The sequence below is a fragment of the Rattus norvegicus genome, chromosome 1, assembly GCF_021556685.1.
Source record: "Rattus norvegicus strain SHRSP/BbbUtx chromosome 1, alternate assembly SHRSP_T2T, whole genome shotgun sequence".
Taxonomy (NCBI): Eukaryota; Metazoa; Chordata; class Mammalia; order Rodentia; family Muridae; genus Rattus; species Rattus norvegicus.
In genome coordinates this window covers 256,001,306-256,281,060 of record NC_141534.1, presented here as the reverse complement: position 1 = coordinate 256,281,060, position 279,755 = coordinate 256,001,306, and the positions used below count along the sequence as shown (strand labels likewise).

The window sequence follows — 279,755 nt, the reverse complement described above, 5'->3', positions numbered from 1 at the left end:
ATACAGTGCTGGCAGGTTGTAATTTAATTTGGAATACTTTTTCACGTTTTCTCCAAAAGTTAAATAGTTACCATATGACCCAGTGGGTCCACTTCCAAATATCTACTCAAGAACACTGAGGCATGTCCCACAGCTGATGACTGGACAGACCGTTGTCATGCCATGAAAAGGAATGGGGCAGTGACCTTGAAAGCCTGCTGAGTGAAAGCAGACACCAAAGGCAGGATACTGTAAGAGTCCAGTCATATCAAATATTCAAGCAGGCAAATCTATACACATAAAAGGAGGTGGTTGCCTTCATCCGAGGAGAGAAACGAGAGTGGCATTTCCTTTAGGAGTCATGAAAGCATTCTAAGTTTTAATTTAATGTCTATTTTAAATACTGCTAGTCACTATAAAAGAAAAACTCTGATATTTAAAGCATGTCTCTGTCATCTTTTTTTTTTTTTACAAGAAGGTTGAGCTGATACTATGAAAATCCCGGCACCAGATCCTTTGACGAATGGAAAAACAATTCCATGTAAACACTGCACAGGTAGGGATGGGGGCACCTAAGAGTAGCCCCAAAGGCAGGGTCAGGAGGGAGGGGCAGCACAGATCATGTAGGACCTCTTAAAGCTTGTCACGTCTTACTGAGTTCCTCCAAAGACTAGAAAGAAACTTGGGAAGCAAAGCTTTTCAAGATTACAGCCAGGCCTTGATCGATTACTGAGCTTTAAGGCAGCCTTACCATTCTGTGGATTTACCTGTCTCAGTACAGAACAAGACCAAGATAAGCTTGTCTACTGAGAAGAAATAATGTTCCGCTGTGGGCAACTCAGAACTGGCACTGAGGTGAGCACGAGCCAAGGGGAAACCATTTAACTAAGAATTCTAGTGCTACACGCATTTACCTTTTACTTCTAAGGCAGACTTATATTTAAGATCTTTAAAATCAGTAAACTAGACCATGAAACAGCCATACCCTCGAAGAATAACCAGATGTATTAAAGAGCTAAGCATAGTGTGGCGTATGCTTGCAGTCCCAATGCTCAGAAGCCTACAATTGCGGGTGAGTTCAAGGCCAACCTGGCCTCAGCAGAGATTGACTATTTTACGTACAAATAAAAATGAGATAACCTTTCAACTATCAACACTTTTTTTAAGTGTTGTAAAACTTAACATAACACAATATTTACCAATTTAGCCTGGTATGATGGCATGTACCCGTGGTGCCAGTGGTGCCAGTGTTCAGGAGTCTGAGGCAGGAGGATTACTACAAGTTCAAGCAGCCAAGTCCACATAGCAAAACCTCATCTAAAGCAAAAAGGCCATTTTGCCATGTTTATAGTGTGTAATTCAGTGGCGTTAGGTACACGTGCTATGCTGAATGACCACTAATGGTATCAACATTTTCAGAACCTTCCCAACCTCCCAGACAAACTCTGTACCTATGACACAATCGCTTGACATCCCCTCCTCCTCCCGACCCAGAGTAACCTCTCTTCTCCTGCTCCCGGAGCCTATTGATTTGTTCATTCGAAATACCCTATACAAATGGGCTCACACAAGAACTGTATCTGGCCCTTCACTTGGCATAGAGCTAGCATGCTCTCCCTACCTGGTAGCACATGTCAGAATTTCATCCCTTCCTAAGGACGGATGGTATATACCATGTTTTGTTCAATTTCTTGTTGATGGGCTCAAAAGACTTAGCTGATGAGAGACCTGTTCTCTGAGGAAAACTCTTCCAAACCATCTCAGAGCTCACAAGCCTAGCTTCTTATTTCTAGTTTGTGGATGTAATTACGTCATGGTCTTAGAAACCTATGTAACATAAAAGTTCAGCTTTGTGTGTAATGAGCTCTCCGTGCTGAGAAGAAGGACATGCACTAGAGAGTCTTAGAAAATGCAAGAGCTAGGGAGATGGCTCAAGGGGAAGCATTCCCTGCACAGGCATGTCCTGAGTTCGAATCCCCACATCTACGTAAAGCTAGGTGTGGGACTGTGCATCTGTGATCCTGCTGTTAGGGTGCCGAGATGGGAGGTGGAGGGCAGAAAAGCCACCACTGCCAGATAGCTTAGCATACGCAAAGGTAAACAATAAGGAATGTGTCTCAAAGTGGGGAGCGAAAACCAACGTCCAAGGTTGTCCTCTGGCTGACACACACACACACACACACACACACACACACACACACACACACACACAAATGTGTGCATGCGCATACACACACACAAAGAGGAAAGTTACGGATTTTCTAAGCGAAGGGAAAAGCAGCAGCCCTTCTTGATTTCAGGCTCCAGTAAACAAAGCCAACCCCATTCTGGTTTTTTTTTTTTTTTTCCTAAGTCCAAACCTCTGAGTGGCCTTTGCCCAGTAGGGAACGCCCACCTACCATCCCCCCTACCCCACCCCTTCCTTTAAGCTTCACTTAAAACAGGCAACCTCCATGAACATCCCAGGGCTAAAATGGAGCTGCTGGGATTCACTACGCTTGCTCTTGTGGTTTCGGTGACTTGCCTCAGCCTCCTTTCAGTGTGGACAAAACTGCGCACTAGGGGGAGGCTGCCCCCGGGCCCCACCCCCCTTCCCATTATTGGGAATCTACTGCAACTGAACCTCAAGGACATCCCTGCATCGCTTTCCAAGGTAAGGTGCTTTCCTTCTAGGATGTTTGCCTCCAGGTTAAGCACTCACCTCTCGGTTCTGCTCAGACCTCAGGAGCGCAGGCTATCCCACTGCCTGCTTAGATCTGCTTACCACATAGGCTCTTTGGGGGTGGAGGGTGTTTTGTTTGTTTGTTTGGTTGGTTGGTCATAGTGAGAGGCCCCAACCTACCTGGAGATAATTCGTTAGCTTCCAAATAAGATTCTGGATTAGAACATAGTTTATGTGACCAGCTGGCCCCATTAGTACATAACACCAAAAGACAAGCTCAGCCAACATAAACACGTAGATTAGTATTTTATACTAAATTATCTGTGGGAAACCTTGTGACTCTCCTTCTAATGAGGACCTCTCCCCTCCCTAACACTCTCCTGTAATGGCACAACGTGGCTGCCCCGGCTGCAGTGGGAGTGATGTCTCCATAAGTTCACTGTGGGAAAATACATTCTTCAAGATGGAGAAACTGTATGAAAATTTCTCTGATTATAGATCTTTGAGCTAAATAAGCATTTAGATGAACAGATTAGTCCATATTTTATGACAAGATGTCTTTCTGATCCTGGGAATGTTAACACCTAACAGTAGAAAAATGCCCTACTTGGGCAAGCATATTTTAATAGGATGACTCAGACAGAGTGAAAACGGGTCTTTGTACCTTCGCTATAGCAAGAAACAACACAGAGATGGAAAGGAGTAAGCCTTTAGTGTAACTCACTTTTAAAACTATACTTTATTATGTTTATTTAGTCTGTGAGCGTATGTCTGTGTTTCTGTGCTGGACAGCACATGCCGTGGGCACACGTGGAAGCCAGCAAACACCTTGAAGGCCTGGATTCTCTCTTTCCACCAAGAATCTAACACAGGAAACCAAACTTGGAGGCAGGTACCTTTACCTGCTGAGTCATCGAATTGGCCCAACTTTACTTTTTTTACCCCAGAGATTAGTAGGTGATTTTTTTCATTAATTAATTAATTTACTTCACATTCTAATGGCAAATTCTCCTCCCTCCTCTCCTCCCAGTCCCTCCCTCTCCCCTCCCCTTCCTTTCTCCTCAGAGAAGGGGAGGCCACCCACGGATATCAACCTACCTTGGCATATCAAGTTATAGTAGAACTAGGTGAGGCCCGTGCCCTGTGAGAGAACCAATCCCTGACACTATTTGCAGACGAAAGCCTAAGGTAACTGTCACCTTGAGGGGCTTCTTCACCCAGCCCCTGATGACGGAGACAGATGCAGAGACCCACAGCCAAACATTAGGTGGAGCTTGGAGAAGCTTGTGGAAGAGGGGGAGGAAGGATTGAAGGAGCCAGAGAGAGGTCAAGAACACCACAAAAACAAAACCAAATCAAACAAAACCAAAGCCTTACAGAATCAATTAACCTGGGCCCCTAGGGGCTCGCTGAGACTGAACGGCCAACCAGAGTGTTCCCTGCACATATATCACAGACATATAGCTGGGTCTTCATGTGGGGCCCCTAACAGCAGGAGCAGGAGCTGTCTCTGACTCTGTTGCCTGCCTTTGGGTTGCTTTGCCTTAACTGGGCTGCCTTGTCTTGTCTCAATAGAAGATGCACTAGTCCTACACCAACAGTGAGTTCTATGGTGTAATTGATCCCCTGTTCCTCCCCATGCACAGAACTACCCATTTGCATCCCACGCCAGTGGGGCATTTTTTGGTTTGTTTTTTTTTTGTAATTGAGGAACTGCATCAATCATTATCATCCGGAGTTCAAAGTTCACTTTATCATCCAGAGTTCAAAGTTCACATTTGAGTGCTGCCCGTTGCAGTCTCTGGACTTGGACCCGTGTATAATGGTACGTATCTGCCCTTAAAAATGTCAGAACAGTTTCAGTGCCCTAGAACTCCTGAGTTGCCTTGGCAACCACAGCTCTTCGACTGTCTCCATAGCTGCGCGTTTTCCTAAAATGTCATATGGATGACTCACACACCATGAAACCTTTTCCAGTTGTTTCCTTCTGCTTAATAATAAGCATCTAAGAATTCCTCCTGGTCTATCCTGGCTCAGCTGTCATTTCCGTCTGACTAATCGCAACCTGTGTGGTCATTCACCTTTGGCAACTACACGTAAAATGGCTGTAAACATCCCTGTGAGGGTTTTTGTGTAGTCCTAAGTTATCAGCTCTTTGGAGCTACCAAGGACACACAGTTGCTGGAGCATATGCTTAGTTTTGTGAGAAACGGCCAAATAAGATGACAGTTAGAGCCATCGAGTTTAACCCGAGAAAAGTGCTTTCTGCATGAAACAAACGATGAAGCCCAGTACTCTGTAGCACAGGGTGCTTAGCAGAGTCGAGGCATATGGAGGGGGCGAGTGCAGATAAAATAAGAAAATGAGCAGGAGCCAGCCGCAGTGCTGAGCTCAGAAGAGTGGGTCTCGAGATCGTTTGAGGGCTGCTGGAAGGATGTTAGCTCCTATTCCAAAAGGCAGGACATCAGAGGTTTTAGGTGGAGTGACATAATGCATCCTATGTTTTAACCACAGGGCTCTGTGGACTTGTAAATATACTCAAACAGAGGCAGGCTACCTGTGCAGCAATGATCTAGGGGAGATGGCGGTGTCTGGGGCTAGTGTAAGAACAGAGGAGGTTAGGAGGGGTGGCTAGATCTAACTGCATCTGGGAGAGAGACAGCAACAAGGTCCGTTCGCTGGCTTGTTGAGAGGTGCATGATAAGGAATTAGGAATAGTTGCTACCTCTCAGCTGAGCGGGTTGCTACAGAATAAGATGGGAGACTATGGGATCGGGCTTTTGGTTTATTTGATATTAGTGAGGTAGGGAATACGCAAAGCTCAGCCTTAGAGATGCTGTCTCAGAGACCTACTACTGATTGGATGAATGTACGAGCAGGCAGTTCAACATAGTTCAACAAATGGGGGCTGAGCCCACATTTACAGTTTGAAGATTCAGGAGACAGAATGTACTTATAGCCAAGAAATTGGATAGGATCATATGGGAATGGGTAGACTGAGGCACAATCTCAAGGTCACCCTAATAAAGGGGTCAGCCAGATAGACGTCTCAAGGAGAACTAAACAGGAGGAGCCACTGAGGTGAAAATAGCCACCAAAGAGTGGGGTGTCCTGGAACCCAAGGGAAGGATACATTAAACGAACTGTTTTAACCACGTCAACACCAGTGGCTGGCCCAGTGGGATGAGACAGTGAGGTAGAGCTTTCAAGGGAGCTTCAGGAAAGACGCTTTCAGTACAGCAGTGTTAAGGGATTGTGTTGAGGTTACAAGAAAGGATAGGGGACAGAAAGTAAAGACAGCAGATTTGACAACTTGTCATAGCTTTGCTGAGAGGGACTGTGCTTTGCACTATAGCTCGAAGGAATTAGAACCCAGTGCACATCTTGAGAAATTGCCCGTCCCCATCATGAAGAGTCATCTACAGTAACAGAAAACTATGCCCGTGGGCACAGGTTCAGGAGAGTGAGAGCTGCTGCGGTGGACACTGCAGATGGAAACTTTCTGTCCCTTGCATTATCCCTGGAAGCTACAGAGAAGAGTCATCACCTCAGAGAGGGGTTGGAAGAGGAAGGCCAGGCAGGGCGGTCCCAAAGTACAGCAGGACTCTTAATGGCAGGTGAAACTTCAGCTTTGGGAATGCAAAGGAATGGTATAAGACGTTAGAACTGTCCACATAGAGAGGAAGCTAAGAGGTGAGTGGGGAATAAAGAAGAACAGAAAGAAAAAGAACAAAAGAGAAACCCCAGGGAGGGAGAGGAAAACAATGAAGGAATTGTAACTCCTTTGAGCCTAGTAGAAACAAGAATCACGAACAACACAACACCAACGAAACTATCTTAATAGGATTTTATTGATGCAAAGAGATACCATGACCAAGGCAACTCTTAGAAAGGCATTTAACGGTTGGGGATTTAGCTCAGTGGTAGAGCACTTGCCTAGGAAGCGCAAGGCCCTGGGTTCGGTCCCCAGCTCCGAAAAAAAAAAAAGAACCAAAAAAAAAAAAAAAAAAAAGAAAGGCATTTAACTGAGGGCTGGCTTTCATCAGTCCATTATCATCATAGCAGGCAGCATGGCAGCCCGTAGGCTGTCGTGGTACTGAGGGAGCCAAGAGTTCTATCTTGACCCAAAGGCATCCAGAAGGAGACTGTCTTTCACAGGCAGCCAGCAGGGGGCGCGCTTCCGCATTGGGCGGAGCCTGAGCGTAGGAGACTTCAAAGCCTGCCTCACAGTGACACACTTCCTCCAATAAGGGCACACCTCCTGACAGTGCCACTTCCGATGGGCCAAGCATTCAAACCACCACAAAACCAAACAATCAAACAAACAAAAATGTTTTATTATACTGGGTCATAGAAGGCCATTTTAGTGCAAGTATACAGTACTCACTCCTCCCATACCTCGTCATCCTCTTTCTCCTCCCCATGCCCACTAATCCCCTTATCTCCCTGGCAGTCTCACTTCTTTAGAGTCATCTGTACACATATGATTCTATGTGTCTGTATAAAATATGGAACCCATCAGTGAAAGAAAACGTGCTCAAAGGGGTTAGGGATTTAGCTCAGTGGTAGAGCGCTAGCCTAGCAAGCGCAAAGCCCTGGATTCGATCCTCAGCTCCAAAAAAAAAAAAAAAAAAAAAAAAAAAAAGAAAACGTGCTCAAGTTGTAACCGAATTATTGAACACAAACTTGCATATAAATATCTGCTTGTTGGTATAGATTGTTGTCTGTATGCAGGTGAAGGCAGGCACAAGATAAGGCAAGGCCTGTGATTGGGCAGTGAGAAAGTAGGGCGGGCACAGAGTTTTGGAGAGAGGAGAAAGGTGAAGAAGAGCCGAGATGGAGGAGGAGGAGAAGACGACCCAGACCGATGTGGCTTCAAATGGCCACAGGTAGTTATGATTATCTTATAAGGGATGGATTATTACAGGACAATTTGTCTTATCTAGATGGGCAGTTTATAACAATATCAGTTGGCTCTGAGTGTTTTGTGTGGACGTTTTGCGGGGAGATAATTTACTGATATAAATCCAGTTGATAAATTACAAGCTTCTAGAGTTTTGATTTTACTGGGATACTGGGTATTCTGACTTTACCCACAGAGGGCAGATGCTGGGACTGTGAACAGAGTTCCCAGCAGAGAGTTGCCAGAGGGTGGTTGCTGCTGGGGCCAGAGAGTAGCCAGCAGCAATGTGGGGCTAGCCGAGGTGGCGAGATCGCTGCAGGGCCCAAGAGTAGCCGGTGACAGCAAGGATGGAAATTGGAAACTTAGTGAGTCGGGTTGAGACGCTTTGCTGATTAAGATGAAGGTACCCCGCAGGCGACACGTGGCCCTCCAGAGCCAGCAACAGCGTGGGTCGGTGCATTTTGTATTTTTAATATTTACCACAACATGTTGGGGCTGAGGGAATGCTTTAGTGGTAAAGCTCTTTGCCAAGCAAACGTGAGGACCAGAGTTCAGATCCTTAGAACCACTTAGGCTGAGCACAGTGGTGCAAGCTGAGCACGGTGGTGTGCGTCTGGAACCACCATGTCCCTCCAGTGAGATGGACGGCAGAGACAGGAGACTCCCCCAGAAGTTTGTGGTTTAGATAGCCTGGCAGATACAGTACTTTAGCCAACAACAAAGAGACTGCCTCAAACAAGATACTAGGCAGAAGACTCATACCCAAGACCTCCTCTGACCTCCACACATATGCTACGGAATATGCAGTCCCCTACATATTTGCACACACATCACACATATATAATAGTATATGCAATATCGTGTATAATAAATATGTGTGCACACAAGTTTTCTATAAATTTTTGGGGGGTGGGTATAGAAATGTAGGTCAGAGCTGCAGACGTGTTTCCCAACCTCTTCTGACTCAGTTAACCTACCATGATTAGTTCCGTTGCATCAGTTTCCCTACAGCGACATAGTTCCATTCCTCTTTATGATGGGGGAAAAAAATCCGTTCCCTGTGTATAATATAAGTGCCACTTAATATAAGTGTCTTTTAGATCTCTCCCTGTGTTGTTTTATTAAGCTCTTCTTTGGCGTCCAATACTTCGTTCTTTATCAATCAATGCCATAGAACCATCATCATTTGAAGGTAAATGTCATTTATTTGGTTGTTTCTGTGTTTTTTTTTTAATTGTTCACCATGTATCACCAGTACGTTCACCGTGTCTATATGTACTGTGCCACATAAGGACACTGGCATTCGTGGAGAGAATGTGCGTTGGAGATATTCTACCCCAAATGTGACTGTTTCTTTCCTCGTACTTCCAATGGGTTTTACACTCGACAGTGGCTCCTAGGGTGCATGGCGGCTGCAGCAGTCCAGATGCCCAGTGACTAAGGCTGCACGTGCAAATGAAGGAATGAAGTAGACTGCACACTTAGGGTTAAATTCCTAAGTCGAGACTCGTGGAGCAGAGGCCAATCCCTGTGCAAAACTCACTCAGAAGCTTCCAATGAAGAGGTTTCACAACACCATTTACGCAAGTGCTTCTGTCTCCTTCCAGCTGGCCAAAGAGTACGGGCCTGTTTACACGCTGTACTTTGGAACCTCTCCTACTGTGGTCCTGCATGGCTATGATGTGGTGAAGGAGGCGCTTCTCCAGCAAGGGGATGAGTTCCTCGGGAGAGGACCTCTGCCCATCATCGAAGATACCCATAAGGGATATGGTATGTTCCAAACCAAAATGCAGGCTAACTTCCCTCGACCCCCGGGGACTTAGGGGAAAGATATCCGATCCCGTGTCTGGTTTGCACACAGCCACCAACCACGTGTTTGCAATGCTGGGATGGGATTACAGTGCAAGTGGCCCAGAGGCATTGCAGGTACCATAGGTGACAGGCATAGTGCCCAACAAGACTGGCCTCACTCACTACACATGCCAGACAGACTCTTAGAGGTGCCCGGTCACTAGCACTTCTTATCAACTGGCTAAAACTTAGGGGGTTCCCACGACAGCTTTAGGTTCAATTATCTGTACAATAATTCATAGAACTTAGGAAGGGGCTAGGCACGGTTTCACTACATACTGAGAAGATATGCCGAAAGGGTCTTAGAGGATTCCGAATGCAGAGGGTTTAAAGAATGAAGCGCGGGCTGGAGAGATGGCTTGGTGGTTAAGAGCACTGACTGCTCTTCCAGAGGTCCTGAGTTCAAATCCCAGCAACCACATGGTGGCTCACAACCATCTGTAATGAGATCCGATGCCCTCTTCTGGTGTGTCTGAAGACAGCTCAGTGTACTCATATAATAAATAAATAAATCTTAAAAAAAAAAAAAAAAAGAATGAAGCGCACCCAGGAAGCTCAAGTTAGCCTTGGTGTGCGGAGTGTAGACTGAGATCTCATTACATGAGCATGCTTGATGGAGGCGTGTGTGTGTGTGCATGTGCATGTGTGTGTAAGCACATGTGTGCATGTTTGGGTGTGTGCATGTGTGTGCATTTGTATGTGTGTGTGTAAGCACATATGTGCGTACATGTGTGTGTTTGTGTGTGTTTGCATATGTTTGTGTGTGTTTGTATGTGTGTGTAAGCATGTGTGTGCACACATGTGCATGAGTCTGTGCTTGTGTGTGTGTGTGTGTACGTGTGCGTGTGCATAGCAGTCCTCTGTCATCCTTGCTTTTTACTTTATATTTTGAGATGACACCTTTCGCTGAACCTGGAGTTTGCCGATTGGCTAGGCTAGGCCAGTCTGAAAGCGTCAGGAATCCCCCGTCTCTGCTCCCTCCCACTCCTGTGCTGGAGCTGTAGGTGTGCATTGTTGCACCCCTCTTTTTATGTACTGGGGATCTAAGCTCAGGGTCTCAATTCTCACGCTTGTGGGGAAAGCAGGTCACCAACTCCAGCTCATGAATCTTTGGTCTTAACTCCATCCCCAGAGCCTCCAAATCCCTTAGAGGTCAACATCAAGTGACTCAGCCTTTTCAACTTACTTGGCTGGTCTTCCGGCAGGGCGAACCCTCATCTTGGAATTATTCAGGGCTCACTATGAATCAGTTCATTAGTATATACTTGGGCATAATCTAGAATATCTACAGTGGATAAAAGAAAGTCTTCTTATACCCAGAAAACCCATGGATTCAGAAACTCCAAAGAGAAAAAAAACATGATGACCAGAATATAATTTCATCATACAACAGATTGTACAATATCTTCGAGATGAACATCAAATCAGGTTAAGTTACCTATAAATCGATTCTGTGAACATGACTGAGCTAAAACCAATATGAAAGGCTTTGATAACAGGAGCTGTTCCTCAGAGGACTGGGACTGGAGAGGAGCAGTACTTGGAGTGTAGCCTCCCACAATGGGGGTATGGGGGAGAGTGGCAGCAGCAGCTAACAAGGCCTAGGATGGGCGGGTGCTGTGAGCTAAGCAACACCCTGAGCAGCGAAGGAGAAGGAGGATGAGGGGAGCAGCCTGTGTGTAGCCATGACCATCCCAGTCACATCCCATTCTCAGTTGAATATAGATTCACAGGGAAGTCATGTCATTGTATTTCAGGACTTAGGCATGCATATGCTACACCATGCTTTATAGGTGTCAAATGTTATAAAAGGAAAGCCAAGAGTCTCTCCCTTAAGTCATTTAAAATTATAAACTTCGAATCCCAGATAAAGAGCAATAATTCTTTTCAGAGTGTATTATGGATCCCTAACTACATGTAATAATGCAGGATGCTGGTTGTACAAGGGGACTGAACTTTGGGCCATCCTCTCTCAAGATCAAAGTGCATTCATCCAAACAAAGCAGCAGCCAAGTCTCCCTTTGGACAAAACAAGTTGATTGCATTGGATGTTTGTGTCCTTCTCTGTTAATATTTGTCCTTTTCTTTGAGACTATAATATAATTACATCATTTCTCCCTCCCTTCCTCCCTCCAAAGCCTCCCATATACTTCTACTTGCTCTCTTTCAAATTCATGGACCTTTTTCTCATTAACTGTTGTTACATTCATGTGTGTGTGTGTGTGTGTGTATGTATTTGTCTGTGTGTGTATGTGTGTGTGATGTGTGTGCACCTGTGTGCATGTGTATATATGTGGGTGGTATGTGTGGTGTGTGTGATATGTAATATGTGTGATGTGTGTGTGTGCATGTGTGTGATGTATGTTTGTGAGTATGTGATATGTGTGTGCATGTGTGTGGTGTGTGTGCATGTGTGTACATGTTGTGATGTGTGTGTGAGTGTGTGTGTGTGAGTGTATGTGAGTGTGTGTGTATGTGTATGTGAGTGTGTGTGTGTGTGTGTGTGTGTGTGTGTGTGTGTGTGTGTGTGCAGGTATCTCCATTTTATAAGTTTAGTCACATTGGGTTAGGGACTATCCAATGACCTCATTTCTACTTGATAATCTCTATAAAGATCCTGTCCAAGTCATGTCACATTCACTGATACTGGGGTTAGCTTACCAAAGTATGTTGGGGGAGGGGAGCAATTCAGTGAATAATATTTTGCTCAATGGAATATCTGCTAAAATTCTAACTGGCTTCTGTTGCCTTTGAACAACTATAACACTGCTGCAGATTGCTACGATGTATGTATAACTAATCAAATTGTTGAAACACTTCCTGGTAATTATCAACTCGATATTTTCCTTACCTCTTTGATCTTTAAACATTTATATCATTGCTAGTGGCAACCATTCAAATCTTTCCTTTATTCATTTGAGCACCAGAATTAGTTGCCAGTAGTTGGCTGAGGAATCAGCTGTGAATAACAAGATACCAGAGCTTCTAAAGTGAAACCTTTGTGTTACTGGGACAATTGATGCCAGTTGACTGGAGCTAAGAAGCTAGCAGTGATTGAGAGACTGGTCTGAGGCCCCCGGCACATATATACGCAGAGGACTGTTTAGTCTGGCCTCAGAGGCCCCAGGGAAGGAAGAGGCCTGGGGCTGGGGTGGGGTGGGGGGCACCCTCTTGGAAGCAGGGGGAAGGATGAATGAGATAAGAAACTGTGGGAGGGAAACTGGGAAGGGGGGCAATGGCTGGAATGTAAATAAATAAAATAATAATTTAAAAAGTGATGAAGAAAAGAAGAGGAGGGGAGGAGACCAGCATCACTGAGGTGAAATTTTCTAGGAAGTGTTTTTCCTAAGAGCACAGAGAAGCTATGTTCCAGAGGCAGCCATGGTTGTACCTCCTGTTGGGAGCTGGACTTGGTAATGTTTAAGAGTCACCCAGGTGGTACTGGTTTTGAAGGCATGCAGGGGTCATGGAGAGCAGCCGATGCCTGGCACTGTGAGAGGCCAGGAGAGGTTAGTGGTCAAAGAGCAGCCTCCGTTGAGGTTGAAGGCTCAGGACTGAAGGGGTCATGCAGAGAAGTTAAGGCTTGGCGCCATGAGGAGAGCCTATGAGAGGCTACTGGTGAAAGTGCAGCCCAGTTGCAGCAGGGACCCCTGCAGTTTTGGAGATGTGGGTACTGTGGGATGACCCCCAAGAACAGCAGCAGCAGTGGAGTGAACCAGACAGAGCATAGAAGACAAGGCTATTTTAAAGAGACTGAAATCTTAATGTTTGAATTTGTAAAGACTGTGGGACCTTTAAAGTTCTTTATGTTTTTAATGGAGATCTTGGAGGTGACTAAGAAAGGAAGAGTTGCGGCCTAGTAGTGTTTCATCTGTGGGTCAAGTTGACAGGGGGTCGGTTGTACTGGCTGGTTTCCTGTGTCAACTTGACACAAGCTAGAGTCATCAGAGAGGAAGGAGCCGGAGTTGCTGAAATGCCTCCATGAGATCCAGCTGTGAGGCATTTTCTCAATTAGTGATCAATGAGGGAGGACCCGGCCCATTCTGGATGGTGCCATCCCTGGGCTGATGGTTATGGGTTCTGTAAGAAATCAGACTGAACAAATCATGAAGAGCAAGCCAGTCAGCAGGCCCCCTCCATGACCTGCCTCAGGGCCTGCCTCCAGGTTCCAGCCCTGCTTGAGCTCCTGTCCTGACTTCCTTAGATGGTCTGGCAGTGTAAGTCAAATAAGTCCTTTCCAGCCAACCTGCTCTTCAGTCAGAGTGTTTTGTGGCAGCAATAGAAGCCCGTAACTAAGACCAGTATCAAAACATGAGTTCTCATGGCAGTGTTGATGGTTTTTAACAGCCAGATAAGAGTCCCTTCCACAGCTGGGACTCTTCTTCCCCCACCAACAACCCTCCGTGTTCATTTCTGCCTCCTTCTGACTGTAGCTTAGATTTCGTTTTCTGTGGCAGACGTTCCAATTGAACTGCACTCCATGAGCTTTTGACCTGCCAGCTCTCTGTCCCGGTAAGGAGCACAGACATGATCAGGCCAGGCAAGGAGCCATAGAGAAGTTGGCCTCTGTGATACAAGACCCCACTGTTGCTGTTCTGTCTCTGTTGCCTAGGACTCATTTTCAGTAATGGAGAGAGGTGGAAAGTCATGCGACGCTTCTCCCTCATGACTCTGAGGAACTTCGGAATGGGGAAGAGAAGCCTAGAGGAGAGGGTGCAGGAGGAAGCCTGGTGCCTTGTGGAGGAATTACAAAAAACAAAAGGTGAAACCCACACACAGCCTGTCCCTAATCCTTGTTCTTCCTCGAGGGGTCCCTTGGTCCAAGGTCTACCCAGGCTATGAAGACATCAGCCAGGACAGGAACATTATCCCGAAAGCTGTTAGTTAGGGCTCTGCAGTGCCTCAAGTGGATTCATGTTCTAACCATAGCGCTATACTAGATGTATGTTTGGACAAATTACTACATTTTTCTGAGATTCGTTTTCACTACTTGAAAAAAAAATCAGGCTGCGAATCAAACCCGATAGAAAGATTTTAATGACACAGGGAAAACGTTTGCATAGTATCCAATGTATTATAAATGCTCTGTAAAATTGCTTATTGTCATTATTATAATATACATCTAATATCAAATGTGTTATAATTATAGTGTAATACTACATAGAGCGTATAGTACTCATGCTACTACAAGATCAATGGACTATGCTAACAGCATATGCACTGTATATGCTAATATATGTGTGTTAGTTAAGGTGACTAGAAGATGCTTACATCCTAATAAAGCAAGTTTCGAGGAATGAGCCATATGTGTATATTTGAAAGGAGGCCAGTTCTTGAAACCCTAGTTCAGGATGACAAGAATGCTCATCGTTAGGCACTGGAACTATAGCTCAGTGGGAGAGACTTGCCTGGCATGGGCAGGGCCCTGAGTTCGTTCCTTAGTCCTTGCAGTCAACAAGTCTCAGCGTTGAAATTCCGCCCCCTTCCCGCAGCTCAGCCCTTTGACCCCACCTTCATCCTGGCCTGTGCTCCCTGCAACGTGATCTGCTCCATTCTTTTCAACGATCGATTCCAGTACAACGACAAGACGTTCCTCAACCTTATGGATCTTTTAAATAAAAATTTTCAACAAGTGAACTCCGTGTGGTGCCAGGTAAGACCTGGGTTCTACCTGTGTTTGTCACGGTCCTCACTGCTCTACTGGAAGCCTACTGCACAGTAAAAGGCTCTGGGTTCCCTTGACCTATGAGCATGGCGTCCTTCCCTCGGTGTGCGGAGTAAATGAGTAGCATCTAACGCAGCGACTGGGGAAGTTTGCCCTCTCTGCTTGTTCCAACTGGTCTGTTGGAAATGCGGCTCAGTCTAGAGTCTTGCCTAATGTTTGTGAGCGATGCCCTGCATTGCAAACTAAAGACAGAAAGGAGGAAGGGATCCCAGAGGGGCTTTCCCAGTCACTTCCATGACGGCACATTTCCACTCCCTGATTCTGGGCTTGAGCAGAGGTGGGACAAGCCATAGACGGGAAAGACACTCCCCCTTGCATGGTGCTTACCCTCTCCCCTTCCGTTTGCTAGCCACACCACCCCTCACAGAGGAATTACCGACAGTTTTTGTGTTTGCTCGATTTCATTTGTAGATGTACAACCTTTGGCCAACGATCATAAAGTATCTCCCTGGAAAGCATATAGAATTTGCAAAAAGAATTGATGATGTTAAAAACTTCATTCTTGAAAAAGTGAAGGAACACCAGAAGTCCCTGGATCCTGCCAACCCTCGGGACTACATTGACTGTTTTCTCAGCAAGATTGAGGAGGTACAGGACACAGGGGACCTCTTTTCTTTCTGTATTTTAGCCCTCCTGAAGGTGCAGGAAAATGATCACACATGAAGGTAGCTGTAATTCTGGTACTATATGGCTTTCTGGATAAAGGATTTGAAACAGACACACTGTAAACAAACTGTAAGTGATACAGGGAGACCCCATAGCAGCCGTTGGTACTTGGAACACTATTGAACAGGAAACAGTGTGACAAGAGAAAACAGTATGGTTCCATAGTCACAGCTACAGTTCCAGATCTGAAAACCAGTTTCAGAGCTCTGAAACTTAGCACTGTGCATGTTAAGAGTCCCTCAGCTACACCGAACAGTTGGCGTGCACACCTTTAGGCCCAGCAGTCAGGAAGCAGAAGCAGGTGGATCTCTGAGTTAGAGGCCAATCCTGCTCTACAAAGTGACTTCCAGGGCAGCCAAGGTTATACAGAGAAACCCGGTCTCCAAAAAACAAAAACAAAAAGATTCCCTCAGCCAACTCTATAGATGAGAGGAAAACACCAGTCAACTCTATCTAGGGGGCACATATTTCCACAGTATAAACTTCACCTCCAGGGAGGGATGACATAGATAGCCAGGGTCCCTAGAAAAGATGTCTGAGAAGAGTGTTGTATGTTCATTCCACTGCATTAATCTATGCATTTATGCTTACTTAGTTACCAAGGAGGTCCACTGCAGGGCCTAGTCATTCTGACGAATGTTAGGGGACCCATTATCTCTGGGAAAAAGAAAACTACCAAAGTGGGTAAATCTCTGAGTTTGAGGCCAGCCTAGTCTACAGAGTAAACAAGAGCTACTAACAATGGTGGGTGTTACAGAAGAGCCACAGAGCTGGGTAGAAAAAGGGAAGCTTGCTAGTCCTGAGCCAGTGACCTTCCTACACTAGGCTCAAACAGAGCTTATCAAACTAGTCTCCTTCATTAAATACTGCTCAAGAGTTTATCGTTCACCAAGTGTGTACATGGGGCGTCATTCTGAGAACTTCCTGCCCATTAACTCTCCAATCTCTGCTGGAATGTTACGAGACTAAGGGGAGAGACCAAGTAACGTGTCAGGGATACACATCTGTGCCTTGGCTAACCTGAGATTCGAGCCCAGAGAATTCAGCTTCATGATTGACTGCTCGATTGCAATAGTACAGGATATGAAAGGGATCTTGTAAGGAGTGGTCTCTTGTGTGGTGGGATTTGAGGAAACTGTTGCCTCCTCTTTAGCTCACAGAGCCCGTAACTCTGCCCACCTGTAGGAGAAGGACAACCTGAAGTCTGAGTTCCATCTGGAGAACTTGGCTGTCTGTGGGTCTAACTTGTTTACGGCAGGCACCGAGACAACCAGCACCACCCTGAGATTCGGGCTCCTGCTCCTTATGAAGTATCCAGAGGTGCAAGGTACGATGGGTGAGGGAGGGGGTGGGGGCTGCCGCCTCGGGAGAAGAACCTTGCCTTTGAGGAGCAGAATTACGTCCCCTGGTGCTGCTAGGGAAGAGAGGCTCTTAGGAACTAAAAGACTTTCATTTAAATTCCAAAATAGAACTGACGGATCTCAAACCTCCTATGTTAGAAAAAAAAAAAAAGACAAAAATGGAGCTGTAACTGAGCAAAAGATGTAATGTGTTCCATGCTGAAACCACTTCCGGACCTGCCAACACAGGGCTGTGTCTGAGTTCTTTCATCTTGTGGGCTTCCACCTTGAAAATGCGCCAAACCCCTTAAGGGGGATTCTTAGCTCTGAATTTTTCTTTTTCTTTTTTTTTTAGCATATACTAATTACATAGAATGATGGATTCCATTATGCCTTTACATGCATGTATACAATGTATATAGATCCTATTCATTTCACATGCATCTATCATGTATACAATGTATATAGATCCCATTCATTTTACATGCATGTATACAATGTATATGGGTCCTATTGGTTTTACTTGCCTGTATACAATGTACACAGATCTGATTCACTTCTCCCACTTCCCAACTCCTGTTGATCCCGGAACAGGTGAGGGGTTCCTGACAGGAGAATGGGTGGCCTACCGCAGCTACACTACTGAAGGAAATTCTCCCTCCTACAGCAACCACGAACTGCTTTTGGATCCTCAGTTGGGTCTTAATCATGCATTTAAAGTGAAACCCAAAGGATAATCTCAAGGCATTTCTCAGAGCGCAGGCTGTAGGAAGTCCGTGTTTACTGCTCAGCAAACAGTTGCAGCTCCCGCAGGAGCTGTGGGAAAGTGGGAGAAGCTGAGAAAGATGAGCCCAGCAGAATCAGGGTCAAACATCTTCCCTCTATGGCTGATTTGCTGGGAGTCACGTGATTTGCTGGGAGTCACGTGATCAGTTGGGACTCCCTGGGTCTTTTCCCAACCACAATGGCGGTTGTGCACATTCCTGACCCAACCTTTGTTTCCAACAGCCACATTTTAGGGGTTTGCAGCAAAACAGTGTTGTCTAGCAGCACCCCTTTACTAGCCGCCATAATCCCGCTCACCAACGCCTTCTCCAGGCCACTTTCTATCACTCCTTGCAAGTATTTCTAGGTCTCCTGAGAATATCGGCCTGAGCTGCCCACTCTGTGTTTCTGCAGCCAAAGTTCATGAGGAACTTGACCGTGTGATTGGACGCCACCAACCCCCCAGCATGAAGGACAAGATGAAGCTGCCTTATACCGATGCTGTATTGCATGAGATTCAAAGATACATCACTCTCCTTCCTTCCAGTCTGCCCCATGCTGTGGTCCAGGACACAAAATTCAGAGACTATGTCATCCCCAAGGTTAGACATGTTTGCAATGGGATGACTGGGAAGGAAGGGGTACCATGGTACCTGCTGGTGCTGAGAAACTCTCTTAGTTCTGGGGCTGGAAGAGAAACCAACAGGTTAGAGTCACCAAAAGAACACACAGAGCCACAGACACTGTCGCCTCTGGGCCTTGTCATTGACTTTGTAGAATGTGGGACGCTGACCTGAAGCTTCCCAGGTCCCTCCTACTGTCATGTCACACATTAAATGAGCAGTCTCTGATGCAGAAGAAGCTCACCGGATTTTTCATGGTGGGTTTTAAAAAGGGCCTCACTGTGAAGAGGCAACGGTTCTCATGTCGAGCCAAATCATTGATTGCCTTTAATCCCAGTTTTCAGTTAAGCGATTGCTGCCCTCACGGTCAATCTGTGCACACCAGGGGTGCAATAAGTCTTCTGCACTTACATTTACAGGGCTCCATAGCTCATAGATGTAGAAAAGATACCAAATGTGACAGAAAACAAAACAAAACAACAAAAACAAAACAACAACAACAAAAAAGACACTGCCCAACTCAAACCTGTCCAGTCTGCTAAAGTTTGAGTCTACACAACTGACATGGGACTGGACCTTGAGCAGGAACACTTCAGTAGTCTAAAACCAGGATATACATCATAAGAAAAACCAAGGATCTCAGTGGGTAAGGGAGGGGCACTTGGTGTGTAAGCGCAAGGACCTGAGTTCAAATCCCGGCACCCACGTATAAAGCCAGGCATGACATGCATATGTAACCCTGCACCGTGGTGAGCAAAGACAAGAGGGTCACTGGGCTTTTCCTTCCATTTTAGTAGAACAAGTCCTCACTACACTGCCTAAACTGACGCCATCCTTCAATCCTTCAACCTTAATCCCTGGTGTGCTAAGGTTAGGCATTCACCACCAGTGCAGCTAAGAAAACTTTCATTAATAAAAAAATTACAAGGTAAAATACTCGGAGGTAAGCAGGAAGAATGCAAGATTTTAAAGACTTAAAGATATTTTCAAGTTTAGAATGCCAAATTATACAATTTTTGCTCGAAAGACTTATTTCTGTATTAGCCTAGGAAAATAAGTTATCTACAAATAAAATTACATGTTTATATTACATGTATAAGATGTATTTATAGTAATGTATAATACTGTTATGTTAATATTAATAATATATAATATTAATATGAGTATTAATAACCATATTTTCTGGAACCAAAATAATAGATTCCAATTTTGATATGGAATTTTAAAAATATTTAAAGTAAATTATAGGAACCGGGCAGTAGTGGTACACGCCTTTAGTCCCACTTGGGAGGCAAAGACAGGTGGATCTTTGAGAGCCCAGCCTGGTCTACACAGTGAGTTCCAGGATAGCCAGGGCTACACAGAGAAAACCCTGTTAGAGCAATAAATAAGTAATAAGTAAATAAAACACAAATCTGCAGTTTTAAAAAAATTATTACACATTTTATTTATTTTTATGTATGGTCATTATGAATGGTTAATGAACATATAAAATATATCCACAGAATGGAATAGACTGAAAATAAAAATTATAAGGATTCATGTTTTAACTTATTAACCATATCGATGGGATAGCTAAGAAAATTTTTCTTGGGAGTGGGGATCTAGCACAGTGGTAGAGTGCTAGCAAGCACAAGGCCCTGGGTTCGGTCCTCAGCTCTGGGGAAAAAAAAGAAAAGAAAATTTTTCTTTGAGACAGGGCTTCACCATGCAACCTTGGCTGGCCTCGAACTCACTGTGTAGTCCAGACTGTGGAGGAACTGGCAGAGTCCTGCCCCAGGGATGGCAGGCATTCTTCCTGGTAGCTTTACCAAAGGTGACCTTGCAGAAAGCAGTATGACCACAGCTCCAGAAAAGCATCCCCACTGCTAAGAACTTTTATTTTGTGTGGATTTTCCAGAAAATAAGAATTTCCTATATAAATTTTAATAAATCATAAGACTTATTCTGTATTAGGCTGGGAAAGTGTATCCTACAAATAAAATGGCTTGTTTATATTAATATATAAAATGAATTTATATTAATATATAAAAATGGCAATATTGTCTGGAACCAACTATCAGATTCCGATTTTGATATGGAATTAGCTATTAATAATTATTTTATATATAATAGATCAATATAAATATTTGTATTTAAAAGCAAGATGTTGAGGCACACACTTATAACCCCAGTATTTGGCACACGGAGACAGGAGGATCAGGAGTTTGAGGCCAACCTCAGTTGCATAATTAATTTGAGACTCTGGCTCAAAGCACAAACTAAAAGAATGTATTTTATATTTGAGAGTTAGAAAAATTCTATTTAAAAAGATGCTCACTAATCATGGACATTTAAAATTCTATTTCTATAAAGGAGAATATTGTGCAAACTACAGAATACCACAGGTTCTGTGTGGAAACGGTGGGCCAAGCTGTGTGTGTCCATTTTCACTTCATAAGGTATCTTCCAGAGGGCGAGTATAGTCTGGAAACAGTGATTATATCAAGTTAGAAGCCAGGGAAGAGTCCGTACAGGAAAGGAGGGAGGGGCTGGTGGGAGGGGCCGGTGGGAGGGGCCGGTGGGCTGGCTCAGCAGGTAAAGGTGCTTGCTGCCAAGTGATGGCCTTAGTTCAATCCTGGAACCCACATGGTGGAAGGAGAGAGCTGCCCTCTGACCTCCACATGCACACCATGGCATGAGAATGTAAACAGCTAAACTGTAGAGGAATTTGAAACCAGCAACATGGCTGCTCTGATCACATCCACAGACCTTGTAGGTCAGTGATCTGGCTGGAATGCAGACAGGCCCTTAGTGCATACCTTCAGCCCCAGAATATGAGTCTAATTAAGGGGCAGACAGAGTGACAGTCAGAGAAAGATGAGTCAGAGATAGGATACGCCCAGCTCTCAGGAGAAATACTAAGAGCAGCCCTAGGAGAACGAAGGGAGGTCAGTCGGTACGTCAGCGAGTGGGAGTTGGGTCAGGTGGGAGTCAGTGGAATGAGTGCAATGGTGTTTGTTGAGTTGGTGTGTGATTTCGTGTACTTGAGTGCAGGCCAGCAGAGGCAGCGGAAGCCAGAGAATAAGAAGGAGACAGAAGATGCGAACAGATTGCCAGAGGTAGTTCGAGGCCACGCAGAGCAATTCAGTGAGAAGCTGAGAGAAGCCAAACTGAATCAGCCAGTTTGGAGTGGAGTTTGATCCAGAACAGCTGAGTTGAACCAGCCAGCCAGAGTTCAGAAAGACTAGAAAGGGTGAGCTTATTCAGCAGTAAGCCTCCGAGATGACAATTACATCAGGCGAATAAAAGTTACTTTTACAGTAAGTGTCAAAAATAATTTAACGGAGCAGGAGAGAAACAGTCTGGCTTTACAGTCTTCTGTGCGTTTTGTACAGCAGTGTCATTTCCAATTCTTGCGCAAACGCTTACAGAAACACGAGGCGAAAGTAGAAAGTTAGCTTCTGGCTAAGCTGGGTGCTCCATGGCCAGACAGAGCTGGATCCAGGCTCGTCTAGCTGTGCTGCTTGCCCCAAGTGAGCCTTTCTCCTTTCTGATCCTCGGCTTGCCTGTTTATATGACGTGAGCCAAAGAAAACATCCTCCGTGCTCCGTTGGCATGAGAGTTAAATGGTGTTTATAAACAGCTCAGTTCAGTGTCGGGCGGACGAGAGGCTCCCAGTATAAACAGTGGCCACCGTTAGCATTTTGTCATTTAGGCTGGAGCTTCTTGAACATCCCCCACTCACACCCCTTCTCTACCAAGGGAACCTTTGACTTTGCATATAGGCCTACAAGATAGGCTACGCATTAAACATTTTCTGGTGATAAATCTTTAAGTATAATTAAAACCATTTTTGCTCTACGTATGATTTTACGAGGTAGTGAAGACAGCCAAGTTTGCATACTAATGAGCACGATGTATTTTTAGTTTTACGTGAAGAATGAAAAGGCAGTTGGATATTTGGTCCTGTAGGTAGGAGTGTATCTCTGGTGATTTCCGGAGTTAACTGATATTTTGATATTTTTTATAATCGTCAATGCTGTGAGTACCACTTCACATAAACATTCGGCACAAAAGAGCAGCAGGAATGTTTACTGTTATTTCAGAAGTTATTAAGAATCCTACCCTAATTTGAAACCAAAACTGCTTTAACAATTTCTTAATGGCATCCAAGTCGGTGACTCAGACAGCAATTTTTAAAACCAACTTATCCTTTCTAACACAATTTAAAGGTACATTGGTTTTAGACTGGCAGACTGAAGGAAGACAGAGGGCAAAAACCTGAAGAGCCTTTGTTAAACCATTGTTTCTCTGAGCTCGGAAAACCCGTGTGTACCGGAGGGAGACTGCAGTCCCTAGCATGCAGTAGTCTTGCATGTCAGCTAAGGTGTCTCAGGCCTCGCTCTCTGGAGTCATGGGGTGTGACAGCATGCTCAGTGCGGGGCAACCCACACACTGTGTTCAGAACTAGACTGCAGTGAAGGGCTGGAGAGATGGCTCAGTGCTTAAAAGCACCGCTCTTCTAGAGGTCCTGAGTTCAATTCCCAGCAACCACATGGTGGCTCACAACCAGAGATCTGATGCCCTCTTCTGGTGTGTCTGAAGACAGCTGCAGTGTACTCATAAAAACAAAAATAAATCTTTTTTTTTTAAAGACTGCAGTGAGCCACAGGACGCCATGCCACCCATGTAAGGACTGCCGGAAATGCCCGGGATTCTTTACATGTTGGATTTTGATTACATTTTTGGTCCTTGTGTATTCAGAAACTTGTTACTGTTGCTAGCCCGTGTACAGTTCCCACTCTGATAGCTGGCTTTAGATGGCTGTAATAACACTGTGACCAAGAGCAATCTGGGGAGGAAAGAGTTTCTTTACAGTTAGCTTCCACATCCCAGGTCACAGTCCACTGAGGGACTCAAGGCCGAAACTGAAGCTATGAAGGGACACTGCCTCCTGGCCTGCTCCTCCTGACTTGTCCAGTTTATTTTCTTACACACCCCAGGACCACCTGCCCAAGGGTGCTTCCACATCAGTCATTAATCAAGAAAATGGCCCAGAGGCTTGTCTCCAGGCCAGTCTGACTAGAGTATTTTCTCAGTTGAAGTTCTTTCTACTCAGGTGACAAACTGACAAACAAAACTAACCAGGACACTCACACTCATGGCTCTCGGTGGAACTGAAACCCACAGTTAAAGAAGCTGGAATCTAAGCATCACAAGAATCCTATAAGGCCTGTTTTTATTACCGCATTGTGATGGTTTGTATATGCTGGGCCCAGGGAGTGGCGCTATTAGGAGGTGTGGCCTTGTTGGAGTGGGTGTGGCCTTGTTGGAGTGGGTGTGGCCTTGTTGGAGTGGGTGTGGCCTTGTTGGAGTGGGTGTGGCCTTGTTGGAGTGGGTGTGGCCTTGTTGGAGTGGGTGTGGCCTTGTTGGAGTGGGTGTGGCCTTGTTGGAGTGGGTGTGGCCTTGTTGGAGTGGGTGTGTCACTTTAAGACCCTCATCTTAGCTGCCTGGAAGTCAGTCTTCCACTAGCAGCCTTCAGATGAAGATGTAGAGCTCTCAGCTCCTCCTGCACCATGCCTGCCTGGATGCTGCCATGCTCCCGCCTTGATGATAACGGACTGAACCTCTGAACCTGTAAGCCAGCCCCATGTGAATGTTGTCCTTATAAGAGTGCATGGTGTGCAGTAAAGCCCTAACTAAAACACTCATTTTACAAGTGAGGGAAATGGGGTTCCGTTGTATAGACCTGAGGCTCAGGGTCTCATTTCCCTCCACGGGCATCTGAATCCAGAAAGAGGGAAAGAAAAGAGAGGAAGGAAGGAAGGAAGGAAGGAAGGAAGGAAGGAAGGAAGGAAGGAAGGAAGGAAAATAAACATAACAAAGTAAGTCTTTCAGCTTGAGGCTGAAGCTGCTAAAAAAAAGTGCCTGTGTGGTCACTGTGAGCTGCCTCAAATTTTCAGCAGCTAATTCTTGACTGCCACTCTTACCAAAAAGAACTGTCATGGCGATAGGTAAGTGTGTAACAGCTATAACCCAAGATGATCATCGCGGTAGCACGTGAGTACTTCCTGTTTAGTCCTCCGTTCTCGGAGTGTCTGACTGGCTTGCAAGCTAACAGCTAGGTGGTAAAGCACCTCCTGTGTTCTCCATCTCTTGGCTCCAGGGTACTACTGTACTCCCGATGCTGTCTTCCGTCATGCTGGATCAAAAGGAGTTTGCCAACCCAGAGAAGTTTGATCCAGGACACTTTCTGGATAAAAATGGCTGCTTCAAGAAGACAGACTACTTTGTTCCCTTCTCCCTTGGTAAATGTACACGTTTCAGGCAATTAGGCAATTTTTAGCTTCGCTGAGTTATTTCTTAAGTGACCCACTGATGCAAAGTCAGTCGATCAAACCGTCCTAACTTCCCGAGGCTAGCTAGAGACATTTAAGGCTATACACAGTCACATCAGCTAAGTCATCCAGGAACTATTTTGTGGCAGGGGATGCAAGTTTTTTGTTTTTTTTTTTGTTTTTTTGGTTTTTTTTGTTTGTTTGGTTTTTTTTTTTTTTTTTTGTTTTGTTTTCGGAGCTGAGGACCGAACCCAGGGCCTTGCGCTTGCTAGGCAAGCGCTCTACCACTGAGCTAAATCCCTAACCCCCGGGATGCAAGTTTTTAAAGAAAACAAACATCGATCAAATTCAGATGTCACCTATTGCCTGGTAATGAAGAAACTCACGGTTGCAAATTTTGTCTGCTGATTTTCTTTGGTAATGGCAACTTTTCCAAAACAGTCCAACATACAAATGTCTTCATTTAACTGGTGTTGATTGTGATTAATAATATTAATTTTCTGATTCTCTGAGCCAGAGTCCATCGAAGAATCTTCGTCAGCATTCTTCTCTGAACTTGGCCTCCAGTTATATTTACTGGAAGGCCATAGAATGCACTTGGCGTTATCAGCCTGCATTCCTTCTCACTGCTGGTCCGTGTGTTTGTTTGATGAGCATTTTTTTTTTTAAATAAGCAGCTTAAGGAGCTTGAGATGGTAGTAATAAACCAGTTGCCTCTAGTATGTAAGGCCCCAGGTTTGATCTGGAGACCTTCGAGAATAAATCAATAAATAAAGAATCAGTAAGTTTAATATGCATCGTGTCTAACTACAATGATAATAAACAACCAAAATAAAAATGTCGTAAACTGGAAGAAGAGAGGGAAATAAAACTACCAGCAATTTCCCATTACAGAGATAATCACTTATGGTCTTATCACAGATACTTCAAACAGTGCCTTGGTATATGTAATGTGTAGGTTGGTTATTTTGTTTGTGTTTTTGTTTTTTATTAAACTTGGCTTATTCTGTGTAGTCTGTAATAGTCTACTTTTACATAGTGTACTGTGATAAAAGATACTAAATTATCTTCTACGAAAATCTTCCAATTGCATTGTATAATAGAGTCCTAAGGCTTTGCTTAACCAGTCCTTTATGGAGCCAGGTCTAGGTGTCGTTCAGTCCCACAATATCATAAAAAGATGATATAAGTGCTGGCCTCACAGCCTTGCTAACTCCTTCAGATGACCCACCCCTTGGAAGTGCAGTAAAGATGATTATTTCTTGAGCGTTTTTAAACGGGTTTAATTGTTTTCATTTTATGTACATGGGTATACATGTGCATGCAGGGGCCAGAAGACAGCATCAGATCCCCTTCAACTGCAGCTAGAGCTGTGAGCCACTATGCGGGTACCGGGAAACCTGGGTCCTCTACAAGAGCAGCCAGTGATCATAACCCCTGGGCCATCCCAGGCCCCTAGGGTGTTTTGATAAGTGCTAGTTTACTGTCCTCCCCAAGGTTCTGATGGGCATTTTCAGTGGCTTTCAGGTCTCAATTGAACCTGAAGAGAGCTAATGTGGTGTTTTCTCCTCCCAGGAAAGCGGGCCTGTGTTGGTGAGAGTTTGGCCCGGATGGAGCTCTTCCTGTTCTTCACCACCCTTCTGCAAAAGTTTTCCCTGAAGACTCTGGTGGAGCCCAAGGACCTTGACATCAAGCCTATTACTACCGGGATTATCAATTTGCCGCCACCTTACAAGCTGTGCCTTGTTCCTAGATAAGGGTTTATCCTTCTAATCATTCAAATCAAAGTAATTGTTTCCTTTTTCTATAAATATTCTTTTTATGCTAAGCACTGCCTAGGCCAGAAACATCATGCATGAAAACCACATGGACATTTATTTCGATTTAAAAATCTAGGTCTTAAAAGCTTCCAGGACACAGGCAGTGTGTCTGTGTCCCTCAACTGCTCTAGAAACCAGGCCCCAAGCACAACTGACACCAGATATGCAAGACCCTCATCAGACGCCACCTACAAGTAGCACTGTGTGCTCTTCTGTAGCTTTGGAAATAGAATTGTTTTCTGTCATTGTTTCAATAGAGAAATTAATGTAATGGCCTACGTTCATTTTCCTGTTCACACTTAAAAACATTTACATGATTTGTGCCACATTCACAAAATAAATTCTCACCCTGACAATAGTTTCTTTGTATGTTTGACTTTATCTTAAGTCTCAAAAAAAAAAAAAAATCCTTTCCTTGGCCTGTAATCTACAAGAAGATAAAGAGTAAAACCCAGTGGTAATCAATCCCCTGTCCCAGAGCTCTCCCTGCTCCACATCCATTGGCAGCCATTGGTTTACATGTGGCCCAAAGAGCATTCTTACGAAGTTAAACTACATGTTAAACTAAGGTGCAGACGTTCATGACCGGGCCCTCTTGACAGACACAGGAGTGGGACCAGCGGCAAAGAGCAAGAGGGCGCAAGACAAAAAGCCTACGCCTTGCCAAGAGAACAGTGGCTTACACAGGAGAACAGAAAGGATGGCTGCCCTAGAAATGGCTGAGGTGAGTCCAGAGAGCAGCAGCTACCACTGACTGGGTCATAAACCAACAGTCAGGTCTGGCAATGAGCAGTCACTGGAAATGAGAGCACTGGAAAGACAGAGCTGAGGCAAGGGAACGAACGAAAAGGCAAGCCACAGACTGGAGAAAATGTTCTCAGAGGATGCATCTCATAAAGGATGATCACCTCAAACATTCAACTCTTGAAACTCTATTTGAAGTTGAAGCAGAGCTGGCAGTGGTGGCTCACGCCTTTAATCCCAGCCCTTAGGGTTAGCCTCTGAGTTTGAGGCCAGCCTGGTCTTCAGAGTGAGTTCTAGGACAGCAAGGGCTACACAGAGAAACCCTGTCTCAAAAACAAAAAAGGAAAAATAAAAGGAAAGAAATTGAAACAGATGTTAAATATGGGGTTTAAGAGCTAAACAGATGTTTCACCCCCAAAGACGCACAGCGGGCAAACCATTCCCGAGAAGATGTTCTACATCATACCTCACCAAAGAAACATGAACTAGGGTGAGGTGAGTGCCGGCTCACAGAGGTTAGAAAGGAGGAAAACTGGAGCACACACAAGCTGGAGCAACAAGACCCTGCCAGTTGGCATACAGAATCCTACAGCCACCCTGGGAGACAGCTTTCTTACAAAGCTAAGCCTATCTCCATCGTACAACTCAGCATTGCTGCCCTTGCCTCTACACCACAGAACTGAAGCTATAGCTAGACTGAAACCACACATTCGGGGCCAGAGGATGGCTCGGTGGTGAAGAGCGCATGTAGCTCTTCCAGAGAGCGTCAGCACCCAATAGCTGTAACTCCAGCTGCAGGGAATCTGATGCCTCCTCTGGCCTCCATGGGCATACCTGCACTTACAGGGACATACCCCCACCCCAATTGACGAACAACGTAGTTATAAATAAGTAAATAAGTAAATAAATAAATAAATAAATACCGACATGTGAGCTTATAGCAACTCTAGTTTATAATTGTGAAAATGTAAGCTCAACCAAGCTGTTCTCGAGCGTATGAGTGGACATCCCAACAACAGGATACAATTTGGTACTGACAAGGAGCGCAGTAACAGTGCCTTGGAGACAGAGAAAAGGTCAGGGGCGCTGGGTAGAGGGAACACAGGGGACTTTTAGGATAGTGAGAGTGTTCTATGTGGTACCCACACTACCCAGAACCACGGAATGTGCCACACCCAAGCTACTGGGTGTGGGTAATGATACCATGTCAATGAAGGAGCATCAGATGTGTTGCTCTGGTGAGTAATGTTGGTGGGGTCGGGGTGAGAGACTATTGGTGCATCGGAGCAGAGAGCTAGGACAGCAGAAATAGAGCATAGGAGTGTATAGTATACAGAAAACTGTCTTCTGCTCAAGTTTGCTGTGAACCTAAGAGCCCTCTGTGGAAAATGAAATCTGGAGCTGATGAGATGGCTCAGTGGTTAAGAACACATGCCACTCTTCAGAGAACCCACGCCCAGTTCCCAGCTCCCTCATGGAAACTCACAGCTGCCTGGAACCCACATTCCAGGGAATGTGATGGCTTCTTGGGGCAGTAGGTGTGTACATGGTACACAGACATGCATGTAGGCACTCACAGGTACACATAAAATCTAAAAAAGGAACCAACGGTTTAAAAAGAAAACCATTATTAGGCTCTATCTTGTATCTTATTTTTAAAAGTAGAGTGGAGTTTCTAGGCATATAACCAAAGGTGTTAAACCTGAGGGTGTGGAGAGATACTAACACATGCCCATGCTCACAGCAGCTTTATTCCCAACAGCAAAAGGTGGAAGCAGCAGAAATGTTCATCAGCAGAAACACAGATAGATACAATGTATCACATGCATGCAATCGACTGCTTTCTGTCTTTAAAGGGGAATAGATTCTGATACATACTACACAGAAGAACCTCCAGGGCATTAAAGAACAAGACCGTGGCAAAAGCACAAATCTGATTTCACTTACTTGAAGTACTTAAGGCAGTAGACAGACTAGGCTAAGGGGTTACCTGGTGGGAAGGGACAATGGAACGGTATCAGGTTTCACTGAGGAAGAGAAAGTGTTCTAGCTGGGTGTGATTAGTGAAGGTTGCACCATAATGCAAATGTCCACAAACGTCCCGGAAATGGTGCTTCTCAGTGGTGAAGCCGGTAAATGCTGCCGTGTGTGGAAAGTGTGCACCTGAGGTATTTTAGCTTTAGAGGTGAGGATTTCAGAACCGCTCCCTCTGGAGCTGATGTGGCTTTGTGGGTATTCTTTTTGTTTGTTGTGATAGGTCCTCAGGAAGCTCAGTTAGGCTTCAAACTGGTGAATGATGTGGTAAACAATGACCTTGAACTCCGATCCTCCTGTCCCCACCCTCCCTACCCCACTCCTCTCTGAATGCTGGGATTTGGGATCACCCCAAAAGCACCATACCAGACCATTATTGTGATGGACATTAAGCACCCCTCACCTTCCTCCTACCCTACTCCATTTTTTGCAACTCCTGGGAATTTTGCCTCTTTTCAGGAAGATTCTTCTCTTCCCATGCACTTGGACATTTGGAATCAGCCTGCTGAGTTTCCTGAGATCAAGTCTTTCATTTGCTTTAACTAGACCTCACCATTGATATGCAAACAAAATACTTTTTCACCAGATATGGTGGCGCACATATTTAAATCTTTTTAAAACATTTATTTATGTATTATATGTAAGTACACTGTCACTGTCTTCAGACACACCAGAAGAGGGCATCAGATCCCATTACAGATGGTTGTGAGCCACCATGTGGTTGCTGGGAGTTGAACTCAGGACATCTAGAATAGCTGTCAGTGCTCTTAACCACTGAGCCATCTCTCTGGCTGGCTCACATCTTTAATCCCAGCACTCAGGAGGCAGAGGCAGGTGGATCTCTGAGTTTCAGGCCAGTCTGGTCTACAGGGTGAGTTCTAGGACAGCCAGGGCTTTATAGAGAGACCCTATCTCAAAACAAAAGAAATGAGCAAGCACAAAGCCTTTCTCTTTTTTGCTAGTCAATCTTTAAGACAGAAGGGTTTTTTTAATTACATTTATTTTGTGGTATATACATGATTTTTGATACTTTTTTTTCTTAAAGCACAAAATTTGCTTCAAGGTGTAAATAGACCAATTGGTAAAATGCTGGCAATGCAATCATGGGGACCTGAGTTTGAACTCAAAAGCCCATATTAAGAAGCCAGATGTATTAGGGAGAGAGGGGAGAGGGGAAGGGGGAGGGGAGGGGGAGGGGAGGGAGAGGGAGAGGGAGAGGGAGAGGGCACCAGCCAGCCCATAGGGACCCTCCTCTTGGCCCTCAGAGAACCCCTGAAAGGGGAGAGAAAGAATTGTAGGAGCCAGGGGGTTTGAAGACACTAGGAGAACATGGCACACAGAATCAACTAAGTAAGACTCACAGGGGCTCACAGAAGGGACAATCGTGAACCTGCATGGCTCTGTGCTGGACCCTCTGCAAATATCTTATGGTCCTTAGCCTGGTGCTTTTGTAGAACTCCAGAGAGTGGGGATGGGATGTCTCCTGGGACCCTTCTCCTCCCCCTGGGTTGCTTCACCCAGCCTTGATGTGAGCGTTGGCGACAAGTCTTACTGTAGTTTGTTACGCTGTGTTCCCTTGATATCCCTGGGAGGCCTGCTCTTTTCTGAAGGGAAATGGAGGAGGAGTGGATTTGGAAGAGGGGACATGTGTGCAGGGGTGGGGGGAAGTAGGGAGACTGGATAAGTTGAAGGAGGAGAAACTGCGGTCAGGTTGCATTGTTTTAAAAAAGAAGAATCGAGGTGTACTGATAGGATTGTGACAGCAATTCTGGAGAGGCAGACTCAGGCAGATTCCTCAAATTTGCTGGCCACCCAGTCTAACCTAAATTTGTGAGTTTTAGGCCATGGGAGACCTTATCTCAACAAACAGGTTGAATAGCCACCCAAGAAATATACCTAAAGAAGACCTATAGCTTCCCATTGTAAGCCTGCGGGGTGTAGGTGTGCGTGCGTGCGCGCGCGTGTGCAGTAGAGACTTTCACTGAAGATTCCTTGAGCAGAGAGAAGGGAAGAACAACCATGCATATTGCAAAACTAAACTGTAAAAGTCCCTGTGGACATCTCTCATGGCCCAGAATGTCACCTCCCTCCTGCCTCGACCTCTCTTCTTTCTCTGACTTGAATCCCCTCCCCGAGCACTCCCCTGTACCAAGCTGACTCTTCTGCTGTCCCTTCCCCTCTCTTTCTTCTCCTTGGTTTCTTCGTTTCTGTCTGCCCTAACTGCTCATGAGAAAGCATCAGAGCAGAGCAAAGAAGAAATGGCAAGGCAGTTCAAACCGCGGGCTCTGTCTGTGAGTCAGGGATAACGATGAGGCTATATATAGTTACTTTTATTATATAAATTTACAGCATCTCTTAGCTCCAAAGAACATCCTGTGACACATCATGACATCTTGAAGAGATTCTGAAAGCATTCTCCCACGGGGAGGTGTGGGTCTGTCACAAACAGCATCTAACACTCGTTAAGCAAGGCATTGTCCTTCCTGCTTTCCTCCAGTGCTGTGAGATACATCAGGTGAAAACCCTGATGCTCAGAGGATAAAGAATTGATCCCGCTTACCCAGATCTCAGGCTTAAACCCAGCCTCTGACAAGAAAGGCTGTGGGCTTCCCACCCTGCCCTCCAGCCCACTAGAGAGGAAACCACTTCATCATATAGCCAAGAGGACTGTGGTCCTAATCCACTGAATGAACTTCCAGAGATCCATTCCACAGATCTTCTCGATCAAGTCAGGAGACACTGGTCTTCTCTGTTGTAGAAAATTTTAATCCCAATCTGGGGTTTCTACCCCACCTTGATCATTCTGTTCTTTATATTTACAAGAAGCTTTAATCAGCACTACAGTGGGGCAGATACCCACCTCCATGTTTAGAGTCTACTTTCCTATCGATAACCCCAAATTGTTATTTACTATGGTTCATCTGGGCTGCTCTTGACTCCAATTGGCCAGCCCTCAGGGCCACATTTTTATGACTCGCCTACCCCATGGCAGCTTCTCCTTCCTCCTTTACCTTCTTCTTCCTACCCCATGGTTCTCCTCCAACTCCTAAGCCCAGAAACCCTAGACCCCAATCTATGTCTTGTCTGACATCGGCATCTTTATTAACCAATCAAAAATAACTTGGGGCAAAGTCACACAGTGTCACTTGGGTCTCTCTGTGCCTACCTGTGTGTGTGTGTGTGTGTGTGTGTGTGTGTGTGTGTGTGTGTGTGTGTGTGTGTGTGTGTTAACATAAAGTCCAGGCTTGTCCCGAATATTTGATTCTCCTGCCTCAGCCTTCTGGGTGTTGGGATTAAAGATGCATGCCACCCCATTCATCTGGCCTTAGTTCTCTAATTGTAAAGGACTGGATATCAGCAGGAGGCCTGAACCAGGCTCTGCTGTGTTCAGTCAGAGGGAAGGGACGTGTCCCCGCCAACTCTCCTTTGGCACTGCCGCTTGTTGCTCCTGAACCCTTAGTTTCCTTAGAATCCAAATGCTCTCAATCTAGGCATATAAACCAAATCCAGTATGGTTTGTAGGGAGCACCTTCCTTAGAGGCCAGGACTCTTTAGGACATTGCTATGGTCACATTAATGACCCACGTGGTCCTTTAATCCATTCCTTAACCACAGAGGCTTCTGAACAATTTTGATCTCTGTTTTATACTTTCTTGTTAGAAAACTTCATTTCTCTGAGCAGAGGGAGGCAAAACTATTTGGTTATTAAAATGCCAAACAAACAGCCTCTTAGAACCAACAAGATCCATCTACCCGATTCGGTTAATAGAGTCTGGCATGCAATGGCCCCTACCACTCAGGTGGCCAGATCATTAGAGCCATGGTCCTGGTTTCCAGTAAACCTTCTGCCTGATGCCCCGAGAGCCTCGCTGAGTCACATCAGCAAACACACATCACACTCGCTGCCCCAAAGTCAGAAAGAAGCACTTCACTCCTGGCGGAGAAGATCCCTGCAGTACAGACTATTTACAAGTTAGGCAAGCCTGGTAGACAGATTCAGAGTCCACATCATGCAAGCTTTCTATTGGCCAGAGAGCAGTCTGAGGCCACCGGACCAATGGCCACAATCTTGGGAGGTGGGTTAGAGGAGCCATGTGGGAAAACCTCCAATTCTAAACTTCTACATGGTTATTTTTCATTCTGCTCTGAGGCCAACTCGACCCATGTAAAGCAAGGAGAAACTCCTTGCTCTTTAATGCTTTTTTAAAATTAATCATTCCATTCATTTACATATCAAATGATATCCCACTTTACCAGCCCTCATAGCACATCCCCCCTCTCCCTTCCCCCTCCTCTTTTCCCGTATGAGAGTGCTCCCCCACCCACACTCTCCTGCCGCATTGCTCCAGTATCCCCCTACACTGGGGCACCAAGCCTCCCCAGGACCAAGGGCCTCCCCTCCCGTTGCTGTCAGGCAAGGCCATCCTCTGTTACATAAGTATCTGGAGCCATAGATCCCTCCAGGTACACTCCTTGATTGGTGGTCTAGGCCGAGGGAGAACTGGGTAGTCAGGCCAGCCTATGTTGTTCTTCCAATAGGGTTGCAATCTCCCTCTGCTCCTGCAATCCGTCTACCAGCTGCCCCATCAGGTTTCCTGAGCTCCATCTGATGGTTGGCTCCAAGCATCCACATCAGCATTGGTCAGTTGCTGGCCAGACTTCCTCAGGAACTGCCACACTAGGTTCCTGTCAGCAAGCACCTCTTGACCACGGCAACCGTGTTGGCTTGATTCTGCAGACATGATGGATCCCCAGGTGGGGCAGTTCCTGGTAGGTCCTTCCTTCAGTCTCTGTTCCATTTTTTGTCCCTGTTCTTCCTTTGGACAGGAACATTTCTGGGTTAAAAACTTTGAGATGGGTGGGTGTCCCCATCCTTCAACCAGGGGCTGTGCCTATCTCCCCCTTCTCTGCTCACTTTGGCAAAAGTCATCCCCATTGGGTCCTGGGAGCCTCACGTTTCCTTGGTGTCTGGGACCCTCTGGTGGCTATCCCCAGTTCCTCATCCCCCTTGCTACCTATTTTTGATTTCCTGACCCTCTGTGCCTCCCTCACATCTCCAGATCCTGATACTGGATCTTCATTTCCTCCCCCTCCTTTTTCCCTCCCTCATTCCCCTTTCCCTCCACCTCCCACAATCCTCCTGTTCCCCCTCAATGCAGGACTGAAGCATCCACACCCTGGTCTTCCTTCCGTCTATGCTCCATATGGTCTGTGGGTTGTATTATGGGCATTGTTGGCCTTTGGGCTAATACCCACTTACTAGTGAGTGCACACCATGTGGGTTCTTTTGTGTCTGGGTTACCTCACTTAGGATGATATTTTCTAGTTCCATCCATTTGCCTGTGAATTTCACAGTCATTGTTTTTAATCACTACATAGTCCTCCATTGTGTATATGTATCATGTTTTCTATATCCATTCTTCTGTTGAGGATATCCTGGTTTTTTTTCCAGCTATGTCTCTTATAAATAAGGTTGCTATGAACATAGTGGAGCATATGTCCCTGTTATATGTTGGAGCATCTTTTGGGTATATGCCCAGGAGAGGTGTATCTGGGTCCTCAGGAAGAACTATTTCCAATTTTTTCAGGAACCACCAGACTGATTTCCAAAGTAGTTTTATCAGCTTGCAGTCCCACCAGTAATGAAGGATTGTTCCTCTTTCTCCACATCCTCTCCAACATCTGCTGACACTTGTGTTTTTGATCTTAGCCATTCGGATTAGTGTGAGGTAGAATCTCAGGGTTGTTTTGATTTGCATTTCCCTGATGACTAAGGATGCTGAACATTTCTTTAGGTGCTTCTCAGCCATTCGAGATTCCTTGGTTGAGAAATTTCTTTTTAGCTCTGTACTCCACTTTTTAAATGGGTTGTTTGGTTCTCTGGAGTCTACTCTTGAGTTCTTTGTATATTTTTGATATTAGCCCTCTATAGGATGTAGGGTTGGTAAAGATCTTTTCCCAATCTGTTGGTTGCCATTTTGTCCTAATGACAGTATTCTTTGCCTTAGAGAAGCTTTTCAATTTTATGAGGTCCCATTTGCTGATTGTTGATCTTAAAGCGTAAGCCATTGGTGTTCTGTTCAGGAAGTTTTCTCCTGTACCCAAGTATTTGAGGCTCTTCCCTACTTTCTCTTTTATTAGATCCAGAATATCTAGTTTTAGGTGGAGGTCCTTGATCCAGTTGGACTTGAGCTTTGTACAAGGAGATAAGAATGGATCAATTTGCATTTTTCTATATGCAGACGACCAGTTGAACCAGCACCATTTGTTGAAAATTCTGTCTTTTTTCCATTGGATGGTTTTAGCTTCTTTGTCAAAGATCAAGTGACCATAGTTATGTGGATTCATTTCTGGTGTATTAATTTTATTCCATTGAAGTATCTGCCTGTCTCTGTACCAATACCCTGTCGGGTTTTTGTTGTTTGTTTTTTGTTTGCTTTTGTTTTTGTTTTTTATCACTATTGCTCTGTAGTATAGCTTGAGGTCAGGGATGGTGATTCCCCCAGAAGTTCTAGTTCTTTTATTGTTGAAAATAGTTTTCACTATCCTAGATTTTTTGTTATTCTAAATGAATTTGAGAATTGGTTTTTTTCCCTAACTCTATGAAGAATTGAGTTGGAATTCGGATGGGGACTACATTGAATCTGTAGATTGCTTTTGGTAAGATGGCCATTTTTACTATATTAATCCTGCAATCCATGAGCATTGGAGATCTTTCCATCTTCTGAGGTCTGCTTCAATTTCTTTCTTCAGGGATTTGAAGTTCTTGTCATACAGATCTTTCACTTGCTTGGTTAGAGTCACACCAAGATATTTTATATTACTTGTGACTATTGTGAAAAGTGTTGTTTCCCTAATTTCTTTCTCAGCCCTTTTATCCTTTGAGTAAAGGAAGGCTACTGAATTGTTTGAGTTCATTTTATATCCAGCCACTTTGCTAAAGTTGTTTATCAGCTGTAGGAGCTCTCTGTTAGAAGTTTTGGGGTCACTTAGTGCCTCAACACTGGACCTAATCCTACACAGCTGACACCCCAGTTGTAGCTCGACTCCCCAGGATCAGAGGATCACAGAATCACAGGCTTACAGGAAAGACAGGCTCCAGTCAGAAGCAGGGAGGCCACAAAACACCAGAGATAACCAGATGGCCAGAGGCAAGCACAAGAGCATAAGCAACAGATACCAATTTGACTTGGCAACATCAGAACCCAGTTCTCCCACCACAGCAAGTCCTGGATACCACAACACACCTATGAAGCAAGATTCTGATCTAAACTCTCATTTTATGAAGATGATAAAGGACTTTAAGAAGGACACAGATGGGCTGGAGAGATGGCTCAGCCGTTAAAGGCTAGGCTCACAACCAAAAATATAAGAAGGACACAGATAACTCCCTTAAAGAAATACAGAAGAGCACAAGTAAACAAGTAGAACCCCCTTAAAGAGGAAACACATAAATCCCTTAAAGAAATAGAGGTGAACACCATCAAACAGGTGAAGGAATTTAACAAGACCGTCTAGGATTTAAAAATATAAATAGAATCATTAAAGAAAACTCTAAGGGAGACAGTCCTGGAGAGAGAAGAGGAGTCACAGATGCAAGCATCACCAACAGAATACAAGAGATAGAAGAGAGAACCTCAGTGGCAGAAGATGAGTAAAGGACATTGAAGTATGCCCAGAGTGCCGTGGACGCAACAGGCAAGGACAGTGACCAGGAAAATGACAGGGCAAGCTTTCAGAAAACACTACTTGAGTTTATGTTTTACACATATAAGTTGGTGTCTGGGGCTGGAGAGATGGCTCAGCGGTTAAGAGCACCGACTGCTCTTCCAGAGGTCCTGAGTTCAAATCCCAGCAACCACATGATGGCTCACAACCATCTGTAATGGGATCCGATGCCCTCTTCTGGTGTGTCTGGAGACAGCTACAGTGTACTTATATATAATAAATGAATAAGTTGGTGTCTGCCAACTTCCAAGTAGAGAGAGACAAGCAATACAAACTCACACAGGATTTTAAAGGCTTGCAAGACGTAGGCTATTGCAAGGGAGTCAAGTTTGATGGTGGAAAGGCAGCACAGTCTGGGTCCTGGAAGGTCCCTGCTAGGTAAAGGATTCTGGACTTGGGAGAGTGAAGAGTTAAGCGTTCGCACAGTGGAAAGATATTCAGGGAGCATGGTCGAGTAGGTGGAAGTGGAGCCCTGGACACAAGATAGGTGGCAGGCGGTTGCCATGATCCAGGTAAGGCTGAATCAGAACAAAGTAAATAGTCTTGATGGGGAGGGTAAGGGACACCAGTGAATACCTCCAGGCAGACTACACAGAGGGTTTAGGGGCTGGAATGGTGTCAGTGTTTTTGACTGGCAACCGGGGGTGCCCTTTTCCCAGAGGATCAGCTGTAGAGGGAAAGGTGGCACCTTCAAATTTCAACAGATCGCCACTGACGTCCCGGAAGAACAAGCAAAAGAGAAAACATCTCACCCACACAGTAAGCTGCAGAGTTCACACACACAGCACTCCACAGTTTATACAAAACCACTGTGGAAACAGAGGTAGACTGACACAGGCGGTGTGGGGGCGGAGTGCTGGGGACTGCTATCTGGGGAAGAGAAAGCTGTTTAGAGAGAGCCTTGAAAACCCAAGCTTGGAGTCCAAGCTGGGTGAAAAACAAAACAAAATAAAATAAAACAAAAAACCAGGATGTCACACACTGAGCACATTGAACATCCTTACAGGTCAGGAATTAGGTCATAGACAACTTTATTATGCCCTGTGCCTGCTACAAAAAGGGACAGAACTCTAAAAAAAAATAACCCCTGAACACCCTTCAACAACCCTTCCTGAACCATCACTCCCAACCCCGCCCCCCGCAAAAAACCCTAAATGATGTGAACCCATTCATTCATTGGGAGACTAGAGACTGCTTTTTCCACAGTTGACTGTGGCTGTATCTATGGCTTATAAATACCACACATGCAGGGCTCTCCGTTGGTCTGTTCTCGGTGGAAAATGGCACCACGTGCCTTTGGCTCGCAGTGCAGTGTCCACAGTTGTGGAATGCATGGTGGACTACTCCATCACCGAGTATGAGACGCAGACTAGACCAGACGCTTCACGATGTTGCTGCTGTAGCCATTTCTCTGTCTGCCATTTACTGGGCACCTGGTACATGCCAGGCTCCACAAAGGGCCTTACACCCATCGTCTTGTGATTGACAGGACAACCCAGGAGGGAGGGGCTGTATTTTCCCATGCTATGCAGAAGGAAACTGAAGTCTAGAGAAGTAGTTTTCCCCAAGGTCAAACGACCCAAGAGAGGAAGTGAAGTTAGATTTCAAATCCAACCTTTGACCCTTGATGTTCATGTTTCTCTTCTAGGGGATTTGAGGTACATTGTGGGACCAGGAGCTTCAAAGCACACACTCTCATACTGTGGGATTCAGTGGAAACTGTCCCAACTTCAACCCTAATAATCCGATAACGAGGAATATTTCCTACAGAAAGTCGGGGGTTCCCTCTCCCACAGAACAGGGGCCATCTACTTAACATGAGTGAAAAGCTACCAACATATTTCCCAGACAGGTGAGAGTCTTCCTAGAGGAAGAATTTGGGTTATCTGGGCGCCACTAGGCCACACCCCCACTGGTGACAGTAGATACTGTCATAGCCCAAGTGCAAGTGTATGATAGTGGTTAGCTCTGGATCCTTGCCTTTACCGTGTAGGATGACAAGACCACACCAGAAAATTGTGACATTTTATCAGCAGGTAGACGGTAACATTCAGGGGTACACCTTGGGCCCGCCCTGGGGGTCATCTCTGAGCTACACTGGTCAGGTTGTATGCTGTTCACACAACAGATCCAAGAGGGAAGTGTTACCTGTATGGGTGGGTTGTAGAGCACAGTATTAGCTAAGGGCAGAGCATCAGGATACAGGGGAAGTCAGGGAGCGAACCTGTTTGTGCATCCACTCAACAAACGGCACACACAACGGGGTTCCTGGGGGGAGCTGGGGGCAGTGCCACTGGCAGAAACAGTGGGCCAGTCAAACCTGTGCTCCGTCCTATCACCTTCCAGCTCCATAGTGAGGACACGAGGTTAAGGCATGCGCACTACGGATAGGAGGCTGACGCAGCAGGATCTGGAGCAAGGGTTGTACTCCGCGGGGAAGCAGCGTTCAGGCAATGATGGCTGCTTGGAAGGAAAAGGTTTTGTGATGGAGGGAGAGAGGCAGGTGAATCTCTGTGCACCTGAGGGGAGCCAGGACTACACAGTGAAGCCCTGTCATGTGTGTGTGTGTGTGTGTGTGTGTGTGTGTGTGTGTGTGTGTGTACGAGTGTGCCTCTGTGTGTGCTTGTGCGTGTGTGCATGTGTGTATGTGTGTGAGTGCCTTGGTGCATGTGTGTGTGGGATGGGGTTCGAGGTCAGTGAGATGGCCCAGTGGGTGAAGATGCTTACTGCCAAGACTAATGATTTGCTTTTGATGCCAAAATACATCCAGTGCAGGGAGAGAACCAACTCCTACAAGCTGTCCTGTGACCTCATGTGACATGCAAGCATCTAAATTCTAAAGGATATGTATTAGAACATTTCTGGTTGTACAACCACCACCATTGCTATACCTGGTCTTAGAACTTCTCACGACCCTAAAAGGAAATCTTGTGTCTGGTTACAGTCACTGCTCACTCCCGTGCCTAGCCATGGGTAATCTCTAATCAACCACCCATTTCCCTACACTGATGTTGGCCTTTTGGAAACAGCTCATGTGAAAGAACTCAAACAAGATGGAGCCTTTCTCATCCAGCCTCTCTCTGAGGTACAGCACTTAACGCACATCCACAGCACACAAGGTGCCAGAACTTTGTTCCTTTCTACTGTCTAACAACATCCAATAGTGTGACGCGTTGAACTGTTTCCACTGAGCAGGGCAACTGTTCGCTTTCACGCAGGTCTCCTTTCTCGTGGGTAAATAACTAGGAGTAGAACTGTTGGGCTCGACAGAAAGTGCATGTTTAGCCTTCGAGAGACGTTTGAACTGTTTTCTTTTCTTTTTTTTAACTGTGTGGATATGAGCTCACATGGAAGTCATATCTTTTTTTTTTTTTTATTTCATGTGTATGAGCACACTGTAGCTGTCTTCAGACACACTGGAAGAGGGCATCGGATCCCATGACAGATGGTTGTGAGCCACCATATGGCTGCTGGGAATTGAACTCAGGACCTCTGGAAGATCAGTCAGTGGTTTTTTTTTTTTTTTTTTTTTTTGGTTCTTTTTTTTCGGAGCTGGGGACCGAACCCAGGGCCTTGCGCTTCCTAGGCAAGCGCTCTACCACTGAGCTAAATCCCCAACCCCCAGTCAGTGCTCTTAACCACCGAGCCATCTCTCCAGCCTGAACTGTTTTCTACAATGGCCGCACTACCTGATTTTTCCCATGAGCACTGTGCGAGGGCCCTGCTGTCACACCGGTTTCCCTGAGCATCCCTCTATATTATGGTTCTTTTAGGGGAAATGAAGTGATATCTCACTTGGTCTTAACTTGGATTTTCATAACGAATACTGAACTTTTTGAAAAGCTGACCATTTGTACCTTGGTAAAATGTCTGATCTCTTGACTATTTTTTACTAGTGTGTACTTAGTGTATGAAACAATGGGGGCTGGGAGGAGAGTATGAAAATTTCATACATACAGTATTTTAATTGTATTTAACTGCCCACACTCATCTACCTCCAGCTAGTTCCCTTCCTGTTCTCTAATAACCTCCTTCTATTTAACATCTTTTTAAAAGATTCCCTACATGACTTAAAAGAAAAACCATATAACTGACTTTCTCGCTTAAACATCGTTCCATTCCTTTCTCGAAAGCCATAACATTTCATTCTTTATGGCTGAATAATATTCCACTGTGTGGATGCAGGCCACATTTTTATCCATCCATCCATTGCTGAGCACCTCAGCTAGCTCCAGAACATGACTATTGCGAACAGAGCCGTAGACACAGGTGTAAAGGTTTCACTGAGCTGTGCTGAAACCCTTACAACTTACAAAACCCTTTGTGCATACATCCAAGAGTGTGAGGGCTAAGTCATGCGGCAGTCCTATTTTTAATTTAAATTTAAATTTAATTAAATTAATTTAATTTAAAACAACACCACCAACAACCCATACTCGCTTCCATAAAGGCCGGGCATTAACTGACATTTCTCTGGGTCATCACCAGCATTTGCTGCTCTCCTGATGTTGGTCATTCTGGCTGGTGTGAGACCGGCTTTCAACCTTGTTTTCATCTGTATTTTCCTCATGATTAGAGATGTTGTCCATCTGGATTTGAAAGGCAGCTCGACTCCTTCACTCGTTGGTTGGGCCGTCTGTTCTTGTGCTTAGTTTTGCTGTTGCTGATGTTTGAATCCCATGTGTACGGGTGTTTTGTGCCCATGTCTGTAACTGGTATTTGTGGAGGCCAGAGGAGGCTGTCAGGTTCCCCAGAACTGGAGTCACAGGCAGTTGTGAGCTGCCGTGTGAGTGTAGAACCGAAGCCTGGGTCCTCTGGAGAGCAGCTTTGCTCCACTGCTAACCCCCCCTCGCTCCTCTTTAGGCTTTTTTTTTTTTTTTTTTTTTTTTTGAGACAAGGTCTAATGGGATAGCCCTGGCCGGCCTGGAAGACCAGGCTGACTTCACACTTACAGCAATCCTCCAGCCTCTTCGTGCTAGAATTATAAGTGAGTGCCAGTGCATTCCAGCTTCTTTAAATTCTGGATATTAATCCTCTATTGGATGAATATCAGGCAGACGTTTCCTCCTGTTCAGTAGGCTATACGCTGCTGTGCAGAAACGTTTTAGTTTCTGGAATCACAACTGCCAAGTCTCATTCTAATTTCCTGAGCTATCAGAGTGCTACTCCGAAAGCCATTTTCTTATGCCGGCGCCGAACTTCCTATCATTTGCTACAAATTATTTATTACTGACGGACACATTATCAAATGTGTGATTTCTAATTGTTGGCTCCAAGCAGACGCCTCTTTTTCTCAATTGGTCTTGTTTATCTTTAAGATCTTTGAGCGGGGAAGACAGAGTGGTGCTTCAGAACGGGGCCGGGGACAGGGATTGAAGGGGGCGGACAGATCCTTTTGTAAGTTGTAACAAGCACATGCCAAGTCTCTTAAAAACCCCTGGGAATCAAAGGGTTAGAAGCAGCTGTTTCTTGAAGCCTGTTTACAGTCCAGTTAATCAGTAAGCCAGAATCAGAGAGCTTCCCAAAGTGGAGATGCGCAGAACCCTTCCAAAAGGTTTTCCAGGTTTAGGAGGGGAAGGGAAATGAGTCCGGAGGGCAACGTGGCTATCCCGGGGCCACAGAAATAATTCCCAGTGTAGCAGAGGCGGGTCCCCAGCCTCCTGCAGGTGCGGCGGGTGCGAGGCGGCTACTCTGGATCCCAACAGGCAAAGGATTGCTTGGAGAGAGCGGGAAGGCACATTTTAGAGCCGCTTAGAAGCTCCTCGAGATGCCAGACCTGCCCTCAGCCTTCCTGCCCCTCCTCCTCCTCTCCAAGTTTGTTACCCCGGTGACCTTTCGTCACCACCGCTACGACGACCTCGTGCGGACGCTGTACAAGGTGCACAACCAATGCCCGGACATCACGCGGCTCTACAACATCGGGCGCAGCGTGAAGGGGAGGTACCTCTACGTGCTGGAGTTTAGCGACTATCCTGGGACCCATGAACCCTGTAAGTCTCGAGTTGTTCTGGGGGGTGTTGGGCCAAGAACTCCTTTCCTCTACAAACCCAGAGATCGAGGTCGCAGCAACAGTGGAGTTCTCTATATACAAATACATTACCTCTTCCTCCGCCGAGAAGGCAGCTGGCACCACTTGGTTCTCAAGCTTCCCTAGCCCCTGGGGAGCTGCCACTCCAGCATATTCCTCTTTTCTAGTTCTGTTTGCTCAAAACTCCATGGGTAAAGGGTGTCTTCTTCCTGTTCCCTCCACCCTCCCCTCTTTTCCCTCACACCCTGGGTCTTTTTCTCTCACTCCCGCTATCAAAATCCAACGACTTGGGAACATAGCAGAATGTCCTAGTTCTCCTGAGGGACCAGGTAGATCCCTTCCAGAAACAACGTGGTGTCCTAGAGAGAGTTTGGGGAATTGGGATATTGGCTTGCTTTCTTGTTAGTTTGCTTCTGTTACCAAAGCAATCTGTGTTCACTTCAAAAATTAGTTCATGACCAGCCTGGAAATATTAAAAAAAAAAAAAAATCTCGGGGTTGAGGATTTAGCTCAGTGGTAGAGCGCTTGCCTAGCAAGCGCAAGGCCCTGGGTTCGGTCCCCGGCTCCAAAAAAAAAAAAAAAAAAAAAAAATCTCAAAACAACCAATCAGCTGACAGAAGCACTCACAGAGACCTAGCATTTACATCGGTCGACGTCTGTCCCTTCGGTCACATTATCCATCCTACATCTCAAATGTAAAAGGGAATCCCGCTGTCACTTTTTCTTAGTTCTTCGTCTGTGTAGTCAACACAGCTCTCTGGCATCTTTCTTGGTTGCGTAACGAGCAGTTACCTTGTCTCGTCAGCTGCTCAAATATTGATGAACGCCGACGCTCTTGTTGCTTTGTTTGTAGCAGTGGTGACATAGTTAAGTGACACGTCTTATTTCAGACCCTCCCTCAGAGGGTCAACGGCAAAGCTCTTTCCCTCCGGTATCCCAACTGCACTCCGTCCTTCATTATACTCTGCCTTGAATCATTGCACAAAGCTCCCAATGGTCTCCTAGCTAAACCCACCAACTTGCCCAAAAGAGGCCAGAATCATTTCTCTCAATACTAATAGTCTTCTTGCTCTCTTGCTTTAAAGGTTCAATGTGGTATTGACCACGAGAGCTTCTAAATTTTATAGAGCTTGCTCAAGAAGAGCCACGTGATTCCCCTGGGGTTAGAGCCTTGCATAACAGTACCTGCCTTCCGCTTAAGGCTGTTGATGAACTTTGTGAGGTTCTAGTCCACGCCCCTTCTTGGTGCCCCCCCCCCCCCCCCCCCCCCCCCGTGCTTCCAGCCTTCCAGCACTCAGGGTCTTCCTTGAGGCTATGGCAGACAGGGCGGGCTTTTCCCCTGAGTTAGCACTTCTTCCATTTGCTCCTTACATTCCTTCATTCTACAAATATTTACCCATCGCCTACTAGAACTTTTGATGGGGCTGGAGAGATGGCTCAGCAGTTAGGAGAGCATTTGCTGTTCTTACAGAGGCCCCAAGTTGGGCTCCAAGCACCCAGCAGCTCACAAACACCTGAAACTCCAGCTCAAGTGGGTCTGGTACCCTCTGAAGGGCTCTACGGACCATGCAGACACATGTACATAGAATTATATGGTAAACCACAAGGGGAGAGAGAGAGAAAAAAAGATCCTTATAAAGAAAGAACTTGGGGACTGGAGAGATGGCACAGTGGTTAAGAGCACTGACTTCCAGAGGTCCTGAGTTCAATTCCCATGTGGTTACATGGTGGCTCACAACCATCTGTAATGAGATCTGATGCCCTCTTCTGGTGTGTCTGAAGACAGCAATAGTGTACCCACATACATGAAATAAATAAATTAATCTTAAAGAAAGAAAGGAAGGAAGGAAGGAAGAAAGAAAGAAAGAAAGACAGACAGACAGACAGACCTTTCAGGCAGGCGTGCTGACACTTCAATAGGCTTTGGGAGGACAACAAAGAGTAATTCAGACTTTGCCCTAATAAGGCTGAATTATAGCAGAATGAATATATATATATATATATATATATATATATATATATATATATATATATTTTGCAGACCAGCAATGAATGGGGCAGTAGGTATGTCAGATGGAGTGAGTGCTATAGGAAGAGCTTAAACTGGAAGGAGAGATGGGCGTCCTGTGCTACAATCCACAGGTTAGCAGAAGAGGCCACTCTCTCCCAAAGGTTCCTCTGCCTCAAGTGGTGTTGAGCAGAGATCTGAAGGGTCTCTGAGATCTGACAGGCTAAGGAAAAAGAGAATGCAGTTCCCCAGTAGGCAGAGGGCGATTAGCATATGTAGTTCCAGCAGAGGCACTGAGATCCGAGCCAAATGGTTGAGAGCATTGAGCTCACTTGGGAGTGAGAATCAGGTGGAGCCACCTCGGTCTTTACTTTGAGCTAAGAGAGACTCCGACTGAAGAGTTTTAAAGATGCTCGGGATGGAGGCCAACAAAGGGGCTCCACCCGGCTGCTTTTAGCAGGTGAATGGAGTTTTAAGGAACCGCTATCACACTCCGTGACTGATCTGTGCTGACTTCTACCGAAAGAGCTGAAGAGCTGGGACAAAGATAAACGCTGTCCACAAAGCCCAAAGATTCCATGTCGGGGGCCCTTCCACGCCCTTTACAGAAAAGTTTTTATCCACTCCCCCCTGATGTTAATGATCCACTCAGATGCAGGGAGACTGCATGGGAGACGTTTTATAACGACGTAGGTTTGAGGGTGCGGGAGCTCCAGCCAAAAGAACCGCTGGCAATGCTTATTACAAGACAGCCGTCTCCTGTCTCTATTGTTTAAAAGCAGAGGGTTCGCTAGTGAACACTCACTGAACACAGCCCAACGCTGGGGGAAATAGGCCAGCGACTCCTGCACCTGAGTCTCACAGGTGCATTGGACCTTGCATTGGACAGCCTCGAGAATAGAGGGAACTAAAGAGATTTCCCAAATTTTATTTTACCAAAGACAAACACCTAGATAACCTAATTACTAGCACCAACATTTCCTTAAAAAGAAAGCTGAGGAATGGACTGGAAGTGTGCTGCATGCCTTTATTCTCAGCCCTCAGCAAGCAGAAGGAATTTTGTGAGACCACACTGGTCTAGACAACAAGTTCCAGAACAGTCTGGGGCTGCTGAGAGAGACCCTTTTATATACCTGCATGGTATTTCCTAAAGCATGATCCTTGTGGGAAAGCATTCATTAGAGAGGCTTCTTGTGATGAGTTACTCTGAAGATAAATAATGATGAGGTTTTCTTTATTTCTTTCCTTCTTACTTTCTTTCTTTCTTTTCTTTTTTCGGAGCTGGGGACCGAACCCAGGGCCTTGTGCTTCCTAGGCAAGCGCTCTACCACTGAGCTAAATCCCCAACCCCCCCTTTTTTTTTTTCCTTTCTAAAGATATGCTAAGGTCATCTACTCAGCTAATGCTGGGTCCCGTTGAGGAAATAAGCCATGAGCATACATAGGTAGAGTCCAGAACAGTAAGTACCATGAAAGGAAAGCCACAGAGACTCCCTCCTAACCAGAAGAGCTCAGACTTAGTTTGAACTGGACCAGCAAGGACAGCAAGGAAATAGGGAGACGAAGAGGAAGAGAATCAACAACCAGAGAAGCAGACATATGCTGTGTAGAAAAGAGGGCAGCGCCGGAAGAGCTTTTGTTGAAAGGGGAGCACAGCTTCTCACATTTAGTGACCCTAGAACAGCAGTTCTTAACACGTGGGCCAAAACCCCTTTGGGATCGCCTATAGGACATCCCATATTTGCATTATGATTCATAACAGTAGTAAGATGTGAAGGAAAGATAAAATAAGTTTATGGCTGTGGGTCATGAGGAAATGTATTAAAGGGTCAAGGCATTAGGAAGCTGAGAACCATTGAGCTAGAGGCTTTTACAGAGCCCCCCATCTGACATCCGTTGACAGTTAGTGTGGCCAAAGGGAGAGTAAAGCCCAGGCAGAAGTAGATTCCTTTCTCTCTCATGCCTCAAGACATGCCTTTCCGACTATCAGAGCCCCAAATGCCAAACAACTTACATCTTCAACTGGAAAGATTTTACCAGGACCAAGAGCAGTTTTGGGGGAAAAGCCATTGTTCAGGAAGATTGGGGTGATGGGTGTGTCTTTGCGCATGCACTCTTCTGGGTGGGACTGAGTGCTCTCTGCGCATTGATGTCTACTTTGCCAGGCAGCCTCAGACAAGTTACTTAGCATCCAGCCCTCACCTCTTCACTCTGAGGCTATGGGACCTACTCCACAAGTTTTCTGTTAGGATTAGCAATACCGGGGCTGGAGAGACGGCTCAGCGGTTAAGAGCCCTGACTGCTCTTCCAGAGGTCCTGAGTTCAATTCCCAGCAACCACATGGTGACTCGCAACCATCTGTAAAGAGATCCGATGCCCTCTTCTGGTGTATCTGAAGACAGCTACAGTGTACTTATGTATAATAAATGAATAAATCTTAAAAAAAATAAAAAAGATTAGCAATACCGAACCTCAACGGCTAGTATACTTGGGGTTCAATAAATGATGGCCATTATTATCCTGGTCATGGATTTCTATAAAATTTCCAATTACAATTTATTAGGAAGGGGATCGGTAGGAAATACCTAATCAAAGCCTGAGATTGCCTTTCCATTTTGGGTTAGGGATTGGGGGTGGGGTGAGTTGGGGGACGGGATGCGGGGGTGGAGTGGGGTTAGACTGGATCTTTTGAGTCCCAAGTTAGTGTGGAACTCACTGTGTAGACAAAGCTGACCTTGAATCCATGGTCCTCCTGCCTGCCCCTTCAAGAGCTGGGTTTTGTTTCTGTGCCAGTGGAACCGGAAGTCAAGTACGTGGGGAACATGCACGGGAACGAGGTGCTGGGCCGCGAACTGCTGCTGCAGCTGTCGGAATTCCTCTGCGAGGAGTTCCGGAACCGGAACCAGCGCATCCTGCGCCTCATCCAGGACACCCGCATTCACATCCTTCCATCCATGAACCCTGACGGCTACGAGGTGGCTGCTGCCCAGGTACGCGATCCGAGGGAGATCTGTGAAAAAACTAACGACATCTTATGAAACGAGTGCCAGTAGGCAGTGCGTCGTATGTTCTGTTGTAAATATCAGTTGAAGAAGAAAAGGTATAACTGCTGGGGTGCAGGAAGGGGCAAAGGCTTAAGACTGGAGAACCCTTTAGTGCTCTAGCCCTGCAGGCGGTTTAAGCGCTCAGGCAGTAAATAGACAGGCGCTGTTTGAACCCCTGATCCCAACACCAGCCCAGCTAACCTCAAGATCTTGTTATGGGAACAGATGTGGAAATTCCTCTGCAACGCCTTGTAAATGGGAAAATATACCCACCTTCCTGTACTTGTAACCGAAGAGCACAAACTTTCCCCAGATCTTGGGGGGGGGGGGGACTAATTCAATTCTAGATGATTTTTTTTTTTTTTTGGCCTATTGAGACTTTAAACGTGCTAGTCAGTGCTCCTCCACCGAACTACATTCCCCAGCCTTCTTTTCATATTTTTTTAAATTCTGAGACAGGAGCTTGAAAATTTGCCTAGGCTAGAACGCACGAAGCAGGTCTCGGGCCTAGGACCCTCCTGACTCAGGGTTCCAGGTGACTGGTTTTAGCGGTGCCGCTATGCCTAGCATCAGTTTCTGTGGAGAAAGAATCATACACCTAGGAGTTGGGATGGTTTCTAGAAGTCATGGAGGTCAGGGAAAGATTCCCTCAAATCTTGCTGGTGCATCACTCTGACCCCCATTTCGGTCCTCAGAACTCCAGATAAAAAGTTGCCATTGTTTTAAATGGACACGTTTGTGGTAATTTGTTGCAGCAGCAGTCCGGATCTGTTACACCATTTGCTCTGTTTGTGGGAACCTGGGAACCTTCCTTTAGGTGATGCTATTGTTCCTCCTCCCCTCCCTCCTTCCTTCCCTCCTCCCCTCCTCTTCCTCCTCTTCCTCTCTTTCTCCTCTTCTCACTCCTCCTGTTCTCTCCCCACTCTGCCTTCTTTTTCTTCCCCTTCCTCTCTTTTGGCTCTGCTAGAGATGAAATCCAGAAACCTCACACATTCTAAGCAAGCCTTCTGACACCAAGCCGCAGCCCCCATCCCAGAGAACCCTTCCTTACCGGCCTGACTAATGGCCAGCCGTGTACAAAATCAAAGGGTAAAGCCTGTTGCCATTAAATTGACAGTTAAGAGCTACACTGCTAAGAACAAGAAGCCGTGAGAAAGCCCCTGCCCTTGAGGAGCACACCAAACTCAAAAGTCGGCTAAACGTTTGCACTGGAGCAGAAATTATGTAGGTACCTTAAGAGCACTTTTTTTTTTTTTTTTGGTTCTTTTTTTTTTTTTTTTCCGGAGCTGGGGACCGAACCCAGGGCCTTGCGCTTCCTAGGCAAGCGCTCTACCACTGAGCTAAATCCCCAACCCCAAGAGCACTTTTTAAAATGTCATGTTCCCTGTGCAATCCAAGAATAAAATATGAGTGGGATGCCATGTAAAAAGGGAAACTCTGAGAATGACAAAGATTCTTAGAGAAAATGTGAATGGCAGTCCATCTCTGAGTTCCCAATGAGGTTTATTGGCACCCCTTCCGGGAATAGCCAACAATTTGAGCTGTACCCACTCAGTCCACAGGGCTGTAGTGGACACCAGCCCCCTTCTCCAGTGACACACAAAGTAATTTTTTAACTTTATTCATTGTGAGTGTGTTTACATACAACGGCCCAGGGGTGGAAGAGGACAACTCGTGGGAGTAGGTTCCCCTTCCACATCAGGTCATTGGTGTTGGCTGCAAGTGCTTTTACCTGCCACGTCACTGGCCTGAGATCTTATTTTAATCTATAGAGTCAACTCCATACCATCAAAAAGAGAGTTGCATTTGCTTTTTAAGTTCCCACAGACCAAACGGCAAAAAAGAATCTGCATTTAGAAGTGGACCTGCTACCCACACCAGTACAAGTTTATTGGAATTTGGAATGTAAGCAGATGTTTTCAAACAATCCAACCTTATAAAAATGTATGGCATTATGAAATAGTCACTGAAGAGACCCTAGGTATGATGTGGTGGGTATCTCAAGCATGTTAGGTCCCCAGTGACTGAGGCGTGACTGTAGCCAAGGAGACGGGACTAGCTGGCAAACCATGTCAGTGACCAATTCCACAAGTGAAATCAGCCCTATTTAAACACACACACACACACACACACACACACACACACACACAAACAGAACACAAAGTTCAGCTTTTTGCAAATATGATGGTTAGCACAGGGATCTATAAAGCTTTGACACTTGCTCCAGGAGCCCCACTCCCTCCCGCCAGCCATGGCCATCGCTCTCCAGTCAGCTGCAGGAGTCACGGGACGCCTTACGCTCAAGCCAGTGCCTGCATGCAAGAGACTTCTTTGCCATCGCATTCGTGTATGACCTATCAGAACTGCAGATGCCCACCATCCTGACTGCAGCCAGACCTGTTGGTCACAGGGTTAAAAAGAGGGAAGATGGTGTGTGCCTTTCTGCACCCGTGAGGGCTTTCCTGAATAAACCCTAATGGAACGTTTTCCTCCCTCTTGGACGTGCCTAAAGACTAACTTTCCAGCTGTAGCTATGGTTGTGAACTAAAACAGTCTTTGTTTTAAAGTGATGCATCAAAGTAGCATCCTCACAAAGATGTGCTGAGAAGTGGTAAGGTTTTCCTCACAAGCCCAAGGGGGTGGGGGGGGGGAGCGTCAATTCTCCAGGCTTCATCCTGCTGTGGTAAGACCACTGGAAACACAGTGTTCTCAGCACAAGGCTGGGACTGCTCCTTCACCGCCCGGTAGAAGTATGGGTGCTCCATGGCCTCTCTGGCGGTCAATCTTTGTTGATGGTCATAACTGCTGGAGCTTGTCAAGAAGATCTAGGGTCTCGGGGCTGACAAGGTGACTGTTCTCACTATGGATAAAGTTTTCCCTGCGCTTCTATGAATGTTGTCCCAGGATATCATTGAAGTGTGGACCTAGGTCTATGTGGTACTTCTTCAGATATCCATACAGCTCATCTGTTCCCAGAGCCTTGGCAATTCCAAGCTGGTCATAACTGTCCTGCCCATGGAAGGACGGCTCCTTTCGGAATAGCATGCTTGCTAACATACAGCCCAAGCTCCACATATCCAAGTTGTAGTCCTACACCTGATAGTCCACAAGGAGCTCTGGTCCCATGAAGTACCTCGAGGCTACTGGAACACTACTTCTGAGCAGAATGGTAGAACTCCACCAGACCCCGGTCAATCAGTCGGAGGTTTTTTCGTTGGTGATCTATCCTGACATTGTGAGGTTTCACATCCCTGAGCCTGGTTCACTTGCTGTGGAAGTAATCCAGAGCTTTAAGTAGTTCATACATATAAAACCAGATGTCAGAGTCAGTCAGGATAAGGTAGAGTTGCTTAAAATCTATGTTATTGATATATTCAAATACCAAAGCTGGTGTCCTTGACACTGGGTCCTTTACAGTGTCGATCAGCTTAATGATATTTGTTCCACCATGAAGGTTCTCCAGAATCTTAACCTCTCTCTCATTTTATCTTCTTTTTCTTCACTGGCTTGAGAATTTTTACAGCCGTCCTCTCATTGTTAGCAATGTTAATGGCCTCAAATGCTTGACCCAACCAAGTTTTGATTACCCCAGCTGAGGAGGTGGGCTCCACAGTCCCAGTACTCATGGGTCCTCAGGCTGCTCACAGCGTAGACACTGGCTTGACTAACCACGGCCGGGTTGGGGTGGGGGAGGGGAGACAGAAAGTAATTTTAATGACCTCCCCCCACAATATACACTGCACTCTGAAACATATTGCCCAGCCTGGCCTTGAACTTGTGATGTGGCAAAGCATGACCTTGAGCTTCTGAACCGCATGCCAGCATGCTGGTTTTCTGCAGTGCTGGGGACTGAATGGAGAGAGGGCTTGCTAGGCAAGCACTTTTAATAACTGAGCTAAGCCCCAGCCCTAATGGGAATCTTAACACATCTGTATTATACCATTTTGTATTTATTCATGGATGTGTCTAGCTCCTGTGTGACTATGAATTCCTATGGGGCTAGAAGAATATCTCACTTAGCCCTTTTCCCATTGTCTGAGGGCTTTGGATAGACGAAGCGTAAATGAATGGTTTTGGACTGGATGGGTGAGTGAGTGGGTGAGTGGATACACAAACAAAAGGAGATAAAACCTGGACCATAAACAGAGAAATCAAGGCATCCAGGAGTTACTCAGAAGATAAAGCTCCTAATGTTTCGTAATTAGGTTTTATTAACATATGTTAATTATACATAAGGGTTTCTTGATGTAGTTTTGTACATGTGTCTAAAGTATTGTCCTCTCTAACTTCTGCTGTTCTCCATCCCCCCCACATGTAATCACCCCTCAACTTTCATACGTTCATGCCTCTTGCTTGTGTGTATGTGACCCAGTGGTGTGACTAGTGTGGGTGAAGGGTCAATTATTGGAACATGGACGTTTTACTTGTGGCTACAGCACTGAAGAAGGTCCTCTCCACCAGTAACCATTAACTGCCAATAGCTCTTTAGGGAGGTGAGGCTTGTAAGTCCCTCCTCCCTAGCAACTATTACCTGCCTGCAAATCCTCCAAGAGGGGCGGGGTCTGGGGAATTTCGAGAAGCCCAGCCTTGAGAAGGTCTTATACAGATAACCACAGCTGCCGTGAGTTCAGTAATTCAGCATCCGCGTCGAGTCTTGGAGATAGCATTCCATGGCGCTCCTACATTCCATCACTTCCTTGGTGTCCCTGGAGCTTCAGGAGTGACACAGTTATCCTACTAAAGGCTAAGCAGTCTAAAGTCACTTATTCTTAGCACTTTGAAGTTATGAGCTATCTCCCTTGTAAAGACACTTCCCTGACCAAAGCATGAATCTGTAGACAATCATAATAGAAAAACCAGTGTTATTGATGTCCTTATAAGAAGAAAATCAGGCATAGCAGTGCACACCTGTGACCCCAACAATCAGAAAACGGAGGCAGGAGGATCAAAAGCTCATAGTCATCCTTAGCTCTATAGCCAGTTTAAGTCCAGACTGGAATGCATGAGACCTTATCTCATAAGGGAGGAAGGGAGGGCAGGGTTCGGGATAGATATATTAGTTGTGGTTAGTAACAACCTTTTCTGTTACTGTGACCAAACACCAAGACCAAGGCAACTTATAAAAGAAAACGTTCATTTGAGCCTACAGTTTCAGAGCCTTAGAGTCCACGATGCTAGAGCAAAGGCATGGTAGCAGGAGTAGCCGAGAGCTCACATCTTGGTCTCCAGGCAGAAGGCAGAGAGCATCCTGGGAATGGCTTGGGTCTTTTGGAACCTCAGACCCCACCCCCAGTGACGTACTTTCTCCAGCGAGGCCACACCTCCCCAAACTCTCCAAACAGCCACCAACTAGAAACTAAGTATTCAAATACCAGAGACTTAGAGGAACTGCCACAGAGAAGAGCGAAAAGTACAGAGGCACAGGCGCATTAGGGAGGCCAGGAAAGCTGGTGTGGTGGTTTGAATACATTCTTGTGTTTGAATGCTTGACCATAGGGAATGGCACTATTAAGAGGTGTGGCCTTACTGGAGGAGGTGTGGTCTTGTGGAGGCGGGGCTTTGAGGTCTTAAATGCTCAAGCTGCACCCAGTGTGAAACACATCCAGTCTCCTTCTGGCTGCCTTTGGATCAAGATGAAGAACTCGAGGCTCCTCGAGCACCATGTCTGCCTGGACACTGCCATGCTTCCCACCATGATGATAGTGGACTGAGCCTCTGAAACTGTAAGGCAATTAAATGTTTGCCTTCTTAAGAGTTGCCTTGGTCATGATGTCTCTTCATGAGTCAGTGAAACCCTAAGACAGCTGGAAGCAAACCTTCACGGTATACAATGTGCATCTGAAAGCTAAGGACTGGGCCAGCAAATTGGTCCAGCAGGTAAAGCCACTCACCCCGAAAGAGTGGGACCCGAGTTCAGTCCTTGGAGTCAGCATAAGGTGGGAGGTAAGAACCGACTCCACAAAGCTGTCCTCTGACCTCCATGTGCGCTCTGTGCCATGGATGCCCCCCACAATAATAAATAAATTTAAAGTCAAGGGTTGCTTAGGACTACCAGAAACTAAAGAGCACAAATCCTTCAGAGAGCATGACGGCAATGCCCTTCAAGTCCAAGAGAGAACACACACAACCTCCCGGCTTGTGGTAATTTGTTACAGCAGCCCTAAGAACCTGACATATACTGTCCGAGGCTGGATGGATAAACGAAGCGTGAAGAATCCGAAGGGTGGAGGAAGGAAAAGGGGGAAGTACCGGGACATGCTACATGGGTGAATCTCACGTGCAGAACATATGACATATGATCCCACTTACATATAACATGTACAGAGAAGACAGAATACGGTCACCCAGCACCGGGGTAAAAATAAGCTACGGCAAACGGGAACGAGCTTTATTTGTAGGGGGACAGAAATGCTCTACAATTACAGTTTATGATTTTAGAATAATCGTGGGGGCAATGGTTTTGGTCTCGCTCTGTGGGCCTACTAAAACTCATTGAATTGTATTCTTTAAGCAAGCAGTTCCTTGCAGCTCTCTTGAAAAATCTAGGAGTCACTCCTGCTAAAGCTTCTCCTGGGATCCCTTAGAACTCTGACCGACCCAACTAGGACACTGGAAACCTTAAGGCGATAGATAATACTGCCTCACTGTTTCCTAAATAAAGCCAATGTGTTGGATTGAACGAGAAATATCCCTCATATCTCATGTGTTTGAACACTTGGTTCCCCATTGGTGGTACTTTGGTGGGGGGCGGGAGGGGAAGCTATGGAACCTTTGAGTGCTTGCTGGAGGAAGTCCATTGCTGTGGGTGTGCTTCAAGAATGTAGAGCCTTCTCTATTTTCCGTTCTCTCCCACTGCTTCCTGTGTGTATTAAATGTGATCAGCCTCCTATATCTGTTACAATGCCCTGCCCTCGGAACCATCGTAATCTCACTCCTCCTTCCATATGTCCATCTGTCTGTCTGTCCATCCCTCCCTCCCACTTTGGAACCATAAGCTAAAGTAAACCGTTTTTTCCTTAGGTTGATTTTGGTCATGGTATTTTATCACGGAACTAGAATAGTAACTAGTATTTTTAAAAGTCACACCACACTCTTGAAGTATACGACTCTGTCTTTTTTTTTTTTTTCCCGGAGCTGGGGACTGAACCCAGGGCCTTGCGCTTGCTAGTCAAGTGCTCTACTGCTGAGCTAAATCCCCAACCCCTACGGCTCTGTCTTAACCACTCATCTTTCCTCTCTCCATTTCTCCTCCTAGGGCCCAAACACGTCTGGGTATCTGGTTGGTAGGAACAATGCAAATGGGGTGGACCTGAACCGAAACTTCCCGGATCTCAACACCTATTTCTACTACAATTCGAAGTATGGCGGCCCCAACCACCACCTGCCCCTCCCTGACAACTGGAAAAGTCAGGTAGGAGATGAAAAGGGTAACAGAAGCCGGTAAATCTCAGCTGAATGGCTTGCAGCGTGCCAAGCACTCTTCATAGCAACAGAACCATCAGGGATTCAGCATCCTGGCTCCACAGGCCCCTTCCTGACAGCATCCTCCAAGGGGCCATGTGGCCACTCAGCCACAGCTTGGCGGCCAACCTCTGGTCTCTTCACAGGTGGAACCAGAGACCCGGGCAGTGATCCAGTGGATTCGATCCTTAAACTTCGTTCTCTCAGCCAATATGCACGGCGGGGCTGTGGTGGCCAATTACCCATATGACAAGTCACTGGAACACAGGTTCCGAAGTCCCCATCGCACCTCCAATTCCCCCACACCGGATGACGAGCTCTTCCAGACGGTAGGTAGAATGGCAGCTTGTCCCAGAGGGGTAGTATGAGGCTCAGAGATGAAATTCATGTCAGAGACATGACCCCCATAGCAACAGGTTCACAGACAGTTACAGAAGACAGGGTCCGCTTGGGAGGGGCCGTCTAGCAAGTTCCGTTTTATTTCTGGGAATGAACCAGAATCCAGGGATGATTAAAATGTTTATTTTATAATTGCTACGATGACAAGAATTTTAAAGCTGGTGATGAGTGAGAATAACTCTGAAAGCGATCCACACTGTCCTTAAGTCAATGCAGTAGAATATGAATTTTGAGTCTAATTTACAGTTTACGAGGATATGTCTATTTTAATATGAAACAGGCTATGCAAATTAAGATCTAAGTAATAATACAAAACAATGGGGCAGAGGCTGGAGAGGTGGCTCAGCAGCTAAGAGTTCTTGCTGCTGTCACTGAGGACCCCAGTTCTGTTACCAGCATTAGTGTTGGTCAGCTCAAAACACAACAACGAGAGCCGCAGGGGACCCGACACTTCTGGTCTCCAGGGACAGCTGCACCCACATGTACACACCCATGCAACAGACACACAGAAACACACAAATAAATCTTATTTTAAAACATGAGTATAGAGCCAGGCGGTTGTGGCGCACACCTTTAGTCCCAGCACTTGGGAGGCAGAGGCAGGTGATTCTCTGTGAGTTTGAGGCCAGCCTGATCTACGGAGTGAGATCAGGACACCTAGGGCAAGATGTCTCAAAAATTTTTTTTAATTATTAAAAAGTAATAGGTGTTATAGTTATAGAGAGCCTAATCACATGCCTCTCTTTCCAACACACATCCCTTGTTCGTCAGAACACACACATCTTGACCTTAGGCAATCTTTGATTTCCTTCATTAAATTCAGCTAGAAAATGGTTCAAGGACCTCCTTTTAGACAATCTGCTGTCATCCCTCCCTTTGCAACATGACAGATTTATCCCGAGAAAGTGGAAACACCAGAATACAGGGCTTCCGGGAGCAGCTTGAGCATCTGGAAAGCTGAGGCAGGAGGATTGAGTTCAAAACCAGCCTGGACGACAGAGTGAGACACTGTCTCAAAATAGCCAGCAGAGAGAGGGAGGGAGGCAGAGCTCAAGAATGATCCAGAACTTCCACCTGTAATCTGAATCATGCTCACTTACATGGATGCTCACGCACACCACCATCACAACCACCATCACCACCACCACCACCACCATTACCATCACTACCACTATTACCACCACCACCACTACCATCATCATCACCACCACCACCATCACCACCACCACCACCACCACCATTACCACCACCACCACCACCACCACCACCATCACCACCACCACCACCACCACCATCACCACCATCACCATTACCACCATCACCACCACCACAATTACCACCACCACCATCATCACCACCACCACCATCACCACCACCACCACCACCACCACCACCACCACCATTACCACCACCATCACCACCATCACCACCATCACTACCACCACCATCACCACCATCACCATCACCACCACCACCATTACCATCACCACCACCATTACTACCACCACCACTACCATCATCATCACCACCACCACCATCACCACCACCACCATCACTACCACCACCACCACCACCACCATCACCACCACCACCATCATCACCACCACCATCACCACCACCACCACCACCATCACCACCACCACCACCACCACCATTACCACCACCACCACCATCATCATCACCACCACCACCACCACCACCACCATTACCACCACCACCACCATCATCATCACCACCACCACCACCACCACCATTACCACCATTACCACCACCATCACCACCATCACCACCATCACTACCACCACCATCACCACCATCACCATCACCACCATCACCATTATCACCATCACCACTTTAGCACCTCCTTCTATGTCTCTGACACCCCCTTGCATTGAAGCATAGAATGAACTGTGTACGTCCTTGTGGCCTCTTGGCGTCCCCTGGTTGGGTACCTGAACCACTGCTGGGGGGGTCAAGATTGCCCTCAGGCATTTTCTGCTTTTCCTTTAGCTGGCCAAGGTCTACTCCTACGCACATGGATGGATGCACCAAGGTTGGAACTGTGGGGACTACTTTCCAGACGGCATCACCAATGGGGCATCCTGGTATTCTCTAAGCAAGGGTGAGCAGTCCTGGGAATGGCCCGCTGAGGAGGAGACGGCTTCTCAGGGACAGACACAATGGGGAATACTTGGGATGGGGATTAGAGAAATAGAGAGCTTCCAAGCTGTCATTTTAATAGTCTATTCAGGACCCTGAAAGACCAGGGAGGGGGTAGTATGTGGTTTTATAAAACTAGTGTTTCATGCCCTAGTCTGTTGGCGCATAGGAGAAAAAGGGTGAGGCCCAGGGAAGGGTGAGGTTTCTGAAATTAAATTGGCTTGGAATTAATCTTGTTGGTGTGCCAGCTGTGTGGTTTAGGCTAATTGCATGGCCTCTCTGTGCTCTCATTTCCCTGTCTCTAACTAAGCCTGATACCACACTCGCCTCATAGTTTTGGTTCTTTAAGTAAAACAGTTAGAAACACCTGTCTTCTAAATGCTGTTTTCTAAAGGACAGACATGAGCTTCAGGCAACAGCTTGGCCCATGCTTCTTCAAAGAATTTCCACCCTCAGCCAAACCTGCACTATCCCAAGGTTAACAATGATTAGTCAGGTCAATCACAGTGATTGTCTCAGCAGTGAGGTCTCTGATAACAGTATCCTGAGAAGTTGTCAGACATAACAACGTGGAGCCCTTGCCCTGTGTGTCCTGAGTCAAACTCTCAGAGTAAGGCCCAGTGATCTGTGTTTGGCTGGATGGCCCCGCCCTATAGGAGCCATTAGTGCATGGGAAGAAACCAGTTGTTCAGTTATGGTTGCCGGTCTCTGTATTTGAGACAGAGCTTCACTATGTAGCCCAGGCAGGCCTGGAACCTGCTATGTACCCCAGGCTAACCTTGAGCCCATAGAGATCCTCCTGATGGCCTCTGCCATCCCTTAAAGGGCTGAACCATGGTGCTAGACACCTTTATTGATTTTCTTATACAGCGTCTTGCTCTGTAGCTCAGATAACCTGGAACTTAACACTCCTGCCTCGTTCTGCCTCCTGAGGGCTGGGATCACAGCTGTGAGCCACCGTGGACATCTTTGTGTGACATTATACATGGAACGAACTTTACTTTTATTTAGTCTTTGTGTGTGGGATACAAGTTTTATTAGCACCATTTGCTAAAAAATTTTTCACCCTTATCAAAAATTATTTGAGCATATATACCAGAGTTCCTGGGCTCTGCCTTCTGTCTACCTAACTCTGTCCTTACAGCAGTACTGGATTATTTTGATTAGTGAACCTTTGATATCAGAAGTGAGATCTCCAGCTTTGTTCTCCCCTCCCCCCAGCCCGCAGGGCTATTGTGCCTTTGTGATTTCATATCATTTTAAGATTCTATGTCTAATAATTCCATGTGAGAGAAATGCAGGCGGCTGTGCTGATTAAGCCAATTAGAGAATAAAAATCCTTTAATTTGGGCTGGCAACCATGAGCCAACTCACATCTCACAGCTTTGGCGCCAGAGCTCAGGGTTTAGTGTTTTTAAAGACAAAACCACAGGCAGAGGCAGGCAGATCTCTGTGAGTTCAAGGCCAGCCTTGTCTACATAGTGAGTTCCAGGGTAGCCAGGGCTACACAGTTGCATCAGCGTTAGATGAGGTCAGAGTAATCTTGTAACCTTTGCTTTTGGCACAATATAGTAGTTATTTCAGATATAATGTAACAGTTATCTGCAGTAGAGGACTGAGAAGCATTTGAGCAGACCAGATTAGGTCTGGATAAGATGGTGTTACCTTAGCTACTGCATATGTAAATTTTAGAGAATATATATGCTATAAAAATAATCAGAAATGACAGTGACTCGGTTGGTCACTTTAGCCTGACTAGATGTCCTTGAATTGATGAATTTTAATCCACGTGAAGGGACAATATAAACATCATTCTAATAATCAGAGATATACCAAAACAATTGATTCAATCAGACAATTGAATAATATGAACACACAGAAGAAGCCAGTATTTGGTAAAGAAAAACTAAAACACAGATGTCTACCGCTTTTCTGTGAGTCAAGTTTGCTGGGCCATTTTCAGACAGTGTTTGTGTGCCTAGCTGTGAGACATGAAGCGAGCATCCTTCTCCACTCATCTCTCAGGTCTACAGAACATCGCAGCTCAAAGAGAAATGCCATTCCCCCGAAAGCAGCGCCTGTGGGCACTCAACTAAGAGGCAGACAGCAATGAGAGGTGCAAGAGAAATCAGGGGTTGTAGAGGTGTACAGTGGGTCGCAGCCCTTGGTGCACAAGTGTGAGGACCTGAGGTCAAGTTCCCATCACCTTGGCACTTGAGAGAAGACAGGAGAGTTTTTGTACTTGCTAGGGATGAGCTTAGCTCCAGGTTCAGGTGAGAAACCTTCTGTCAAGAGAGTAAGGCAAAGACTGATAGAGCAGGACACCCTACTTCCTTGAGCATCTACACATGCAAACACACTCGGAAGGGGAATTCAATCACGAAACGGAAGAAACATGAAGGATTCTGATGAGCAATAACCAAAGGGAGAGAAAGACACCCAGCCTGAGGCTCAGGAACAACTCTGTTTTCTTAATCAGGGTTCCTATTCCTGCACAAACACCATGACCAAGAAGCAAGTTGGTGAGGAAAGGGTTTATTCAGATTATACTTCTATGTTTGCTGTTCATCACCAAAGGAAGTCAGGACTGGAACTCAAGCAGGTCAGGAAGCAGGAGCTGATGCAGAGGCCATGGAGGGATGTTACTTACTGGCTTGCTTTCTTACAGAACCCATGACCACCAGCCCAGGGATGGCACCACCCACAATGGGTCCTCCCCCTTTGATCACTAGTTGAGAAAATGCCTTACAGCTGGGTCTCATGGAGGCATTTCCTCAAGGGAGGCTCCTTTCTCTGTGATAACTCCAGCTTGTGTCAAGTTGACACACACAACCAGCCAGTACATCTGTGTAGAGTAAAGTCAACAGATGTCATGAATTTGAAGAGAAGCTGATGAAGATGTAGAGGAGAAACTGTGACTAACGAGAAAGATGGGCTGTGGCAATGGTGGGTGCCTGGACACAAAGACCAGCTGCTGTCTCTTTCCCTAGGAATGCAAGACTTCAATTATCTCCATACCAACTGCTTTGAGATCACCCTAGAGCTGAGTTGCAACAAGTTTCCCCGGCAAGAAGAGCTGCAAAGGGAGTGGCTGGGTAACCGGGAAGCCTTAATCCAGTTCTTGGAACAGGTAAAACCTTGCTCTTTGACTCTCCTGGTTGCAATATGCTTCCAATGGCGGCTGGGGTTGCCACAGGCTCAGGCCCCAGCCCCAGCTCTGACTCCATTCAACTAGCACTCTACTCCTGGATGTTTTCCCCTCAATGTCCTGGAACACAAGTGTCTGTCCAAAACTTTACTATAAGCAGGGCCCTCTAGAATGGGTCCAGTGGAAACAAGCCAAGCTCCACACCCAAAACCCGCTCAGAATCAGCAGCCACAGGGAGCTGCTGCCTCAAGTGCATGGCAGAGGCTCCTGTCAGAAACAGGAAAGACAAGGCTTCAGAGGAGGTGGAGAAACTGGACTCCTTAGGTGCTCCCAGTGAAACGTGATGTCGCTTCTGTGTTAAGCAGTGTGACAAAGCTTCCAGAAAATTAAAAATCAGGCTGAAGTTTTAGCTCAGTGATAAAGCTCTTGCTTAGCTTGTGAGAAACCCAAAGTTGTGTCTTCAGACCCACAAAAGCAACCACAATTAGAATAAAATTGTTATTCAGCACTGATAAATCCCAAAGAAGTGAAGTCAGTCAGACAGACAGACAGAGAGGCAGCCAGGCAAACATACAAACAGAAAGAAGGGAAGGGAGGAAGGAGGGAGAAGAAAGGAAGGAAGGAAGGAAGATTATTCAGCTTTCAAAATTAAGTGAGCTCTGACACACACCTTAGCAAGGCTGGACCCTGAGGACATTACGCTAAGTGCAACAAGCTATGACTCCATCTGTTTAGATAGAATTCATGCAACCGCACAGACAGAACGTAGAATGGTGGCTGGGGCTAGAAGAGCAGGAGGTGGGGTAGAGATGGGAGGAATGGAGACTTTCAATTTATGGAAAGCGGTTTCAGTGTCATCAGATGAGGAGAGTTCTAGAAGAGAGGCACACACTGCAAATGTGCGTGATAAACCGGGCTGTACAATTCACAGGGTTAGTATTAGCACAATTTATTTTAAGTGTGTGTGTATGCACACATGTGTGCATGTTTGTATATGTGTGTTTGCATGTTTGTATGTGTGCGTGCATGCATGCTTGCACCCGCATTCATACCTGTTTGTGTGGAAATCAGAAAGCAAGTTGTGGAAGGGAGCCTGTTCTCTCCTTCCACCATTTGGGTCCCAAGATCAAACTCAGATTGCCAGCCTTAGCAGCAAATGCCTTTAACCACTGAGCCATCTCGATACATCACAATCTAAAGTTTCTTCCTTTCTTCTTCAAAGATTTATTTATTTATTTCATGTATGCGGGTTTATGAGTACACTGTGGCTGTCTTCAGACACACCAGAAGAGGGCATCAGAGGGCATCGGATCCCATTACAGATGGTTGTGAGCCACCATGTGGTTGCTGGAAATTGAACTCAGGACCTCTGGAAGAGCAGCCGGTGCTCTTAACCTCTGAGCCATCTCTCCAACCCCTAAAGTTTCTTAATTAAAACAAAATTCAAGATTAGACTAGCAGGAGACTGTGGAGAGGTGGCTTGGCAGTTGAGAGTACTGGGTCCTCTTTCAGAAGATCCGAGTTTGATTTCCAGTATCTTCATGGTGACTCACAGACATTTGTGACAGTAGTCCCAGGGGTCTGAGGCCCTCTGCTGGCCTCTCCCAGCGACAGGCAGGCACTTGTTGCAAAGACACACATGCAGGTAAAACACCCAAACATTTGAGACTGGGCTGCTAATGGTGACTGTCGCCTTCTCACAAGCACAGGAGCCTCCTCACTTGCACGGAAACTTTGAGAAGAAAGGCAGCTGTGACAGAGTAGCAGGGTCACTCCCCCTACTGAGGAGGGGTTATGAGGAACAGTGAAGACCCATGAGAAGGGAGAAAGGCCAGAACCTCCTCCCCCTACCCCTGCTGTGACCCTAACTCTCAGTGGCCACTCTCTCCTGCAGGTTCACCAGGGCATCAAGGGAATGGTGCTTGACGAGAACTATAACAACCTCACAGGGGCTGTCATTTCCGTCACCGGCATCAACCACGATGTCACTTCAGGTAGGAAGGGAGTTTCTGCCCCTCGTGTCCTTCGGTAGAACTGGGGACCAGTTCGTTAGCCGGAAAGACCAGCTTGTAAGCCATCAAGGACACTGAGAGGAGGGTGAGTACCGTGTACAGGAGTGAAAAGGAAACACTGCGTCAAGCAGCTAAGGCGTGGGTAAGGAAATGCTTCTACTTCTGGAGTGAGCAGGTTCATAGAGCAGGGAGCGAGTACCCTTGAAGAGAATGGAGCCCCTGGTCAGAGCCCAGGAACTGCTGTGGAGACAGCCGTGGGCGTATTTCTGGGCTAGGCACCATTAATAAAGATGGAGTGCGGGGTTGGGGATTTAGCTCAGCGGTACAGCACTTGCCTAGCAAGCGCAAGGCCCTGGGTTCGATCCCCAGCTCCGAAAAAAAAAGATGGAGTGCAATAGGCCAAGAAGGACAACCACTCTCATGTTTGTTCTCCCCTCTGGCTCAGGTATTTCCCATGTGTCCGTTCAGACAAAGCTAACAGATTCCTCCTATAGGCTGGGTCTGAGGCAAGGTAAACAGTAGAGGGTAATTATGGAGCCACCTAGAACATTCTGGAAGGGCATTGGCTGGGTTTCTTCTGCTGTTGCTATGATAAAGTAATCTGAAAAAAGCAACTTAGGGGAGAAAGGGCTTGTGGTTCACAGCTCCAGAGTAATCCATTGTAGATGGGGCTCAGGGTGGCAGGAACTTGAAGCTTCTAGGGAACTCAGATCACCATGAGGAGATGGAGCTATGAGCTTCTGCATGCTAGGAGTCAGCTCCTTTTCTCTACTTACAAGGACCAGGATCCCAACTGGGAGTGGTCACCCAACAGTGGGCAGGCGCTCTCACCTCAGCTAACACAGGACACCTCACAGACATGCCAGGCTAGTCAGCCTCTCAGGCATGCCCGGCTTGTCTCCTTGCTGACTGTCCCAGCTGAACTGACCTCCTGCCAGTCTTAGGAGTTCCTCTGTGTTGAGTTTTCATAGACAGCAGTAGCTACTCACCTCCCGAAACAACCTCGTTTGCTACCAAGCAAGCAGCTCACAGATCATGCCGTCTGTCCAGCCTGGAAGAACTCCCTGCTTCGTGTCCTTAGAGGTGGGCCCAGAGCTCTTCAGAGACAGGCTTGTTTAAGGAAAAGGCAGAGTTCTAGAAGAATTCTGTCACCTCAGTCTGGCAGGATGGGGAATCTTCCAGCCCAGCAGCTGCACGCAGGAGCGCGGAGGGGTCAAACTTCAGCACCATCCCTGGGAGCACTGGCTGCTGGCCTTGGTTCTTTCTCATTAAAAAGGGTGGGGGAAATCTCTGAACTGTCAGAGCCACTAAGAATGAATACCACAGTTAGGCCCCGCTTTCGGGATGGATCGTCGTGAGGATTAGAACTCACTGCTCTAGGGACACTGACTGTGCTACTTAGCGAAGCACCTGGTGTTGGTTATAGGTGGAGAGAGCCAAAGCCCTCTTTGAAGAAACATCTAGAAATGGAGCTTTTGTAACACAATTGCTAATCACCCCTGAGCAAGAGCCCCCAATTAAGACAATAACCGTTTCTGGATACAACCTAAACTGTCCAACATGCACATAATGACGCCCTGCATTGCTCAAGTGTTTGGAAGTAAATTACAGGGCTGAGGTGTAGCTTAGTAAAGCACTTACCTAACACGGAGGAAGCTCTGGGGTCAGAATCAGCTCAGCATGTTGGCTCACACCTATCCTAGCATTCGGGGGCACTCAAGCTCATCCTTGGAACTCCTAAGACTGGCAAGTGGCTACATTGTGAGGCTGAGACCGGACTGGAAGACCTGAGATCCTGTCCAAAAGAAAAAAAAAGTGAGAAAGGAAAAAAAGAAAAACAAAAATAAGAAGGAAGGAAGGAGAGAGAGAGAGAGATACATTTCAGACATTTAATAATATCAGGAAAAAAAATGTCCTTACTACTGCCTGTATCGTTCTTTGTTTTATTTCTCACAATGTAGTCCCAGCTGGCCTGGAACTCACAATTCAGACCAGGCTGACCTTGAACTCACAGAGATCCTAGCCTTCGTCTCAGAGGTGAAGTGTTGGTAGTGAAGGTACACACCGTCACACCTGGTGGCCAGTGTCACTCCTCGTTGAATTTATTTATCTTTCATATTCATTACTTTTTCAATAATTTGTTTATTTTTGGCATGGATCTGTAAGGACACACTTGTGCCACAGTGAGTGTGAGTTCTAGGAATTCACTCAGACCCTCAGCTTGGTGGCAAGTGCCTCTTTTTGTTGTTGTTCATTTGTTTCCTGAGGCAAGGTCTGACCGAGGCTGGCCTTGAACTCCTGATTCCCCTGAGGGGTCCAACATGCTCAGCTTTTAGTTATCTCTTTTTAAAGATTTTATGTATGCTTTGGTCTCTGTGTGGGCATCTCACCTGCATGTCTATAATTGTACCATATACATGCAGTACCCACGGAGGCCAGGAGGGGGCATCTGAACCCCAAGAACTGGAGTTACTGGAGTTAGAGACAGTTGTGAGCCACCATGTGGGAGCTGGAAACCAAATCCAGGTCCTCTCCAAGAGCAGCCAGGGCTCTTAATTTCCCGAGCCATCTCTCCAGACACCTTCACGATTGATTCTCAAGGGATGAACGGTCATTAGCCCAAATTCTATAACCCTGCCCTAAAATAATAGGCTTCTTTTTAATTTTTATTTTCTCTTTAACTTTCTTCTGAAGGTGATGGAAGAAATTATAATCAGTGAGGGCTGGAAATGTGACTGTTGCTAGTATGGTTACCTCGTGTGCAGGAAGCCCTGGGCTCAGTCCCAGCATCACAGAAATTAGGCTTGTAATCCGTATAATCCCAGAACTGTGGGTGGGAGGTGGGGGGTGGGGTTAAGGCAGAAAGATGGTACATTTGAGGCTATCTTCAGGCAGAATAACTAGTTTGGGGCTATATAAGACCCTGTCTTAAAAATATTCTCCAGCTGGCATGGTAGCACATCCTGTCATCCCAAGACTCGGAAGGCTGAGATAGGAAGATCATGAGTTCGAGGGGCCCTCCTGCATAATGACTTTGATGCTAGCTTGGGTCACACGAGACCCTGTCGTCTCAAAGAGGAAATGGGGGTGGGGTGAGAAAAGTGGGATTCGCAAGCCAGACCGTTTAGTGGTCATTTGGTCTGACTCTTCATGTTTAACGTCCCTGGGTGGTGGGTGTCCAACCCGGATGCTGGGGTTTGCTGGTTAGATTGTGCATGGCTCGGCTATGTAGCCTTTCCAGGGTCTTGACTCAGCTCCTGAGTACACGCTCATCTACACAATACTTCGTTTCCTTCCATTGGAAGCTGTTCATCACAGAAGTTTCTGCTTCTCTCTGGCAAAATCTGCCTCCCTACAACTTGAGACTAGGGCACTCATATTTATTTCTTCCCACGTTCTTTTCTTCTAAACGGCCTTTTGAATGCCAGAGGGCTCAGCGTTTTCTTATCAGGCAAAGTATCGGGCAGACATTTCCCCCTCTCCCCTTTTCTCTTTCTTAGCGACTTTCTACTGGGCGCGAGTCTGCTTTAGACCCAGGATTTAGAACAGACCATAGTGTGAAGCACAGCCCAGTGAAACCTTTCCAGGAGTGACTGCTCCTGAGGAACATTCTTCATAGCTGTCAGACATCGAGGAGGAAAACAAAACAAAACAAAACAAACCAGGCTTGTGGTCAGCTCAAACTGTCCCGGACAGGTTCGGACTGACTGAAGCATGTTTGAAGTCAGCTGACTGAATTACATCCTTCTGATGTTTAGGTGAACACGGGGATTATTTCCGGCTGCTGCTTCCAGGTACTTACTCAGTCACTGCCAAGGCATCAGGGTATGAGCCCAAAACAGTGACTGTGACCGTGGGGCCTGCGGGACCAACACTGGTAAGCCTCAACCTGACCTGTGAATGCCATCTTCAACGTCCCATTGCTGGATTGTTCCCTCTTGACGTTTCCTGGTGCATCGCTGGCACTGCCTGTCTCTCTCATCTTCCTTCCTCCTCTGTAAACTGGTGTTAATACTTTGTCATTGTCAGGGTTTCTTTTGCTGTGACCAAAAAAACAATTTGGGGAGAAGTCAAGACAGGAACTCAAACAGGGCAGGTTCCTGGAGGCAGGAGCTGATGCAGAAGCCGTGGAGGGGTGCTGTTTACTGACCGTCTCAGCCTGCTTTCTTATAGATCTAGGACGTCAGCCCACGGATGGCACCACCCACCAGAGGCTGGGTCCTTCCCCTTGATCGCAGATAGAGAAAATACCTTACAGCTGGATCTCATGGAGGCATTTTTCTCAGCTGAGGCTCCTTCCTCTCTGATGACTCTAGCATGTGTCATGTTGACTCACAAAACCAGCCAGTGCACACACTTAATCCTCAGGAATCGCAAAGATGAAGCACGGGTCCGTAGAGATGTTATACAGGCTGGTTAGTAAGCGCTGGAGATTTCCCCAGATAGCACTGCTGTTATTCAAGGCCATAAACAAGAACCACCACTAGGTGGCGCTCCGCAAACCGACTGTGCCCTGTGGTCTCAGGCTCACTTTCCCATGGCTGCCACCAAGGACCAGCCACCTCCAGTCCTCAACTCTCCACAACTCTCCTTTATAGAAAGGATGAAGAGCAAAGAACAAGTTGATTTACATCACGGAAAATTTTCACTTTAGAAAGTTAGAACCTCAGAGTGTAAAGGGGCATGGACGTCAGTCCTCCCAGAGCTCCAGCAATGAGCTTTTTACATGCGGTACTCAGTGCCGGGCATCAGGTCCTGAAGGAGCGCTTTCCAGAATTATCCATTTTAATCTTAACAACTACCCGTAGGTATCATGCAATGAGATGGGAGTGGGATTCACCACCTGATGTGTGGCAGGGTCTCAACCCCATGCTCTCAGCCTGTTCCCAGAACCCTGTACAGCCAAAGAGAGCTTCGGGTCTTTTAAAAATTCCTTGGGGAAACTTAGAGATCATCGTCGCCCGCGAACCCACCCCTACTCCTACCTCTCTCTGTCTCTGTCTCTGTGTCTCTCTCTGAATATGTTTGAGAGTGTGTGTGTGTATGTGTGTGTGTGAGTGTGTGTGTGTGAGTGTGTGTATGTGTGTGTATATGTGTGTGTGAATGTGTGTGAGTATGTGTGTATGTATGTGTGTGTATGTGTGAGTGTGTATGTGAGTGTGTGTATGTGTATATGAGTGTGAGTGTGTGTATGAGTGTGTGTATGAGTGTGTGTATGTGTGTGAGTGTGTGTGAGTGTGTGTGAGTGTGTGTGAAAGAGAGAGAGGTGTGAATGTGTGTGTGTGTGTGTGTGTGTGTGTGTGTGTGTGTGTGAATGGGGCCATGGCGGAGGTCAAAGGACAATGTCAGGCCTGCCACCTTATTTTCGGCAGTGTCCTTTTGCTGTCTGCTGCTGCACCCTGTGTGTGCTCTAGGTCAGCTGGCCTGGGAGCTGCCAGGGAGGTTCCATCTCCACCTCCAGTCTCCACGGAGGGTCACTGGGATTATACAAACTCCCTATGGTGCCTTGCTTCAAGGGGTTTCCGGGATTCAAACTCAGGTCTTCACACTTGTACGACAAGTGCTTTATATGACCGACTGTGGGGAGGGAAGACACCACTCCATTGTGCAGAGCCCTATTTCCCAACCAGGCAATCCTCTTTCTTCCCTATCCCACCCTAAAATCAAACGCTCAGCAGCAGCCGCAGTGTACTGTAGGCAAGGCTGTTCGCTGCCAAATGTAAACAGCTCCACAGCATATTGAGTTATGCCTATTTTACCCCCCTACATATCCTTTAAATAAACTAGCATAACCACTCAGTGTGTCAAGTATAACCCAGAGGCACAATCTGTCATTTGGATGCAGTAGTCCCAGACAGTAAGAGCTACCAGTGTGTTTATCCACTTCCCTTCCGTATTAATTTTAGAGCTGTTAACTACTTGCTCGAGGGAAGAAAAAAAAGATGTTTACTAAAGGATTTTTCTCTTGTTTTTGATGTTGTTACAATTAAGAGGATTAAAATGTCTTCCAGAGCCTGGCTTTCTCTGTGGTTCCCGCCTCCCTCCCGATGTTGGGGCCTTTCTTTCTCCTCTGCCCTCTGCTCCTCTTCTTGCCCACCCCTGTCTTTTGTTCCTTTCTTAGGCTTAGGTGTTTACTAACTGGGAAGTAGGAACCGGCCTCCTACAGTTGGCTCTGACTCCCCTCCCTTTTATAGAACTAGCAGAAAATCTGGCTATGGTATGTTTTTTAACTCCCCAGGCTTCTGTGGTTCAGGCTATTACAGGGAGGGGTTGCCAGAGAAGCCCCAGGGAATGTACTTAGGACTTGGTGTCATTCCCTCCTCTTTCCCTGTTTATGAGGGCTCCACACCCAGAGTCCCACGCCCAATCCACAACTCTTTTCCACTTTCGTCCCATGGCCAGAGGACAGTTGTAGACAGCCCTTGGAAGATTGCAGGACAGACGCCCCTGAAATCTTGGGCTTTAAGAATTTAGGGGGATGTGGTGGCACACACCTTTAATCCTAGCACTCTGGACACCGAGGCAAGTGGATCTCTGTGAGTTCAAGGCCAGCCTGGTCTACAGAGCAACTTTGAAGTAGCAGGGCTACAACATAGTGAGACCCTGTCTCAAAAAGAAAAAGAAACAATGGAACCAGACATTCTCTGTCATCTCTGTTGCCGTGCCGCATGCGTGGCCATTCGTGGCAGAAGGTTGAAACACTCATTAGCATGTAGTGGCTCACACAGCCAGCAGGAGGGGAAAAAATGACTAAGTCCCCTTTACCTTTCCATCAGCACTCTTGCCCCAAGCGGGGTATAAGTGGAAATGTAATTTGTACGTATTAGAAAAACACACTTGGGACTCAGTGGTTAAGAGCAATGGCTGCTCTTCCAGAGGTCATGAGTTCAGTTCCCAACAACCACATGGTGTCTCACAACCATCTATAATGTGATCTGATGTCTTTCCTGGCGTGCATGAAGACCATGTACTTATAGACATACAATAAATACATTTTTAAAAAGTTAAAAAAAAAACCCATACATTTAGTCCATCCAGCTGCCACACACTTCATGTCACCAGTGATTAATTCTATGCCACTGTTTTGGGAAACCATTGCCAACTCTGCGGCACCATTAGAACCTGGGGCAACAGGCGTGTGTGTGTGTGTGTGTGTGTGTGTGTGTGTGTGTGTGTGTGTGTGTTAGAACCTGGGGCAACAGGCGTGTGTGTGTGTGTTAGAACCTGGGGCAGCAGGTGTGTGTGTGGTAGAACCTGGGGCAGCAGGTGTGTGTGTGGTAGAACCTGGGGCAGCAGGTGTGTGTGTGATAGAACCTAGGGCAACAGGCATGTGTGTGTGGTAGAACCTGGGGCAACAGGTGTGTGTGGTAGAACCTGGGGCAGCAGGTGTGTGTGTGTGTGTGTGTGTGGTAGAACCTGGGGCAGCAGGTGTGTGTGGTAGAACCTGGGGCAGCAGGTATGTGTGTGGTAGAACCTGGGGCAGCAGGTGTGTGTGTGGTAGAACCTGGGGCAGCAGGTGTGTGTGTGGTAGAACCTGGGGCAGCAGGTGTGTGTGTGGTAGAACCTGGGGCAGCAGGTGTGTGTGTGGTAGAACCTGGGGTAGCAGGTGTGTGTGTGGTAGAACCTGGGGCAACAGGCATGTGTGTGTGGTAGAACCTGGGGCAACAGGCGTGTGTGTGTGTGTGTGTGTGTGTGTGTGTGTGTGTGTGTGTGTGTGGTAGAACCTGGGGCAGCAGGTGTGTGTGTGGTAGAACCTGGGGCAACAGGTGTGTGTGTGTGGTAAAACCTGGGGCAGCAGGTGTGTGTGTTTGGGGGGTCTGAACAGGAGCTTAGCTTCTGCCTTGCCTTTGCAGGTTGACTTCCAGCTCAAGCGAAGCACGACTCAGGTGCACCCTGTGCAGAAAGCTCCTGGCCGAGGACAGGGAAGCAGGGCAAAGCAGCCCCGGACATCCAGAAAGAAAGACCAGGCAGCAAAGCGGCACAGGGGCCCTGCATGAAGCCCAGCACCCAGGGCCACACACAGCGAGGCTATCCCTGCTCTCAAACCCCCATGGCCACACTTCTCTTTTCTTATCTGGGACATATGTAGACGCAGGCACGTACCGAACAGTTCTGAGTGTTTCTGTCTGTCCCAGGATCAAGCCTTCCTTGGGCCAGCATTAAAGGAGTCCGAACCTTCCAGAAACTGGTGCATATATACATGTCTGCTCTGCAACAGGGTTCTGGAGACCTTTCTGGGAGTCTGGTTCGGGTCACTGCATACTGAGACAGTTCAGGCTGGTTGTCTGTCTGTCTGAGAGTCTGGCCTGAAGCTGGTGACAACATGGTGCTGCAAGAAGTTGTCAAAATGACTGCAGTGGGGCTGGAGAGATGACTCAGTGGTTAAGGGCACTGACTGCTCTTCCAGAGGTCCTGAGTTCAATTCCCAGCAACCACATGGTGGCTCACAACCATCTGTAATGGGATCTTATGCCCTTTTCTGATGGATCTGAAAACAGCTACAGTGTACTCATATACATTAAAAGAAACTAAATAAATAATTCTAAAAAAAAAAAAGAAAGAAAGAATGACTGCGGTGCTGAGGTAATCCAGAATGACCTAGGACCATTTCCACAGTGGCCAGTGGTTTCTAGCTTAACTGACCCTCAGGGCTCAGTTCCTCAATAGAAGCAGACCTCAGGCTTCTGCCAGGATGCAGGGGCCATGTTAGGACTCTCCAGGCACTGGAATCCCAAGTCAAACCTCTCTGCTTTGTAGGTTATCCAGCTCCAGGGACTGTGTTATAACAACGTGAGACAGAGAAGGCTGTTGTGAAGTCATTAAGGGTGGGAGTGGTGGGCAGGGCTGACGTAGTAAGAAAGAAGACCTTCTGACTTTGGCCTTGCATTTTCCTGACTGGTTCTATAACCTAGAGTTTTAGAGAGGAAATCTATATAGGAGGCCAGCCTGAGTGGCTGCTGCTGCCCGGTGCTGGAGGGCATCACAGTGAAAGGCATGGGTTTTGAACTCTGACAGACCTGAGTCTTAATTGTAGCTCTGTTCTTTATTTTCTGTGTGGCTGTAAGTTAAAAAAAAAAAACAAAAAACAAAAAACCACAAACAAGGAAACAAAACCCCACCTTGTCTTCCAAACAAGACAACAACAAAAACCACATATTATCTGCCTAGCCCAGAGTTTGGGGAGACTAAAGGTGAGTCTCATAAAACATCAAGGAAGGGAAAGCAACCCCTGCCCGTCCTTCCTCAGAGGATGGTCCTTCAGGCAGGACCTTGTCAGCACAAGCATCTGGACTCTGAGTGTGGTGATGAGTTTGGAAGCAGCAGTCTCCTGAGAGGCTACGCTGAGACCATCCTGCTTCTTTTTTTTTTTTTTTTTTTTTTTTTGTTTTGTTTTGTTTTGTTTTGTTGGTTCTTTTTTTTTTTTTTTTTTGTTTTGTTTTGTTGGTTCTTTTTTTTTTTTTTTTTCGGAGCTGGGGACTGAACCCAGGGCCTTGTGCTTCCTAGGTAAGCGCTCTACCACTGAGCTAAATCCCCAGCCCCAACCATCCTGCTTCTAAGACAGTGGTCAACCCCAGGTGCTAGAGAGCCCGTTTGATTTCTTGGTCTTTGTGGCACTTTCCCTCCTGAACGGAATTGTTCATGGTTGAGTGATTCGTCTTCCTACTTGAGGTGGGAGGACACTCACTTTTTAGACTAGATAGCATCCCAATGCCACGAGGGGTGATGAGTGGGAGGGGGTGCCTTAGTGGGTCCATATTGAGGCATACCCCCCTCCAAGGTATCAAGGTTGTTCCTATACAACAGGTCTAGTATAAAATGAAGTTTATTTGGGACATGGGAAGGGGGTCTGGGAAGGGAGTAGATGCGGAGAAAGAAAGAGAAGGACAGAGACAGGAGAGAGAAGGGGAAAGGCCGGCCAGAACACATGGAGAGGAAAATGTTGGGTGGGGGGGGGGTGGAAGGGTGGGAGACCTAGTACCTGGCTGTTGCTAAGCAACTGTTGGACGGAGCCTAGAGGAAATGCTAACAACAGCCATCCCCGAAAGATCACAGAAATAAAATGCACAGATTGAAGAAAATATTTAGTTACCATTGTGCGTGCACATACCATGGCATGATGCATGTGGGGATCAGAGGACGGCTTGTAGGAGTTGATTCCCTCTTTCTACCAAGTGGGTCCTGGGACTTGAACTCAGGGCCTCAGGCTTGTCAGCAAGCTGCCACCACCTCCTGAGCCATCTCAACGGCACCATACAACAGGTTTTAAAGGATCAGGTGTAGTGAACTTTACCCAGAGGTTAGAGTGAGCAAGGGCGAGGTTAGAGTGAGCAGGGACAAGGTTAGAGCGAGCAGGGATGCCAGTGTTCCCATGTTTGCACTAAACTGTCAGTGGGCTGTGGAATGCCTTACTAGTGTCCCAAGACTGGATGGTCTTTAGTTCTGTCTTCCTCAGAGCTAAAGTCATTAACACAACACTGAGAAGAAAATGTGAGCAGAAATCCTCCTGCCTGCCTCTGTCTCTGATGTGCTTAGATTAAAGACATATACCATGCCTGGCCTGTTAAAAGGAAATTCTCTCTCTCTCTCTCTCTCTCTCTCTGTGGTGTGGTGTGTGTGTGTGTGTGTGTGTGTGTGTGTGTGTGTGTGTGTGTGAATCCAAAGGACTCGGATACCCAGAGGTGAAGTTACAGGTGGTTGTGAGCAACCTGCTGTGGGTGCTGGGTGCTGGGTGCTGGGAACTGGATTCTGGTGACAGGTATGTGCTCTTTCCTGCTGAGCCATCTTTCCAACCCCATAAGTGTGACCTTTCCCTCCAGGGTAGGGCAAGGGAAGAGTTTCTTAGCATATTTTCCTGTTGCTGTGATTAAAGAAGAGGGGGGAGGGGGCTGGAGAGATGGCTCAGCAGTTAAGAGCACTGACTGCTCTTCCAGAGGTCCTGAGTTCAAATCCCAGCAACCACATGGTGGCTCACAACCATCTGTAATGGGATCTGACGCCCTCTTCTGGTGTGTCTGAAGACAGCAACAGTGTACTCATTGCATAAAATAAATTTAAAGAGAGGAGGAGACCTCTCACAGAAGCAATTTAGGGGAGAAAGGGTTTACTCTGCCTCACAGTGGAAGTCACAGCTGCTGAGTTCTATAGCCGAGGATCAGGGTGCAATGAGAGTGAGCACTGGGCTCCCTTCCACTTCTCATTCAGTCCCAAAACAGTTAGAGAGATGGCTTGGTGATTAAGAGAGCTTGCTGCTCTTCCAGAGGACCCAAGTTCAGTTCCTAGCAAGAACTTAGTGTCCTAACAGAACCAAATTATTGGGGACCCAGTGTGTGTAGAGTATAGAGGGCTGAAGAACTGGTTGTTGGTGTGCAAAAAAACCATGTTTGCCCTCAGAAGTGTTGGGGAAAGAAGGACGGAGAGATGACTCTGAGCCCTAAGAGCACCTGGTGCTCGTCCAGGGGACTTGGGTTTGGTGCCTAGCGTCCACATGGTGACTCACAGTCCTTGGTAGCTCCAGTTCCAGATGATCTGATACCCTCTGGTCTCCATGGATACCACACATGCACAAGGTGTTCAGACATACACACCAGGAACACCATCCAGGCACGTACAGAGAAGTCTGCTTTCAAAAGTGTTCTATGGATCGACAGGAACAGAGACTATAGTACAACAGTGGTATTTGTTCATCTGGTGGACAGTCGAGCTGCGTGTATAAACCACATCCTGTTTGAGTGGTGGAGAGAGAGACAAACCAGAGAGACACGGTTTCTACCTTTTTGGAGTCAGACAAATGTGGAGGAAGCAACAAAAACTAAAACAATTTACTGTATAAAAACCTAAGAAGAAGAATCTTTATCTGAAATGTGAAGCCCAGAGCTCAGGAGCAGGAACCTGCAGAGTCTGGATGTTTGAGGAGGATTCATCAGAGCAGACGATGTCATCCGGGCTGATATGGAAAGGAGAACATGGGAGGCTCACTGAGAACAGACCTGTAATCAACCCAGGCCAAAGGAGTCATGAGCCCAAGGATCCTGTAGCAGGGAGCAGCCTCTCTGTCTCTAGCATCTCTTGGATGCAAGGGCACATGGGTGACCCTGGTAGGTGAAATGGAAACTTCCGGTTTCTTTGGAAAGTCAGTTGTGTCAAATGATGTTTTGCTGGAGCTCCCAGAGGAAAGGATGTTTTGCTACAGCAAACACGTGAAAGAATGCACGGTGAAGGTATATAAATAAGGGGCTGGAGAGATGGCTCAGGGGTTAAGAGCACTGACTGCTTTTCCAGAGGTCCTGAGTTCAATTCCCAGTAACCACATGGCAGCTCGCAGCCATCTGTAATGGGGTCCGATGCCCTCTTTTGATATATCTGAAGACAGTGACAGTGTACTCATACACATTAAATAAATAAATAAATCTTTAAAAAAATTAGGTACATAAACCCCACGGACGCTGGGAGCTGGAGCTGTAGTTTGGTTTGCTCCGCCTTGCTAACAGCACACGCGAATTGGTTCGCCTTACTCGTGAGGTTCCTGAGGCTTCTTGCCTCTTCCTCAGACTCAAGCCGGTTGTCAAGCCTTGTGGTTTCTTCAGGATTGACCTGAAGCTGCTGGTTCATGTGTGGTGTCTTCCTGATGAGAGGACGGGATGGCAGCTGCTGATTCGTGTCTGGTGTTTGATACAGGACTGAACTGCTGTATCGGGACAACGAAGATTGGACTCACCCCCAAAGAAATTATTTCTAAAAAGGTCTACCTCCCTGTGCCCTTATTAACAGAGGTTGGAAAAAATGTGTGCCCACAGGTGGATGCTCTCACTTTCCCCCACACTACAAGTCTAACTCAGCATAGGATGGCATAGCATCCAAACCACAGAGTCTGGTCAGCAATGAGCAGGAAGGACCCACTTTCCATGGCAACAGAACACCCAGGAGGACCTGGGTTCTATTCCCCAAAACGAGGTTCTATAAAGTGGGGCAACTTGTCTCTGGGCAAGTCTGGCATCAGACCTGGAGAAGCTGAAGTCTCTGTGTGGAGAGGGTCGTCCTCCGTGATCTGTCCTACTGTGTTCCAGGCCCAGAGCCAGCATGCTAGGGGCCCACTCCCACCTGGAGTATGACTTCAGGGCAGCTGCAACACTGGCTTCATTCAGACTTCAAACCTTGAAAAATGTTGCTGGGCAGATGCCTAAGCAAACGTGTGTCCTCTGCTCTTCCTAAAAGTTAAACTCCACCATTTGGAAAGGCTTCCCCTCACCTGTCATCTGCTTAATGATCCTCACCCCGCACCTTCCCTTCCCCACCACGCCTCTTCCCCGCCTCACCAAGGGCGCCCTTTCCCATCTTGGGTCTTTCTCTACTTCTCTTTCCCTCACACTGGTTAAGCTTCTCCCTGACTGGGTACAGCTAGAGTTGGCAGAAACCCTGAACACCTGCAGAGAGCAGCTTCAGGGTGGGCTGTGGCTTGTCTCTCTGCTGGCCCTCTTCACACAGTCCTGGGAACAGACAAATAAAACTGCTTCTTGGCTCCATGTTCCCCTCATGGGGAGGGAAAAGACCTCTTTGACTTCCTTTAGTGTCTCCAGCCAGGCCTTAGGCCTGGAGAAACCATGCTGAGTTTGAGATCAAAGGAGCTGATGAATCTCCTTAAATTGTCTCCAGAATCAGATCAAGCAAAAATAAGAAATAAGAGGACCACAATTCCATTCCTTTCCCAAAATACCTAAATGTTTATATGCTGTGGTTTATAGCTAACCAATAAAGTTATTTTATTATTCCACAGACCAATAAAACATTTTAATGACAAGTTAAAAGATCCACTATTTTGGAGTAACTTACTAACTTTCTAATAAGGCCAATTAGAAGAAATATGTCTGCCATCCTCTCCACCTTCATGAACTCATAACAGCTTTCATGTCCCAGGTTAGGAAATCTATCATTTAACATTAAAAGTCATGATCCAGGGCTGGAGAGATGTCTTAGCAGGTAAGAGAGCTCACTGTTCTTCTAGAGAACCTGGGATCAGTTCCCAGAACTCATCTTGGGAAGCTCTTACTCACCTGTAACTCCTGCTACACACACACACACACACACACACACACACACACACACACACACACACACGTATATACACACTCATACACACATACACATATACACACTCACACTCACACACACATACACACACGTATATACACACTCACACATATATACACACTCACACTCACACACACATACACACACACACACACTCATACCATACAGACACATAAAACAAAAAGTTTGAGCTGGACATGTTGATACAGGCCTTTAATCCCAGCAATTGGGAGGCAGGAGGATCTCTGTGAGTTCAAGGCCAGCCTGGTCTATACAGTGAGATCCTGTCTCAAATGAAATAAACAGACTAATAAACAAAGTGCAATCTTTAAAAGTATACTAACCCGGGCTGGAGAGATGGCTCAGCGGTTAAAAGCACTGACTGCTCTTCCAGAGGATCTGAGTTCAATCCCAGCAACCACATGGTGGCTCACAGCCATCTGTAATGGGATCCAACACTCTCTTCTGGTGTGTCTGTCGACAGCTACAGTGTACTCATATATATTAAATAAATAAATAAATAAATAAATAAATAAATAAATAAATCTTTTTTCAAAAAGTATACTAACTCCTTTTTCTCGTTATGCCACAGTAAAAGTTTCATTTCTGATTAGCACTAGTGTCTTAAATAGCTAAGTCTTTGTGCATGAGGACTTCACACACAGCTGGATCCTGCTACCCCACTCTGTAGCCTAAAATCTCTCTACTTTTTATTTCATTGTCTGTGGTGATAGCCTCTTTCTCGAAGTCTCTCCCAAGAGGAGGCAAGGTGACTGACAGGTCTACAAGCTTGTGTTCTCCCAGCCTAGACGCAGCCTAGCTGTAATGTGGGAATGTCATGGTGGCATACTCGTGGGAATGAGTCATTTGTTGGTCTGTGCTGCATGGCTGGTCCATCCAGGTGTAGATTCATCCTGCTTTCTCAAAACAAGTCAAATGCTGCTTCTCTACTGGAGTCTCCCAGAGCAAGGCACCATCTGCGTACCCTAGGCTTACACAAAATGGAGTAAAACCACAGGGCAGCCTCACGTCCAACAGTGAATAGCTTTGCGCTTTGTTTGTTCGTGTGTTTGTTTGCTTAACACTTGAAAGAGCAGCCCTCACTCTCAGGAATGAGAGTTTAGTGTCAGCCTTGTGTCCTCTGCATTTATTCAGATGATAACTTGCTATGATTATCACATATAGATGTAATATAGATAGGTTGATTTTCACCCAAGGGTCTCATACAAATTGTCCCTTCCTAAACAAAGTGAGTGAATTTAAATAAACACATAAACAAAAAGTAGAAAGGCGGTGTGCCACCTCGTAACAATTATTGTCTGGGGCCGTGATTCACTTGGTAGAGTGCTTGCCTATTATCTTAGTCATTTATCTATTCCTACACAAAACATCATGACCAAGAAGCAAATTGTGGAGGAAAGGGTTTATTCAGCTTACAGGTGCACATTGCTGTTCATCACAAAAGGAAGTCAGGACAGGAACTCACACAGGGCAGGAACTTGGAGGCAGGAGCTGATGCAGAGGCCATGAAGGGATGCTGCTTACTGGATTGCTTCCCCTGGCTTGCTCAGCCTGCTTTCTTATAGAACCCAGGACTACTATCCCAGGGATGGCACCACCCACAATGAGCCCTCCCACCCTTGGTCACTAGTTGAGAAAATGCCTTACAACTGGGTCTCATGGAGGCATTTCCTCAACGGAAGCTCCTTTCGCTGTGATAACTTTAGCTTGTGTCAAGTTTGACACACAAAACCAGCCAGGACAGGGGACTTGCAGGGCTTTCATTCTGCCATCCGTCAAATCCCAGTGGGCAGGAGATGGGAACAAGAGGTTCGGAAGTTCTAGGACATCTTTAGCAACATGGTGTTCAAGGCCAGCCTGGCATGCAGGACTCCTTGCCGCATACATACCATGCTTTGCTGATACAAACCATATGAGTGGTTGTGTCGTGGAGAGCTTAGGAAGACGAGAGGAGCCCACCTCATGGAGCCTCTGCTCCTCGTTTATAAACTAAGAGTGACAGTGACCACCTCTATGCTCATCATGGTGTGTGCCAAGGTTATCTAGAGAGAAAAAGACGAACTTTATCATCATGTTCCAGTAAGGTGGACAACCGCCACAAACAGTGGACCTGTAGTTGTTGTTGTTGCTGTTGTTGTTGTTTTTATTGAGGCAGTGTCTCACTGGGTAGCCCAAGCTAGTCTTGAACTCAAGACCCTCTTGTCTCAGTCTTTCAAGTGTTACAGTTTCACTGCTGCGTCACCATGCCCAGCTACATTTTAAAATTTACCTCTAGGAGCCAGCAAGATGGGTATAGATGCTCCTGCCAAGTTTGATGACCAGAGCTCCATTGTTAGACTCCACATGGCGGAGAGAGAGATCTGATTGGCACTTCTTGCAAGCTGGTCTCTGTCCTCCACGGGAGCACTGTGGAACATGCAGGCGTGCAAAAATTCACACACACACACACACACACACACACACACACACACACACACACAAATAACCATCAAGATTTTTTTTTTTACCAAAAAAAATTAATTCTACTCAAATAAGGAATCCTGGTTCTGTTCCTTGGAGACTTTTTATACGCTGTGGTCCTTACAGAAGGCCAGGTTATAATAAATATTTTCTATAAAATTCTCTTCAGGGCCGAAGAGATGGCTCGGTGATCACTGCCTGCTCTCTCAGAGGACCTGAGTTCATACCTAGCACCCACACGGCAGCTCACAACCATCTGTGACTCCATGCCTAAGGGATCGAGCACCGTTTTTTGGCCTCCTTGGACACCAGGCATACAGGCATACGAGTGACGCACAGAGATACAAGCATACAAAACACTCATACACATGAAGCAAAAACACAGTTGTCCTTGGTATTTTAGCCTCTGTATTACCAGTTTCTGATTTCCTTCACTCTTCCAGAACCCAAATACCTTCTCCCTTTCTTATCTCTATGGAAATAGGAAGAAAGACCTCTTTTAAAAGGTACATAAAGGGGTTGGGGATTTAGCTCAGTGGTAGAGCGCTTGCCTAGGAAGCGCAAGGCCCTGGGTTCGATCCCCAGCTCCGAAAAAAAAAGAATAGGAAAAAAAAAGGCACATAAAAATAGATAGGTTTTAAAAGAAATACTGCTTCTAGGACTGGATGGATGGCTTAGTTAAGGGCTCTGACCACCCTTCCAGAGGTCCTGGGTTCAATTCCCAGCACTCACATGGCAGCTCACAATTGTATAACTCAATTGCAGGGGATCTGATGTACTCTGTTGGCCTTCACAGGCATCAGACACATGTGTGGAACCCAGGCGGACACGCAGGCAAAACACTGATATTCATAAAAATAAAATGAAAGCTAAATAAGTTTTAAGAATATTACTTGAGTTCAGCATCTGCACATTGAGGCGAGCTTCATGTGCTACGATGGGTGTTTGTGTTAATGCTTTAGTTTTGTCTACTTTTTAAAAAATGTCCTTTGTTTTCTCACTACATAGCCGAGTCTGCCTGGAACTCTCTATTTAGACCATGCTGGATTCAGACTCACAGAGATCCTCCTGCCTCTGCCTCTCTCTGCCTCTCTGCCTCTCTGCCTCTCTGCCTCTCTGCCTCTCTGCCTCTCTGCCTCTCTGCCTCTCTCTCTGCCTCTGCCTCTACCTCTGCCTCTGCCTCTGCCTCTGCCTCTGCCTCTGCCTCTGCCTCTGCCTCTGCCTCTGCCTCTGCCTCTGCCTCTGCCTCTGCCTCTGCCTCTGCCTCTCCCTCTGCCTCTGCCTCTGCCTCTCTGCCTCTGCCTGTCGGGATAATAGGTCTGTGCCGCCACCATTGCTGGCTTTGTTTTTATTTTTAACTGAGATGGACTCTGAAGCCACTTGGGACTTCCACAGGTAGATGAGAAGTGGGCCTTCTGCATAGCATCAAACACCCTGCAAAGACACTGAGTACAGTTCTTGTGTTGTTTGTTCCCACAGGGAACTTTCCTAAGAACAAAATAGGAAGTGCATTACTCTAGAGCCCCCAGTGGAGCCTGCTATCTTTCTCTAAGACAGTGATTCTTAACCCTCCTAATGTTGTGACCCCTTAACACAGTTTTGCCATGGTGACCCCCAACTATGAAATTATTTTCATTGCTACGTCATAGCTGTAATTTTGCTACTGTTATGAGTGGTGATGTAAATTTTTTTTGGAGCTAGAGGTCTGTTGAGACCCTCATGTCGAGAGCCCATGCTCGGAGCTGGCCCTGCCTTGGCACTAGTCCTCCAAACAGATGTGGCTCTGTGAAAACCATCCTCCTCCACCCTGTGAGGGAAAATGCCCTCCCTGCCCACTTCCATCCCTGGTGCGCGCTGGTCTTCCACTGTCTCTGCCCCTGGACTCGAGATGTGTTCTGACCCCTTTTTATGAATAGTCGAAAGCCCATCTTCCATAGTGTACCACCAGGCTCTGGACAGCTTCTTCCTTAGTGAGAGTAAGCACGGGCATCAGGCTGTACTGAGCAGAAGGAGTGAGCACGGGCATCAGGCTGTACTGAGCAGGAGTGAGCACGGGCATCAGGCTGTACTTCTCACCTTCGACGAGGCCCCTGGCTGCCCCCAGGATTATCATGGATCCTGTGTGAGGCCAGCTTCAGTCAGCAGCCTGATACTCTAATCAGCTTATGGCCCGGACATGGTACATTCAAGAGAAGCTCTGCTGTGGGCCTAGCCATGGACCAGCTGCCGTTTTTTGATGCTGTCCACGATGACAGCGAAAGTTCAGACCTAGACCCACAGTGCCCTGGCAGGTAGGGTTGCCCCCTGTCAGGAAGGGTTCCCTTTAGATCTGAGATCAAAGGCTGACACATCTGAATAGTTTAAACAGCTGAGATTCACCAAAAGTGACAAGAATTCTGTGTTTGGGTTTATTGGAAATTACTGAAGACGGAAGGAAGCATATATTTATACAATTTTTAAAATATTTGGGGGTTGGGGATTTAGCTCAGTGGTAGAGCGCTTGCCTAGCAAGCACAAGGCCCTGGGTTCGGTCCCTAGCTCTGAAAAAAAGAAAAAAAGAAGAAGAAGAAAGTATTTGGTTATTTTTATTTTATGTGTATGAGTGCTTTGCCTGAATGGATGTCATTGAGCCATGTATGTGCCTGGGTTGAGTAGGGGCCAGAAGATGTCTGATCCTACAGCACTGGAACTACAAATGGTTGTGAGCTATCACGTGGGCACTGGGAATCAACCCAGGTCCTCTAGAAGAGCAGCCGGTGCTCTTACTTGCCAAGCCATCTCTCCAGTCTTTATTCACAAGTTTTTTTTTTTAAAAAAAAAATATTTATTTACTTATTTTTATGTAGGTGAGTATATTTAGTTGTCTTCAGGCACACCAGCAGAGGGCATCAGATCCCATTACAGATGGTTGTGAGCCACCACGTAGTTACTGGGAACCGAACTCAGGACCTCTGGAGGAGCAGTCAGTGCTCTCAACCACTGAGCCATCTCTCCAGCTTTATTTCCAGGTTGTAATGTTACATACTAATCTCATGTCTTACAAGGCAGGCCCCACCCTCTCTATCTTCTCTCACCCTCTCTACCCCCACCTATCAGGATTGTCTGGTGTACACAAGGCTGGGTTTGAGGCCATTATGCGGCCAACAGTAACCTTGAACTTTTGATCCTCCTGCCTCCACCTCCCAAGTGCTGAGAGCACAGGTGTGTGCCACCTTGGTTGGTTTACCTGACGCTGGGACTTGAGTCTGAAGCTTCATGCATGTGGGGCAAGTACTCCACCATTGAGCTGTACTCCCAACCTCATCTAGATTTCTTTTGATCAGTTTTATGCCGGTCCTCTCAACTACAGATATTGATCCTAAACCTCGGTCCGTTTTTACTGGAGTCCAGATGATCCTCACGCCCGGGCGTTCACTTCCTCTTTGCTCTTTACGCACTTCGTTATTTACGGTCTGTGTGCACGTGTGAGGTCAGAGGCAGCTTTCTGGGGTGGATCCTCTCCTTCCCGCCACGTGAGTGCCCTACAGCACACTCAGTTCCTCAGACTTGGTGGTGGCGAGCACCTCCACGTGCTGAGACGCCTCACTGGCCTCTGTGTGTTTTCTAGGCTCACAACTCTGTAGTTACTCGCTCACACGGGTCCTCTCGGGATTAACTAGTTGCTTTTGCTTTCGAAGCCTTGCAGTTTCTTCTCCCTGAAATCACTGCCTTAGCTCTTTGCACCGCTACTCTTTTCTCCTCGTTTTGGTCTCGGAAAAACATTGGGTTCACAGAGAGGCCTCCCACCACCTTTCCAGTCAAAGAAATCGGTCATCCTTTATTTTGGCTGGAGTCCCTATGTGAGCTCCCAAACAGGACAAAAAATGGGGTTGGGTGAGGGCTTTCTCCGTTCCTTCAAGGACCGTCCTACCTGTCAGCCCTGTTGTGCTGAGAGAAGTGCCGGGGTGTTAGGGGTTAATCTGCTGTGTCCCTGGCTGGTTCTCTTCTTGCTCTCTACTCCATGCTGACCTGGCATATGATTTATCTCCTGACACAGGACTGTGGAGTACGACTTTCGACAGGGAGCCGGTTGTCGGCTGGGCAGACTGAATCCCAAAGGCCCAGCAGTGCTCCATTTTGTGTCAAGAGTACAGTGAGTTTCCCTCGTTCAGAGGGTGTTTGAACATTCTCGGCCTCTTATCCGAAGGATTGAGAACAAGGGCTCACACTGATTTGCCAAGGAAGGAGGATAACTTCACTTAGAGCCAAGAGTCACGATTTAGAGAGGGGTACACTGCCCAGATTGTCAGTGGGCCCCAGGAAAGATGGTCCCCAAGGGCCTCAGGCAGCAGCTGAGGTCTCCTAGTGGCCTAAAGGAAGGGAGGGTTGGCTACCAAAGGGTGTCGTTTGGGCTAGCCTCTATTTAGTTTGACTGATAGGTTAGGTTATTAATTTTTCTTACTGCCCATGTCTGCCTCCTCCTGAATACACCCAATTTTAATCATTATGCTCACTTTAATCATTATGCACAGGCACAAGTTAATAAATAGATTGATTCTGAAAAGGGGGGACCAGCTTTCCCTTACTGGAAATAGATACAAAACCAGTTCTGGCCACTTGGTTTTTTTGTTTGTTTTTTGTTTTTTTAATGTGGATACCTTGGGAATATACCATTTGATTGTTACCAGTCTGGTTACCAGTTCCAGGTGTGGAAATGTATAATATTGTTGAGAGACAGAAGCAAGTGAATTATTACAAGAGGGTGCTGTGTAGCCCCCCAAGCTTAGCAGGAGTCTCAGGGCAGCAAACCATTCCTATGACTGTCTGGCTCAGAAGAATGGTATTATACCGTTCATGATTTATTTTAGACTCTCCACGATGCCCTCAGTCTCAAACTTTAGTGCAACCACCAAAGAGTGTGCCTCTGAGAGTCGGTGACCTGCTTATTCCAAACTGACTCTTACGTGAAAGGAAAATGTTTAGATTAGGGCTTGAGAAGTGGCCCAGAAAGACACGTGTTGTCAGGCCTGAAGGCCACATGCTAGGAGAGAATTGGCTCCCAGAAGTTGTTCTCTGACCTCCTCATGAGACCCCTGCCTCAAGTGCCCCCTACCGCGGCAAATAAATAAATAAATAAATAAATAAATAAATAAATAAATGTTTGAAAAAACAGAGGAGTTTAGACAGAGCTAAGTCATGGTAAACCGTTCCAATGTTGTTTTAGTTTCAAAATGAAATCTTTGCTTCGGGCTTATCTTGCTTTCATAGGGACTCCTTGTCTGCAAACCACATTAGAAACGCATATACACAGAAAATAAACTTGTGGTTGGTTCATAATAACAACTGTTAGCACCGGGTGTGGCCGTGCACACCTCTCATCCCGCACTTGGAGGTGGAGGCAGAGGCAAAAGGATCTCCGGGAGTTTGTGGCCAAGCTGGTTTACATAGCGAGGTTTAGGACAGCCAGAGCCACGTAAGAGAAAGGAGACCCTGTCTCAAAACAGAAAAGAAAGAAGAAAAAGAAGAGAAAGAAAGAAAAACAACGATAATGGTCATTATCTCGGTAATAGGTCGTCGATTTACTTGAAAGGGGGGAGGAGAGCTCACTGCTTCACAGGCTACTGAAGCATTTACTAAATTTTGTAAAAAGCAAAATCTGCAATATTTATGTTTTACTAAGAGAATGCCTTCCTTCAGTGTTCAAACAGCAAAGGAAGAGAATCATGTAAGTGAGGCAGCCGTTTCGCCGCTAGGTACAGGCTCCAAAGAACTAGAAGCAATGACTCCAATAGATATGGGCATACTTTGGGTCAGAGCCTCATCCACAGTAGCCAAAAGAGAAACTCCACCCAATGCCCACTGAAGGACAAACGCATCAACACAACGTAGCATGTTTAGCAGTAAAAAGGAAGGAAATTCTGACACATTGAACAGCACAGACCGAGAGCATTATTCTAACCGAAATAAGGCAGACACCAAAAGGACAAGTATTGTGGTTTCCATTCATGAGGGTCTCCAGAGTAGAATTCTTAAGGACACGGAGACGAGGGATCGCTGGGAGTGGAGTCCCTGTTCGAAGGGAGCAGTTTCAGTTTGGGAGGATTAAAAGGTCCTGGTGCCGGACAAGATGATGGTTCATCTACTCTGATGAACTCCGCTCTTTACAACGATTCAAACGATACACTGTGCTATGTCTAGTTTACTACGATTTTTAAGTTGTTAAGAAACAATATAGCTAATGAGATTTTAAAATAAAGCTTTATCTCTGCTGTGTGTGCATCGTGATATCAGATTCCTTCATTCTTCCAATCTGCTAGGTAGGTCCTCTGATGGGGAATCCCCAACACTTGCACCAGCTCCTCCATGCTCTTGTGAGCTTTAACAATCAGAAATCCTGGGGGACTTTCAGAAACTCCTCCATGCACTTGTGAGCTTTAACAATCAGAAATCCTGGGGGACTTTCAGAAACCCAGGCGTCTGGTTCTTGTATTCTATGATTCCTTGCTTTTAAATCCTCACAGTTGTACTGTTAGACTTTGCTCGGGAGGAAAAAAAGTTGAAGGGGAGTGGGCAGTGACCTGGTGGTGCTCCCCTGTAATCTGTAATCCAGCACTTGGAGGAGGGGGCGATCGAGGCTAGCCTCTACCGCGAAGAATTCGCGCAACGGAGAATGTTGTTTTCTAGGTTGGCGGCAGCGCGGGTGCGTGGGGATCTGGATCCTAGCCTGAGCGAGGTGTATCGCTAAACGTCCCTAGCAGCCCGTGCCTCAGTTTCCCCCTAGAGGCACTGGGAGCGCGAGCCCTGACGTGGCGGGGCGACGGGCTGGATGGCCACCAGGGGGCGCGAGTGCGGGAAGCGGAGCCCGGGGGGCCACGGGGCGGAAGAGGCGCGGAGGGAGGCGGGGCGGCGCGGAGTCACCCGGATCGGCCCGCCCGCCGCCGCCGAGGGGAGGTGACCGCGGCCGGGCTGGGCCACCAGTGGCCGTGCGCGGAGGGAACGCCGAGCGCAGAGAGCAGGTCGGTGCGGGGCCGGGCTCTGGCGGGGTGGCGGGGTGGCGGGGACGGTCGCCTGCGGAGTGCTCAGGGCTTACGGCGCTGCTCTGGGTCGCGCTGCGCTGCGCTCCGCGGGACGCGAGGCTGGGATGGGAGGCCCTCGCTGTCCTCACGCACGACCGAGGGGTTCAGGGGGCCCCCCGCAGCCCTAGGAGCCGTCCCGGGGCGCGGACGCGGGGACGAGGTGCCCAGCCGGGACGCTGTCACTGCGCCGCCCTGCCTTTGGCTTTGAGTTGAAGAACTGAGCACCAGTCCTGCCTCTGGTCACCGCTGCAGCTGGTGGGCATGTGAGGCCGGGATTCCGTGACAGCCAGGCAGGGATGGTTTCCCAAATAACCCAGGACTATTTATATTTAGCCGGAGGTGCAGCTTTGGTTTACTGGAGTTTCTAGGTACCCAGGACGATTGCTCTGATGCCAGGCATGTGTGTGTGTCAAAGGAGGATGGTTGTCTGTCTTGTCACTCGAATAAAAGGATGTTGGGGTGACCAGATAGGCCGGCATCTGGTGTGTATTAAGAGCTGAGAAGAATGTTTGGGGCGCAGAGAACCAAGTTTAAAAACCAACTTGAAAAGCAAGGTCGTATGTGGAATTATGGACGGCAAATTTTGTAACCTGTCTTACAATACTTCTTTTATAGTCATGGGAGCACCTCGTGGAACCTCCTAATTAATAATGGTGACAAGCTAGTGATGACACCGATCATACGATATCGAGTTGGAGCGTAGTTTAGACTCCACTGGACTTAGTCAAGTTACATGACTCGGATAGAGCTGACTGATCAACAGTCGGTTTTTGCAGCGCACAGACCTAATTCTTCCCTCAGTTAGTGCTGCATTTATAAAACAGTTGAAGGAAAAGCAGAGCCGAGGTCTAATGTTCAAGTCAGTGTGTCCATCAGGACTCATTCCCCTAAACTACTGAGTCTCGTGGTCTCTCGGGCTCTCTCAGGCCCTTCCACCACCACTCAAGCCATTAATTTGTATGTCAAGTTACTTGAAACATCCCTCCTGGTGACAACGAAGTTCTAAGAAGACAAAATTAATTGTTCGTATGATATAGCTGATACTCGACTTCACTGTCGCTCCCAGCTCCCCCACTCACATGATGAGTTTCAGTCTGAAATGAGTGAAACCTGTTCCCCTCCCCCTCGTGTGTGTGTGTGTGTGTGTGTGTGTGTGTGTGTGTGTGTGTGTGTGTGTGACTGATGTTTCGTGTTAATGTCACCCAATGGCGTGCCTGGCATGGAAGTGACGTACATGTCGTCACAGGTAATTTTTCCAATAAGCGGAGAACATTCTGACTCAAACTGCGCTGACTATTAAGCTAACATTGTGCATGGCTTGGGCTGACACGTGGTAGTTATCTTTATAGACGCTGTTCAAATATGTATGAGCTATTCGCCCTGTAACCCACAAAGCAGAGCCTCCTAACCTCTTCATCCCCCTCGCCTCCTCTTTTCTGGCCCCATGCTCCTCTGAGCACCCCCTTTGCCTGCTTGACCCACTCCACATTCCTCCTTCACCCACATGGCAGGGTAGGGTCTCCCCCAGACTGCCCACTGAGCTTGTACTGCCAAGGATGCTCCACTCCCGCCGAGGGCTCGGGCAGACTGCGTTCTGAACGTTTATCTCTGTGTCTGCAGAATCACGGGGGATGTCTCCAGAGCACAGCTCTTTCCCTCTGCCTTAGAAGGAAACTTTTTCTGCACGGTGCGTTCCAAATGCTTCAAATTCATCACCGTTCCCAGCCTTCTGGGCCATTTTGATTTGTACTGGGCTAAAATAAATGCAGAGTCATATTTTAAGCTGCAGATTGCTTATTCTCAAACTGGGCAGGGTGGGAAGGCGGATTCTTAAAAAGGATTCAAATGGTTTACAAGCAGAGGCTTGCTATCTATGGGCAGGTACAAAGCTGGCTTACTTTCCCAGGTTTATTATTTTTCCCTTTGGGACAAAACACAAGTCAGTTAACGTAATTGCCTGTGACTTTGTCACTGTGACTCTGTCACTGTCACCTGGGAGGTTCTCAAGCTTTGCTGTTGTTAATAAGACATTCTTGAGATTCATTCAGAATACTCCTCAGAATTTTCCACACCAGTGAGCATGGAGTCGTTTCTTATACACCCAGCCGGGAAAGCCTCTGAATAAACTAATTTTTTCTAATAACTAATAATAAGACTAAATAACTCAGTCTTGCTTTTGGGAGTGCATTATGAGGTAGCTTCTGACCCGGACAGCAGGGAGATGGACCGTCCCAGCCGTAACCAGACCATCTTCCATCCCCTACCCCTATGTCCTATCCCCATCCCCCACTCGCCCCCATTCCCCACCCCCACCCCCATCCTTCATCCATGAAAGAGCTATCCTATCCAGTGACTGCTAACTTAGGCGCTTCATTCTTTTTTTTTTTTTTCTTTTTTCTTTTTTTTCGGAGCTGGGGACCGAACCCAGGGCCTTGCACTTGCTAGGCAAGCGCTCTACCACTGAGCTAAATCCCCAACCCCAAGGCTAAAAAAGAAAGACATACTGACTGGTGCTATGTGTGGTGGCTCACGACTTTAATCTTTTAAACTCAGGTAGATCTCTGTAGATTTCAGCCAAGGTTACATAGTGAGACCTTGTCTTAAAAAGAAAAGAGAAAAGGAAAAAAAAAGTGCAGGGTGGCCTAAAATGAATCATTTTATCTTTGACTTTGTAAGTCTTTTCTGTAGGCTGAAGATATGTGGCTACCGAGAACAGACAGCACAATAAAGTGTTGTTCAAGGAGTTGGAGTCTGAGGGTTGTGTTCTGATGCCAAGTGGTTCGTCAGTTCATTCATTCATTCGTTCATTCATTCATTCATTCCGCAAATACTTTTTGGAGCACTTGCGTGATCCAGGCAGTACTGTAGGAGTCAGGGCGGAAGTGTGGGCAGAGTGGGCAAAGGCCTGACTCGTGCATACTCCAGTGGGAGCCTGAGCGACAGTGGGTGTGTGTGAGCATAGGGGATCCGGTCATCAGAATACAATGGAAAGTTCCAAGCAGTTAGATAGGAAAGAGAGTACAGTATGTGTGTGGGGGGTGTGGTGGGGGGAGGGGTGATGTTACTGTTCACACAGAGCGATGGGGGAGACCTCTACTGAGATGTCTGCTGATCTCTGACTCGAGAGGAGAGTAGGAGCAGAGAGAGGCTGGAGCGGGAGCATGCTTGTCAGCAGGAGGCCTGACAAGGTCACAGCAGCCAGGCAGGGCAGACATGGGAAAAGTGGCAGATGACGTGGTCGGGGTCAGAAAGGACACCTCAGAATAGGCTGGATGTCAAAAATCCAGCTTCGACTCTGAGAAGTGGGGGGGGGGCTTTTCAGGGTCTTTCTCTGTCTGTTTAAAAATGGTTAAGAGTGGATGCTGGGCAGGGTGCATGTTGGGAGCAGGGGGACCATGGTGGGGTGGACCAAGGGGAGAACTGGAGGCCTTCCTTTTTACATTAGTTGTGTGGCCCTAAACCAGAATTCTTCTCTGGCCTTTCATTTCCTCATCTGCAGAATAACTGGGTCTCCAACAGCTCCAGAATTTTAAGATTTCAGGTCACGTGGAGTTCAGTTCTTGCCGTCCTTCTTCAGGGAGGCAAGAACAGGCAGCATGAGGTTCTTAGGTAAAAACTTCAGAGGACCTAAAATCTTGACACCAGCCCACCAGGATCACTCCCAAACCAGAGATCACCCCAAATCCAGAGATCATCCCAAATCCGGAGAAATTGGGTCAGGTCTTTTCAGTCAGGCCACAAGAATGAGAACCAGAGCTGGACATGGTGGCACATACCTGCTTTAATCCCAGTGCTGGGGGGGGGGGGGGGGCTGGGGAGCAGAGAGAGGTGGATGGATGGGTTTGAGACCAGCCTGGTCTACATAGTGAGTTCTAGGCTGGTCAGGGCTATGTAGCTAATTCCTGTCTCCAAAGGTGAAAAAAGAAAGGAAGGAAGGAGGAAAGAAGGAAGGAAGGAAGGAAGGTTTCCCTTTCCGCTTGAGACAGGACCAGAGCCGTCATTCATCCACACATCTGGCAGCCAGAGCAGCTTTCGTTGTCAGGAAACCCTGGAACTTTCCAGAAGAAATAGACCTACTCTCTGCCCACCACAGGCCATTCAAACCTCGTTGCTATTGTTTTTGAGGAGCCTACAGATTCACCTGCAGAGTTCTGCCTGCCTCGACCTCGAGAGATTAAAGCTGTGCGCCACCAGGCCTGGCTCTCGCTTGAGTTATCTTATCACAGTCTAAAGATTTCTCTTGCGTTCAGTTCTTTTATCCCACTTACCTGCCTTCAAGTGCTCTTCAGACCATTTTTTAAACACACACACACACACACACACACACACACGCCCTGGACAGCCTGAACTTGCTATGTAGACCAGATTGGCTTCAAACTCATCCATCCACCTCTCTCTGACCCCCCCAGCACTGGGAGATAGATATAGATATAGATATAGGTATAGGTATAGGTATAGGTATAGGTATAGGTATAGGTATAGGTATAGATAGATATAAAGGTATAGGTATAGATATAGATATAAACACATTTTACCTGCATGTCTATATGTTCACCATATGCAAACAAGCCTAGTCCCATGGCACTGGAGCTAAAGATGGTGGTGAGCCACCACATGGGTGCTAGGAATTGAACCTAGGTCCTCAAGAGCAGCAGTGCACCTAACCCGCTGAGCCACGGCTCCAGTGCTCCACCCCCGGTGCTGTCTTCTGTTGCCCTCCACTGTGTGCTTTGTTCGTGTGTGACCCTGCGAGGCGGGAGTGTTTGCTTTATGTGTGTTAACTTTGGTGCTGTAGCTCTCCTGTCCCCAGGCACTGTCGGTGTGTGTGCACCCCCTTCTCCTCTCTGACACTCTGGATCACACACCACAGCTGCCTGTCCCCTGTGTAACCGGTGGGTGCTCAGGTTAACCTACTCCCAACACCACAAGTAAGGGCAGCAGTAAACACCCTCTTCTACCTTCTGTCTGCTGGTAAGGCTGGGTAGCATTTCCATGGGTGATCCCGGACTCATTTCTAGCATGGCTGTATCCTTCTCTGTCCCTCAGAATTTTCTGTGCTCTCACGTTTTGCCAGCATTCAGCTTTGGGCCCTTCGTGATGTCATAAGTGCTAAGTGACAGCTGACTATTTTAGTTTGTATTACTAGTCCTTTCGAGCATCTCTTAGGCACCCAGCTGCTTGTAAATGCCTGTGCATGCGTGCATTCTCTCTGTGCAGCTCTCTCTGTGCTGTACTGTTGGAGTTGAAGTCTGTGGGGTCACTGATCTGCAGAAGGATGAGAAGGTGGATACTCTCCAGAACATTATACCTTGGCCCCGTCTTCTCCTCTGACCTATTCTATTTTCATTTGGTCAAGATAAATCTTTAGTTTTATATGACCAGATATGTTATTTAATCTAGGTTTATGCATCCCAAATTTTGTTTTTAAAAAACTTCATCCTGGAGATGGCCCAGTGGTTAAGAGTACTTACTGTTTTCCAGAGGACCCAAGTTCAGGTCCCAGGACCCACATCAGGCAGCTCCTGAGTACCGGGGCTTCTAATGCCTTTTCTGCCTCTGCAGGGGATGCACTCAATGTACATGGATATACACACATGTGCACACACACACACACTCAATGTACAAGCCACACACACACACACACACTCAGTGCACACACACACATTATGCACGAATACACTCAATGCACAAACCACACACACACACACCCACCCCCCCCACACAGAATTAAGTATCTTAAAACTCCGTCTGTGGGTCTCATCTGTGACTTTAAGTCTTAGAGACATTTAATCCACATTGCGTCTAGCCCTCTCCTGTTTCTATTTGATGAGCTATGTTTTCTGATAGCATCTGGGGGTCAGGGACAGGAGTGAGGCAGGAAGGGAGATGGGGGGAAAACCAGAAGAAGAAAAGCTCACAGTTTTTAACTTGAGTCACGGTACTCTTTCCCCTCTGTGACTCCCATGGCAAAGTGTTCTCTGGCTTCACTGCCTGTCCCACTGGTCCGGAACGCCACACCTCTTTTGTCCCACTGCTCTGTAGCTCTCGCTCCAAGGTTTGTTGTCCAGGTTTTCATTACAGTGACATCCTAGTCATCTTGTGACAACCAGCACAGCGTCGTTCATTAAAGTTAACATAACTGTTCCTAAGCCAAAGTTTACATTTCCTTATAAAATTTGGAGTAAATTCATTAAGTTGCTCAGAAATTATATTTTGAGAGACTTTTAAATTGGAATCGCATTACATTTATAAATTACTCTGAGTAGGCGTAACATCTTTTTAATGGTAGCATTAAAAAAGTTAATGGTAACCCCAAAAGCACGTGGGATGTCTTTCCACTATTTGCCTTATTGTTTTTAGAGCTTGGAAATAATTTAAAACCAACAGAAGAGGCATTAAAAAAGTATGAAGGGCTCCTGAGTGTCTCCTCTGTGGAATCACCGTCTGATAGCATCTGGCCATCATGCGGTATTGGGTCCTCTGTGTGTTTCTATGCCCTTTGGAGTCTCCCTGGCCCTTTTGAGTTGGGCACAGTCTCATTGATATTTATCTCTAGGGGCATCACCACTTCATTTTTTAAGTCCTTTATGTCCCTGTCCCCAGCGTGTGGGGTCAGACCCAAGTCCTAGCACGTGCTAGCTTGGTGAGTAACTCTACAGAGCCCAAGTCCTCCAGTGAGCCCAGAGGGGAGAGCTTCTTCTTCCTTGTATTGATCCTACTGTGGATCTTATTTCTCTCTAAATGGCTACTCGCAGTTTAAGATGCTTAACACAGCCTTTTCTCTCATCTTCGCTCCAGCTATTAAATTCTGACCCTGTTCTGAAGTAGAGTGCAAGGACTCAGAAATGTATTTCCTTAGGAAACATGTGGACATTCTTATAAGAAGAAATATCTTTTTTTTAATACTGAAACTTGGCCTACCTTATGGTGTTACTATATATATATATGTATATATATACACATATACATATATACACATATATATTATTTCTCATATATACACATATATAGTTATTTCTCAGATCTGTATGTTCTTTCTTTTTAAGCCAACAGCATCGTTAGGTCTCCATTCAGGTACTAACCAAGCCCAAACCCGCTTAGCTTCCACAATCAGATGGGATGAAGCACATTTAAGGTGACGCTGCCACTGCTAATTCTGTATTTTCTTGAAATTTGTATTAATGTCCCACACACTATGTATTGTTACCAATCTTTAGTAAAAAGACATTCATCATCACTAGAAATGTATTTGCAATCGGTGCACATTGTATGTTAATGTCATGAATATTACACTGAGACTTGGTGCAGTTCTGATCAAGGAGCAACGACCGTGCCTTCAAAGGCCCCTCCATGTGCCGGTCAGGCTCTGTTCGGTGCGGTGCCTCCCAGGGATAGGATGAAGGTGTGCAGTTTGTGTGTGTGCCTTTCATCAGGGGAAGGTGCTTCCTCTGCTTATAATCCATTGAGCTTTTGCTGGATAGCTGTTAGCCCTGAGGGAACAAGATAGCTTCTTCACTCCCGCTGCAAACCCAAACCTACGGTGAGCCGTTCCTAACACAAAGAAGAGTCCTCAGTATTTCTGCACTCTCCTTATATTAATGTACGGTCAGATCCCAACGGTGCAATACTAACTTACTTCACGATGAGGCCACGTTTTCCTTCTGCCGTTGAGAGTCAAAATTTAAATAGCCGCGAGAAGGGGAGTCGTGTTGTAACTGTAGTGGTTAGCGTGGTCATCGATAAAGACGCAAGCAAAGTCGTGCCCTTACTCTGGGTCAGTTTCTACTCTAGGTGTCAGTTTTAAGGATACCCTAAGGAGCAATGCAGTTATGGAGAGACATGGGTGGCTCTTCAGTGACAGCGGCTGGGCATGTAGTTACCACTGTCCCTGCTTTCCCACTTTACACCAGTATATATATATAATAATTATATATATATTATTGTTATTATCATACATGGAAAGTTTGCAAAATATAGAAAAGCAAACCCCTTCTGTTTACCCTTTGGTGCCCACCTGGTAAACAGACTATTTCTCCTGTCGTGGAGGAGGGGATGCTCTTAACACCATGGTTTCAAGCCTTCCTCCTTGGGCAGGGTAAAGCCTTCAGCTCACCGTGGTCCTCTGGGAAGGACGGAGGAGGGTAACAGGCTATAATTGCTGTAGGCCTAGGGAGAAGCTTGCTGGCCACTTGGGCCAGGCTGAGCCTGAAGGAGCCACAGCATACTGAGTGTCAAGCCCTAAATCATCATTTGTGTTCCGGACCCCCAGTTGAGCAGGCCCCAGCCCCGGAAGCAGGGAGGCGTGGTCTGGACCCGGTGGGACAGGGCCCCGCCCAGGAATCAGGGAGGCGTGGTCTGGACCCCCGGTGGGGCAGGCCCCCGCCCCGGAAGCAGGGAGGCGTGGTCTGGATCCCCGGTGGAGCTGACCCCAGCCCCGGAAGCAGGGAGGCGCTTGCTGGATGATTTGATGTCCATCATTGGTTTAGTCCCTCGATCTTCTCCTTCAGACCGCAGTTTTCCCTTTCACAAGGTAAACGGAGTGAAGAGAATGGTTTTTTGTCTCGTTTTGTTTTTTTAAAGTAAAGCATGTAGCCCTGGCCTCTGGCCTAGAACTTGCTATGTAGATCAGGCTGGCCTAGGAATTTCAAAGATCCTCCCGCCTCAGCCTCCCAAGGGCTGGAATTGCAGTATGCAGTAGCACCCGCACCTATTTTCTCTTGACACTGAAATACGCCGCCACATAATCCTTTTGTTTCCCTAATCTCCGTTTGCCTTGTGCTGTGTCCCATGGACATGTGACCACATAAACTACAGGAAGTGAGCTAACTCCTGAGTTAACATTCCTACCATCAGCATGTTCAATTCCACACAACTGTACTTCCTCCTCAGGCCCATCCCTTCATCCTGATCGGCTTTAACCCTCGCCACCTTCTGGAATACAGTCGACACTTTACTCATCCCTCAAATGCCAGAGTACCCGGGCACCTCAGCGCACCCCTTCCAATGGATCCATCTTGTGACCCACACAAGAAGCCTGCAAGGGTGGGGGATGAGAAAATACAGTTCTCAGTTCTCAGCCTCCTCCTAATTCGAGGGAGGGGTGAGGTAGTAGGATCCCATTTATTCCCTGACGGTGTGAGCAGAGCCTAGCACACTGTCCACCCAGAGAGCCTCTGCCCTTATGCCAGCCTCTGCTGGGGGGCGGGGGGGCGGGGGGGGCATGCTGCATATTTCTGGAGGCAGAGTGAGAACCTGTGATGCTGGTAGCCATGATGGGAGTGGGACCAGGAGAGAATGCCTGGTGCTGACCTCCAGCCATGGGGTCTGGGCCCCGTGCAGGCCGGGCAGGCATTGTTCTCGCGCTGCGATTCTTTTAGCACAAATGAGCCTGCCCCGTCAGCAGAAAAAGTTGCAATGGATGTGCCGAGTTGTACTTCACTCCCCAGCCTCACACCCGTGATCTCCCCTTTCCAGTTTGTTCTCTCCTCCCATCTCTAGTAAAGTAGACACTTTTTTGCCTTTTCTGTTGTTTCTGAACAATAAGTAGTGTTCTGGATCTGACTCTGGGCTGTTGTTCCTCACAGGCCAGACCTCCTATTCACAGCACAGTGTGGGATAGTTGACTGACAGCTGCTACAAGGACCGGGAAGTGCTGACCTGAGGCCAGTGCTGTGGCCCTTACCTAGGGCTCAGCGCTGGGGGCTGCGCAGTCTCAGTCAGGTCTCGAGTGGCACTGCCCTCCGGTCTGGTCCAAAGCTGCTTCTGTACACCCATTTCTTCCTGTGCCTTCGCTTTCTCCCAACAAACAGGTCCCACTCTCCTGCAACAGGGAATGGAGCAGTAGCGTCAGTTGTAGTTATTGGTGTGTTGTCTGTACATTCTCCTGAGTTCATTGACTGTCCAAATTCAAGTGACAGGAAGTTGGAATCGATGGTGGTGCAGGCTTGGAAGGAGGTTTGCAGGGTCAAGGCTAGCCCGGCTCACGAGGGGAGAGCGTATCTCCAGTATGAAATAATTGATAATCATGGGATATACCAGCCGTCAGCTTGTTAGCCATTTCCATGGGCACTCGCTCATTTAATCTCCAGGATGATTGCAGGGGGAAGATACTGCTTTGGCTCTCAGTTTAATGCAGGGAAGCCTGATGCGTAGTGCGGAACCTTCCTCAAAGGTCTGTTGCTGACTATCACTGAAGCTCCCCCCATCACGCTTGAACTAGCCTTAAACTCATGGTGGTCCTTCTGCCTCAGCTTGCCTAGTGCTAGGATTACAGTCACACACAATCATGTTTAATTGATTAAGCTTCAGGCGTTGGTCTTTGCCCTTCTTCTGTCTTGTTCAAGGCAGCCTCCCTGCCTCTGGGTAACCCAGGCTCTCTGGCCTGACAGCTTCTCCCATCTCCGATTTTGCCTCCCTGTTGTTACATGGTAGGGTACAGATGTGTGTACCCTGTATGGAGTCCAGGGGGCTCTGGGGATCCAGTCAGGTCAGCAGTGCGGCCTAACTGTGCCATTTCCTTAGCCCCTAGAAAGCACCTGAGGGTCCTGAGAGGGTTGGGTAGAGGAGAGTGAGTTTGCTTTGCGACCAGAGTCTGCAGCTGCCTGCTCTGGTCCTGGACACTGGAGCAGCTCACAGGACTATGCATCTGGCTACTAATAAAGAAGGTTCGGAACCCATAGCTTTCAATAGCACAGGTTCTTACTACCAGTGTCCAGTATCTGAATCACTGTGGGCACGAGGAGATCCAGGTTCATTTATTTATTTATCTTATTTTCTTCCTTCCTTCCTTCCTTCCTTCCTTCCTTCCTTCCTTCCTTTCTCTCTCTCTCTCTCTCTCTCTCTCTTTCTCTCTCTCTCTTTCTTTCTTTCTTTCTTTCTTCTTTCTTCCCTTCCTTCCCTCCTTCCTTCCTTCCTTCGTTTTGGGAGGGGTGTGCTACATTTGCCCATCCATCACCGATGGCTCTGTAGGAGAACAAAGCAGTGTTAAAGTATCACGGACTAATGCCGTGAAGTTTGCTATGTTTGATCTGTCGCTGATTCAAAGGTTCCAAGAAGAAAATGGCTCAGCGTCAGTCTGTTCATCTAGTTTTAAAGCCAAATAGTTAACCTAAGAGATGGAGAAAGGCATCAGTGAGTGGATCATAGCCCTAAGGAGGGTGATCATTTTAGTAAGAGTTTTGCTTTGGTTAAATCATCAGTTGACAGTCACTGAAAAGCCTCCATGTGAATTTGACCAATATTTATTTAAAGTTTATTCTTATATTCCATAAATGAAATTCAAACCAGGTTAGTTGTCTCACTTTATGACTTGACATGCTTAAAAATTAAAATGAATTATTTGCAAGTGGAGTGTTAGTCGGGGTGATCTGTTGCTTTACTCTTTCCCCTTGCAGTGTGAACGAAAAATATCAAATACTTCAGGTGGGCATGGTGGTACATGGTTGTACTCCCAGATTTGGTAGACTAAGGCAGGAGGAGTGCCACCAGTTTGAGTCCAGCTCGGGCTATCCAGTGAGTTCCTGGCTAGCTTGGGGGTACAGTATGAGACCTTTGCTCAAATAATCTAAAAATTGAAATCCCCAAATTAAGAAACACTCCTTATCCATCCCAAGCAAGGGAAGCAGCCATTCACACAGAAGACAAGGACTTGAAAAGCAGCCTCCACTTGTGGCCGTGCAGAGAGCTGCGGCATGGAACTGGATTTGGCCGGAGATGGGGTGCATTGAGGGTGGCGGGGAACGAAGCCAAACCTGTCCTGGAGACTAGATCTTAACAGGTCTGTCTGCCCTGAGGAGGAGTTTTACTGCAAGTGTGGGAGGAAGAACTCCAGGCACAGAGAAGTGTGAGGTTTGCTTTTTCCCAGCTACAGTGTGGTAAACAAGGCTGAGGGAGGTGAGGCCTGTGGGCAGCTGGAGTCCGGGGCAGCAGCAGGTCCTCAGAGAAGGCAGACGGAGTCAGACCGCTGTGTTTAAATGACTCAAATGCAGAACCTATGGGTTTTTTCCCCTAGAAGTACAAGACTATTTTTTTTTATATATAAAAGTAACTAAATTCATTTCAGGTCCTCCTTTTATCCCCAGAAAGGTATTTGGCAAAGGTTTTCCTGGGCCTTTATATAGGGGTCTCCTTTGTAGACGACAGCCAAATCTGTGTGGGTCTGCTGCGAATTTACTTTGCTGTACGATCGCTCAGTGTGGTAGAAAGGGGTGTCCGTTGCTCTTTCCCCATGACCAGTAACCACAGGACTCACAGCTCTCCCTCTGCTCAAGAGCACAGTTGTAGTTCGGAGAAGTTAGCTCCGCCCAGAAATGCTTCACCTCTGTTGTTTGTGCTGCAGTTAATCTGGGTGATGATGATCCCCCCCTTCCCTCCTCCCCTCTCCCACCCATGACGGTCATCATCGAGGCCATTGTTTTCTGAGCGTCTGCCCTTCCTTAGGAGGTGTTCCAGAAGTTTATGGACAATTCAGGTTTAATCCTTGCCATACACCATGAAGGATGTTACCGTTATCTTAATTTATAGATGAAGAAGCCTACACTCTGAGGAGTTGCCAGTTGGATTTTCCCAAGGTCACAGAGTTGGACAAGTCCGTCAGAAGTTGAGACTGTGGCTGGGGACGTGGCTCAGTTAGCTGTGAGTTTGCCTAGCACCAGTGGAGCCTGATTTGGATCATGTGACATACACGCGTTGTGGCACATGCCAATGGCTTCAGCACCTAGGATGTGGAGGTGGGTGGATCAGGTGTTCAAGGCCACCTGTGACTGCTTAGTGAGTTCAAGGCCAGCCTGGGGTACAAAAGACTTATCACACTCACAGACACAGACACACAGACACACAGACACAGACACACAGACACACACACACACAGACACATAGACACACCACACACACACACACCACACACACAGAACACACACACACAGACACACAGACCCACACACACAAAGACATACACACAGACACACACACACACATACAGACACACAGACCCCCCCCACACGCACATACACAGACACACACACACAGACCCACACACACTCACACACTCACACACGTATACAGAAGAAAAAGAAGGAAGAAACTGAAACTAATACTTTTCCCCTTAAGGGTCAGATCCTGTTCTTTATATAGTTATTAATTCAATTTAGGAATAATTGTGATTTCCCATTTTAAATTTACTTATTATTTCATGGGTAGAATGCATAAAGCTCTGGGGTCAGTACTTAGCAACACACACATACACAGACACACACACAAAGCGTTCCTTTTAAAATATTTATTTATGTGTATGTATGCATGTGCATCTGTGTCCATGTATTGCTTGCTATAGCACGTGTGTAGAGGTTAGAAGAAAATGTACAGCAGTCAGTTCTCTCCCACCAGGTGGGGCTCCAGGGATTGAACTCACGACCTTAGTCAGATGCTTTTGTCACTGCCCCAACAGATTGTCCTGTGATGTCTTTCCACCCAGGGAATGTGCAAATCACCAGACACTGCGGCTACCCTCATTTCTACCCTAGATCAGGTATAAGTTGCAAGACTAAAATATTCATTAAAATATGAAGTTCAGAGAGTGCGGTCAGAGGTAGGGCTGATTAAGCCATGTAAACGCTTGCCAGTTTCAAGTAGATGTTCGTGTAAGCCTCTGACAGTTGATTAAAGTACTGAGATTGCTGAAATGCAAGAGGCACTCATTTTTAAAACTTAAAATAATCACAGGCCATAAAGATCCCAGCGAGTATGTGAGTCAGTGGCTTCTGTGCGTTTCTAACCATGCCACCACTAATTCTAGAACATTCTCATTCCCAAAGGAAGCCAGCACTTATTAGCTCACCCCCTTCCTCTTCCTTAGGCTCTCTCCTTTTATTTTAAAGATTTGTCTTACTTTTCCCTTCATTTTTACTTTATGTGGATGCAGGACCAAGAAGGCAGAAGTGGGTGTTGAATCCCCTGGGCCTCTAGGCGTGAGCTACCATACGGGTGCTGGGAGTTGAGCACGGGTCCTTTGCAAGAGAAGCAAGAGCTCTTAATCACTGAGCTGCCCTTCAGCCTCAGAATCTTTCAAGACCTTGTAACACCTCAGTGCTATGAAAAAGACTTCGAGGGCCAGGCCTTTAGTCCCAGACGGGGAAGCAGAAGCAGGTGGAGGAGTTGGAGGCCAGCCTGGTCTGCAGAGCAAGTGCCACATGGTAGGACCCAAAAGAAAAGAAAAGATTTTTAGAATATCACCCAACAATTGACTCTCCCCAGCACAGATAATCATATCTATATGAGGTGCTGGTCTGAGTGCTTCGAATATATTAATCCATGTAGATGTCACTGCACCTATTAGAGTAAACTCGTTGCACATAGGAAGAAGGGAAGACACAGGAAAGTTAAGTGGCTTGTTTGACATCCTGTAGCTGTAGTGAGAGATAGAGCTGGGATGGACACGGAGTTGGCCTGGCTCTGTGGTCTGTGGATAATGGTTCTCTGTGCCTTAAACAGACAATTTAAAAATGACATGACGATAAGATTTACTTATTGTTTTTATTTAATGTATGGGCGTTCTGCTTTCTTGCATGAATTTGCACTGCATACATGCCTGTGCCCTGGGAAAGTCAGGAAAGAGTCACGGGTCCACTGGAACTGAGGTAGGACTGTCATGAGCTCTCGTGGATGCTGGGAACTGAACCCTGGTCCTCTACAAGAACTGCCTAACCTCTGAGCCTTGAAAACACTGTTGGAAAGAATGACATGGAGACCTCATAGTGTGTGGGTCAACCGAACTTGAAATGTGCCAGCAAGACAAAGCTGTACAGAAAGTAGACTAGTGTTTGCCAGGGGCCGGCGGGGAGGGGCCTGCAGAGGGGAGGAGGGGAAAAAGGTACCTTCCCCAGTCAGCTTATGGGGCCTGCCAGGCTCCTGTATGTTATGTCTGACAAGGTCTCCTACAAGAAAAGAGGCAGGTAGGCTGGGGAGGTAGCTTGAATGTACAAGGTTTGATCCCAGTATTGTGGGAGAAAAGGGAGAGAGTTGGGATTACAGATCATTATAGCTTGGGAGCATAATATAAAGTTTCTAAATAGTTGCAACTCAAAACTTTCAGTTTAGGGCTGGAGAGATGGCTCAATGGTTAAGAGCACTGACTGCTCTTCCAGAGGTCTTGAGCTCAAATCCCAGCAACCACATGGCGGATCACAACTATCTGTAGTTTCTATATAATAAATAAATAAACCTTTTAAAAAAAACTTTCGGTTTGAAAAGGGCTAGCTATCATCCAACCTAAGAACTCAAAATGTTTAATGTTTGAAAATATAATTACCACATTCCCAGAATAAGGGAGGCCAATTGCTCATCTTGATGGATACAGGGAAAAAATTGCTAAATATCAACCATTTATTCATTTTTATCTTTTAAAGTTTTATTGAAAGATTTACTTATTGTTTTTATTTAATGTATGGGTGTTCTGCTTTCCTGCATGAATTTGCACTGCATACATGCCTGTGCTCTGAGAAAGTCAGGAAAGAGCTATGGGTCCACTGGAACTGAGGTAGGACTGTTGTAAGCTATCGTGGATGCTGGGGACTGAACCCTGGTCCTCTACGAGAACTGCCTAACCTCTGAGCCGTCTATCTCTCCAGCCCCCTCACTTGTTTTGTAAAAGCAAAACAAAATGGTATGTAGAGCTAGACAGAACAAAACAGTGAACTCTGACCTCAGTGTCTGAGGAAGCATCCCTGTGCCAGCTGCTAGCTGGCCCCAGAACAGAACTCTGGAAGCTTTCAGACAGTGGTTCTCAACCTGGGGGTTGAACAACCCTTTTACAGGAGTCACCTAAGATCATGGGAAAACACAGATATTTACATGATGATTTCTAACAGTAGCAAAACTACAGTTATGAAGTCGGAGCAAAAATAAGTTTCTAGTTGGAGCCACCACATCCAGTGGAACTGTATTAAAGGGTCGCAGCGTTAGGAAGGTTGAGAACCACTGCTCTAGTTAACTGCATAAGTTAACTAGTTGGCAGTGAGTGTATGCATTTGCAATTTGTAAGGCAATTAGCTCTCCAGCCTATGTCAACTGCCAGGCATCATCACTGGTATCTGTAACATAATTAAAGCACTTTTTTGGTTGTTCTCTATCATGGCAGTCTGTGATAGAAATCTTTCCCTGTTTCTAGCTTGATCTTATCCCAGCTGCTATTAAAATAACGTGGTAGCTGGGAAGATGGCCCACTGGGAAGAGCTGGGAAGAGCTGGGAAGAGCACACTGCCTGCCCCTCCCTTCCAGCCGATCTGGGATAGATTCCCAGCACTCCAACAGTTTCTAATTCCAGTCCCAAGGGATCTGGCGCCCTCTTCTGGTCTGTGCAGGCACTGCATGCATGTGATGCACAGACTTACAGGCTGACAGGATACCCAAATTTGTGAACTAAAAGCAAAGGTTTAAAGGAAATATTAAGAAAAAAAAAATGCAGGGGCTGGGGATTTAGCTCAGTGGTAGAGCGCTTACCTAGGAAGCGCAAGGCCCTGGGTTCGGTCCCCAGCTCCGAGAAAAAAAAAAAAGAAAAAAAAAATGCTAGCCCCAGTTTCTTGCACATTGCTACCCACTTTGAAACGACCACCTATGTGAGGTGACCCTGCCCCAACTGTTGAATCTCCTCATCCCCCAGGAGGGTTAGACTTTGTCTTCCTCTTCAGTTCTTTCCTTTTCTGGAGGGGGAAAGGGCGTAGCTTGAGACAGGATATCACTGTGTGATATCCTGGGCTGGAACTCACTCTGTAGACCAGGCTGGCATCGAACTCCCAGCCTCTGCCTCCTGAGTGCTGGGATTAAAGAAAGACACATGCCTTCACGCCTGGCCCTTCCTTGTTTGCTGCTCACTCTCCAGGCCTCCTCCTTATGGGACTGTCAGACCCCGCGTGACTGTTTTCCTTCTCCATCAGATGCCGCTCTGCATGGTCTGATCTTGCAGTTCTCTTTCAGACTCTACAGTCTTCCTTATCTTTGTAAAACGTAGCTTAAAGTAAGTGCAAACATCTCTCCTTCCTTACTCTTACCAAATCATATTGCTTATTGCCAACTCCTGTGTGTTTATTGTTATTACTAATAACTAAAACAAATTAAAATTGTAATAAATGAATGTGTTCCAAGACTTTGAAATAACACAGCTTTATTCACTTTCCCCTCGTTCTTGATAAGGCGTGGCCCCTTTGTATGTTTGTGGGGAAGGGCAAGGCTGACCGTCCTGCCTTAAGATCGTTCAACTCTCTAAGCTGTTCACTGGTATGTTGCATCTTGGTATAGTTCTTTGTTCACCTTGAAAGGAAGCTACCGGAGACTCCATGCTTCCGTCCAGTGTGGTGACTTTAGCTTCTGTAAGAGGCCAGTGGCCACTCTTGTTGTTTGTGTAAAACTGCCAGCCTATTTTCCAGGGCGTTTGGATATCGGTACTCTTTAAAATGACCTAAATTCCCTACCCTGGGCATAGTCGCAGATATTTTTAACTCTAGCCAGACAATTCTGTTTTTTTTTTTCTGTCCAAATCTACAGTTTTCTTAATTCCTTTATTATTTCTCCCAAAGCATCAAGAATACTTCGCAGGCTGACATGGGCTGGGGGATAAAGAAATTCCATGTCTTTTAAATCTCAGGAGGCTGAAAGGCTAGCTCACCTTGAACCAATAGATAAGAAAAGAAACTCGATGCCTGTGTCCCAGATCTCGGTACCGGGTGTCCTCCTTGCCTGGAGCCCTGTGGGAAGACGTTCTCTGAGCCTCTCCTGAAAAGCCACTCCGAGATGCCTGTTTTCATTTGTGCACTGTGCTGTGATCTGTGGTCGCACACTCAAGTTTCACCGCAGAGTTTCATCTTAATCTTGACTTGTGCAACCGCTATCACACAGATTCTGTGCATGTTATATCTGCACCGTTGTGGAACCTTGTCGTTAAGCTGTCCAGCTCAGACATGTCCCTTTTATCTAGCTATGAGTCAGTGGTTCTTAAATTTCCACTCATAAATGAGGTTCACACATGATTTAAGAAACGTCAGTCCGAGAACCTGCTTAAGGAACTCCTACGTTAGGTCATTTGGAAAAAGTTTTCCCCATAAATGTCTTAAAATGTAGGTTTCAAAACTTAATTGTGGGGCCTCCATTTACACAGTTTTATTCAAAAGAGAATATTGATACAAAAGGGTAAGGGCAGTTTCTTTTTTAAAGGAGATTAAAACTAGAAAGAGAGGGACGTGTCAGCTCACGCAGTGTGGGATGGAAGCCTGGTGGGACAGCTTTCAGGGGACCTTTGAGGCATTCACTTCAGATGTGAGGACTGAAGGGCCAGCCCTTCCATGGTTGGCAAAGCTCAGCACCTTACCCCATCCCCTTGGCTGAGAATGCTGCCTTCCTCCTCGGGACAAGCTGAGATGTGACAACTGTGGTAGTTGACCTGTTAGGATGGGTCCTGCCTTAGTCTCTTAGTCTTCCCCTCCCAGGCAGAGTGTGGGTCCTTGGTTTTTGAGCATTCCACAGATTGTAGAGCCAGAGTTCACTAGAGCTTCGGTGGTGTTGAGGGAAACACTGTGACACTCCCTCCCCCACCCGGTGGGGTCCCCACAGTTGTTTATAACTTTTCCTGTTCAACCTTTGGTGCTTTCCTCAAGGATGCCTGCCAGCAAGCGCTGGCCTCCTATCCAGCGTCAACCAGCACTGGTGACGCCAGCTCTGGTGACACGGGGCAATGGAGGAAACTGCTTTCCCAATGTCTCTCATTTCCTTCCTTCCTGAAGCTGCTTTGGGCTTCATTTTCTGACACCTTGGATCCTGCCACAGAGGAGAAAATACACTTGCCAGTGTTGTCAGGAGAGAAGCTCAGAGCTGCTCACGAGGTTGGACATGCCTCACTGCAGGCCTGATGTCATCGTCTTCCAAGTGGGTTCCCTGAAGGTCATATTTCCTGGAGAATACAGTTATAAAACTTGGGAAAACTTGAGATCTCCCTCCATAAAGCATCCCTAGTCAGGGAGGAGCAGAACAGGCCTTTCAGTCAGGGAGACCCCTTCAGAGTGTTTGCTCTAGATGTAGATGGTGTCACGTGCTTTCCGAGAGAGTGAATAGACTGGCTAAGTTTTGAGGGAAGAGTGAGGAAGAGCTTAGGCACTAATATTTTTTTAAAGATTTTATTTAAATTTTTAATTTGTGTTTGAGTGTGGTTATTTTTTAACACAATCTCAATTGTTCAATTTTAACAATGAATGCTGGTGAAAGCCTGTTAGCTCAGAGAGGCAGAGAAAGCACCCAGCTGACCTTCCTCCTGAGTCAATGACCCACCAGGAATGGCCCTCCAAAACACCTCCTTCAAACTGAATGCCCCTCCCTTCTACATCCTGTGTGTCTATCTGTCCTCCTGACTCCCCCTTCCTCTCTATGGTTTTTCCTTAATAATCCTATGTTTACTTCCTGTCAACTGGTTGTTTGGGTCACCTCCTGACCTATGTTGACTTTATTTAGTCCTGTTTATAATATTCAAGCAGAAAGCTCTTGGATTAAAGGTGTGTACAAGGGCCAAGCCACCCCATAAGTAAAAACAGATTTTTCCAGTAAATAATCCACAATCTAGGGTTCACAGTGCGATCCTGTAACCATGTTTTACCTGCGTGTATGTACACGGACCACGTGCACGTGGGCCACCTGTGGAGACATTGGGTCTCCCAGGACTAGAGTTATAGGCAGTTGTGACTCACCATGTGGCTGCTGGAAATCAAACCTAGGTCTTCTGCAAGAATAGCAAATGCTCTTAGCCGCTGAGCCCTCTGTCCTGACCTCTACTGGTTTTTTTTTTTTTTTTTTTTTTTTTTTTTTTTTTTTTGGTTCTTTTTTTCGGAGCTGGGGACCGAACCCAGGGCCTTGCACTTCCTAGGTAAGCGCTCTACCACTGAGCTAAATCCCCAGCCCTCTACTGGGTTTTTAAACCTGCAAAATTGATGTCCTCGGTGTCTCTCTCTCACTCGGATTTATAGGAGTGGAACCGTGAGACTGCCCCATGCTTTCTATACTCTAGGTTTCCATTCTTTCCGATACACAGTCTCCACGGGTAGTGCTCTAGGAATCCTTTGGGCCTGTCTCATTGTCTCATCCTGGGGCCCAGCAGAAGCAGGGACTGAGTTTTGAGGAAGTCCAACTTAGAATGCACAGGTTTAGGGAAAATAATAAGAGATTGAGACCAAGGCTAACGGGGAGCCGCTCTACTGCAGAGCCAGCGGATGGGATAGTTACTTTATTGGGCAGAGGCTCTGTTTGGAGGTCTCCTGCCTGTAGCCTTGAATGGGGCTGCCTCACCAAGTCAGTCCAACAGGGACGGAAACCCAGAGTCTCCTGCCGCTGTCTTTAGAACCCTGCTATCCTATTGGTTGGACCCAGCGTTTCCTTGTCTTTCCAGCCTCTGCCTTGCCCTTCTCATCGGTTGAAGCTAGCAGGAATCCAGAGTTGGTGCTCGAGGTCGCCTTGGGGCGCAGAGCAGGCCCGAGGACAGAATTGGAAGGGCTGATGTTTTGTATCCGCGGTGTGTACTCAGTTCAGACCTTTACCCCAAAGGCCGTGTTGGAAATTAATCATTAGGCTGGTTGATATCAGTATCTATCTGGGTGAAAGTCTACAGCTCATGATCTCAGAGTTTTAACAGTGTGTCCAGACTTGCAGATATGTTGCTTATGAAAATTAATCAGTCTCCCTTTCGCATTCCATCACGTTTTACAACATTTTAAACATGTTGATTTTTCTATTGTGATAAATAAATATAATATCCCCTTTGCCATTTTGAACATTTTAAGGGTGCAGTTTCCTACCATTGATTCACTACCATCTGCCTCCAGAACTTCCTCCTGTTTCCCAACTGAATGGCTATACCCACTTAATGCTATTTCTCTGGCCATTCCTGCCTCTGTGGCTCTGGCTGTGCGGAATGCTTCGTCTGAGTGGGATCCTGCCGTGTTTCTCCTCCGTCTGCCCATCTCGCTTAGCACAGCATCTTCAAGGTCCACCGTGAAGGGTCAGATAATAGTACATGTTGCATGTCATGTTGTAAAATATCTTATTTCTGAATATTTTCATCATTTTACGTTTATAGCTTTAATGTTCACATATCCAGGGCTGGAGGGATGGCTCAGAGCTTAAGAGCACTGGCTGCTCTTCCGGAGGACCTGGGTTCGCTGCCCAGTGCCCGGGTGGCACTCCCAACTTTCTGTAACTCCAATCCCAGAGGATCCACTTTCTTGTGGGCTTTGGTGTGTAGGCTGACAAGCAAGGAAGACATGCCCACACATAAAATAAAGACTTATGGGTGTCTTAAGTTCCTTGATTATTAGAATCACACACGGGTGAGGTATTCAGTCCAGTGTTTCTATCCAGTGAGACCTAGCTAGCCTTGAGTAATTCCTACCTTGTTTTCCTAAGATACTTTTATGCTTAGTGTACCTTTAAAAAAACGCCCTACAGACATTCCTTTTTCATCCTCCTCCCTAAACAGTTGGCTTTTAGCACTGCAACAGTTAAATCCTATAGCATAAGCAATAGCTTGCCTAGGGAGTAAAAAGGAACACTACAAAAGGAGAGCCAGTTCTTTTATTGAAGGTCTGTGTTTGCTTGATTTTTCTTTTTTATGGATCTTTCTCCTAAACTGGTATTTTCAAACAATAGGAAACGGTCTTTCCGTTTTACAGTTTAGTGTGTGTCTGGCTTGTACACGCAAGACTAAAACTTAAGTTTGCTAAATGTGGTCTTTGCCAACTAAATCGTAGGCGCAGCGATGTTTTTCTGCAGTATTGTTTGATAAGATTTAAATAAAGTCACGATCGGTGTGCATTTGGGGGAAAAAACTTTACGTGCCCGATCAAATGTCGCGTAAATCTTCAAGATGATAGACAAAGTCCGTGGGAGTGGGAATGTAGAAGACGGAGGAGTCCTGCCCAGGAGAGATGGGCACCATTTGGAGGGAACAGCGATGATAAGGGTTTAAATATGTAGAAATATGTAACCTGTTGTTCATAAAGACAATGGTGTGTGAACACGGAAGTGAGTCAGGCAGGAGATCCCAGCCCAGGGCCCTGCCCTCCTATTGAGCCACGCCCCTGCCCTATTCTGATTGGATGGGACCACCTCAAAGAGGGTGGGGCAAAGTTGTAAAAAAATTAAATGTGGCCAAAGGCCCTGGTTTGTTGTTTGTTTGTTTGTTTGTTTGTTTGTTTGAGACAGGGTTTCTCTGTGTAGCCCTGGCTGTTCAGGAACTTGCTCTGTAGATCAAGTTGGCCCAAACTCACAGAGATCTGCCTGCCTCTGCCTCACTGAGTGCTAGAAATAAAGACATGTGTCATCACACTTGGCCCAGATTTATTTGTGAAAATGTATTTGTTTGTATGTGTGTATGTGTGTATGTATACATGCTCTTAGATGTCCAAGAGGCCAGAAGAACATGTAATTCCTCTGGACCTGGAATCACAGGCTGTGAACCACCTGACAGGGATGCTGGGATTCTGACTTTGGTGCACTGCAAGAACAGCAGTCGGTCTCAGCCGCTGAGCCATTTCTCCAGTCCCCAGGCAAATTTAAAGACATATAGTTAAAGATGCTCCTTTCCCACCTGCCATGGTCTTTATTGTACCAGGATGTCTGTGCCCCTCCAAGAGGGGTACAAGCTTCATAGCCTCCTTGAGTTCATGACGGCTGTAGTTCACTGTTTCGAATCACCAAGATTAGCATTCTTAGAGCATGTTTGGGAGGGGACAGCTGGGGATCACTAAACTAAGCTTTTTGGGTTCCAGGACCAGCCCGTCTCCTGTACATTTTGAATGTCCTTGGAATGCCATTAGGGCAAACCTGAATCAAGAGGCATTGGCCCATAATAAATGTTAGACTATCCACAAGGAGCGTGGCCCCAGTTGTAACGTGCTTGTGGTACAAGCATGAGGAGGACCTGAGTTCAGATCCCCTTCAACCACATAAAAAGCCAGGGGCATGCATCGGCAACCCCAGCACTTGGGGTGGGGGTGGGGTGGGTTTGCAGGCCAGCTAATCAAGCCTAATCAGTGAGCTCCAAGTTCAGAGAGAAACCTTGTCTCAAAGATAAGGAGAAGAGGGTGCACAAGGCGGCTGAGAGGATCAGGGTGTATCTCATCGGGCCTGACAAACTGAGTTACATGCCCGGAACCCACATGATGAAAGGAGAGAAGTAGTTCCTGCAAGCTGTCCTCTCACATGTGTATGTGGCATGTACATACACATGCATCCTCACATACACATACATACATGCATACCACACATACACATTCAATAAATAAATAATACGTAAAAAATATACTAAAAAATAGGACACCTGACTTCAACCTCTTGTCTCCGGCACATGTACACACACATACATGTGCATATGCACTTGCACACATAGCACATGTATGCACACGTATGCATGCAGACACAATTACTGCAGACTTAAGACATACTCTCCTCCTAGATCAGAAAACAACCTTTTTAATGTTGTAACCCTTTAATACTGTTCCTCATGTTGTGGTGACCCCCCCACCATAAAATTATTTTATTGCTACTTCATAACTGTAATTTACTGTTATGAATTATAATGTAAATATCTGATAGGCAGGATAGCTTAGTGAACCCCTGTGGGGGTCGAGATCCACAGGTTGAGAATCAATGCTGGATGGATAAGACATTCCTTCTGGGGCAGTGCATAGGGTCTCTCAGCAGGAAGCTTCTCTGGGATGGAGGTTACATTGTCTGCCATAGCAGACTGCAATCTAAATGCTACTTAGCCCTTCTGTGGCCAGAGGAGCACTGTTTCAAGAATGGTGTTAAAAGGCTGTCCCCTGACTGGTCTGCCTGCTGGAGCCAAGTCTCTATCTTGCCTGGCTAGATAAATTTTTGCTGATTATGTTAATAAATCATAGAAAAGACGAAGAGTTTAAATTCTAAGCAACTAATGCAAAAATTGAGACTTTGGAAAAGATTCATCACTGATGTTTTAGTGGGCAGAAAAGAATTGTAAGTTTGGCTGAGAGAAAGAGAGTCCTTAATTTAAGAAAACAAACAGTAAACAGATGTAGATGTGGGTGTGGGGGCATAGGCTTATAACCCCAGTCTTGGGGAGTCTGAGGGAAAAGGATTGTCACGAGTTCAAGACCAGTCTAGACTACAAAGCAAGATCTTGGTGTATCTAAAAAAAATTAATAATAATTTTAAAAATTAAAAATAAAACAATTAAAAAAATTCTGCTTATGACACACATGCCCAGGTTTGATGGGTATTTCTTTGATTTTTTTTTGTAATAATAAAAGTAACAAATGGCAAGTGAGTAAGGGACAGAGAGTAGATGACAAAGTCCCTGTGGTAGATGTGCTATAATCTTGGCAGCGAGTGTACAATTCTTTCTACTTCAGTTCCTGACAAAATAGTGAAGAAACCGAAAAGGGAAAGGGATAGATTGGCGGGTGTTGAAGGAAAGACAGGTGCGACTTAAGAAAAGCAATGTTTTTAGTTTAAGAACATGAGCCTAGGAGCCCACAAGAACCCTGGGGAGTTGTTCGTTAGCTGTTGAGTCGGGGTTTGCTAAGTGGCTGTGCTAGGATTCCAGCCTTACTGACCACAGTGTAGTGGATGGTGCCGGCTCCTGGCTCAGTGTGGCGCATGTGACATGGTGGGCACTCAGGTGGTGGCTGTTCTTGGTATCCTTTGGGCTATTCAGAACAAGAAGCCCTGGATACCCATGCTTGGCCTGGGGGGCTCACACTGTCCCCACTCCCCCTTACCTCCTCACCCCCACCCCCAACCCGTTAGACGTAGACAAACTGGAGACTGAAACTATTTACACTGGAGATGGCTGGTTTACCGTTAGGTGAGCAGAACTACTACAGGCTGAGGTATAAGTGGTTTCAGTTATTCCAACCAACTTCCGTTAGCTGCTTAAGCCTTCCCATGCGTGCACTGCTGCCTGCCTGCAGACAAATAGGCAGAAGCCGCGTCCTTCACAAACTCCTTTGGAGTTTACCTTCCAGAAGGGTTTGGAGAACCATCTTTCTGAGGATGTTTATGTTTTGACTCTAGAGGATAATGTAGGTATTTGCTGGTAGGGAAGGATAGGGTTCTGCATCTTCTCAATGTCCCCAGCTTTCCCTCAGCACATCTGTCCTGTAGTTCTTCTGCAAACCTCCATCTGGAGCTGGAACAGCTTACAGAAGCCACTAATGATTTAAGTTCTGAAACGTACCCGCAGGCTTCTAGATGGCCCCAGCATGGGTGACAATAGGTGCTTCTTAGATTGTGCACGGGGGCGAGATCAGCTCCGGGAGTGTCCGTCACCTCCTAGCTCACGCGTGAATCACAGAGCTGTGACTTCTGTACCCTTGTAGGGTGTGTGTCTCTTGGGATTACATATTCCTGCAGAGTAGGAGGTCAGTCAGTAAAAGACTTTATTGAGCCAGATTCTCCTCTACGTGTGAGTCATTTTCCTGTACAGTGAAAAGGAGCCAAGGAAATGCTTAACTCTTTCAGCTCACGAGGCTAAAGGGCAAAGAAATCAGTGGGTTGAGGCCAGTTCCTTACCTAACAGCTCAGAGAACGAGCCATATATTTGGTCAGACAGTGAGAACTTTGAGAAAATGTACAGGAAACTTCTGTCCATCTTGACCCAATCCTGAGGACTTGACTTAATAACGTAGACAGCTAAGAGGTTTGCCAAATATTATGCTTGGTTTTCTGCTTAAAAGCAAAACAAAACAAAACACTACCCTTCTGTAGAAATCTGACATCTGGCAACTTCAGATGCCTGGAAGACAGCCAGAAAATGAGACTCAGAGTGTACGAAAAATGTTGATACCCTTTTACACACACACACACACACACACACACACACACACACACACACACACACACACACACACAGCGCCAACCAGTGTCCCTTACGTCTGCAGAGGCGTGCCAGTCTGCCATCCAGACGCTGTCTACTTTATCTATCTGGGAACTTTTCATGATGTTGGCGCTGTAGACTGTAACTAGAAGTTAATTGAACTGGACATGGTGTCACACACCATTAGCCTGACACTTGAGAGGCAGGAGCTGGTGGATCTCTAGGAGTCCAGTCTAGCCTGGTCTATGTAGTGAGTTCCACCCAGGGCTACTCAGTAAGACTCTGTCTCAAAATAAATAAATAAAACAAAAAAGGGTAGGAAAACTGACTGGGTGGGGTGGCTAAGAAGATAATTCGGAGGTTAAGAACACCGACTGCTCCTCCAGGATTAATTCCCAGCACCCGCATGGCAGTTCATAACCATCTAACTCCAGTCCCAAGAGATCTGACATCCTTTTTTGGTAGGTGCCCAGGCACACATGTGACATACATACAGGCAAAACACCCATATGCGTAAGATAAAAATATATAAATCTTTTTTTAATGAAGCTGATGGATGAGATCATCTGACCCGGAAGCAGGTCACTGTAACTGTCCAGGACTGTCGCTGGGATTAAATACAGCGCAGTACTGTACAGGCTGAGCTTGCTTCCAGCAGCCCGAGTAAACCCGGTTCACTCTGGATCTGTGGACGACGTCAGGAAGACTCAAGGTGTGTCTTGCTCTCGGGTGCTGGGATTGACAGGCATGTGCCGTCACACGTGACCCCGTGGGCTTATTTTAAAACCTGGTCAAAATTAGATTAACCAGGTTGAAATAAAGAAGGTCTGAAGTGTTTATACTCGAAGACAGTTTCTTCTCTGGTGGCCAGGGACACAGATTTGAACTTGGAATTAGCTATGGACATGAGTTTTAGTAAGCTAATGTTTACTGAGAGGCTGTAACTGCCAGTAACTGAAGACAGTTAGGTGCCTGTCATGCCCTCAGCACCTTCACACAGCATCCTGGGTAAGGCTTTGGAGTCAGACAGATTTGGATTCCCATTCTGTGTCCGACTTACTGTGTGACTTGGAGTTATCACTTCTTCGAGCCTGTGTTCTCATCTGCCACATGGGAACCAACAGTGCACAGGCAGGTCAGTTGTTGGGAGGACTCACTGATGTGGAACACAGTCCAGTGTGGCATGAGTAAGAATTGGTCACTGATCTTTATCACTACAGTCATCTCATGGTGTCGCTGTGAAAGTATCAATGTCCTTGCTTCTCAGGTCTGGGAAACAGAAGACCCGAGAGTACAGTGTTCAGGGTGAATGAGCTAAGAATATGAAAGCAGGGATTTGAATTTTGCTCCAAGCCTAGTGTTTTACACGCACACTGTGCTGTCTCTTCAAAGTATATTTATGTAAATATTAGGTTTGGGTTTTGCTTCTTGCTTTTGGAACAAGTCCTCACTATGTGCCCCTGGCTCACCCAGAGCTCATCCTGACCTCTTATCACAGAGATTCCTACCTCTCTGCTCTCTGAGTGCTGGGGTTAAAGGTCATATACCCCACCAGGCACGGCTAATTAGATGTTTTAATCCAGGTTCGGTAGTAGGGCGCTGGTCTAGCTTGTATGAGGCCCTAGGTTCTCTCCAGAGCACCACAAAAGGAAAGCGAAAGTTGGAAGCCTGTGGTAGGAAGGGGACAGGGACTCAATAGCCACTTCTCTATTTTGCTGTGGTCCCTGTCATCTCACTAATGAAAAATACAAAACAGTAACACAAGAGCAAGTATTTTGACCCGACAGAACAAGTCAATTATCTTTATTGTTTTCTTTCCTTTAGACGTTTGGTTCTTTTTTTTTTAATATTTTTATTTATTCATTTATTATATATAAGTACACTGTAGTTGTCTTCAGACACACCAGAAGAGGGCATCAGATCCCATTACAGATGGTTGTGAGCCACCATGTGGTTGCTGGGAATTGAACTCAGGACCTCTGGAAGAGCAGTCAGTGCTCTTAACCACTGAGCCATCTCTCCAGCCCGGTTCTTTTTTTAAATATTTATATATACTTATTTACTCGTGTGTGTGTGTGTGTGTGTGTGTGTGTGTGTGTGTGTGTGTGTGGTACCCTAGAGGTCAGAAGAGGGCTTTGCATTCCCTGGAGCTAGAATTAGAAGTGGCCATGAGCCGCCTGACATGGATGTTGGAATCAAGCTCATGTCCATTGGAAGAACAGTAAGTTCTTAACTTCTGTGCTGTCCCTCCAGCCCCTGCCCCCTACTCTCTCCTGTCATAGGTCTTAGGAATCAAACTCAGGTTAGCAGGCTTGGTGACAGTCACCTCTATCAGCTGAGCCATTTCACTGGCACGACTTGGTGCTTCTGATGAGGTTAATCATATGTGAGATGAAAAACGTTTTCCGTATTCAGCAACATCAAGCGAGTCTTTGAGGAAATTAGAGAAACACTTGGGCCCTGGCCAGTGTGGAAACTCCTGGGAAGGCATTTGGAGAGCCTGTGTCTGGTCATGGCTGAGCGCTCCCCGGTGAACACACCAGGCCCCTTGTGCCCTCACTTTCTGGTGTGCAGACACAGTTGAAGTCTCCAGACCCCCACAGGCAGGCAATGGACCATTGCAGTGCCGACTGGAGATACTGATGTCGGCCACAGGCTTCTTCAAACCAGAAACAAAACTCAATCTGCCAGTACCAAATGTCCCCTGGAGACACCATGGATGCGACTTTCTTGTTCTTTTTTCGGACTTCTGTTTTTCTGTGGGTTTTAAATCTTGGTGTGTGAGTGAGTCCTGGCTCTGCTGCTGGCCTCCGACTGTGTGATGCTGGTTTGCATGGGATGCCCCAGTGAACCCTGGCCTGCCGCTAACTCTGTGTCCTTGGGCAGATTCGATTGTCTAAATTTACAGAACCTCATCAACCTACTCTTAGGGTTATCTTGGGAAGTGGGTGAAATGCTGTATGTAATGTAAAGCGTTTTTAAATACTGTATTTTTAAAGTACTACAGTGCCTAGAACTTCAAACATGTTAAAATGTTATTTTCCCTCCCTCCTCCTCTGCTGCTTTGAAAAAAGCCCACGCTCCTAGCTCAGGTCTTTGCTGTCTCTACACTTTGGGTGTGTTGTTAGTTTTTGCTTGTTAGTTTTGTTAATTTTGGGTTGTTATTGGTGTTTGTGTCCCAATTCTAGAGTTACATTGAAAATCGGATGAAAATAAATGAGATTGCTCGTACTTTAAGGAATCGTCTTTACGTTTTTATATCTTAGCCTTACGTTATCTTTCTGTTTTTAGAGTCACGGTAGTGTTATGTCTTAAGTAGCACCACACTCTGATGCTCCCACCTTTCCTTTCCAGCACCAGGAAGCATGGAGCCTGGGTCCGTGGTGCGTGCCATCTTTGACTTCTGCCCTAGCGTCTCGGAGGAGCTGCCACTCTTCGTGGGGGACGTAATTGAGGTGTTGACCGTGGTGGATGAATTTTGGCTTTTAGGGAAGAAGGAAGATGTTACAGGTGAGAGAGGCAGGCCTTCTCATCAGACAACACACAGTCACGGTGACTTAGTCCTTACACACTGTGCGCTGTGTGGGCTGGAGCATGTGATACAGTCCTGGTTCACAGGGCTGTGAGCACTTACCAACTCTGGGGAGGTAAGAACATTGTTTTCTGGTAGAAGCGATGCTCCTGTTCAGGTAAAACCTAGGAGCAGGTGTGAGAGAGAACTGCTTGCTCGGTGGCCCTGACCTAAGCATAAACACAGGAACACTGAGGAAACATGGGCAGGGATCCAAGTGGCCGAAGGGTGTAGTGGGGCTACAGAGGTCAAAGGTGAGGAGTTGAGGAGGCCAGGAACTTCGTTTCTTCCCACACCATCAAATCCTGCTGCTGTTGTTTTAAGAATGGTGGGATGGAGGCTGGAGAGATAGCTCAGTGGTTAGGAGCACTGACTGCTCTTCCAGAGGTCCTGAGTTCAAATCCCAGCAACCACATGGTGGCTCACAACCATCTGTAATGGGATCTGATGTCCTCTTCTGGTGTGTCTGCAGACAGTGACAGTGTGCTCACATACATAAAATAAATATACACAAATTAATTAAAGAAAAAGAATGATGGGATGGGGGACTGAAGAGATGGGTGGGTGGTTAAGAGCACTGTCTGCCCTTCCAGAGGATCTGGGTTCAATTCCCAGCACCTACATGGCAACTCATAACCATCTGTAACTCCAGTTTCAAAGGATCAGATGCCCTCTTCTGGCCTGTACACGGTACACAGACATACAGGCAAACCACACGTACAAATAAAATGAAACAATAAAAATTTTTTTAAAAAGAATAATGGAAGAGCAAGATGAAGGCAGGAAGGCAACTGAAGAGATTTATTGTCACCAGAGGGCGCTGACGACGGCTCAAACCAGGATGGTGTGTCTGGGAATCTGTCCTCTAGCTGACATGCCCGTCTTTCTACACCACCTCTAAGACCCTATCCATCTGCATACTGAAATGCTCTGCTTCATAACAAAATTATCCTCTTCCTGACCTCTATCAGCCTCCTCAGAACCACCATGGCTGTGTGGACAGCTGCTGTGGATGGCTTTCCCATGTCCTTGGTTTCAGTGGACCAAGATCTTTGAAGACCAAGACTTCACAACTTACGTTTTCCTTTGTAGTGAACCTGCTAGAGTGCTGGTGGTAAAATGCATGTTGTGTGTGTGTGTGTGTGTGTGTGTGTGTGTGTGTGTGTGTGTGTGTGGTGTGTGCACACGTTTGCATGTGTTTGTGTATGTTCATGAGTGTGTGTGTATTTGTGTACGCGTGCGTGTGCATATACCAGTGCATGTGTAGAGCATGTGAAGAGCAGACAACAGCTTGCAGGACTCATTTCTCTCCTCATATCTTGGTGGACCTGGGGATCTAACTGTGAGGCTTGGCAGCAAGTGTCATTAGCCGCTGAACCAGCTCACTGGTCTGATAAATGACTTTGAATTGTGTCCTTGTCCTCCGTGTGCCTCTGGTTTTGCACCTTGCACTTCCTCTACAGTAAGCTCTCTAATTATTAGCATTAGGTCGGTTTTCAACTCAGGGCTTGTAAGTGGACTCAGAAAAGAAAGGGGCCTTGCACTCAGGCTGAGAGTAAAAGAACATTCTGTGTTTAACACTTGCACTTCCATTTCTCAGGACAGTTCCCCAGCAGTTTCGTGGAGATCGTGACAATTCCCAGTCTGAAAGAGGGAGAGAGGCTGTTTGTTTGCACCTGCGATTTCATATCTCGAGAGCCGAATAGTCTTTCCCTCCATCGAGGTAAGCAGAGCATGGGAGATTTGCAGAATCTTGCAAATGGAGGTCTTTTAAAGTGTTCATTCACACTGGGCCGTCAATCTCTGCCAAGTCCTCCACACCGACATGATGGCGTGAGGGTGAGGCCTATGATGGGGTGAGGGTGAGGCCTTACGCTAGAGTGCGTTGGATAACTTTCATAGTGTTTTCCTCAGAAAGGAATTCTCCTACTGTTTTTTTTTTCTTTTCTTTTTTTCGTAGCTGGGGACCGAACCCAGGGCCTTGCGCTTGCTAGGCAAGCGCTCTACCGCTGAGCTAAATCCCCAACCCCTCTCCTACTGTTTTAAATTTTATTTATTTATTTTTGAGACAGAGCCTCACTATATACCCCTAGCTTGGAACTTCATCTGTAGACCAGGCTGGCCTCAAATTTACAGAGACCCACCTGCTTCTGACTCCTGAGTGCTGGGATTAAAGGCGTGAGCCATTGTGCCAACCTATCTTTATTTTTAATTGTGTGTGTGAGGGAGAGGGGTGGGAGTTTGGCTAGGAACACGTGCATAGGAGCTGCAAGAACCTGGGGAGGGGACAAGGAGCACAGGCTCCTCTGGTGCCGGAGTCGAGAGCTGCCTGATGTGTATGAGCGCCTGTCCTCTGAGTATAGGATCTGCTCTTCAGTGCTGAGCCAACTCTTCCTCCCACAAAGGTATTCTCATCCTCAACACTCAGCGTGTCAGCAACTGCACAGCATACGTAATAGCGTAGTTCGAAAGCCATTGAAGCTATCACCTCTACAGGTGAGAAGTGTGGCCTCAGGATGGCACCTGTCAGTGTCCTTGTCCAGTATTTCCTTTACACTGCTGTGCGGTGGACACTTTGGACAGTGTTAATCTCCTCCCCATGTACGGTTTTGGGGGTGTGTTGCACTTACTAATGTATAACAGGGAAACGGTCGTTTTGACAAACAAGAGACTTGCAAGCTGTCTCTGTGCTTCCGCCGGATGTGTAAACGTTCCCGTGAGAACCACTTACACAGATGGTGCTAGTTCCTCCCCAGGTTGATTCAAGGATTTCTCACAGTGTACTCCATAGGCAGGGACTCCCAAAGATGCACAGGAAGCCCCTGCCAGGCATCCACTTGGTTAAGTCCATGCTGTTCTACACAAACACGGAGACCACTAGTGCTGCAGACTGAGGCTTGTGATCCAGACTCAGTCATCAAATCAAAATGGAAGGGCTGGCAAGCCAGGTTTGTGTTGTAACTGTTCTTTTCATATGACATTGAAGGCAGAGGCCACACACACTCACACACACATACACTCACACACACATACACTCACACACACACTCACACACACACACTCACACACACACAGTGAGTCAGACAGAGACACTGAGTCAGTCAGAGGGAACTGAGACCTAGCAAACTTCTCTATTCCCTAGTCAATAAGAGGGAAAGAATATTGGATTTTTTTTCTTACGTTCTTCCTCAATGTCATGGGAGTTTCGTGCATGTTAGCTGTGTTGGGAAGTCAGTGTAGCCGGTGAGATTACAGCAGGACCTTTGTCCTCGCTCATAGCTAGCCCAGCAGCAGTCTGGACTCCAGGACAAGCTTCCCCAGGTAGGATGGCAAAAGGACAGAAGCCTCTTGACATCTCTCTGGGCCATGCACAGGATGTGAGCAGCATGGCCTTGTCAGTCAGTCAGTCTGTCTGTCTATCTGTCTGAATGTTGGAGGTTGAACCCAGGGCCATGAACACACTAGGCAGTGAGGCAAGCACTGGTCCACCCAGTCACATCCCCAGCTCTGGAGTAGTCATTGTCTTTCCTAATCCTGGCTCCCAGTGAAAACCAACATACACACAGTGCCTGTGACAGACACAAGGGGGCGTCAGCTCCACTGGACGGAAGTCACAGGTGTTTGGGAGTCACTCTGTGTGGTCTCTGGGAACTGAACTCTCTGATCCTCTGCATGAAAAGCAAGTGCTCTTAACCACTGAGCTCTTTCTCCAGCCCTGAATCTATAATCTTAATTTAAAAACCAACAAACAAACATACACTTTCATATATATATGGGTCTTGTGCCTGTGCATCTGTGCACCACGTGCACACCTGGTGCCTACAGAAGCCGAAAGAGAGCATAGGATCCCCTGGGAGTGGAGTTACAGATGTTGTGTGCTGCCACAAGGCTGCTGAGAAACAAATTCTGGTCTTTTTCCGGAGTAAAGCATGATCTTAACTGCTGAGCCCATGAGTCTGTAGGTCTTATCTTGACTCCTTGTAACCTGTTAAGTCTACAAAGCTTAACATGGAGTCTAGAAGAAGAGGATGCTGGGATGAGAGTCCTCAGGAGAGGGAGAGGATGCAGGGGTGAGAGTCCTCAGGAGAGGAGAGGATGCAGGGGTGAGAGTCCACAGGAGAGGAGAGGATGCAGGGGTGAGAGTCCTCAGGAGAGGAGAGGATGCAGGGGTGAGAGTCCACAGGAGAGGAGAGGATGCAGGGGTGAGAGTCCTCAGGAGAGGAGAGGATGCAGGGGTGAGAGTCCTCAGTAGAGGAGAGGATGCAGGGATGAGAGACCACAGGGGAAGGAGAGGATGCAGGGGTGAGAGTCCTCAGGAGAGGAGAGGATGCAGGGGTGAGAGTCCAGAGGAGAGGAGAGGATGCAGGGGTGAGAGTTCACAGGAGAGGAGAGGATGCAGGGGTGAGAGTCCACAGGAGAGGAGAGGATGCAGGGGTGAGAGTCCACAGGAGAGGAGAGGATGCAGGAGTGAGAATCCTCAGGAGAGGAGAGGATGCAGGGGTGAGAGTCCACAGGAGAGGAGAGGATGCAGGGGTGAGAGTCCACAGGAGAGGATGCAGGGAGGAGAGTCCTCAGGAGAGGATGCAGGGAGGAGAGTCCTCAGGAGAGGAGAGGATGCAGAGGTGAGAGTCCACAGGATAGGAGAGGATGTAGGGTGAGAGTTCACAGGAGAGGATGCAGGGGTGAGAGTCCTCAGGAGAGGAGAGGATGCAGGGGTGAGAGTCCAGAGGAGAGGAGAGGATGCAGGGGTGAGAGTCCAGAGGAGAGGAGAGGATGCAAGGGTGAGAGTCCACAGGAGAGGAGAGGATGCAGGGAGGAGAGTCCTCAGGAGAGGAGAGGATGCAGGGGTGAGAGTCCTCAGGAGAGAAGAGGATGCAGGGGTGAGAGTCCAGAGGAGAGGAGAGGATGCAGGGGTGAGGGTCCACAGGAGAGGAGAGGATGCAGGGAGGAGAGTCCTCAGGAGAGGAGAGGATGCAGGGGTGAGAGTCCTCAGGAGAGAAGAGGATGCAGGGGTGAGAGTCCAGAGGAGAGGAGAGGATGCAGGGGTGAGAGTCCTCAGGAGAGGAGAGGATGCAGGGATGAGAGTCCAGAGGAGAGGAGAGGATGCAGGGGTGAGAGTCCACAGGAGAGGAGAGGATGCAGGGGTGAGAGTCCTCAGGAGAGGAGAGGATGCAGGGATGAGAGTCCAGAGGAGAGGAGAGGATGCAGGGGTGAGAGTCCACAGGAGAGGATGCAGGGAGGAGAGTCCTCAGGAGAGGATGCAGGGAGGAGAGTCCTCAGGAGAGGAGAGGATGCAGGGGTGAGAGTCCACAGGATAGGAGAGGATGTAGGGTGAGAGTTCACAGGAGAGGATGCAGGGGTGAGAGTCCTCAGGAGAGGAGAGGATGCAGGGATGAGAGTCCAGAGGAGAGGAGAGGATGCAGGGGTGAGAGTCCAGAGGAGAGGAGAGGATGCAAGGGTGAGAGTCCACAGGAGAGGAGAGGATGCAGGGAGGAGAGTCCTCAGGAGAGGAGAGGATGCAGGGGTGAGAGTCCTCAGGAGAGAAGAGGATGCAGGGGTGAGAGTCCAGAGGAGAGGAGAGGATGCAGGGGTGAGGGTCCACAGGAGAGGAGAGGATGCAGGGAGGAGAGTCCTCAGGAGAGGAGAGGATGCAGGGGTGAGAGTCCAGAGGAGAGAAGAGGATGCAGGGGTGAGAGTCCAGAGGAGAGGAGAGGATGCAGGGGTGAGAGTCCAGAGGAGAGGAGAGGATGCAGGGGTGAGGGTCCACAGGAGAGGAGAGGATGCAGAGGTGAGAGTTCACAGGAGAGAGAACTAGAAAGAGAGACGAGCTAACTCTCAGGGCTGTCACCCCTCACCTGGCATGTCTCAGAGTTTAATATGGCTTCTGATTTGAAAAAGTCAAACTTTCTTGGACGAAGAGGTTAAATTTTACCTTGTCCCTTTCCGTGACGCTGGACACACTGAAATTATGTTTAATCCCTGTTGTTTCTTTATATGGCACCTCACATCAGTCAAAACTAATTTTGCTGTTTGGGAACAAAGTTACTACCTAGTGAAGTATTGTTTTAGACTGCTCACAGTTTACCAGATGTAAGTCTGAGGTTCCCTGGTTTTCAAGCCTAGGCCTTGAGACAGCCCTTCCACTTAAAGGGAATTTGCTATGAGACCAGCTTGTAGCAGAATATGCATTCCTTTAGCCCTGCCCTCTACCGTTGTTTATCCAAATCCCTGCGGGCTGTTTTGCTCTGTCCCTAGAAACCTTTATTCTAGTCATCTTGGGGTTTCTACTGCTGTAACAAACAGCAGGACCAAAAAGCATGTTGAGGAGGAAGGAGGTTATTCAGTTTACACTTCCACAGCCCTGGTCATCAGTGAAGGATGTCAGGAAAAGACTCAAGCAGGGCAGGAACCTGGAGGCAGGAGCTGATGCAGAGGCCACAGAAGGGTGCTGCTTACTGGCTTGCTTCCCCTAGCTTGCTCAGCCTAACTTCTTAAAAAACCCAGGACTCCTAACCTAGGGGTGGCCCCACCCATAAGACCTAGGCCCTCCCCCTTCAATCACTAATTAAGAAAATGCCTTACAGCTGGACCTTAAGGAGGCACCTTCTCAGTTGAGGTTCCCTCCCTTCAGATAACTCTGGTTTGCCCGTGCAGCTGACCTGAGACCAGCCAGCACGGTAGTGGCACAGCTTCTCTTCTGTGTGCACAGAACTTGGCTGATAAATGAATCAGAAGGAGATGTGGACACTTTTAAGAGTATTGGGTGCTAAGAGTGTATGTAGTTCAGTTGGTAGTCTGCTGGCCTAGCATCCACAAAGCCCTGGCATTAGTGTTACTAATCCCAGCATTCAGGAGATAGAGGCAGACAGATCTGAAATTCGGTTGTCTTCAGCTACACTGCCAGCCTGGGCTTGTAGCCATTCTGTGTTCTATCACTGCCTTTTTAGTTGTTGTTAAGTTACTTTTAAGAAGTATCACTAAGATTAATGAGAGCGGCTGGAGAGATGGCTCAGCGGTCAAGGGCGCTGGCTGCTCTTCCAGGGGATCCAGGTTCACTTTCCAGCCCCCACACGGAGGCTCACAGTCACCTGTATTTCCATCTCTAGACGTTCTGGCCTCTTTGGGACTGCACACACACTCATGTACACAATACATCTATACACACAAAAGAAAAATAAGTAAAATTGACAAAAGAGAAAAACTGTGTGTCTGTGTGTCTGTGTGTGCGTGCGTGCAGACAGGTGCATAATTTGTGTTTGTGCTATGAGTAGTGTGTAAAAAGTGGGTAATATGGCTTAGAGGATAGATTGCTGATGACCCTAGATTCAAGTCCAGCTTTGCCACGACATAGTAACTGTGATGTCGGGCTAGTTATTTGCAAGTTTCAGACCCAGTTTCCTTATGTAAAAGTTGGAGGTGATGACATCCCTATATCAGGGTAGCTGTTAGGATTGCTGGGTTGTAGTGTAAACCAGGCAGAGAGAAGCTCTGTGGCTGCCTGGGTTTTGATGTGCCCGGGCCTGTTCGCTCCATCATTCTGTGGAGTTGTGCACTGGGTGTTTCCCCTGGAATTGGAGTCATCAGTAACTCTTCCAGCAGGTGTCGCCCTTGCCCCCTTCCCTGAACCGAGCAATTGTTTGGGGTTCAGAAGCAAAACTGTCTTCCAGAAAAGTCAAGAATAGAAAACAAAAAGTGAAGTAAAAAAAAAAAGAGGGAAAAAAGGAAAGGAAAAAGAAAGGAAAAGAGAATATGACAAGAAAAAGACAAAAGGATCAGGAGAATAAGACTAAGGAAGGGCTGCATATTACGGGATACCACCCTTCATTCTTCCGATAAGAGAATGAATTAATCCTTAGATTCTCCAGAAAAACCAACTCCACCATTCTGGGCCAAATTTAAAATAAGCTTTATTAAATAGTAAGCTACTGACCGAGAGCTGGACTTTGGTCAGGACTGTTTTAGAATTTCCCAGCTGGAGGGCCATCCAGCTCAGTGCCGTCACAGGGACATGTAAGGACAAACCTGTAGGCCACCATAGTTACCAAGAACTACAATTCCCAACATTCCAGGAAGTTACCTGTTTCCTCAGCATTATAGATGTTTATGGCTGTCTAAGCTTTGCATTCTAGGCTACCTCCTCTCAAAGGGCTAATAAGGTAAAGTGATAATTAATAATGCTGGCCGATATTTATCACACAAGAACCCTAAACCTTAATGCCATGTATTGAAGCATTAGGATGAAACCCTAGTTAGGTTCCTTACATAAACCATGTGGCCTGCACAAGGCACATAGTCCCCTGGGCAGTTAGTGCCATGAGTGTCCTCAGGGAGGAAGGAAGCCAGCCCTGCAGAGCCAGACTGCTTGTGACAGATACTAACAAGACCTGCATTCCTTCCTATACTCTCACTTCCAACCCTCTTCCTGTTCAAATAAAAAATCGCGACCAGAGAAACCAGCACCATGCTGGAAGGCCACGTTGGAACCAAGGGCCAGAGCAGCCCTGAGGGCCACCATGGTTTCCACAGTCCTGTTCCCAAGCCTGTTCCCATCATCCCAGGACTCCTTTACATTGGTGGTTTTGAAGTCTAGAACCACCAGGCATCCTCTATTCCTAAAGAATTACCCAGGACTCTGGAGGTGTAGTTTGTTTGACTAATTAAAAGAAGATTTTTTTTAAAAAAAAAAACAGAGAAACCAAACCAACCAACCAAACAGGCAAAAATCTAAGAATCCACTCCAGGAACAGTTAGGCCTATAAAATAAAGGCAGTTACCAGGGATGGGGGAAAAAGAAATAAAAAAAATGTAAGCCGGGGAGTGTCGGACTGAGGTGAAGTGCCATCTAAATTGTGTTGGGGGTGGGGAGCAGGGCGTCATCTTGTTTTGAAAGTCCACCTTTATTATCTGTGAATCACTAGCAGAACGACAGTCTGCCCGGAAGTAAAGCTCATCAAAACCACTCTGTTGGAATAGAGAGCAGAACAGCCCCATTGTCCAGGCTCACGGAGGTCTGGCCAAACAGACGGCACCGCATGAAGCGAGCCAGGCATTCAAAGCTGGCCGAGTGGGAGTTATAGCTTTGATTCCCTGTTCACCAAGAGACCCATTGTGTCTGAGCAGTCACCCTCTGTGACTTCCCTCTGTGACCTGGGTGGCAGGCAGGCCTTAGGGCCATCGGGGCTGGGAAGGGGGTACTTGTAATTCTCAGGACCCAAGGCTTTGGCCAGTGGGTGTGGGCTCATAATAAGGACTACAGAAATATGGGAGCAGGACAATAAAAAGAAGTGGAAAATATACAAGGTGTCTGCCACTAAGTGTAAACTGTGTGTCAGGTGACGTGCACGTAACGAGATAAAAACACCAGGATTGAAGGGACAAATCGGTGTGTGTGAGTGTATGTGTGTGTGTGTGTGTGTGCGCGTGTGTGTGTGCGTGTGTGTGTGAGTGTGAGAGTGTGTGCGCGTGTGTGTGAGTGAGTGTGTGCGTGCGTGTATGTGTGTGTGAGTGTGTGTGTGAGTGTGAGTGTGTGCGTGCGCGCGTGTGGCAAACAGCAGTGCATAGCCAATAGATCTCTTTTAAAGGCCCAGGAGCATATAAAAAGTCAAGCCCACCCTCCAGTGTGTTTGACTGGGAACCATGTGCTGCTGCCCCCGTCTGTCCTTCTTCCTGCTGCTCTACATCTCCCAAGCGGCTCTGCTCAGTCAATTGACCCAAGCACTGCCCAGGGGGAAAGCAAAAAGTACAATTAAAATCAGTAATCCACAGAGTTAATATCCACAGTTACATAACCCAGCGTTTGTTATAAAGCGACGGGTTACAGAACCCTGCAATGTGTTTTTGAAACTGGTAAATCTAAACACTAAGGCAAATGCAACTTTTGGTTTATGTTTTGTGGAGATAATCCGAGATGCTGGTTATTTGAAGAGCCGGTTTACTGGCTACTGGTTACTGGTTACTGGTTACTGGTTACTGGTTACTGGTTACTGGTTAGTGGTTGCTGGTTACTGGTTACTGGCTGGTGAAGGTACTTGCTGCTAGCCCAGCTACCTGGGCTCTGTCTTCAGGACCCAGGTGCTAGAAGGAGAGATCCTTCTCAGATACACATGCAAGCCTAACACTTGGGATGCTGAAGCAGGAGAATTGTGGTGACAGCCTGGGCCCCACAGGGCAGTCCGTTCTCAACAATAGCACTGTTGGCCTTGTGTTCCCCGGGGTTCTGGCCAAGGTCCTGACTTCCGCTTCTCTTTTTCAGGAGACCTGGTGATTATCGATGGTACTCCCACAGCAGGATGGCTGCAGGGCCGAAGCTCCCTGGGCGCCAGGGGTTTCTTTCCGTCTTCGTGCATCCATGAGCTCTGCCTCTCCTCTCAAAGCCGACAGTGGCATTCCCAGAACATGCTGCTGCAGGTTCCAGAGTACTCCATGGGACAAGCACGGGCCCTCATGGGCCTCTCTGCCCAGTTGGATGAGGAGTTAGACTTCAGGGAAGGAGACGTGATCACCATTATCGGGGTGCCTGAACCAGGCTGGTTTGAGGGAGAGCTAGAGGGCCGAAGGGGCATTTTCCCAGAAGGTTTTGTAGAGCTTCTGGGGCCCCTGAGGACTGCGGATGAGTTGGTAAACGCTGGAAGTGGAGATGACTCCACGCTCAATGATGAAGTGGATGTGTCTCCAGAAGAAGTGGAGAGTGAGGGTGACGAGGACGACCAGCAGGCGGGGACCTATGGGATTGCCCTCTACAGATTCCAAGCCCTGGAATCAAATGAGTTGGATTTTGAGGTAGGGGACAAAATTCGAATTCTGGGGACCTTGGAGGATGGCTGGCTGGAAGGGCGTCTGAAGGGCAAGACAGGCGTCTTTCCCCATCGCTTTGTGAAGTTATGTCCTAGCAACAGGTCAGAGGAAACCATGGCTCTGCCCCAGGGAGACAGCTTCCCCAAGAACTCTGAAAGCTCAGCGGGCGAGATGGGGGACTCCGTGGTGGAGGAAGCAAGACAGGATCCACAGGAGTGTGAAGAAGAAACACCTGACTCTGGTCTCCCAGAACAAACCTCTGAGGAGCCCCTGGATCATGTGGCCCCCGAGTGTGTTGTAGATAAGATCTCTGGTCAGGATGAAGATGCCTCAGGAAGCTCCCCAGATGTGGATCTTGAAGGGCCTCGTGCTGAAGACCCTTCCACACCTGACCTCTCCCAGGAAGTCAATGGCATTTCTTCCCTGCCTCAGGTACCTCTTCAACCCGAAGAGGAGAAGAGCCAGCATGATTTAACAGCAGGAGGGAGCCGCCAACGCCCAGACACATTCTCCAAGCTTTTCCCTCTAGAAGCTAAGACCAGGAACTACTCCAGCCTGCCTCCAAGAAGAACATATACCCAGGGCTGGTCGCTTCAGAAGCCAGCGCCCCACCTCCACAGGGCCTCCTCCCTCACAGCGTCAAGAGTAAACAGACCTGGCCACTTTAGCCACACAGCCATGGCCAGCTGTGCTCAGAAGCACCAAACATCTGCAGAAAATGCTGCCAGCCTCTGCTGTGCACCTGAGAGACCAAAGAGGAGGCCTGGCCTACCAGACAAGGAACCCGCCACAGAAATAACCCCAGCGTCACAGGGGGACAACCTGGACTTAGATTCCAAGTTGACCCAACAGCTGATAGAGTTTGAGAAGAGTCTGTCAGGGCCCAGCACAGAGCCAAAGAAAATTGTACGCCGCTTTTCAATCATGGACTTTTACTCAGAGAAGGATATCGTGAGAGGCTCCTCAAACTCACTACCCTCACGGAATTTCCCTGAGAGGAGAAAGGCCCTGAGGCCACCGCCGCCCAGACCTCGTACCCCAACATCCACTTCTCCCCATTTGCTGGTTGACCAGAGCCCAAAACCTGGACCCCCCTTGGTTGTGAGGCCATCCCGCCCAGCTCCCCTGCCACCTCCTACCCAGCAGAGGCTGAACACAGCCTCTCCCAAGCCCACCTCCTGTGCCCTTCCTGGCTGGGAGGCTCCAGAGAAGGAGGGCTCTGAGTACACAGAGAAGAGCCCAGCCCAGCTTTTTCCGTGCCCATCTGTGCTGGCGAGGATTCAGGATGTGGAACACGACTTGGACATGCACACCAGGGCTCAGGAAGAGCTGAACTTGCTGTTAGAGGAAAAGCAAGATGAATCGTTGAGGGCGGAGACTCTCGAGACTCTCAAATCCTACGAGAGCACCATTCAGAGTCTGAACCTGGAGCTCCAGCAGCTGAGAGGTAGGTGAGACTAGACTGTAAGTCCTGGCAAGGAGGCTCCCTGAGGGCCTTGCTGTGTGAGAAACATCCTGATCCACACAGATTTACAGCCTCATTACTACTCCCTCGTCCCGTGCCTAATGAGATTGCTCTGCCTTGCTGTATCTGTGACCGCTGTGTCCTCTTGACTTCATTTACTGCTCAAATAGAGAAGCCCACCCTCAGAGATGTGCACTTTCCGTTAACAAAGCACCCTCTCTACCGCCGTGGCATCCAGGGTGCACACCGATAGGAAGTCCCTAGAAGAAACTGTCTTAATGAGTTTTGAAAGAGTTTAAGTCTCCCAGGCCAAGTCTCCGAAGAAGGCTGAAACCCATACCTTTCTGATCAGGGTATTTCAGTAGTAATTGCTTGTATCTCTTACTGTTAGTAAGCATTTGTTCTTATCATTTGTCTACATAGTCTTCCCAGCCCTGGTAGAGGACTCAGATGGCCACTTCATAGAGGGAGAAATTAAGAGTGGGAGCCATTAAGCAGCCTGCCTGCCTGCCAAGAGGACTGAGGTTTAAGCTGGTGTATTTTCACTACTCTTAGCTTCTACTTCCCACGTGTGTAGGCATGCATGCATGTGTGTAGGTGTGTATAGGTCAGAGGTCAACCTTGGCTATTGTTACTCCACTACTGTCACCTTGTGTTTTCGAGACAGGGTCTCTCTCTTTTTTTTTTTTTTTTTTTTTTTTGGTTCTTTTTTTCGGAGCTGGGGACCGAACCCAGGGCCTTGCGCTTCCTAGGTAAGCGCTCTACCACTGAGCTAAATCCCCAGCCCCGAGACAGGGTCTCTTATCGGCCTAGAGCACGGACTCTCAACCTTCCTAATGCTCGACCCTTTAATACAGTTCCTCACGTTGTGGTGAGGAAATAACATTATTTCCGTTGCTACTTCATAACTGTAATTTTGTTACCATTATGAATCATGTATCTGATATGTAGGATCTCTTACATGTGACCCCTGTGAAAGGGTTGCTTAACCCTCAAAGGGGTCATGACCCACAGGTTGAGAACCACTTGCCTAGCACTTGCCGGTTAGGCTAGGCTGGCTGGCCAGTGTGCCACACCTGTCTACTTCCCCAGTGCCATCATTCCTGGCTGTTTACCTGGGAGCTGGGGATTGAGCACAGGTCCTGTGCTGATGCAGCAGACTCTTTAAGCCACCTCCCCCGTCCCCTCTGGAGACTTGCTATCCATCAGATTCACAGGAATACTGAGATATATATATAACAGAGATGGCGTGGTGGGATGTGCCTTTAACCTGAGCACTCATGTGGCTGAGGCAGGAGAACTGTCATGAGTTCAGGGCTAATCTTGGCAACATAACTAAGCCCCATCTCAGGGAAAGAGAGGAAAAGGCAGATGAAGAGTGGTACAGACCTAAATCTCTAAGACAGGATGCCGAGAGGATGACTTTAAAGTTCCCTTAAACGGCAGAGCAGTGGCTCAGGGTTTGCAAGGGGACCTGGGTTCTGTTGCTGGCACCACATTGTGACTCAGAACTGTTTGTAACTGCAGTTCCAGGGAACCCAGCACCCTCTTCTGGTCTTCGAGGCTACTAGGTATGCAGGCAGTACACATACATGCATGCCGGCAAAGCACTTACACAGGTAGGTAGGTAGGTAGGATGGTAGATACATACATATATACATACATACATACACACACATACATGCATGCAAGCAAAGCACTTAGATACATACATACATAAACATATGCATGTAAGCAAAGCACGTAGATACATACATACATATATATATACATACACACACATACATGTATGTAGGCAAAGCACACAGATAGATTCATTCATACATACATACACATGCATGTAGGCAAAGCACTTACACAGGTAGATACATACACACATACATACACACACACATACATCTATGTAGGCAAAGCACACAGATAGATGATAGACAGACAGATAGATAGATTGATTCATACATACATACATACATACATACATACATACATACATACATACAAATATCTATGTTTTGGGTTTTTTTGTTTTTGTTTTTGTTTGGCTTTGGGTTGTGGTTTCTCCATATAGCCTGGCTGTCCCAGAATTCACTCTGTCGACCAGGCTAGCCTCACAGAAATCAGCCTGCCTCTGCCTCTGAGTGCTGCTGGGATTAAAGGTGTGCACCACCATGCCCAGCCCTAAACACACCTTTTAAGGATCCATTAAGAGAAAGTATTACTGGAAGCCCCAGCATTGAGTCATTTTCTGAAGGGCAGAAAGCAGAGGGAACTGAGAAAGTAAGGAAAACCTTTATCAGAAGGGTCTGTGCCAAGGAATGTAGCCCAGTTCTAAGATGAGGCTGTAGGGAGGGCCCTGGAGCAAGGTCAGTGTAACTGGCCCCAGGCCGCCCGTGCTGAGTGGGAGCATTTGCCCCCGAGCCATGGGGTAGGTGTGCTTAGCTGTCTCCCAGTTAAGTGTTCCTGTAACAGCCACCGGAGTGCTCGGAATTCCTGCCGCCTTGGTCACTTGCTCCTGCCATTTTGAGCTTGGACGCCTGGGTCCTGCAGACCACCAATGCAGAACTGCCAGCCGCTTAGCAGACAGTTCCTGCAGCAAAACATCCAGCCCTGTGCAGACCACACAGCTACTCCACTGTGGCTGCTGCCCCCAAGACCCTGAACTGTGATGTCATGAGAGCATTCCTAGCAGCCCCAGCTCTCTGGTTGTCTTGTTTTCCTGTCTTATGCTACCCATCAGTCGTCCTCCACGCCTCAGGGCTCCTTTCCATCGCTCTCTTTTTACCGGGTGTGGTGGCGTGCACAGGCAATTGGAACTCTGTGAGTTCAAGGCCAGCGTGGTCTACAGAGTTCCATGACAGCCAGGGATACACAGAGAAACCCTGTCTCTAAAAAACAAAACATTTTTTTGATTGTTTTGAATGGTTCAAAGATGCTAAGACTTAGTGGCACTATTTTTAAGATATATTTTTATTTCTATTTATATGTACTTGTGGGGGTGTGTGTAGAGAATATGAGACCATGCCATGGGTGCTCTTGGAAGTCAAATGAAAGGAAAGCTGCAGATCCCAGAGCTGGAGTTAGAAGATGTTACAAGGTGTGCATAAATCATGCAGTGCAAACGAGCTTACTAATCTGTGCTTTACTTGTAAGTGAATTGTTATTACGACCATGTAGGGCCATGAGCATATGGACTCCCAGGCACTCTCTTAACAAGAGCTCTGAGCCAAGCCCTTGGGCCCTGAGCCCATGTTACTGTCTGAGCGCTCCCCCAGGGTGTGGGGTGTCACCGCCCGCTCCCCCACCCCGCATCCCTGTCCCCTGGTCTGAGTGACCCACTCCTGGTTAATCATGATGGTGGGTTTCTTCAACCTGCATCTCTAGTATTAGGCTTTATCCTCAGAGGAGAAGCCTAGTCTTTTCTCTCATTTTTTTAGATGATTCACCTTGGGCCTTTTTATTGCTTTTTTTTTTTTTTAATGTATTTATTGTTTTGCGTGTGCATGTCTGACCCCTGTTGGTCAGAAGGTCATTGACAAAGTTCAGGCTCCGGGTAGGGGGAGATTGGCAAATACCTTCACACAATGTTTTTAGGATTCTAGTTTTCCCCTGTTGTTGGTTTTTTTCAGGTTTTATTTTTTATTAGTGTTAATACTCTGTGTGTGTCTAAGACTCCCTGAGGCTGGAGACACAGCAGTTGTGAGCGCCCTGAAGTGGGTGCGTGGGACCCGACAGACTCTAAGAGTAGCGCATGTTTTAAGTGCTGAGTGCTTCTACTGCCTGAGGCGCCTTTGATAACATAATTATATATTATTAGACCAGCCTTTGGATACTTTCTAAGACGTTTTTGCTATATCTTCTAATTTCTTACCTTTTTTTTTTCTTCTGGAAAGGGTCCAAATAATTTAGACTTCATTATATGAAATCCATAGGCTAGAAAACAGTCTTTAGCTCTGACTGGGGATTGGGAATTTTACGTTTCAGATTACCATATACATTAAGGTAGAGTGCTACAAGGTAGTTATAGATTGTCCTGAGCGGTCGTGTTATTTGGGACAAGGCAGTGTCATCTAGAAATCGTCTTTATTTTTGCTGAGAGTAGGGTATAACATGCTAGAAGTGCTGTCTGCCTCATGGAGTTCCAGTCACGTGGGTTGAGGATCAACTAGTCAGGGGCCACGTCTAAAGCGTTAGACACATGTACACACACACACACACACATGCATCTCTGGACTCCCTGGGCAGCAGACATAGTACAGCTCAGTCCTCAGACTTGGGTTTCTGTTTTCTCCTTTTGGTTTTTTGAGACGGGATTTCTCTGTGTAGCCCTGTTATCTTGGAACTCACTATGTAGACTCGGTTGGCCTTGAGCTCACTGAGATCCTCTTGCCCCTTCCTGTGAGTGCTGGGATGAAAGGTGTACACCACTGCCACCCAGACGGCACTGGGTTTCTTAGAACTTGTTACATTTAGAAGTTCCAGTGAGAGCTCCTGAGTGCTGGAGGCCTGGGACAGGTCCTTTCTAGTACGTCATAGTCTTTCCCCATCTCTAGGTGAGGCTCTCAGACCCGGATTTGACACATAGTCTGCATGTGCATGAATTCCCCACGCATCGAACACTGGCATTCAGTGTGAGCCAAGCAAGGGCTCACCCCGGTTAGTAAGGAAGGCACATTCATGGTATTGTTCACATGCGCATCTCGGAAACTCTAGTGATCCTGCTGACAGCGGCCTCTAGTTAATCACACTTTCTGTCCGGCAGCTTTTGAATCATGCCTACGGCCTACAGAGTTACTCTCGGTGCTGGAACGCCACTGTTTGCCTCACCACGGAGTGAGTCAGCCTCCCACTTGGCACAGAAGTTTCCAGATTCTGTCATTCTTGTCTCTAACATAATGTGAGGAAAGAGGTCAACAGAGGCCCAAGACTGTGTGAGACAAGGTCTCACTGTATAATCCTGGCTGGCTAGGAACGTGTGTGTGTGTGTGTGTGTGTGTGTGTGTGTGTGTGTGTGTGTGTGTGTGTGTGTGTGTGTACACATGTGTGTGTGCTTGGGTGCATGCACAGCGTATGCATATATATATATATATATATACTCCCGTGTGCCCAGGCACATGCATGTCAAGATCTGAGGATGCTGGGCGGTTCTGCCACGGTCTGCTTGTTCCCCTTGAGACAGGGTTTCTCACTGAACCTAGAGTTCACTGTTGTTTGGCGAGGCCAGCTGGCTAGCAAGAGCCAGCGATCGTCCTGCCTCAGCCTACCGCACCGCCCCCCCCCCCCCCAACTCCCAATCACACCTACACACAAACCTTCAGTCCTCGGGTTACAGGCCCATGTGACTATGCCAGGTTCATTTGTTTGTTTAAGCGAGTGTAGAGGACTCGAACCCAGGTTCTTCTGTTTGTACAACAAGCCCTCTAACCCACTGAACCATCTCTCAACCCCTGGCCTTGAACTTTTGAGTGTCCTGCTTTAGCCTCCGTGAGTGCTGCCACACCCAGTCTCAGAGTGATTGTTAGTGAGGACTTGTAAATGCGATCAGAATCTGTTTTTTAAGGAAACTCCTGTTTTCAACAAAACCTTGGGTGGGATCTAAGGCACACTGAAGAATGCCAATAGGTTAACAATCGGGAGATTCCTGATAAGGAACAGCAAAGCAATCTATAATATTCTAGAGATAATCAAAATATGTAATGCAGTTTTTGTCTCTATAAAAAAAATTATCATTCTAAAAACTGCTTGAAATGTCTCTGGTATAATATTTCTTTCTCCAAGTCGTAGAATAGGATAAACTCTCCAAACCTGGGCCAGTTGTGGGGCACACACGGATAATCTCAACACTTGGGGGGCAGAGGCAGTGGGATCTCTGAGTTCTAGGCCACTGAGGGCTACATAGTGAGACCCTGTCTCAAAAATAAATAAGATAGTCAAACCGATTTGTGCTTTTTTAAAAGATGTTAAAAGTTTGTGTAGAGCCAGGGTGTAGCTCAGTGGAAGAATGTTTACTTAGGCAGGACAAGGTCCTTCCTTCAATCCTGGTATCACCCCACCAAGGAGTGAAAAAGTAGACAGTAATAACCCTCCCTCTTTCTAGTCAGGGCACGGGAAGAGAGCGAGTATCCTTAACCCACGTGGCAGCTGCTCCAGGGTGTTTGCTCAGTACAAATTACCTCGGTTAGGTCAACTGGATTTTATCCTGGTACAGAAGAGCAAACATAGCCTGAACCTTTGAATAATCTGTTAATCCAGAATAGTAACTGGTTCTTCCTTTTAGGGCTGACGGCTTAATGAGCTTGGGATTGTTTCTTTGGTTATGATTGACCGTTGAGCCACAGTTCTTTGCACTTTGTAGGGTGACTTTGCAAACACTTATTTCCTCATGCTCAGGGCCAGGCACAGGGTGGGAAACTGGGGTAGATCCAGGTACTTCAGAGTTTACAGACTTTGTAGGACATAGGACATAGCAAAAGAGCTCAGCTGGCCTGAGTGAGACCAGCCTACTTACTACAGGCGGCTGTGTTGAATAAGTCAGAACCACACTGTTGATGGTATCCGTGTGTGTCCGTGTGTGTGTGTGTGTGTGTGTGTGTGTGTGAGAGAGAGAGCACGCGCACTCATGCTCCAGCACAGGAACAGGAGTTTGGAGGGCAAAGGTCAACCTTAGGCGGTCAGTGCCTTGTTTTCTGAGACAGCTCCTCAGTGGCCTGCAGCTTTCCAATCGGGCTGGGCTGGCAGGTAAAGAAGCCCAGCGATCCGGCTTTCTCCACCTCCCAGGTTTAGAAGCCTAAACTTTAGCACCCAGCTTTTGTTGTGTGTTCTAGGGGTCAGACTCTGGTCCTCATGCCCCATTGGCTGTCTCTGCCACCCCCAGCTCCATCTTTCTCGAACACGACCACGGGGGTTGGAGAAGATTATGGTCCAGGGCTTCGTTTGACCAGAGCCCTCCCAGGGTGGAGTGTGGGGCACCAAGGAGGTAAACCAGCACAGGATTGGGAGTGCGGGAGAAGGAAAATGAAGTAAAGAAAGACTTCCAAAGAAAGTTAACCAGTCAAAGGTATGGGGAAGCCAGATATGGCAGCTCACATCCTTAAACTCTGAGTTCTGGGCTCGCCTGGCCTATACAGCAAGTTCCAGTCCAGACATAGACACAGGGCTGGGGCTGTAGGCCACTCAGTGGCAGAGTGTGGGAAGCCCTGGGTTGAGCCCCCAGCACAGACCACAAACAGCACAAACAGCAATCCACCTACTTCCCCTGCAGTAGGCAGCTTCGTTTCACACAGCGTCTTCCTCTGACCATCTGTAGGTCTTGGAGTCTCTTTCTCTCTCTTCCCTTGGCCAACCTACCAGCTGCTTTCCTTACCATGAAGGCCTTATCTAAGATACTGTTGTCAGAGAACTTTGTTTTCCCAGCACAGTCTCTCTCTCTCTCTCTCCCTCCCTCCCTCCCTCCCCAACCCCCACTCTCTCCCTCTCCCTCTGTGGGTATGTGCATGTGTGAGTGTGCACGTGCATGTGTGTTTCTGCTTGAGGAGGCCAGAGGTCAAGGACAAATTGCAGAAGTTGTTTCTCCTCCTACTTGTGGGTTTGGGAGATTGAGCCCAGGCTGTCAGGCTTGGTGGCAAGCACCTTTGCCAGCTGAGCTACCTTACCACCCCCACCCCGTTTTCTGAGATTTAAGAATTACATTCATGTATGTGTGGGTGGAGGTCAGGGGACAACTCAGGAGTCAGTTCTCTCCCTCAGCCTTGCGGGGTTGAACTCAGGTAACAGGCTGGTTGGCAGATGCCTTGGCCGCTCCCCATTTTAAATTGTATCTCACATGTAGCGCTAGCAGGTCTCAAGTTTCAGGATCCACCCACTCCCAGCACCACTTGCTACAGTTATTATAGGGGAAAACACGATGACTAGCGTGATTCTCGCTGTTTTGACTTGTTTTTAACTCTGAGTCTCCCTGTGTAGCCCTGGCTGGCCTAAAACTTGCTGTGTAGACGAGGCTGCCACAAACTCCTGAGTGCTGGGAGAAAGGGCACGCGCCTTTCTGAACATGAAATTAACCTTTGTTTTCAGTTGGATTAGAAATAGGCAAGATCGGGGTTGGGGATTTAGCTCCGTGGTAGAGCTCTTGCCTAGCAAGCGCAAGGCCCTGGGTTCGGTCCCCAGCTCCAAAAAAAAGAAAAAAAAAAAAAGAAAAGAGAAATAGGCAAGATCATCAGATTTTTAGACTTAAAAGCAGAGAGACCATCAACTTGCCCATTTCACACAAAAGAAGGTAAGAACTGCGGCGAAGAGATGTCTTCGCAGTTAAGAACACAGATTACTCTGGAGGAGGACCCAGGTTCTGTGTTAGCACCCACACGAGGCTGGAAAACATAGATGCCTGCACTCAAGTGCACACACTCACACTGAGGCACACACACGTGTATATATGATTTTAAAAGTAAAGCAAGTCTAGAAAGGAAGGAAAGGAAGGGAGAGGGAGGGAGGGAGGGAGGGAGGGAGAGGGGAAAGGAGGGAGGGAGGGAGGGAGAGGGAAGGGAGGGAGGGAGGGAGGAAGGAAGGAAAGCAGGCAGGCAGGAAGGCAGGCAGGAAGGAAGGCAGGAAGGAAGGCAGGAAGGCAGGAAGGCAGGAAGGCAGGAAGGCAGGCAAATAGCCAGATGTCATGGCAAGTTTCAGACTAGCATGGTCTACATAGTAAGACCCTGTTTCAAAAAGAAAAAGAAAAAAAAGCTTCATTGTCTGTTGAGTTCTCTATAGATTTTGTTGTTGTTTTGTATAAAGTTGTCCTTCTAAATATCGTTGCCTATTTGGTGGGCAAATCACAGTCTTAAGCTTATAGATTACTATCGAGGTCAGCACAGCAGTCCTGTGTGTTCCTGGGGGATCTGGGTTTGTGTGGACTGGGGGTAGGAGCTGCCTTGTGCAGGGAGCTCAGTAAGTCAAGACTGGAGATGAGGGAGTGGTAGTGTAGGCAGGAGCACATTTCTTTCTGAACTACACCATGATAACGTGGTAGAATGCCCATGTTAGATGTAATTGTTTACATCTGGTGTATGAAGCAGGCCTGGCCACATGCAGCAGTGTATATGATCATAGCTGGCACCCAGAGTCTCAGGAAGCTCCACTGGCTTTGAACTTGCTGTTTAGCCAAGATGACCTTGAACTCCCAATCTTCCTGCTAAGTGCTGAAATTAGAACCATTCCTCACCATATCCAGCTGGATTCTCTCTCTCTCTTTCTTTTTCTTCCTTCCTTCCTTCCCTCCTTCCTTCCTTCCTTTCTTTCTTTCTTTCCTTCTTTTTTTCAGTTAATTGATTGATTGATTGTATGTGAGTGCATTGTTGTTCTGTTTAGACACATCAGAAGAGGGCATCATGTCCCATACAGATGGTTGCTGGGAATTGGAACTCTGGACCTCTGAAAAAGCAGTCAGTGCTCTCAACCGCTGAGCCATTTCTCCAGTCAACAGATTATTTTTTATGTGTGGTTAAAAATAATAATAATTGCTCGCTTATTTTGAAGGATAGTGAAAATCAAATCAGGCTTTTCTTTTCACCTCTAGCACCAATCACAGCTTGCACATGCTCACTCAGATGCACACAAACACACATGCACCCAGGCACACACACATACACACACCACACACATGCACACACACACCACACACACGCACACATACATGCACACACACCACACACATGCACACACATCACACACATGCACACACACACACATACACACGCACATACACACACACCACACACATGCGCGCACACACACACACACACACACACACACACACAGTCACTGTTGCTGCTGATGAAAAGATTCACAGGAAGAAAATACATGGGCTGAATCTCAGGAAAGGATCCCAAAGTGGACAAATTCCAAGCATGATGGCACCAGCCTGAAAACTCAGCTTACTCAAGAGGGTGAGGAAGGAGGCTTATAAATTCAAAGTCTGTCTGGGCTACAGAGTGAGTTCAAGACCAGCCTGAGCAACTTAATGAATCCCTTTCTCAAAAAGAGAGGAGGCAGAGTGATGCTGCACACCTTTAATCTCAGGAGGTAGAGATACAATTCTCTGAGTTCAAGGCCAGCCTGGTCTACATATCGAGTTCCAAGACTGTCAGGGCTACACAGAGATCTGTCTCAAGGGACAACAACAAAATCGAAGGGAAAAAGAGGATTGGAGATCCAGCTCAGTGACCGCATGCTTGCCTGGTGTGTATGGACCACAAACCAGCAAAGGAAGTCACCATGGTTTTCAAGGGCCCATCTAGGACGCTGTGAGGGAAAGGTAGAACGAGAACTGTTAGAGCTAGAAGGTTCAGAGGAGTCCCCGCGGCCATCTTGTATGGACCAGTTAGTCCTGGAGAGAATATGCAGTCTATAAGAAAGAGAACAAACACTGAATTACGGACAGGGCATATTACTCCGGTCTCACTGCAACACTGCGAGTTAGATGAAAACTAAAGATCTTTATATCTAATGGTGGAGCAGGTAGCTGGAAGAGCGATCCATTTGAGGCCAATGTGAAACCTCTCCCATGAGGGCTTGACTCTGTTGCCGTCGCCAACTGTGTTTGTTGTACATGCCACGTGCCTTTGCTTTATTTTTTTAAAGAATTGTTTACTTTATGTATGTGAGTATACTATAGCTGTCTTCAGACACACCAGAAGAGGGCATCGGATCCCGTTACAGATGGTTGTGAGCCACCATGTGGTTGCTGGGAATTGAACTCAGGACCTCTGGAAAAACAGTCGGTGCTCTTAACCTCTGAGCCATCTCTGCTGTGCCTTTTGCTTTATAGCATATGGTTTTTGTGATGTCCCAAGTGAGCATCCCTTTGTTTCTCTTCTCAATGTTCATGTGTAAGACCTATCTTCTATCTGTGTGTCTGTCTGTCTGTCAGAAACTTGCTGGATTCTCACAGGCACTTTCACGCCATCCTTTACGAGTCTAGCCACATTCTCTAGTTCTTAAACATAGTGTATAAACTGGATGGAAAATAATTTTCGAAAATGGATGGTGTGATGCTTTCTGATAAGAGTATCTAAGGAAAGAGAACATAACTTTCTCAGACAAGACATTTCACACCGTGATTGCCATGACAGAGAAAGTGATGGGACAACCTATTCTTCCTTCAGTGCGGTGGCTTCTGTGCCAGAGCTTGTGTGGCTGTGGGTTTGAGTGTGTACTGCCTGGCTACTGGAGTCTCACAGGAGCGAAGCCCTCAGGCCAGAGGAGTGTGCTTCTCCGAGAAGAGAACCTTGGCTTTCCTTGGGGTCTAGAGGCCCCATTGGAGCTGCATTTGCTTTCATTCGGTGGCTTCCTGAACGTGAGTCTGCAGGTTGATATAAGACCCTCCCCAGCCTGGCTCTGAAAGGGAGCTCTTTCTCACATCACCTTTTCTACAAGACCTTGAGGGCATCAGAGTGCAGGTCCCTTCAGTGCGTAAAGCAGCCAAGCCAGTCCGACCAGCTCAGGGAAACACCAACAATGCTGCCAAAACCAATCGCATGGATTCTAGTTACTAATTATCTCCTGGCCCCTGAGGAGAAGATAGAGTAGCTCACTGATTGGTTCCTGAAGTTGAAATGACTCTACAGTGCCCTGTACTCCAGCCAGAGCAACTGGAAGACTGCAGAGCTGTGGGAGACATTTTAAGGACAGAGCCAGCCTCAGGCTACACTGCACCTGTTGAGTTTCGGCCCAGCCCCCGGAGCCCATGGGACAGAGAAGCAAAGCCCATGATCACACTGGCCATGAGTGAGACACGGGGGATTGGGAAGGAAAGGGTCGAAGATCGGAAAGGGCCTCGGGGCTCCAGCTGGGAGTATGAAGACTGCAGGAGCCTCCGGAAGAGGAGCCTTACTGAGCCAGGTGGGCTCCACCCTGAAAATGACCTGGACACTACAAGCCGGGCCAAAAGGCGGAATCGGCCCTACAGAAAAAGGGATTGTGGGTACTGGGATTTTGAGCAGAGTGAATCAGACTTTATGGACTCTGGAGAAACAAATCGAAGTGGAAAGGAGGGTCTCTTCCCAGAAGGCTTTGCTGCTTACAGGAATGGAGAAGACATAGAGTGTATGAATGTCAGGCCTGGGACAGAGGAACATCTACTTCTGCGAAGCCGGGCTGGGATCCCGGAAGCTGGAGAATGTGAACCGGTGAATGGCTATGTAAATTGTAAGGACCTGATTTATAATCCTGAGGACCCGGAAAAAGCCAGACATAGGAACGGCTACAGGGATCTGGGTGACTCTTTGGAGAATTTATATCAACCTCGGAACTGGTACATGGGCCTGAGGAATTTTAATTACAACCTTGAGGATTGTAAAGGAATTAACTTAGATCACAGAGATCACACTGACTCGTGTCTCGTTCCTGGGCCTTATACCAACGGTGAGTCTCTGGAGCCTCCAGATTTGAATGGGGTCGCCGGAGGTGAAGAATTTGTTAGGTACTATGAAGGAGACAGGAAGGTTTGCCAACGTAACAAAATCTACCTGAGAGCAAAGACTGACTGTCCCGCGGATCTGGCTAATGATACAGAAAATAAAGACCATGATACTCTCTCTTCAAACTCTGAGTCTCATGAGTACAGACAAGCTGGTTCTCTCCATCGAGGAGAGGATTTGGAGTATGAGGACATCGACACGGGAATGAGGGTCCCTGGAAACGGAGGAGACATCTCCGAGGGTCTGCAGCAGCATCCTGGGGGCGAGCAAAGAGAACATGGCTTTGGGATTGCCCGGGCCCCTGCATTAGAAAATACCTGGCACTTGGGGGAGATGAGAGCTTTAAGTGGTTCAGAGCCCTGGGGAAGGAATGGCTGCTTCCGCCGCACGGCTCCCAGCACCCTGAGACGCTCGGAGTTCGTGCAAAGAAGGAAGAAGCCTCAAGGTAGGAGTCCAGCCGGCCTTCTGGGCTTAAAAGTGAATCCTGGGAATAGGTGACATGGATGGGGTGGCGAGACCAGGCATGCTGATGTATGTTCAGAACCTTGGCCCCCTGAGTGCATCTGCATATGACCGAGCTGGAGCCGTGATCCTCAGGGGTATCTTGCAGAGCAACATTACATAGTGTCCCAAGTGATGTGCCGTGACCTTCAAACAAGACAAGCTCTCGTGGGAGTGCTTTTCTCTCTTGTTAGCTGTCCCCAGTTGCAAACCTCTTTCCACCCTTATGATGATGTTTTTATTCTTGCAGGGATAACACAATTTGGTGTTAGGGCTAAGAGTTACCTGTCTGGCAAATTTCTCTCAGTCCCTAAACTTGTTTAGATTTCAGTGGGAAAGAATTGTTGGTTACACCATCAGCCGTTCTTTTCTCGATACTACAGCCAGCATGATAAACTCCAGTGGGATCCAGGTGTGGATTTCAGTATGTCACACCTTGCGCCTGATAGGTCAGGTATACATACACCATCTCATCCTCACAGCCTTTCCTCAGTGATCTGCAAAGTGGGAATGTTAGGAGTCTGATCACATGATCTCTCTCTTGCTTTGTGTCTTTAATGCTTTATTTGATAAGCTTGTTCATACATTGTGTCTTCTCAGGCTAAACAGCCTGTGTTGTTCTAACCAAGTGTGGTACAGGGGCCTTGGTTATGGTTAGAGAGGATCAGGGGTGGAACTGGAGAGGGGGAATGATCTGGAAGACTCCCTCCTACCTCCTTCCTTCTCACACAGGGCTCCCACAGAACGGCTCCCGCTTAGCTTTGTCCGGGGCCATCAAAGACCAAAAAGATAAACTCCCGTTTCAAGCCCAGATGCCATCATTTTACACACACACACACATACAGACACACAGTCACACACACACACACACAGACACTCACACAGACACAGACACACAGACACACACACACAGACACTCACACACAGACACTCACACACAGACACACACACACACACACACACACACACACACACACACACACACACACACACACACACACACTGTCCTCCTGCACAGTCTTTATCCCATGCTCCTCTGCTTGATAGCACTTAAAATTCCCAGGTCCCGTTTGCCCGAAGCTGGCCCCACCCATCTACACTTAGGAAGATAAAAAGAGATCTAACCAGGCTTCAGCCAGGAGGCTGAGGAATTCAGCAGACTAATCTTTCTTCTTTTCTTTCTGTGAGTTTATTTTCCCTGGGGATTAGGTGACATCTAAATTCCTCCCAACTCAAAGAGAAAAGTCTGACTGATTCCTCCTGTGGGCTCCAATATGGCTCCTCCTCCCTCTCCCACATCCGTAGGTGAACTTTGTTTCCTACCTGCAGTTCCTTATTGTTGGAAGCCTCCTATCACCACGGTGTTTGTTACTGTTTAGTGTGTTGTAATGTGCACACTGATCTCTCTGAAACTGGCTGGGTTCCACCGCGCCCTTTGCACTTTCACAGTTCTGTCCTTGTATCTGCCTGTGAGGATTCCTCATGGAGCTGTTGGCATGTCTTATACTCCTGATGCCTCCTTGACCAATCCTCAGGGCCCATCCTCCATAGAAATCTCCAGGCTCCGGATTGGGCTGGTAGCTGTCTTTGAGTACCAGCCATGACCTTTACTGCCTGTTACCTGCAACCACAGGCACTTTGGGAGGAAACAAGTGTTAGAGCGGGCGTGCCTTGGGTTCAAATCTCAGCCCCAATATTTACCAACCGTGTTATTTTAGGCAAATTGCTTAGCCTCTGAGCTTTAGATTCCCTATTGGCTAGCCATGGTATTATCCATGGGGCTGGCTCAGTGGTTTTGAACTCCTGCTGCCCTTGCAGAGGACTTAGGTTTAGTTCCAAGCACCATCATGGCTCATAACCTCCTGTTACTCCATTTGCAGAGTAACAGGTACCCTCTTCTGGTCTTCATGAGCACCAGGCATGTATGGAACACACATGTACATGCAAGCAAAACACACATACATATTTTAAAAAATGTTTTTAAAAGATATTGCTCACATGTCTGGAATATAGTAACTGCTTGTATACTAGTGTGTGCATGCGTGTGTGCATGTTTCTGTGTGTGCACACGTGTGCATGTCTGTGTGTGTTGCGTGAGTGAGCATGTCTGTGTGTCTGTGCATGTGTGTGCATGTGTGTGTGTGCTTGTGTGTGTGTGCGCTTGTGTGTGTGCACATGTGCGTGTGCATGTGTGCTTGTGTGTGTTTGTGTCTGTGCGTGCATGTGTGCATGTTTGTGTGTGTGTGCACGTGTGCATGTCTGTGTGTCTATGCGTGCACGTGTGCATGGCTGTGTGTGTGTGTGTGAGACCCACTGATTCCCTTTCCCCTTACAGATCACCCGCCCCACTAGACCATCACTTGATGGTCCCCAAGGCACAGGTTTATAGACACTGCTCCTGTTGGACATTTGTAAACACTTCAGCTAAGGGTAAAACGTCCCATCTGTCTCTCCCCTCCAGGTCCCATCCCTCCCGTCCACCCACCAGAGAAGCAGTTACTCTGTGGCTGTACCCAGCCCCTTTCGCAAGCCAGAGGCCAGACCTTTCCCCTGCTTTCTCTCTCCTCACCTCTCCCTAGCCTCACCCATTCCTTCTGTGTACATCTGTCCTGGGTCGGTTGGGCTGTGTCTGCTATAGTTTTGGACCTTGGCCCTAGGGTGTGGTCTGTGGACTTAGGAGGCCTTCTCTCCTAAAGTGTCAGGTTTCTGTGAAAACTGAGTGACGCTCCTCACTGGGAGGCTGTCTTCACCCGTGTGCATAGGATTTGAGGGGACTTCTCCATAGGTGTTGGGGTCTTCCCCTCACTGGCTTCACTGTAGGAGCTCTTCCTTAAACCTAGCCCTTTCCTGGCCTTCGACTTGATCTCTAGCTTTTGGTCCAGGCTACCTGTTGGCTGTCTTCTGGTATTTTATCCCCTGACTTGTCAAAGGCCGGAAATGGTCTCGGGGAGTAAATGGATGAATATAAATGTGGCCTAGCTGCATTTTCTTGCTTTGAGTCATGTCCTCTTCGGTTTGCGCTGCTTTTGATAGTTTCGAAATGCCTACACATAATTATGGTCTTAATGCCGTGTCTGGAGCTGCTAATTAGTAATCAGTAGGAAGGTCAGCAGGACAGAAGCCACCAGTTACCTTTAAGGTTTTATGCTGCTAAGAATGTTAGTGGTTATGACAGGAAAGGACCTGGTGTGTCGAATCCTGTGTCTCAAACTCCATGTTACCTGGGCTGGATGTAAGTGATGTTAGGGTCTGGAGAGGAAGGATCCTCACAGAGAAGAATCTGAAAGAACTCTGGTGGAGACCGAGGCTAAAGGCTCCAGGTTGAGAAGGTGACGGCGTCTTTTTATATCAATTCTAACAGATCTAATGTTTCTAATAAATAATGGATAATTTTCATAATTGGGTTTTCTTATTACTTTGTATGTATGAGTGTTTTTCTTCCATGTATGTCTGTGACTCATGGGTCAGAAGATGTCAGATCTCCTGGGACTGGAGTCACAGGTTGCTGGGAGCCACCATGCGGGTGCTAAGAAGCAAACCCAGGTCCTCTGCAAGGATGAGTTGTCTTAACTGCTGAGCCGCTCTCCAGCACACGTGATTGGGTTTTAAAGTATATTTAGTGGGCTGCAACCAGCATTTCTGAAAAATAAAAGTTGTGAGGCTCCCCCACGTTTTTTGTTTGTTGCTTTTTATTTATTTGCTTGTTTTGAAACAGAGTCTTTCTATATAGCCTTGGCTGGCCTGGAACTTGTTATGTAGCCCAGGCTGGCTCCTCTTCTTCCTGCCTCTGCCTCCCGAATGCTAGGATTAAATCCATGCCACTATGCCTGGCTTTTGTTGTTGTTTTTGTTGTTGTTGTTGTTTCTTTACTGTTGTATTGAGATGGTCTCTCTCAGATTCTCAGGCCAGGTTAGCCCTAGGACTTATTGTATAGCCTAGACTCACATTAAACTCAAGAGCAATCTTTCTGCCTCAGCCTCCCTCCTCTAACCCCCAAGGGCTGGGGTTACAGGTGTGATCCACTACATCTAATTAAAGTAAGTTAATGGTAAAATTTAAAAATACAGCTAAAATTGTCAAAAGGCATGTTTTATGTATATGTAAGTATACATACATATATGTGCATCCATTTTATAAATGTATATATCCATGCACTGAGGAAGATGTAGTTCACGTTTTAAAATGTTTAAAAAGCTCTTAAATTGAAAGTACTTAATTTATGAGAGAGGAGAGAGCACACAGAGAAACTGACAAACATCCAAGGCAGCCCAGGCGAGCCTAGATCTGGAGGGACTCGTAACTGCCCAGACTGCCACGTCTGCTGCATTGAAGCCAGAAGACTGGGTCCATTCATTCTTCTTAAACAAATGTAGAAGAGAGGGAGGTACTAGGGGTAGAACGCATGTCACACAGCAGAGAGGCTGCTGTGACCTGAGCGGAGCTCCCCTTTGGTAGTAGGTAGGGCACGGAATAGCAGAGGCACGGTGAACGTTACCAGGAGTGTGGGTTTCTTTTCTTGTTACTGGGATAAATACTCTAACAAAAGCAACTTTAAAGAGGAAAGGTTTATTTTAGCTGGCAATGCAGGTACCAAACTGTCAACACAGGGAAACTGAGGCAGCAGGAGTTGTACGGTCCCATTGCGTCCACAGTTGAGGCTGAAGGAGACGGTCACATTCCGTCCACGGTCAGGAGAACAGTGCATGCGCCGTACTACGTACCCGACTTCCTCTGTTATACAGTGCTGAATTCCCAGCCCGGGAATGGTCCTACCCGCAGTTAGGGGTCTCCCACACCGATTAATAGGGCTAAGATGCCAGAGGCCTATTGTTCCACACAGTATACCCTGTCAAGCTGATGAGTAACACTAACGGCCACAGCCCCACCCTTGCCAATTGGACACCTACATGTACCACGTCTTTTTAAAGGTTAACAGTCTATATAATTTTCAGATTTATTGGTGGGATGGCATGTGGAGGTCAAAGAACAGCTTTGTGGGGCCGGTCCGCACCCGCCACCTCTCTGCAGAGCCAAGGGATCCAACTCAGGTTTTTACTCATGGGGCCATTTCTAGCCTACTCACATCCCTTTCTGGCCATAACTGTCCACCCCTCGCTCCCACGGGCTCAAGACCACGTTACAACATAAGTGGTATTCATCTTCCCCCATCTCCAGATCATGGATGTGATGTGACTAGAGGCTCTAAGTTCACACTGCCTGGACAGCCCACCAGTCTGTTAAGAAAGGCACAGCCATCCATGAGACCAAAAGGAAAGAAGAGGAAGCAAATACACCAAAGGAAGTGTGGGTCACCAAGTGGGGCAGGAGAGAGCCAGAAGCCAGGTGTGACCCTCAGCAAAAGGGTGGGTCAGCAGTGGCACATGCTTGTCAGTACTGTGAGAGGAAAGCATAAGGAATACCGCGTCCCAGGCCAGTGCGGGCGACATGACAACATTAATCATGAAAAGTTTTCTTTCGCAGTACACAGTGCTGTGTGTGTGTAATTCCTGCACTTGAAAGATAACGGCAAAAGGATCAGGAGTTGAAAGCCACTTAGCAACTTAGTAAGTCCTTGGCTAGCCTAGGCTACATGAGCAAACAAAAAACCAAAATAATAAAGAGAAAGAAAAAAAATTTATTAGCTGACAGAAAAATTCTATTAAAAATTGTTTTAAAGATTTTATTTGTATTTTTTAACTATATGCATTTGTATGTGGGTTTGTGCACGTGACCACAGTACCAGCAGAATCCAAAAAAGAGTATGTGTCGTCCTTTGGAGTTGGAGTTATAAGGACCTGGGAGCTAGCAGGAGTGCTGGGAACTGAACTCAAGTCCTCGGAAGAGCAGTGTGTGCCCCTTCTCTTAGTGGAGCTGTCCCTCCACACTCTCAAAGTCCTCATATTGGGCAGTGAAATATTATATTAATATTTCTAGTTAATGATCTATCTTTAACTTATTGTTTTACTTCTGCCTAAAAACCTAAAAGTAACCCAGCATGAAGCTTCCAACAGCTCTGTGTGCGTGTTCAGAAATGCTGTCTCAGTTGCCCCTTGCGTTCTTTGGTGATAAACTGCAGACTTACAGACTAGCATGGATTCTAGATGGGAACATGGATAAGGGTCTGGAGAACAAAGTATGGAGAGGGGCTTGGCTTCTAGCTAGCTCCAAGAATCTGTCCCTCCCAGCAGGGATTTTCTCCCAGCTCTAGGCCTAAGCCGGCAGTCCCTGACAAACAAAGGTGGGGGTGGGGGGCGGGGTCTGATGCTGTTGGGATTTAGGGGCCTGAGGATTCAGCAGTGAAGTTCGGCGATCTCTAAAAAGTTTCCCATGATCCCCGAAGAAGACAGCAAGCCCAGTCTGACAGTCTCACAGAGAAAGGGCAAGCTGCCTCCAGACACAAGTGAAGTGGGCACTAGAGGAAAAGAATGGGGGCTGGGTCGGTGGGCTGGGGCAAGGCACGGGAATATAGAAAACCAGGATTTATGACTCCTGCTGGCGGGCTGAGGTAAGGAAGGGCAGATCCTGAGGCTGCTTCCTCTGGGGGCTTGCTTGCTACTGCACAGGCTGCATCTACACAGAAAAAAGCTAAGGAAAGCAAGGATGGCCAGCCAAGATGGCTGCCCTGCTGCCTTTCCCTTTACCGGGTGTCATCTTTATTGCCTGATTTTGTCATCAGTTTAAAGAGATTAAGTCATAAGTCAGGAAAGACATCACAGATTGTTAAGTGAAAAAGAGTTTGAGAAAGATTTACAAAGTAATTGACTGTTAGTGGTAGAGCACACTTGTATTACAGCAAAGATCTTTCCCCCACTTTACAGGGCGTGTGTGTGTGTGTGTGTGTGTGTGTGTGTGTGTGTGTGTGTGTGTGTCTCACGCACAGAGAGAGAGAGAGAGAGAGAGAGAGAGAGAGAATAAGAATCAATAAATTAAAATTTTAATTAAAATAAACGAATCTCCCTTTCAACAAAATCACAGTTCTTTCATAAGCTGGCTTGTATACTGATTGTTTTCAACAGCACACATTAAATATCATTGCATTTTAGTGCACAGGCACCTATGCCTCTATATATCCCAGCCCCTTTTCTTTCTTTCTTTTTTTTTTTTTTCTCTTTTTCTTTTTTTCAGAGCTGGGGACCGAACCCAGGGCCTTGCGCTTTCTAGGCAAGCGCTCTACCACTGAGCTAAATCCCCAACCCCCCCAGCCCCTTTTCTATCAAAATGAAGTCTCATGTAGCCCAGGGTACCTTCAGATACACTGTGTGGCTGAGGATGACCCTGATCTTCTGATTCTCCACCCTCTGCCTACCGAGGGCTGGAATTTACAGCTTTGCACCAGCACACCTGGGTCGGGAAGTGTGGCGATCAATGTCAAGGCTTGTGCATGTTCAGCTAGCGCTACTCACTGAGCCTCATCCCATCCCTGCAAATAAATCGTAGTGACTGGAAGAGTTCCCGTTACATGAATACGTCATCATTTATTTAACCAGGCTGCTTTGGAGGAACGTTCGGTTGTGTGTTTAGTTGGTTTCTATGCTTGCTGTTTTGTTTAAGCTTTATTTTTTATTTAGTTAAAAAACAAAAGAAATGAATGTGTGTTGGTGTTTCACCTCTGTGTATACTTTGGCATCACATGCTTGCAGTGCCCACAGAGGCTAGAAGGGGGCGCCAGGGACCCTGGAACTGGAGTGAGGGCTGTCAGCCACCCTGTGAGCACTGGGGACCCAACCTGAGTCCCCTGCAAAAGCAGTAAGTGCTCTTAATGGCTTACATCTCTGGTAACTATCTCTGATCAAAGATGTATGTGCACTTGTCCAACTATTTACACAGTAAGTTCCTAAGAGTGAACCCCGTGTTAAAAGGTCTGTTTGAACTGTCGGAACTGCTTACTTCAGAGGTAGAGTTTGAGGTTCTGGGCTCCAGTTGGAGTACTTCTATAAATAAACAAACAAAAAGCCTTCTAAAAGTAAGAACCGGAGAAAATATATCTACTGTCCATGTTCTCTTTGCTGACCTTTTAATTTTTAAAATGAAAGGCCCCTCCCTTCACCCCTTCTCCCACACAGTTTCTGTCATAATCCCTGGAATGTCATTGAATATTCACTGTGCTCGATAATCAGATTTTATCTGATGGGTTTTCAGTTTGCTTTATACTTGGGGCTTACCAGACTGACATTTGAGTACAGCCTTTGTACCAAGGGCATCGCTATGCAGTTGTGATGGCTGACCTGGGACTGTGAGGACTGTGTAGAATTCGACTTTAAAACTATCCCCCCTTCGTCCTTAGCCATTAGATGGCTACCAAAACCAAAAATGGCATCTCGGTCCCAAGTGGCAGGAAAAGCAGCCAGGGTAGAAGGAAAACAGCTCTGGCGGGGAGCTTGGCTGCTCCCTTTCTCCACCACTGATGTCAGAAGTGGTGGCAGGAGGTTGTCAGAGGAGGCAAGCGTTGTAGCAGTGTTTGCCATGCATCCTAAGTGCCATCTAAATATCCGGTTAAATACATTTTACAAACTCGAAGGTGCCCCTTCAAGGGTGGAGGGAAGCAATGGCCCACCATGCAGCCTGGGGAGGGAGGCAGGTACTTGTCAGCTCTGGGAGGGGCCACCCCAAAGGCAGTTGCCTAGAGTTTCACCCCACCGAGGTATCTCGGGTGCCACTTTGTTTGTTGGTTTTGTTTGCTTTGTTTTCCCCCTAACGATTCATTACGCTCTTTTGTAACACCAAAAACTCCCTACTGGGAGCTGGCAGTGTTGGTGGAGTGTTAGCTAGAAGTGTACCAGGTCCTGGTGTCTGCCTGTAGCACTCAGCAAAATTTCAAAAGTACCAGTTGGATTCAGATATCAACTTCCCTGAGGCAGACTCAATGGTGATTTTATACAAGTGTATTTAGAAATATATGGCAGTGTTTCCTTCATCCTCTCTCCCACCCCCACCCCACCCCAGTTCTTTTCCTCTTTATTTATTTACAGAATGACACATTGAAGGTTTCTTTTCCCTAGATTCCTTTAAAGTGTAAATGTTTGTAATGTGTGAAGGGGCTCCAGGTTCCACTCAACCTAGTTTTGGCTTCTGACTGCCCTGACACCGGCGCACCTGAGACCTCTCTGCCTCCTGAGGGTAGCACCTACAACAGAGCTGGGTCCTCTTGGCAAGACCAGGGCAAAGTGAAGGTATCACCTGGGCAGACAATGCAGCCTAGGTGTCTATCACTCCGGGGAAAGGACGGCCTCCCCAAACGAAGTTTAGCAGATGGCTGAAAAGGCCAGAGCTAAGAGTGAGCAGGAATTTCCTGGGCTTCAGTACTAAGCAAAAGCGACCAGCAAGGAAAGGGTTGGGCGCAGGCTCGAGTGCTTGGTCCAGCAGGGATTAAGTCCGGCTCCATCCTTTACCACCAGCCCCGCGGCTGTGCCTGCGTGCCTGGGGCGATTCAGAGGGAAAATCGGGAAGCCGGGGGATGGGCCAACCCTGTTTGGTGGGCCCCGAGGGGCGGGGGACCAAGGAGGTTTCTGGGTGCTGGAGAAGGTTCAGCTCCTCTGCTGATCCTCGCACGTCGGCGCGTGGGGCCTCGGGGCTGCAGGTATGGTGGGGACCCCGGGTGCAGAGAGCGTGCTTGGGACCCGAGGTGAGGGCGAGCGCGCTGGGCTTCCCCTCCCACGCACAGCCGACCTCTCTTGGCAAGGGAACAGGGCCTGGCTTTGCCTCTGACTTTGTCTGTTGGACGCAGCCATGGGTCCACCCGCTGGTGGAAATGAATTTGCGGGTAGCGCGCGGAGCAGCGGAGAACTGGCTTTTGTTGGGCTGAGTGGCGGGAAGCGGAGCAACTACCCGCAACGCCTGCAAACAGTTTGTTTTGCCCTGCTTTAAATCACTAAATTCCTGCAGTCAGCTGCAGCCCCTGAACACCTGCAAGGACATGGGGCCTCTGGACCGCACTTGTTAGTTTTTGGTAGGCTGATGCAGAACCTCACTTTTCTCCACGCGCTTGCTTCTCTCCAGCTCTTGTTCGTATAGGAAAGTAAGGTTTCTGAACCAATGCCCAGGGCATTTTTTCTAATTTACGTACCCCACCCTGGTCTGGTGCTGACGGCAGTGTCTCACCCACCGTGGGAAAAGAGCTACCTTTTGTTGAGTTACCGTATTTAATTCCACCAAGGACTGAGCAAAACAGGTGTTCTTCTCCTCGTTTTACAGAGGAGGAATTTGCCCAGAGGTGAACTTCTGTGGGGCTCCCAGGGTAAGAGTCAGATCCTGTCACCGCTGCGGCTAGTTGAAAGTGAAGTTCTTTCTCACTTGGTTTTCCGAATACTGAATTTTTTTGTTCGCTCATTTTGTGGTGTTGATCAGTGTCCGGCCTCCAGGGTCCTAGTCTAGAGCTCTATCCCGGAATGATATTTCCAACCCTAATGGTGTATCGAACCTTCTCATAGCAGGTATGTGGGTTAAAGGGATACCAGTTTTACATTTGAAGTGATTTCAAAGCAGACACTTCTGACCGGAGAGTGGTTATCAGTGGAGCAGGAAGGTCTCTGGGGATTTGTTAAAAAATCAGATTCCTGGATCCCATCCAGATTTGCTGCTGAGTCAGATTCTCAGGAGGGGTACCCAGGAAATGGCAGTTTTTGCAGACAGTGTTTTTTTATCTTATTAAAAAAAAAACAGGGTTTGGTGTTTTGTTTTGTTTGTCTTGAGTAGACAAGAGCCTGTCTGAAAAAAAAAAAAAGCATTCTGGAAGTTGGGAGAAAAATGTGTCATCACCATTATGGAAGAAATGACTAGGATACAGTTTTCTCACTTTGATATAAATAAAATGTGAGTCTCCTAGTGTGGCTGCCAGCTTCTGGTTGATGAGTGAGTTCTTGCCCAGTGCTTGTGCTTCCAGTCAGTCACTAATAGATCTTTGATTCCCAGGGGAGAAAGTTTCCAGGGGAGGGTTAAAGACTTGCAGAAGGCTCTAACCGGCTTTCTCCACCTGAGCCCAGACAAGGGTGCAGTTAAAGTGGCCCTGGGTCCTGGGTTAAATGTTCAGCATTTGGACTTCTAGGATATTCTTAGAGCTGGTGTGTCCACAGAACCTTGGACAAGCCAGTCACTCTCCCCAGTCTTAGGTTTTTAATTTGTTAAGTGGGAGAGATAATTATCACAAACCTTAAAGCATTGGCATGTTAAGTGAGTCCAGGGATATAATGTGTAAGTTAGCTCCCATGTGGTTGGAATTAGGAAACGTTCTCTTAGGAATTTTATAGTCTTGTGTTAGTGAGTTTCTCTCGTCAGTTTGCCACTAATGAGATCTAAACTACTTGGGGATAAGAACCTGTCACTTTGAATCTGAGCAGTGGAGGCCTAAGCCTTTAAAAAGGATCTCTGTGAGTTCGAGTCCAGCCTGGTCTACCAATCGAGTTCCAGCTCAACCAGGGCTACCCAGAAAAACCCCTGTCTCTCAAAACAAACAACAACAACAAAAACAAGACAAAACAAAAAAGCCTAGACAAGTACACAAAGTCTGGCCACCAAGAGAACTTGAAACAGTTTCATTAGGATTTTCTCACAAGGTTGGGGTAAGAAAGCATCTGTCTAACCTGTGCCAGACCCTGGGCTCCATTCCCAGTGCAGCAATAAATGAATGAGCTGTGGGTGTGGTGCAGGGGTGTCTGAATGAGAGCGTAGCAGAGTGATGAATGAGAAGGATGTCTGAAATGTCACCACTCGTGACGTAAAGTTCAAGAAAGATGTTAGCTGTTATTGGCTGCTGTTTTTAAACGTATGGAACAATACAATTTCTAGAAAGAAGATTGTCAAGGTACCAGGAACTCCCTGTGTACTCTTTGGTTGGTTTCCCAGACAGGGTTTCTCTGTGTAGCCCTAACTGTCTTGGAACTCACTCTGTAGAGTGGCCTGGAACTCAAGAGATCCGCCTACTTCTGCCTCCCTGGGATTAAACGTGTGTGCTGTCACTGCCTGGCTTCCCTGTGCACTCTTAAGTTTATCGTTTTTTTTTATTCTTTCTCTCTTTTTTTCTGAGAGTTTATTGCATGCCTTATGTGCCTGGTAGGGGATAAAACTCAGGGCCTGGCACAAGCAAACTATCAGCATAGTAAGTATAGGTATAGATTGTGAGACCGTAAAGGATTCACTGCTGCAGGAGATTTTACATTGATGTGGTCACTTTCTAATCTACAGCTGCTCTCCAGCCGTGCCAGACGCTGCTGTGTTTGGAACTTTTCTCCTTCAAATCACGACCCAGCACAGAATGGCCAGTTAGGTTGGAAAACTGTTCTCACAATTCTTTTTTTCCATGACAATGGCCTTTTGAAGAATATACCTTCTCGATTTGAGTTTGATGTTTCCTCAAGACCCATTTCAACACCAGTTTGCGACTAGGATACTGCAAAAGTGGGTGTATGATGTTTCCAGGCATATTTGGAAGCCTATGGTTGCCCCTTACTGGTGACCCTGATTTTGATTACTGGGTCAAGCTGTCCTTTCTCCACTGTGTAGTTATGGGTTTTTGTTTGTTTTCATTTTTGAAATTAACATGTAATGTATAATAATTAATTTAAAACTATGCAAATATCCCGATCACCCCAACCTCACCATTATCACCAGCACCATCTGCTGATGACTTGGGGTTTTTTTTTGGTGTGGTTGGTTTTGGCCTGGAATTCTCTGTGTAGACCAGGCTGGGGACAGAGATATGCATACCACACCCGTCCTTTACTGATTACTTATGGATAGCTTGAGAAGGCTTTTTTAATCTGTCATTTTTCTGGTTCTTGCAATTCGACTACCCAGAGAGAGACTTCTTCCCCGTCCTGTGTGCTAGGGGCGTGGGCTCCCAGTTCCTGTTTGATTCACTGGATTATAATGCATTGGAGCTGACTTAATTTTGATACTGAAGTTGTCCCTGTTGGGCTGGCTGCCCTTCCCTGGCTGCCCTTCCCTGGCCTCATCTTTGTGAGGATCTCTCCTTCCCCTCCCTCTCCTCCCCCTCTGCCTGGACCTCCTTTCTTTGCAATGTAAGAAGTCTCCCACCCCCACTTGTAAACATTGACATTCCTAACTCTTTAGGATTAGGGCCCCCCCGCCCCCCGCAGGAAAGATTTTTGGAGAATCCAGTCTGCTGAAAGGCCAGCCTAGGGAACGGTTTGTTTCTGCTGCTTTGAACAGCGTACTGTACTGACTTAGCAAACCTGTCATTTTCAAATTGGTCCCAGAATATAAAGAAAACTCAGCAGAGGTTGCTCCACGGCCACCTTCTGTTTATTTTTATTTCGATTTCTTAAATGAGCAAACACTTCCTCATTTCTTTATGCATCCCCTCCTGTGCATCCAATTATCAGGAGATGTAAGTGCTAATGTCGGATTGTTTTCCTTCTACAGAAAACCTCCCACTATGGCTAGTCCTGGATGGACTGGAACTTGCTCTCCAGACTAGGCTGTCCTTCAAGCTCCCAAAGACCCCCACCACCACCACCCTGCTTTTGTCCATAGAGTGTTGGGATTAATGCCAGGTATCACCATACCAGGCAGGATGTTTAAAAATGAAATTTGATTAAAGAACTTAATGTCTATAGTGTCTTATATCTGTCTTTTAGGACTATGTGAGTTAACCATCTTCATACTGTTTGGCTAGGGAGACAAATCTTTCCCAAATCTAACGGCGGCGTGAATCCCAATAACTCCTCACTTCCCAGGTAGATGATCCCTCTCTCTTCCCAACTTGGCACTGTTAGTGTTCCTCATAATAGTCTTTTTTAAAAATTGTTCTATTTTTTTTTTTTGCCTGTAATTTTTCTCACAATGTTTAAAACCTTTTATCGCATTTATTTCTGTGCTCTGTGTGTGCACGTGGGTGGTGTGCATGTGTCATAGTAGCAAGCATGTAGAGTTCGGAGGACATCGGTCTCTCCCTTCTACCTTGTGGGTGCCAGGGGGGAAACTCTCAGGCTCGGCAGCAAGTGGGATTACCAGGTGAGCCACCTCACTGCCCCAGATTAATATTCTCAATGAGCTGTGTCATTAGTGTCCTCATCACCCAGCCTGGCGGCTTTGCTGCACAGCTTATGGAACAGGTGTTCTATCTGATTAAATAAAATTAGTTCTCGAGAAGGCCGGCATTCCTTCAGACTTTACAGAGAGCTAGTAAACAGTGCATTGTCCCCTTAGGGTGATCAGCTTCTTTGGGGGACAAGATGAAAAGGATCCTACATACTTGGGAGGATATCCCTGCTGAGAGAGTTTGCTGAGCTCCCTGCCAGTGTTTAGGGTGGACGGACGCGGACGGTTTGATCAGATTTCCTGGCTGTCCACAGTCCGGAGAGCCCTGTCCCTCCTATGACACTGCTTCCTGGTTCAAAGTGCAGGAGAGCCCTCCTTTCACAGAGCTGCTGATGACTCTCCTCCTTTCCCTTCCAGAGATGACGCTCCTCTCCTCCCAGTCTTCATCCCTGGCGGCCCCCTCTGGGTCTGTGTCCACCGAAAAGCCTGAGCAGAGGATGCTGGAGAAGAGAGCCAAGGTGGTGGCTGAGCTTTTGCAGACGGAAAAAGACTACATCCGGGATCTGGAGATGTGCGTCGAGAGGGTCATGGTGCCCCTGCAGCAGGCACAGGTAGGAGACGGGATCCTGTGACCCTGTCGCTGTGATCCTTTACACTGGAAGTGTTGGGGTTGGAGGCCGTAATTGCAGACTCAGCGGCTCAGTGGCGAGGGAATAAAGAACGAACAGAAAGGAGGACAGACTTACCTTGGCACACTCTCTCAGGCTTTAGCTTGCAGTAGGTTGAGGCTGTTGCTCTTGAGCCTGTGACAAGGATAGCGAAGGGATATTGTGCAGGGATAGCGCAGTAGAACAAAGCTGCTCCATCCTGGCATCCCGGAAGCCGAAGGGGCGGGGCTTCAGCTAGCTCCTCAGTGATGTAACTTCCTCCAAATAGTCCCCACCTGCTGAAAGACCCACCTCCTGGTGACCCCAGGTCCTTAACAAGCGAACCCTAGGGGGACACTGGAGCTAGGCCACAGCTTAGTTAGGGACAAAAAAATGACACCAAAGATGGTTCTGGATACTTTTGTTCTAGAAACGAGGCAGGTTAGGGAGATGACCTTGGAGAAATGTTCTAATATGAGTGATGGCTCCGTGCGTCTTGACACTTTGTTCCTCTTGCTCAGGTACCAAACATTGATTTTGAAGGACTTTTTGGAAACATGCAAACGGTGATTAAAGTCTCAAAGCAGTTGTTGGCAGCCTTGGAAATCACCGATGCTGTAGGTATGAGCTGGTGCAATTGCTTTGGTCCCGGGTGTGGTGGGAGGGGGGCCCTTCTGAGGCCGGGTGGAATGAAAGGGAGATGACATTTTACACGGTGCAGAGGTTGTGACCTCCCTGTCTTCTCTTTTCACCTCAGTCAGCTTTGATGTGGTTAGCAATAGTTCGGGTGTCATACAGGATGATGTTTTCAGACTGAAGGGTTATGAAATCAACTTAGTGGGCCACATTCACTATTTTTCAATAAGATACATAGAAAATATCAGAATACACTATAGTAATAGGTACTTTAAAAAAAAAAGCTTATATTTCAGTTCTGTGTATCTGTCTCCCAGGTAGTGATTTGCAATGCATTTGTTGCTAAGATGTTGCACACACATCTGCAAACACAGGTGGTAGTGGCAGGAAGATCAGAAGTTCAAGGTTATCCTTAGCTACACAGCAAGTTTGAGGCCAGCCTGAACTACATGAGACCCTGTCTCAAAATTTTAAATCTTTTTGTGGATAATTTATAAAAAGTATTCAAAGAAAATTCATATCATTCTCATAACCTAGGGCTTATCCGTTTCCTGTTGCCCCATGTTCGTAAGTGGACACTTAGCAACTTTACATTTCGCAGGCCCTGTGGGTAAGGACTAGAAGTGGCTACGATGAATGGCCCTAGCTTAGTATTCTCTTGGGGCTGGGGCTGGACCATTGGCCTGGCCTGCTGTCTTCTGGGTCTCAGGCTCCATTCCTTGCATGGGAGCCTCTCGGTGGACTCTTCTCCAAATGGCTGGGTCCAGAGTCACCAGAAGGAGCCAGGCGTGGGAGAAGACCTGGGATGGGACATATCTTTACAGCCTGGTCTCAGAGGTGGCCCTCCATCCCTTCTGCCACCCTCTGCCAGGATGTCATGATAGAGACATACTGTAATACTTTCAGTGGAGACAGACGCGCCCTTCACAGTTGCAGCAACTCAGCAACAGCCAGCAAAGGGGACCAACCCTATGCCAGTTTAGCTGGTCATGGGGTGCACACCTGCAGTCCTAACACTCGGAAGCAGAGGACGGAAACCTGCTTCTGGCTAGCCTAGTCTACATAGTTAGTTTCAGGCTAGTCAGAACTACATAGCAGGCCCTGCCTCAAACAAACAAACAAACAAACAAACAAAAAATTCTTTTAAGTTTGCAGACCTTTTCCAGAACTCTGTCTGCTTTCTCTCTGTTGTTGCCTGGCGGTAGCTGCAGTGCCTGTGTCTGAACTGACGGCTAGAAGGAGAGCGGGGTCATGCTGCCAGCTTAGACGATGCTGCCTTTATCTGATTCCTAAGGAGCCGTCAAAGCAGGGTCAGGGCCTGCCTTCCTCAGTGCATGGGGGAAAGGCCGTGGGCTGAAGACAATGCATGGGCAGCCTGCTTGGATCTCAGGCATTCCCACCAACACCCCTGTGAAGCTTAGGTGGTCTAACAGACAATGGGGAGGAAGTTTGCCCTTGGTCATAATTCACTGGCCTGCCGTTCAGACTCCGGTTCCTATGGTCACTCAGTCACACACAGTATGTATGCTAGGTGAGCACTGTTGTCATTATTGTTGAGCAACTAGAAAGCAAAGCCTGGGTACCTTGGTCTTACGGAGGTGAGAACATGTGTTGGAGTCATGGAGACCCACCTTGGACTCAGTCATGAGGCACGAAGGCAGGCTGGTGGGTAAGATCATGCAGTGCATTTGAAGTACCTCCAGGTAGGTGGTTTGTTGAAATGAGGAAAGAAGCAAGAAATTTAGCTGACATCTCAAGAGGATTAATCAGTCAGTTTTCTTCCATTATGGGTTATGTCGGGGCCCTCGGGTGGCCCAGCTTAACAGGCTTCACCAGGGTGAGTTCCCCTCTGCTCCCACTTATGTCGGATTCGACTGAGGTACCAGCTGGTGTTTGGGACTTGAGGGACAGCACTCTTACAAGATGGGTGGTGGGAGCATGGGGTGACATGGGCAGACACAGTCAGGGCTCAGATGACTGCCTGGTCAAGAGGACTCCATATAAGTATCGTGTCAGACTGGAGCGTCTTCCCCCTTCTTGGCTGCATTCAGGGGAGGGCAGTGAGTGGTCCTTTCATTAACTGGTGTTTAAGTTCTTGCAAGGGGGAGCTTTGCTTTAAGGTTTGCAAGGGTTGCTTCTGGTATAAGGTGTTTTTGCCTCCTAGAACTTTCCAGGTGAGGAAGTCATACTGTTAGTGACAGGATTGGCCCTACAAGGTGCTTGAGTGAATGCCTCAGCTACTATTAGTCTAAGAGCCAAGTGAGGACTTAGAGTAGCCAGCCCCCACCTGCACGGTACCTGCACTGTTCGTTTGCAGTTCTCCTTTTCGTTCTGGTGAGTCAAACAAGTTAGATAGCAGGCTCAGATATGCTGAAGGCATCTATGGGAAAGTAGTATGGCCTTAGGGACAGAAAGGCTGAGATCCAGGCAGGAGGTTTAGCCTAAGAAAGAGGAACAGAGATGGCGGTGGTGGTGAGGAAGGGAGCCAGGGGCACAAGAACATCACAGCTCCAGCATCAGACAGCCTCAAGGCCAGCCTCCCAGACGGCCTCAAGCCCAAGTCCTCAGTAGGTAGTGAGTGGACAAGAGATTGAGCATCCTATGAGGGGAGGGTCTGAGAGGCTAAGAAAGGTAAATTAAAGCGTTGTGAAGCCATTAGCAAGTTATACAGAGAAGGAGTGAAGGAGAGAATATTTCTAGTAAGGCAGAGAGTTGAGGCGGCTGCTCTTTCATTGTGGGCGGGAGAGATGGCTCCGCAGTTAAGAACAATCCCTGTTCAGCTCCTAGCGTCCATGCTGGTGGCTTACAACTGCTTCGAACTCCAGCTCCAGGGGATCTGATGCCTTCTGTCCTCTGTGAGAACCAGAAGATACACACACACACACACACACACACACACACACTTAATAAACCATCGTGTAGAAACTTACCTAGGGGTCAGTGCTATGCCTGACTGGCTGTAGACCTGTTAGCCTATGATTGCTGATTGTCTGCAAATCTGTAGAGGAAAGAAAGAGCATATTTGCTTACTCGTTCATCTATCTCTACTGATTTCTAGCTGAAATTTAACATCCGCTTCGAGTGTGATTTTTGTCACTGACATCAGCTCAGGTCACCTGAGACTATTCCATTTACCTTCAGTTTCGATTCCACTCAGCCAGACATAAACGCTGATCTAGTTGATTACCTGTCACCGAGCGACCGTGTGGCGGTAGCCAAGCTCATCCCGCACCGTTACCTATCACAAAGCCCACTCAGAAAGCCCACTCGAGGGGCTGCGTGGAGTGGTAACTCAGGGGCAGACAGCACTTGTTTCTGTAGAGAGAGGACCTGGGTTTGATTTCCAGCATCCATATGCTGGCTCACAACTGTAACTCCAGGTTCAGGGGATCCCATGCCCTCCTCTGACATCCATGGGCACCAGGCACACACAGGGTGCAAAGCACGAGCCTAGTACAGATCAAAGTAGTAGATCACTGTGCCCTGCGGTACCACAGAGTAAGAGACCACTGCTGTGGCGGCATTTCTTCATCCTCGTGTCCATGTTCCTGGAGAGTAGAGAACTAGAAGGTCATGTGACCCGGTCACTTGACGCCTCAGAGTGTGTTTGCAGATGCCATTCTCTGCCTTCCTAAAGAGGGCTGGAAGCCGTATAGAGGCAGAGTTTGTAAGTACACGTTCTGAGAAAATAATCACCTGGGTGACAGTTCTCTCACTCGTGGCTATCACAGGGGCCTTTATTAGTTTGATGGAGTATCCTACTGCTTCTTGTAGCAGGCGAACTTGAATGGCCTTATATTTGTTGGCACGCTTGGCTAGGATGCTGAGAGTAGCCCTGACGTCATTGCGTGTTTGTGTGTGCCTAAAGGACCCGTGTTTCTGGATCACCGGGACGAACTTGAGGGGACGTACAGACTTTACTGCCAGAACCACGACGAAGCCATTTCACTGCTAGATATCTACGAGAAGGACGAGAGGATCCAGAAGCATCTCCAGGACTACTTGGCAGATCTCAAGTAGGAGATTTGGTGGTCTCCCCCTGCCTGGCTCCCACAGATGCCCCATGTTTATTTCTCCCTGTGATGTCTGCCCGCAACAGTATTTCACACATAAGGGATTCATACGGAGCGTCCTGTGCTGTAGCTTGCTAGTTTCCATTATGTAATGGAGATCTTAGGTGACTTCCCGATCGTGCCCCTTGTAGAGCAAGCCAGGGACGGCGACACATGCCTCTAATTTCAGCACTAGCCGGGTGTGGCAGGACTGTAGTGAGTTCAAGCCTAACATGTATACACAGTGAGTTTCAGGCCAGCCCATGCTATATAGTGAGACCTTGTCAGAAGGGAAGGGAAGGGAAGGGAAGGGAAGGGAAGGGAAGGGAAGGGAAGGGAAGGGAAGGGAAGGGAAGGGAAGGGAAGGGAAGATGTACAGAAGAAGGACTTGTATTTGTCTCAAACTGAGTCAGCCATTTTTGGCATGAAGCGGCCAGGAAAATGATAGCTCACTGTCTAATTAGTGTCTAGAGTTTTCTTCTGTCCTGTGTGGCTTTTGAGAAAGTGGCTGCTGTCTCTAATACATTTTCTCTTTTTCCCTTACGCAGGAGCCTGTACCACGAATGGTAAGTCCCCTCCGCCTGGTGCCGGGTGCACATACCATTTACTCAGTGAATTTCTTCTAGCTCTTAGAGGTCTGCTTTTGTTTCTCTGTAGACAGAAACCTAGGTCTACTTTGCCATTTTCTGCGTAGCACTTACTACCAGATACCACTTTGAATATCAATTTGCTTACTGCTTGTTTTCTTCCCACCACAAGGATCTTTGGGTCACTGTAAAGTACCTTGAATAGCGTTTAATAATTACCAGGTGCCCAGTAAATACCACCACAACGGAGCAACTTCTCAGTCCATGGTTAGCCACCCGTATGACAGTGGGTCCCAAAGCGAATACCAGCGAGGGCACCGTGGCTGCCTCACTGTGCGTAGTGCATTCTGTGGGATTAGTACAACATAGTCACCTAACATCGAATGTCTCAGGGCCCAGCCGTTACTGTGTGGTACAGGACTATATGGTTGACTGAACGCAACCCAAAGGCAGGGCCAAAGACCAAGCTGTCTTTAGGAATAGCAGGTGATGCCCAGAGAGGCCGTGGTGCTGGCTGTTGACTGGAGTCCTCTTCTGCTTGCTTTTCCAGGGGATGCACCAATTACATCAACCTGGGCTCTTTCCTCATCAAGCCCGTACAGAGAATAATGCGTTACCCGCTGCTGCTAATGGAGCTGCTGAATTCCACCCCGGAATCCCACCCGGATAAAGCGCCTTTAACCAGCGCAGTCCTGGCCATCAAGGAAATCAATGCTAACATTAATGAATATAAGCGTCGGAAGGATCTAGGTGAGTAAGGGCACAGTCACTGTAGGCTTTTCTCTAAAGAATTACTTCCCAAAAGCTGGACAAGGCAGGGCCTGGTGTGGTGGGGCTGGGTAATGGACTTTGAGAGAGACGGGGCAGCGATGACGAGGATGGCTCTGGACAGTTGGACACAAGGCAGGGATGACTGGGCAGTGAGCAGTGGGGCAGAAAACGCCTCTGTGGAGGTGTGTCCGTGACTGGGCCGTGATGACGGCAGGTTCTTCCCCCTCATCACCACCTGTGCCCAGTGCCCTGTCTCTGCTGTGAGCCCCTCATCTCCCCTCCCAGCCCTGGGCAGTCAGCTAACAGACGCCACTCGTTCCCCCATGGAATAATGAGCAGGATTGCTTTGCTCTCCCGTGTGCCATCTCTAACTGCATGAACACTCTACAGACACAGCATGGAGGTTGCATTGAGTCAGGTCCTACAGAATGGCAGCTTGGCCCTCTCCCTACTCTTGTGCACTGGGCTGAAGTCTACAAGAAAACAACACTCCCTGCCTCTCCCCTCTCCTGTCACTGCAGTACTGAGCAGTGCAGTGGCTCTCTGTCATGGTGGCCCTCCGTTTAGGTTTGGCCTCCTGACGTAATGTCCTCCTCCGCAGGGGCATGGTGTCCTTTCTGCTCCACGGCACCATTGCCATCGACTGCACTGTCCAGAGGTTTCTGTGAATATGCCTGAAGTATGGCAGTGGATGCACTGTGTGAAATGGTCATGCATCAATACCTCATGTATACCAGCCATCATATACTAACCCTAGGTGGCTCACAGTGGTGAGCCTGAAGAGGTGCTGAGCCTCGATTAGTGACAGGCCTGAGCATGGAACTCGGGCGTCCCCAGCCCCAGCCTTCTGGCTCTGCTGCCTTTCCTCACTTCCCCAGCCACCAGTCTCTCTCTGTGGAGGGAGCCATGTCTCTGTTCAGTCTGGTTCCTCAGACTAATACTCGGCTCAGTTATAAGTTACCAAGGACAAGCACTCGTTGCTGTTTGGGTTAATTTCACGTTGTGTTCGGTTTTAGAAAAACCTCCGTGTTTCTGGGTTGTTAGGTTCATTGAATTCAGGCTTGGGGAGGGGCTCTTTTGACCGATGGCCTTGGCTTGCATCCTAGTGCTTAAGTACCGCAAAGCGGATGAAGACAGCCTCATGGAGAAGATCTCCAAGCTCAACATCCACTCCATCATCAAGAAGTCCAGCCGGGTTAGCAGTCACCTGAAACACCTCACTGGCTTCGCTCCCCAGGTGAGCCCTGAGGGCAGCCGTTGGCATGAGTTGGCAAGGGACCCTTCTTGGTGCCTCCTCTGGTTTGGCCGGTTAGTGCAGACTGGGCCCTGCAGCTACCAAACTGCTTATAATCTACACAGAGGCAAATTAGGAGACCCGCTGGGCCAGCATACAGTAGTTACTGTGGCCTCCGTACCTCTAAGACGCTTATAATCTATTTGGGGAACCTGATCCACAAGGCAGACATACTAGCTAGAGGGGATTTAGAAGATCATCTAAATGGACGCCTTGTGCTACAAAGAGGAAACCATGAAAGTAGGAGATTGAGCAGTGTGAACTGCAGCTTGGCAGTTGCAGACCTGGAAGTCTCCATACACCGTCCTGTGTGCCGCACGCAGATAGTAACAGCACGGAAGGTACAAGGCAGGGACTCACCTGCCACGACTCGCACTTTGTTTCTGAACACTGCCGCACTGTTGTTAAACAGTTGGGTGAAAACGTGCTTCTGGACCTGAGCTCATCTGACGCTTTGCAGAGGGAGCTGGGGAGGGGCTGCCAGGCTAGAGCAAGGACAGGGGAAGGGCTGGTGGGCAGATGTGGCTTTGCCAGGATTGGAGAGGACAGCGCCCCACCAGGACATGGGGCTGTGAAGTCAGTTCAGAAGTAGGCAGGTCCACGTGTGTTCCAGAAGTCAGAGCCACAGAGGCAGGTATCCAAACTCAGCTTGATGTGATTCAGGGAAACTAACTACAGGTTTACAGTTTTGATGGAAGGTCTGTCGAGCAGAAGTCCAGGGTCTCTAAAAGCACTCCTCCTCCTCCTCCTCTTGAACAGCTAAAAGATGAAGCATTTGAAGAGACAGAAAAGAACTTCCGGATGCAGGAGAGATTGATTAAATCTTTTATCCGAGACCTGTCCCTCTACCTCCAGCACATACGGGTGAGTCAGGAACGGTCTTCCACCATGTACTCACTCACCCTGCACATTGTTTAGTGAAAGCATTCTGGGCTGAAGTGAACGCTTTTCCACGGGGGAATTTTTATTATTTTTCTTTCAGTTATTCACTAGTTAGCACATTCTAAAGTAAGCACTTTATTTATTTATTTATTTTTATTGAAAATAGGGTGTTGGGGTTGGGGATTTAGCTCAGTGGTAGAGCGCTTGCCTAGCAAGCGCAAGGCCCTGGGTTCGATTCCCAGCTCCAAAAAAAAAAAAAAAGAAAAGAAAATAGAGTGTTTTTTCCTATACAATATATTCTGATTATAGTTTCCCCTCCGTCTACTTCTTTGGGCTCTTCCTCCCCTCCCTCCCTTTCCCTCTCCTTCCCTCCCATCGGGATCCACTCCTTTCTGTCTCTCATTAGAAAACAGCAGGCATCTAAGGGATGAAAATAAAATGCAAAAAGATAAAACAAAATCAGACAAATCAGAATAGGACAGAAAAGACAAAAAGACACAAGAAACTGAGATAAAGAGATCTTGTTTGCACGTTCAGGAATCCCATAAAAATGGGCTTAAGATGATGGTGATGATGATGGTGGTGGTGGTGGTGATAATGATGATGCCGCCAGGCTGTAGTGGCACATACCTTTAATCCCAGAGGCAGAGGCAGCCAAATCTCGTGTGAGTTTGAGGCCAGCCTGGTCTACAGAGCAAATTCCAGGTCAGAAAAACCCTGTCTCAAAAAAACAAAAACATGAATAAACAAATAACTAAAATAAAAGTAAAGCAAAAATTAAAATTGATTTTTTAAAGCCCTGACCTGATATGGCAAGAACAGGACCCTCCACAGCTACCTCTTAGCTCTGTTGGCAACAACACTAACACTAAGGGGGTGGGGGGGACAACTATCAGGGACGGGCTATGTGTGCACTTCCTTAGTCCCGTCTGGGTCAGACCCATGTAGCTCGTGGGGACCTGACTCACAGTGAGGCACACTGCCTCCGCTGTGTTTAGAGCACCTTGTTCCCTTGTTTCTCCTCCATCCCTGCTGTCTCTTACCCTTTTCCCACCTCCTCTTCCTCAGGGTTCCCAATCCCTGAGGGGAGGGACAGGGCTGGCTGATCCGAGCCTCTCACTCCCTGCATCATGTCTGCCTGTGGGTCTCTGTGTCTGTGCCCCTCTGCTGCAGGAGAAGGGTCTCTGATGGGGGCTGAGCAAGGCGCTGATCTCTGCGCATGGCAGAGTGTCCTCAGGAATCATTGGATTGCTGTGTCCCTTTTGCAGAAGGGTCGTATTTGCAGAAGGGTCGTATTCCCCTAAATCCCCGGCTGTCTAGTCTTAGTTCTTGTCACCCAAGCATCGTCAGGGGTGGGTTCTGTCTCATGGAGTGGGCCTTAGGTCAGATACTGGTTGGTCACTCAGACAAGCTTTGTGCTGCCGTTGCACAGGGTGTCTTTTGTGCAGGAGGCCATGGATCAGAGGGTTTATGTTGGGTTGGTACTTACGGTTCTCTTTGGGAGCATGCAGGGGACCTTCCGAGAACACTAGCCAGCAGCAGCGAGGCTCTTGCAGGCACCAGCCCTGCTCCCCATGCCCAGTGAGTTGTGTAGATGTTATTTTCAGCAAGGAGGTCTCACCACCACTCGGTACAGAGTCTTTCAACAGTCTGGGTTGTTTGGGGGATCCCTTTGGCCAACAACTCAGTTAGATGCAACCCCTTCCTAGGACTGAGGCTTTGTTTGGTGATGAGAGATGTCTGTCCAGCTAGGGCTCTGTTTTCCCTGTCCTTTGGTGACTTCATTCCAATTGCCTTCATTATACGTACACAGTTTAGGAAGCTTCCACTGTATTAGGTTTGCCTGTGACCCCTCAGGTGACCCTTAGTTTTAGCCTTCCCTCCCTGTCTCACTCTTCCCTCTCCCTTCATGTTTGATCTTCCCATCCCAGCCCATCCCCTTGTCCCTGCCTCCTGTCCCCAGTCCATCCATATCTAGTCTGTTATTCTATTTCCCCTCCTAGGAAGATGGATCCCTCTCCCCCATCCCATACCCTTCACCTAGCCTGAGGGGGTCTACAGACTGATTGAGCTCGTTTATCTGACTCAACAGCCAACATCCACATCTAAACAAACACACACTATGCTTGGCTTTATGGGTCTGGGTCACTTCACTCAGGGTGATGCTTTTCTAGTCCATCCGTTTACCTGGGAATTTCCTGATTTCATTTTTTCAAACAGTGGAGTAATATTCCATTGGTCATGCACCGCGTTTTCCTTATCCACTCATAGAGCAGCAGTGGACGTGGTGTCCTTGTGGTAGGATGAACCCTCCTTTGCGTGTATGCCCCAGACTGGCGTAGCTGAATCCCATCTTTCAGATGAACTGCCACACTGATGTCCACAGTGACTTTATGAGTCTGCAGTCCCACCAGCGATGGACGTGTGTCCCCTTGCTTCACATTCTCTCCAGTATGAGCTGTCGTTTGTTTTATTGATCTTGATCGTTCTGACTGGTGTGAGACGAAATCTCAAAGCAGTTTTGATTTGCATTTCCCTGATGGCTAAGGATGTTGAACATTTCTTTAGGCGCTTCTCGGCCATTTGAGTTTCCTCTGTTGAGAATTCTGTTTTGTTTGTCCCTGTTTTTAAATTGGGTAATTTGTTTTCTTGATACCCAGTTTCCTGAGTTCTTTATGTATTTTGGATTATCAGCCCTTTTATCAGATTCGGAGCTGGTGAAATCCTTTTTTTCATTCTGTAGGTTTCAGTTCTGTCTGAATGATGGTGCCCTTTGCCATGCAGAAGTGTCTCAGTTTCTCGAGGTCCTAGTTAATGTGTTCAGTTCGGAAAGTCTTCTCCTGTGCTGGGTTCAAGGCTAACCCCACTTTCTCTTCTGTCAGATTCAGTGTTTCTGCTCTCATATTGAATTCTTTGATCCATTTGAAGTTGAGCTTTTACAGAGTGACAAGTGTGGATCTCTCTGCATTCTTCTATATGTAGTCATCCAATCTGACCAGCACCTTTGGTTGAAAATGCTGTCTTTTCCAGCGTGTATTTTTTACTTCTTTATAAAAAAATAAGGAGTCCATAGATGTGTGGATATATGTGTCTGGGTCTTCAGTTGGATTCCATTATCACATGTCTTTTTGTGCCAATATGAAGTTTTTATTACTAAAGCTCTGTAATACTGTTTGAAATTGGGGATGGGGGTACCTCCAGCAGGTCTTTGATTATTCAGGATTGTTTTAGCTGAGAATTAACCTTTCGAGATCTGTAAAGAATTGTGTTAGAATTTTGATGGGACTGTGTGAAATCTGTAGAATGGTAGGATAGCCATTTTTACTGTTAATCTTGCTGGTAATAGTGTGAGAGAGCTTTCCTTCTCCTGCTATCTTCAATCTCTGTCGTCAGTGTCTTAATGGTTTCAGTCTTACGAGCCTCTCACTTGCTTGGTTAGAGTTACCCCAAGAGTTCCTCCTCTGTTTATTTTTTTTTTCCTTTTCTTTTTTTTTTCGGAGCTGGGGACCGAACCCAGGGCCTTATGCTTGCTAGGCAAGCGCTCGAGACCACTGAGCTAAATCCCCAACCCCTCCTCCTCGGTTTATTATTTGTATATAGGGGGCCACGGATTTTTTTGAGGTAATGTTACATCCTGCCACTTCACTGGAAATGTTTATCAGCTGTAGGAGTTTTCCAGTGGAATTTTTAGTGTCACTTATATAAACTATCATATCGTCTACATATAAGGATACTCTTTCTATTTGTATCCCGTTGTTCTCCTTCGCTGTTTTATTGCTCTGGTTAAGATTAGTTGAATGGGTACAGAGAGAGTGGGCAGCCTTGACTTGTTCCCAATTTCTTTCCAGAATTGCTTTGAGTTTCTCTCCATTTAGGTTGATGTTGACTGTGGTCTTGATTCAAACTGCCTTTATTATTATGTGGAAGTCTGTCCCTCGTGTGCCTAATCTCTCCAGGACTTTTATCATGAAGGGGTGTTGGATTTTGACAGAGGCCTTTTCTCCATCTGATGAGATGACCGTGTGGTTCTTGTCCTTTGGTTTAATCACATGCTTGATTACTTTTATCAATTTACATATGCTGCCCATCCTTGCATTTCTGGGATGAAGCCTACTTGATCATGGTCGATGATCTTTTTGATGTGCTCTTGGAGTCTGTTTGCAAGTATTTTGTTAAGAATGTCTGCATCTATGTTCATAAGGAAAACTGGTCTGTAGTACTCTTTGTTGGTCTTCATGTGTCTCTTTGTTGGTCTTCATGTGTCAGGCTTAGATATCAGAGTGACCAACCTTATACAACAAATTGGAGCAGTGCTTCCTGTGTTTCTATTTTGTGGAATAGCTTGAGGAATGTTGGCACTAACTCTTCTTTGAAAGTCTGGTAGAATTCTGCACTAAAATCATACGGCCCTGGGCTCGTTTTGGTAGGGCAACTTTTAAAGACTGCTCCTTTCTCTTTCGCTAAAGCTTGGAGGTCTGTTGAAATTGTGTATCTGATCTTGAGTTAAGTGAAGGTAAGTGGTATGTTTCAAGAAAAATTATCTTTTTTTGTTTAGATTTTCCAGTTTGGTGGCGTGCAGGTTTTTAAAAGTATGTTCTTAGGATTGTTGGGATTTCCTCAGGGTCTGCTGTTCTGCCCCCTGTTCACTTCTAATTTTGTTAATTTGGATGTCCTCTTTCCACCGTTAGTTAATTTGCATAAGGGTTTGTCAATCTCACTATTCTCGAAGAACCAACTTTGTTTTTCATTGGTTATTTGTTTGCTTTTGTTGTTCCTATTTTACTCACTTTAGACCTGAGTTAATTATTTCTTGACATCTATTCTTTCTGGGTATGATTCTTTTTTCCTTTATGTAGGCACTTAGTGCTATGACTCCGCCTCTTAGAACTAGAACTGTGTCCCGTGAGGTTGGGTAGGTTGTGTTTTCATTTTCATTCTCTTCTAGAAAGCTTTTCTTAATTTCTGCCTTGACTCATTTCTCATTCAGTGGGGAGCTGCTCAGTCTCGGTGAGTTTGTGAGCTTCCTGTTGTTTCTGTGGAGCTTGGCACCCAGCTTTAATCCATGGTGGTCAGATAGGATGCAGGATGTTATTTCAATGTCCTCGTAGCTGTTGAGACTTCCTTTATGTCTGAATATGTGCTCAGTTTCAGAGAAAGCTCCGTGGGGTGCTGAGAACAAGGCATATTCTTTTGTGTTTGGGTGAAATGTTCTGTAGATGTCTGTTGGGTCCATTCGGTTTATAACGTCTGTGAGCTCCAGTATTTCTCTGCTCAGTTTTTGTGGGGATGTCCTGTCCATTGCTGCGAGTCCAGTACTGAAGTCTCCCACTGTCCGAGTGTGAGTGTGTGTACGTGATTTAAGTCTAGCAGTGTTTGTTCCTTTTGTGAACTCGAGCATCCTTGTGTTTGGTGCACGGATGTTAAGAATCGCAATGTCCTCTATTTGGATTTTTCCTTTCGGCCTGCAGTGTCCTTCCCTAGCTCCTCTGATGAGTTTTGGTTTGGAATCAACTTTTGTCAGATACTAAAATGGCTACAGCTAGGTCCATTTGCTTGGACTCTCTCCATCCTTCACCCTGAGGCGATGTCTGCCCTTGGGGTTGAGATGTGTTTCTTGGCCGCCTCAGAAGGATGGATCCTGGTTTTGTGTTCATTCTGTTAGTCTGCCTTTTTATATTTTTGGTTGTGAGCCTAGCCTTTAATGGCTGAGCCATCTCTCCAACCCCGTTAGTCTGCCTTTTTATTGGGGATTGAGACCCTGATTTTGAGAGTTGTCAGTGAGCGTGCTTGTTGATTCTTGTTTTGTTCCTGTGTGCTTTCCTCCCTGTTGGTCTTGCTGGCCTGAGATTGTTTATTCCTTGTGTTTTCTATGGTGTGATTAACCTCTTCAGCTTGAAGTTTTCCATCTAGAACTTTCTGTAGACCTGTACTCATGGATATTACTGCTTGTGTTTGGTTTTTATCTTGGAAAGTGTTTCTGCATCCATTGTGGTTGAACGGTTGCTGCATTCAGTACTCTGGGATCTGTGGGATCTCTTAGAATTTGTAGGACACCTGTCCAGGCCCTTCTGACTGGTATCTATTCTTGTATTATTCTTGTATTTGGTCTTTCTCTCCTGTCCCAGATTTCCTGCATGTTTTATGCCTGGAGTCTTAAATCTGACATTGTCATTGACTGAGGTACCCATTTCTCTATCTCGACTTCAGTGCAAGTCTTCTGTGTGCTGTTACCTAAAAACACTAGAAACTATAACTGTGTGAGACATAGATGGGTTTTGCTATGGGAATTTTTGTTGACTCTTAGAATAGACTCATGGAGATTTTAGGCATTTGGGTTTCATTTCCATTAATAACAAAACAGTAGGCATTCCCTAAACTTTAAAATGTCAGATGGCGTGCCAAGTAGACAAAAAAACAAACAAACAAACAAAAACCCCAAACCCTAGCTCAGGACTCAAAAACAGACACAGAGAGTCAGGGGCCCCTCCCGTTCAGTTTCTTTTCCAACATACAATTGAGCTAGCAAACACAACTTTCTGTGTTCTTGGAGCTCACTCTCAGTGGGCGTGGATGAGGGTACAAGAACATGGCTTAGTGTGTCACATCATCTGCCGGAAGATACTCGGTGTAGTGGTGGGAAGCCACCAGGGGAGCCAGAGTCAGTGCAGGAAGCAGGAAGGTTTGTCAGGAGGAGGAAGGGAGCTGATTGCTCGCTAACTTTCCAGGGACCGTTGGTTCTCAGTTGGTTCACTTACGGTGAATTAAGAAACTGTTGGGTGCTTGGTTTGACAGTTTTAAGTTGGTACTTAAAATCTGGACAGGACAGAAGAGATTAACATGGCTCCTGCTCTCAGATGACACACAAATTCGGGATGCCTCCCATATTTAAAAGAGGAAAACTCTTTCGGGTTCATGCTCTTCCAAAGAATTTAAGTTTGGTTCCCAACCACATTGGATAGGCAGCTCACAATCCGTAACTCCTGCTCCAGGGGACGTGTGTCCCTTCTGCCCTCTACAAGTGTCCACAAGCACATACACATATAATTTTCCTTTTCTTTGTTTTGTTTGTTTGTTTTCAAGACAGGGTTTCTTTGTGTAGCCCTGGCTGTCCTGAAACTTACTAACTCTGTAGACCAGGCTGGTCTGTAACTTCGAGATCTGCCTGCTTCTGCCTCCCGGGTCCTGGGATTAAAGGTGTGCACCACCACCACCATTCAGGATATAAAAAAAAAATACCCTGATAAATTCACCAGTTTTTCTATAGTTCTACAGTTCCTTTCTCTGTACCCCATACATCATTTATAAAGGCAGGCTTGTTTCTGAGTGAAACTCCTGCACGAGACGGGGGAATTTGCTTGGTGAGATCATCAGCACAGGCTGTGCAGGGCGACTGGCGAAAAGCAGGAAGCTCTCTGTGTTTCACTCATGTCTTTCTTGTGGCTCCAGGAATCTGCTTGTGTGAAGGTGGTGGCAGCCATGAGCATATGGGATCTGTGCATGGAGAGGGGACATCATGACCTGGAACAGTTTGAGAAGGTGCATCGATACATCAGCGACCAGCTCTTCACACGGTTTGTAAGTGACTTTGGCCTCCTTTTCAAGGCGTGGCTCCCTTCTCAGGGTCCTCTCACAGGACACCTCACACAGAAGTCCCTTCCACAGAGGCAGAGGCAGGAGGCATCAGAGCTAAAGGCCACATTGCTTAGGAACTTCCAAAGATCGGTGGGGCCACGTCATTGTGTGGACTTAGAGTTTGTTAGAGCTCTTTGCAGGGAGTAAGCCTAAAGCAGGAATGTCCACAGGGGGAAGCTTACCGCTTCAAGGGGAATCCTTTTAATAATATGCTGCTAGAGCTGAAAAAGGGCTTGGTGACCTCAGTTCTTTTTTCTTTCTTGTTCTGTTTTCTGTTTTTATTGTTTTTGTTTTTCAGACAGGGTCTCGCTTACAGAGCCCTGACTATCCTGGAGCTTACCAGGCTGGTCTTCACCTGACAGAGATCTTTTTGCCTCTGCCTCCCGAGTGCTGGGATTAAAGGGGTGTACCACCACCGCCTGGTCTGAGGACCTAAGATCTATGCCCTGTACTCTTGTTAAACAGTAGCAGGTGCAGTGGCGCACACTTGTTCTCGGCACTGGGGAGGTAGGTGCACACATCAGACAATGCGATATTGCGTACCTGTTTGTATTCAGGTGCGTAGTGGCGTACCGTCTATGTCCACGTCTGTCTTTCTAGAAGGAATAAAAGAAAACTATCCTTTGAAAAGCAAAAGTGGGCCTTACCACGCAGTGATCACTGATTAGTGGTTCCTAATGCTCTGACACTTTGATACAATCCGCATGCTGTGCTGACCCAGCCATAACGTTCCCTTACTACTTCATAGCTGTAAGTTTGCTACTGTTATGAGTCATGATGTAAATATCTGATGTGCGACCCCTGTCAAAGGGTCATCTGACCCCCAAATGGATCACAAGCCACAGGTTGAGAACCGCTGGCCTAGACAGTGAGGGAGAGGATGCAGTCCCAGACTTGAGCACTCACACTGAGCTCCTAGACAAGGAGACAAGGGTATGTGGCAGGGTAACCACAGACTAATCGCTCATCGTACTGACGTGTTCTTTACCATTCAGCAACAATGCCAGAAAGGGAGAAGCCTCACTGGCAAAGGCCTGAATGTGAGACTTGCCAGGTGAATCCTGGTAGGGTGTGGCTTTGGGTCTGCACAGGGTCACCTTGGCCTCTCTTGTCCCCATAGAAAGAGAGGACCGAGCGGCTTGTCATCAATCCCTTAAACCAGCTGTTGAACATGTTCACGGGGCCCTACAAGCTGGTGCAGAAGCGTTTCGACAAGCTCCTGGACTTCTACAACTGCACTGAGCGAGCGGAGAAGCTTAAGGACAAGAAGACTCTGGAGGATCTCCAGTCAGCCCGAAACAACTACGAGGCCCTGAACTCCCAGCTGCTGGACGAGCTGCCCAAGTTCCAGCAGTACGCCCAGAGCCTCTTCACCAACTGCATCCACGGCTACGCCGAAGCCCACTGTGACTTCGTGCAGAAGGCGCTGGAGCAGCTGCAGCCCCTGCTGTCGGTGAGTCCTTCCTGCCGGGCCGTGTCAGCTCTGAATACGATTGGTACTTTGTGGAGTTCATGGTAGGGTCATTAGGTCCCAACTCTTGGTCCATTCACGGTGCCACGGAGCCCGTCAATCATCTCTCTCCATCCTAAGGGATGGCTCAAAAGCAGTGGCCGTGCCTTGTCTCTTGCATGAGCTGTCATTTTAGTAATAATTCAGCCAACTACTGCTGACCACAGCGTGGTCACCTAAGACCATCAGGAAACAGATATTTACATTATGATTCATGACAGTTATGAGATGCAGTGAAAAGAATTTTACGGTTGGGGCCACCACAACATGAAAGGGTCGCAGCATCAGGAGGGCTGAGAACCGCTGCTCTGAAGGCTTTGGCCAGGGGTCCTTCATCTGTGCTGTCTGTCTCCTTTCCGGTCTTCACTCCCACGGCCTGCAGCTACTGAAAGCCAGCGACCGAGAAGGCAACCTGATCGCCATCTTCCACGAGGAGCACAGCCGGGTCCTTCAGCAGCTCCAGGTCTTCACTTTCTTCCCCGAGGCCCTCCCAGCCCCCAGGAAGCCCTTCGAGAGGAAAACCACAGACCGCCAGTCATCACGGAAGGCCCTCCTGGGCATGGTGAGTAGGCCCCTAGCGTGGCTCCCAGGACTGACTGACCTGCACAGCGGGCCTCTCAGCATGCCGCCTCAGTCCTCGCCTCCACTCCAGTAGACGTAGCTAATACTGAGCGGCCTGCTTGGCTCCTGCACATGAACACTGTAGTGGGTGGGAGTTTTGACTTTTCATAACAAAGGGAGAACCTGAGGTTAGTGGTCGGGCCTGTCCCGTCTCAGGCTGTTTCCCAGGCATCACTGATGGGGTTGCCGGGTCCACCTGGAGTTCCGGTGTTTTTGGTGTGCATTTCAAGCTGCCTCCCAGCTCATTCTTGGATCTTAGTAAAGCATTGGTACACTGAGGAGTAAATTAAGGGAAATGCATCGGGCCTGGGTTTTGATCTCGTGTTAGGAGAGCCAGCTAACACAGCCAAACATGAATGACTTCTTTGCCTGGAGTAGCATTGTGGCTTTTGGTTTTTTTTAACACAGGTCTTTCATATTTTATAACTAGGGGTAAGATGCAGCAGATCGTGTGGGCTCCTATGCAGAAGGACCGATTGATTACCCTCCTTCTTAGGCGTTTGCTCTATAAAACCCCATGAGCATTTGTTTACTTTACAAGGGACAATTGGATTTACTATTTTCTCTAGTTTTTCACTTTTAAGATTTTATTTTAGATTATGTGTGTAGGTACCTGTGGAATCCAAAAGAGGATGTTGGATTCTCTGGGGCTCCAGTCATGGTCATGAGCTGTCTGACATGGGTGCTCCCATCCTCTATAAGGGCAGTGAGCACCCTTGACCCCTGAACCATCTCTCCAGCTCCTACCTTTAATTTAATCCTCACTACTTAGGTTTATCTAACAATAATAGAAGACCTAGTGATAGACTTGGTATTTGGAATTTTTTGTTTTCATTCTAAATTTTATTTTATATTTTAGAGTCTGGAGAGATGGCTCAGAGGTTAAGAGCACTGACTGCTCTTCCAGAGATGCTGAGTTCAATTCCCAGCTACCACACGGTGGCTCCTAATCATTTGTAATGTGATATGGTGCCCTCTTCTGGCCTGCAGGCGTACGTGCAGGCAGATCACTGTAACGGAATAAATAATCTTATTTAAGATTGTTTGCTTTTATTTTGGTACTAGCAATTGAAGCCAAGGCCTTATATATGCTAAAAAGATGCTCTGCCTCTGGGCTACTGTACCTCCCCAGCCTCAGAACTTTGGCTGTTTAGTAGCATTTTAATCATTTTGTTGTCACTGTTGTTGTTTTTGCATAAAGTAAGGGTGTTAGCTTGCCTCCTAGCTTCCAAGACATTAAATCATTGCACTGTGTCTTTTACCTAACACAGCCTGACTTGATTATAAAAGTGTCTTTTGTAGGTGGTCGGGTGGCTCAGGGTTGGTGCCTCGCTCCCGCCATGGCAAGCTGAGATTAAACGTGGCTGCCAGGGTGCTGGCCGGTGGTTTCTTATTGGTCCCGTTCTGCCTTTCAGCCAAGCTACATGCTGCAGTCAGAAGAACTGCGGAGCTCCCTGCTGGCGAGGTACCCACCGGAAAAGCTCTTCCATGTCCAACGCAACTTCAACGCAGCTCAGGACTTGGATGTCTCCCTTTTGGAAGGTGATCTGGTGGGCGTGATCAAAAAGAAAGACCCCATGGGCAGCCAGAACCGCTGGCTCGTGGACAACGGAGGTGAGCACCCCAGGCACTGGGCAGTCAGGCTCTGAGGAGAAAGACGAGTGAGCCCTGGGTTAGGGGAAGTAACTGTAGAATCGTCCTGATTTCTCGAGTGTGGAGCCCGGGTTGATCCTGAAGCTGCCTGCTTCGGATTGCTTTTGTTCTGACAGCTTTCAGAGACAGTTGTGGTATTTATCTACCCTGAAGGTGTCAGTCACTGTGTTTGTTCTTTGCCTCCTGATTCTGTAAAGTGTGTGTGGTTTTGTCAGCTTTCTCCGCAGCGACGTTTATGGCTAAGTGACCGAAATGAACCAATTCACAGTTTTCTCCTTTTTGGAGGAGGATTATGGGCTTTAGTATAGTCCTTTTTCCCACAATTCTAAATGCAGCAAGTTGATAAAAACAGGGCTTTTTCAGAACCCCCTTGTTAAGGCCTGAACTGAGTAAAGGAAAGAATTTATGATCATAACTTACATTATGAAATAGATAAGCATTTGACATTCCTCAAATAAAAAACTATGAGTTCCAAAGACCATGGCCCAAGTATTTTGGGGGCTTAGGCCAATTTTAGCATTTTGGGGTTCCTTTAAAAGCATCTTTATGAGGTGGCTCAGTTGATAATGCTGTACCAGCCTGAGATTAGAATTCAGACCCAGAATCCATATAAAAAGCCAGGCAGCCTCTAATGGAGGGACCCAGGAGAGTCCCTTGGCTCTAGAAATCTGTAATTCCCTTGTGAGCAGAATCCTGGGATGGAAACAAAGGCAAAGTTTGATGAGACTTAAATAATCCTGGCATTTAATTAAAAGGGAACCGTGAGGGGGCGCTCCCCACTTCAGGAGTCACATGACCAGGGTCCTGCGTTCTCTTAAGACCAGAGACACTTGTGTGCTGAGAGCCATCTGTCACCACCACGTGCTGGGCATGGCCGTGTTCTTGTCCCAGCATCCCCTGACCCTACGATGGCTCTGATGTGTGGAGGAAAGGAGTGCAGGTGGCCTTTCTGAGGAGCTCAGCCCTTGAAATCCATCTTGGCCAGATGTGGTGTTTTTGAACTTAAGCTCACCCAAGTCTTGTCTCAGTTTAGTGATGCCCTGGAGATCCTGTCACATTGTCTGCTGTGCCACTGCCAAATTCAGCAAGGCTGGCCTTGAACTTGCAGTAATCCCTCTGTCTCAGTCTCCTGAGTGCGGAGGTTACAAGTACGAGCTACCTGAGTTTTGGTTTGCTGTCTTGTCACTGTCCTGTCAGTTGTGCACAGACACCTTATTACTTAGGGTGGTGCAGCTGTAAGAATGACCTAGAACGTAGGAGCCATGGGTATGGGCGTCTTCCGGTGTTGGATGTTGCAAACTGTGGATCACTCTTGACCTAGCTTTCTGTTTGACTGTGGTGACTTGGCTGCATGTGTGTCCGTGCCCCACATATGCCTGGTGTGCCTGTGGAACACAGAAGGTGGTGTTGGACCTCCTGGTGGTCGTGACTGCCATGTAGGTGCTGGGAATCGAACCCAGGTCACTGGAAGAGCAGCCTGTGCTCTTAACTGCCCAGCCACTGCTTTTAAGCCCATTGACCTAGCTTTTAAATGGCATGTTGTAAATTCTTCGATATACCCCACTCCCCTGCCCAGCTCCTCTTGCTCCATGCTCTAGCTGTTTTCTTTCCTTCTGCAGTCACCAAAGGCTTTGTCTACAGCTCCTTCCTGAAGCCTTACAACCCTCGATGCAGCCATTCGGATTCCTCTGTGGTCAGCCACTCTTCCACAGAGTCCGAGCACAGCGGCTCCTCCCCCAGCTTCCATCGCCAGAACAGCAGCAGTGCCTTGACCTTCAACTCCAACAGCATGACTGTGTCCTTCACCTCAGGGCTTCCCCAGAAGCAGCCTCAGGACACATCTCCACTGAGGGAATGTGTCCCCGAAACTCTTGGTGTGTCCTCGAACACGGGGAACCCAGAAACTGGACCTTCCCCATGCCCTTCAGATCCAGGCTTCTCCTGCCAGCGCAGGCCGGGCAACCCTGCAGATGGCACCCGAGAGATCAGCCAACCTGCTTCAACCTTGAGGGGCTGCCAGCGACGCTCCCTGCATTCCGAAGTGCTCGGTTACCCTGTGCCAGGGCGCAGTGACCAAGGCAGTGACTCCATAAAAGGAACCTCAAGAGCCTGTCAGACCGCAGGAGACAGAGACAGAGGGCTCGGAAGCAGCGAGGCAGAGGGCAACCAGGTACGCACACCCTGCCCTGTGTGGCTCCAGAGCGTGGCAGACATAGAGTGAGTGTGGGAGAGGACCAGGCAGGGCCAGTAAACCAGGTGCTGCCCTACATGGCCCAGGACCATGCTGTCCTAGGGAGCAGCTCGCCCCAACTCCCATACACTCCAACACACACACACACACACACACACACAGGCACGCACGCCTGTTTCCACAGACACTACCAGGCCATCCCTAGGGCTCTTCTCTTCATCCCTGGGCATTTAAAAGACACCAAGAAGAAGCCTGTTTTTCACTCTTCAAACCCGTGAATCCTGCCAGGATGTGCAGGCTGCTGTTTAACTCTGCACCCATGCAGACTTTTACCCACCCAGCTATATTTTTAGTCCTAGAATCTAAAAACAAAAGAGCGGTGCTGGTTCAGTTTTTCCTGGTTTCACACGGCCTGCTCACGGGGCTTCACAAGGCCAGGGGCTGCCTTTCTGTCCCCACGTTGGTCCCCCAAGGCTCACCTTGGTTGCAGGGGCTCACACAGCAGCAGGTTTTCACATCGGTGTCAGGAGATACAGTCTGTGTCGTGTTGCCTCTGTTGGGGTCTAGATGCCAAAGGCCACGTCTGGCTTTCATGCCACAGCTGAGAATGGCAGCCGCTGGCTTCTTTCTGGCTGACAGCTTAGGACAGATGTCCCAGCTCTGCCCCAGAGGGAACTCACTTCTAGCCTAGCTGGCCCCAGGGTCTCATGGCCTCTCCCATCACCGAGCAAACCCCACCTCCATGTTGTGCCCCATTTATGACTCCTACAGGTTGACCTTTCTTGCTTTGAGAATAATTGCATATCATTACATTAGTTTGGTTTAAGTTTTTTCTTTCCCGCTCTGGGAATGGAACTAGGGTTTGGGGCGGGCTAAGCCGGTGGGCTGAGCTGTCCTAATAGTTAACTTCTAGGTGGAATCCAGAATTGGCACAGCTCGCCCATCTTCCATGTGGACCAAATGTCCCTGCCGTTCTTTTTTTTTTTTTTTTTTTTTTTTGGTTCTTTTTTTCGGAGCTGGGGACCGAACCCAGGGCCTTGCGCTTCCTAGGTAAGCGCTCTACCACTGAGCTAAATCCCCAGCCCCATCCCTGCCGTTCTTTAAGCCATTCTGAAACCGTGGAAAGCTCTGCGGGTTCTGGAGAGGTCTTTGCTTTTGAAACAGTGTCCCCTGTGAATGCCAGGCTGGCCTCCAGGTGGTGGCATTCCTCCTGCCTCTGCCTCCCGAGCTGTGGGATGACAGCACTTGCCACCATCTGAGATGGTTTCAGTTTTCTTTTCCTCCGCCCTGTTCATTGTGGACTACTCGATGGTATACAGCTGTTAAAACTCCAAGTTAAATCAGATTAGAAATTCAGCTTCCAGCTGGGCAGGTAGGTGGTGGCACACACCTTTAATCCCAGCACCCTGGAGGCGGAGGAAGGCGGATCTCTGAGTTTGAAGACAGCCAGAGCTCCGTAGAGATATCCTGTCTCAGAAAACCAAAAAAGAAAACTCTTCTTCCAGGCCCACGGGGCACAGCAGCTGTACAGCACAGACTGCTGCCTCCATAGCAACTTCCCGCAGGTTTCTAACCCCCTCTCTCCCTCACACAGGTCTATTTTGCCATCTACACCTTCAAGGCACGAAACCCAAATGAGCTGACTGTGTTGGCCAATCAGAGACTCAGGATCCTTGAGTTTAAAGACGTCACAGGCAATACAGAGTGGTGGTTGGCTGAAGTTAACGGAAAGAAGGGCTACGTCCCGTCCAACTATATCCGAAAAACTGAGTACACCTGAGCCAAGTTGCCTTGGGTCCCCACCTCGAGGCCGCTTTCAGTCCACTGAGAAGTTCTGGTGGGCTCCAGGCACCTGCTGTCAAGCAGGGCTCCACCCCACTGCCTATCCATAACGCGGAGCGCACAATAAGCTTTGTTCTGATTGGGTTGTACACTTTGATGCTCGCTAGAATTTGACGTGGGTGGACCCCAAAGGTTTGCCAGTGACTCAGTGTCCACAGGAAGCAGGCCAAATGCTGGTGTCAGCTTTGGGAAATGAGACATTCCCAATCAGAAATGCAGTATTGTATGCCGGAAGCTGTATGGCATCAGAGGATGCTGGCATTGGCTGCCTCGTACGCCTTGGTCAACTGAGTAGTCACGGGGTGAGGAGGAGTGGGTTCCAAGACCTTCTCCATCTCGCCTCCATACACAGGAACAGTTATGTCAGGATCACACCAAACCTGGTGTGTCAAGGTGTCTGAGACACCCCGGTGCCCGGCAGCCTTCTCTCTCTGACACTTGCCCCTCACTCCTAGTTCTTAACACGATAGCCTTTCACTGCTTCCCCGTTGAATGTTTACAGTCTAACTTTTCTTCCACCCGTGAGTCTGGACCATGTGTCTGGAAGGTTCTCTTACCTTGTCGAACATGGTCATCTGCCTCTTCCCTGACACTCATCTTAATTTTATTTGATCTTGATGGTGTCTCCTAACCTTTCTCCCTATACTTATTGACTGACAAGATTTCCCTAGTCTAGCGGGCTTGGCACTCCGGCCAGCCACTGAAAGTATTCTGCTGGGTGGAAGCCAGACGCCTGCCCCACCCCCTTCCACCGCAGCACTCTGCTGCGGTCTAGTCACCTCCACACGTGCTCAAGACAACCCACGTGGCTTATTTTGAAGTAGGTAGGACCGGTGGCCGAAGAAGCTTGCCTTAGAGTTTGGAAATAAGAATTTTCTTTCTCACCACCAACTGCCATACTTCAAGGACAATATTTCAAAGTCAGACAGATGCTAATGTGCCTAATGAGACCTCGAACCCAAGGCTGGAAGGTGATCGCTAAACCCTCATGTGAAGAAACGGTCCCAGAGACTTGTCTCAGCATGGGTCCTAGACTGCAGCCTTCCAGATGCACATGTGGCCTTAAAATCCTGGTGAATCAGGGCAGCCTGTGGACACCCCGGCTGCACCACTGGTCGGAGCCTCTTATGAAGTGTTTATATTTAGAGATGTTTATATTTAAGTCGCTATTTTTTAAATAAAGCATTTCTATTGACCGTAAGTGTGTTTCCTTCATCTTGAATCTGAGCCTTTTTTCTCATCTTTGCCCTGCTGAGCCAAAGAGGACCTGTCTTTTTCCAGTACGTCTACAGTTTACTGTCATAGATTTGAGTCATTAATCCAGTTTGAGGCTTTTTCCTTTCTCTTTGGGGGGTGGGGTGGGGGTGATCTGTGTAGCCCGCACCTCTCAAATGAGATCCTCTTGCCTCGCCTGGGTGGTGGGGTTACACGTGTTTGTACCCTGTAAGTCAATTTTTTTTGGGGGGGGGGTTCTTTTTTTCGGAGCTGGGGACCGAACCCAGGGCCTTGCGCTTCCTAGGCAAGCGCTCTACCACTGAGCTAAATCACCAACCCCATAAGTGGTGAAATGAGACCTTCCCCCCACCACCCCCCCTGAAGCTAGGGACCAAACCCAGGGCCTTGTGCTTGCTAGGCAAGTGCTCTACCACTGAGCTAAATCCCCAACCGATTTTATTTTTTATTTTTTTTTTTAAAGTATGAGGCTGTTGGGCGTGTGGTGTGCACTTTTAATCCCAGCACTTAATTGATTTAGAGTTTTTCATTTCTGGGACTTGCTTTCCTGTGCATTTCTAGGTCTTTGCTGAGTTTTTTCATCCAAATTCTTAAGTCTCTCTAGGATTTCAATTCCTTGTTTTGGTTCTTGTAGTGAGAATTTTGGAATTTTGGTTTCTTAACAGCAACAACAACAAAAGAAATTAGAATGTGCTTTTGTTTTAATCCGGCTGTAGAGATGTGGAATTCGGACCTTCCTAAGCAGCTGACCTTGATTTGCCTGGTGCTCTAGCAGAGGCCTAGTTTTGCCAGCTGCAGGTAATTTCTGTGATGGTGTGATGTTTGGAATTCTGGGAACTTTTTAAAGGTATATAAATGTTAGACTGCCCCACCCCTCAAGATAGGTGGGTGGGTGTCGGTCATTTAGGGAAGTCGGTTCTGTTTTATTAGTAGCCGTGGTCAAAGAACGGAAAGGAATTAGACTCGGGATTTTCCCTAATTCCTCTCTCCCCTCTGTTATTGTTCATCCAGTGTCAGGGATGAGGAGGGTGGGAAAAAGAACCCACAAAGTAGCAAAGACCAGCTACAGGTTCTGAATTCTTTCCTCTGTGAATGTTTCAAGTGTTCTCACCAAAAGGAAATTATGTTCCCATCTGGGCAAGACCATCACTGTTCCCAGCAGCCGGCATTGCACAGCTCAGTGCTATGAAAATGGGCCAGAAATCTGGCTCTGGCTGGGGAGCTCACAGGCGCCACCAATGACCCTAGCACTGCTGTTCAGCTCAGTGCACACCAAACTGCCTCTAAATTCTTACCCCTGCCCATAAATTAATGCAGCCCTCAGACCTTATCAGACACGCGTCTTTGTGTGGTGGATAGTGGTTAGCACGGAAACTCACAACAGGCCAGAGCACAGAGAGGAAGTGTCAGCCATTGCTCAGCTACAAATGATACAGATGTTACAGTTAGAGACCACAAGAGAAGTGGGGTGTGTGTGTGTGTGTGTGTGTAAGATTGTGAGGGTCAGAGGTCAGGGAGAGCTGGAGTAAAACTCCTAGACAGGACACCAACCCAGTCAACATTCTAATTATAGTGAGAAAGGGTTCATGAGCCAGCCCCCCCCCCCCCCCGCCCACACACACACATGTTAATTGAGGAGCTGTGACTTCTGGGAAAAGAGTCTCGGTTTTCTTAGAGGCTCTAGGAAGTTGGACCACACTCCAATGGATGGCCCCAACTTCACAAGTGTAGGAAGAGCACAAATTGGAGTCGACAGTTATTAAAACAAAAGCCAAGAAGCTGGGGCTCTGGGGGGGATCTGAGTTGAGTGTGGGCTGAGTATGATCAAATGCATTATGTGAAATGCAATAAAATATTTAAAAGATAATTATATCCAGTTAGTTGTGCGTCGGTCATTCTGCAGTGGGTTCATGAGTTGAAATGTTGCTCATGATAAACTTAACACAACTTCTAGCCGCAGGGAAATGTCGGCTAGAACATCACAGTGTAAACAGTTGGAGGGGCTCGAGGGCTGCATCAAGGGCTTCGTTCGGAGCTGGTGACTGACAGCAAAGCCATGCTGGCTTCCTTAAAAGGCATCGCCCGGTTTGGAGAGAATGGACTCCAAGCGGATGAAGATTATTGGATCCAAGGCAGGAGAAGCAGTCGCTGGGGATATGGAGTCTAACTGACTTAGGCTAAAGACTTATTGAGAAACGGAAAGAGAAATATCCTATAAAGAATACGAAACTGAAGAAATCAGGGTGTCGTTAAGGAAGAGTATACATCTCAATACCGGATGCTTTCTAGGCCTCCGTTACGTAAGATCTCATCGGCAGGATCAGCAGGGCTAAACCACCATCCTCGGGAAGCTGTGGGAACGAACACTAACCTAAGAGGTCCCCGGGGAATTTGTGTGTGCAGTAAAGGTTGACACACGTCTGTCTTAGTCAGGGTTCCTATTGCTGGGATGAAACACTGCGTCCAAGACAACTTGGGGAGGAAAGGGTTTAGTTGGCTAACAATATCCTGAGTTATAGACCATTGAGAGAAACCAAGGCAAGAACTCCAAAACCCAGCAGAGCCTAGAGGCCGGGGCTGATGCAGAGTCCATGGAAGGGTGCTACTTACTGACTTGCTCCTCGTGGCTTGCTCAGCCTTTTTTATTACAGGACCGGGACCACCAGCCCAAGGAAGGTACCAGCAGGCTGGGCCCTCTCACATCAATCACTAAGAAAACGCTCTACAGGCTCGCCCCACCTTATGAAGGCATTTCCTCATCCGAGGTTCCCTCCTCTTGAATGACCATAGCTTGTGTCAAGTGGACATAAAACTAGCCAGCACAATGTCTAAGTAATTTTTAAAAGCTATTTAATTTTTTAAATGCGCATCTGTGTGAATGTATGTCATATGTGCGTGGTGCCTGTCAAACCCAGAAGAGAGGGTCAGATCCCCTGGAGCTGGAGTCACAGGAAGCTGGGAGCTGCTCAGTGTGGGTAATGGGACAGGACTCCAGCCTCTGCAAGAGCAGCATGTGCTCTTAACCCCTGAGCCGTCTCTCCAGACTCTCAAACTGAGCTTTTCAAACGGAGTCCAGGTAGCCCAGGCTGGCCCCAAATACATGATCCTCCCGTGTGATATATATTCCATGTGTCACCATACTCAGCTAAGCAATTAATGTTTAATAGAATTTTTTGGGTTTTGTTTGTTTTTGTTTGTTTGTTCTATTGTTTTGTTTTGCCTTTTTGGTTTTTTTTTTTTAAGATTTATTTACTTATTTTATGTATGTGAGTACACTATTGCTATCTTCAGACACACCAGAAGAGGGCATCGGATCTCATAGATGGATGGCTGTGAGCCACCATGTGGTTGCTGGAAACTGAACTCAGGACTTAACTGCTGGCCCGTCTCTCCAGCCCCAAACAGCTCTCTTCCACATAGCCCTGGCTAATCTGTAACTCACTATATCGACTAGGCTAGCTTCAAACTCACAGAGATCCACCTACCTCTGCCTCCTGAGTGCTGGGATTAAAGGCTCCCTAGAATTTTATTGGCTGCCAGAGAAGTAGAAGTTAGAGGCTGCAGCCACTCGCACACTAGAAGGGAAGGCACTGAAGAAAGCTTCCACACTCGTGTGCCTGCTTTCCGACTCTCAGGCTTTCTCCATCTGTCTGAAGTAGCTCTTCATTTATCTCACGTTCAGTATCACTAGGGCAGGCATGGATGTGAGGAGTCTAGACAATGGAGATTTGGGGTCTCCCTCTCAAGATTATGACAAGAAGCCCATGAGAAGATGTTTGTGCACACAGGCAACAAACAGGAAGTACGTGATTCAGAGGAGGACTGACTACACTTTCCATCCCAGGCTGGGACTCATGTGGTTTCCAGGACGAGGAATTGCCTGTAAGAACACATCCAAAGATATGCACTTGATTTGAAGCCCTGTGTACCCCACAGTTCCCGTGCACAGGTTCTTAAGCTCTCTCTGTAGCCAATAGCAGCACCTCTCATTGACACTCTCTTTCCCTTCACAGGATGTAGCCCCAATGATCCTTCCACTGGCCTCAACTCCAGTGTGCTGGGATTAGGAACATATACACCATCTGACTCAAAGCTTTTGCAAAGTACTTGGGTTCCTGCGCCTCAATAGTTAATGAGATGTCCTTTATTTTTCTTTTCATTTATTGATTTTTTTGAGGCAGAGTCTCACAACACAGCTCTGGCTGTCCTGGAACTCACTATGTAGACCAGGCTGGCCTCAAACTCAGAGAAACCTGCCTGCTGGGATGAAAGGCATGTGCCACCAACACCCAGCCTAAGAGATACTCTTTAAGGAGAGAGACCACATAGGATGCTTTCCTGGTGTAGCTGTGACCTGGTGACAGGAGGGAGAAAGTAAAAAGAGCAGCCTGGTTAGCGGTATCTGGGAATACTGGGGACAGACAGGCTGCGAGGACCTTGCACCCAACCAGAGGAGTCTGAAGACTCATGCAGACGGTGTCAACAGAGCCTCTGGTACACCCCAGAGGAGTCAGACCCCAAGCATTTCCCATTGCAGCCACCCCTTAAGCACAGGATCAGAAAAGCTAGGCACGACAGGCCTAATCCACCATTGCTAAAATTATGACTTCCTTTGGCCAGCGCCCTCACTGCAGCTGAGAGCAGGACATGGCTGGCTCCAAAGAGGATGCAGCTGAGCAATATTGTTGCATTCCAGTTGGAAAGACGAGCCTGCTGATGACAGGGCCACAGCCGGCTGGAGTCACCTCACCACAGGTGAACCTCACAGTCTGGCTGCAGTGTCCCAGCATACTACACAGCAAACCACACACGGACAAACCCTTCTAGATGGTTTGCCTAACTTAAGCAATGGATTCTTTTCTTGTTGGTGAATTTTAAGAACAATCTCTATTTCCTGAATAAATTATTCAGAAATATTATTTGTGAGTACCAGCCACAACCCCCAAAGGGCGGTACGTATAGCTTTACATTCCAACTTAGTATGTGCGTGTGTGTGTATGTGTTTATGTGTGTGTGTGTCTGTCTGTCTGTCTGTGTGTATGTGTTTATGTGTGTGTGTGTCTGTCTGTGTGTGAGTCAGTGTGTGTCTCTGTATGTGTCTGTGTATCTGAGTGTGTCTGTGTATGTGTCTGTGTGTGCTTGTGTCTGTGTGCTTGTGTCTGTGTGTGCTTGTGTCTGTGTGTGTCTGTGTATCTGTGTCTGTGTGTGCCTGTGTGGTGTGTGTCTGAGTCTGTGTGTCTGTGTTTGTGTGTGTGTGTGTGTGCCTGTGTCTGTGTGTACCTGTGTTGTGTGTGTGTCTGAGTCTGTGTATGTGTGTCTGTGTGTGCCTGTGTGGTGTGTGCCTGTGTGGTGTGTGTCTGAGTCTGTGTGTCTGTGTGCCTGTGTCTGTGTGTACCTGTGTTGTGTGTGTGTCTGAGTCTGTGGGTCTGTGTCTGTGTTTGCCTCCCATAAGCACTCTTCCACTGAGCCCTTAAAGCTATTTCCCCTGCTTCTTATAGAGATGTTAGAATGCCTTGGCCTTGCTGCCCCAGGATAAGACTTCTATTATAACTCCCCTCGAACTATACCCTATGAAATTCTGAATCTGCCTGTTACTTTCCTTTGGTTTCACAGAACCTTGGAAGTAGTTCTCACACCAGGACCAAATGTTCTGGAAAAGGTGTTACAACCAACTATTAGTGATAAGTATGATACTTCAAATCCCAAGTACAGAAGGGTGGGATGAGTTACAAAAATTAAGTGCTCTTTGGAACTCTTGTCAATTTTATCAGAGCCACCAGACAGAGCTCGCCGTTCTTGGTGGCCTCCAGATGACCAACCAAAATCATGACCAAATGAATTAAAGCAAGCTTTTTTTTTTCATTTACGTATATAGGCTGCCTCCCCTAAGGTGGGTTTAAGGGGTCAGCTCTGGACGTGGGGAAGATAAGGGGATTTTTATAATATATGTCTTAGTTACGGTTTCATTGCTGTGAACAGACACCACGACCAAGGCGACTCTTATAAAGGACAACATTTAATTGGGGCTGGCTTACAGTGTCAGAGGTTCAGTCCATTATCATCAAGGCGGGAACATGGCAGCATCCAGGCAGGCATGGTGCAGGAGGAGCTGAGAGTTCTACATCTTCATCTGAAGGCCGCTAGCAGAAGACTGGCTTCCAGGCAGCTAAGTAGGAAGGTCTCTCAAAGCCCACCCCCACAGTGACACACTTCCTCCAACAAAGCTACACCTCCTAATAGTACCACTCTCTATGGGCCAAGTATATTCAAACCATCACAATATATAAACATAGCTCTTTTTATTTCATGTGTATTGGTGTTTTGTCTACATGGATGTCTGTATGAGGACATTGGATCCCCTGGAATTGGAGTTACAGATGGTTGTGAGCTGTCACACGGGTGCTGGGAATTGAACCACAGAGCCAGTACGCTTAACCATCGAGCCATCTTTCCAGCCCCAAGATAAGGGTTTTATAGCTCAGGGTAGGTAATTTCCAAATGGGGATTTGGCAGGCAAATTGGAAGCTTTACAGAAGCAGAAAATTACAAGGCAGTCATAACAAGGTGGGCCTAACAACAGGTGGTTATAATAACCTTTTAAAGCAAAGGTAAGAGTTTGCAAGATGGTCATAACTTTCTTTTAATTTTATTTTCTTGGATATTTTTATGTATTTACATTTCAAATGTTATCCCCCTCCCTCCCCATCTCATCCCTTCCTCCCCATCTCAACCCTTCCCCCCATCCCCCTCTTCTATGAGGGTGCTCCCATTCCCACCCGCTTCCACCTCAATGCCCTAGCATTACCCTACATTGAGGAAATGAACCTTCACAGGACCAAGGGCTTTTCCTCCCATTGATGCTGGACAATGCCCTCCTCTGCTACATATGCAGCTGGAGCCATGGGTCCCTCCATGTGTACTCATTGGTTGGTGGTTTAGTCCCTGGGAGCTCTGGTGGAGTCTGATTGGTTGATATTGTTGTTCTTCCTATGGGGTTGCAAACCCCCTCAGCTCTTCAGTCCTTTCTCTACCTCCTCCATTGGGGTCCCCATGCTCAGCTCAATGGTTAGCTGCAAGCATCCTCATCTGTATCAGTAGGGCTCTGGCAGAGCCTCTCAGGAGACAGGTCATAACTTTTTAAAACAAAGGCACGGCTGCCACTTCCTGGAACACAAAACTGTCACTGAGGATTCAGGTGGGGCATACGTAGCCCAATTCTTGAAAAACAGATTTAATCACAACACAGAAACAAACCTAGTTTGTCTGCTATAAAATGCCTTTCAACCTTAAGAAGGAGGTAGGGTGGTTCAGTACTTGCTGCCAAAACAAATCACCGTGAATTCTGTGGCTTAAAACACATCAGAATTTCAAAATCAAGGACTTGTTCTTTCTGGAGGCTCCTGGGGATTGTGCTCCCCTACCTTCTCAGACTTTGTTCCTCAGCTTGGACCTCCTCCCCTAACTCCACAACCAATGCTGCAGCCTGTCTCTCAGCATCCAAGTCTCCACTGTCTCCTTTCTCACCTCAGCAAAAGCTCTTCCACTGAGCCACACCCCATCCGCCAGCTCTGATTACGCTGGGCATCTGAATAACCTGGTGTCTACTCTTTCTGTCCCCAATCCCTTAATTACAATAGCAAAACCCCCTTTTTGTAACAGAATGTGACATTGTCAGGTTCTGTGGATTTGATTGTGAGCATCTCTATCGTAAGAATATTTCTGAGGGCTGGAGAGATGGCTCAGCGGTTAAGAGCACTGACTGCTCATCTAGAGGTCCTGAGTTCAAATCCCACCAACCACGTGGTGGCTCACAACCATCTGTAATGGGATCTGATGCTCTCTTCTGGTGAGTCTGAAGACAGCGACAATGTACTCACATACATAAAATAAATAAATCTTTTAAAAAAAATTTTTTTTCTCTCTCTTTTTTTTCGGAGCTGGGGACCGAACCCAGGGCCTTGCGCTGGCTAGGCAAGCGCTCTACCACTGTGCTAAATCCCCAACCCCTAAAAAAATTTTTTTGATAAGGTAAATATAAGCCTAAAAAAGGCTTTTGAATAAAGATCTAGGGAGTACATATTTTATGGAATGGAGGTCATAAAATCAGCTATGACTTAACTCTGCATTATAACATGAAATCAAGCATGGCTAATATAAAATAAAGGAACAGAGCTGTGCACAGAAAAAAGTTGAATATACGAGTTTGTTCTTAAAAATTAAGGTTCAAACGAGCCTAAAGTAACTTTTATTTTCTCTTTAAAGGCCTACCTTTATATTTCTTTTTACCTAAATGAGATAATGCCTAGTCTACACTCTTTTATTTCTCATTTTCTACGTCTTCCTTATTTTTTTCCTCTATAAGAATTGAACTCTAGCTGGGCAGTGGTAGCACGCGGTTTTGTTTTGTTTTTTTTTTTTTAATCTTTATTTTATTTTATTTTTTTTCCGGAGCTGGGGACCGAACCCAGGGCCTTGCGCTTGCTAGGCAAGCGCTCTACCACTGAGCTAAATCCCCAACCCGAGTTTTTAATTCCAGCACTTGGGGGATGGGGCAGAGGCAGGTGGATCTCTGTGAGTTCAAGGCCAGCCTGGTCTACAAATGGAGTTCTAGGACAATCAAGGATGTTGCACAGAAAACAATGTCTCAAAAAAAAATAGATATATAGATAGATAGTAGATAGATGGTAGATAAATAGATGGATGGATAGATAGAATTGAAGTACAACAATTGCTTATAGGAAGTAGAAAGAAAGGCTGTGAAAATGGAATAATTCTTACATTTGATTCTTTGAAAACATTTTACAATCTTTTTCTTGTGTCATTTCCAAATAATGTGAAAACTTTTTTAAAAAGTTCATTGATAGTCTATATGGATGGTTAACTTACACTTAAAGTAGGCTCTAGTCTTCGTTAAGTAAATCTAAGCTACCTACATTTAAATATCTGTTTGTACAGTGTTTGCTAATTGTCCCATCAATACCCGATTAGTATGCATTTGTGATTAAAGATATTCTCATTCTGTTGCCTAAATGGAATGTATTTCTTCAGATATTTCCAAAAGCTTGCACACAAAATGAGCTTACAAAAAACCCAACAACAGCAACAACAAACAAAACAAACAAAACCCTCACATCCGGTTTTATGTCGGGCTGGTCCTCTCTCTGCTGCAGTTTGCTCAGGAGAATCAGTGTGGCTACTTTGTTTCCACCGTAGCTTCAGAGGAAGCAGTGAGAATTGGTTCTGTGACTGTCTGAAGGGCCATAAACAGTCAGTATCCGGGCTGGTCTGAACTGCTGCAGCCGAGACACTGCTGAGCGAGCCTGGGGGGGAGGAACAGGCAGGGAAAAGGCTTTGCCTCCCCTAGGTCTCTCTGCCTCAGCTCCTGAGAGGAGAAACTCTCAGGGCTAAGATATGATGCAAACAAACAAAAACAAAACCCAACCAAACAAACAGGATTGATAAATCCCAGCCTCGACTTCACAGAGCAGAGGCAGGAAGGCTAGATTTGAAAGAGATAAGACAATAGCTTAATAATGACCTGAGCATCTTTCCGTAGTTATGGGACATTTTGAGAGATGCTGCATAGTTTGCTGCACCTTAGTTGACCTTGGAAGACAAGGGGGAAACTATTCTTGATTTTAACTCCTCTGACCATGTATCTGTAGGTCTCCAAGTAAGGTTACTGAACAGTCAGTGGGTCAGATGCAGCGTGGTTTTTTGTTTGTTTGACTAATGTACAATGTCTACGTAAAGCTTGAATAGGAACTAAACACCTTAAGCCTTGATTCAACATACTAATGCACAGAAGAGTCAGCAAGGACAGGAAGAGGCCAAAAGATCAATGAAGGTGACGGTGGTATTTTGGAGGAAGTCCTAGTCCTCCATACTTACTACCTAAAACTGTCCCAGAAATTAATTTACTAAAATAAGAACGTTCGAGGGGAAGATTAACTGACAACACAGCAGAAGTGAGCGTTTATTTAAATAAAATAGTTTTATTTATATTAAATGACTTTTAAAATGATAAAACACTTAATAGATACTAAATAAATAGAACTGGCTGTAAATCTAAGTTCTCTGATGATAACCATACAAGGATCCGCCTGGGCTGATTAGTTTGGGAGATGATCTGGAGGTTGGTAGGACTCTCCTTCATCCTCAATGTAAACTGTGCCTCTGGTTTCCAAAGTTCCCCTTGTTTCTCCAAACGTTGTATGTCTAGAAACATGTTTTAAGAAACAAACTGGAGAATTGTATGGGTTTAGAGTGCAGTTGAGAAGAGAATGAGGGTTGTTTTGTTTAAAGTACAGAACAAGAAACTTCCACTGCTTAACTGATTATCCAGAAGTGAAAAAGAAACTGAGCTAAAGGTTGTGCTGGTGGCGGAGAAAGGGAGCAACAAAGATTGCGGGAGAGGGAGAGCAAGCACAAAGAACCAACAGAGCTAAAGGCACACAGTAGTTCTGACAGAGCGTTAGAGGTACAGTACTATATTAATCAATCCTCAAATGTCGCTCCCCTGCCACCAAAAAATGGGAGTTATCTCAGGCATGCCATGCGGGGCTTCATTCTTCTTTCAGAGAACATAGGACAACGGGTATTTCTACAACAGTAGAGTGTTAGATTCATGTCTGCTAACTTGCAGTTACAGGAACTTACTTTTTGAGTAAGTTGGTAACAGTTCAAAAGCTAGCTTTGAAAACTAGCCACTAATTGTGAACTGTTCGCAATGTATCCAATCTGCAGAGTCGGGGAAGGAGCATCTTCCTTAAGTCAACAGTTTGATATCTACTTAACTTTGTTCATTCAGGTGCTGGAAACCGGAACACTGTTATCTACTCTGGACAAACTTTTAGAGGGCAGGGGAGACTTATGATTCGGATAACCAATGAAACTGGGATCCGCCAGGGCAAAGGAGATGGGAAATACTTTAGCTGTATACCCAACCTCTGAGAACTATGGCATCTTCATATTAAACTCAAGTCTTCAGAATTACCTCCCCTAATGGAAGAACACAACGGTCCTCCAGCACAATCCAAAAAAGGGCTGTGAGGTTGGCACAAAGGCAGTCAGGCTTCCAAACCACCTAAGCTTAAAGGCTTCCTCCGTCAATAATACAGGACACCAACTAAGACATAAAGCCAAGATGAACCCACACAGACTCCTCTGATAACCCTGAGTCTTGAAACAGCTCCTCTTGAAATGGCCAGATAAATGAGGAACATAGAGTTCAGGAGTCAAGAACAGCCACGAAGCCCATGCCCAGCGCCATCTTACTCTTTAAGCGAGGACTCTCCCTGAGACTTGAAATCACAAACCAGGTCTTAGATGATTGTGCTCTCTGAACTGTCTGGTTTGGACTCTTAGTGGAGAACTTAGCCCCAAGAGGTCTAGGTGATGTCCCAGGGAGCTGGCAGAGGCCTTCAACTGTTCTCTTCGGAAGAATTTAACTCCAACCTCAAAGAACAATCTCAGATCAAATTGTAAAGGAAATAAAAAAACTCATAGCAAAACTTGAGACATCAAAGAAATATGACACCACAAATAATACAGAGGGGGAGAAATGGCACCAAGGTTAAGAACACTGCTGCTCTCACAGAGGACTCAAGTTCGGTTCCAGTACCCACAGGTGGCTCACGACTGTCTGTAATTCCAGTTCCAGGGAGATCTAAAGCTCTCTTCTGACTTCTGATGCACATGCTACACATATATGCATGCAAGTAAAACATTTATACAATAAAATAAATAAATCTTTTAAAAGTGAAAATAGCTAAATTATTAAAAATAATTAAATAAAATTAAAAATAATTAATAATTAAAATAAATCAATGAATAAAAATTAACATTAAAAAGGCAATACGTGAGAAAGAACCCAGATGCTGAAACCATGAGATACAACGTTTTAAAAACTGTAATAAACTCAGATGCTACGGAGACACACAGGATACTGACCCTCCACAGAAGCCAGGACACACACACACAGTGAACCCAAAATCAGATCTTAGTTAATGCTCATTGCTTAAACTGGAGCTGCTCAGGATAACCCTGCATACCACCCATTTACAAACACAGTATCCCAGGATGTTCATCACACTGATGTATCAGAGGAGAAACCAATGCTCGCTCACCTCTGTCAGTAGAGAAAGTACGATCTGTTTGCAGGACGCTGTGCTATGGGGGTGGGGGTGGGGCTGGGGGAGGGGGGGAGAGAGGGGGGAAAGAGAGAGAGAGAGAGAGAGAGAGAGAGAGAGAGAGCGCCCTGCCTTGTGCATCAGTGTAGACAAACTGCAAATGCATTGTTAGCAAAGGTGTAGTGTAGGTAGCCACAGGGAACAAGTTGTGCACGTCCATTTACATCAGCTAAGACAGCATACACGGCCTGGACACACGAAGGTGGTGAACACTAAACTAGGGGAAGAATTAGGAAATTTAGGAATAGCAGTTATTTCTGGGAATGGGGGGTGGAGGGGTGTAGCAAGAAATTATGATCAAGGCAGGGCAATGAGGATTCTTTTTTGAGGTGTGTATGCAGGTGTTGGTGTGTGTTGAGGCCTTTGGCTCTGTCCACCTTCGGGTTTTGTTGTTGTTGGTTTGGTTATTTTGAGACAGGCTCTCTTCCTGACCTGGAATTTCCCAGGCAGGCTGGCTCTGCTGGCTGGCCGGTTACTGGGCCCCAGGAACTGACGAACTCTGGCTCTCCAGCTCTTGTTCTATTACCCTGTGCAACTATGCTTGTTCTTAAAGAAAAAGAAAAAAAGGAAAAAAAAGGAGCAGGGCGGCAGGGGGGTGGGGGAAGGGAGGGTTCCGGGGTCCAAATCAGGTCCTCATGCTTTCAATGCAAGCACCCTAACAACGGAGCTATCTCCCCAGCTCAGTTGTGGATTTTCTAAGGTACTTAATACTATTTATTTAAATATTTATTCATGATAATCTTTGAAGTGTCTATTTTTACAGGTCTCTGGCTGAGACCAGAGATTGCTGGAGCCTTAGAGTTTGAGGCCAGCCTGAGCAACGGGAACAAAATATGTGTCTTTGCACCTAGAGCACAGTCACAGAAACCAAAGCAAATAATAGAAACTGTTCTTATAGTCCGCCAGCCACGGAACCAGCTGCTAGAGCTCTGTGTGATTCACATTTTCAATGCCGGCTTCCTTGGCCATCAGATAGAAGGAACCTCTGTTGGACAGCAGTTCTTCAGGACTGCCATACTCGACAATCTTCCCGTTGTCTAGGACCATTATCCTAAAATAAAGAGGAAAGAGATGCTTTAGAAAGTCGCGTGTCTCGGTCCCCAGCCCCGAAAAAAAAAGAAAAAAAGAAAGAAAAAAAAAAAGAAGAAGAAAGTCGAGTGTCAAAGCTCACCGTTTGTAAGAACTACCACGGGAAGGACTAAGGTGTAGTCAATAGATCAGTGACAACGACTGAATCTCGGCAGTGAGCAGGGGCGGACAGCCATGGCTCTGTGTCTGACACTCAACAAGGGGCCAGTGCAGTAGGATACAATGTTGCTACAAAGTACTCCTTATCTAAAGATGCTTGGAATAAGACCAGGCTCCTCCCTCTCCAAACAGTTGGGCTAAAGTAGAAAGTGTTGAAGCTGTGGTGGCTGGGAAGGTCCGTGTCCCCATCTGTCATCTGTGTAAGACTGACTAGGCTTCCACCTTCCCACAGTCCGTCACTACTGTTTCTTATTTTATCCTTGGCCCCATTAGCTTTTATTAGCCTGATGTACAATTTTGGCTGAATGTATTAAAACTGTAAGGCCTCGGGGTTCCAAATGACATGGTTCAGCCTCCTGCCGTGAAGAGCCTCCGGGCTTCTAGCTGACACTGTGACTGTGCTCTGGGTTATGTTCTGCCCCCACACTAGTCACTGTCCATGTGGTGCACACACACGCAGCCTGTGGGGAGTGGTGACGCCACCCCCCCACCCCCGCACACTCACTTGTCACTGTCCATGATGGTGTGCAGCCTGTGAGCGATGGTGATGACCGTGCACTGGGAGAACTCCTTTCGGATGGTCGTCTGAATGAGGCTATCCGTCTCGAGATCCACTGCAGCCGTGGCTTCATCCAGGACCAGGATTTTGGATTTTCGAAGCACAGCCCTGCCCAGGCATAGGAGCTGCCTCTGCCCTATGCTGTGGTCAACAGAAGAGGCCGCATGTAAGTCCCAAAGACCAGGGGAAAACCTGCGGCTTGGGGTCAGTTTCACGATTTGGTCCCGTCCAGATTTCCAAAACTACTTCAAAATCTCCCCGTGGTCTCCGTTGTAGGCAATGTTTTCCTAACCTCAGTAAGGAGACTTACCATGGATACTTGATTTAAAAAAGAAAAGGTTTGCTTCTGGGTCTCTTTTTATACAGATTGGGGAACAGCCTAGAGTTGTACGTTTTTTAATAAGCACTCCGGATATTTTCATGTTAAAGCAAGTTTGAAAGGCACTGGCCCAGAAACAGTGATCGCCACAATTGCCAATAACGAGAGCCTACTGCAGCGGTATCGGCCCTGACACCGCTGACATAGGGTGGCACTTCCTAAGGATGTCCCAGTGCCATTTCTTTGTGGCCTTAGCAAATGCATTCATTATTTTAATGTGCAATTCTAGTCTCGGGCTAATTATTTGTTCAAGGCTTTCTGCCTTGATTAGAGACAAAGCCATCTAATGAGCCTGATGTCTTGGTGTGAGATCCAATGTGTGTGGAATTCAAATATACTTGTAAAATGCAAATGGCTTTAATTTGCTAAAAGCCCATAATGAAAGCTGGACCTCTCGCTTACAGAAGGGAGCTTTGGGGCTTTGGGGAATGATGTGAAGGGGAAATTTGGGGATTTGCTGATTCCTCTCCCCTGCTGTGGTCATTAGGGATCGTAATAAACGGGTAGTTAGACTAACGTCCTGTAATTCCTCCATAGGAACATTTCTGCAGGAGATAGGAAGCCGAGAAAAATGAACCTCCAGTTTTTGCTTGTAGTGTGCCCGGGGTCAACTGTACTTTATAATAGCAGGTTCCACTTCAGCTTTCAACAGCCCTCTCCCGCTCATCGAGCCATCACTTACCATAGATATTTTCATCTGTTTTGTTCCTCCCCTGATACATGCAAGTTCTAATTCCCTAAACCAAGCCTGAAACACAGGTCTGGAGTAAAGGCACTAATAAGAGAGTGAAGTGTCTCTCGGCACGGACAAGACAAGGATGCCACAATCTCACGTGTCCCCCATGTCCCCTCATGGTCCCCCCTGTCCCCCCTGTCCCCCTGAAGTATTAACAGCCTGGCATTTATCCCACAAGCCTGTCTCTCCCACTATGTTTTATGTGCTTGGAAATCGAGAGTTGTATCTGTGTTGTGTGCCTCTGTGTCTCAGTGCCTGGCACGTAGTAGGTGCTAATACATATCTCCCGACTGTATAGTTGAATGGTCTTTTATAGGAGGCTAAACAGCTACTTAAGCCTTGCAGGCCCCTGTATCTGTTGCAAGGAAAAGCAAGACAAGATGACATTCACTACCAAGCCATGCAAGGGCCCCCTGGGTGAAGTCACCTTCGTCCTGGGTTCAGTTGGCTTTGAGGGACAACCTGAACACTGGAACTTAAGTTCTCTGGGTGAGTCCCTCAGCCTAGTCTAGGGCTTTACACAGGCTTCTCAGGTTGCAGCACGCACACAAGCCACCTGGGAGTCTTGCTAAAGTGTAGGTTTGAATTAGAAGGTACACGTTCTGGGATTCTGAGTTCATCTGAAGCTACTGTGTTGACCCACAGCTTCCAGACCACTGTTTGCCCGACTGACTTTCCCCTTCCTGTACTCTAATTACCGCTGGCCTGTGCCCTGCCTTCCACTGCCTAGGTACCTGGGTCAGAAGGAACAACTGTCTGCAAGCAACAGGCTCTAAGGGCTGGGCTTCAGTGAAGGGAAACCCCAAGCTCTCCTAGGGAGAATGCCAGCACCACACATTAATAGATGTACAGTGAAGACCACACGTGAAGTGTCAGGATATAAAAAAATATATTTTAAGGTTAAAAACTACAAACTCGGGCTGGAGAGATGGCTCAGTGGTTAAGAGCACTGACTGCTCTTCCAGAGGTCCTGAGTTCAATTCCCAGCAACCACATGGTGGCTCACGACCATCTGTAGTGGGATCTGATGCCCTCTTCTGGTGTGTCTGAAGACAGCTACAGTGTACTTACATAAAATAAATAAATCTTTAAAAAAAAACAAAACTACAAACTCAAAGAGTCACTGTTATCAATTTAAGGTGTTTCTGCAATGCCCAAGAGCTTTTCAGTCAGTAAATCTCATCCACGTCCCTTTTAGGTTGGTGGTTCTCCAACTGAGATGCCTTTTATAGCCCGAGGGATTCTTCACGCTCCCATGCCCAGACTGTGTTTCATAACAAGTAGATCAGGTTGACCCAGGAATCTGGCTGTTGCTGCTGAGACTTGAGACTCTGTTTCTATGATTCTCTACTACAGTGGCATTTGAGGGTTCAGGTGACATAATGCCACACGAAGGGCACATTTACTAACAAAGGCTTTCAAGCGTCCCTATGCGTTTTAGCACATTTTATCTTATTTTTTTACACATTATGGATTTGATCAATACGGTGTAAAGCCCACAATGCCAGACCGTATCTAATACCAGAACAGTTCCCTCACACCCTCCCACGGCCATGGAAAAAGTCGCTTACCTCAGGTTGTCACCACCCTCTGTCACTTCGGATAACAACCCAAGCTGTAGGCCAGACACAAAGGATCTGAGGTGAGCCAACTCCAGGGCCCTCCAAACCTCCTCATCTGAATATTTGTTGAAAGGGTCGAGATTCATCCTCAGACTCCCCGAGAACAAAATGGGGTCCTGAGAGTCAGAGAAAGGGGAGCCATTAGGGTTCATGTCAGCAAAGGGCCCAGTCATTCTTTGTGGCCAGGAGAACATGGGTAGGAGTGGTCTGTCGTGAACTCTGGGCAGGAAGCTGGTTCATGATTGAGGTTTTGGAGGCTTCCGAAGGCCTGGAATATCTGCAACTGGAAACTGAGCGGGGTGGGGTGGCCCTTGGTTAGCGCCTGCTTCCTTCCGTTCTGGGATCTTTCTGTAGACATGCAGATTTGCTGCCTAATCTCTTTAGAAGATGAAAAGGCCATCCTTTCCTGAAACAAAACCTCCGGACTTAGGACAAGGGAGACCAAAAGAGGTAGAAAAAGATCGTATAGTCATCTGAGAAGCTCTTGCATTTTGAAGAGGTCATAGAAAAGAATATACTAAGCCGAGAAAATATGGGGGCTGTGGAGTTGTTTCATGTACGACCGTGAGGCCCTGAATTTGAGTCCCCCAGCATCCAGTAGAAAGTCGTGCTCACGCAGGGAAAGAGAGAGAAGCAGAGACTACAGATTGTCCGCAGTCACTGACCACTGGCCTAGCCAAAACAGAAACAAGAGACCAAAGACAAAAATCCTCCAGAGGTGGCTTGTAGTTCAAAGCACTGACTACTTACTCCTCTCGCCGAGGATCCAGATCCAGTTCCCATCACCCACACGACAGCCTACTGCTCTCCTTAACCCCTGATCTTAATGCCAGGCCTCTGTGAGAACCAGGTCCAAATGCAGCACATGTAGATACACACAGCAAAATACTCATAGCACATAAAATAAAACAACAACAACAACAACAACAACAAAAAAGTCCCCAAAGGGCCAGCTGCAGGTTCTTCGAGAGAACCCGTCTCAGTGGAACAGAGGAGAGAGTGACAGAGAGGGCATCACACTGTCCTAAGCAGCATCAAACCCTCCACAGGCACCTGGCCACGGTGCAGAGGGAGCAATGGTTCTACGCCTACTGTGAGAGGAGAGGCCTTTGTGGCAATCCTTACTTGGTAGGGTCCATAGAGCAAACCAAAGGGAGGTCTTTCTTGCTGATCCGATGCATGTTCCGCTTGCTGGCAAAAACCCGCAGCAAATTCCCTCCTCTGTCTTTTAGCCACATCAAATGAGGAGTATAAGGCTTAATGGCTTCAAGCTTGGGCAGCAAAATTGCTACTGCTAATTACAATGATCTCAGCAAACCCTGATGGGCTTACAGAAACGCCAAGTAATCATCTGCTCTATCCGACTGCTGGCGCGTTGCTGCCACCTACTGGTCATGTCTAGCAGCCGCACGTCACATGCAAAATACCAAGACACAGACTCTGCGGGGGGGGGCGGGGGGGCGGGAATTGGTCTGGAATCCTGGTGTGAAGATGAATCTTGATAGTCAACTTAACAGGACCTAGAACCGTCAAGGAGACAGATCTCTGGGACATTTTGGGAGAGAGTATCTAGACTGGGTACTTGGAGAGTGCAGATGCAATCTGACCAGCCGTCTCACGTGCCTGCCTTCCACCAAGAACTGCGCCCCTTCTCAGCGGACCAAACTAGACCTTCCTCCTTCAAGTGGCTTCTTTTCAGGTACAAGGACAAGAAAACAGCAATTCACCTGCCAGAGTTGTATTTGTAATCGGATACATGTCAGCGTTTCCCCACTGCGTGTGCCCAAGTAGGTCCTTGAGAACTAACCTGGGGAATGATGGTCAGCCTCTCTCGAAGGTCGTGCAGTCCAATGGAGGCAACATCTATCCCATCAATGATGATCTGGCCCCCCGCAGACTCTAAGATTCTGAAGAGGCAGTTTGTGAGGGATGATTTCCCAGCCCCAGTCCTGCCCACTACGCCGACCTGTGAATACAGTTCATTTAAATCTACTTCAACGGGCGATTCTTGGAGAAAAAAAAAATTATTTAGCCAGCACATTCACAATCCCATGTGATAAAAAGAACCCCGTACCAAATACATGAAGTGGCTTTTAGTATTTGTCTCAGTCGATCTTGGCAGTCATAGCTTATCACTTTTTAAAAGTTTTTTTTTATTTAAAAAGTTGACAGAAAGGACTTTTGGGGTGACGCGGTAGGTAGCGGCATTTGCTGCTAAGCTAGGTGACTCGAGTTCAACCCCTGGAACCCGCATGGTGGGATCTGTTGTCCTCTGACCTTCACTCGTGCACATGCATAACAACAAAATAAATGAAAATTATAATAATTTAATTTTTATTACTTCTCATGTCTTCTGAGACTATAATTGTGTTTCTCCCTGTCCTTTCTCCCCTCCAAATCTCCCACACACTCTACCTTACGCCCTGTCTTAAATTCATTGCCTCTTTTCCCATTAACTGCTGCTATGTGCATATATGCAATGCCTATATTCATAATAAATACACATCCATACATTCCTAAATGTAAGCTGCGTGCTCTGTGTAATGTCGCTTATACGTGTGTTTTTAGGGACGAGTATCTCCTGTGCTCTTCCTTGGGATGACTATCTCTCCATTCTCAGCGTCCCTTGGCTGCCTGTAGTTCTAAACTAAGGAGCACTTCACAGGTTTTCCCGTCCCCTTGCTCAGGGGCAATGCTAATCTTCCTGTGCTGCTCTAATTAGGACTGAGTTGTTTGTTTTGTTTTTTAGTACAGAGAAGGAAAGGCTTGTCACCAAATGAGCCTTGGACACCCTGGTCCTCAGCCCCCTTGCCTAGGTGAATTGATTGACAGATTTGCTACACTGGACGTGTAAGACAGTCCTCAACTTTGAAGACCAGGAGAAACACTAGATTATCTCCTGCTTAGGGTCAGCCATTAATACACCGTTCACAACAGTCCTTCACCCAGGTCTGAGGCTTCTTTCCTGAATTCTTCCCCACACTTTAAACCAGCACCGGAAACGGAAATGAGCCCCAGGGGGCGACTGGGGGGCGGGATCAAGCCCTCCAAGTCCTCCTCCTGCGCCTGACTATTCTCTGATTACAAGTCCTCACAAGCAGAGTTGACTTTATCACCCACCTTCTCTCCGCTCTTGATGTTACAAGTGATCCCTTTCAGTACCAGATCCAGCTCCGGCCGATACCGCACTTGATAGTTGTTAAACTGGATCTCACCATGTCTGGGCCAGTCTGCCGGAGGCCTCTTGTCAGTCACCCAGGGCGCCTACCAAGGGGAAAGGATGATGTTGCTGGCTGTGGTAGCAGCTCAGCCAACAGCTGCCCTGGGACTCGCAGCATTTGACAGAAGGGTAGCAGAGCCCGTTTTGCCTGAGGGGACTGGGCTTTTCTGACTTTATTCAATAAAGAAACCCTACAAGGTTGCTCTATGGAGTTCTAGAAGGACACCACCTTTTATGTAGACCGTTTTCCTCATCTTACATTTGAAGAAATTAAGTCCTTTGGGTTAGGGCATGCAAGACTTGAAAAGTGTTCTTTAAAGCTGAAGATGGCCTCTCGAGAGCATGCCATTGACCTCCTCCCCAGTTTCGATGACTCACCTCATTCTCTACATTTATGTATTCACTTATTCGCTCAACTGCCACAATGTTGGTCTCTGCTTCTGACGTCATCCTCACTAGCCAGTTCAAGGTTTGTGTGATCTACAGAAGAAAAAAAATTATATCAAGCATGCATGCGCGCGCGCGCGCACACACACACACACACACACACACACACACACACACACACACACCCTCAGGCTCAGAAACCACCTCAATTAGTTAGCTATACCACAAGATTAACTGAGAGTTACTTTATATTCAGTACTGGGGTGGCAAAAAAAAAAGATAATTCTTATTTAATTCTTATTTTCTTAGCATAGAAATAAGACCAATCCACTGATTGGCTGGGTAGCCATTGAATGCTAAGCTGTGTGGTCCTCACATGAAGGGCAATATGAACTTTGAATAGTTCAGGGGGAACGCTTGGGTTGAAGAGACTGGTTCTTGGTGAAGTGGTACCAGAGCTCAAGTCTCCTACTGGAAACCTAAAACTATTTGTGGAACTGTAGATGGTTCTCTACGAATGGGGGACAGCATGAGAGAAGACTTGGGGAATGACCAGACATTGAAAAAAGCTGCCTTCTCTCTCTAATCTCGCTTCCTCTTAGCCATCAAGGTTGGGTATCCTATGGACCCTTGTCCTTGACACACACAAACCCTAGATGTCTTCCCTGCCACCACATGGATGTATTTTATCACTAATAAAAGAATTGTCACGGTGCAGGCCAGACTGCAATACTGGGATTACTTGGATGTGAGCCTTTTCAAGAAGGCATCACGAGTTTGCACATATCGTAGGATGTTTGTGGAGTGAATGACAGGTGAGAGAGAAAGCCACACAACCCCAGGCCAGGACGTGAAGATTAAGTGCGATAACTTTGTGTAGGTTGAACCATGTATAATTACTGATACTTGAATATTTAATTTTGTTTCAATCTAAGGTGTCCTACTCTGCCTTGACTGTCCTGGGGGATAAAGAAAAGTGGCAGAAAGAGACAAGTGACTCTGGATGACGACTCTTTCGCAGTGCCCTCTTATAAGCCTCCTTGAGCTTCATTAGTCTCTTTTTTTTTTTTGTTTGCTTTTTGTTTTTGTTTTCTGAGACAGGGTTTCTCTGTGTAGCCCTGGCTGTCCTGAAATTCACTCTGTAGACCAGGCTGGACTCAACCCCACAGAGATCCGCCTCTACCTCCTGAGTGCTGGGATTAAAGGCGTGTGCCATCACTGCCTGCAGAGTCTCACTGATTTCTAAGAAAGACCGTGCTATATAAAGCACATGTATGACCATGCAAACCTCTGGGGCAGTAGTTGGAAGAGCTGCACAGCAAGATGGCCTAATGTCCAAAGTAGCCACCATGGTGCGAGACACAGCCTCAAATGCTGGGCTGTAAAATGTCAGCATTTATCCCCCGGTTGGGCTGGGGTGCTTTAGTGAGATTTGTTTTATGTTTCTGTCAGAGTCCTTATGATAATTTTGTTTTACTTGCTCTGTGATATAAGAAAAGCAAACTCAGGAGTTGTTTGCCCAAAGGATTTTCTTTTTCTTTTTTTTTTTTTTTGGGTTCTTTTTTTTCGGAGCTGGGGACCGAACCCAGGGCCTTGCGCTTCCTAGGTAAGCGCTCTACCACTGAGCTAAATCCCCAGCCCCCCAAAGGATTTTCTGATTGCTCCTATATTCTGGAGAGTAAATATATCATCTCCATTGACTGGGACCAATGAAGGAGGCAAAACGATTAGGAAACTATTAACATATAAACATGCGGTTTTAAGTCATTAGGGCGGTAAGAGCTGGGCCTGCTTTGGCAGACAGAACCTCTGCCTGCATAAACAAGGTAAGCAGTGTGTTCTCGGGTGAGCCAGGGCTTGAACCAGTCTTCCTAGCCCCTCTGGATCAGAAAAGAATTAAAAGCCCTGGGCTCAGGGTTGGGGATTTAGCTCAGTGGTAGAGCACTTGCCTAGCAAGCGCAAGGCCCTGGGTTCGGTCCCCAGCTCCAAAAAAAAAAAGCCCTGGGCTTCTCAGTACACGTCAGACTTAGTTTAAGATTGATCTACTTAGCCAAACTTTCAGTCTTCAGACTCACATTGAGGGCGTTGGACAGAACAAAGCCCACAACGTCCCCGGTTAAGGTTTTTCTATAAATAACCAGCAGCAAGGCGGAACAGAAGACGACCAAGTTTCCAACCAGCTCCAGCCGAATTGCAAGCCACCTGTACAGTAACAGAAGCAGAAGGAGAGGGGTCGTTAGTCTCTTCCTCTCAAGCCGCTGAAGAATTTCCGTTCCCCGGATCTTTCTCTTTCAAAGGCATCCCTAACTGCTTGTCACGGTCCCGAGACCTTTTCATTTCTTGTCATTTGCACCTTTGCTAAACTGCCTAACTCTTCTCCCTGCAGCCTCTGCTTCTTCGTGACTTTCGAGCGCTGTGCCTATGGCGTGTCTTGTCTCCCATCTCAGGGAACCAAACACAACAAGATGTTTAATTTACCCAGCAGTTGAACGGGACTTGAGTTTCCAAATACTCACAAATGTCACATGACTTTTACCATAAGTGTAAGGAAGACATTGATATTTCAGTGGAGAGGGCAAGGCAATTTGGTCAATGCAGGCCTGGGATAGAGAAACCAGTCTCTAACTTCAAAGTTCATACTTTCTTCTTTCTACTTACATAGCATGACCAGGCTGTGTGTGCGTGTGTGGTCAGGATGAACTTTATACCACTGCCTATGCCTGCTCTCCCGTGCCAGATGTGAAACACGCAGGGCCCTGAGACAATCATTTAAGTAAATCCTTAAGGGAGGCCTCACCTGTTGGAGGTAATCCAGGAAAAGACACATTTCTGGTTGATGTCAATCTGCTTCTCATTCCAAGCTAGAAATCGCTGCTGGTGCTCAAAGGCACGGATAATGGGCAAACCTGTGACAGTCTCACTGAAGTGAGAATAGATCGGAGATTTGGTGACAGAATCCAACCGTCTCAGCTGGCGGGAAGTAGCCACATAAAAAACCTGAACACAAAAAAACCAAGAGTCAGTTAGTGACAGGAAACATACCCTCCTCCTCCTCCTCCTCCCCCTCCTCCTCCTCCTCCTCCTCTTCTTCCTCTTCTTCCTCCTTTTCCTCCTCCTCCTTCTCCTCCTTTTCCTCCTCCTCCTTTTCCTCCTCCTCTTCCTCTTCCTCTCCTCCCCCTCTTCTTCTTCCTTCCTCTCTCCCCTTCCCCCTCCTCCTCCTTTACCTCCTCCTCTTCCTCTTCCTCTCCTCCCCCTCTTCTTCTTCCTTCCTCTCTCCCCTTCCCCCTCCTCCTCCTTTTCCTCATCCTCTTCCTCTTCCTCTCCTCCCCCTCTTCTTCTTCCTTCCTCTCTCCCCTTCCCCCTCCTCCTCTTCTTTCTTTCTCCTCCCTCCTCCTTCCCCCTTTCCACTCCTCCTCTTTCCCCCTTCTTCCCCTCTCCTCTTCCCCTTTTCCCCACCTCCTCTTCTTCCCCCTCCTCCGCCTCCTCCTTTTCCTTCCCCCTTCTGAGATATTCGTTTAAGTAAATACTTAAGGGGGTCCTCACCTAATGGAGGTAATCCAGGGAAAAGACATATTTCTGGTTGGTGTCAATCTGCTTCTCATTTGCATGCTTTCCCCCTCCCCCTTTTCCTTCCTCCTCTTCCCCCTCCTCCCCCCTCTCCCCTTCCTCTTCTTCCTTCCCCCTCCTCCTTTTCCCTCTCCTTTCTCTCCCCCCATGGCCCCCTCTTTGTTTTTCTGCCTCGATCCAACATTTGTCCCTTGATGGCTGTGGCTCACATCTGAACAGAAAGAAAGCCTGAAATACGAGGTCTGGCTAGAAGAATAAGGAGGTAGATGGAAGGGAGCAGTAAGAAGACCGCAGCAGCGGGGAGCAGAGGGAGGCAAAACTGAGGAGACTGCTGCAGCCTTGGAGACTCGAGTTTCTAAAGCACAGAGTTTTGTTATTGGAGCCAAGGTATCCACATGTTATCCAAACGGCAGTTCCTGTACTAGCTAGAGAAACGATTACCAAGAGATTTTGTACAAAAAAAAAAAAAATGCTAGGCCCCAGGGGATGTGTAAAGTAGGAAGGAGATGACTCAGTGCTTTTGCAGAGGTCCTGGGTTCTGTTCCCAGCACCTACCTGGTGGCTCACGGCCATCTGTAACTCTCGTGTTGTGGGCAGCAGACATGCACACGGCACCTAGGCATACGCTGCAGGCAAAATGCTCACCCACAGGAAATAAAATCAATACCACATCTCTTAAAAATAGTTGGGAGTGCAGTTTGATTAAAATGGAGATTGACCAGTGGAGTGACCAGAGCTGCGCCTCCATGGTATGCTGGGAAACATCGTTGGGAAGCAGGTAAGCAGAACTGACACTGAGAAAATATAGGCAAACTGTCCACAGACGAAAGGCAGGGTGGAGAGGTTCACAGTGTTGCTGGAACCTGTCAGGATTTGCTGGAGCACGAACAAAAACTGAGCATTTGAGAATGAAAGTGCAAAAGACGATGGCTCAGAGTCTCCTCAAATAACCCTGCCTGACTTGTAGAATGCTAGGACTAGTTAAAAGGCTGCTTGGACATGGACGTGTACTTGCAGAATTCCACACGGGCACAAGAGGTACTACTATCTCACCACAGGATTCGAGGCAATGCAACCATGTTGAGTGCCCTGATAACTGTAAGCAGAAATAAACCCTCTCCCTCCCCAACTTGTTTTGATCATGGCGTTTCATCACAGCAACAGAACCCTAAGACAGGGAGTTTATGAAGCTCTGGAAATGTACCCCAAATAATCAATCTCCCTCCCTCCCTCTCTTCCTTCCTTCTTCCCTCCCTCCCTCCCTCCTCCTTTCACCTTCCCTCCCTCTCATGCTAGGCAAATGCTCTGCCACCAAGTTATACTCCTACCCCCTCAAAATAGGAGCGATGGCTCAGTGGTTAAGAGCACTGGCTGCTCTTCCAAAGGACCTAGGTTCAATTCCCAGCCCCCACATGGCAGCTCACAACAGTCTATAATTCCAGGGTATCTGACATCCTCACACAGACACACATGGAGGCAGAATACCAATGTACATCAAAAAGCAAGCAAACAAACACCCCCTGTCATTTAAGGACATCATCAGCAACTACAGAACGTTACGTAAAAGAATAAACAGCATCAACAAAACGTTTTGAATTCAAACACGTTTCCTACCTAAGTTCTCTGGGGGAGATGTAGGGTGACACATGCTGTGACCCACACACTAATGCTGACAACTGAGCCTTGGATGAGCCCTGTGCTTTGCTGGGCATATCAGAGACACTGGAGTGGAGCAGCCCATGGTAAACACGGAGGCAGCGCCTCAAGGATTTCAGAAGCGGAATGGAAGGGAGACCCAGCCTTTCTTTCCCAAACCTACCTGCACCGAAATATAAAGAATGCTGAGAGGAATGATGATGATAGCGAAGACTGGGGTGGCCATGCAGATCATGACAAGAGTGCCAGCGATGCCAAAGAAACACATCATCCAGCTTCGAAGTGTCTGGGGGAGCAAGTCGTCCACAGTAGAAATATCCTAGGGATAGGAATGAGAAGACACGATGATCAGTGAACTTGTAAGACGTTGTCCGTCTTCCCGATTCCAGCCCGGAATGCTCAACTTGTTTTATTTAGTTCCTTAGGACTTTCTCTTTTGTCATTTCATCTCCTCAAGCTGTCTGTCTGTAACAGATCATACCGGTCACCCACAATTGATCAAATTTCTGTGGTTCCCTTACTTTTTCAAATTCTTCCAAAGACACAGGGCAATAATCTTCAGATTTTCCAATAGATTTGGTAGATTTTTCACTCTCTCATTCATCAACTTCATTGAACCTTACATTGCAAACTCTTAGAGCCTTTCAGGGAAATCCTCAGTTTAAGGGTTCTCATTCTATTAAGTACCCAGTAGAGAGTCTGGTGCACAATAGACATCCAATTGGCACTTAGGGAAAGGAAAGGGGACTGAGTCAATCTCCCGGTGGCTCAGCATCCCAAGCAAGGAACCCGGAAGTGAAAGATGGGGTTAACTGCCACATTGTCTTATGTCTGCTAGATAAACGAGAAAACGAACAGAAGGATAGATAGTTTGGAACAAACTCGGAGAGCCCATTTTATATTGCCCTTGCCTGGCTCTCATAGAGGATCCCGCTACTCCTATATATCTGTTTTATATGTGAACAGTAAGACAAGTCTGGATGCTTTCTGGGATTTCCCAAATCCAGCCTGGGACACTAGTTGGCAAGAGAGTTCTGTATTGAGGCACTTCTGAGTCTGTACCTGACCCACGCTATGCCAGCACGCACACATGTTAGCCATGTTAAGGGCTGGCAGAAATGACAAATCCTCACCAGATGTACTTCTTTTTTTTTTTTTTTTTTTTTTTTGATTCTTTTTTTCGGAGCTGGGGACCGAACCCAGGGCCTTGCGCTTGCTAGGTAAGCGCTCTACCACTGAGCTAAATCCCCAGCCCACCAGATGTACTTCTTAGAGGATTATTTTGACCCTTACCTATCATAGATTCTCCACCTTTTTTTCTTCTACTCTCTCTTTTCTTAAGGACTCGGCCATTACTTCTTTTTTTTTTTTTTTTGGTTCTTTTTTTCGGAGCTGGGGACCGAACCCAGGGCCTTGTGCTTCCTAGGTAAGCGCTCTACCACTGAGCTAAATCCCCAGCCCCTTTCGGCCATTACTTCTTGAAGAGCCCATATCAAACGTGCTCATAGCCCAGGACCACCTCTGCAACATAACTTATCATATGATTTTGAGTTTTCTTTTCCAAGTAGGACCGGTCAACAAATCTGATTGTAGTCTAACTAGCTCACAGGAAGTTTCCTGCGCCCATTCCCAGAAGATAGGCCATATATATAAAGGACACTAGAAAGACTGCAGAGGCTGTAGAATTCTTCTGAGAAATATCTTCATCCAAAAGTATGTGCTCTTTACTGACTAACTAGCAGGCAGCCTATTTAAGCGGTCTCCAATGTCAACCTCACTCTTTCTACCCTACAGGAAGAGGAGAAATGGGAAGTTACCCGTCTACTACATAAGCGATTGCTATGTCCTCTGATCCTGACTGTAGGCTATGATCCGCCCACAGTGCAGGGCTATTCATACATCTTATAAAATGCGTTTTCCCTTTCATAAGCACAGAGCTAAGACTTGTGCTGCCAATGCTTCACAATCACTCAGAGTTGCCTGGTTTCTACCTCTAATCCTGAAGCTTCCATTTCAGAGGCACCATTGAACAATTAGGTCTAGTCCCTGGAAGGAGGCCATCTTCACATCTCAGAGTACTAGGCTCATTGGAAATACTCAACTAACGGTAGGAAAGGAATGCCCAAGCGGCCACGGGTCTGTGCACATGGAAGGAGCATTTGAGATCCTCTTACCGCACAGATGTCCCGATCCAAAATTCAGACCTAACTTACTGGTTCTCGAAGCATCAAACGTTTTAAGAATGGAGACACAAGTCAAGGAAACAGTCATCCTACGATCCCTTCTGTTAGCCATCCTGAGCAGTGAGTATGATCTTCTGACGCGTCCTCCCCCCCCCCCCCCCCGCTCTGTTGCCCACTCCTCACCACTACAATACTCACTGTTTCTCTTGCCTTAATGATTTAATATCAGTTTTTCTGATATTTCCCATCCTTGCCATCCGGTTAGAGCTCTTTTTCTATCATTCCTTTGTGCCCCCAGAACACCTCTGCACATGCTATTGTTGCTTTTAATCACACCACAAGTCTTCCTGTCTTTCACTTTTCTCCTTCACTAGATAATAAGCTACTGAAAGGCCTGAGGCTTCCATCTCTAGGATTCTTGAGATTTCACAGGTAGTACCCCAGAAATGCTTGCACGCTGGGTAGACAAAGAACCCAAGCTGCAGAGTTGGTTTGGGCGAGGGGGCTCTCTCTCTCTCTTCGAAATTAGAAAGGTCCTCAGTATCTAAGCACCGCGGTGTGTAAAGATACTTACACCAGAAAATCTGTTCACAATCCGGCCTGTGGGAGTTGTGTCAAAAAACCTCATGGGTGCCCGGAGGATGTTGGTTAACAGCTGCCCGTGCAAAGCTTTTGATGCATTTCTGCAAGCATATATGCTCCACAGAGTTGAAATAAGCAAACATATACCTAGAAATAGAACCACTATTGTTAATGCCTTGCTGTAGGTTGATGTCATTATACTGAAGCCTGTGATTGGACGAGAAGGAAGGGAGGCGGGAACAGAAGTTTTAGAAGGGCGGGAGAAGGAGCCTGAGTGAGGAGAGGAGCTGGGAGAACATGGCGGCAGATGTTAAGAGTCGTCTCTGCGCATAGATACAGGTTGTTGTGACTGTTTTTAAGGGGTGAGTGTGTACAGGGTTTTGTGCCGTCTAGACGGGCAAGTTATAGCTCATCAATTGGATCAGAGGTTATTGTGTGGTGTGTTCTTTCATGTGGTGACTTAATTGAGTTCAAGAGATGGCCCGGTGGCCTGACGCACCAAGCCCGCCACGGAGTTGGGACGTGTTTTTCCTGGCGTGGTAACAACCCATTGAGGGAACTGTGAATGAAAACAAAGCAAGGCGCCATGCTGGAACGGCTTGTGGACCGCCCCGGTAGCAGAAAGCCGCTGCCGGGAGAGATACTAATTAGAAATGGTTAGTTCCATTTGGTCCCACGGGTGCTGGAACTAACTCTAGGGAGCAGCATGGCAAGGTGCCACTCTGGAATGGCCCGCAGACCGCTTGGGTCAGAGAGTACTTGGGGGCAGCATGGAGCTGCTGAGACAAATTAGCCCACCAGAGCCGGAACTAGTGAGCATGCGACTGCCTGGGTACACGCAGGAAACAGTCACTCCTTTTAAATATTTACCTCAACACCTTGCACACAGGCTCCTGAAGATCTCTGCCTGGGACACAATAGCAAATGTTTTTCTGGGTCGTAGGAAATGTACAGGGTCTGGACAAATCCCACAAAGACATCGATCAACGTCATTAGTCATACCTTGTGCTAATCCCAGAGCTCCAAAGACCCCAATTCTCATGTCCCTATGAGAAGACGAATTGTTGGTCCCATTCAAGTTGTCAGAGTCACTGGTCCAAGCACTCAGCCAGAGGTTAGAGCCGATAAAAGCAACATTATTCAATCCGTAGAAAAGGATGATGAAAAGTATGGACCACCACCCTACTGCCTGTAGATACTTCAGGTAGATGGAGAACTTGACCTGCAAAGACACCATTCAACATTATCCCTGAGAGCTTTGGGTAAGGAATTAAAGAAAACTAACTGTTGGGATAGGGTGGGGGTGGGGGTGTTGTGCTGGATAGTTTTGTGTGTGTGTGTGTGTGTGTGTGTGAACTTGGCAAAGAGGGAAACTCAATTGAGAAAATGCCCCCACCAGATTGGCTTGCAGATAAGCCTGTGGGTTTTGGTTTTTGTGTTTTTTTTTAATTGATAATTGATATGGGAGGTCTCAGGTCACCGTGGGTGGTGCTACCTACCTCCCTTGTGCTATAAGAAAGCAGGCTGACCAAGCCATGCACCACAAGCTATTAGCAACCTTCCTCCATAGCTTCTGCTAGAGTGAGTTCCTGCCTTGACTTCCCTCAGTGACGGATTGTATCTGCAAGTGTAGGATAAAATAAATCCTTTCCTTCCCAGGTTGCTTTTGGTCATGGTGTTTTGGCTAACCAAGACAAGGAGTGATGCTCTCTGGAAAAGTGGGTAACAAAGCTTAGTAGTCTGTGGTCACCATTTCTACACTTGGCCAGGATATGTTGTTGCTAAGTATGGTGCAAGGTAAAGAGCGATTATTAATACGCACTTAGCTGTGTAGAAAACCACACAGAAGTGGGTTGCAAAGGCCAGCATTTATTAAGACCTTGGAATTGATGCTTTCAAGTTTCCTTAATTTGCATGGCTTGCTCTGGCTGTGGTATTAGTGCTTTCCAGCTCCTAGAATTGTACTTCAGAGAAGTGCCACTGTTCTCCACACACCAGAATAGAATCAGGAGTTCATCCTTCATAGAGACATGATCTTCCAGACAGTCTCTGTCTTCTGCTTTCACCTAACCAGCGCATTTAAATGTCTGCAAAGGAACAGATCACGTGGTCCAGCAGGTCTGTGAGTAAGTTTCAACTAGTTTCTAAGTCTTTTTCAGACTCCAAGCCTTATATCACCTGGAAAGTGCTGTGTGTGTGTTTGTGTGTGTGTGTGTGTGTGTGTGTGTATGTGTGTTTACCTTCCCGGTTTCCACAAATTCTTTCTTAATTAGTTTTTGTCCTTCCACTTCTTTTTCCTTCTCCTTCAAGACATTCACATTTTTAATCTTCAAGGAGTTTTTGAGGGACTTCCCACGTCGGCTGCTGGACCTAGAGCTGGTGTAGAGAAGGGAAAACACACTTGAGCGTGTAGACGCTTCGCAGGGGTCTTCGCACAAGCAGGCGTCATAACCTCTCCTGCTGGCCTCAGAGTGCATGCAGAGCTGAGGGCTGGTGAACTGCCACAGCCCTTCCTCCCCACACCCTCCCTTCCCTGCCACCCAAGGAAACAAAGGCAGAGCTGACTCTTCATGAAATCTATTCTCTCAGGGAAAGTCTACATAAGAAAGAGCGAGTAGAATTAAGGAAGCGATAAGAATTGCCAGCTGAGAACCACTGAACTGAGAATAGGACCCCCGTTGAAGGAATCAGAGAAAGAACTGGAAGAGCTTGAAGGGGCTCGAGACCCCATATGTACAACAATGCCAAGCAACCAGAGCTTCCAGGGACTAAGCCACTACCTAAAGACTATACATGGACTGACCCTGGACTCTGACCTCATAGGTAGCAATGAATATCCTAGTAAGAGCACCAGTGGAAGGGGAAGCCCTGGGTCCTGCTAAGACTGAACCCCCAGTGAACTGGTGGGGGGAGGGTGGCAATGGGGGGGAGGGTTGGGAGGGGAACACCCATAAGGAAGGGGAGGGGGGAGGGGGATGTTTGCCCGGATACCGGGAAAGGGAATAACACTCGAAATGTATATAAGAAATACTCAAGTTAATAAAAAATAAAATAAAATGTAAAAAAAAAAAAAAGAATTGCCAGCTGAATACACAAGCTACCTGCGGCTCAGTGTACGGCGAAGACTATTTTCTCTTCTCATGGCCAAGGAAGCTGCATCCTCAGGGATTTCCTCCATGGTGGGAATCAGCCCATCATCGTCGTCTTCCGCCTCACTGTCATTATTGACTAAGGAGACAGACGTGTTAAAGTTAGGGAATAGCACAGGACTCATAACACTGTGAGAAAGGAGAGAGGAGGCCCTTGTACGCTGTTCACCAAGGGAGTTCTGGTAGATCAACAGGCTAGACTATTTATAGTTCAAAGGTCTCTTTTTAACGATGGGATCTTGGTCATTGAACACCTTATAGTCATTTAATGTGCCTCGTTTCCATCTCTCTTTTCTCAGCTAATAATAATAAAATATCATACCGTAAACATCACTGTAGACTTGATACCTAGCGGTCAAACAGCCACTCCATAGGGAGAGTTGCCTGAGAACTGGCTTTCATGGTACCGGAAGGTACATGCAAGCTTCCAAGGGAGGGAAGCAACCAATAGTCCTATCCAGCTCGGCACAGTGGCGACAGGCATAGCATGACAATCCTGAGGCGAAGCAGTGGCTGGTAAACCTCGGCAGTAACCAGAAGCCCTCTAGTTGACCTTAACTCTCACCCACTCAACAAGAAAGAAACTACGGCTGGTACTAAAGGGTTGGAGGGAGGAAAGGGAGTTGGGAGGGGGAAATGGTGTATGTGAGTACTCGTGTGTGCGCACGTGTGTGTGTGTGTGTGTGTGAGAGTGTGTGTGTGTGTGTGTGTGTGTGTGTGTGTGTGTTTTCTTCTTTAGTCCCTTAAGGATTCTGCTGTCACCTTGATAGTGCCTGTATAGCTTCTAGAAGTACAGACAACAAATTCGTTTTTGTTTAAACTCTCTAGTTTAAGTTACTTTGTTATAGCAGCTTATAGGAATTTAATATACATTGTCAATATCAATACAACTTACTTTCCCCTCCCCTCATTCCAATTAAATTCCAAGTCCCAGAACCAACAAAATAACATGCTATGCTCAGGGCCTTACATAATTGCTCAGAAATGACCTCCCAACAATTTCTGGAATACTTTTCCAAGCCTCCCCGCCTCTCCAAATCCTGACCTCTCATTTGTGACCACCACCTGATGCTGTACCCAGTACAACTATTGTGAGACCCTTGGAAAGAGTCACAGTAAACAGGCTCAGATGCTAACCATGGCTAATGAGTGAGCCATGGTGGTGGTGGGAGCACAATGGTGGTGGGAGCACAATGGTGGTGGGAGCACAATGGTGGTAGGAATTGTTTCTATGGTTCAAACACACAGTAATATTTAATGTATTAATCAATATTCCTTTGTTAAAGATTTTCAGAATTTTACCATCCTGTTAAGCTGTCCAGGATTTATGAATTGGAAGCAGTTTGGGTAGGGTGTTTAATTTGAGTAAACGGGAGCTTGTCATCCCTCTAGGTGGATGCCCTATATCATTGCTCCCTCCCACCTGCCGGCCAATAGGGGCCCACAAATTCAAACATTCCGTTGTACATGCTGAAGGGTTTTTTTTTTCCTTTTGATTGCATGCCAGAGGCAGCAAAGTAGAAAGTCCCACTCATTTGACCCAGACACAGAGTTTTACTTTCTATGTTTCTTTTTTTTAAGATATATATATATCTACATATATATTATGTATATGGGTATATTATAGCTTCAGACACAGCAGAAGAGGGCATCGGACCCCATTACAGATGGTTGTGAGCCACCATGTGGTTGTTGGGATTTGAACTCAGGACCTCTGAAAGAGCAGTCAGTGCTCTTAACCTCTGAGCCATCTCTCCAGTCCTCTATGTTTCTTTATAGAGACCCAGAGCACAGAGGAATGGAGTTTGAATCTCTGGGGCATTTAGTTCCAAATGTAATTCACTGGACACTAAATAACTCTGGATATAGGTACTGGCTTACTGCCCCACTAAGACCCCAAGTTCCATCCTGTTCCAACCCTGCTTATATACCTGTGGCCTCTCCTTCAGGCCCTGAATGCTTCATGAAGGTCTTCCAGTTCCTAGCAAACACTCCCTTCTTGTCCAACAGGTCACGATAGGATCCTTTCTCTAAGATGGTGCCTTTCCCCAGAACTACAATCTCATCCACTTGGGGAAGGAAGTGAATACCATGAGTAACAAAGATTCTCGTCTGTGAAAACAAAATCAAGTTGCTTTGAGGATTCCAGGCTCACCAATGTCCCTGGATTGCTCTAAAAAGAGAGAGAGAGCTTGTCAATCCGTAGTGGGAGCTTTGCTTTAGAACGCGGGCCTCGACCACTTGACCCATTTCACTTTACATTCTGTTCCCAGCATAAAACATTACCCTGTGGGTGAAAGGAGACACCTAGCGTCATGGGTCTATGCGTAATTATTTTCCTATAGCGTCATGAGGTTTACTGACGTATGCTGCCTTCCGTGTTCCTGAACAACAACACCGAGCTGAGAGACTCCCTTAGACCAACGCCTATCCTTATAGAAAGATTACTGGTTAATTATTCCTTTTCACTTACTAGACTTTCCCTTACCTAGATAGCTAGTCAACCGTATGGGAAAGAACTGCCCAGACCTTTTAGTAAGTTAGGGATACCGTGAGGAAAGAGACGTCATTTTTACCCAGACCTTTCTGGTGTTGGAGAGTTGACACACTTTGTAATTCTATGTTGATTGTTGAGACAGGAACTCAACTCCCAGAAAGACGGGTCAGTCAATGAGGAAGTCGAATGAGAGCATGCAGGGTTGTAATGGGCTTCTGAGAGATTACCTGGGCCCACTGCGCTAGCCCTCTGCCTCGCCGTGCAACGGCAACTAGAGTCTTCTTAACTGAAATATCTAGGAGATTCTATCCCTTATATCTCTGTCCCTTTCCCAAGTTCCTTGGTAAAACATGGGGATTCCTCCGAAATTTCCAATGCTGGTTATGTAGAGTGTCATTGAGACAGCTTTTGTTTCTTTGTTTTGTTTTTCCAACAAACCATGGGGTAAGATGTCAGTTCATGAGTGAATGAAACCTAGAAAGTCTTAGGGACAAGGCTGGACTAAGACCAGGAGGGGAGGGAATACCTGCAGACCTACAGAGCTTAACACAGAGGCAGAGAGCCTCAGTAGGACAGCAGGCTGCCCCGTCAGCCCTGTCACCCTCTGCCTAGCAGCATTCAAGAAATCTTGAAGGGAGTAAGCCAAATACGGTTAGACTCTCCCTGCCTATTGCTACGGAAAATGCTACCATCAACAGAGGGGCAAAGATAGATATTCCTTGTTCTAACCACAGGTCTAACTCCCCCCCACCCCAGTATCAGAACAAGAGAGAAAGCCTGTTAGAACCAGTTTCAGTCTAGGCCATGAGTTCATAATGGGAGCCTTCAAGGGACAGACATTAACTCAAACTAGTCTGACAGGAAGAAGATAGGCAAGAACATCTTCTTCAGGACAATGCTACTCCTCCAGATGTGTCTGACTCACTCCAAGCCCTCCTTTCCTGCCCTTATCACCCCTCCCCTCCTGCCCTCATCACTGAACACCTCCTCACCTTGCCAGCCAACAGGCCGTTGGGGCCCACAACCTTGTTGAAAATGTGTTTTCCCACATGAGCATCCACAGCCGACAGGGGATCGTCCAGAATATAGATGTCAGCATCTTGATAGGCAGCTCTGGCCAGGCTGACTCGCTGCTTCTGACCACCACTGAGATTTATCCCCTGAGGAGGAAAGGGATTGTATTAACCAACGCTCTGAGACCTACTTCACCCGTCTGCTTGGGAGGGGTGAAAAGAAGACATTTGCTCAATAAGGTGTTAAGGCTTGAACATGTTCTGTTTCTTTATACAAACAAGTCACTTCTATTCAAATAACTTTAGCCCAAATAATTAAGTCCTGTCCGACTTTTCATGCATGCAGTTTGGTTATTTAACACTCTGACACTTTCCGCCCTGTGGGCAAGTGGCCCTAATGTAAGGCAGGGGACCTGTCACTAAATAATTGTTCAGTCAGCCGAGTCTGGCTGAAAGGAAAAGACAACTCTGGAGCTGTTTCTTCACTCATCTCTGGTGTCTCAAGATCCTTGTCTCTAGGAGGGTGTAAGGGAATCCCTTAGACCAACGCCCGCCTTACGGTTTATGTTCACTTTAAAAATCGATTGTTGTGTTCATTTTTTTTTTTTAATCAGAGCTGAGGACCGAACCCAGGACCTTGAGCTTGCTAGGCAAGCGCTCTACCACTGAGCTAAATCCCCAACCCGCGTGTTCATTTTTTTAAAGATTTATTTATTTATTATGTATAATACACTGTAACTGTCTTCAGACACAGTAGAAGAGGGCTTCATATCCCATTACAGATGGTTGTGAGCCACCATGTGGTTGCTGGGATTTGAACTCAGGAGCTCTGGAAGAGCAGTCAGTGCTCTCAACCACTGAGCCATCTCTCCAGCCCAGTGTTCATTTTTTACAAAGGGGAGAAAAGGTAAAAATATTTTAAACATCTAGTCACCAAAAAATGTCTAAGTAAATTATGGTATGTCTATCCAATGGATATACTATAGTTATTAAAATCAATTTTTTATTACAGATTCTTGTATTTGCTTCCAGGTCCCAAGTTTAAAAAGTTGGAAGTCAGTTGTGGTGATGCAGGCCTTTGATCCCAGGTAGCAGACATAGGTGGATCTGTGAGTTTGAGCTCAGCCTGGACTAGCAAGAGTTTGAGGCTAGCCTAGACTAGCAAGCTCCAAGTCAGTCAAGGCTACATAGACCATGACTCAAAACACATACAAAAAAACCAGTTATTTATATAAAGTATGCAGCCATACAGACATGTTTTGCTTGTTTGTAACTATCGTGATTTATCAGCACGTGTTTTCACTACTGTCCTCACTGCCTGTACTGGCTGGTTTCCTGTGTCAACTTGACCCAAGCTGGAGTCATCACAGAGAAAGTAGCCTCCTTTGAGGAAATGCCTCCATGAGATCCAGCTGTAAGGCATTTTCTCAATTAGTGATCAAGAGGGAAGGGCTCATTGTGGGTGGTACCATCCCTGGGCTGGTGTCTTGGGTTTGTTAAGAAAGCAGGCTGAGCAAGCCAAGGGGAGCAAGCCAGTAAGCAGCACCCCTCCATGCCCTCTGCACCAGCTCCTGCCTCCAGGTTCCTGCCCTGTGTGAGTTCCTGTCCTGACTCCCTTTGATGATGAACAGCAATGTGAATGTGTAAGCTGAATAAACCCTTTCCTCCCCAACTTGCTTCTTGATCATGATGTTTTGTGCAGGAATAGAAACCCTGACTAAGACACTGTTTTTCTTCAATGATTTCTGTACCCTTCAAGGTTCCTTGCCCCAAGTACCTTCTCTCCGATCTCAGCCATGTCTCCTCCAGGCAATATTTCCAAGTCTGGGAGGAGAGCGCATGCTTTGAGAACTTGCTGGTACTTCTTTTCATTGTATTCGGACCCAAACAGGATGTTGTCTTTGATGGTTCCATTCTGAATCCAGGACTGCTGAGGGACATAGGCTGTGGATCCCTAAATGGAAAGGAGCAGACCATCTGACAGTCACTCTTACAAAAATGGAGGCTGGACAGTGGCAAGGAACAAGCAACGCTTAGGTTTTAAGGGCTATATTATAGGCTCCCTAAATATCTGGTGTTTATTAATTTTGCTGACTGGAAAGTAAGACCAACCTCCTACCATTAAACATCCTCTTCCCCGCATGTCTTTTTATACGATCGTTATCTTGCCATGGTTTTGAAAACCAAAAGGCATGTACATGCTGCTAGGAATAGGGGTTTAGTCTAATCCAATGACTTGATTAGAACTAATAGAATGTTAGTTCTTTCAAATGGCATAGATGACACCCTGGGGAGAAAAATCCAAGAGATTGAAATTAACACAGTAAAAGGATAGAGACTGGTAAAGGACTGCTTTTGAGAAATGACTGAATTGAAAGTTAGCGATAAAAGGTCTCCTAAAAGGAGTTAGGAGACAGTTATTCTGCACTCCTCTCCGTTACAGCATGCTTTTTAAATGCATATGGCTCCCTGGAGACTGATAAACACTGGCATGATCTCTGCATACTGTGAAAGAAGAAATGTTTGATTTCCCAAGCAGGTTAAGGTGAAGCATCTCGTGCGAACTTTCTCATAATTAAAAGGTAAGCCTTAGAAGGTGCTAAAAAGATCTCTCGGGTCCAAATAGTGGCTGGTTTAATGATTGAAAATTACTTATGACTTCCTGTAAATCTAACTCTCAAGACGCTCAGAGAGTCCATGAAATTTCCACGACATCACTTCCTTCTGTTTTCAAACAGACACGCGAAACTTAACGTTGTGTCTTAGGACTTCTACTTAAAGATGTAGCTCTCGAAGAAGAAGGTGTGCTGGGCACTGTGCCACAAGCCCGAAGTGAAAGCCACTCAGGAGGCTGAGGGAAGACACCACAGATTCAAGGCCAGCTTGCACTGCAGAGGAAGGCAGGCTCCAACGTGTTTTAAAACAAAATGCAAGAAAAGGGGGCTGGTAGAAATGGTTAGTTCCAAAACCCATGAAAAGCTGGACACAATAGTATGTGTCAGTCACACCAGTGTTCCTCAGGGGACTTGGAAAGCAGACACAGTAGAAACCGTTCTGGAAGCTTGTGGGTCAGCTAACGTATATGCAGTAGTGAACAACAACAGAGACATTTGACGTTGTCTTCTGACCTTGACATGCACACTGAGGTACAGGTACACACACACACACACACACACACACACACACACACACACACAGGGGTGGGAGGTGTCAAAGCAAGGAGTCAGTTGGGATATAGCTCAGAGGGAGATCATTTGCCTCATTTCTACAAGGCTTTGGGTTCAGTTCCTACCACTGGGAGGGTAAGAGACTTAACTATGTTGGGTACAAACGCCAGTGTTGACTTTGCTGTTCTTGCTGGTTTTATTGCTTCTTATTGGGACTCTGGTTACAAAGTAAAGCTTTTTGACGTTTGAAGTCTTATTTTATTTCTAAGTCTTTTAAGTGTTTTGCCTGTGTGTGCGTTTGTGTACCACACGCGTATCTTGTGTCCGGAGAGGCCAGAAGAAAGTATTAGGTCCTCTGAAAGGGGAGTCACCGAAGGTGGTGAGCCACCATGTGGATGCTGGGAACCAAACCCCGTCCTCTATGAGGGCAGCAAGCTCTCGTAACCGTTGAGCCATCTCTCCTGCCCCACAAAATTAAGTTTTTAGTAATCTGTTACCACTTTTTCCTAGGTCCTTTTACGTTAATTGCATAGTTTTACAGATGTGAGGTTTTCACACACACACACACACACACACACACACACACATTTACAACAGAAATGCTGTACTGTGAAGGAAGACACCTCTAGTCAACGGTTTAAATAACCCGGTATGCATGTACAATTCACATTGACAGCTCATGAAAACCACAGAGTCTTGGGTTCTTTCTCCAGAGTCTGACTGTATAAGGCTGGAGAGAGGCAGAGAGTCTACAGTTTAGAATTGCGTCAGATGTCTCTAAGACCCAACTGAGGTAACCACACTAAGGCCTGATTTGGGGTCTGAGGTCTTCTCCATTCCACTTCCACTCACCTGGATGGTGATGTGCCCGTGAACGTTTTCCATTTCTCCCAGCATGGCTGATACCAAAGAGGATTTCCCAGAGCCTACAGTGCCCACCACAGCCACCAGTTGGCCTGGCTTTATGTCCAGGTTCACACTGAAAGAGAGAAATGTTTTTGAAGGACATGAGTGGGTGGGGGCAGTCATACAAGGCGTTTCTCTGACTCTTTGTGAAATCTCATTTTAGATGGCTTTCCCATCAAGACTAGAAACTTTGCCGTGGATGTATGGGATCTCGAAGTCCTTCTTTATTACTGCTAAGTCCTCAGACACTGAAGAATGAGTTCTACTTATCGAAAATAAGTTCCCATCAAAGGTGCATTTGCAACAGTAAATGTTCTCCTAGGGGGAGAAAGTTCTCTTAGATCTGATTCCTCTACACTGACTGGGTTAGAATCCTGGGAACTCTTTGTGCCATGACTATTTGAGTTCCTAAAGCACTGGGGACATCAGGAAACTGCCACATCGCCTTTCCCAACCTCCTCTGGGCTGCAGCAGTGGAGCAGGAACGGTGTCTGGTTTCCTCTCTGCAAACTGCGAAGGAAAGCTTTGGGCTGGGAAGGTTCGAGCAGTGACTGCTGCTCTGACCAATCCTGGTGCTGACCCCAGAGTGCACTTCAAGGCTATAGGGATAGGAGAGAGGTTGGGAAGTCATGGAGTTGGTTCCTTGGGGTGAAAGAACATACAGGTTCTGAACTGGAAGGCATCTCTAGCCACAGGACTGAATCTAGGTCCCATTGTCTAGACTGGGGAGAAAAGCTAGATTCTAAAGTTGAGGAAGTGCGTGCCCTTTCTCCAGCCAGTATCTGGAGGAATGAATACTTCATGAAATTTTAACTGCAGACACATGGACTTGCAGCATGAAAGCAGATAGGAAATAGAACCACGGGGAGAGGCTCGGGATAGTTAACTCAGCTCACTCCTCCAGGGGATAGCCTAAACTAGTATCCAAATGAATACAACATACAGTCTTTTCTGGTGTCCCACTGAATAGAGTCTTCTGAGAACAGGGTAGGGCAGGAGGACCCTGAGGAAGAGCTGGAAAGCAAGGGGAGATGAACTCACTCTTGGATTGTGGCTTCCAAGTCCGGGTCCCAAGTAAAAGAGGCCTCTGAAAACTTCACAGCTTTATCTATTGGGAGGAGGGAAAAGGCCCTCTCTTTTAGTTACATGGAGGTACTCATGACTGTCCGTCTTTCCTTAGCCCACATGTTTCTGATTTATCTGTCAGCCCCTGAAATCAGGTGTTGAGCGTATACTAGCAGGGGACAATGAACCAAAACTTGGGGACTCAAATTCCTTGGACCTCTAGATGCCCTGACCACCCCCAACCCCATGCCCAATACGGCCACAGCACCACTCCCACCCTACCCCAGTCCTCTAACACCTAGTCGTCTACGTGAGTTCTATGGTCTTATTTGACCCCTCCCCATATTGGACTCCAGTGGGCGCCTTCTGATTCAGAACCCACCTCAAGCTACCTTCCCAATCCCCGCACTTGGCTCCAGTCTTGAGTTCTGTTTCCTGGGTCCCTTGCAGGACTCCCTGCTTATCTCAAAAATAGCTGTTTTGCTTTGAAGTCTGGCTAAGCACTTTTCTTTAAGTGAGAACACAGTTTGTACTGTTTATTATACAAGACAAATGCAATTCAAAGTGGATTCCCTAGCTCTTTCTTTTCATTCGTTGCTGTGCTTAAGCCCTGCCTACAGTCTGGTGCCAGTACTATGAATAATCTGTGGGAATAACTTCCACATTTGTTTACCAAAATTGCTGACGCGGCGAATGGCAGATGTGTCTAAATCGTCTCCTCCCAAATACCTCTCCAGCCGGTCCACAGAAACACTGGCCTAGAGAAGGGCACACAAGACAATCAGGAGCGAGAAAACCCAGTAACACAGCCAACACAAGTTGGACTCCATGGGCTTTGTACTTGCTTTGGTTTGATTTGGTTTTTCATGAAGTTGGGTGGGTAGGGAGATAGGAGAGAATCTGGAAGGAGTTGGGGGAGGGAAAGAATAAACTCAAGATCTATTATATGAAAAATTCAAAGACTAAATAAAAGCATCATTTAATGATAAAGAATTGGTCCTATGGAAACAAAACTAAGGGGTAAGAAAGGACCACGACTTTGCCAAAATTGGAACCTCCTGACCACTACCACAGACTCAGCCATACCTCAGCCCTGCAAGCCATCCCACACTAGACAGAAGTATATAAAGACAGTATGTCAGCTCTCAGAGACTTGGGTAATTCAACTCTGTCGCTCTTTGGATCCAAACTTTGGACTTATTTCCAAAAACTGTCTACCACCTTCTTCTGTGACAGAACCCTAACTTATACCTACTTCTGGTAACAGGGCCTCAGTCTTACCCCTATTTGATTGAGTCTATGTCTTGATGAACCATCCAGTATTGTAGCTGATCTGCTACAGTATTCTCTATAGCAAGGCTGGCCAAAGATTAAACCTTAGCTGGTCTAAGTAGTGGCATAACACTCTGAGGTTGCTAGACCATGAAGACTTGGGAAGCTTTCAAGGAGCACCCACACTGCTGGGAGGCTTTCAAGATGCATTGTCCTTCCTACTTTCTAGTATTGTTTCTCACAGATATCTAAGCTCTGCTGAAGTATGAAACCTTAACTAGTCAGCTGCCTCATGGATCAGCACCTGAGAAGCAGATTGCCCTACTGCCGATATTACCACACCATCTTTTCTTTTGCCTTTCTTTCTCTTCCTTCCTTCCTTCCTCCTTTTTTTCCTTCCTTCCTTCCTTCCTTCCTTCCTTTCAGTTCATTTATTTATACAGTGTAGCTGTCTTCAGACACACCAGAAGATGGCATCAGATCCCATTACAGATAGTTGTGAGCCACCATGTGGTTGCTGGGAATTGAACTCAGGACCTCTGGAAGAGCAGTCAGTGCTCTTAGCCGCTGAGCCATCTCTCCAGCCCCCCAACCAGACCCTTTTCAGTTCAGAGTTACATCGTGTGAAAGAGTGAAGGCGTGAACACCTTTACTGATCTGACTTTTGTTGCATATGCAATAAACTATATCTAAAAAGAGGGTGCTGTTTCCTCACTGGCCAAATGCCCTTGAAGACAGGAAGGCCTTCTCTTTGACCTCAGTCCTTATGGCCAGAGGTGTCTGAATCTGGCTACCTCTCAAATGAATGCAAGTCAACACCAAAGCCCAAGGTTCCAGTCCTGTCATCAGTCTCCTATCTGCACTGCAGACTTCCTCTTGAAGTCTAGTCCATGGTACCCATGTACTCAGTGACTGTGGTAAGTTCTCAGAACATACAACGGTGTCTCAGGCTCATGCAAGCTTTACTAAGTCAGCGTGAGGCTCTCAAACTTATTAGCACATAGGTTCATGCAAAGTCAAAGTCTTTTCCCTTCTTTGGTGCCATATTTACTTAATGCTGTGTCACTATGCCCTTCGCTTTAGAAAAACAAACCAGAAACTCATCTAGGAAAAAGGGTCTGAGCGGGTGGCGGGTGGAGTAAGTCGAGTCTCCTTGGCTGTCTCAGTAGTCTCTGTGAAGTGCGTGAGGTCAGTGTAATGACCCACATTTTAGCCAGAGAGACAAACTGGGGCTCAGAGAGTTTAGGATTTTACTGAGATCAAACCATGTTTTCAGAAATCAGACGGACTTTTAATACTTAGCTGCAGATGCTAGGCATGAGATACAGTAAGCTAGCGGTCTCACTGTAGGGCCATTAAGCAGTTCTCAGGGGAGTTCCCGTGTACCTGGAGGATCGATGAGGTCACCATGGGAAGCATGGACAGAGGGAAGCGTAGGATATTGAAGAGGGTGATGGAGGTAAATGCCTTCTCCGCATTCAAAACATTGGCGCTATCCACCAGGACATAGACAGAAAATGTGACCACAGACACCTGGGAAGAGTTAGGTCATCAGAAACTCACTACCAAAATGGTCCAGACACCTTTGTACAAAATTTCAGGGACACTGTATATCAGAGTTGAAGGAACCTTAGGGGTGATCCCAATGTCTTCCCATTACCCATAAGATGTTTGGCCCCATTAGAGGAAGAAGGATCCCTTCCAAGGTGACAGAGGCAATGACTGGATCGCTAGGGTCAGAGCTTGGGTCTTCCGTCCCTTTCACTACCCCCACATCGCTTCCCCCGTAAAGACAAGTCTTGTGCAAATCATTCTTGGAGGCCATATTCCTGATGAACGTTCTGAAACCTCACTAGTGGCTGCCGGTCACCCACAGGGTAGAACTAGAGTCGGAGTCGTAGGGGCGGTGACAAGTTTGAGGAAGGAGGAGCGAATCCCCTGAAGTTGGGGATCTAATCTACAGATGCTTGGACTCTCCTTGGAACAGACTTTCCTTTCCAGACTACGACCTCGGTCCACACCCTTACTCTGCTCACCAGGATTGGAGTTATCTGTAAAATGAAGATCAGCAGACTCTGCAGCTGGCCGAACCGCAGCAAGTTCTTGAGTTCTTTCTTCCGAATGCCCTGGACTTGCTCTTGAAATGAAGGTTCCCAGGCAAAGTATTTCAGGATCTAATGGGTCAGAGAATGGCGAACTCAACATTGTCTCCTGGAAAGGCACGGGTACATACATACGGTCTGCCCTTATTTTAGGATCAGCTACCAAAAATTTGGGGGCTGGAAACCTAGATTATGAACTTTTAGTAGGTTAATAGAGAGGTAGCCTGTATTTATTGTCAACCTGCTAATCAATTAATTTTTTTAAATAAACTGTCTTGGTTTTGCCCGTTCAAATAAGGTGCCAAGACATAGAACTCCATATGTTAAAAGTTGGAAATTTCTGGGCGAATCAAGGTGTATTAGTCACCCCACCTTTGTAGGCAACAGGAAACAGAAGCTCTGGGGAAGGGTTCGCTGACAGAGTGGATAAAGGAGGTGACAGATTATCCTTAGGGGTGATCCTAAGATTATCTGAGCTTGAAGAAACTAGAACAATTCCAAGGGGTCTGAGACCCATGGCTTCATGGGCACTTGTACTTCAAATGCATGAGCGCGCACACACACACACAGGAGGGAGGGGGAGAGGGAGGGGGCAGAGGAGGGGAAGGGGGAGAGAGAGAGGGAGAGAGAGAGAGAGAGAGAGAGAGAGAGAGAGAGAGAGAGAGAGAGAGATGTCTGTGGAGGTCAATATCTTGGGGGACCCGCTTTGCTGAATGGACTTATCAATCATCTTTCCCTTCACACCTATAGGTGGGTGTGGCCCTCACCTACGTCAGAGAAGCTCCTCTTTGCAGGGGTGGCGGTTAATGCAGACACTCACAACTAATCAAAGTGCTAAGAACAAGTGAGTGCTGAGTGGTGCTCAGCCCTAACTGGTGGTTCTAAATCACCATCCTCCTACCCCCATGGCCCAGTGAGCATCACGGAAGGACGTCACATAATGTAAGGGCCAGTGATGGGGAGGGCACTGCAAAGCACTGGTTTCTATACGTGACACGGACAGTACACTCATGAACGGACAGCCGCTGTCATTATCTACTGATGGATCGTGTCAGCAGTTCCCCAGGCATAGGGAGGGCACATAGGTCTCACCCTAAGCTGAGGAGCTAGTGGTAGTTAATGGCTACTGGGGGATCAGAAGTCATTTTTCCTCAGGTGTGTGGCCAGTGATACATTTCCATAACCATGTAGCTGTGTACATGCAAATAATCCGAGTTAAACTCAGTGGGTTATATGGTTCTTTTTAAAGATAGGGAATTAAGGAGGAGCTATCTAGAAGTAAGGGGTCAGAGGGAGCAGAAGGGGATAAGAGAATTGAGAATTGTGTGTGTGTGTGTGTGTGTGTGTGTGTGTGTGTGTGTGTGTGTAGGGTAAATATAATCAAAATTTGTTATTTATAAAATTATAAAATAAACTAATTTTTAAAAATTTTTCTATGGTAAATGTAAAAAAGAATCATTTGGGGCAAATAAATAGAAATCGAGTTTCAAGAGTATCCAGAAGGAACAGAAGAGGAAACTGGAGACCTGTAGGTAAAGGAATCAGGAGTCCTGTGGCACTCAATAGTCTGAAACCGTCACCGGTTGTATTCTTCTTCTTACCTTGATTCCACTGAGAATCTCATTCATGATTTTTAAACGTTTGTCTTTATTCTTCATATTTTGGACCTGCCAAGACACGGAAAGACAAAACCCAAATGTACTTCTGGGAGAGAGGGCTCAGGTTTGCTGCTGATGGAGGGCCCTGAGGAAACTGGCTGCCATTTAATCTGAACTTGAGGTGTGCAGGGATGGCATTTATTTCTCTTCAACTCTCACTGTTTCCAATTCTGTCTCCTCTCTCCCTACCCTCTCTCTGACCCTTGACTATGCCAAGCTAGTTGCTACCCATCCTCCTTTATCCTCTGCACCCTCCTCAGCCTGTTCCATGGCTGTTGGCAAGGCTCCTTCCCTCGTGTCATTCAGAGCTTGGCTTTAGATGCCCACCTCACAGAGGACTCCTCGGACCTCCTCATTGACAATATCTACCCACTCATGACTATGTTACAATTGGTTCTCTGTGTAGTACTCATCGGGAGTTGACTCGTTTCTTTGCTGTCTGTCTCTCCACCCTAGAAGTAGAGTACAATGCCCACGAGATGTTTGATTTGTTGGGGTGCCCTTGGTAAGACACGCAGTAAAGAGTCTTAAGACAGTATTTGCTCTTCAATAAATACAAAAACAAGTGAGGGAATAAATCCCCTACACTAGGGAGCCTACATATGAGATTTGTGATTCTGGAAGAGGTACAATGGCGGGGTGATTGTCAAGACATAAACGGAAAGTTGAGACTACCGATGTGACTGCTATGGGGCAGGGGGTGGGGGGTGGTTTATCTTGTTATGTGATGGAGAGACAGGTTTTTTTTTTAAATCACTTTTAAGGAAGCTCAGCAGAACCAGATGGAAAAATTATATACTGAGTGAGCAGTTAGAGGCTGAAAGGAAAGATCAACAAGCTAGGTACTTTTGGGATGATAGAAAGTCCTCCATAACATTGCCCTTCCCCAGCTCCTTCTGGGAATTAGTAGCAAAAGCCAGAGTTTAGATGTTAAAAAGAGACATGCCAACGGGTGACTATTCCTTTACCTGAATATTTCTGATCTTGGTAGCCAGAACTCCATTAACTGGGATTAGGAGAACCATAACCCCAACACCTGCTAAGATGGACGGTCCCAACTCTCTCCACAGGAAGAAGATGGACAAAGTAATCTGTATAACACTTGACCACACCAACTGCATGTAGTTGGTCGCATCCATTAGCTTCTGGGAATCTACAGACATCAAGTTCACCGTCTCTCCAATGGTGTACTGCTTCCTAGCCAAGTTAGATAGGGTCAATGCCTAAAGAAAAAGATTAGGATTTCAGTCAGCGGATAAGACCAAAGATGCCAGGGAACAGATGAGGACTGAGGAAATGAGACAACACAAGGATGGGTTCCATATACACATAGCTTCTCCATGGGATGATGGCCGCGGAGTCCAAACTCCAATACAGTATGGTATCTCGTTCTTGACCATCAGCTCCTCTTATTTTCCCCTTCATTAAATCCCACCCACCACACATCTCTTTGCCCCCCAAATTCTCGTCTATTCTTTGTGTCAACTTAAATGCAACTTTTGAAATGACTTGCCAGTCTCCCAAACTTACAAGAGTTATTTCTTTTGTGTACCAGTACAATGTCCTGTAGTTAACTCTTTATTTACCTTAATTATAATCAACCATTGTTGCTTTGCTTTTCTCTAATTTATCAGTTGTGAGCTGTGAGGATAAGGTCTCCATTTACCCATTTCACTATTGTATCACGGGACGTTCAGTACAGGAGGGAGGAAGAAAATGAGGAAAGCAGGGATGAAAGGACAGAAGGAGGAAGACAGCATTGTAGATCCTTGTCTTGTAGACTTAACATTCGTATTGTGCTTTATTTGTATGTGTATGTGTGTGTGTGTGTCTGTGTGTATGTATGTGTGTGTATGTGTGTGTCTGTATGTGTATGTCTGTGTGTGTGTCTGTGTGTATGTATGTGTGTGTATGTGTGTGTGTCTGTGCGTGTGTCTGTGTGTATGTATGTGTGTGTATGTGTGTGTGTCTGTATGTGTATGTCTGTGTGTGTGTCTGTGCGTGTGTCTGTGCATATGTATGTGTGTGTATGTGTGTGTCTCTGTATGTGTATGTCTGTGTGTGTGTCTGTGTGTGTGAGTGTATATGTGTGTGTGTCTGTGTGTGTCTGTGCGTGTGTATGTGTGTATGTATGTGTCTGTATGTGTGTGTCTCTGTATGTGTATGTCTGTGTGTGTGTCTGTGTGTGTGAGTGTATATGTGTGTGTGTCTGTGTGTGTGTATGTCTCTGTGTGTATATATGTGTGTGTATGTGTGTGTGTATGTCTGTGTGGTGTGTGTGTGTATGTGTGTGTGTGTCTGTGTATGTGTGTGTGTGTATGTCTATGTGTGTCTGTGTGTGTGTGTATGTCTATGTGTGTCTGTGTGTGTGTGTATGTCTGTGGAGTGTGTGTGTGGGTGTATGTGTGTGTATGTCTGTGTGGTGTGTGTGTGTATGTGTGTGTGTATGTCTGTGGTGTGTGTGTGTGTATGTCTCTGTGTGTATATATGTGTGTGTATGTGTGTGTGTATGTCTGTGTGGTGTGTGTTGTGTGTATGTCTCTGTGTGTATATATGTGTGTGTATGTGTGTGTGTATGTCTGTGTGTGTCTGTGTGTGTATGTCTGTGTGTGTGTATGTCTGTGGTGTGTGTGTGTATGTGTGTGTGTATGTCTGTGGTGTGTGAGTCTGTGTGTGTGTGTGTGTATGTCTGTGGTGTGTGTGTGTGGGTGTATGTGTGTGTATGTCTGTGTGGTGTGTGTGTGTATGTGTGTGTGTGTATGTCTGTGGTGTGTGTGTGTGTGTGTGTGTGTGTGTGTGTGTGTAAGGTCACACGGTCATCAGTTTGGTGGCAGGCATCTTTACCCGCTGAGCCATCTCACCACCTCCTTGTAGGTGGTAAGTTAGTCTTCCTGTGACTGACTTGTTTCCAGCCACAGTCTTACAAGGAGGCTGTAGGCATTATGGAGGAGAACATGAGATTTTAGAATGCAGAGGGAAGCCGTGGCGCTCACACATCTGGAATACTATGCTCCCTCTCCTGCTTGCAGGTAAGTTCACGTGCCTGGACCTCGAGACATAGCCTTTTGGCTTCCACGTTAGACAGAGCAGGAGACTAATACTCATAGCCCTGCCCCTTACTAGGCCTTACGCACTGTCTACAGTCGGTCACACCTGTAATCGCACTCAGGAGGCTAAGGCAAGAGTACTGCTGCAAGCTTAGAGCCACCCTGGGCTACATAGGAAGCTCCAGGCCAGCCTGGACTACAATGAGATACTGTATATTGTGATTGGTTTTAGCACCAACTTGCCACAAATTAGAATTAAAAAAAAAAGTAGATACTGTGTCCTAAAGGTCTGTCCTGTTGCTTTAATTGATCAATATCAGGGCTCACCAGGTAAAAACATTTGCCTCCAGACCCGATAACCTAGGGTTTGATCATCAGAACCCACACAGTGGGAGGAGAGAACCAACTCTTGCAAGTTGTCTTCTCACCTACACACACACACACACACACACACACACACACGCATATCTACCCACCCCCACATACACACATATACCTAACACGCACACATACTCATATAAACAGTCACAAAAATAAATGAATGAATGAATGATTGAATGAATGAATGACTGTAATTTTAAAAACTATGTATCAGAGGATAGGTGAGCAAGGTCATCTCAAGCACATGGAATACCTCTCAAACCTCGGTAATGAGAGACTGTAGTTAAAATAGGTAAACAAGTAAACATGAAGGGAAAGATTTGGTAACTGCTAAAGGTAGAAAAAAAAAAACCAGCATCTTTTTTTCTGACTTTACCTCATTTCCTGAGACTTTTTGATTTTGTCAGGAGAGGCAAGGAGAACAAGCATCTAAGGCTTCAGGGCTGAACAGCAGACCCCGGGCAGCCTCTCCCTAGGATGCTCAGTATCAAGAACACATTTCGTGTTTTGACTTCAAAGATGCACTCAGGGAAATCTTATAACTAATAAGAATTAAGTGTCGACGTTATATTTCACTTCCATCCAATTTTCCTCAATCTTGGAGTAACTGCTCATGTTTATTACACGTCTTATGTTTTTATTTTTGTTTTGGCTATGCTTGACATGATCGCTTACCTTCTTATATATCGAAGACATGACGGTTGTCCGTACGCACATTCCCAACACAAAACAATGTTGAAAGTAAGACTGAAGGCAGAAAGATTGGATGAGAGTCACAGCAAACATTAGGATTGCACAGATATAGCCAAACCACACGTATGAGTTAGAGCTCTTCACGAAACCGATCAGCAACCTGCGGGAACAAAAGCAGATTAATCGATACTCACTCAGGAGGTCCCCAAGGGCTCCTCCTCCTCTGCACAACCAAAGCCTCACTCTTGCACTATCGGTGACAGAACAACCAGAATTGTCCCCGGCACATACTAAAGTCAGTCGAGAAGTGGAAAGCTCAATTAAGAAAATGCCTGCATAAGATCAGGTTGTAGGAAAGACTGTATGGACTTTTTCTTAATTAGTGATGGATGGGGGAGGACCCGGCTGACTGTGATGGGACTGCGACTCGGCTGTGGTCCTGGGTACTGTTGGAAAGCAAGCTGAACAAGCCATGAGGAGCAAGTCGATGGGCAGCACCCACTCATGGTCTCCACATCAGCATCTTCCCCAAGGCCCCTGCCCCGTTTGAGTCCCTGCTTTGACTTCTCTCAACGATGGACTACAATGTGGGAGTGTAAAGTCAAGCAAACCCTTTGCTCCCCAACTTGCTTTTGATCATGGTGTTTCATTGAAGTAATAGTAACCCTAAGACATCTAATCCCAGTATTCAGGTGCCAAGGGAGGAGAACCATGAGTTTAATGTCAGCTAGCACATCACACACACACACACACACACACACACACACACACACACACACACCCCTACCACTGTAATGTTTCAGTTCTGTCATAGGGAGTGGCATTAGTCAAATCATTTTCAGACCGTGCAAGCTCATACCCACGTGAGGTAAGGGCTCTCCAGTTGGCTGTTCATTTCACACAGGGACAGATTGCAAAACCTTGTCATGAGCACCCTACCCTCTAAGAAAGGGGCAGCTTGGGAAGAGGTGGAGCTAGCCACTCTCCTGAAGCATGCCACCCACCTCTCAGATGTGGCTGAGGTCACAGGAGTTCGTGTTTAATAGCAAAGAGGCATAAGGAGCACATGGCCTCCTCTTGGGAGAGGGGGCACAGGAAAGAGAGGCTGAATCATTATCTTAGATCAGGAAAGCCGCCCTGTGCTTTTTGTGTGCTCAGAGCTAGAAAGTGGAAGAAAAGTCAGAGTGTTTTTCAAAATGGAGAACTCAAGGAACACTCTTGCCTGCGTATACAAAGGGAAGGGAAGGTAACAAAGAAAATCCTGGGAGCACAGCAAGCTCCGGGCACTCACTTCAGCAGCTGAGGATTCAGAAACACCAAAAGGTCATGTATTAATTTCAGTATAAATGATTTCAGGATCACTACGTGGAAGGTTTTGAAGAGAGACTTGATCAACCACGATTTGGGATAGTCTTTGGTGGTCTTCTCAGACTTCTTTTTCGCTTCTTCCTAAGTACAAGACCGAAAAAAAAAAAAAAACAAAAAAACAACCGTGTTCACAGAGTTGTGCAGTACAAGGATGGTAAGACTGTGTGCTTGGAATGGCTCCAGGCTTCTTCAGCAGGGCCTGTGAGCCGGCTACCCTCTCTGTATAGTCGTAATCTTCTTCTCATCTCCTGCCCACACTCCCTGCTTCTCTCCCCTGCTTCTAACTCATAATCTCTTTCAGATTGGAGAAGCAGATGCGTAAACTAGAGAGAATGCATCACAAAGACTCATGGACAGACTTCCGGTACTCCGGAGGCTAAGGTGGATTGTGACTTCGAGGCCAGCCTGAGCTACACGGTGAGTTCAAGGCCAGCCTTGACTACATTTTTAAAAAAAGACTTTCAAAAACCCAAGGTCTGAAGTTGTAGCTCGGCATGTAACATGGCCCCAGACCTTAACACAACTGACTCCATGATGGCAGTACCACAATATTCAGCACAGAGACAGTACCAGCCACCAAAAAGAAACAAAGACCCAACCCATCAAGACCACCCTTCGGTCTCTTCTCTTTTACATCAATCTGCCTAACTGGCAAAGACCTTCTGCGTATTGCCCTGCCTCCATTTCTCATTTCCTATAGGAACGCTAGAATTACAGATACTTGTACTATGGTGTCTAGCTTTTATCTAGGTATTCAAACTCAGGTCGCTAGAGTCCTCGTGTGATAAATGCTTTTAGTCACTGAGCCATCCTCCTAGCTCTTCTAATGCTGCTGCTATCATCATCATCATCATCATCATCATCATCATCACCACCACCACCACCACCACCACCACCATCATCATCATCATCATCATCATCATCATCACCATCATCACCATCATCATCACCATCACTAGTATTTTATACTACAAAAAACTTCAAATATATTCAATAGGAGAAACAACAGTATATTATACACGATGCATCGACCACTCAGGCCTTATTAGAACTGTGCATCCCACTAATGTAAACTGCAGTGCAAATATATAGAATGGTATGAAAATGTGAGGAAAGAAAAAAAAATTCAGAAACGACTCTGCTTCTTGCCGGAGACATACAGTGCATTCACACGGACACTTGAGTTAAAGTTACCAGGACGAGAACGTCTTGGCTCTGACTCTGCTTCTTGTTCAGTCCGTGTAGTGTGGCCTCAGGTTTCCGCTGGGACTTCTGCAGCCGCCTCTGAAAAGCCTGCCTGGCTTTCTGCAGGTCCTTTGTCATGGCCGCCTCAAACTTGCTGGTGACTGACCTTGTTTTAAACCCTTCATCGATATCCCAGACATCTTCTAGTGTCAGTGGATGCTTGTAACCTTTCAGAACAGTCCTGGAATGAGAACAGTCCACAGGCTGAGTCTCTCTGGGCTACGTCAGTCTGCTTCTGTCAGAACCTATCCTCCAGATCTGAGGCAGAGGATGAAGCATTGGACTTCTCTACTGTTCCACTGTCTACATCTCCTGGTCCTTTATTTGACAGAAGCGTGGGGGGAGAGCACAGAGACAAGAGAATATGCTAGAAGACAGGATGGAGAAGAGACGGAGAGAGGCTCTATTGAATCAAAAGTCCTCCTATGGCTCCTTCTCCATCAGGTACCGGCCACCTCTCTACACTCTGACAGGTCCTCGAGGGAGCTCCATGATGCCCTTAGGAAATGGAGTGACCTCACCACTGTCTTCACAGTCTATGTCTAGATCGGGCCTATCCAATTCAGGGCTGGAGAATGTGGATGGAAAACTAGCTTCACCTTTATTTGTAACAATCCATAACTGAGATCCAGCCTTTTCTCCTAATATGAGCATAACATGGTGTCTTTGTTACCAGGAGAAACCGTAGATGTTTCCATAGCTAACTCACAGTAATTGCTGCTTTCAAATTATGATTCTTATCAGATAGATAGTTAGGATATCCTTGTTGTTAGATATTTAAATTTAATGAGTTGATTTTTAAAGTATGTGCATTACTATATCTCAAATTTGCTTTCTTTAGCTTTGAATTATGTATGTATGTGCATGTGTGCCTGTGTGCCTGTGCATGTATGCCTGTGTGCCTGTGCGTGTGTGTGTGTGTGTGTGTGTGTGTGTGTGTGTGAGAGAGAGAGAGAGAGAGAGAGAGAGAGAGAGAGAGAGAGAGAGAGAGAATGTATATGCACACATGTGCCAGTGCCTGTGTAGAGTGGAGGCCTGAGATCCCACGGGAGCTGCAGTTACAGGAAGTGAACCACTTGATGTGTGTGCTGGGAACTTATCTCAGATCCTCTGAAAGTAAAGCAAGAATCCTAGCTGTCGAGCCATCTCCCCAGCCCCACGGACTCGCTCTTTAGATATTCTGACCATGTTTATACCCTGTGTCTAATATTTCTAAAACACTTATGGGCCTCATCAGCCTGTCAGAAGGTTCACAAACTACAAAGATATCCGTTGTACCCTCTGATAGGCCAGGCTGCTGTGTCTCCCTTCCCCTCTCCCTGGTCCACACTGCCTGCCTCCATGAACCCCTTTCTTGTCTCCTTCTGTTTCTCCTATGGAACGCTCAGAAACGATTACCTTCTAGTTTCTCCTCCTCATTCTAATGGGTCCAACAAAAGGGCTGGCTTGAACTGACCTACACGTTTTAACACTCTTAGACTCTAAATCGAAGAGAAGTGGAGGCCATGGGAGGCATTTTGTTTTAAAATTGAGCGTTATTTTCACTTTCAAAGAAGTGAGCATATCAGGATACAGGAACCCATACTCCGGGCACTGCTTACCTGTCATACCAACTAAATGTAATGCTACTCAGAAAGGAAGCCGTGACTGATGGAGTCTGAAAAATAAAATCATCAAGAAGTAAGTCGGTTGGAAATAAGAACTCTGTGGGGGTCTAAAATTAGACACTGACTTTCTAGACCTGGCTTTAGAAACTCAGCTATTATCCATGTGCTGGCTGGTCAGTGTGCTTACCCCGAGGCACTAACACCAGACGTTCTGGCATAGATATGAGAGTTAACCGTCTGTGCTGCACACTTACAGGTGACTATGGAAGTCAGTATTCCTACATGGTCAGCACTCTGTTGGTTTATACATAAAACATTCGAGACTACAGGTGGAGTATCTCTTCTCTGCAATTTGGGACGGAAAATGTTTCTGGTTTTGAAGTTTTTTCCAATTTGCATTTTTAATATTGTACAGTCTTTGTTTTGAAAATTTTCAAATCTGGGGGAAATTTGGATGTTAGAGTTTTGGGTCAGTGATATCCAATCTACCCTTATCATGAGACCTCCATGAAACCCAGACATCTCCAAGGTTCTGCTTGGGCATCCATCAATGAAATAATATAGGGAATTAGTGTATGTAGAGTCTCACTTGTGTTGAGTCACTTGGTCCTGAAAAGGCTGTAAGAATCAGGAGGACAATCTGGAAACCGTAGGAGACGAAGAACAGGTAGGAGTAGGCCATGTTGGACTTGCTGTCCTGTGGGTGCAAGATAGGCAAACAATCAAACAAAGAAACAAAAAACCGGAGTCTTTTATCACAATCGGGCTTACGGCTGAAAGCCCTCACTAAGCCCTTTGGCATGACTCTATCCCCAAACTAAGACTGCTTGAGGCTGTGCTGTCTGACCTCTATTGGCTACCAGAGGCTCTGGAACAAGCATCTTTGTAGGGAAGGAATCTCCCTTTCCCCCTTACCTTCAGGAGTGCTCGTATCAGAGTCTGAAACTGGAATACGCCGCATAAGACCGAGAGGATCCAGAACAGAGACAGGAACCAAGAGTTCTTTCGTACACACCATTGCCTGCTGTGCTGGACTGCCAAAACCAGGAGCTAGAGGAAAACGTAAAACTCAGAAGAGCAGTGCCGCCACCAAGGGCAGAGAAAGATGGCCGCCAGGGAACATCGGGGAAATGGGAGCTGAAGGAGGGGACTGTGGAAGCTAACTTGGCCAGGCAGAGAAGACATGAATGTCCAATTTACGTTTCTTCCCTGATGCTATTAAACCCTCCCTTCTGGTGATTCATCTCTACACTTGGGTGCAGAGTTAGCAAGAAAGCAGAGAGTTGCTGTTGACTTTAAGTGGGGTTACTTTGAGAGCTATGAAAACCTTTTCAGGACAGAAGGAAATTAGTATCAGGCAGTAGTCGGGCTGGGGAGGAAAATGCTGGCAAACAGGTACTGATTAACTATATCTTAATTCTATAATATTGATCTAAAAGACTAACTTTTCAAAACCCCAAACCTTGCCTTCTATCATTTCACTGGAAGATGTTGGTTCTCATATCTAGTACTGTGCTAGCAAACCACTACTCTGGAGGGAGAAAATTTGTAGCAGTTGTCAACTGCCCTGGTGTAAACAATGCAGCTATGGTAGGTTTCAATCTCCAACATAATGTCACTGAAAAGAAGAGTTGGGAAAAGACTGGCCTCATCGTCGACTCTGTGCCAGCCAACTCCAGGACGCCACTGCCAGAGCAGACCAAGGTTCCCGGGGAAGAGTGCCAGCTCACGTTACAGAATGAAGGCACAGCAATGGGAGTTCAAGGTTGTGTGACGACAAAAAACATCAAAGGCTCTCATTTATTTTGAGAAAGTTTGTAAATCCAAACAGTTCTGTGTCAGCTTCCTTGTTTAATATGATAGCAACTATTTTTTTTAGTTTACAAATAGCTTTTAAAAATACTTTATGTTCCTCTACCCAAATAAAGGATGCTTTTAGTAAAAATATAGCTTCGTTTTCTTCCTCTTCCTCTTCCTCCCCCTCTTCATCCTTCTCTTCCTCTTCCTCCTCCTCTTCCTCTTCCTCCTCTTCTTCTTCCTCTTCCTCCTCCTCTTTTCCTTCTCTCTCTTTTGAGAAGGGCTGAAGTAGAATGTCCCCGTCCCCACTGGGGGTTACAGGTGTGCACAACCACACTTGGTTTAACGCTTTCTGATACCAAACTTATATACAGCTTTAGACCTAGTGATCTGATTAGCCAGACAGTAAAAAATAATATCTATGCCATTTAAAAATTATTTTACATCATGAAACTTAGATCTCATCTGTAGCCCTTAGATGGCAAGATAAGAGAAGGTTCGTTCTATAGATTAGAACTTAAAACAAGAAAAAAAAAATTGTTTCACTCTCTTAAAACCGAGCCATATTTCTCTGTAAATTCTTTTAAAAGACAGGTGAAACTGGACTTAATTCAATACCCAAAGAGTACGCTTCAGCTGTTTATGGATTACGAGAATTAAATACGGTAGAGGTGGTACTGGACCTTACCCATGTGCACAGGTAGAGGATTGGATTCGTATATCTGACAGGAGGAACTGTGGCTTGTCCAGTATCTTCTGTGAGCGCAAGAGACAGGTCTATGGCTGCTAAAATAAGAAGAAACACGACGAACACCTGAGAAGAGACAAGACGACTGTTAGGGGCGTGTCGCTGTTTCTAAGGCTCTTGGAACCTCTTGGAAGGATGTGATGGATTTGGACGACACAGTGATTCAAACAACACACCTGACAAACATTCCTAGTGTAAAGAGCTGTGCACAGTTCAAGTATGGATAAAGTCCAACCATGATAACCATGATCCCAGCACATGGGCAATGGAGGGAGCAAGATGAGTTCAAAGCTAGGCCGGGCTACAGAGTGAGAACTTGGCTGAAAGTCAGCTGCAATAGGCATTTTTGCTGTGATGATTTTAGAGGTGTGTCGGTGATGTTTCGTTGCTGTCACTCCTTTCTTCATGAACTTCCCGGCACCACTAATAGATGGCTCGCAACTATAAAGGCAACTCTAGCTGCACTGGATGTGATGCCCCCTTCTGGCCTCTGCAGCTACCTGCAGCTTATGGCACACACACAGAGACATGTATGCCCATTAAATAAATAAATAAATAAATAAATAAATAAATAAACAAACAAATACATGCCTTGAGAAGAAAAAAAAGAAAGTGGTAAAAGTAATCATGTATGGCTCCTGTTACAAGGCCATAGAAAGCCACACTGATGCGTTGTCTCTCAGGCCAGTCGTTCTCAAGAAGCCTCCTAACCCTGTTGTGAAGACATTTGGAGGGCTCTAGGGAAAAGTCCACTCGGTTAGGAAATGAGCCAGTAAGAAGCTGAGGACTTCTGCTAAAACATACGTGGATGAACATCTTACAAGCAGATCTTCCAGCCAAGAAACTCATGAGAGAGACCTTAAAGCAGAGTCTAGGCAAGTGGTGCAAAGATTCCTATTCTATAGGAAATATAAGGTAAATGAGTTTCTTCTTGGAGGAACCTGTTCAATAAAGAATATTTTCTAATTTAAAAAAAATAAGAATATTTGTGTTAAAGATAAATGAAGAGGGAGCTGGGGAGAGATAGTTCAGTTGGTGAGGTGCTTGCTACCCCTCGTGTGAACTCGAGTTCTTTACTCACGTGGAAATGCTAGGCAGAGACAGCCAGGATGGTGCAAGTCTTTAATTCCAGCACTAAGGAGGCAGAGGCAGGTGGATCTCTATGAGTTAGAGGCCAGCCTGGTCTACAGAGTGAGTTCCAGGACAGCCAGGGCTACAATAGAGGCCATGTGTGTGTGTGTGTGTGTGTGTGTGCATGTGGTGTGTGTGTGTGCATGTGGTGTGTGTGTGTGTGTGTGTGTGTGCATGTGCGTGCACACATGCCTGATAGTACATGCCTGTAATCCCAGCTCTGGGAATGCAGAAATAGAAGGTTTCCTGGAGTTTGCCAGGGAGTCAGCTTAGCCTAACGGGCAAGCCCCATGTCCCAGTGAGAGATTCTTTCTGAAAAAATAAAAAAAAATAAAGAAACCAAAAAAACGAGGGTAGCTCAAGAATAACCCTAGAGGTTGACCTTCACATGCACACTCATACATGTATGTGCACCATATTAACATGAACATGTATGCACAATTGCACTCATGCACACACACACACACATTCACATCACACATACACATCACACACACTGGCACACACACAAGACTCACACAATCACACATCACACACACCCACACACACACGCACACACACTCTTCTTTAAGCTGTTAAACTTGGAGGCAACTTGCTGCACAGAAACAGAAAACTGTACACTAAGTTTCAAAGGAGAACTGAAGCCGGAAAGGAGCCTGTAATCTCAGCACCCAGAAACAGAGGAAGGATGATGGAGTCTCAGGACAGCCTGGGCTACAGAGTGAGTACCAGACCAACCAGGGCTGCATTCCAAGATCCTATTTTTTTTTTTTAAAGAAATCCCTTTCAACTGTTTGATGCCCCTCTCTTTCTTTGGTTATGGGCTCTCGACTTGACATCATAGAACCTTTGAAGTTGATATTGCAAGCAACTGCAATGATTTTTACCTCAGGATGTCCTCGTGCCCTGCCCCCAATTTTTTCCTATGAACCAATAAAACATTATCCACATTGTACTAAAGATCCACCTAGCACCAACTACGGGAAAATTATATTTTGGGAAAGTTACACTAGTATCCTCGTCTCCAAACGAGAACCTTTTGTACTACAATCTTCACTTTCACCATCCTTCCTACCTCCCGCGGATATATGAAAAGTTAATTGTGGTCTTATTTTTAATAGTGAAGTGTGTGTGTGTGTGTGTGTGTGTGTGTGTGTGTGTGTGTTTATACAAACACAAGTGCAAAGCACAAATGTAGGAGTGCATTCATCACTTGTAAAAGTAACTTTTGTTTGCCTTTAATTGTGGTCTTGGAGGCTCACTGCCTCTGTCAGGTAAGTTTGGCCTAGTCCTAGAAGCTTCTAGCCTCCATACAATCTTATCTAGGTCTAGAATGTTTTCAGCTTCTGAGGCTTAAGGCTTGTGATGGTTTGAATTTGCTTGGCCCAGGGAGTGACACTACTAGGAGGTGTGTCCTTGTTGGAGTAGGTGTGTCACTGTCGACGTGGGCTTTAAGATCCTCATTCTAGCTGTCTGGAAGCCAGTCTTCTCCTGTTTGCCCTGGGAACAAGATGTAGAGCTCTCAGTACCTTGATGATAATGGACTGAAACTCAGAACCTGTAAGCCAGCCACAGTTAAATGTTGTCCTTTATAAGAGTTGCCTTGGTCATGGTGTCTCTTTACAACAATGAAACCCTAACTAAGACAGACAGATAAATAGCAGAGAAACCCAAGCCCAAAATGCATCTTAAAAAGGTAGCATTGAGAGGCAGCCGGGGGCGGGGTGTAACCACGTGAGCAAGTACGTGATGGAGAGATGGGAGAGAAAGAGAAGCAGAGAAAGCTGTTAGTGCTCTGTAAAGATAAGCAGAACTGGAGATGTGATAGAGTTAAGGAACAGCCTGATGTGAGAGTCCTGTGCTGCCGCCTGACCCACCCGTGTCTGTCTGAGTCCATGGCCTTAAGGCAGCAGGGATCTTTGTGGATGTTTGTAGCACATGTTACCACCAAAGGGCATTCAGACAGCAGTCTGAAACCAGATTGATGTCCTAGGGTCATGCTGAGCTGACCCTGCCCCTCACCTGGGTAGCTCTGGAGAGCTGGTGGTTATGAGCATGGGAGAGCTGGCCCTGCCCCTCTCCTGGGCAGCAAGGGACAGCTGGCCTTGATGGTGTGGATATGGACGAGCTGGCCCAAGGTAGTGTGGGCACAGGAAAGCTGGTGCGTTGACTACCTCAGCTACCACCCAGACCCAGGGCTTTGAGCTGGCCCACCCCAACATGCAACCTATCTGTGAGCTGCTGGAGCACCTGAAGGGGCGGGACCTGCAGAAAGGGGCGGGACCTGCAGAAAGGGGCGGGTCCTGCAGAAAGGGGCGGGTCCTGCAGAACCGAAGATTTAGGATCTCCATGACTCAGGGGACAACAGGCTATCTGAGAGGAGTCCTGGTGAGAGTTCAGTATTGATGGTGTAGCAGAAGTCACCGGCCTTGAACCAGATCAATGACTCATTGCAATCAACGTTTACAAATAAAGGACTAAAGGGTATCCTGTGTGACACGCTGCAGCTCCCACAGCAAGGATTTTTTTTTTCTGCTGTGTATTTTGTTTCTTAATTTATTTTGGGGGCTGGGGAAGTTACGGAGGTAGAGTGCGAAGAGGCAAGGACTGGAAAATGCGCGGAATCGGGGGGAAATTCACACAAAGTCAACAAAAACAATGTTTAAAAATAGCAGCACTGAGTCTAAGCCAAACCTCACTGTTGCTATTTGGGTATCTCTTCCTGTCCTATTAGGGCCCCCTTACACCTCATTTCTTGAAGCCTACAGTGTGAGCTCACCTTATGGATGCTAAGCCCTTCGGAAATAAAGCCGCCTCAAATTTTCTTGTTTTACTTCAACCATCCACTTCCTATTGGAACTCTGGTGGAGTTGCTTACTAAAAGCTACCCTAGTCCTCTCGACAGCACCCCCATATTGTGACATACACTCTACTTATCGGAACCACATACTCCATGGAACCAGAACTTCACGAGGGAACCAAAACCCTTCTCCAACTTCGAGAGGTAAGTTAAAACCCGTCATGGTGGTCCTTGATCTTGTGACTGCTTCAACCATGGGCAATGTGCCTCAGTTCTAAGCCAACAGTAAGTAGAGATAGTGGGGATAGATATTGCTGGGGTTGGGGCTTTAGCTCAGTGGTAGAGTGCTTGCCTAGCAAGCACAAGGCTCTGGGTTCGGTTCTTAGCTCCGAAAAGGAAAAAAAAAAAAAAAAGCAACTTGGGGATGAAAGGGTTTATTTGGCTTACACTTCCAAGTCACTGTCCATCACTGAAGGAAGCCAGGACAGGAACTCAAGCAGGACAGGAGCCTTGAGCCGAGAGCTGATACAGAGGCTGTGGAAGGATACTGCCTACTGGCTTGCTCAGCCTGCTCTCTTACAGAACCCAGGACCACCAGTCCAGTGATGGCCCCACCCCCACTGGGCTGGACGCTCCCCATTCAATCACTAATTAAGAAAATTCCCTAAAGGCTTGCCTACAGCTGAATCTTATGAAGGGATTTTCTTAATAATGGCTTCCTCTTCTCCAGTGACTCTAGCTGTATCAAGTTGACAGAAACCTAGCCAGCGCAGGTAGTTTGCTGGGGGATTCTGAGAAAGGTTTTCTTCACTAATCAAAGTGCTGTCTGTAGCCACAGCTCAAAGAACTCTTTTTTTTTTTTTTTTTTTTTTGGTTCTTTTTTCCGGAGCTGGGGACTGAACCCAGGGCCTTGCGCTTGCTAGGCAAGTGCTCTACCACTGAGCTAAATCCCCAACCCCCAAAGAACTCTTACAACAAAAGACCCAGCCTCATTTTTAAAGGGTCGGACAGGCATTTCTCCAAAGGAGTTAGGCAGACAGAAGGGAGCATATGAAAAGATGTGCGGCATCCTTAGTCATTAGGGAAATCCAAATGAACACTACAGAAAGGAGGTTGCCCCAGCAGGTAGCAGCATGCACTATTCGAGCATAAGGACCTGGGTTCAAATCCAAACATAGGTAAAAAGCCAAGCATGGCCCCAGGGCATTGTGGGCCTGCAAGTCCATTGCTGATAGGAGGAGGAGCTAAAGGATTGCTCAGGGCTTCTGGCTGTCAGTCTAGCTCCTGCTACTAGGAGAGACCATTCTCAAGGGAGTGGAGTCACAAGAGACCCAGCCATTCTATTTCTAAGTACGTACCTAAAAAATTGAAAGCCTATGCCCACTAAAAACATAATGTACATGTATGTGCCTAACAGGGTCGTTTAATATAGATAGAGGTGAAAATCATCCAAGTGCTTATCAACTGATGAGTAGATAAGACAAAATGTGGTCTAGCCATATAGTATTTTTCAGTGGTGAATGAATGAAATGTTGATATATAACATGGATAAATTTGCGTTCTATGAAAGAAGTCACATACAAAGGGGCACATAGTGTAAGTCTCATAGATATACAATTACATTTACATATGAAATAGCCAAATCAAGTAGATTTAGAGACCGGAAGTAGATGTGTTGTTGCCACAGGCTAGAACAGGAGATAGCAGGAAGAAACTGCTTAAGTTTCTGTGCGGGGTGGTAAAGAGGTTGTACCATACTAGCAACGGATAGTAACCTTATATTAGCTATAAGAAAACAAAGTTTAATACTAATTCATGCTTCATCATAGATAAACCTAAAACTACTTTGCTAAGTAAACTATTAGTTACTAATGTATGAATACATATATATATTCATATTTTAAGTGTGCTGAGTAGGAAAATTCTGTAGACAGAAAACAGGTTGGTGGTTGTAGGTTGATGTCCTCATGCAGGTGAAGGCAGACACAAGATACAACAATGCCTGTTGTTGGATGAGAAGGGAGGGAGGCAAGAACAGAGGTTTTAGAAGGAGAGGGAGAGGCAGGAAAGGGAGAGACAACATGGAGGCGGACGTAAATGATCTCACCATGTGTCTCTACATAGACACAGGTTGTAATGAATATTTCTTTTTTTTTTTTTTTTTTTTTTTTGTTCTTTTTTTTCGGAGCTGGGGACCGAACCCAGGGCCTTGCGCTTCCTAGGTAAGCGCTCTACCACTGAGCTAAATCCCCAGCCCCATGAATATTTCTTAAGGGACGGATTTCTGTAGGCCACTTTATCTCATCTCAGTGGGCGGTTTATATCCTTATCCATTGGTTGTGAGTTTATTGTGTGGATGTATCGTGGAATGAGAATTTAACATATAAATCTGATTGTTGAGTCGCAGTTTGCTGAGTCTTGATCTTACGGGGTAGCTGGAACCAGAGAGTTCGCAGCCAGCAGAGACGCCGGGAGAGATACTAACCAGAGATAAATTATGGTTGGTTCCGTATGGCCCCACGGGTGCCGTAACTAACTCTAGGGAGCAGTGTGGCAAGGAGCCACACTGGAACGGCTCTCGGACCGCCTGAGTCCGAGCGTATTTGGGGCAGCTCGGAGCCGCTGAGATAAAGACACCCCGCGCGCCTTGTGGCCCTACAGTGCCAGCGCTAGAGCAGGTTAAAAGGTTCAGCCATCTTTTAATATTTACCGCAACAAGTAGTTACTGGGGACTTGGGTGAGATGGGACCGGAGAAGAAATGGATGATTATTGCTTGGGTTCAGGATTGGGTTTAGAGTGGTGAATCGTCCTGGAATTAGACAGTACTGGTGTTCACATAAATTTGAAAGTATTCTAAAAGCCATAGACTTTCACACCTTAACTATTGACTTTTACAGCAGGTGAGCTATGGCATCAGTAATGTTTTTGTAAACAATGCACAAGAGGGCCTGGCACCTTTGTTTGCCTCTGGATACAGACTTGACGGTTTTCATGGAGCAATTACAGTCATACACTAGCTTAAGTGATGGGCTTGATGCGCTGAGAGTACAAGAGGAAATATAAAAGCCATCAGCCTCTCGTCGGCATTTCGGTGCCTCTTGTCACCGAAATAACAAATAATAACAAATTGCTTAATGACTACTTCAACAGAAATGATGCGGCGGAAGTCTTAACTGGTACACGCGCGCTCTTTGTAGTCAACTCCGATAGTCTTTAGTCAGCCTTTCGGCACCGTGACACAGTATCTAGCACAAGCGTCTTACACGGCGAACGGTTTATCTTGGTTCATGCTTTTAGTTCATACTCATTTATTTTGGCTGTAGCAGCACAGACCATGCGGTAGAAGCACTTGGTAGACCGAGTCTGTTACACCACGGCAGCTAAGAAGCAAAGAGGAGGGGGGAGGGGTTGGGGATTTAGCTCAGTGGTAGAGCGCTTGCCTAGCAAGCGCAAGGCCCTGGGTTCGGTCCCCAGCTCCAAAAAAAAAAAAAAAAAAACAAAAAACAAAAAAAACAAAAAAAACAAAAAAAAGAAAAGAAGAAAAAAAAAGAAGCAAAGAGGAAAGAGGAAAGGCCAACATGCCTGTGTCTCCCTCAAGGGAGATGTTAGCCATTCCTCTAGGTTCACCCGATAGCGATATAGCACCAGCTTGTGTTTCTGCTCGCCAGGGAGCCAAGAGCCAAGCTTATAAGGGTCAGCTTCTCTCTCTCTCTCTCCTCTCTCTCTCTCTCTCTCTCTCTCTCTCTCTCTCTCTCTCTCTCTCTCTCTCTCCCCCCCTCTCCCTCTCTTTTTCCTTCTCCCTCTCCCCTTCCCTTCTTCTCCCTCCCTCCCTCCCATGTTCCCAGCCAGCCTCTGCCTCGTCCTACCTTCATTCCTCTCTCCTATCTCTTTCTGTCCTTCTCTATCCTTCTCCTTTCTCAGCCTCTACCTCTTCTCCAGGCCCCCACCAATCAACCTTGTTCATACCAGGTCTGTCGCATGACTTGACTGTTCAGGGAGACACATTGGCAGGCCCACCAAGATGCTCCCCCTCACTGCAGCATACCGCATTTATAAAATACAACCACAGCTGGTTCCGTTTTACCACCTGATCCTTCTTTCCTCGTGCCCGCGCCATGGCTGTGGGTTCTACTAAACATATCAACCACTAATGTAAGAGCAGAGCTTTCTAGTGTATGTGAACGCTATCCTGTGCAGGCCTAGAACTGGGTAGTAGCACTAGTGGTAACCAGAGAAAATTCATTCCAATTTCTATGCGTCTAAGCTGTTTTTCACCTCCGCACCCCCAGGGGAACTGGCGAGGGGACCAGACAGTTGTCCAGGACACAACTCAATGCCAGGCTTCATGTCAGGGAGAGGTAAACTGTGGAAGTCAACACACAAAAAAGGAGAGGTCTGCTCCAGCTAACTCTGTTAATATATACTTTTACTTATTCAAAGATGCAAATGAATTGCTAGGAAATAGAGAAAAAACAACAGTAAACTAAGAAGATGGACAAGATAATTAAATAAAACAATTGATTACAGGATCAAACACATAAAAATCGTAAGTGAAGAGAATTTTAAAATTAATATTCTCAGACAGACCTGAGAAGACATTGTATCTTTTAAACAGTAGGCTTTTAAAGAAAAAAGAGGACATTCAGAAATTAAGAAAAGTTCTTTATAATTTACGAATTATTAAAGTAAAGATTCTTAGGACAAATGAGAGGAATCATTGAGAAAATATACTAGCACATTGAGGAACAGAGAAAAATATTTTAAAAGAAGGGAGAGAATGTGTGTGTGAAAGAGAGAGAGAGAGAGGAGAGAGAGAAGGAGAGAGGGAGGGAAGGAAGGAGACAGAGACAGAAAAAGAGAGGAAGAAAGAGAATTTGGGGAGGAAAATCCACTAATGTCACAATCTGTCTGAAAGACACTATGAAGACACACAATTTCAAAGTTAGAAGAAAGGAAATAAAGACCATAGCAATTTCCCATTAGAAAGCTTCAGAGTGAGTGTGGTAAAGACCTATGAAGCCATTAGAAAGCTTCAGACTGAGTGTGGTAAAGACCTATGAAGCCATTAGAAAGCTTCAGAGTGAGTGTGGTAAAGACCTATGAAGCCATTAGAAAGCTTCAGACTGAGTGTGGTAAAGACCTATGAAGCCATTAGAAAGCTTCAGACTGAGTGTGGTAAAGACCTATGAAACCAGGCTCTTGGGAGATGTCAGTATACAAAGAATCAAGAGCACCTGGCCAGGAATAAGTAGGGCAAGACTCTGAGGGAAACTATAACAAAATTGCCAGGCTAAAAAGATCATTGTGGATCGGAAATTCCATAAGCAGAAGGTATTCTGTAGCAGCCAGAGTGAGCAGATCCTGCACGTGAGGAATGATAGAAAATGTTCCTTTTTCAAGTTTTACTTCAACATGAGTGCCTTTAAGATGCAAAGATTGAGGGGCTCTAAGGTTATCCTAAAAGGTTCATCTGATGATGTTATCCTGAAGAGGGAGAACCTAGGAAATCTGACAACATTAATCCTCTACCACTTTTCCAAAAGAACATCAGGAGATGGAGTTTACAGTTAAGCATGAAAGTAACAAGTAGGGAAAAAGTGTTTTGGAGAAAAACAAAATCCAACCCAGGAAGACTGAAAGTGTGAGAAGAACCAGGACAGATCAGAGCTCGAAGGCTTGACTGAGCCTTTGTGATCGGCCACAACGGGGCAGCTCTGACTGTCACCTTCTTCTCCCCAGCCGCTGTCACAGACCACAGCCATATCTGTGAGAGAGACACATCATTTATAACTCGACAGATGGAAATATACATGGAAGCACATCGCTGGCAGATACAGATGAAACCATCAAAGTGGCCATCGCGGAGGCCTCTGCAGAACACGACTTCGGAGTAGAAGGATGAAGAAAAAGCATGTTTTCTTGTTTGTCTCTTAAAAATGTCGATGGTAAAGTAAGACAGTGTCACTCTGGGTTGTATCAGGGTGACATCATTATCAGTAGATTTGGTTTTCTTGCTGTTTCTTTGGAGCCTCCACACTTCCTACAATAACCACACTATATCCTCAGAAAGAAACATGTACACAGTTCAGTGTGCAGCAGAAAAACACAGCCGTGTAATGGTTCACTAGGTCCTCAGTATTCTCTGCTCCGATTTATGAATTATTAGAAATCAGACGAGGACTTTCCAAAACTCAAGGTTATTAATTTCATTGTGTTTCTCCCTTTGCTTTCCTCACTCCAAACCCTTCTATATTCCCTTCCTCTCTCTCCTTCAAGTTTAGGGCCTCGTTTTTTCGTTAATCGCTATGGCACGCCTTTATGTATTTGTGTATACATACATAATCCTAAACATAACCTGTTAAGTCCATGTCGTGTTACTTCTGTGTATGTAAAATACAACTTTCCATAAAACAATGCATCTTCTTGGCATTGAAGAGACTACACATATTTAATTCTTCCCCCTCTGCAAGACCCTTCTTTCTCAGAGCTCTGCGAATGACAGATGCTTCAGCCAGATCTGCCTTATCTCAGAACCTACTTTCACGCTCCCTTGACAGACAGGGGGACAACTTCTTTCAGGTCCAGCATTCTCAGGGGTCACCTTCCTCAGAAGCCTGCCTCCTATGAGACAGCATTCTTACCGGATCCCCACCCCCACCCCCCACCCCCGTATACTTAGCTAAACCCTTCCACCCTGGAATAAACTCCATTCTCTTATCTCAGTCTTATTAACTCTTCAAGTCACGTAGGACAAAGTTTTATCTTATCCTTCTGCGATTATGCCCATATCTCACTGGTTTGACCTCAAGCTTGTTTTTCTATACCTCTTGCTCTGACTTTAGCATTTCCACAGCCATCAAATATTTGTTTTTAAATTCAATCTGCTTCATTGCCTCCTGTTTTCTTCCCTGAAGCTGAACCTAGAAAGTCAATTGTTACATGTTGCTCAAGCAGATTGACTAAATCCAGATGAGATAATGTGTTACTAAAGGGCAAACCGTAGAGCGGAGCCAACTCAGGTGGTGATGAAAGGGGCGTGGCGGGGGAGTCCGAAGGCGGGGAGAAGAAGAGGCGGAGAAGAAAAATGGCCAGATGGAGATTTTCACAGAAAAATGAACTTAGGGTGGATTATGCTTCTACCGTTTGAGAGAAAGAAGCAGTCCTTTTGAAAATTTTAAGAAGTTAAACCTATGCCTACACCTTCAGAAGAGGGGCCAAAAACTTAAAACACACTTTAAATGGGTCTCAGACTGGAGTAGATTAGAGCTGCCTGGGAGGGAATTAGACATTGATTTTTATTCTCTGTAGAGACTTGTACTTTCAACTTAAACACGTTTAAACAGTGTTAGTTTTCTATATTTCATAAAGTGGAGTAATATTTGGCCATAAAAAGGGAATTAGACACTTAATACATTATGAAGATGTAGCTTGAAAACAGTATGCTAAGAGAAGCCAGGCCTGAAGGATCGCATACCTATGGTTCCCTTCGTGTATCAGAGACAACGAGGAAATTAGTTTTGCTGAGAGTTAAGAGAAACAGAGGGTTTCTTTCTCCTCAAATGACTAGAACTGTTATAAGGTGGACCACAGTGATGACGTACAAATCTATGGATATTAAAGTCCGCCCTCGACTGTATTTTTTTAAAGATTTATTTATTCATTTATTATATATAAGTACACTGTAGCTGTCTTCAGACACACCAGAAGAGGGCATTGGATCTCTTTACAGATGGTTGTGAGCCACCATGTGGTTGCTGGGAATTGAACTCGACCTCTGGAAGAGCAGTCAGGTGCTCTAAACCGCTGAGTCATCTCTCCAGCCCCTCGACTGTATTTAAACGGGAAAATTATATGGTATGTGAATCATATTTCAAAAAGTGGCTTTTTGAAACTTACAGACCTTAGTGGGATTGGAGTCTGAATTGCACACTGCCCACTCCCTCCTTGGAAACTCAAAAAAAATGGAGGAAACCTCCTGAATTAACTGACAATAACTACAAAGGTATAAAAGCGTGAAGCCAGATGTTGTCCAACACATGCTTGACTCAGTGCTTTGTCTTGTGCTGGGCACCTAAACCGACAAAGGAGACAGTAGCCCAGCCTAAGTTCTCAAAGAGCATTCTTTTCCTTTTGAAAGTTTGACAAAAACCCACTCCCAGCCACCAGCCCCAGCCAACACCTCCTGCCTCCAGCTCCCCGCCCAGCCCCCAGCTTTCATCCATTAGCTCCCAGTCCCACCTCCATCCCAGGGTTCATGTGACTCCTATTGTCATCACCTCGAAGTCCCAGGGTGACAATAGGCCACGGGTACATAAGCTCACCAAACGAGGGACTCTTAAAAACCTCTTTTAAAACGAGGACAGACAGAAGAAGGGATAAAAAGTAGTGAAGGAAGCAGATGGTAGGTTTTACAAGGGGACTTCACAGTATGGCCAGACCACACTTCATTGGTTACTAGGGCTGGCTGAGATCTACTCCTTTCTTTTTTTTTCCCCCATCTTTATTACATTTTGGGTATTTCTTATTTACATTTCGATTGTTATTCCCCTTCCCGGTTTCCGCCAACATCCCCCTAGCCCCTCCTCCTCCCCTTCTATATGGGTGTTCCCCTCCCCATCCTCCCCCCACCCCCCCCATTACTGCCCTCCCCGCAACAATCACATTCACTAGGTGTTCAGTCTTGGCAGGACCAAGGGCTTCCCCTTCCTTGGTGCTCTTACTAGGATATTCATTGCTACCTATGAGGTTGGAGCCCAGGGTCAGTCCGTGTATAGTCTTTGGGTAGTGGCTTAGTCCCTGGAAGCTCTGGTTGCTTGGCATTGTTGTTCATATGGGGTCTCGAGCGCCTTCAAGCTCTTTCAGTCTTTTCTCTGATTCCTTCAACGGGGGTCCTGTTCTCAGTTCAGTGGTTTGCTGCTGGCATTCGCCTATGTATTTGCTGTATTCTGGCTGTGTCTCTCAGGAGAGATCTACATCCGGTTCCTGTCAGCCTGTACTTCTTTGCTTCATCCATCTTATCTAGTTTGGTGGCTGTATATGTATGGGCCACATGTGGGGCAGGCTCTGAATGGGCGTTCCTTCAGCCTCTGTTCTAAACTTTGCCTCCCTATTCCCTCCCAAGGGTATTCTTGTTCCCCTTTTAAAGAAGGAGTGAAGCATCCGCATTTTGGTCATCCTTCTTGAGTTTCATGTGTTCTGTGCATCTAGGGTAATTCGAGCATTTGGGCTAATAGCCACTTATCAATGAGTGCATACCATGTGTGTTTTTCTGTGATTGGGTTACCTCACTGAGGATGATATTTTCCAGTTCCATCCATTTGCCTATGAATTTCATAAAGTCATTGTTTTTGATCTACTCCTTTCATTCTCTGGGGGTCTCTGCGGTAGCCCGTGTTCTTCCCATTCCTTCCTGCTGTGATTGGTCACCGCGCACACTAAGCCTCCCTTCTACCATGAGTGCTCATCCTGACTGGTAAAAGACTATGGGAAAATATAAAACCCCATTTCAGGTCTAAGTTTCGGGAAGTTATTGGGGATGGTGCAAGAGATAAGCTATATAGTTCATTTGCGTAGGTGCGGACTGAAATGCAACCTCCCTGGCTTAGTAGAGCAGTTCAAAGAGGTTTGTGCCTCAGCTACTTTGGCTAAGAAATCTGGCTGTCGAGACCTAAACAGGACCATGCATGGCTCTGCTTGAAGCAGGATTGCCTGGCAAACTGATGAGAGACTGGGACAAGGAAGAAAACGCCCCATCTCAACGCCGAGGAATTAGAGTTTGAAAGCAGTGGGGTTACTGTACCTGCTTGGCAAGGTAGAATTTGGTTATAGAAGATCTCTTGGTCCTGGATCTGTACACGCTGTAAAGTTGCCAAGGAGCCAGGAGCCAAAGAAAGCCCAAGGGAATCCACACCAGAACAGTTTGCTCAAAACAAAGAGGCAGGTCAGCCTCTGGACTTTCCAGTAATGAGAGATCCTGGGGGACCAAAAGGGGAAGGCTGTTGGACACATAGCTTTAAAAGACACCCCATTCTCCCAGCATTCTCCACATGCTTCCAACCAACTTAAATCCAACTCCTCCCCTACCACAAGCTTTACTTTTTAACCATCTGGCTTTCTCATCATTAATACAGCATATTACACGAAAGCATATTCACCATTTAATTGCATTTAGTGGCTTTTCTGGCAATCCCACCTATCTTCATGCGATTTTAAGTGAATTTCTACACTGACTGGTCTGCCTAAAACTTGCTAAAATATTTTCCAAATTACAGAAAGAAGAAAGACTTTTCCTCTATCCAAAGGGGAAATTAGTTTTCCCAGGCGTAAGAACACGTGTCGTGGTTTCTAGCGCTGTTTGAACACACCGGTAGATAATCTAACCTGCAGGTACCAGACAGAAGGGTTAGGCATGCTATGACGCTAGCCTGTTATGGCTGAGAAGGCTTTTAGCAAAACCAAGAGGACCTGGTACATTTCAGTGCTGAGATAACAAGACACCGTTGGACATGTTTTAAACAAGAGTTTCATGTAAATAGTCCGTGGAGATGGACTTGTGTAGAGGTAGCAGTCTTGGGTTGGTCAGACGAAGTAGGTGTTCCTTTTTCTATAGATACCTTTAAACAGATCTATTCGTACTGATGTTTTAAAGGAAAGGTTAAAGTGCCTGACAGGATGATCTGTAGAATAATTCTAAAAAGAAATTCTCTGTCTCTGTCTCTCTCTGTCTGTCTCTCTCTCTGCCCCCCCTCCCCCCCCTCTCTCCAGGGTTTCTCTGTGTAACAGCCTTGGCTATCCTAGAATTTGCCTTGTAGACCAAGTTGGTCTTAAACACACAGAGATCTGCCTGCTTCTGTCTCCCAAGTGTTGGGATTAAAGGTGTGTGCCACCATGCCCAGCCTTCAAAGGGGATGCTCAAGAGATGGTTGAGCATCTGTCTTCTAATAGTCTTCATGACTTGGCCATGAAGCATGGGGGCTTCTTCCTAACACATTAAGGACGGTCTAATGTCGTTCCTGATCCTCTCAACATTATGGAAGGCCATTAATGACATCAGTAAGCCCAGATATATGCCTCTTCTTTTCCTCCTACCCTACAAAGAGTGATTTAACAGTTCCTTTTCTAGGCCTAAAGAAATCGCATTTTTCTTTATTTCTCTGATAAAAGGCTCCTCTGCATCCAGTCCAAGAGAATCATCTGCAATGCAGTAAGCAAATGCTAAGGAAAAAAATTTTAAAAATGGAATGCCTTTCCTGGATGTGTTATAATCATGTGGGTAAATTAAGCATTTTTTTTCCTTAAAAAAAACAACGGAACTTTAGGCCAACTATACCTCTAAGTTTACTGGTTCACACTGGTGGCCATGCTTGCCTAAGTTTGAGAAGAGGAAACCGTGAGAATAAATGTAATTTCTCACCCAAAAAGTAGAGTTGCAGAACTTGTCCATAATGCTCTCCTCGCGCTTCTGTTACGAAGACTCTTCTATGATTGTACTGTTTCTCCTTTACTTTTTCCTCTGGGAAAGCAGATGTTAAAGTGCACCGTGCTTTCTCCATTCTCACAGCCCAGTTAAAGGCCTGCCTCCTGACCTTTCATCCTGACGACTTAATAGTTAACTTCTCTGAATGTTGTACTCTATGTCATCCCAGTGAGCAGACATGTGACTGGGAATCACCAGGTACAGGGCGGCTCATCACATCTCCAAAGCCCCGCCCCTGTAGTGTGACCAAATATGGAAAGAGCCAATCAAAGACGTTAATGCAGTTGGCAGGTCAGGACCCAGTACATGTTCACTACAAAAAGATAGAGTGACCTATGCATCACTTCAGTTTGAACTTGGTTAAGAGTTCACAGAGATGTTAAATACCCGTTCCTCTGATTTTTGTTTTGGTTTGGTTTTTGAGACCAGGCTTCTCTGTGTAGCTCACACTGTCCTGGAACTCACTCTGTAGACTAGGCTGGCCCCAGACTCACAGAGATCCACCTGCCTCTGCAAGAGGGATCTCCTAAATTCTGGGATTAAAGGCATGTATCACCATGCCTGGCTCCTCTGAGTTTTTGTTTCAGAACTTATATTAAACATAAAATATGCTTTAAAGTAATATAAACCTTGTTTGAAAAGGTCAAGTTATACAAAAATGCAAAAGCATTGTGAACCAATGAGCCTAATCTGAGCAGTAAAATGTTAATTTTTTATTGGCTGGATTTGGTAGTCTTTCTTTTATTTTCTAATTGTTGCGGTTTTTTTTTATTTTCTCATAATTATCAAGTGTTATTTGTGTAATGGCATTTAAAGGTGCATAACATAAAATTTATCATCTTGACTCATTCTAAGTATAGAATTCAGCAGTGCTAAGTGTTAACCAATTTCTAGAACTTTTTACCTTGCAAAACTGAAATTTTATGCCAACTGTGCATGGTCCCTCTCCCTCCAGCAAAGACATGTTGCTTTGTTGGTAATTTAAACAACTTGTTCTTTTGCTTTTTGTTGTTTTGTTTTGGGGACAAGGTCTCAATGTGGAGCTCTGGAACTCACTTTGTGGGTCAGGCGGGTCTGGAACTCACAGAGGTCTGCCTGCTTCTATCCTCCGAGCACCACCGCGCCTGGCTTAAATTCTTGCTTATTCGAGAAAGATGTTATGAATGAGCTTTTCTACTCAGCTTCAGAATTAAGTCTGTGTTTGTGTTGATTGCAAAAACGGTTCTACAGAATCCTCCACTCTATGGCGTTTGCCACATCAGCAGGCAAGTCTCAGGTTTCTTCAGGTGCTTTAATTAAAACGAGATCTTTGTATATGGGAAACGTGTCCAAAGCAAAATGTTTAAAATTTTAGAAGATATTCAGCACATCACATTTTCATTTTCTGCTAGCACGATATGACGTAAAAATGGGGAAAACGTTTTCTTTTTCTAAACCGAGGGGTTTGCTGCATTTGTCATAGTCCTGAGCCAGAAAGGACAGTGGTACCCAACAGAGGCCTTTAAACTCAGTAGATACTGTGATGACTGACAGAGACCCAGCCAGGTATCCAGGGATGGTTCCATTCTAGACTTTAGAACAGTGCTAATTCAGCTAAAAAAAAAGTTGAGTGTGTCAATAAATTTCTGAAATGGTGATAAATTATGGCCATGAAAATTTCACAACTCTTCCCAGAAAGAAGAAGGCAAATTCTTTGAATGACTGAGTTTGCTCTGACAAGGAAAATGCGGCAAAAACAATGCCAGGTAAATTATCAAGCCCCAGCCCAAGAGCTCACATGTCTTTCTTTTGCCTTCATTTCATTTCCTGACGTTTTATACCGTGACAGGGACCTAACTACCAAAAGATTAGATACCGAGTGGAAAACAGCTCGAACAGAGAGAGATTGCGAAATTCATCCCAACTACTCTGGCTGTGGTCCAAGATTGCGACTGACACCTTCCAGACCATCACCCCAGGTGACTTTCCAGGTGGATGCTGACCCAAGGGCAATTCCAGGAGAACCAGAGCAATCACCCAAACACCAGCAGAATTCTGTGGAACAGTCAGATGCTGTTCTAAGCCACTAAGAAATTAAGCTGCTCTTCTGCACTGATACTTTTAATATCTTAGCATAGTTGGGGTTTTTGTTTTGTTTGTTTGTTTGTTTTTGTTTGTTTTAGTCTCTAGAATATATATTTAGAGAGGTCATATAAGAGTTTTCTGAAAATAATTATTTGGAAAGAAACAAAATACAACGCGGTTTGGGAGTCACAAAAGAAGCCGCTGGACTCCATCTCCACCAAAGAGGGGTGTTTATTTCGTGGTCCCAAACACAGATTCAGAAGGTAGAGTACTTGGCGAAGGGGCTGAATAATCAGAAGCAGGTTAGCTCATCGTGTTTTTCTTTGTTGGTATGGTAAGAAAATGGCGTCAAAGGCTCGTTTTCATGAGGGAGGGGTTCAAACACCCTCAAGTGTACACATTTATCTCGACCAGCATCAACCTTGATGTAGAAGTTGCTGCCGGCCACTACCTGTCTCTTGAAGGACGGGGCTTTAAAGACATTGAACTTCTGATTGACTTTCTCTTCAAGCCAGACTTCACCTTGTCGGCGATCTCCTGCGTCTCGGCTGTGTCCGACTTTGTGGCAGATGGCCCGCCACACATCTTCTTGGCAGCAGTGGTTGGACTATCACAGAGAAGCTAAGGAGAGAGCCAACCGGGTTTTTTGTTTTCCTTTTTTTTTTTTTTTTTTTTAATGTTGGCCATTGACCCTCTAAATCATTTAAATGAGCTATAGCTAGCCGGAAAGTTCCTGCCAAACCAGACATTACTCATTTTAGTTTTAGGGTTCCTGGGATTGGTAACAGAGGGTTCTTGCTACCAAGCATGTCAACCTGAATTCAACTCCTGGAACCCATCAGGCAAAGGGAGAGCGCAGGTTGATGTCTATACGCAGATGAGGGCTGGCACAAGTTAAGCCGAGGCCTGTATTTGGACAGTGAGAAAGTGGGGCAGGCACAGAGTTTTAGTAAGGGGAGAGGAAAGAAAAAGAAAGAAAGAACCAAAATGGAGGCAGAGAAGGACGACCCAGATCCGAGTGTCTTAAATGGCCATAGGTAGTTATGAATATTTCTTTTTTTTTTTTTCTATTCTTTTTATTTTCAGAGCTGGGGACCGAACCCAGGGCCTTGCGCTTGCTAGGCAAGCGCTCTACCACTGAGCCAAATCCCCAACCCCTGAATATTTCTTAAGGGATGGATTTCTGTAGGTCAATTTATCTTATCTGGGTGGGCGGTTTGTATCTTTATCAATTGGTTGTGAGTTTATTGTGTGGATGAATCGTGGGTTGAGAATTTAATATATAAATCTGATTGCTAAATTACAGCATATTGAGTCTTGATTTTAACGGGTTGCTGGGAGTTTATACCATAACTATTAGGGGACAGACACTGGTGATGTAAACAGAGTTGAGGCAGAGAGCGGCTGTTGGGATGATTTTACTGGGCTGCAGGGAATGTGAGCACAGTTCTTGGCAGAGAGCCAGCAGGGAGAGGGCAGCCACAGCATGTGGCCGACCCGGGGCACAGAGACCTCTGGGGACAGAGAATAGCTGGGGGTAGTGTGGCATGGTGCCATAGAGCCGGCCGCCATTGAGATGAAAATACCCCACAGATGCTATGTGGCCCTATGGTGTGGCAATAGCACAGGATAAAAGATTCCATTTTTAAATAATTACCGCAACGGGAAAGAAGCATCTATGGCAAGTATTCCTCTGATTTCCACGCACTCACTCACGCGCATGCACACATGACATAAATAAATATGGTTTTCTTGTTAGCATATGCCATTTGCCCAATGCAAAAGGTTTCGTCACGAGACGTTTGCAAGGACACACAACGTACCTTGGTCATGTTCATCCATCCTTCAGGGGTCTGTGTGTCCTATCCTTTGATTGCTTCCTTTTTGCCTCAAATAGGACCCTACTTTTGTTTTGTTTTGTTTTGTCTTAGGACTCTATTTTTATGTGTTTAAAATTTAAATCTAGATTACTTATCTGAGAGAAAACATGTGGTATTGTCTTATTTTACCTAACACTTCCCTAAGTGTTCTCCCCGCAGTTTCAAATTTTCCTACTTTCCATTAAAGCTCCCTGACCCATTTTGAATTAATGTTTTATACAGGATGAGACATAATGCTCTGGTTTCTTTCTTCTCCACAGGGACGTCTAATATTCCCAGAGCCATTTGTTGAGGAGACTGTCTTTCCTTCGCTGTATGGTTTTAGCACCTTTGTCATGACGGCTATAACTTGATGGGTCTATCATTGGTCTAAGAATCTGTTTCTATACCAATACGGTTGTGGTTCTGTCACTGTTGCTCTCTGATAGAACTTTAAGTCATGTATTAGGGCATTTCCAGCGTTTCTCTGCTCAGGATTGCTTTAGCTGTTTGACACTTTTTTGGTGCCTTCTTGTTATTTTTTCCCTTTTCTATGAAGATTTTTATGGCAATTTTGATGAGTTTTGCGCCGAGTCTGTAGATCGTTCCTTGGTGACATTACCATTTCACAATATTAAATTGTGCTAATTATGCTAACTCATTATTTACGTTTTGAAGCTTTATTGAGTTTTTGTTTGTTTTGTTTTTACCTGCTTGTTAGACTATTCTTAGATTTGGAAGGTTCTTTGAGGCTAATATGAATGAAAATGTTTCATTTCTTCCTTAGCATTTTTGTGACTAGCACACAGAGACGCTTCTGGGGGTTTGATTTAGTTTGTGTTAGTGCTAGTTTAAGACAGGGTTTCACTAAATAGCTCTGGCTCACAGAGACCTGCCTGCCTCTGCCTCTCCGGTGAAGGACTTGAAGGGAAGCAGCACCACACCCAGCCTGCTCCTGGTTCACTTTGTGTGTTGTGTTGTCCTTGTGCTTTGCTGATGATCCTTAGTGCTCCTCAGATCTAAGTTTCTAATGGAATCCTTAGGGCGTGGTTAAGTATAGGATCATGTGATCTGCAAGCAAGAATACTAAGACTTCTTCCTTTCCTATTTGTCTCTGTCCTGTTTCTTTCAGTTGCCTTATTGCTCTGGCTAGGAACCCAAGAGTGAACAGCCTCAAACTTGAGAGAAATGCTTTGAAGCATTCCTCCATTTTGTAGAATGTTGGCTCTCAGGTTGGTCTACGCAGCCTTTGCTGTGTTGTGGTACAATCTTATTCCCGAATTTCTCCCCAATTTTTATCATTGTAAAAGTAACGTTTATATTTTATAACCTAATTGTGGTCTCAAAGGCTTACTGCTGAAGAAGCTCATCTATCCTAGCTCTTTCTGAACTCTGGCTGGCTGGTTCAACTCAGCCGTTCCGGCCCAAACACCTCTCCAAGCTGACTGAATCAGTCTAGCTTTTCTCAGCTTCTCACTGAATTGCTGCTCAGCATGTTCTCAAACTAACTCTGGCAATTTGTTCTAATCTCCTGGCTCCTTTTCTTCTGGCTTCAACTGCCTCTGCTGCTCTGCATTGAATGGCATGAACTCAGGAACGAACTCAACTCCACTGAACCCCACTCACTGTACTGACTCCCAACTGACTCTTGTAGGATGATGTCATTATTCAGCAAGGCGGGTCCAGGATAAGGTATACCCTATCATTGGGTGAGAAGGAAGGGTAGGCAGAGAAAAGTCTAGGAAGGAGGGAGGAGGAAGAGGAGCGAGGAAGGAAATCAGGATGGAGACAACAGAGCAGGATGATCCAGATCCAGGGATTGGGTCCATTTTGTCTTGTCTAGGTGGGCAGTTTAAATCTTCATTAATTGGCAGTGAATTTGTTGTGTGGATCTATTGTGCATTGGGAATTTAACATGTAAATCTAATTGCTAAATTATAAGTTTCTGGAACTTTGATTTATCGGGCTAAAGAGGATAGTGTGTAAAAGAAATGGCTTAGAGGCAGTTGGAGTGTGCGATTCCATTGCCTGCGTGTGAATGTGCAAGGGCCCGCAGAACGAGATGTGATGTGGTGTGTGTGTGTGTGTGTGTGTGTGTGTGTGTGTGTGTGTGTGTGTGTGCCAGGCATGGTAACTACCTAGGGAACTGCATGGAGACTGCAGCTAAAAGGGAGACAACTGGGAGAAGGCAGCTTGCAGACCGTGTGAGCAGTTGCAGCTCTCGGGAACTGATAGAAAACATTCCTTTTTAATCATGCTGCAATGACTTTCAACTGATTGAACACAACTTGTGGCTGGAGAGATGGCTCAGCGGTTAAGAGCACTGACTGTTCTTCCAAGGGTCCTGAGTTCAATTCCCAGCAACCACGTGGTGGCTCACAACCATCTGTAATGAGATCTGATGCCCTCTTCTGGTGTGTCTGAAGACAGTGATAGTGTACTTATAAATAAATAAATCCTTAAGAAAAAGGCCTGGCCTGATTGAACGCAACTCAACTGAACCCCACTCACTGAACTGCCCTCCAATTATATGTTACTTTCAAACATGGCTGCCCCCATCTACAACTTAACCTTACCTACATTGGGATTAAAGGTGTGTACTAAGAGCGTGTCTGTATTCCAGTCAGAGGGGTTAAAGGTATGCCGTTCCAGAGAGATCATACAGAACTAGGTCTTTGGGTGTGATCCCTTGTCAGAACAACCATGTTATTGGATTAAAATTCCTCTACATATCATGAAGGGATATTGAATTTTTTCAGGGTCTTTAAAAAAAATCTATTAAGATAATCAAACGATTTCTGTCCCTGAGTCTATTCATACCCTCTATTACATTTATTGATTTGTGTATGCTGAGACTTCTTTACATCTTTGAATAAAGCCAGCTTGATTCTGGCATGTGATGTGTTATAGAGTTTGGTTAAGGTGTTTTATTAAGAGATTTGTGTCTACATCATGGAAATTAAACTACAACTTTGTGGCTGTGTCCTTATCTGTTTTTTTTTTAAAGATTTATTCATTTATTATATATAAGTACACTATAGCTGCCTTCAGATACACCAGAAGAGGGCATCGGATCTCTTTACAGATGGTTGTGGGGGTTGGGGATTTAGCTCAGCGGTACAGCACTTGCCTAGCAAGCACAAGGCCCTGGGTTCGGTCCCCAGCTCCAAGAAAAAGGAAAAAAAAAAAAAATACAGATGGTTGGGAGCCACCATGTGGTTGCTGGGAATTGAACTCATGACCTCTGGAAGAGCAATCGGGTGCTCTTAACCGCTGAGCCATTTCTCCAGCCCCAAACTAAAGAATCTTTTTTTTTTTTTAAATTTAGAGAATACTTTATTAGTTTTTGTAATCAAACCCACGTAGATAAGACCTTACATATTTAATACAGTGTGTTACCCCTGTACAAATGGAAAAAACTTAAGTTCAACATTTCTAGACCAATATGGCTGTTAATTTCTGTACAGTGCCAACTCAATACAGTAAATGGGGATACTTTTTTCCAAAGTTGACAGCACAGCTAAAGTTTCAAAAAATTCAAATTATATATCTGTATATATATATTCATATTTATATAAAAAGACCAATAATAGCAGTGTGTTATGCATCAACAGCAGCAACAGCTTTTCCAGGTTCTGCTGTCATCTGAACAAAACTGTAGAGACATCCAGCACACTCCATTAAAAAAAAAAAAGTAAAAACAAAACCCGAGAAAACAGCACAGTTCTGTTACTCTTGTGGTACCTGGCACCATTTTTTTTTAAATTAACTTCTCAATCATCATCTGGAAAGAAAACATTCTGAGCAACATCATTAAAAACAGCTCTGATAAAGCACGGTCACTACTACGTATCATAAAGCAGGTACAAGCTATTTTACATCCACAGAGGTATGATACAGTACTGTCCTACATCTATAATACTAGAGGATACAATTTAAAAGGCATTATTTGAGACTTGATTCTACTTTTCCAGCAGAGGGCCCAAAGGATGGTGTGACACAGCTTTGTAAAGAAACATACTCTAGACAGGATTTCCTTTCACTAGTGGCACAGTTCTAAGGATTCATTCTCTCCATGAATGTCAGCTAAAACCGTTATTAAAAAAATGAAATATCCCTAAAACAAAACCGTATAACCACCGATTCACATGAAGATGACCTAGTGGAGACAAGCTGGACCTCACCTTACCAACAAGCTATCAAATCTGTTATGTTTAAACAGTGAGACCTCCAAGGAAGGAGATGCCAAGTAGTGCTTCAAAGCTTCGGACCACAATCAAACACAGCATCCTTTTCAACAGAAGCAGAAGCTCATCTGAATATGCTCAAGGATGCTGACATCAACATTTAATCATCTCCTCACTCATCCAGGAAGAAGGGGAGATCAGTTACTACTGTACTTTATTGTGTTCAACCAAATCACCATGTTACAAAAATAGCAAGCTGCCATAATAAAAATAAGGCTCCTCTATCCAGCACCAGATAGCATCATTTTACTTTCAAGCCTAGAAATTGCACACTTGTATATAAACCAACCGAAGATGAGGATTGAGAGTTCATCTTGGTGGATTTTTCCTTTGATGAATATGAAGTGTCCTTCCTTATCTTTTTTGATGACTTTTAATTGAAAATTGATTTTATTTGATATTAGAATGGCTACTCCAGCTTACTTCTTCTGACCATTTTCTTGGAAAGTTGTTTTCCAGCCTTTCACTCTGAGGTAGTGTCTGTCTTTGTCTCTGAGGTGTGTTTCCTGTAGGCAGCAGAATGCAGGGTCCTCATTGCGTATCCAGTTTGTTAATCTATGTCTTTTTATTGTGGAGTTGAGGCCATTGATGTTGAGAGATATTAAGGAATAGTGATTATTGCTTCCTGTTATATTCATATTTGGATGTGAGGTTATGTTTGTGTGCTTTTCTTCTCTTTGTTTTGTTGCCAAGATGATTAGTTTCTTGCTTCTTCTAGGGTATAGCTTGCCTCCTTATGTTGGGCTTTACCCTTTATTATCCTTTGTAGTGCTGGATTTGTAGAAAGATATTGTGTAAATTTGGTTTTGTCATGGAATATCTTGGTTTCTCCATCTATGTTAATTGAGAGTTTTGCAGGATACAGTAACCTGGGCTGGCATTTGTGTTCTCTTAGGGTCTGTATGACATCTGTCCAGGATCTTCTGGCCTTCATAGTTTCTGGCGAAAAGTCTGGTGTGATTCTGATAGGTCTGCCTTTATATGTTACTTGACCTTTTTCCCTTACTGCTTTTAATATTCTTTCTTTATTTTGTGCGTTTGGTGTTTTGACTATTATGTGACGGGAGGTGTTTCTTTTCTGGTCCAATCTATTTGGAGTTCTGTAGGCTTCTTGTATGCCTATGGGTATCTCTTTTTTTTAGGTTAGGGAAGTTTTCTTCTATGATTTTGTTGAAGATATGTACTGGTCCTTTGAGCTGGGAGTCTTCACTCTCTTCTATACCTATTATCCTTAGGTTTGATCTTCTCATTGAGTCCTGGATTTCCTGTATGTTTTGGACCAGTAGCTTTTTCTGCTTTACATTATCTTTGACAGTTGAGTCAATGATTTCTATGGAATCTTCTGCTCCCGAGATTCTCTCTTCCATCTCTTCTATTCTGTTGGTGAAGCTTGTATCTACAGCTCCTTGTCTTTTCTTTTGATTTTCTATGCCCAGGGTTGTTTCCATGTGTTCTTTCTTGATTGCTTCTATTTCCATTTTTAATTCCTTCAACTGTTTGATTGTGTTTTCCTGGAATTCTTTCAGGGATTTTTGTGTCTCCTCTCTATGGGTTTCTACTTGTTTATTTATGTTTTCCTGGAATTCTTTCAGGCATTTTTGCAATTCCTCTCTGTAGGCTTCTACTTGTTCTCTAAGGGAGTTCTCCACGTCTTTCTTGAAGTCCTCCAGCATCATGATCAAATACGATTTTGAAACTAGATCTTGCTTTTCTGGTGTGTTTGAATATTCCATGTTTATTTTGGTGGGAGAATTGGGCTCCGATGATGCCATGTAGTCTTGGTTTCTGTTGCTTGGGTTCCTGTGCTTGCCTCTCGCCATCAGATTATCTCTAGTGTTACTTTGTTCTGCTATTTCTGACCGTGGCTAGACTGTCCTATAAGCCTGTGTGTCAGGAGTGCTGTAGACCTGTTTTCCTGTTTTCTTTCAGCCAGTTATGGGGACAGAGTGTTCCGCTTTCGGGAGTGTAGTTTTTCCTCTCTACAGGTCTTCAGCTGTTCCTGTGGGCCTGTGTCTTGAGTTCACCAGGCAGGTTTCTTGCAGGGGAAAAGTTGGTCCTACCTGTGGTTCCAAGGCTCAAGTTTGCTCGTGGGGTACTGCCTAAGTCCTCTCCGCGGCGGCAGCAACCGGGAAGATCTGCGCCACACTTTCCGGGAGCCTCCGTGCACCAGGGTTCCAGATGACGTTTGGTGTTTTCCTCTGGCGTCTGGATGTACGCAGAGTGCAGTCTCTTCTGGTTTCCCAGGCGTGTCTGCCTCTCTGAAGGTTTAGCTCTCCCTCCCACGGGATTTGGGTGCAGAGAACTGTTTACCCGGTCTGTTTCCTTCAGGTTCCGGCGGTGTCTCAGGCGCAGGGGTCCTGCCGCTCCTGGGCCCTCCCCTACGGGAACCCAGAGGCCTTATACAGTTGCCTCTTGGGCCAGGGATGTGGGCAGGGGTGGGCAGTGTTGGTGGTCTCCTCTGCTCTGCAGCCTCAGGAGTGCCCACCTGATCAGGCGGTGAGGTCTCTCCAAAACTAAAGAATCTTACAGCAGCTAATGGCTCAGTCGCTAGAAGCATTCGCCACAGGTGCAAAGCCTGATGGGTAAAAGCCTGGCCACCCTTATCTGTTTTTGACATGAAGGAATACTGGCTTTGTATAGTAAATTTCATCAGTCATTTTCCCCCCCTTTAGTTACAGGGACTCAAACAGGGTCTTGCTCGTGCATAACAAGCGCTTTCTTTACCAGGGTGCCACATCCCATCTAACTACTTTTTAATACAAGAATGAATGGGTACGTGGATAGAATTGGAAGGGTGTGTTATGGTGACCCCCAACCCCCATAGCTGTAGCCATTTTGTTCCATGCCTGCCAGCCATTTCCTATTGTTGCTGTAGCATGCCTGCCAGTCACTGACACAGAGAAGTGACTAGGCTCAGAGCAAGGACATGCTGACCACACACCCTGTTTTGTTCTGAATGTCCTGAATGTTCTCTATGAGGTTTGCTTATCTTAAGAAATTCCACAAAGTTTTACAGAGGACCCATCAAATCCAAGGTCAATATGAACTGTTATGTCTGAAATATCTTGAGTCAGAGCTGACCCCCGGGTGGCACTTCCTGTACCTGTGTATGAACACATTGTGGTTTTTGTGGTTTTATCCTGTATGAGGTGACAGAAAAGATACCTATTGTCATAGTTCAGAAAATTCTGAGCTGTGTTCTTGATCTGACCAGTTTCAGAGTGTATGTTCAATAAACAATTCTTGCCTAACTGAGGTCAGTGTCCGTATGGTTTGTGTGGACAGTCCTGAACCCCAGCAGGCACTTCTATGCTGAAAACTCGTGACATTGGGAGCCTGTGGGAATTAGATCACCATTGCTAACGGAGGTTCTGTTTATCCACAGGTCGGTGAGGCCTAGAGGAAATTGGGCTTTAATAAAAAGGAAACAGAAGCTCAGCATTTTCTTTTCTTTTCTTTCTTTCTTTCTTTCTTTCTTTCTTTCTTTCTTCCTCCCTTCCTTCCTTCCTTCCTTCCTTTCTTTCTTTCTTTCTTTCTTCCTTTCTTCCTTTCTTCCTTTCTTCCTTTCGAAGAACATTAGCATAGTTTATTGACAACAACAGCAATGCCACTAAACTTATAAAATCTTACTTCAAAGGCAAATCACATATTTCCTCATGAATCACTGGGGTAAACGTAGGACGTGGACCATTGGGCCCCAAGTTCCTTCAGTAAAGTTGTTTCCTTTTTTGGATTGGAGACCTTATATAAAAACAGTCTCATCGTAACTATGAAGGAAGACCAAAGGAACCTTCAGAACTAAGAATTTAGCAGGGCCAGGCTTTATCAATCCCTTAAAATGGCCTTTGTCTCTCAGGTTCAGGGAAAAGACTATCTTTGTCTATCTTTGTGGTAGAAAAGCTCCAATACTGGGCCCAGTCCCAGCTCAAATCCAGCACATGTGTATTGGCATTCCTTTCTGACACTCAAGACTTAGCTTAACAGGGTTGATGTCATCAGGATGAATTAATCAGTTTTCTATAAAGGCAGAGGAAGGTAAACTACAAACTCAGGAGTTACTTTTACCATCCGACATTTCAAAGCTAACAATCTAGTTAAAGACTGTTGTCAGCTCGGATGTTTAAAGCCACACTTCCTAAAGTGTGTCAGGACTAAGTTAATCAGTAAGAGAGTAGAAGCAATTGCGACAGACTCGGAATGTCATGCCAAGGTCTGGGATGGCCCTCGGTAACCCCTCACGCTCTGCAGCATTCCCAAGACATTACCGAATCTTTTTGGCGAGTTCAAACACTTTCTCAAACCGCAAAACGAAGAGTAGAGAAGTGTGAAGCCCTGCGCTCTTAGAGCAGGCAAACTTTGGAAGACCTCGCTCCTCGCTTTAGGATTGGACTTACACGTCCACTAAAGCTAACGCTAATGTAATAAACCTGTCAGCCGGATGCTCTGGCAATCTTTTAATCTCTGTAAAATTAAAAAACAAAAGTGCGCCTATACTTTTTATTGAAGAGTTCAAAGTATGTTTTGGTTGAGGTCTTTGAGAAGCTAAGAAGGACTCTGGCAGTCTCCAGATGGAAAAGAGAGCCGTTAGGCACCATTCTCCCCAGGTTTCTTCCGAAATGAAGGGCTCCGATTTGGTAGAACAAATCCTTCAGTTTAACGACCGTTACTAAGCAAACGTTAAAGCAAGGGAAGTTATCACAGAGATCCCTAATCTTCTGTGAGTGTTTGAGGTCTCAGTAAACAGTGTTTCTCTAGCTGTGCTTCAGCGAAATATGAGGCGACTTTGTAAGGTACAGAAGCCAAGGAAACACTAAGATCGCCCACAGTTTGGGTTCTGGAACACTGATCGCTATTTTTCCACATTATCTATATAGTAGTCTTCCTCAAGAGAAGACTAACTGTAGTGATAAAAGGTAAAGAAAATCCACTGGAGTAGAAGTTTCATCGGGTACCAGTATAAGAAGGTATAAATGAAGTTGGTTTAATACAACACTGACTTTTGGCTTGACTACACTTTAAAAAAAAAATCACAAGCTACTGCTGTTTATTTTATGTTAAGAGAAGAAGGCAAGGATTATGTGAAAACAAAAAATCCTCAGAAGTCGGGCTGGAGAGACGGCTTGGCAGTTTAGAGCACTGACTGCTCTTCCAGAGGTCCTGAGTTCAAATCCCAGCAACCACATGGTGGCTCACAGCCATCTGTGATGGGATCTGACGCCCTCTTCTGGTGTGTCTGAGGACAGTTACAGTGTACTCATATAAAGAAAATAAATAAATCTTAAAAAAAATTCTCAGAAGTCTATCAGGAAAGATACTCCAAAAAATCTGAAATAATATAAAACCAAATTATCAAGCCATGACCCAAAAGTTAAATCGAGCAGGCGCTGTTTTGTTAAAATAAAATACTTCAATGGACTTGGAGCCAAGAATGCTTTTTATAAAATGTGAAGAATATTCAGTGAGAATGCTTGCTTGATTTTCTCTTTTATCCCACAAACTGCCATAATTTATATGGCCCCTTATCCTGCCCCCCATCAAAAGTTGTCTAATGACAGAAGAGGGCCACTGTAACAGTTTTTTTTTTAAATCTCTCTCAGAAAGAGAGTGAAAAAAAAAGAAAAAAAATCGACATTCGATGGTGTTCTGGAGAACTCAAATTCACGTCTGCCTAATTTCCAGGCCTTGCGTGGGGCTCAGAGTCTACAGCAACGGCCAGACACACAACCCTGGACTCTTCTGCTGTTAGAATTTAGCAAGGGCCAAGGAAAGTAGGTCCATGTGTTATTGTAAATTTATTAAAGTTGACAGACTGCATAGAACCAAGAAAGAGTGTAAACCATGAGTTTTCTGTATTAATACCATACAATTATAGAGTCATTAGATACAAGAGTTATAATGATGGATATTGAGATGAAGGGAAGCTAAACATTTATGGGAACAGAGTTTATAGAAAATCCCTGCACCTTTAATTCAATTTTGCTGTGAACTAAAATTGCTCTAAAAGAGATTTTTTTGAAAGGACGCTCCTTTTAAGGTGTTTATTTATTTCATGTATTTGAGTGCTTACTCTCTTCATTTACACATATAGCTGCATGATAGAGGAAGGCTTCAAGCAGAGGAGGGCATCAGATCCCATGACAGATGGTTGTGAGCCACCATGTGGTTGCTAGGATTTGAACTCAGGACCCTGGAAGTGTAGCCAGTGCTTTGAATCATTGAACCATATCTCCAGCCCATAAGTGCAAATTTTTAAAAAGCAAGTAGAACATATTGTTACTTCTTTCTGATAAAAATTATGCATTTATAGATTCAAACAATTTAAACACTGTTTAAACCAAGATGGTTTGTATTTGTGTGTTGTTTTTATTATTATACTGTATCTGTATTAGTGTTTCTCCTGCATGTATATCTGTGCACTGTGTGCATGCACATTGTCCATGGAGGCCGGGAGAAGGCATTGTTATCCCTGGAATACTTGAACCTGGATCCTCTGGAAGAGCAGCCAGTGCTGATAACCTCTGAGCCATCTTTCCAGCCCTGTCTTTTATTTTTAAGATTGGATCTTACATAGCTCAGGCTAGCCTCGAGCTCACCATATACCAAAGCTGGCCTTGAACTCCACATCTTCCATTTTCTTTCCCAAGTGTCAGCCAATATGTTTGGCTCTTAAATGAATTGTTGATAGTAGCTTTTCCTGGGAACGTGAGAAAACCAGGGCTTCTGAAACTTGCTTTTTCTGTTAGGCACTGGAAGCCAGAGAATGAACAGCAAAGCTTTTGCAAGACTGAAATATATTTTATGAGAACTTACACAAGAAATAGCAAAATCATTACCTGGAATCAACTGAGAACAGTCAAAGTATCAGAAGACTGAATGGGCAAATACCTTACAGTATTTTTAATAGGAAAGGATAAAAAGATGGTTAAACATACCACAACACACACACACACACACACACACACACCACACTATTGGAAACAACTAGGATAGTTTGTTAAGTAAAGAATGTTTTGGGGGGCTGGGGATTTAGCTCAGTGGTAGAGCGCTTGCCTAGGAAGCGCAAGGCCCCGGGTTCGGTCCCCAGCTCCGAAAAAAAAGAACCAAAAAAAAAAAAAAAAAAAAAAGAATGTTTTGGGAATTAAAAGAGATGATCTCTAACAATAGGAGCAAACAGTTAAAGAGCAAGCACACAATCTAATCTAGTTTCTTTTTCTGTGTGGTCTTATTTATTAATCGGCAGGCATAGATTGCGAGCTGGGCAAGGCATTCGACAAGATGTGATTTCTGAGTAGCTTAGGATTAGAATATACTATATGGATCTTTAGTTGAACGACGATAACTTGAAGAAATTAACAGAACGGAGTAACAGGTATTCCGGGGGACTCTCCTAGCACCCCGCTTTGCCTTCATGATTTTTAAACGTTTTATTAATCATTATTATTGTGTGTGAGTGATGTGCGCTGGGTGTATGTGAGATGTGTGGTATGTGAGTGTGGACGCGTGTGTACCACAGCACACACGTGGTAGAGGTCAGAGGGCAACTTTTAGGAGTCTGCTTTCTCCTTCCGCCATGAGTTCTGAGGTCTGAACTCAGGTCACCAGGCTTTGTGTAGCTTTAACCCTCTGAGCCTCTGACCAGCCACCTTCACTGATTTCATCAATGGCTTACAGGCATTGAGAGAACTTGCATTTAATGTCTATCTATAACATTACACTGCTCCTCTCCATGATTTTTGGTCAGAGTCTCTCTCTGTGTAGCTGGCACTGGCCTCCTGCCTCCTGCCTCAGGCTTCTGAGTACTAAAATACCATGTATGTGTCATCTCGTCTGGTCATTATAGATTTCCTAAACAAATCATTTTTCCATATCATATCTACTCTGGGAAGAGAGAATCTGCAAGGTTCTATCACTCAGTGAATACAGAACTTATACAAAAGGCAAGTCGTGTGAGGATCCCCTTTACCTAAAGGCAAACAACAGGATTTTCTTACATTGTTGACTTTCCTAGGACCTTGAAGATGTGGTCTAAGTCCAACATATGCAAAATTTTAGGAATGCTCCTGTTCTATCAAGTTTTTATTTACTTAGTGAACTTCCTGCTTGTACGAGCTACCAAGCTAATACTCATATTTAAAGGCTGTGCTCTAAAGGACTGTCGGACATAATAAAGGAGTCAGGAAGTTGGCCTTGGAGAGGTACAGCCTAGGACTTTATTTAGGCTGGGCAAGAGCTCTTTACCTCCCAGCTATAACCCTAGCCTCCAAACCTTCCCTTATCTGTCTCCAAAAACATCTTGTAATGTTTTTGTAATATATATATTGAATATATATATATTTCAATCAGTACAATGATGTACACACACGTTAGTATTCTCTTGTTCTATTGTCCTCTGACGTTGCATTACTAATGAAAGTTCCTCATGACACATTTTTCATCCTTGTTAAGCGACGCACTCCTATAAATAATTACCCAGATACAATTAAGTGACAGGAGATGTTTAATCATAATGACTCAGGAGAAAAAATGTACTGTATTATTGGTACTTAGCAAGCCAAGTCTGATTAATAAGTCATGGATTGAATAAGCTAGTAAAGAACTTTCTAGATGTTTACAGAAGTTCGGTGACTAAGAGAACTCAAAGAGTTGTACATTGTTGGTTAATGATTAGAGCTATTAAGTTTAAGGAAGGTTTTCTTTTCTTATGTAATACTTAAATCCCCAGAGTAAAGTAGTAACCATAAAAAGACGGTTTTGTCTTCATATTTAAAAATTTAACATAGTAATTCATGCACCTAGACAAAAATTTGAAAATTAGATTATGAAATAGCAAAGCAATGTCTCCCATCAAAGGCAATACGTATTTTCTCGTACTTCTAAAATGACAACAGTTTTTTGTTGTTGTTGTTTTTTGCTTTTGAATATCCAGGAACCAAGGGCAAGAGTGCAGCTCAGTGGTGGAGGACTTACCTATGTGCAAGGTCTTAAGTCTGGCACATAAACAAACAAACAAATCCATGGATCAAATTAAAATTAACATCATTTTAATATTTTTACGGTGAAATCATTTTCCTTTCAATCGCTGAAACCTAGAACATAGTGAAATGCTTTCGGAAGAATAAATTGCAAAGAACATATTTAAATAATTAATGAACTTATTAAAGTATAAATTAGACTTTAAACCCACCAAATAAAAGGTGCCTATTAAAAGGAAGTTCATGTGGGTTTCTAAGTTCATACTTTCAAAACTGGTAAAAGTTGGTCCAGCAAGTGGGGTAGAGGTGCTTGTCAAAGTGCTTTTGGTCTCTGGAGCCCACGGAACAGTGAAAGACGAGAAGCCACTCCCCAAAGCTGCTCTCTCATGTTTATGCATGTCAAAGACACAAAATTAAAGATAATCAAAGTTATAAAAGCTGTCACTGACACGGAATCATTCCCAGTAGGCTCCGAGGATACCCTTTGTTTAGGGGTTGCAGGGCTTTTGGGGGGAGAGGCTGTTGTCTGTTTGTTTGATATCAGGTCTTACTGTGTAACCCAGGCTAGTTGGAACTTCCGATCTTCAAACTTCAGCCTCCTGTGAGTGCTGAGATTAGAGCTTTGAACCTTTGACAAACCAGACAGAGTGGCATGCCCTCTATACAGTGTTCTTTGGACAGTAAGATAGCATCATAGAATTAGCGATGATTTTTTTTTTTTAGATCTTTACTTCACACCATCTCATAAAACATAACACAAGGGAAACAGAATAGCACGAGGAGCTATGCAGGAGAAGGAAGATACTCCTCTGGGTTCTGAAAAAAAAAAAAACACCAGATGATATAGAAATACCATAGAAAAATAGATGATATAGAAAACACAATTTATCATTTTTTTCAAGAGGGAATTTCTAAAACAAATACTGATATGAAGTAGCCAGATAGAACTTGTATCTGACAAAAATAACATACTGAGAGGTCGCCTCCGGCTGTGGTATCATGGAGAAGCATTTAACTTTATTAGCATTGAGCACATTGCTAGCAAAAATTGTACAATTTTTCTTGAGACAAGATCTCACTGTATTGCCTAGACTGGCCTCAAGCTCTTGGGTTCAAACAACGCTCCTGCCTGTTTTCCCCGTGGTTGGGAATACGGGCTTGAGCCACTGAGTACCAAGAAACCACTAGCCACTGCTTTCGGGACAATTGAAGGAAGTGAAACAATCTTGCCTGTGAGATTTGAATGGTACAGAGTATTAGTTCCCCAAGGTAACATCAGTGTGACCTGGGGAACAAAACCAACTTGTTGAACAGAGGTAAATTGTAGCAAGAACTACTCACTACCTTGACATATGCCTGTGAACTTGCTTCATCCCAAAATATCAGATATTTTATAGCTGATGACTTAGATTTATTATACATAGTAGTGTTGGGCTGACAACATATAAATAGCAAAATTAGTGGTCTCAAGAAAATTTACTAGACAAATATCTTTAAATACTTGTGTGTTTTTACATATATTCATACCTATATGTAGAAATTTGCAAACATTTTTTTCTTAGCAGTTAGCTTTTTACTTGAAGACACCTTTGAAGGTCTACCGATTAGTGATTTTTAAGGAGTTTGAACTAAGAGGCCTGTATTTTATTTAAATGACAGCTTAATGTAACGTGTATCTTTTAGAATGTATCTAGTACTGATAAGTTATTTCTCCTCCGGTGAAATGAGCCAGGTGAAGCCAGATTAAAGCATACATAGGTAGGTCTATTGCCAGGAACAGGGAGAAGGGGCTGGGGTTAGAGAAAGAGTGCATGGGCAGAGAGGAGCGACCAAAATGTCTGGATTATATATGAAAGAGCCCTGGGCTGGAAAGTTCAGGCTTCGAGGGTTGAGGGTGTGGGGGGCGGGGGAGGGTATGCTAGGTAGGGACTAAGAGATGCTGGGAGAACCTGGAAGACGGGTCTGCTTTGGTATATAAAATATGCATCAGAGGCCTGAAGCCAAATATTTGTGCCCATAAAGACTTGTGAGGCAGGACCTGATGTAAAAACTTGCTAGCTCTCAGGTAATTTTATTTTCTTAACTATTCACAAATACCTATTTAATACAAGCTGGATTCTACAACTAAATTGTTGTAAAATCTTTAGAAATCTCTGTGTTAAACTACTGAGCTGGCCTACCTTTCTCTTGAGCTCCTCCAAACCCCAGAAGGCTCTTTAGCTCTTTCCTGGAATCCTGTTTCACCTGTGTCCTGCTGGCTGCTTCTCTGTGGTTCCTACAAGCCCAGAGAGAATCCCTTTCTCTTACCTGGAGCTTCTTCCATAAAGCTATTCCAGGCCAAAAGAGAAAGAACCCCAAAGCCAGAGTCAGCCCAAGAGTTCCAAAGAGCCCTCTCTCAAAGGGCCAGTTGCTATAACGAAGTCTTCCCTACAGCCTAGTCAGGCTGAGAGATGTCACCATCATGGTGGGAGGCCTAACCAGCTTTTACAGTGGGGTAGCTCAAGGCCACACAGTTAACTTTGCCTCAGGTGACGAAGCAAAGACCACTGGACTCTCCCAAGCACTTGCCTTAACTAGGCAGGGGTTTCCATTCTTCAGCGTTCTTATCTAAGGAGGCTTTTAGAGACGCACGCAAGCCGCGTCTCGACAGGACACACCTGACTGCACCGAGAAACTCAGCATCTTCCTAGGCTTTTATGTTCTGCTAACAACTAGGTTTTCTACGAACCGTAATCAAACAGCCTACAACACCTTAAAACCTATAATCTAATTTTAAAATCTTTTACTACGGAGGTTGCATCTGAAGTGCCGAGAGCACAGGGCAGGTATAGAAATTTGGGCCGAAAGAAAAAATGCTATTCTTAGAAGCATGACTTTGACATGAGAGACAACTGGGTTTTGCATCAGCGTTGCTTAAGAGACTCTCTGTGGCTGGGGATTTAGCTCAGTGGTAGAGCGCTTACCTAGGAAGCTCAAGGCCCTGGGTTCGGTCCCCAGCTCCGAAAAAAAAAAAAAAAAAAAAAAAAAAAAGAGACTCTCTGTGGCCCCTTAAGACAAGAAGGACGATCACCTCATATCTTGTGATTAGACCCTTGAGAAATCGGTTGCAAAACGGGTAAACATGGTGACCTATGAGGCAGTGTCCTATCTTCACAGAAACAACAGGCGCTGAACAATTCCAGTGTAAAGTGCATCCTCCCAGAAGCAGACATCGAGCAGACTCAGCAAGTTCCGGCAAACTTCTGAGGCCTTTGAACTCGGTCGAACCGAGAGCCTTATCTTACTAGTAAGATTGCCACTTCCAGAGATAGGGTTATCTATTGCAAATTATTGACACATCGCATAGCTTCAGCTTTCTTAACCCTCAGCTGACTGAATTTTGCACTAGTTTAGGGCCCTTGCAAAGGTTACGACTAAATCAAAGTGGCTCGAATGAAACTATTTGTTGGTTTAAGTAACTAAAACCCCGAGAAACTTCAGTTCACACAACAAATTCCAGTGGCTCTATTTCATCCCTCCGAGTTTTGTTTTTGTTTTTCGCGCGTCGGTTTTATTTTTAAATAGGTGTAAGGTTACTTCAGTAGCTTCAGGCAGGACTCTTCTCCAAATGTAACATACATTAATCGAGAAAGGACCATTTTCAGGAGGATTTCCAAAATAGAAGCAAACTTACGGGCATCTCAAATGATACAAGGTCCTCAGCCAAGTCCTCACTGGGGAGTGAGGACTTAGGTCTTTAATGAGGCGCCTCCCTGAACCGCTGCTGAGGACAAACTTCTCTAAGTCACTGGTGCATGGGAAGGATTGAGGGTTTTATTCTAGCACAGACTCAGGATAATATGGGAGCAAACTATTTTTATGTGAGGACTTAAAATGTTTTTTAAAAAAATACATAAAATATATAACAAAAATACAAATGACAAAGAAAAGACTTAACAAGGGACAGCCAGTTGTGCAAAACTCACTCCGCATCCATCGACATAAACGCTGCAAATTTGTCTCTGCTGTTCTCATCAGTCAAGGAAAGAGGGAAACTGGTAGTCAGTGATCTTACGGGGCAAGGCGCTGGGGAGGGAGGATCCTTTATGATAGTTCTAGAAGAGCATCTTTGGTAGGATTGTATGTGAGCTGTGCCCCATCTCTGGGCCAATGAATGTAGAGAAACAAATGAGGGATTCTGATTGGCTGGCTTGGGTCGGTCATGTGGTCTCTCTTATAGGCCAAGGGAAATGAAGTTATATGGCTGACCTGTTACCAAGAGAGGGGAAAAAAATCATGATACAAGGGCAGCTTCAGAGACAAAAAACATTGCAAATGGAATTCTGTATAAGTTACGCATGTATGGCGTTTACCAGTTGTTATTTAAAAGTCATTCCTGCCGGACTTGGTGATTGTGCTGGCTGGTTTTGTGTGTCAACTTGACACAAGCTGGAGTTATCACAGAGAAAGGAGCCTCCTTTGAGGAAATGCCTCCATGAGATCCAGCTGTAAGGCATTTTCTCAATTAATGATCAAGGAGGGGAGAGCCCATTGTGGGTGGTGCCATCCCTGGGCTGGTGTCTTGGATTCTATGAGAGAGCAAGCCTAGCAAGCCAGGGGAGGCAAGCCAGTAACATCCCTCCATGGCTTCTGCATCCGCTCCTGCCTCCAAGTTCCTGCCCTGTGTGTTTCAGTCCTGACTTCCTTTGGTGATGAACAGCAATGTGGAAGTGTAAGCTGAATAAACCCTTTCCTCCCCTTCTTGGCCATGATGTTTTGTGCAGGAATAGAACCCCTGACTAAGACAGTGACGTAGGCCTGTTGTCACTGCTACTCAGGTGGCTTAGGTAGGAGGAGTGTTAGTTCCGAGGCCCATTGAACAACTTAGTTTTCACATCTTACATAGTCTTGAAAGGTGTTATGTAGGCTGCTGTGGGTGAATCCTATGAACTAAAATGTCAACTTGCCAGGCACAAAACTGGCACAGCTACCACACACCAGTAACTTAATTTTTCTGCTTTGATTTGAGGCCCAATCCACAGGTAGGACTTATACCTGGTCATTGTAAATCCAGTCAAAAAGCCATGGCTAGGGTTGGGAATTTAGCTCAGTGGTAGAGCGCTTGCCTAGCAAGCAGAAGACCCTGGGTTCGGTCCCCAGCTCCGGAAAAAAAAAAAAAAAAAAAAAAAAAAAAAAAGAAAAAGGAAAAAAGAAAAAAGAAAAAAAAAAGCCATGGCTAAAGAACTTTTAGGCTTTTAAGAAGAAGCTCAACTACAGTTGTTTAGCTAACATGAAATACCCAGAAACTGACGTCTAAATATTTTGTTTATGCACTTAGACCAATGCTTTGCACAGCTTTAGAGAAGTTTTTCTTAGCAATGAACTGAACTAATGCAGACTTGTGGCTGCTCAGTTAGGTATTAAGTGACGGTTGAGAAGTAAATAGGAAAATTTTATCACCTTTTCTAAGCCTCAATGAACATCACAGTAGAGAAAGCAGAAAGAATGTAAGGGCGGGAAGATGGGGAGAAGCCTGTGAACCTATCTTCTGGGCATCACCCACTACAATCATCTCACGGCAACTGAAGCTGCTTCCACTGGGCCTTCACACGGCTGGGCCTGCCACTGCTCAGTCACAGATAGAGGAAGTATTCACAGGACCACCCTTCCTGATGAACAACTGTGTGGGTAATAAAGGCAGACCTTATCTTCCGTTACATTCCCACAAAGTGAGCCTACCAAGCTCCCACGGATTGCTGGAAACCTATGGTTAGACTCAAGTGAGTCGCAAGACAAAACAAAGACAAGAATGTAAGATCTATAAATGTGTGGGGGTTAACAAGAATGGGGAGGAGATCAGGAAAGGGAAGTAACCAGATGTGTTGCATACACGTAGAAGTTGTCAAAGAAGAGAATGTTATACCTGAGAAATGTGGAAAGTTACAAAGCACACACACAAAGCAGACGAGAATTGTGTAAAGGCAGAGTGGTAGGGCATGTGCACACCTGGCGTGAGACAGCTTCTGGGTTCAACTGTTTGTGATATTAAACGGGGATAAAACTCAATGATTCCAAGAGACAGGATGGGATGCGCATTTTTTTATGTGTTTTAGCAGAACCACACTGTTGAGAGAGACAGATTGGAGGGTGAGAATCAGTCTGTTACTTTCACTGATGTTTTCACACACATTCTCTGTCCCTTTCTGACTTTTCAGGCAGATCCTATCACTTTTTTGGTATCTTAGATATGAAATGTTCTAGACCAATCCAATTTAAAAAAAAAAAAAACCCTTCTTCCGCACGTATTTTTAAAAATCAGCTTTACTAAAATGTACAAGTTAACCACTCCATGAGAACATTATTTTTTCAGTTATACAATAACCATCACAATCGATTTCTATCATCTCCTAAAACAAAATCAAATAACCCCCTCCCCCTCAAAAAAAGGTAAACCTTGTATCTAACTTAGAGCTTCTTCCTTGTTTCCAGAAGCAGCTAACACTGGGGAACAAAGCCCCCGTCCTATTATCATGTTTCCTTGTTTGTTAAGGCTTACCCCACAAATCCCAGGATTGAGGCTGAGCGACAAGGACCAGAAGAAAAGGTCCAGCTCGTTTTACTGAGCTGGTAGAGTATCAGCATTTTAGTTTCCAGGATGTGGTGCTTTGAAGGGCTAAAACTGGAAAATCTCTTAAAATGAGATGGCTCTCATCCTATAAGCTAATGCTGTAATTCATTTTTACTTCCTTAGCATGTAAATTTAGTAATGGGATACATAATTCAGTTTTGTTTGGTGTATGGCCACTACTATGTACATTGTTTTAGTAGCGATCCCGGTGTCTAACTCTTCAAGTTCTATCCTTCAAGTTCTATCTACAACATTGCGAGTCTGAGGTCCACATCAAACAAACAAACAAACAAAAAAAAACAAAAACAAACAAACAAACAAAAAACAAAAAGAAGGTCTTCCTTGGTTCAATCTGGGTATTTGTCAATTGTTGCAGTAAACATTAAAAAAATGATGAACCTTTTATCCCACGCTAGTGCCGGCACCCATAGGCCCACGTGGCACTGCGGGGTACTTTTATCTTAGCAGCTCCACGATGCCCCCAAGTACTCTCAGACCCAGGCGGTCCGCAAGCCGTTCCAGCATGGCCCCTTGCCACACTGGTCCTTAGAGTTAGTTCCCACACCGGAGGGCCATATGGGACTAACCATAATTTATCTCTGGTTAGTATCTCTCACGGAGGCTCTCTACCAGCCGCGAACTCTCGGGCTCCAGATACTCAGTCAAAATCAGGGTTCTAGAAGTCCAGCATGGGGCTGGCCTATCGCGGCCGTGGACTCTGCCCACACTCTCAACAACCGCCCCCTGGGATTTAAGTATAAACTCCCAACTACTCCGTGAAATCAGAACTCAATAAGCTGTAACTTATCAATCAGATTTATATGTTAAATTCTCAATCCACAATACGTCCACACAAAAAACTCACAACCAAATGGTAAAGATATAAACCGCCCGCCTAGATAAGGTAAACTGATCTATAAAAATCTAGCCCTTAAGAAATATACATAACTACCACCCAGATCTGGGTCCTCCTTCTCTGTCTCCATCTGGATTCTCTTTTCCCCTTCTCTTCCACCTTACAAAAACTTTATCCCCGCCTTAACTTTTTACTGTCCAATCATGGGCCTTGACCTAACTTGTGCCAGGCCTCACCTGCATATAGGCATCAATGCACAGTCAATCTTTTGGAAAAAGTAATTTCTCCTTGGTCTTCCACTATTTGTAATTCACGTTTGATTGATGGGCCATGGTGATTTATAACCAGATGACGAAATATAAGGTCAAGTTCCCATTTTAATAGTAAATTATAGCACAACATTTTAGAACCAGGTAGGAATTTTAGCTCCCAATCAACATTTTACCCAGTGATTTTAACACAGATCATCCTTAACTCTTATTAGGAGCTGTGAAACTGATTATTCTCTAAAGGATAAATAATATTACCACAAACATCCACGTATCAAGCTTCTGTGTAGGTGCTCACACAGTTCTTTGGGTATATAATCGCTGAGTCATGCTGCACCTCTGTGTTTGACACTCTGACGAGCTCCCAGACTGTTCTAAGACCACTGCTCTTTACACCACTGTGGGCATGAAGGTGCTAGTTATCCCACATCTTTTCAGCACTTGGAGCGCAGTTATCCTTGTGTGTACAAAAGGGGAAGTTACTGTGGTTTTGATCTGTCGTTCCCTAGTGACTAAAGATGGTAACCGTCTGCTACTTTCATTTAGAAACGTCTATTTAGATCATTGGCTATTTTAAAATTAGGTTGCTTTCCATAATTGAGTTTTCAGTGTTCTTTATACATTCTAGCTATTCTATACTGTCAGACATGATTGTAAAGACTTTTCTCCCATTGTGTCCAGTTGCCCTTCTGCTTTATTGATGTGATCCACTGAAGCTTGAGTCTTTGATTTTGATAAAATCCAGTTTATTCCTTTTTCACACTAGTCTGGGCTCTTTGCCAAATCTGTGGTTAGAGACTTATTTTTTTCTCCTAAGCAGTTTGTGCTACTGGTGTCATCTTTAGGTTTAGGATTCCTTTGATTTTTCCACAAGATCTAGCTCCAGTCTTTTACACGTGGATATCCAGCTTTTCCAGCATCGTTTGTTAGGACTATCTGAAACAAAATTTCCCAGTGAATTGTCCTAGAGCCCTACTGCATTAATCACTTTTCTGTTGCTGTGACGAAACACAATGACCAAGGCAAAATGTATTCTAAGACAGGACTAAACTGGAGAAATTAAGGAAAGAATTGCCTTACTTGCACTTGCCTAGCAAGCGCAAGGCCCTGGGTTCGGTCCCCAGCTTCGAAAAAAAGAAAAAAAAAACCAAAAACCCTATGCCTCTCGATGCTAAGCTACCATGGGAGAAAAGAATAAACAATGAGAATTTCTTATGTGCCTGGGGCTTTAATATATCACTTATCAAGAAACTATGGTTTAGGGTTCTTTTTTTCCCTGATTTAGGAATGAGGAAGTTAAGACCCAGAGTTAGCTTTCTTCTGATTACACTGTGAGGTAAGATATGGTCCCTGGTAGGTCTGCTTGCCCAGGAGTACTGTCCTTTGTACAAGATCCACAAACCAAAGCATCTTAAAGAGGACGACTTGGCCTGGAAAGTGAGGAGCCCAATGTTCGGTCTTATAAACAACCCGAATTTGTTATTAAATCTAGAAGAATTCACATCACCTCCTAGACCCTTGTTAATTTGTTTAGAAAACAGAGATAACAGGACAAGTCTTACTTATGGAGGATTAGACTGTCTAAGCGTGGGAGAGGGTCAGGCCAAAACACTAAATTATACTTCTTTCCAAGTATATATAACACAGAGTCTAGAAACTTATTTTGGCTTATGTGTATTTTATTTTGTGTACAGGTGTTTTCCCTGCATGTAAGTCTGTGTGCCACATGTTCAGAGGCCAGAGGAAGGCCTTGGATCTCCTGGAAGTTTAGATGGTTGCCAGTCATCATATGTTGCTGGGAACTGAACCTGGCTCCTTGGGAAGAGCACCCAGTACTCCTGCTGCTGCTGTCACTCCAGCCTGCTATTTCATTTTTTGAGACAAGGTCTTAGTTTGTAGCCTGAGCTATTCTCAAACTCAAGGCAATTCTCCTCAGTCCCCTCAGTGCTGGGATCACTGGCTGCCTCTAGGAACTTTTAAATCCTGCTTTCCAGGTCTGGGGATTTAACAACTTAAAAGTTAAAAGTACTGGAGCCATCCGGTACTCTTAGCAGTCATGCAATTCTACCTGCACAGGCTGCAACCACAAACCGCAAACCTGTAACTGATTTGCAACTGACCCCTCCATCATACCTTATCATTTACCGTGATCACTGCATTGTCTTTAA

At 46.2% G+C, this 279,755-nt stretch overlaps 4 protein-coding genes and 2 pseudogenes across 15 annotated transcripts; 3 read left to right on the top strand and 3 right to left on the bottom strand.

The window, feature by feature from the left end:
• Positions 1 to 2,428: 2,428 nt before the first annotated feature.
• Cyp2c23 (cytochrome P450, family 2, subfamily c, polypeptide 23) lies at positions 2,429 to 27,012 on the top strand. 6 transcript variants are annotated; one of them, XM_087594571.1, is made up of 11 exons: positions 3,398 to 3,533; positions 3,672 to 3,829; positions 4,288 to 4,466; positions 8,800 to 9,314; positions 14,008 to 14,157; positions 14,888 to 15,048; positions 15,532 to 15,708; positions 16,972 to 17,113; positions 18,306 to 18,493; positions 24,663 to 24,804; positions 26,410 to 27,012. In XM_087594571.1, exons 4-11 carry the CDS (start codon positions 9,101 to 9,103, stop codon positions 26,589 to 26,591), a joined length of 1,356 nt encoding a protein of 451 aa, XP_087450697.1. In that variant the 5' UTR covers positions 3,398 to 3,533; positions 3,672 to 3,829; positions 4,288 to 4,466; positions 8,800 to 9,100; the 3' UTR covers positions 26,592 to 27,012.
• A 15,719-nt stretch (positions 27,013 to 42,731) lies between these two features.
• Cpn1 (carboxypeptidase N subunit 1) lies at positions 42,732 to 71,600 on the top strand. The gene is made up of 9 exons (NM_053526.2): positions 42,732 to 43,150; positions 47,989 to 48,185; positions 55,495 to 55,650; positions 55,847 to 56,029; positions 58,110 to 58,221; positions 61,250 to 61,389; positions 63,302 to 63,401; positions 67,178 to 67,296; positions 71,273 to 71,600. Exons 1-9 carry the CDS (start codon positions 42,928 to 42,930, stop codon positions 71,414 to 71,416), a joined length of 1,374 nt encoding a protein of 457 aa, NP_445978.1. The 5' UTR covers positions 42,732 to 42,927; the 3' UTR covers positions 71,417 to 71,600.
• On the bottom strand, positions 50,828 to 51,923 carry Csnk2a1-ps2 (casein kinase 2 alpha 1, pseudogene 2; annotated as a pseudogene).
• A 15,307-nt stretch (positions 71,601 to 86,907) lies between the features above and the next one.
• Dnmbp (dynamin binding protein) lies at positions 86,908 to 181,228 on the top strand. 7 transcript variants are annotated; one of them, NM_001395001.1, is given in 17 exon segments: positions 86,918 to 86,980; positions 116,277 to 116,432; positions 118,094 to 118,216; positions 126,746 to 128,734; positions 156,127 to 156,320; positions 156,878 to 156,977; positions 160,861 to 161,008; positions 161,593 to 161,610; positions 162,182 to 162,381; positions 163,509 to 163,639; positions 164,456 to 164,560; positions 172,025 to 172,153; positions 173,331 to 173,663; positions 174,103 to 174,282; positions 175,757 to 175,955; positions 177,614 to 178,164; positions 179,780 to 181,228. In NM_001395001.1, coding segments are annotated over 16 exon segments (4,731 nt in total). In that variant the 5' UTR covers positions 86,918 to 86,980; positions 116,277 to 116,287; the 3' UTR covers positions 179,966 to 181,228.
• Positions 181,229 to 194,159: 12,931 nt separating this feature from the next.
• Positions 194,160 to 252,893, bottom strand: Abcc2 (ATP binding cassette subfamily C member 2). Its single transcript, NM_012833.2, is given in 32 exon segments — positions 194,160 to 194,502; positions 195,205 to 195,399; positions 197,945 to 198,111; positions 199,803 to 199,961; positions 201,116 to 201,259; positions 201,594 to 201,695; positions 203,678 to 203,804; positions 204,400 to 204,599; positions 206,989 to 207,144; positions 209,583 to 209,737; positions 210,593 to 210,812; positions 211,831 to 211,966; positions 212,692 to 212,818; positions 214,671 to 214,851; positions 216,229 to 216,396; positions 218,027 to 218,203; positions 220,269 to 220,395; positions 221,364 to 221,430; positions 222,061 to 222,145; positions 224,046 to 224,192; positions 224,696 to 224,833; positions 226,363 to 226,428; positions 227,388 to 227,642; positions 230,523 to 230,700; positions 231,832 to 231,989; positions 233,103 to 233,334; positions 234,755 to 234,810; positions 235,350 to 235,457; positions 235,676 to 235,810; positions 237,246 to 237,371; positions 251,037 to 251,210; positions 252,651 to 252,893. Coding segments are annotated over 32 exon segments (4,626 nt in total). The 5' UTR covers positions 252,681 to 252,893; the 3' UTR covers positions 194,160 to 194,372.
• A 2,176-nt stretch (positions 252,894 to 255,069) lies between these two features.
• On the bottom strand, positions 255,070 to 255,362 carry Cstb-ps1 (cystatin B, pseudogene 1; annotated as a pseudogene).
• Between the last annotated feature and the right edge of the window lie 24,393 nt (positions 255,363 to 279,755).

Bases quoted from the DNA above. Each gene is read 5' to 3' on its own strand.
- Cyp2c23 (XM_087594585.1), top strand. From the start codon at position 9,101: ATGAAGAGGTTTCACAACACCATTTACGCAAGTGCTTCTGTCTCCTTC. The intron at 15,709-16,971 runs GTACAGGACACA...GCCCACCTGTAG, and splicing joins TTCTCAGCAAGATTGAGGAG to GAGAAGGACAACCTGAAGTC. The intron at 17,114-18,305 runs GTACGATGGGTG...GTGTTTCTGCAG, and splicing joins GAAGTATCCAGAGGTGCAAG to CCAAAGTTCATGAGGAACTT.
- Dnmbp (XM_087564077.1), top strand. From the start codon at position 140,350: ATGACTCTACAGTGCCCTGTACTCCAGCCAGAGCAACTGGAAGACTGC. The intron at 162,382-163,508 runs GTGAGTAAGGGC...CTTGCATCCTAG, and splicing joins TAAGCGTCGGAAGGATCTAG to TGCTTAAGTACCGCAAAGCG. The intron at 164,561-172,024 runs GTGAGTCAGGAA...TTGTGGCTCCAG, and splicing joins TCTACCTCCAGCACATACGG to GAATCTGCTTGTGTGAAGGT.
- Cpn1 (NM_053526.2), top strand. From the start codon at position 42,928: ATGCCAGACCTGCCCTCAGCCTTCCTGCCCCTCCTCCTCCTCTCCAAG. The intron at 55,651-55,846 runs GTAGGAGATGAA...GTCTCTTCACAG, and splicing joins CTGACAACTGGAAAAGTCAG to GTGGAACCAGAGACCCGGGC. The intron at 61,390-63,301 runs GTAAAACCTTGC...TCTCTCCTGCAG, and splicing joins TAATCCAGTTCTTGGAACAG to GTTCACCAGGGCATCAAGGG.